The sequence below is a fragment of the Cyprinodon tularosa genome, unplaced genomic scaffold (genome assembly GCF_016077235.1).
Source record: "Cyprinodon tularosa strain WSP-4 unplaced genomic scaffold, ASM1607723v1 ctg88, whole genome shotgun sequence".
NCBI classification, from domain to species: Eukaryota; Metazoa; Chordata; class Actinopteri; order Cyprinodontiformes; family Cyprinodontidae; genus Cyprinodon; species Cyprinodon tularosa.
Window position 1 is genome coordinate 1955754 of NW_024039651.1, and position 288358 is coordinate 2244111.

The following is a 288358-nucleotide window of genomic DNA, read 5'->3' on the forward strand; positions in this document are numbered from 1 at the left end:
CAATACCTTTTCCAGGACATAGTCCTTATAGCAGATCGTTGTCTCAACACCAAGGAGAATGGTACCTCCTCCACTCTTGAAGGTCAGACCCTCTACCTGATGCCCACCAATTCGTCCACGAGGATCAGCAGGTTACTATGTCATGCCGCAGATCATCTGACTGCCTACATGCCCTCTTCTTTCTCCTGCAGCAAATGCTGTTGCATGCTGTGTAAATGAGTGGCAGTGCCTACTAAAAGCAGGAAGAGAGGATGTGGAATAAGAGGAGCACATTTCTCTGTGTGAGACCAAACCACACTTACTGAGTTATGAATTTTCTTACTGTACCACTCTCTTAATGATGGCTAATACCACACACCAGTTTAATAGAACACATTTTGTTCAGAGCAAACTTCGCCATGGTTCACTAAAGAAGTTGATGCAGACAGATATTAAATGCTCAGCACAATGACCAAGGGCCGGATCTATCAAAGGTTTGCGTGTATAAAAACGTGAGCTATTTCACTGCGCATGCTAAAAAATGTACAAACTGATCTATCAACAGCGTGCTAAAAGGATTTGGTCTTTAAAACGTGCTAAATAGCGCCTCTTATCAATTTAGTACTTTTTCTGCAATGAATATGCAGATAAGTGTAATGTTGCAAGGAGTTTTTTTGATATCTTGTATTGCGTGGGTCCTCCTTGTGGCTAGCTCCAAATCCATTCGGAGTTCCCCCAACAGCTCCAAAATGGCAATGCAGGATAAACGATATGTTTTGATGATCGTTTCCTCCTTCATTGCAAAAATATTCACACGGAGTGAAAAAATGCGTTCTCTGCATCTCCTTGCTTCATTTCGATGTCTCCTTCTTGCGACAATAACCGCTGCCATGTGTGCGCAATTACGCATACAGACCATTTGCACCTTCTTTTGAAACAGTCAGATACCGTTAGCAAAATTGCTTTCAGGTTTGATAAATCACTTTGCGAGTGCTAAATTAATATATTTACATGTTCTCCTCCCACAAGACGCACTTTTTCGTGTAAACGCCCCATATTGCATATTCATTGCAGAAAAAGTACTAAATGGATAAGAGGCGCTATTTAGCACGTTTAAAAGACCAAATCCTTTTAGCACGCTGTTGATAGATCAGTTTGTACATTTTTTAGCGTGCGCAGTGAAATAGCTCACGTTTTTATACACGCAAACCTTTGATAGATCCGGCCCTTCGTGTCAATCTTTTGGTTGCACTGCAAAAAAATTAAATCTAAATAAGTCATTTCTTCTCAAAATAAGTGCATTTTTTCTTGAATAGTGAGACACTTTGCCAATGGAACAAGACAATTTCCACTTAAAATAAGAAAAAAACAATTGCATTCTCTTATTTCAAGTGCATTTTATCTAGATACCTTATTTTAAGAGTAAAAATACTCATTCCATTGGCAAATCATCTTATTTACCTGCTCAAATTAAGGGTAAATACACTTAATTTAAGACATTTTTACTTATTTTGAGATAATTTTTGCAGTGAGAGAAGTACAAGTGTCATACATCTTGGGTCTGTCATATGTCTTGTCTAAAGAAAAGCATCACAGTTAGATTGTCATGGGCTGCAAAACTGCTGTCACATGTGGGGAGCTACAGTTGAACCAGGGAACAATGAATGCCAATATGAACATCTCTCCAGACCTGAGTCCCTTTTAGTATCTTTGGGACATTGTGAAATGAAAAGTGCAGCAGCACAAGCCTCCAACATTCATCACCGTAATGTCTTCAGGGAGTACTTGAAAATTCCTGTTGGAACCTGTGAAGCTATGGTGAACTCCTTGTGTGAGTTACAGTAAGCCAATGGACACATTTGACCAAGGTGTGTAATCACTTATGTTGCCAGCAGACGTTAATGTCTGATGTTGAATTATTTTCGGAGGTCAGCAAAAATACAATATTATATGAGCTGTACCCTGAATGCTTTATAATGCAAGAAAGGACGTGAACGAATGGAACTGAATCCCTTTTATTAAAAGATGTTATTCTCTCAGTTTAGCTCCAATCGGTGTAAACTGGGTGTGAGTGGAACAATGGCACCAAGCTCATGGCTAAAGGACCAGATGAAGATTCGCCAAGCAAGCCTATTTGATGCAAAAAGAAATTTTGCAGTGGAGTCTTTTTCTAGGAAGCAGTTACAGGATATACTGCTGATTCCTTCAAGGCTTTGAGAGCTCACTCACTCACTCACTCACTCACTCACTCACTCACTCACTCACTCACTCACTCACTCACTCACTCACTCACTCACTCACTCACTCACTCACTCACTCACTCACTCACTCACTCACTCACTCACTCACTCACTCACTCACTCACTCACTCACTCACTCACTCACTCACTCACCCAGTGTACAAATCAGGTGATTATTCATTCAATGTCTTACTGGCTATGATGTGACATGAACGGATCCCTGTGTGAACAAATAAATCATGTGAGCGACTCATTTCCTGCTAAATACACTGAGTGGCATTGTCATTTATTTAAAAACTTTTGGCCGTTTTACCTGCAAAATCAAAAACGTAGTTGTATGAACTAAATTAGTCAGTGAATTAATCTTTTGAATGAACTGATTTTGGTGATTCAATTCACTAAAAAGAAACTGCTGTTACTACCATTATAGTGTTGTCTTAAAGCATAATATATTTACAATAGATATCAGGGGTCTACTTCTCCCAGCCATTGTGGACATTTTAGAGCTGTTGCAACACTAGTCTTATGGTTTTGGGTAGGTGCCTGACTCTCAGAACTTGGATTGTCTTTGTACTGAATTGTACTTTACCATTAAACTTGCCTTGCCTTCAAAGCTGAAACGTTTATTTAAAAAGAAATAATATATTTTTTTGCAAGGGTTGGTCTCTGATCTGAGGGCGGAAACAGAAAACGAGTTGAAGGGAGCTCTAAAAACAGAATGATGGGAGCTGAGTGCATGGAAACAGCATATGGGGGGTGATTCCTAATGAGTGCTTACTGAGTAGTTGATGGACCTGCCAGGGAGGCGTGAGTAGGATCCACAGTTGATGAGGAGTTGACAACTTGGTCCAGGTAGAGACTCAAGGGAGCCTCACAGCATCAGGAATTATATCTGAGGAAGGAGATGTCACAAGGAGGTTTTTTGGTGGAGCAAGAGGGAGAAGCTAGGACTGCCAAACATGAAAGCAAACACAGAGTAATACCTGAGTTTTTGCAGGAAACAGAGGCAACCAGGAAGCAAACCATAAAAGGATCCAGAACCTAATTGGCAGATTACCTGAGACCAAACTAGAAGGTGAGTCAAGGGTTTTGATAAAGGTAATCATAAACGAGTAAGAATCACACACGGTTTAGAGTTTCCACTAAAGGTAACCAGGCATGCATTGGACTTGCAGCATGCACCTTTTCTTAAACCTCCACTGATGATGCAGAATTTTCTCGAGTGGTGCAGCAGCACATTTGGAACCACAATGCTCCATTAGGCTCCCTGGCGGAGAGCTAAACCCCAAATCTCAACACCAAATCACAATTTAGAAAACGTTCCTCGCTCTTCCTAGGTGAAATGGCTGTTGCTTACAAACAACCAGTGATGTGCTTGTAGACTTTCCTTTTCTCAGTTTTCATTGCTATCCCTCTGGTTAACTTTAACATGGACGAGTCTTTTTCAAATGATCTTTTATGATTTAAAAATTTATTATTTTACACCACCAAACCGTTATAAGCGAAACTGGTTGGGGTTATGGAATGTGTTGAGTTTACACATAAAAATACAGTGTTTTTCCTCATTTGAAAGAGGATAAATACTTTTGTTACAATAATTTTTTTTCCAGACAAAGGAAAACAATACATATCAAAGAATTTTAGAACATCAAGTGAGGTACACAGAGGATCTGACTGTCTGTCAGCCTTCTGCTGATCTGAATGATGCCTCACTTTTCTACACATTTAGATATAACTTTCCCACTACATGTAAGTAAACTGTTCCTGAATAAATATGTATTCACAACATATTCAGTGTTGCAGTTTCTTATGCTGAATACATAAACATTTTTTCTATGGTTAGCAATATCTGGGAGAGCCTATATTTTAATTCCATGTTTATGGATGTATTTCGTGACTTAAGTTGAATTTTTTGTTAGTTCATCCATAATAGTTTTTTTCTGACTATGACACCCCATTGTTTCATTCCACAGCTGAGTTCATTCACCACGGGATGTTTAAAAAGTGATGAAATATCAATCGGTCTGCAAACAAGTTGGAGGTGTCAGCACAGCAATAGACTTTGTTTGAAAAAGAGTCCATGGCTGCTGAACACTGGGACTTAAAACAATCATCTTTCCGACCTAATGACAGGGTAATATGGATAGGCCATTTATCTTTGATTAGTTTTTTGAAGCAGAAATTCATTCCCCTGACTCCCTGTTTCATTATTCTTTCTAATTACCTGAACCGATTTGCCCATCTAGCTTGGGTACATTGGCATGATATAATTGCCTCTGCTATAAATCAGGAAACATTTGGCGTAATCTCGAGAGCTCCAGCTCTAATACAGCAAACTCTTCGACTACCCAGGCTCAGCTTTTGAAAATCTCAATACATTTTTTTGACATTTTGATATTTGATGTTCTTAGTCTCCTGCTGACAGCGTTTGTATTTCTTTTAGAGGGATTTCTGTCAGGCTGCTCACTTGCAAACATGGAGAGACATTCAGATGAGGAATACTTCTTCATTTTTTTTTAAAGGTTAAGAATTACCATTGCCTTCTTTAAGTAGTAAAGCACCTAACATACATTGTTATTTTTGTATTGTATTGTACAAAGAGTAGCAAATCACTTACAGTAGCAAGTTTACAAAGGTTTATTTTTGTACAGAATTTATACTTGAACAGGAAAATTCAACTTGATCACATTAAAAAATATATTTATGTAAAAGTTAATTTAACTGAGTTTCTAAACTTATTGTGTGCAATTGAATTCAGAATCCTTTACTCTGATACACTTTAGACACTCCAATAATTTGTAAAAAACTAGAATTTACTGACTGCCAAAGCTGAACTTTATTTCACTTTAACTGCAAAGCTTTATACAGACTCTGCACTTACAGTAACTGTTTTAGCCTAAAACTCAAACACACACGACTCAATCAAAAACAAAGGGTCACAATGGGCTGCAAGCCAGGCTAAAGGTTGATCTATAATGACCAGTTCTGCCCGGTCTACCTGGCCATGGAGATCACTCCTGAAGATAGCGGACTGATTCGACTGTTGATTGTGTGGTGGGAAAAAACTATTTTCCATATAATTTTCCTCTGATTTTATAACCTGATTGGTAGTTTGTTTTGTTTTCTATGTTGCACTAAATATTTCGTTCTCAGACTGCACACCTGCTAGACCAGAGGAGGCACAGGGCTTTTTACTGAGGCCTGAGAAGCTGTTTTGCATCATGACATGTTTTGAAAAGGGGAGTCACAATCCTTTTCACAGTTATTCAGTATTCTAAGCTTGTCCTAAGCTGTCTGTAACTCATTTTAGTTAAGTTGCATGTAAATTCCTTCCAGCTGTTTGTTTGAGTGTTAAGTAGTTTGTGAATTCTTTTCTCTGATCAGAAAAGGCAGAACATTGGCAAAGACTATGTCTGTTCTCTCATGCAGGGAATAATAAATGCCGTTTGAATGAAAACCACCAATCTCTCATGTGAGATGGATAGTTGTGTAGTGATTTTCAGTACAAGGTGGTTGGACAGTAATGTCTCCAATGCTACTAAGGAGCAGGTGGGCCACACATACTGTAGGCCAACTGTTCTATAGCTCAAGGACTATTCAAAGGCAGAGATATGTTACTTCATAACTATTTGTGGTGCACAGTTATGAAAACAATTGCATCCTCAAACTGGTTAGATAACTTATTTTTAAATAATCAGAGCAGCCTACACAACAATGATAGTTAATACCGAGCTAGGCTCAGAGGAAATTTTCTGTCAAATCAACTGCCGAATGAACACTTATCCTGACGCAGCTGTGATCATGGCTAAAAGGTACTGTATGCGAAATAAAAACCTGTGCTCTGGCCAGGTCCTCCTGAACATTCCAGGGCATATAAGGCTGCAGCAACTCCATACTTTGGAATGATCACATTTTGAGAAACATCTACGGTGCAGAGCAAGATCCCTTTCCTGTACCAATCAGGCTTGGACAACATTGTAACACTATTTGTTGGCTTCAGCTCAGGCTCCAACACGTCCTTTCTGACATACTGACCTTGCAGCTCGTCAACCAAGATTTACCTACACCTCTTTGCTCCTGGATCAGTGGCATTGTTCTTCAATTGAGAAAGGGAAGTGAGACACTTTGCCAATGGAACAACACAATTTCCATTTAAAATGAGAAAAAAAGATTGCATTGTCTTATTCCTAGTGCATATTATAAAACACTCATTCTATTGGCAAATAATCTTATTTACCTGCTCAAATTTAGGCTTAATATTCTTAATTTAAGAAATTTTTACTTATTTCCAGATCTTTTTTGCAGTGCAGGTGTTAATAATAATGGAACATCTGCCCTACTGATCCCCCACACTGGTATGCCAAAGTTACCTTCTCAGATCTGGCCTCTTCACCCCATTCACCCACCACTGCTCTGCTGTCTGAGCATCAAACGTATGTGAATTTTGTGGATAACATCATTGCAGTGAGTTCATATCCAATAATAATGAGACCGGTTACAGAGAAGAGTCCTAAAGTTTGACACATTGGTCCTCCAGGTAACTTTAGCTGAACAATAGCAAAACTAAGGAGGACCTGCGGCAAAACCATTCTTCCTGGAGGTCCAGGAGGTCCTTACCTTCGATATAGACAAACCCCAAAAGACTTACTCTTTTTTTTAAGTATTTAGTCACTATAGCTGGATACAAATGTTTGTTCTCTTCTTTGATAAAAAAGCCTCTTTTTGTCAACTGTTTACTACTTTTTGTCCTCCTACCACATATATTTGTAACTTAATTCTGGGAACATTTTATTTTTTTTTTAGGCACTCTGCCTAAGAAAGAGCAAGAGACTTCTGTCCCTTATGTGTTAATAAGTCCATATTTTTAACAAACATTCAGCTGCCAGTTGGAGTATAGCCCCATCTCTGCTGTGCAAAAAGACCCTGAAAAACTCTGAAATAAGCTTGCCCACAGCTGAACAGCCCACATTCCTTTCCTGGGGGTTATCGTTCTTAGTTAAAGCATTAGGCAAATCAACATCTCCCACAGCAGCGCAGCAGTAGGGATAAGTAGCTAGAGGTGGAATTGGAATGAGCTAAGTTAAGGCAGACAGAACTGGGGCTTTGCTGTTAGCCTCAGGGTCAAAGTGATAATGTATGAACTTAGCTGTGGCAGCCAGGCAGGCAGCACTACATTAGTGACCAACAAGTGTCCTGGTGTGGCTTCTTTACTCTGAGAGGGAGACAGCACATATGTTATTTAGCTGATTTAGATCATGCAAGCATTATTTGCTGGGCTAAATCAGTACCTTTGTTTCTGCTACATCACACTAGTCATGTGGTTGTTTTGTTCATTTCCCAGTCATTGCACTGACCTTGATGCAGTTTGTTGTGAATTAGATGGCTTTCCAGAAACATTATGCTTATCAGGCACCTGGAAAACAAACATGATCTCCCTCCCTTTGAGAAACTCAATTTTTATTCTGAGCAACCTTTTATTTACTCAGACTTGTACTATTTATTCATATTTTTCAATTCTAAGTATTGCTACATAGATTCCATTACTGTTAAGCCATGCGTGAGCAATAATAATGCAAAATACCTTCTTGACCCTTAGATTATTATTTTCCCAATGCATTGAAGGAAAGAACACACCTGACAGTGGATAAAACTTCTCAAGCATCAAGATTTAATTGAGAAAATGCAGATATCTGAAAGCTTTTATGAACATATAAAAGGTTATAGATCTGAAGGCTAAATTCAGATTCATGTGCATCTGGGTGGTTCCCTAATGGACAATTGTGAGAGTGCACTCATTAAGGGTGGGCTAGTTGTTTTAAAGTTAAAAATAGACAGAAAATCAATAAAACTTATCTTAAGAACCACAAGGAACTCCAGCTCAGTTCATTTGTCCAGTTCATAACACCTTATAAATCTTATTATATTTTTTTTGGCATAATTTTGTAATCTTGCCCCTACCCTTTTCCATACAAAACCCAGTAAAACTATTTTATACACCTGTCCTTAAGCTCATCATTTCATTTTTGTCATTGATATGTTTTCAACAGTTATTAAGACATATAAAGTAAACAGCTCCCCTCCGAAAATTACTGGGTATAGAAAACTGATCATTGTAATTTACAATTTTTTTAGTATAATATTTAACCTTTTTAATATTTTCGTTAATTTATTAGTCCTCAATTAGTCCAATCATCTCTTGTAAACAATACACTAATGAAAATATCTTTGTGTGTCTTTCTGTTAATAGACTTTATTTGGTGGAGTCAAGGTGAGTTTGAAGTAATGCATGGTAGACGCTAAACCTCGCATCGCAGACTGTCTCTGATAAAGCTTATAGTTAGAGTGGCTCAGGTTATCCTGAGCTATCTCTATAGTTATGCTGCTATAAGCTTAGACTTCTGGAGGACATAGGGACCCCCATTTCATCATTATGCTTCATTCTCTCTCTATTCTCCTATTCTGCAGAATCTGTTAGTTCAATCTCTAACATTCTGCTCTCTCTGCTTTTCCTCAGAGTAGCTTTGCCTCGTCTGTTCCTGTTTGGCTGTGACGCCATCCTGGAAAGAAACATCAGCTGTGCTGACATAGCTGTCGGAGCTCGTCTGCCTGACTGTGTGTTTCCTGGTCGGGGCCACCTTTTACAGCTGCTTTTTGTGTCTCTGCTTCTGTTTCCTTGAACCCCAGTCGGCCTCAGCAGATGGCCGCTCACACTGAGCCTGGTTCTGCTGGAGGTTTCTTCCTGTTAAAAGGAAGTTTTTCCTCTCCACTGTCGCTACAAGGATGCTTAGTGTGAGGGATTGTATTTGAGTCAATGAGTCAATGCAATCAACTGGTTTTCCTTAGATAGAAAACTTTGTATCAATTTGACTGTATGATCTGGTTGAACTGTAAAGGGCCTTGAGATGACATGTGGTGTGAATTTGGCGCTATATAAATAAACTGAATTTAATTGAATATAAAATTTAACCATCTGCAAAAAAGCCCAATCTCCAAAGGTACGATATAGTGATCAGCACGATTACCAGCAGTCATAGAAGGCCGTAATGATATTAATAGATTAGAGTTTTTCAACATCCAGTATAATTTTTTTTTTAAGTGTCAGTTTGGTTTTTTCTCTTATTTTATCTAATACATTTTTTATCCACCTGCAAATGGAAGGGAAGCAGAAACTGTTGTTTTTAAGTAGAAAAAAAATCAAAAACATGATGAGATGTGTAATAGAATGTAGTAAAAAAAGAATAATAATCTGATAACCTATGCTCTGTCATTTTTCTGTTTCACCTTTTCATAAATGATTTGCAGTGGCGGCTCAAAAGTTAGGGGGTTGCTAGTTCGAGGCCTGGCTCCATTAGTCTCATTCGTGTTTGAGACGGATGGAGGCATTGCCTGTCAGTCTGGCGCAGGGCAACTGTGCAGTACATAATATAGTGTAGTTCACCGCTGTCAGGGTGTAAATGTGCACGAATGTAAGACTAAAGGCAGCTTGAAACGCTTTAGAGTGTTCAGACTTGATAAACGTAAATATAATTACCAGACACTTACCTTTTATATAAACACATTTGTATTCCTGAATTATGCTAATCTTTTTTGACCCAAACTGTAAGCTAAGGTTAGTGGAGTCTAAAAAAATATAAAGGGACCTACTCATGTAATTTACAGCTATCTTCAAAGTGAAAGGTTTTAATAATGTGTTGAATTCACTGACTTTACAATGCAGTTTATATTCCTTGCTGTTTTATCCAACACTGGCCAGCATTATGAATTGAGGTTTAGTTCAGTCTTTTTCAGATGTTATCAGGTAACATTCTTCAATAGAAATGGGTTTTCATCAGATGAAGGTCATTTCCGCCGTTTCAGTAGGTCGCAAAATGAGAAAAATATTACTGTCTTTATAACCCAATATAGAGAGCCATTAAAAGGAAGCAGGGAACATAACAAATATAGAGAGCCAGTGTATTTATGGGATGCATTTTGTACAGTCACAGACCATGTGTGCTTAAAAAGTCTTAGCAAGAAGCATGTATACAGGTAATCATAAAAACTGGAGGTCATAAAAACACAAAGCAAGCAAAGAAAACATTAACTAAAGCTTGCTGAATCAAAAAGAAGAACAGTCTTCTGTGTAAATTAGCATCTATTGGTGAAGGATTTTTCTTAAAAGACAATTCTGACAATTTATTTTTGATTGAATCCACTTTTGTCTCTGTTTAATTATTTTGTCTCTGATTAAAATTTATCAAAATAAAGGGATTCATCCTCACATATTTACCATTTCTAACCTGTTGATACAATCACACAGTATTTTGGTCCCAAAATACTGTGGTAAACCTGGTAAACTGCTCACAGTTGGTGACCTCAGAAATGTATGCAAATACTGATGTATGCCTTCACCCTCTAATAACATGTGACCTGTCAGGAGTAAAGTGGCAACAAATTGGAAAAAATCCAGCCGAGTGAAATAGCAAAAAGCATTTCTTTCTGAAAAAAGAATGATTTTCATTTTATTGTAAAATGTACAAGTTGAGGATATAAAGTAAAAACTCATTACTCTAAGTGACAGTTTAGGGAGGGTTTAAAATGGTAAATTCTATGTTTAGATTGAAAGTGGAAGTAGCGTCTTTGTTTGGCCTAGCTCACTCTTTTTGTCCTGTTGTCATGTGTGTCAGCCAATAAGCTCTGTGCTTATAAATAAGTACATGGATATTTATTTAGAAAACCTACTTCTGTTTGAAACATTGATGAGATCCTCCCTGGTCTCCTATATACTCACTTTCAGCAATTCAGTTCGATCAAAATGTATGCAGCTGATCAAGCCACTGCTATTATTTCTTTTGTGGAGCCACACTCTCTGAGGCTCTTTTCAGGAAGATAATGCAACATGAAAGAGGTGGAAATGTTGATTAACACAGCAGTGAAAGTCTGCCTTTAGAGGACAATTGCGGGTGAAATATCTTGAAGATTGTAAGTTGCAGTATAATGACAGAAACTCCGTAAAAATTCAAAAAATATAATGACATAATGACAGAAACATTGCTGATCAAGCAGTGCCTAGCAAAAGTACAACATTTGATGGGCAAAGAGTACCTGCAGTCTCAGGTTTAAATGTAAACTGATCTTACAATCTCTTTGATGACCGACCACTAAGCTGCTGGGTTGTCCAAAATATTGAGCGATAAATTGCAATAACCTGGGATACTTGTTGGATTGCTTACTATTTTAAAATAGCACTTAAAACATACAGTAAATGTATATTTCCTTTAAAACAGAGAGAGCCATTTAAAGAAAAGGGAGTAACAAGACGGTTAAAAGATTTTTTCTGTAAGAAATACATAAATGTTGTTTGGCTGTGCCACAATTTACATTATACATAAAAAAATGAAAAATAAAAAATAAATTTTGCTGCTATTTCAATGAAAGAGCAGTAATTTGCTTTTGGAGTCTCTGTTTTTTCAATAAGCTATACAAAGCTATTCACATTTTCAGCTTTTGTGAGCACCCAGCTTGCTTCAGAGGGAATGTAGTCAAGCTTTAAGACAACTTTCTCCTTAAAGGAATAGTACACTCAAAACATGATTAGGCTTCATTTTCTACTCACCCCCATGCTGAACAACACTCTGGAGTACTTTTTTGATATCTCAAATGCATCTGGAGATCTGGGAGGCTTCTTGCTGTCTGCTGACATTCAAATAATGGAGGTCTATTGAGCCCGAGACAGAAAGGTCCATAAAAGTCCACAAAAACGTGTCAATATTCCTCCATACTGCTCGTCCAATGTATTCCAAGTGTCCTGAGTGGGTAGCATCCAGAATTTACTCGAAACGAAGTCATTTAGAATGTTTTTAGAGCATAAACAGTAGTGTATAGTATTTCCTGAAAGCGCGTTCACGACGCTACGGAAACCGCGGCAGACCAAACCAGGCGAAAGTGCGCATTCAGCTCGGCAAAGAACTCCTGCTCTTCCTCAACACTGAAGTCCTCAGACATTTTTCTTTCGTTGTTTCTTTCTTTGCAAAGGTAAACAGCACATTTCTTCTTCTACGCTTGCATTATCGGCAGAGCAGACGCTGAATGCGCACTTTAATCTGGTTTGGTCTGCCGGCTTCCGTAGCGTCCTGAACGCGCTGGCGCGCGCTTTCAGGAAATACTATACACTACTGTTTATGCTCTAAAAACATTCTAAATGACTTCGTTTCGAGTAAATTCTGGATGCTACCCACTCAGGACACTTGGAATACATTGGACGAGCAGTATGGAGGAATATTGACACGTTTTTGTGGACTTTTATGGACCTTTCTGTCTCGGGCACCGTAGACCTCCATTATTTGAATGTCAGCAGACAGCATGAAGCCTCCCAGATCTCCAGATGCATTTGAGATATCAAAAAAGTACTCCAGAGTGTTGTTCAGCATGGGGGTGAGTAGAAAATGAAGGCTAATCATGTTTTGGGTGTACTATTCCTTTAAAGTGCTATGGAGTTTCAAGATTTAAATGGTAATCTCTCCAATAATTTTTTTTATTTCTACAATTTTGACATTGTTATTTGACATAAAAAAAAAAATTGCTTCATATGTTTTTGTATCTTTCATATTAAAAATCCTGTACAATTCAGTGAAAAACAAACTAGTCTGTGAGAGATAAAATATTCAACAACCCTCAGTTTGCTTGCCATTAAAGCTGTACTTTATTCAACCAATTTGTGTCATGGTCTTGGCGCTGATGACTGACCCGAATACTTATTTTATTCACCTGCCTAGCTCCACCCAGTTTCTCATTACCGCTCATGTGATCCACCTAATCCAGCCTCTATTTAACCAGTCTTTTACCAGTCATCAGTACCAGATTATTTTACCCCTTGGGGAGAGTATATCTTGTGCTTTCTAATTGCTTGATCCTGACCTGTTTTGCCTTTGGACCTCTGAGCCTTCCTGTTCCTGTTCTGATCTGGATGCCTAACCTGTCTTCCTACACCGTCCTGGATTACCTTTGGATATCCCTTTGGGTCTCTGATCTCTTGGCCCGGACTCCTGAGCAAGTCCTCAACATCGGTTTTGGCTTCGCCCTCTGCATTATCCTACCTTCCTACGTCTGCTCGTTTCTGACCTTCTTCCTTAGAGTTAGGCAAAATCGTGACTCACACGTTCATAATCATCCTCCGCCAGATAGACGTGGTCACTAACCTATGCTCTCTCCCTGCAGAGGTCCCTGCCTTAGACACCCTGGCTGTTCCCTGCAAATCAGTTTACTTAATAAAAATTGAGAAATCCAACTGTCTGCTTTGAAAACTGGGTCCTCTCACTGGAAAAAGTATAAATCTAGGTAATTTTTTTTTTTTAAATAAGTGCATTTTTTCTTGGATTGAGAAGGGAAAAAGGACATTTTGCAAATAGAACAAGACAATTTACATTTAAAATAAGAAAACACAATTGCATTGTCTTATTTTAAGTGCATATTATCTTATTTTAAGAATAAAAATACTAATTCCATTGGCAAACTATCTCATTTACCCACTCAATTTAGGGGAAAATACACTTAATTGAAATAATTTTGACTTATTTATATATTGTTTCTCCAGTGCTTTTTCTGAGCCATGACAAGTTGTGACTTTTTAAAAAGAATCTCAATTGTGTCATGGTCCAAATGTATCAATCAGCTCGGGTGAAGGCTACTTAAGGATCCACATTTTCACTTTTCTGCATTATATTATCATAGAATATAGGAAACAGCGGTGATATTACTGAAAACAAATGTTTCTCCATTGCTGATTAAAATACATGAGAAACTGGAAGATGACCACGAGAGTAACAGTAGAAGAGTAAGAAGTGTGACAAACTTAGTCTCAAAATTCTCCAGAGGTCTGGCATTGATAAAGAAACACAGATAAAGAAAAACTTTTTGGTCTAACGAGGCATTACTTTTCATTTACAAATCAGCACTTCTGATAGCCTCAAACACCAAACTGATAACACAGTGAAGGATGATGGGGAGGACATGAGGTTGTTTGGCTCAATAGAATACCCACTTCTATTGAGCCAACCCGTCCTGTTCTGCAAGAAAGCTGATAATGAAGTGGGATTTCATTTTTCAGAATCTCTTTGAGTCTCAATGATGTGTCAGAAGAAAACATAAAACCAAATGTAACCATTAGTAGTCGAAGTTTTGAAAGAGCCTTACCAGTGTGCAAGTCAAAATCTGGGAGAAAATTTGTGGAGAACTGTTTACAAAAGATTGTGTTAATGTGAGACATGTAAAGCACATCTGCAAGAAAGGTACATAAAATAAAACTAAAGAAAAATGCTAAAAGTTGATCCGAGGTTCTCCAATGAAGCCCGACATTTTTATGCTTTTTCTTCGCTTTTCACGGTCTAATACATTTTAGATGTTACATTATATATTCCTTTTGAATATATTAATTTTGATCTATTTTTTTATATTACAAATACCTGCTTTTTTGTAAAAGGATGTACAGTATAAACCTTTGACTATTCATTCTTGTATTCAATAAAGTAAGGACAAAAAGAGCAGTGTTTTGAGTTCATGAGTGATTCATCAAGACCGGATTGGTTTCTGTATTTACTGAGAACACAAACAGATGAATATGTGGATCATTTTTGGCAGGTACAACAGGAGCCACGTCCACATATTTCTATCTGGTCTGGGTCCTCCCCCTGAATATATTCAAGAGGCAACACTACAGAGTGGGATGGCTAAAGTGCAGCAGGCACTGACCCAGGTTAATATGATTAAAACACTTCTCAGTGCCAGTGTCTGCAGTCAGAGAGGCGTGCAGGGTGCTGAATGGGAAAAAAAAAAAGCAGAAATCCTCTGAGAGTTTTACAAAGCTGAGTGTGTGTGTTGGAGGGGGTTGGGGGGTCAGGTTGGGGGTGAGGTACTGTAGCTGCTGTATAAGCAGCTGTGCTGAGGCCTGTTCTGAGGCTGCAGAGGTAGCTCTAAGTGTGATTTCCCCACAGTCTGTTTCTGCAAACCCCAAGTCAAATCAGCATCTTTTGTAAAGTTACTCATGTTCTGCAGAAACTCTAATTATATACTTTATACACAAAACAGATAGAATTAAATTTTTTGGAAAACACAATGACTGGCTGGGATTTACGAAAAGAAGAATCACTGTGTAATCACACAAAAAAGAAAACGACAATCTGTGATTGGATTGCTTTTCCTAAATGATTAATGGATGACCCAGGACCAACAACAGACCTTAACAACCCGAGTTGGTCAGGGCAGCAGGGAGGTGTTAATAAAATGTCTGCATTTGCTGCTCAAAATTTTGGAATGTTTTAACTTGAAGATCTTCAAGCACTGTGCAAGCTTTATTTCATGTCAATACAGTTTAAGATTCTGCTCACTGTTTGATCAAGGAGCACTAAACAAGCCGGGGTGGATGCATCGTCAGTCCTTTGGTAGTCTGAAGTGATCACAGTACACAGCAAGTATCTTTGTGCAGGATTTATTAGAGTCATAATTAACAGTCTATTACAGCAGGCAGGTTTTGGAAGGAAGTCCTTTAAGCCCTTTGTGTGCCTCTCTAAACTGATATCTTAGGTAGCTGTGTTTTGTCTGATTTGGGCTTTGCTTTCAACAGGAATCTGTCAGCGCTGTGAAGTGAATACAAAACTGTGACAAAGCATTCGTATCCCTTGAAATACTCTAAATTTAATAATGTCACAGCCACATTTTTCAATGTATCTTATTAGGATTTTATGAGACAGAAAAGTGCATAATTAGAAAGTGGATGGAAAATGATTGCCTTTAATTTTATTGCCAATAACAATCCAAAAAAATGCACATGTATGCAGACCCTTGTACACCCATATCCCTCTATAGATTCAGAAGCAACCTACTGCTGTCCATCACTTGATTCATGAAAATAGTCCACATACAGTATATGTAATATAACATCAGTATAAATACTTGTGTTCTGTGAAAGCTTCAGAGATTAATATCAAATGCATCTATTGACAGTAGTATAGATACCTTCCGAAAATCAGATATTTTTGGAAAAGTTGCAAGAAGAAAGCAGATGCTGAAAAAAAAGCAGTAAGATTTGTCTGCTATGTATGGGGGAGTGTAACTGTTTAGAGATTTTCAAGCTCTACAACCTTGCTGGGCAGGTTCTTTTCTTTCCTTTTTTTATTTAAAGATATTTTTTTCTTTAATAGTGCCACTGTTTTTGTTGCATGACATTTGAAAGAGGGAGAGGGGAAATGTGGTATAGGTCATATTTATCTCTCCAAAACGGGGGTCACCAATGCTGTGCCAGTGGGCACCAAGGGGCCCTAAAGAACCACATGGCTTGCCCTCAGCATCTTCTCAAATCAGCCCAACACAAATCAGCCCAACACACTATATAATTTTTTTTATTTATATCACAGCTGTATTTTCATCGATTTCAACATGACAATATCTAAAAGAATATTAGAAATGAAAAGAAACATCAAAAATATGTTTATTATGCAGGAAGTGAATGTGAATACTGAATTCCCCAGTTCATAGGTCAGTATTAGCACTATAAGATGGCTGCAGTAGCTCTAAACCTTAACGAGGTTGATGACCTTTGCTCTAAATGATCCCTAAATGTATCCATACCCTGTATTTGTTTTTTTTTTCTCCAAGGTCACTGGGTGATTGGAAGTGGAGGGGTGAATATCAGGAAATTCCACATTGTTATAATGCAGTGTCAAAGGACAATGACTCTTTTAGAGTTATTACAACAACTGGAGTAAGATATGCACTATGTAGAGAATTTGTTTAACACTAATTCAGACTGGGACATAATGCACTCTGATTGATGTGAAATTTAGCTCTGAAAGTGTTACTAAAGCTGTCATAGCCCAAACTCTGACCTTCAAATGCAATTATAGAGGATTTTTTGTTCTATTGACTGAATGGGATGTAAATATACCCATTTTTTTTTCTTTCAAAAATTGATCAGTTCCTTCTACTTCACCAACTGCTCAGATATAATTGTTTTCCATCTATCACCTAAAGTTGCACTGCACGTAGCCTAAGTTTAGGATTGTCACGGTTTTGGTTCTAAGTTTTATCTTTGAGTTTTCATTGGTTTTATTTCTGTTTTGTGTCATTCTGGTTATTTTTTAATTGTATTTGAGTTCTTAGATATTTTTTGTTTGCCCTCTGTAACCCTCTTGTTTCAAGTCTCCTTATTCTTACTCCCTTATAGACTCCTCCGTTCACACCTGCTCCCAATCTACTGATAAGCCTCTGTTTCTCTCTCCATATATGCACCTCCTGCTCAGTCACTGTTGCCAGTTTGTCCCACTTGTTGTGAGTATCCCTGGTTCTCAGTTTTTGTGGATTGGTTCGCTTAGCAAAAAGTAGTATACTTGAAGTATAACATTACAAAGTATACCGAACACGGTACTTGTAGTGTACTTGAAGTATTACTAAAGTAATACTTCTTAGAACTAAATTGGAACATTTTTAAGTTTACTAAAGTAAACTTAAAAGTATACTTTAGTAAACAATAAAGTAAACAATAGCATAGTCAAGTACACTTGACTATACTATTTTTGAGTATAAGAAATATAGTTTAGAATAAGTAAACTCTAAGTGCACTGTCTAATTTTAAGTATGAAATTAGTGTACTTTTAGTATACTTTATTAAACCACTTTTTGCTAAGGGTTTCTTGGAGTTATGCTTCTGTTACCCTTTTTTGTTATTGCATTTTCAAGAAACTACTTCAGCTTCAGTATCTGTATTTGGGTCCTCTCAAACCTCCACTTCACTGTGCTTGGGGTTAGAAGTTGAGGATATAGGAAAAAAATAAGTTTTTACTTTCCTGGTGGCTATAGAGAGAGACCTTTAATGAAGTTAGTTTTCTCCACTCCACCAATGTTTGTTTCCGGTCTGAAATTAATTCTTAAATGAGCCACCAAAGCGTGCAATGGAAGTTACATAATTGGCTGATTGAAATGTACTTTGAGTTGCAGTGTATGAGGGGGGAAAAAGTTATAACCTCCACGCATTCCGGATCACTTCGTCTGTTAACATATATTCACGCATATTTTCACAGTTCAGCAACTAACAGGGCTGCTCTGCCGAGTGGAAGTGTTTTTGCCGCTTAAGTACTCGCGGCGTGCATCTCTTCCAGTCAGCCTAACGCGGGCCCTGAATATTCATGACAGTGGCTCTGAACGTCAGGACGCAGCGGCGGCTCTTCCTCCCTGTCAGAGAGCAGAGCGGAGCAGAGCGGCTGAGCAGAGGAGGGACAACAAACCTCACAGCCCGACTGCATTTCTCCCACCAACGAAGTGCGACTTTGTCATTTAAGGGCAAATCTGCCCTCCATCCATCTCCAGGCTGCAGCGGCGACGAAGGGATGCTGCGATTTACGGACGGGGGGAGGTGAGAAACAGAAAAGCAAGGGAGAGATAGGGAAACACCGCCTCTTCTCTCTCTTTTTTTAAAGCCAGCCCATATTTATTGGACGCACCTCGGGTACATATCTGAAGAGCGGGAGGGATCGAGTGACCGCCGCCGTCTTCTTTCCAAATATGCAAAAGAAAAACACAGAGAGGAAATGCTTCAGAACAAGCAGCCATAGCATATTGGTACCTTTATGATGGAGGAAACATATCAGGGTTAACAAAGCTTGCAGCTTCCCATGTTGCGGGGGAGAGATGTTTTGCAACTGTCGCCCGCTGTTTAGAAGAGATATGCATCCCACGGCATCATCCTTCGCCTGTAACGCGTAACTCAGGCAGCTGCGCTCTGGAGGAGCATGTAAAGCTGTTCCTGCTGAAGCCAGTGATAAAGAAACCGTACTCCGGCTGGAGCAGAGCAACCTTTTCCTCCGGTCCTGAACTTCCGTGAGATGACTCTGAGCGGAGCCTCCTGAGCTGTCCGCGGTGCTGAATGAGCCAGTCATCACAAAAAGCTGCTCTACGCATGGACAACTGCTGGGCTTGACTGAGTCAGCCAGACCAGTATTCCCTTCTTTCATGGCTGTGGCACGGAAAATCAAAACTTTGCTGACCGTCAACATACTTGTGTTCGTGGGGATCATCCTGTTCTCGGTGTACTGCAGGATTCAGGACCGATCCGAGGAGCTGATCCAGCTGGGGCGCCTCTCCGACCAGAGGCTGAGAGCCAGGAATGGAAAAGTTTCCAACTCGGTGGACAGGCAGTCTATTCTTCAGCGGCTGGAAAGGCTGGAGGATGTGGTCTACAATCAGTTAAACGGTAGGACTGGACATAAAAGTAGTGACTTCCTTATGGTTACAATTATCAGTTTAAATAGTGCATAAATGAAACAAACTGTTTTAATGAAATATTACACACATTTAAACAGATATGGATATTTCAAGTAGAATATTCTAACATATTAATAGTTGTACTGATTTTTAACTATAAGATATTGCAGCAGGTCTATACATTTCTACCTGGATATGTTTTATTGTAGATGCTGGAAAAAGTCCACAGGCAAGCAAAAGAGTAACACACACTTATATAAGTGCAAGGCAGGCACGTGCAGAGGGGGGGGCTAAGGGGGCTTGAGCACCTGCCCCTTTTGCTCCATGATCCCAATGTGCCCTTTTGGTCCCTTTTTTTTTTTTTTTTTTTTTTTATTATAATTTATTATTTATTTGACACATGTACTGAAATTATTATTATTATCTTTTCTTTTTTGGCAAGATAAACAATACAATAAGCCCTCCGATCACATTGTTACCTTTGACCTTTTGCCGGTGACGACGCACTTGCCTCTCGCACAGTCAGATAAGGCGGCTAACTGCGGAGCTAAAGGTAGCGGATATTCCACATTACACTGTGGCCGCTGCTCATTTGGCCCTAAGCAAGATCAACCATGATCGGACGGATGGCTATGTCTTCAGTCTGCACCGCCTCTCCAATGTCAACCTGAATAGAGATGTAAGTGAAACCAAATGAGCCCCATGAATGATGCAGTATTGTTTGATCTAAAACACTGTTTACTCTGTGCTTTTAGTCTTTTACATTGAAAATTATGTTTTTTAATTCACAAAAAACTGGTCTGTAATGATTACAGAACAGTTTTTTTGTGAATTAAAAAACATAATTTTTGGTGAAAATACTGGAGTAGGCTTCCTACTTGTCAGACAACGGAAAACTTTGAACGTTGTATAATTTCTCTACTTTAGCAAAGAGTAGCGGTTTAAACGGAGGAAAGTAGTTCTTTCTCTGAAGAACTACTGAGCGGGAGGAGACAGCCAGGTGAGGAAAAGCTGTTCTTATCTATCGATTCAGTATTTGTATCATACAGACATTAGGCTGTTGTTCATGTGCTATGAGCTAACTGCTAGCTAATGACTTTGCTAGCAAAGCAAGATAACTAAAAAGCTTCCCTGTGTCGTTAATGACAGTAGGACATTCTTCAGTATTACTTATGCAATAGGGGCACATCGCCCGTCAAAAACCTATCATCTCCATAATGGATATATGTCCGATTTTCTAATTTCCTTTGCTGCATGATGTACATTTCATTTATTCTAGCGTTAGGTAAATGTATCTTAAAGGAGAACTCTTCCAAAACTACCATGATAGATATATGATAGATATAATGTATGAAGCTGGTGAAAACAAAACTGCGCAGCTTATGCAAGGAGGATCGGTTGTCAGACCTTTTTGTTGGCAATCGAGAAGGATGTGCCAATCATTCACTGTGAGGTCATTAACATTTTTAAAGACATGGCTAACAGAAAACTGCTGCTGTGAACAAAAGAGAACAAAAATAGCAAAAATGCTTAAAAGATGGGAATTTGTTTTTAAACAGTTAAATCACCATGACGGAAAATAAGTTTTTGCATCATAATCTTGGATTTAGTTTGGGGGAAAAAGAAAGGCAAGAGACTGAAATAAATAAGACATTGACCTTCACTCAACACAGAAAAGATGAGACAATGAGGAAAAAAAGAAAAGAGAAACTGACAAGAAAAAACGAAGAGGAAAGATTGAAGAAAATGTATATAGGTACTTACAAAATACACTAAGACACAAACAGAGTAGGCTTTTCTCATGGTGACATGCATTAATAAAATGTTTGTTTTGTTCTTTTTTTTCTGCAGTTCCACGTTAAAGTTTGATGCAGCAGCTCTGCTTTTCTGAATGGACCGTCTCCATCTCCACTGTCAGTACAGCAAACCAGGCAGACATTCTTTTTTATAGATTACAGTACACTAAAAGAATGCATTGTGCCCTTGTATGCATTTTTAACAGTTTAATTCTGTAAAGACAAAATATGTCTGGTGGTCCAGCTCTGATTTACATCTTTGGCTAAATTGCAGGTTTGAATATTGTAATACTTTCCTATAACAAAATAGACCTGCAGAAAGAAATTACTAATAAAATATTTTACGTATGCATAGTTCTATGTTCTATGTAGAGATTTCCCTTAGCTTTGATTGTATGTCTCACAATTTTGTAATTTATCATTGTTCATTAAACTCTGAAAGCTATGTGACTTTGTTAATATTCTGTCCTAAAATGCGATAAGATGTGCCCTTTTTTTTTTGAGCACCTGCCCCTTTAGTGGTCTCTGCACGGCCCTGGTGCAAGGTGTGCTTTCAGTCAGAGAGATGCTCTGATTAAGGTCTTTCTGATATGGAGTCTCATAACAGCGACATATTGCACAGATGCAAGTCTATTGAAATCTTCTCGCTGTCTTTGGATTGTCTTATAAAAGAAAAAAAAGATCCTGCTGCACTTAAATAAGTTTCATTTCTAGTTAAAAGAGAATAGCAACTTTCCCTTTAAACAGAAGATACACAAATTAGATTGTTTTTTAATCGAAGAAATAAGAGCAGCCCATACTTAAATAGATTAGCAATAGCTTCTATGAAATGCTTTTTGCAGATTTACTAGTCTCTGATATCAGACTGATAGTTTACCTAACTAAAGGTTTCTAATAGACTGTCCGACATTTTCCTCAAGAACTTTAAGATATCGAAATTCACAATTGGATCCATCCATCCATCCATCCATCCATCCATCCATCCATCCATCCATCCATCCATCCATCCATCCATCCATCCATCCATCCATCCATCCATCCATCCATCCATCCATCCATCCATCCATCCATCCATCCATCCAACCAACCAATATTGACAATAGTATAATGCATGGTACATTTTTATAATTTTGTAAAAACAACAACAACAACAACAAATAAAACCCAAATAGAATAAAAAAGGCAGGTTGTAATAATACAAAGGCATTAATTGCTCTAACTGAGTCTCTTACTACTCTGGCAGCGAAGTGTTCATTGTGTTTAGCAGAGAGAAAGCCTTGGGAAAGAAACCATTTCTCTGTCAGTTTGCTAATGCCACCAACGCTGTGTAGTGCTTCCCAAAGGTAAAGGTTCGAACAGCCTATGATCAAGATATGTGGGGCTCAGTGGAAATGTTCCTTTTTAAAAGTTTGTTTTCGTGCAATACTGTGTTAAACCTGTCCTTTTTCTTGTATGAGAATAGCAAAACATTTCAACAATTTTAAGACATTTTTCCAGCACTCTTGTTTTTTTTTTCTCTAAAAAGCCTCAGCCTTTTATTTTGTCTTTCTTTCTTTTTTTACTGTGCAATTTATTTCTCACCCATTCTCACTTTTTCGTGGGCATATGGCAATGCTTTCAACAAATATTAAAAAAATTGTCTTTTTCTCTTCTCCTCTCAACAATCCAGTTTTCTTCTCTTTTTTTTCTTTCTTTTTTTCCAAATTGGAAGGTTCTGTCCACAACTCCCCTTAATAAGCAAAACACCAGATTGACCCAGTAGGAGGTTTTGGTCTAGTAAAATACCACTGACCACCGGCCAGTTCGGCTTGAGAGTCACACCTCATGTATTCATCTGCGAGTCTTTCTGATAGGTCTTTCTTTTGTCTTTTTGTCTTTCTTAACACTTTTTTCACAGTTCTGACTTGTCCTCAGACATTTCTCTAGTATATGTGCAAGAAAGGGGGTAAAACTGTTTAAAAACATAATATCTTCAGCTGATACACTCATTAAAATTTGCTGTTACACTTAAATATGCCATTGAGAACCCTGAATTGCTCCCTACAAGCTTCCTTTGGGATTGAAACTCTCAAATCATCAGCAACAGGACCTGAAATAGGTATTCTAGGATTTGTGGGGGGTTCTTTTGGCATCTTGCAGTCGGCCTTTAGGGTGACCTTGGTTTAAAAGCAAACCTGGACCTGTTGGCATTTATTATGATGTTCTATTTTTAAATAAATTTTAAGTAAAGTCAAATGGCTTAGTTCAAATTCTGTTGAGCCTTCTGCTCGACTTCCCTGACCAGAAACAAAAGCTGCTGCAGCCATGTTTCTCAAGGCTTTAGGGACCTCTTTTAGTCTTACCATTGTGTTAATGTTCTCCCTCCCACCAGGAGCATGTCTGACTTTTAGACATTAAAAATATATCTGGAGTAAAACTTCTCTCTTTTGAGAAGGTATAAAATGTTTCCTAATCCCTTCATCACCAACTTCCATATTTAAAAACTTTCTATTAAAAATATCATTGCTTTCCTTGTTCATTTATATTGCTTGAATTTATTTGTATTTTCAAAATGTTAAACATCTATAGGTCCAAATACATTAGAAAAACACAGACTGTCATCACGTCTCCTATCTTTATAAGACTATAACCTTTCAAGGACTCTAGAATATTTGGCCAACACATGCTGCAGTCCTGTGATTGCGTCCTTGCATGCACCATGATTTTTGGATATTTTTCTCCAATCTTGCAGCCCTGTTTTTGTTTTTGTGAAACACCTAAAATAGAATGTTTCAGTTGATGATAATAGCTGATGCTTTATTTAGAGGCTAATGAGGCAGGGTTATCCATTAGAGCACAATGCCATCTGTATAGTATATGCCGTCCATTCATACTTTACTGTGCCATATTCTTTAACAACCTTCCCCAGTAACTGACTTGTTACAAACTTCACAGTCACTCTAAGTGTTTATGTCTGTAATGTTGTACACATTACACGCTAAGATAACAAATGTTTGCATGGCAGCAGCTGCACTATCAAACATTATTTGTCAGGTGGCCTGTTATCTAAAGGACAATATGTTGGAAAGGCCTTACAATAGAATCACAAATTTGATTTCCAATTTAGTGGCATTAGTTTGTGTTTTGGTCACATCAGCAGAGCTACATTGCATAAAATCCGTTTATATCTGACCTTCTTACTTACATCCACAGCTAAGAATGAATAATTTTCTATTTGGATAAATGCTTTAGGTCTGAGCTGTGGTGCCTTACAAAGGTATTCATACCGCTTGAACTTTTTCCTATTATTACATGAGACAGCAACATTTTTTAAATTTTCCATAGAGAAAATAACACAAAATGGGTATGAAGTTAAGCTAAAATGACATATGGTTTTCAAAATCATTTACTGTTAACAATCTTACAGTAAATGTGTTGTAAGAACATGTATGTTTTTGCTGCAATTAGTTCATTTGTAAATTTATTTGGAGTATTGCTCTACTGTGGAACTAAAATATTTGCCCGTTTTTCCCAGAACGAAATATTAAGCAAAGTCTTATTGTAAGGATTATGACAAAACATTATTTTTTTATAACCGTACCACAGATTTCCAATTAGATTTAGCTGTGGTCTTTCACACTAGATCCTAACACGTGAACGTGGCCTCTTCTAAATTAGATCTTTGCAATACTTTTTAATTGTGATATGTTTTTTGAAAATGACAATATCCAGTATGATTACCTATAGTTTTATAGCTTTTTATATATATATATATATATATATATATATATATGTATATTAAACATCACCTCCATAGTCTTTTAGGTATGGCATCCCAACCATAAAAAGTAACCAGGCTGGAGTATGAAGGAAATTTAGAGTCCATTTAACTGGTCAAGCCCAATATATAGAGGATGTATCTGTAGCACTTGATTTGTATTATTCTACTAAATATTGTATCAAAGCAGTTTTCATGATTACATTATTGCATACATTTTTATTGCATTAACGATTACATTCAAATTTATCAGCTCTAATCTAAACTATTTCATCCAACAACCCTACTGTATGCAACTTCTTCAGAAGACTGTAAAATAACAACACCATGGACAATAGTGCTGACAGTTCGTTTTAATTTCAGGATCGATAAAGTATTTTAAAACTGAATTTAATTATGGTTCTTGCATAAAGATTTGGGGTGATAGACTGACTGGAAGGTTCTGTAGCTTCTATAATGTGTTCTCCCTGGACTTTCTTATTTAGAGCTTAACCAGCCTTCCCATAAACTCTGAACATCTCTCCTTCCCTTTTAAAGGAAAAGCATTCCCACAGCACAATACTGCCACTATCATCTACAGAGCTAGTTTTTTTTTCTTTTTTCACCAAATCTACTGTTTAGCATGCAGGCCAGACAGTTTTCTGCAAAGTATTGACACCGTGGGTTTTCCTGTTTAGATATAAGATAGTAAAGGTGAACACATTGTGTGGATACGTTCTTTTCATATTAATTAATATTCCAGCAGTCATTTTTAGTAAACCAACACATGATTAATTAAAATCTAATTTATTACAGTATGTGGCATTTAAGATGAACAACTTTCTTTTTAAAAACATATATTTTTTGTAACTCTTTTGTAAAAATGAATAGTGAATAATTCCACATTTTCTTGTGCCTCACACTGTTACAATTAAAGATGCTATTTTTCATACAAGAAAGTCTTTTTTCCTAGTATGTTGAATTCATCCACTGAAAAAGTAAAATGTTCTCAATCTTGCAACTCACACAGGACTGCTTCATCAGTTGCATCACGGACAGATCCTACAGCATTAGTGACGGTAGGCTGATTTGCTGATTAAAAGAATTAGATAAACAGAAAATGTCAGACTTGCCAAAATAATATGCTGACTAAAATACATAATCCTAAACAAAACAATGGGAACACTACCATTTCTTGTAGGTAGTTAAAAACATTAGTTCTTGTGAGAAATTTACATTAGGTCGTTTCATTTATTACTATAATATGTCATAGCATCTATATTTAATACACAATGTTTATTCATTTTGAAGTGCAGGGGCTCCAAGAATGGGGGGTTGCAAGATTTTTTCAATCGTAAATGTGTCATGAAATACATAACTGTGAATTGCCCATCAAACAAATGAATGTAGCATGAAGATAGATATTACATTTTAGAGTGTAGATTAAAACATTTTATATATTCTTTATATTTATAATTTATCTTGATTCGAATATTGGACATACATTGAAGCTGGGAATAGCGATGATCATTGCAAGATTAGAATTAGAAATTTCTTCCTCTGGGATCTGGACACTGGTGGTAGAGAGGAGTGCAGAGGAGAAGGAAGTGAGGAGGAGATTGAGAGCAGGATTGAGGAGGAAAAAAAGACTGAATGTTTCAGAGTGTGTGTTCAAGAACACAATAAAGACTTTAAGAAATTAACAACTGTAAATATAATAATAAACTGTAAATAATCTCAGAACCATGCATAAATTATTAAGAATTATTAAACTGGAATGAAACTGAATTGTATAGATAATCTGTTCTCCAAAGGGTTCTAAAACATTTCAATTTGTTTATGATCAAGCAGATATGAAAAAAAAGCTAAAAGTTTGAGAAACATCAATTATATTTTTAAAACCAAACTTTAAAACAAGCTATAAAACTAGGGTTTCTTTTTTGTGTTGTTTTTTGTGTGTGTCACTGTATGTTATTTATTAGTCCAATTAAAAATGCAGAATCTTGAAACCCGGTAAGCCTTTTACCTTATAGAGGAAAAAAATTGGCATTTTGACTGTTAAAGATATATTATTTCATACTCAGTTTTCATTGTTTTATAGTAGTCTTTTTGTTCATAGTCTGATTTCTTTATGTCCACAAGACAAATGCAGACTTTTTTTGTGCCTGATCTCATTATTACAGAGCAGCTTCATCACCTTTTTGAGGCTTGCTATCAATTTCAGTTTCTTTTTGTTCTGGCATTCAGTCAGCACCATTAGGCTCTTAAACTAGACACTGAATTCTCTTATTCCCTTAGATGTTTTGAAGACCAAGCAAGTTAAGATTGGGCTAAAACAACCAATAGGCTTAAAAAAAAAGAAGAAATAAACTTATCGCTTTATCTTAAATCTGCTCAATTGCTAGTGATGGTATTGGGAGGAAGACATTGATTTTCTCTATGGTTAGACGGTCCACGGGGTCAGCTTTAATTATTATCAGATCTACGTTCCAAGTGTGACACAATGAAGTCTGAAGTTGTTTCCCCCAAGAAATGCAGGATGCAGAGAAGAGAAACAAAGATCAAACAGACAAAGCCTTCCATTTCTGCATGTCCTGTTGTTATCACTTAAATATTTATATTTTAACTAAGGAGAATAAAACCAATGAGATTCTCAAAGAGACTCCAGAAGAAGAGACGAGATGTATATTTGATAAATTTCATTAATTCTAGAAAATGTAACTTTTTCTAACAGATTTAAACACGAAAAACTACTGAACTTTGTTCTTAAATTAAAATTAAGACATTTAGTGTGACTGCAACACATTCTGATTTAGTTTGAAAACAGTCACTCTGCAAAAAAGAAACTGCAATTCAGTCACAATTTATCTTGAACAGAGCCAAGGGTCCATGGCAACATTTGTTTGCTGTCACCATTTCTGTATGATTTGTTTTGAACTCTTTAATGGCATACTTAATCACATCCTCATAATGCAGGTCACCAGCATTTTTTTTCCTCCAACGTGAACAGACCGCAAATTGTATTCTCCTGCTGTAGGGAATAACTACACTAAGAGGGGGACTCAGTGTGCAAATAACTATTACCATGTCCAGCAGCAATATGAGGTAATTGCCCATTCCTTTCGTTGTTTATAGCCTACCAATAGCATGCCATAGGAGCAGCAGCGGGGACCAATTAGATTTGGAGGACATAAACAAGTCAGAGAATTCCTCTTTTATGGTTGTCTGATGCACGGTCACAAGACTCCCAACAAGTAAACAGTGAAGCTGTTCCAGCGGCACATTCTGCAGAGAAATTAGCACCAAGAGGGATATCGGCGCTGCTGCTCTGCTGTTAATGCCACCAAGCTTGGAATAATTAAAGTGAGGTTTAGGCTTGTTAAGATTATAAAGAAGCAAATTGACCCGAGGGTTGTATTAGTAAATGAAATACCTCACAGAAGTAAGTACAGCCCTATGGTAAATGTTATTTTATATATGTTTATTGGAAAGCAACTGAAATGTGAGGCTTTGGTTAAATGAAGAGTGAACAGACTACAACTTTGTATGATCATGTAAAATTGCGGTTTTCTCAAAATAAAGGATGGTTTATGCTCAGAAACCAGGTGGTCTGCATGTGTGTCGCAAGCACTCTGTTGCACCTCTCCAAAATTCTAGTTCCGCAGACAGGAGGCCTCTGATTGCTCAAATCTACATCCACTCTACACTATCCATATTTCCTGTGTAACTTGGTACCTTAATGGTACCTTACCGGCTTGTTTTGTTTGTATGACCTCCATTGTGGAAAACGACTAGTGAAGATGGACCAGCTAGAAGAGCGAGGTGCACAAGAAAGCTGGGACCCTTTTTCCACCTGAATCCCCACTCTTTTTCCCCCTCATGTCCCTCCGTTGTCGCAAAAACCTCTCCCCACTTCCTCATCGCCTCGGCCATATCTAGACACACAGCTAGTTTGTGATTGTCTCTCTTGCGTTGTGGCATGGAATATAATATAGCACAGACCATGATTCAACATTGGGCAAAAATTAAAAATATCTGCATCATACCTGCGACAAGCTCACTGCGACACACTGCTGCGGGAGTATAACCAGCCCTTAACTCAACATATAGCCATTAATGTGTGAAGGCTTACCAAAAAAAGTGAGGGTACCCCATGTGAAAATATCCAATCTATGCTATATAAGCCATTTTTGCTTCAAGATGTTATGAGACTAATAGAAGTTCTGATATATAAGTAGATAACAGTGTTAAATCTGGTGTCATTACTCTCAGCTATCATTCTAGTAACTCAACCTTGGTACTCTCCACTCCCCACAGCTCAGTTTTGGAGCAATATTTTCATCACTTTGACCTGTTGAATTTGGTTCAGTTCAGTTTATATATAGCGAAGATTTAAACATATGTCGCCTCAGGGCACTTTACAGAGACAAAACTGTCAGATTGGTTAAAAGTTTCTGTCAAGGAAAAGCAGTTGATAGCATCCAGTCACTGACTTTCTAGACATGCTCCTCCTAGATGAGATTGTGGCAATAATTTTCCCTGGCGTTTTGTCGTTGACTCTGCAGAACTACCTCACACTGAGCATCCATTTAGCGACAGTGGAGAGTAGCAAGTGGTATCAAAGAGTCCTTGAGGACCCTTGTGATCTTTTAATGTGTCTAAATTCAAGCCTATCTTAATGCAAAGACTCAACATTAAACAAACAACATAATTATATGATTTAGGTGGGTCAACACAAACAAATAAAAGTGATTGAGATAAGCCTCATATGAGTGGAGTTTCAAACTCCTTGCCTGGGTTAAAAATGTCTGCCAACAACATGAAACTGCACTTGTAAGGAAGCCTCCTCCACATATGATGCATTAGAAATCATCCAGACTAAGGACATGGATAACTAGAACCATATCCTGTGAACTAATGAACCAAGATGAAGTTATTTGGTTCAGATTATGTCAAGCAAGGGCGGTGGCAACTGGGTGAGGGGTAAAAAGTCAACTTTGTATTGCCTACAGTCATGAATGGTGGTGGGGATCTGATAGTTGTGAGCTACATGACTGCATGGCTTCAGGAAGTTACAGTTTAATGAGGGAAATATGAATGTCAATATGTACTGTGACATATATACCCTCACTCTGACTATTGGGGTGGAGAGAAGCACATGAAAACAACTCAAATCATACCTCCAAGGAGATCACTGCATTGCTAAAGAAAATAAAAGAAAACTGTTGAAAAAGCCAGAAAGGTTTCCAGACCGAAACCCGATGATGGTTCCGATATCTTTAGAATGACTGGCTGGGAGAGGCAAAGCAAGGCAGGTTTATTTATATAACACAATTCATAACAAGGTCAATTCAAAGTGCTTTACATGAATGAACTTTGACTTTAAAGAACTCAGGTTTTCAGCACTTTTCCCGTCTTCTTGGAGTTTGTTCTAGATAAGTGGAGCACAGGAACCAAATGCTGCTTTTCCATGTTTGGGTCTAGTTCTGGCTTGAACTAAAAGACCTGAGTGGTCTGGAATTTTGATACACCGACAACAAATCTGTTACGTATTGAGATGCTGATCCGTTTAGTGATTTATAGACTAACAGAAGGATTTTTAAAGTGTATATTCTGAGCTACTGGGAGCCAGTGTAAGGACTTCAGAACCAGGGTGATATGCTCTACTTTCGTAGTCATAGTGAGAACTTGGGCAGCAGCATTTTGGATCAGCTGCCGCTGTAATCAATTCTACTAAAGATACATGCATGATTGAGTTTTTCTAGATCCTACTAGAGGATTCTAAGGGCAATCTGTAAGGCTATAGTGAACTCCATGTGCAGTAGAGTTAAGGCAGCACTGGAAAACAATGGCAGCCACACAAACGATTAGCCCTTTTGCTACAAATCTCACTCTTTAACTTATGGTTGCACTTACTTTTGATACAACTGATTTACATGAGTGGTAGCATACTGAATAATTTTCAGGAGGCATCCACTGCTCTCAAAGCTTCAGGCTGACTACTTTATGTAACAGCAAAGACTCATATCTTAGTGTGTTCCAAATGAAAAGATATACAAAAAAATACCAAGGTGTTTTCACTTTTGTGAAATTAAGTATTTTTACACCAATCCCTTCTGAGGCCTTTTGAATTAAAGAGTCCTAACTCTAAACACACAATAAAATTCAAGCAATTATTCTCCAGGTTTTTATGTGCATTTCAGTGTGCTCCTTTCTAACTCCTGTGGATGACAACAGATGACAGAAATAAATAAAAAAAAGTGGTAGGGTGATAGTTAATTAGTGAAGAGAAAGGAGAAACTGTTTTACAGAGATCTTTTCCCCATTTGATAGGATAGAAATTCAATTGGTCAAAAGTCAAATATATGCAATACTCTTGCTGTTGTTCTTTACCTTGTTTGGAACATTTTAAAATAACGTTTTCTAAATAAAAAGTCAAACAAACAGTACACCACAGCAATAACAAATAATATTTCCTTTACTGTATGCTCGCAGCAATACATGATTGTCCAAGTTTCCTTACTATTGTGAGATGCTGGTGGCTCATTATTTTGTTTGCAGCATATTTGGGTTGAGGGTCATACATAGAAGGTCCTTGTTGCAGTAAAGCTATTGTTTTTGTCTGATATATGTTCTGCTTACAGCTGAGATGCTGGGATGCCACAGAAAGTGGCAATGGATACTAATACTCAGTGATATCCTGTGACTCCACTACCAATTGATTCTCTTGGTTGTATGGAAGAAAATTAATCTCCAAATGATGCATTTGCAGGTTGATTGAAGGAGGAGTAGAGCTTTTTTCCCTTTCTTTCTCTTTGGCTGTCTATCAAGAGGAATTCCATAGATGGTGCAAAACAATATTGGTGCAGATGGAAGTAATATAATGGAACGGTGTTAGATATTGAAATGATTGATTGCTTTAGAGCAGTTTTAATCTACTTCCAAGAAGATCTATTGTTAAAGTCTTTTTGTTTATTTCGAGCACGGATCACTCCCAACATGCAGATGGTCAGGATAGATCATTTCATCTTGATAGAAATTAGTTATGGCTGTTTGTTTGTATGCCTCACACAAAACCCCCTGACCTTCCCTTCCTCTGACCGCCATTCCTCTGACATTTTGTCACTCCAAGCAGTAATGCTCTGAAGTAAAGCTTCTTTACACAAATAGATGTGCTGCTCTTGGGTTACCTCCCTGACCGGCGGCGGGTGTGTCATTATTTGATATAGGCTGTTGTCCCACAGCTCACGGTCACACTGAGGCGTCTGTCATCAGCCATGCATGTCACTGCCATCCATCTCCTGGTGCGTAGGTGCTGATGGGATGGAGGCCATAGAGGCTCAGCTGCAGCAACAGATATGCTTCTTATCTATGATGCACAATTATGACAAAGAAACTAAGGCTGTCTATATGCCAAACCCGCTGGAGCAAAGGTTTGATGAGAGAGGCGAAATGTCACATTCACTGTCCTCCATGCTGACAAACGCATTAGGTTTAGACTGGATCTGGGTGATACATATCTGAGTGTGCTCATATAATATGTGGCGTATGATGGTGACAGCCGCTGTGACACCACACCCCAGTGGTGTGATTCCCGATGAAATGAAATATATTTCAGTAAAGATATGCAGATGAGGAGCTAGATGATAACATTGCATCAAAAACAGATTAAAATCAGTTTTGCTCAGACTTGAAAAATAATGCTAATGAATTCATCGCCTCACCTGACAATCAGCAGGCGGCCGCAAAAAATGTGGCTTATTTTTGTTTTAATAGTGGTTCATGCAATGATTGCAGACAGTCAACGGTGAAATTAAGATATACAGAGGCCTGTAATATTTTGAGAGGAGAATAAATATTGATGAAAATAGACTTAAATATATAATCAATATACTGTAAAATAAATTACTTATGTTTTATCTGATTATTTTAACCTGAAAAGATTTTTTAACAATCAACACAGTTTATTTTTGTACTCATTATTATTCTAATATTTTGCTATGCAACTTCGTATCATGCAATCGACACGATGTCAAATGCAAGATCTCTCCACCTACGAAGAACTGCAAACCAGTGAAATCAAAGCTTCGACAAAGTCAGGATAGTTTTAACAGCCACACAGTGAAGCACAATGTTTCTGCAGTGTTGGGCACGTTACTTTGAAAAAGTAATTAGTTATAGTTACTAGTTACTTCTCCCAAAAAGTAACTGAGTTACTAACTGAGTTACTCCACAATAAAAGTAACTAGTTACTAGTAAAAGTAACTATTGCGTTACTTTTGCGTTTCTTGCCCCCGTAACCCTCCCCACCCGGCCCCCACCTTCTCGCCGTGTGTTTCCAAAGCCAGCTGAATAGAGCGGACGACAAAGACAAGAACCTGCAGAGAGTTTTGCATTTATTGCAACTCAATGTAATGACATCAGGGGGGAACGCCATGTGAAGTTTTTTAACAGGGCATTCAGATCTGGTGAGTGTATGAACTTAATAACTGGGGATGTCTAATTCTGAGATCCTGTGTGTTTGGGTTGGTATAGATACTGTAACATCTATCTATCCATCTATCTATCTAGATGTATACTCTGTGTGTGACACAAAATATGGATCTCCATCCCTGCCACAAAGGCCATAAAAAAATGTTTAAAATAAAAAATACAGTAGGTTGAAAAGGCATGGTATCCATCCATCCATCCATCCATCCATCCATCCATCCATCCATCCATCCATCCATCCATCCATCCATCCATCCATCCATCCATCCATCCACCCATCCATCCATCCATCCATCCATCCATCCATCCATCCATCCATCCATCCAGATTTCTCCCTTTCTCCATGTAGGCTATCATTTGATCGTTCACGCTCTCCATAGTTCTCCTGTGGCGAGAGCACAGGGCGACTGTTGCACGCCTTTAGCGGGCATGCGTGTTTCCTGTCGCTTGCGCAGTGAATCGTGCCGCCTGCGCTGTGCGGAGATGCAGGAGAAACCGTATGTGATGGGGAAACGCAGCTCGACGTAACACCGGTATTTCCATCTGGAAAACGCTGTTTTGCCGCTGGAGTCCTCCTCACTCTCCATCTCTCTCTGTGTGTGCTGTACGTTAACACCCACCAGCAGAAACACCCACCTACCCAACTGACAGACGGAAACTCACTATACATCAGCCATTCTCATCCTCCCCTCTCTCATGACAAGGCGCGCACGAGTCCTATCATGAAAAAAAGGTTCATTGTGCGACCTGAGTAACGCGCAGTAACGGGGTGTCTGCAATGGTAACTGCGTTATAGTTACAGTCAAAGTAATTAGTTAGATTACTCGTTACTAAAACAAGGTAACAGCGTTAGTAACGCCGGTACTATCAACGCCGTTAGTCCCATCACTGTGTTTCTGGAGGCATTACCATGGAAAAACAATCTAGAAATAAGTAAAAATTCCTTAAATTAAGTGTATTTACCCTTAATTTGAGTAGGTTAAAGAGATAGTTTGCCAATGGAATGAGTATTTTACTCTTAAAATAAGATAATTAGATGACATGCACTTGAAATAAGACAATGCAATTGTACTTTCTTATTTTAAGTGTAAATTGTCTTGTTCCATTGGCAAAATGTCTCTTTTACCTCCTTAATCCAAGAACAAATGCACTTATTTTAAAAAAAAATACCTATCTAGATTTTGATTTGGGCATTTTGCCTGATTAGCAAAGATTAAGGCAAAGATAACAGAAGTTTTTTTTTATTTGTTTGTTTCCAAGTCAGTAAAGTTCCTTTAGGGCAGCAATAGACAAATTAACATTAAAGCCCACGCCTTCCATAGACACAGGAGGAATGATAACGGACACAGTCATTTATGCGTATACAGTTATAAATCAGATGAGTGAATATAGTAGATAAAAAAGAGGGGGCTGGCATGTTTTTATCAAGTAAAAATCAGGCTGCAAGAATCTTTGAAGCCCATGTAGCCTGTTGCCTTTGGTATGGTTTATTGCCATTATGCAATGCAAGCTAAAACTAAAAATAAGCGAACAATGTAATTATGACAAAAAAATTTGATTCCTATAGACGAACAGCCTGTAGCTTCCATTAATAAGTGTTTTGTTGAGCTGCTTATGCCGTCGGCAACAGACTGTTGTTCCTCTTTTAGATTTCCAAGATGCCTTTTTAGTTACAGGAACAGAATTAACTGTTTTCCACTCTATATTCTTCGGGTAATGTCTCTGAATTGCACGTCCTCCCTAACAAAATGTAGCCTTTTATTACAAGTTTTTTAAAAACAAATTCCTATATCAGTTATGTATTTCTATAAAGAATCGTAGTAAAGTTGTGCGCTCCTGCAGGGGAGGGCTGTTTCACTTCAGGGCAAATCTGATTGGTTAGTCAATGATGAGCATCTAGGATTAATTGACAGGTGGCGTCATGTCATTGGCAACAATTTTGTTTGTTAAGCAGCAAACAAAATATACACCTTCTTGCCCTGAACACTTAGATTAAAAACAAAATTAAAGTAAAAAATGTCCTTTTCAAACTTATTTCTCCTTTAGTTCTTTTTTTCCTCATCTTAAATATTAATTGTCTGATATCTTACAGTACCATACACCATTGCAAAACCGCATTGTCTCTTTTGCAGGCAACAATTATGGACATTGGGTTTAAGTCAAAAAAGATTTTATTTTTAGAAGCAGTTCTGCTTTGGATTTCAGAGTCTTTAGGGTTCAGTTCAGGAGTTCTTGGGAAGAAGAAATGATAGTTTAGTTGGGTACCTCTTTAATGAGAGGGAAATGGGATGATCATTTATGATAGCAGTGTGTCTTATCACAATATGACGGGAGAAATTACTTTTCCAAATGGAGGGAATTAACAAAGGTGAAGTGAAGGGAGAACTGGTTGGCAAGTTGTTTTCTCAGGAGAAGCTGCAGCGGAGCAATGACTGTGGAGGGTAGACAGGCAGGTAGTTCCTGGTTGCTGCTGCTCAGAAGAAAATCCAGCAGGGAAACGAAAGGTGGCTCAGCGAGAATACTAGAGGAAGGCGTCTATTTGTTCAGAATGTCCGTAGGAAGCGTGGAGCAGGAGTCCTGGAAACAAAAGATTAGGTCTGGGAACAATATTCATGGAATCATCAGGAGGAGAGCCCTGATTACCACCACTGTAAGGAAGACAGTCTGGCATACTTCTCACAGATGAGTCTCCCTCTTATGCTGCTCCTTGATTGGCGCTATTGATTTGCAGCTGCTGAGTATCACCTGTCAGTCACACCCTGTAGAGTGGAAAAGGAAAAAAAAACACCGAAACAAAGCCAGCCCGGCACTCTTCCTCCATGGACATGACATAAAAAAGTACTACCCCTTAAAACCTTTTTTATATACCTTGTAGATTTTCAACTTCTGTTACAACTACATACTTCAGTGGGATTCATCACTATTATATGTAATAGGTAACACAGATTAGTAAAGTACAACACTTTTATGTGAAGTAAAAACAATGCAATGTTTAGATAGTAATTTACATGTGACAAGCATTTGTTTCACCTCTTTTTGCTGTTTTACCAATAACATAAAATCTAGTGGAACTTATTGTCTTTAGAAATCTCCTAATTAGTGACTTTATCTTTTCTTTAGACTTAATCTTAACCTTGAACTTAATTAACATTTGTCGTGTAAAGAGGATCAATAAAGAAACAATTCACATGTGGAAGAAAGTGTTCTCTTCAGATGACACCAAAACTAAACTTCTGTACCTGCTTGCATCACAGTATGGTAAGTATGGAGGAAAATCTACACTGTTACTAAAACTGAATATAATATCCCCACTCTTAAACATGGTGGTGGCAGTAACATCCTGTGGGATTGTTTTTTTTTTTTTCCAGCACAAACCCAGTCACAGTCTATAGGAAGGTGGATTTGACTAAAATTCAAGGCAATCCAAAGTAAAGGTTAGACTTTATACTTGTTTTACCTTTTAGAAGAAAGTTGACTCTAAGTATAATGTCAGTTTATAGTGAAGAGTTGTGTTGTATTCTCACCAAATATATTTAGAACATCAAAAATGTGTTCAATGCCTTAACCTACTGTCTTTAGAAATGTCCTAATTAGTAACTTTATCTTTTTTTTAGACTTAATCTTAACATTGATCTTAATATTTGTTAAAGATGATACATAAACAAACAATTCACATGTAGGAGAAGGTGTGAATCCCAGAGTGATTTCTGACAGATAAGTGGGGAGGATAACCACAGGAGTTTAAAAGCAGTTCTAGTGAAGAATTATGGTACATTTCCACTAAATATATTTTGAACATCAAAAAGGTGTTCAATGCCTTAACCTGGATACTTGTAAACTTTGAAGTCAGATGTGGCTCAAGAGCTTTGTTATAACGCCCTCCTTGGATGCTTTAATCTCGATGTGCGGGAAAGAATGCTGAGTTTTTCTGTTCTCTGCCTCAGATAGTGGCAGATCCAATCGAGAGAGTGACTTGGCTTTGTTTATTTTGATGAGCGTGAAAGCACACCATCATCTACACAGTGAGTTAGTCTGGATTATGATCTGACTTGGCGACAGCACCAGCATGCCAGGCTGTCAGGGATTTTCTGCTGAGGTTTGTTGCATCTGAAAAGGGAATATAAAGCTTTTTTTATTTATTTTTTTTTGTTTTATGTTAAAAAAAAGGAAGTACCAGAAAATAACGTCAAATATTCTTTGCTGGCAGATTGTGATATTTTTAGTTAATATGTTTACTTCAAATCAATAAGAAAAATATTTTATTGGAATAATAATGATGAAATTACTCCCACTTTTAATTTATATAAAGATACAACTTTATTTATAGGGATTTATAATTAAAACCATTGGAGTTTAATCCCTTTAAGTTTATAAAATTTTCATTGTTATTACTTGACAGCTCTGCAGGAGGAGAAATCAAGACTTTGAAGTAGTGTCTGTTTCCTGTGATTAGCTTCCTTGTTAGGTTGCTGCTCCATATTGAGTGGCAAAAGTTCAGATTTCCCATTTTGCTGTGTCTGATGCTTTGGATGCTTAACACTTGAATGTTTAAAACACGCCAAAGCCGAAAACACTGCAATACTTGCAACTCCTGAAGCTAATATCATGTTGCAGAATTAATCAAAGGCCTTGATGGCGTCCACCATAGACATTGCATGTTAACCTGATGCCCTGAGCTTAATATGCTCTCAGTTTGAACTTGTCATATTGAAGCATTCTGCTGTCAAAGTCCAAACCTAAATCTGTGGCAAGTCCTAAAAATTCATCTATAGCTGCACTCTGTAGAATTAAGCTATTTGGCAAAACATTTACTATCTAGATCTACAAATGTGGTTTAAAATATGCACCAACATTTTAGTTAAAGCTATGTTCAGAACTCAGCAGTTCGGCTCATGGTGTTTAGATATTTCACCTATTACTGAGCTGTCATTGGCTTTGCAGCCCATGATGTTGCTTTAAATTTCTATTTTTCATTGCATTACATTTCTAAACTTAAAGGTCCACCACCTGCAGTTTTCAAATCACTTTTACGGTCCCCTTGCCCCATGCCTGGAGGTGTTGAAAATGGCAACAGTAGACTTCCTGAAGCCCTACTGTGGGCTATCAATATTTCATAGGTTTGTTTTGGTTTTTGAATCCTTTAAATCAACAAGATTTCTTTTTTCTTTTTTTTTCCTCCTCTTCAAAAGATTACTGGATACCCCTCGTCTCCTCAGCATCAATATTTAGAACTCAGCTGCAATACTTTGGACACACATAAAAACACTCTTCCTCTTAAATATTTCACAAAAAATGGGTCATCTTTGAATTTGAGACTGTTTTTTTTCATGCTGGCAAATCAAATGCTTCCTGAAAGTCACCCCTTAAAGTTAAAACTGGAAGGGTTTTATGCTACCATGTGATGGACTGTGAGTGAGACAAGCACAGAAACAGATGCATATATGGGTATGAGATTCAAACTACTGAAGGTTCTGCATGCAGCTGATGCATTATAAGAGAAGAAGCAGATGTTGGACTGTAATTTGCCTCACTGTGAAACGATGAAAGAGCCAGAACTAAGCAGTGAGCTAATCATGCTAGAAACTTTTCATGCAAAAAATGGCATCATGGAAATATATATAAAATCTTTGCATTTTGTTTGCACTTTTATGAGTCTGCATAGTGCCACATGTCATTACACATGTCAATATTTAACGTATACAAAAAATATAAAACATGGTGAAGTGAAATTGAGCGAAAATGTCCCACTTTCATCTAGAAAATTATACAGTAACATCAAATAAAGAATAAAAAGACTTAAGGTTATTATACCCCTGTTGTCAGACACACATCCCATCTTAACCTAACTAGATGTACCCACACACACAGACCCATCAGACACAAAACAAGATCAGTACAAAAAAAAACAACCCTACTGACAATCAAATAGACCGACAGCCCATTTCATCTGTTTAAGCATAAACTATATGTAAACATGAAATGCTACTTTTCTATCTTCAGAGCTTCTTTTAAGTATGTTTATATCTTTCAAAATGTTTCTACAGTTCCTACAAAATATAAAGGTTTTGTAATAATTATTATTTAGTACTTTTCTTTTTTTTTTTTTCCCTCCTGAAGCGAGTTGGGGTATTTTATCCTGTTAAGGGTGTCCTCTAAAAATGCTAATTTATCTATTACTCTTTGTTTTTCATTTCTCTCTGAATTTCTGTTCATTTCCTGAGCTAGATGTGTGAAAATATATACATTATGGTCTTTATAAGACCATCATTATATATGAAGAAAAGCAGGAAAATGCCAAAGATTCAGAAACAGTCTTGCTCACCATCAGTACCAAATAATATCTGCTGGTTTGGTCCTAATGGAGGGAAAAAGCTGGAAAAACTTTGTGATTTACAAGTTACTGCCCAACTAATGATAAATGCCTTTGTAAACTTCTTGTCATATAACACTGATGGTATTAGTTAGAGATTTACTTCTAAGTCAGCATAAGCCAGCAACTTGCAGCTACTCCCAGCATGATTTCTGACAAATAAGTGGGGAGGATAATCACAGGAGTTTAAAAGCAAACTATCACTTGGAAAGGAGGACTTGCAAAACATTTATTTCTATAAAAACAATAAGCAAGAAAATAAACTGCGATCAAAGTTGTCAATAGTATGCAATTTCTTTACTAAATAAAACTAAATAAAAAAAGCACATGCACATCCCTGTACCTGCTTCCAAGTGGGAACACCTATTAAACACGTGTGAGAGCGTGCACGAACCACTTTCTCCTTGTCCTTGATCTGTTTAAAAGTTTCTGTGTGCATCGTTCATACAAGCTTACTTTCCAAAAGAAGTTTTGCAATTTTTCTACTATGTCAGACTCACCACCGGTAAGTGAAAGTGGGGACAAACACATAGGACAGCCTAACGTAAACATATCACCAGAATGATTGACAATTAAGAGAACCACTTATTTAGATGATCCACTCGGAAAAAGAGCATCGTCCACAATACCTTTAAGTTTAAGTAAATCAGTACAGGCTTTTCATTATTCTTAAATACTAAAGTAAAAAAAAAAAACAACAACAAACAAACAATTTTTCTTTGGCTCATTGAATTGTTTGAGAAATAATAAACTTGGTGTTATTTTTGTTGTAAATTAACATTTCAGACAGGATAATCCAGATTGAAACAAATTGTCCTGTATATACAAGTACTGAAGTTGTAAACACACAAATATTTAAATTACAACTTTAAATCAACATGTAAATTTAACATTCGAGTGAAGGGGGAATGGATAATAAATGTCTTCCCTCTAAGAATAAGATCCATCTTTAGTGTTTTCAGCCTTCTGTCTTTATCCATGTCACTGACAGAGTTTCTCTAGGAACCAACTGGGCTCCAACTGGACACAATCTCTCGGCACTCTTCATTTTGTATCGAAGTAATGAAATTGAGTAGTTGAAAGTACAGGTATGTTCAAATGTAGTAAGTAAAAGTAAAACATTCTCAAAAATATACTCAAGGAAAGGACAGATACCAAAAAAGCAACTTAGTTACAGTAACCAAGTACTTATAAATAGTTAATTGACACCTCTGACTACATGGTTCCTATAAAATAAATACTCAATGTGTGAGACCCCAGAATTATTTATGAGGTTAATAATGTTATTCATTCTGTTAATATTGTGCAGAAAGTGGTATTTTGCTTGAAACATGCATGTCTCAATAATCCTTGTGAATTCTGCCCCCTGAGTAGCAGCCCCCCCGCTGTCCTAAAAAATGAGCTTCCATCACCGTTTTAAGTAGAGCAGTAATTTTCTGACCCCCTCCAGGAAGCACCTACCTCTTTCCCAGTGTGTCTCTTCTTTAGCAATCATTGAATAAGAGAGGATGAATGGAAAATCGATTCTGAGAATCTGAAGACAAAACGAGAATGGATTTTCTTTTCATTTTTTTTATCAGGAAAATCATAATCATTAAATGATCCATTCAATCAAATGAACAAAGAATGAATATTTTAAATTGGAAGTTCTTGAGGTAACCAGAAAAGTTATCTCTTTAAAGAAGCAGTAAGTTTAATCTCACTGCTAGGTGGGCTGTTGATCACTGTCTGCAGACCAAAATCTACAACAAGTGATGTCTACCTCCTTTCAAGATGCATCCCCGCCCTAACCCAGGAGATCAACACAGAGATAATGTTTGTCATCATATTCCGTCTAAAGAAAAACCCCATCTGTTCTTCGCATTACTATTTATTTCCTACCTCAAAAAGTAATTGCTTCTTTAAAAATACTTATTTTCATTAACATCTATACAAGCTGACTACACACTGCATGACTTTTCCACTGCAGCGCTTCAAATAGAGAGCTCAGCCATGACCCAAAGCATCGCTTGAAATATCAGGTTGGAAGATTAAAGCACTGAGCTGATGCTGCAAGTAGAAAACATAAGTCACATTTCAAGAGCATCTGGAGAGGTATCTTTGTTACACTTTATTGTCGATAAGGAAAAACAGTTCAGTTATTTTATCTATATGAGACAGACGAGAAAGATAAACCCATATGCTATATATGTTCTAGAGACAAGTACTTGAAACCTGGAAAAATTTATCTTAAACACTGACATAAATCTTTGACACAAATTCAAACCTGTTATAGCACCTCCATAGTAAATGAAAGACGACCTATACAGATATTATTTTCCTAAATATTAAAAACTTAAAGATGATTAACAGAACACTTAAGATAGAAGCAGCGAAATGACCAACACAGAGTTCTCTTTTGCTCGCCTTTAGAGAATAAATTACGGTAAGTGCTTATTACTCTCTTAAAGTTGCAGAAACGAATACTTGTTATTCTACTTTATTACACACAATTTATGGATTAAGTTGTTTTTTATTTAATAGTGGGTGTGAATTACAGTGATTTTTCCTAATATCTGTTGTGAATTTTATGTCAATAGGCTCATTATAAATACATCCGATGAAAAAAATGACGGCATGTTAAATGCAGTTCTTGTTTTCTGCTTTGTAAAGCTTTTCCTACAGTATTGCTGTCTGTCATTTCCCTTTTTCTCTGTAACATAAAAGCTGACCTGCTTGATATTTATATACAAAGTGCCTCACAGGATTATGGGCACATGCATTTGTAACTAATGTAGTCATAGAAAGAGTGGAGCTCTTAATCCTAAATGTTACTGTTGTTGGTGCAGTGCTTTACCCGCAGGCAAACTCTGTCCAGATTCTGCCTTTCAAGATGTGCACTAAGAACTCCGATTCATGCGTACAAGCTTTTCAAGTTTGGTAAGAAGGGTTGGACTGTAAGTGAGGTATTTGAGTTTCTGCATAGATGAATTTATGCATAGAACGTTTTTTGTTTTTTTTCTTTTACTGAACAATTTTCACTCAGCATTAAAGGGAGAAACATAAAAGAAAAGAAATCAAAGCCAGACAGTGCAATTTCACTCCCTCAACGACCTACCAAACAACACAAAGCAGCATTTTATCAGCAGCCACATCAATATGGAGCCATGCAAGTATAACAGGGTGGATGTGGGGAAGTGGGGGGGACGACTCCCGCTACATCTTGCAGCTCTGATTACATGTCAGGTATACTCTGACATTATAAGAATGCTTGTGAATTTTAAAAGAACCCAGTCAGTGTTGAAGTGGATCAGACAGGCAGCTCTCATCCTATTATGGAGTTTCCTTCCATCAGACAGCCAGAAGTGGAGGAGAGACTTGAAGCAGACAACACAGCTGGTGGGGACTGTCCAGCATCCAAGACTCACACAGAGCCACTATAAGGCCCCACACGCTCACATTTCAGACTATCTGAATTATTGTGGGACAGATGGCTGGTCCACATCGTGAACCCCATCTTCACTTGTCAAAATGCCACCCATTGGCTGATGCAGGGCACGCTTAATCCCTCTCTTGGGAGAAGCCAGTTTGCAACCATTCAGCTCCAATTACAAATCTTCAGCAGCACCCGAGGATTTGGGGCCGTCCAAATGTGGTGATTACTGCATGGTTCCTGGAGGGCCTGAGCTGAGAGATGAGCTCTTCATTTCTATGCACTGTTTACTTTTTGTCTGTGTGTCCATCTGTTGATATGGAGAACAGACGCAGCTCGACCTCTCCACGGAGGAAACACTGAGACTTGGCTCGCATAACAATGATGTGACATTTTTCTGCCATTTCGCTGCATTTTAAATAGTTAAACAATGGTGGAGGTTGGCATAGTCACAACATGCCATGCTCTTTGGGAACATACTGTTCAGAGTTTCATCTCAAACAGAAAGGAAGGAAGTATAGGTGCTACAGAGAGTAGCCTATTGTAAAAAGCGTCTTTAAATGTAATACATGTTAACTGGATTTTTTCATTATTGTTTCTATCCAACCTATCGTACTCACAAACACTGGTACCCACCTGAAGAGCATACATTTCCCATGAACTTGGTTGATTAAAATATAGATATGTACAAATCATCCATCCATCCATCCATCCATCCATCCATCCATCCATCCATCCATCCATCCATCCATCCATCCATCCATCCATCCATCCATCCATCCAGCCAGCCAGCCAGCCAGCCACGATGCCTTTATCTAGCAGTTTACTGACGAAAGGCAGGGTGCATGTTGGACAGGTTGCTAGTCTGTCCCAGGATTATAAAAAATGATAATCCCTTTTTTATTTTAGTGAGGTTTAAGGTAATAAACAACCAGAATAAAATGCATCATTCTGAAATGGAATGAAAGCGATAAATGATCTAAATATTTTCCCAGAAAAACCTGAGAAAAGTTCCATGAAATTGTATTCTCCCAATGCTATATATGAAACCCATGTTATTTATGCACAAAGACGGTTACATACATGGACAATCTATTAGGATAGTTCTATAACAAATGTGTTTCTAGGTGTAATGAAAAAACAGCACATAAAAAAAGAAAAAACACGTGAGCACATGCTTAACCAAGAAAGAGTTCTCTTTAAGCTTAAGGCAAAAAGACAATCTGCTCAAAAACCATTACATAGTAAACTCTGCAAACTTTGTTCTATAAAGATCCCCCAACTCTTTGAAGTAAAAAATTTTGTACAGAAGGATTCCAAGGTTTCAATCTGACAGTAAGACGAAATAATATCTCTATTCCTTCAGAGGCTAGTAGCTGTAACTCTGCTTCTTACAACAAAGCTAATGTTATCTAGTTAGATTTTAAAATGTAGAAAAGGTTTCAAAAACATTCCACGATGTACAGTTGCATCCAAAATATCAATCCCACATAACTAGCTAGATAATTCACTGTTTTTGATCTATTTTCAACTGTTACACGGCAAGTGATTTGGATTCAGTAAAGGCATAGAAAACCAGCAGACTAAACTAGCTTAACGTGCATGTTGCTCATTTAGGAAAACTGAATCATTTACTCAAAGGGTCACGTTAGAAAATGTAGTAGCACAAAGATCAATTAGTGAGATAACTGATTATGTGGAAAACAATAGATGTTAAACAAGCAACCCTTATTTAAGGATAAAGGCAACTGATGCTGAATATGCTGGCTGTGTGTATTATCTTGAAAAACAGAGTAAAATGGGTCGTTTAAGACACTGTTTAAAAGAAGAGCATCCTTTGATTGAAAAATCAATGAGGAAAACCTATAAACAAGTGCAGAAAATGATAGGCTGTTCAACTAAAAGGCTTTAAATGCTTTAAAGGGAGACTGTGTAGCAATGACACTGTCTGAAATGGGGGGTGTTTGTCTCAAATGAACACCACAGTATTCCCCGTGTTTTAAACTCTTATTCTGTTCAATTCAAATTTAATTAAAAAAATATTTAAAAATTCCCAAAGGGAAAATAAATCAAGGTAATGGTAGCTACAATGTGTCAAAAAGCCTCAACAAAGTAGATGTAACTATGTCATCTGAAGTGAAATCTCTTCAACCTGGCATTTACTGTGACAAAAATCCAGCGTTTCAATACAGCTTTAAAGTCGGAGGGAAGTCATATTTAAATTTAAATCATTCTGGCTTGAACATATATATAACTGTATTCTTTATCAGAAAATATTGTCCCAAAAGTTAGAAATTTTCTATTTAAAAAAAATCCTGGCTTAAAATTGTTGGGTTTTTTTTTGTTACCTTATGCAGGCCAGTTAGTTATACGTCAGCTTGTACACCTAAATTTGACCAATCATAAATAAAATGTAATCTGTCAATGAAATGTTTTCGCTGATAGGATCTTATTTCACATGTCGCAGCTAATATATGCAACGGTTGAAATATAAATTAAGAATAATTTACTTTCCCATTGAGTTACGTCCCAGTGTTCACGGGGATGGACGTCTTTGTCTTCGGCAGGCGTAGAGCTAACAGAACTGGCAGCATTGCGAGGCAAGGACTCAAACATGTAGGGCTGTAAGCCTTCTACAGCAAACCATGATCCTCAAGACCTCCAACACAAAACTCTCCTCCTCTTGCATGTTTCTTCTGTCCATAGCGTTCCTAGACAGTGTTGTTTCTAAATCACCAATTTAGTGCTACTTGGTCCCAATGGAATTTCCCATTGGAACCTACTAGCACTAAGTTGCTAATTGGTTAGCAAGATGCTTCAGAGACACCGGCCACAACCAAACTTGTTTGCAAACCTTCCGTAACAACAATCCCGCCCCCTTGACATATGACCAATCACATTCACTTTATTCACTCGTGTAAAGTCGGGCACCACTCGGGAGAATTCGGAACTGCAACCGTTGGAACAGCCGCTTTCCTACAACTTTAAAACCGTAAACCTACAATTATGTGCCAAGGAGAATGGTATATGTTTGAGGGATCTACTCTTATGCTTTCTATGGTAAGAAGCAACACTGTCTAGTTAAATCGTATGAAAAAATAAGGCTGTCAAGATCAAGGGTAAAACCAATTAATAATTATTAGTTGAATGATTATAACTGCAGTTTGCTTATTTACCAGGGCTCTTAGTCTTTTACATAAAGGTTGGACTCATGCATTGGTTGTTAAGATCCAGGTAGCTTCACAAATGCAGTTTAATTGTAATATAGACTATGGCTTTCAGCAGACCTAATAATCACCAACCACATAGATGTGTCTCTATTAATTCAAATTACTCAAAGAAGGTTGGATCTCACCTGAGTGATAAATTGTTCACTGCATAATAAAACCAAAAAAGACCATGGGTTAAAACACAATGGTACCTTAATTGGCTAACAGTCACACAGTATTATTGTATCCAATAACCTAACAAACACTAAACACCACTGAAAATAAGCACAAATAAATCGAAGCAAACAATTCAAAGTGTCCTGTAAATAGCAGCAGATGAATGTGAATAACTCTGATTCAGCGACATAAAATGCAATCAAAAGTAAAGTTTCAAACGTATTTAGAGTGAAAAATGACTCAGGGATATATTAAGATTAAAGAGAGTGACATCGGACAGAATGGGTAAATCCAGCTGGACAGAAGGTTGGGTTCCAGGGCTGGCCAAGAAGAACAAAAGAGCTAGAGTACACAACATGGCTGCTACCAAAGAGGCGATGAGGTAGCTTAGAGCTAACAATGCTAGTTAGTCCAACTGTAGTAGCCTAACTCTTCATAAGTAGAAAAAGAAGAAGACAGTAACACACAGCATACAGTAGATCGTTCAGTCAGACTCAGTAAGCATAAACATTTAGTTGAGAAATCTTACTTAAAAACCATCAGCAGCTGAATCAAGAAGCTTCTTTCAGATATAGCACAAACAACATATGTAAAATATCTATTCTATCTACCTCTTGCCCAAGCAGAGATTCTGTTCACCATTATACCGTATGAAAGAGGAGAATGGATGATCGGAGGGGACCGGAGTTTGGTTCTGTTCTGGAGTCCAACTCTGTTCTGTTGGTTTTGTTCCGTGAATATAGTCTTACTCGATTAGGTCTGGGAACACAGTCTGCTCATCCAACAGTTAGCTCTCAAAGAGACTCGAATTGTTCTGATGAAAACACCAGAATGAAACTTGCTTAATTTTCAAAACTCACAGTGTCATGAAGACGAGGACAGATGGACCCAGTATTCAAGGAGAGACAGTCAGTGGGCAAAATGTTTATTAAATGAACAAAAACTAAAAGGGGAGCTGCTAGGATCTGTAGCATGCGGTGACTGCAGGTGGGGGGTCAGGGCACCGCCCAAACTCAGACACTTCACCAGTGGGAGAAAAACAGGCAAGTGACCACGGTCATTTGACAGAAGATGACCATCTGAGTTGGTCACCTACCTGGTCTAACAGTCCAGTCCAAGAGCGTCCCCAGTGCTGCAGTCCCAGAGGTCTAGCAGGAAGCCGATCCTGGTCAGGGATCCAGAACAGACAGGAACAGACAAAACAGGCAGGATCCAGGCCTCCAGGCCTCGTAGAGCTCCCAGGCAGGTTCAGAGTCCAACAGAGTCTGGAAGCGTGACAAGGCAGTCACGCACAGGAGCGGACAGAATCAGGTGCAGACGGTGAAAGCTCAGTGGAAGAGGGTAGTCGAGACAGGACGTGAAACCAGAACTGAATGCAGGACCTTTAAACTGGTCTCCAGCTTGGAGCCAGGCTTACTTGGATAAAAACTGAACCTCCCCGCGTACAGAGCCAAAAACCCAGAGGGCTCAGCAGGGGAGATACAGTGGACAAGCAGGAGACGAGACAAACACAAAACTGAACATGAACCGTGGCATCAAATGAACAGAACTGGACAGACTAACAGAAAAACAAATAATGATCTGGCCCTGAATGCTCAGGCTGAACAGAAATAAAAACCAAAGGAAACAGGTGAGAGGAATAAATGATAATTGAGGCAGGGAGGGAAAACAACAGGTGAAAGAAAAAAACAATTAAGGAAGAGCAAACCGCCAGATCATGACACACAGTAGCCTTGGAATAGAGGGTCCCCTTAAGGCAGTGGATAGCAGCGGCTCAGATGGCAGCAACACAGCCTCACACATGCTGCACATGCATGGTTCTTCATTGCGCTGTTGTACTGCAGAATTTCTCTTGCTGGATCAGGGTCTCCAAATGATCTTTACTGTCACCTCTCAATCACACTGAACTGCTAGCAGGGGGAAATGCATTGTTATTTCACACGTTATTCAGATTTTACTCCTGTACTTTCAAGATGACAGACTGTCATTGCACTCCACAAATGGGTGACCAGCCTTATGCATAAACTAATATAAAATAATTTATTAATAAAAATGTATCTGATTATTGGTGGAGGTGATAATACACTAATAATAACATATGGAAATGTCATTGATTTAGTGCAGTAAAATAGAGAAATTGTAACACAAAGTGTTAAAATGCAGCAATACCATAACAGAGAGAAAGAAAAATAAAATGTCAGATGTTCTGCAAACACTGAATTCAAGCCATACTACAGTACATAGTGAGGACGGTGAAGCATGGTGGCGCAACCGTCCTGAGATTTGGATGTTTCTGGTTCTGCTATATGCTGAAGCTGAATGTCCTTGAAATAGGTTTTTTTGTGAGATAATGACCCCAACCACACCAGCAAGCAAGCAAAGTCTTGGTAACAGACAAATAGATTTCAAATAATGAAATGGCCAGCACAATCTCCGGATATATATCCCATAGAAAATGTTTAGGCTGAAAAAACAAAATGCTGTGTATGAGGCAAAAAGTGAAAATAAATTGTTTAACTAAATATTACTTTAGGATTCTCAGTAAAGTTGAATCTTCAAGCATTTATTAGTTTTTACAATACATTTTTTGAGTTGGAAAGAAAGATTCCAAGACTGCTAATTTTTTAAAATTTGATTTCTTTACTTTTTGTAAACTACCTCTATTAAATTAATTTACCTCTTCCAATGTTCTTGTTTTAAAGTTAAAGAAGCATTTTTCCCAATTCATTTGTGTTGGTTAATCTACAATTTATTTGAAGAGTTTTGAGATTTACTTACATTTTGAAATATGTTGCTAATACCATGAACGTAAAAAACGTAAGGCAATCTTACGCATTTTTATATGGTAACTTGAATTAGCTGATTATCATTTTGCAGAAAGGTTAAACATTTCAGGAGTTTGATTGAAGGCTGTGGAAAACTAAAATGGTTTTAGCAGCCTTGGCGGGTGTCTTAATGCGAATGTTTTTCATAGATCCGCATTCAATAAATTAATTGCAGATCTATGAGTAAAGGTTTCACGGAATTTATACATTTAATGTTCACCAAGCATTTGTTTTTTTCCTTTTTTTTCCCTTTTTTTTTTTTAAGCTGCTTGTTTCCAATAAGTGAGGGAAAAACTCTATTTGCCTGTATGGGAGCTTTAGATATCACTGTGTTTCCTTTTTAAATTAATAGATTAAAAATGTATTTGTTTTTGTTTTTCATTTACTACTTTTTTAAATGGAAAAGATATATTTGACCTTTGAACAAATGAACCTCAACCGAATAAAGATTTTAAATAAAAATGAAAAATCAGACAAAATGTTGGAACTACAGAGGTTTATTGACAAACAGATCAATAATTTTACCTTCTTAAGCCATTCAAAACCACTTAAAGTTTTGTCTATATTTGTATAGCAAAGTTATGTATAATAATAAAATAACATTAGTAGAATAAAACATGCATACTGCTCAAATAATTTGTTTGCACTGTGGCTGAGTGAAGATTCCTTCCATGAAGAGTGATTTGTGCTTCTGATTTAACTACTTGCCTAGTGTACTACCGGTAATAGGGCTGTTCATGATGTGACAGGCTGTATTGTGGTATTAACATATTACCCTCTGAACAAATAATGCCTTCATTCATTAAAAACATGAATTGTGGTGGCACTGTATCAGTTCCTGGACTAAGTTGGGATTGACATTTTAAATATACAGTACAGTGATTTGTGTAATAGATTGTTTCGAATATTGCTAGGAAATTCATCTTTTCATTTGTGATATTTCTTTTTCTTTATTAATCTGAGTTGAATGATTTCAGGTTTCAGCCTAAAATTTATCTGATATTTGAGACACATTCTTGGGTCTCATGCTTTCTGATTGGTACTGTAGTGGTGCAAACCACCAGCTTTATCATAATACAATATGATTAAATGTTCAGATGATGTCTGCCGTTATCATAAAGACTGTTTTGATGTGATTTCCATACAGTTTAGGTGATAGGTCTGGGAATAATGTATTGCAATATAATCTGTCCTTCTAAATAAATCATTTACATTTGTATTCACTCACAAAATAAAACTCAAATATGATTTAACAATTTTATTTCTAAGCTCTTGTAAGCATCAGGCATTCAAATCAAAACATATAATTTAATAAAACATTACAATCATAAAGATTCTAATAATAAATCACCTATTTACATCAATTTTATACCTATATATAAGGGCATACCTTAAATATGTCAGTGTGGATTGATGTTTTAAAATTGAATAATTGTATTTGGAGTAATGACCATTTAATCAGTGTGCATCAATATATTGCTACACCCTGACTGATAGGTAAAGCAATAGACTCCATATTTCAAATACATACCAAAGTAATGTGATAAATTACAGTAAAGAAGAACAACCCCAAAAGTGAAACAGATTCAAATTGATGTAGAAAAAACTTTACCAATTTGCAAGAGATTTGGAAACAATATTAAAGCCTGGATAAACAAATATATTTATTTAAAAACAGGGGATTATGATACCCTTAGAATTAACTGTACTAGTATTGCAGACTTAACTTTTTTTTTTTTTTTTCTGACACGACCCTCTGTTGAGCTTTTTATAGCCAGTATATATTTTTATAGCTTCCAGGGGGTTGTTTTACCTTTACAGATAGTGTATTAATACTTAATGGATGAACTCTGATGGTCTCAGAGCTGCCAAACACTAGTTTTCTCTCAGTGTTTGAAAATGTCTGTCTGTTGGCCTCTCACTTTGTCTGTCTCTATTTTTACTCATTTCTGTATGTTTTTCCTGAGAATTGTCCTTTCACATCTTCTTCACATTTGCCTTTCTGGTTCCTCAAAGGTCTGGCGAAGCCAATGGGGCTGGTGGAGGGACCCGGCGGTCTTGGCCAGGGGGGAGCAGCTGCCACTCTCGGAGAGGATAGCCACGATGCAGAGGGGAAGTACGAGGAATATGGCTATAACGCTCAACTGAGTGACCGCATCTCCCTTGACAGAAGCATTCCTGACTATAGACCTAAAAAGTAGGTCAAACGTTTGTTTCCTTCTCTCTATTTTTCTTTTTTTTTTATTTTGACATTTTTTTTTTTTTTTTGTTCTATCCTGAAGTAGACCACAAAGAGTTTGGGGACTATTGGATTGAACAAAAACCCTCTGCACCTAAAAAAAATCAAAAACCGACTTATGCCCGTGTCATAATAAAGAGAAAAAATGGAAATGTGTTAAAATACCGGGGAAAAAAATTAAAAATACAGGTAGATATGAATTTACTGGTCTGTTCTGGCTGATCAGGTATCTGATACTGACTCCATACTGCATGTACTCTATTTTGGTTAACATACAGAATTCAGTCAGTACTTTCTATGATAAAACATTGACAGCAACAGTTATTTATAACTGCCCCATGGAGCAAAGTGATAAAAAACACAAAAAAAAAACAAAAACAAAAAAACATTTTAGTGCGATATTGTATCATCATAGATTAAAGTGTAATTTTTTTCTAAGACATCAGCCTATCTATGAACATACTCACCTGAGATGTCTGGAAACAAATAAGCTGCAAACTTTTTTCTCTGGAGATGCAGACAAAAAAAGTGGTGTTAGTAAAGCAGGAATACTTTTGTTATGTCTCTGAAATCATGAGAAATCACCAAACGGTCACAACATACCGTAATTTTATTTTATTTAAACAAGTATATCATACAGTATTGAAATGATAATCGATAATCCATTAAGGTTTAGTTATAGTAAAGTGTTCTTCAGCAGGCTATATATTTTTTCCAGCTAAAGACAAGCGTAACATATGAACAGATGTTCCAAAATATCCTGTTCAAACAGATTTTTCATCTTCTTTGTTTTTTCGCTGCTTGAGCAACATAAGAATTTACTAAGAGAATGCCTCAACTCAGCACTTTCTTTTGTCTCTGGTTTTAGCTTGTGCTGTTTTAATCTGCTTATTCTTTTAGTGATGCAGTGACAAGTGGTTTTTAGAGACTTATTTTGTGGACATTGTATAAGTTCTTTAAATTAAGACATTTAGGTCTTTATCCAATTAAAGATAGACAATTTTAATAGCAGAACTAGAAAGGTGTGTAACTCAGCAGGGTTTGTGTAGAAACTTACTGAATACAATATGTTACTCAATCTGGTTGTAAGAGATTGAACACAGATTGGTGTTTAACACCTTCTCTGTTTATTAACTGATTCTAAAAGCAGAATACTTAGCTAAAGTCCATTAATCTGTTGCTTTTAGTTACATTCAGCCCTGATCCGTTCAGAGTGGTAATATATTCATTAAATGCACACTGCATACTGTAGATGTATTTAGTAGAGCTATGTTTGATTAACTTGCTTGGTAAGTCAGAGAATCCGCTCCTCCTCTGTCCTTTCACAAAACACAAACACACTCCCTAAAGCTTTCTAAGACCCCAGTCGAAGGGAGTTAGTGTTTATACCAATAAATTACACTTACTGGTGTCACTCTATAAAACACACTGTGATAACAACAATATGCCATTCGACAACAGGAAAAAAAGCAAAAGAAAAGATTAACTAACAGGAATTATAACACCAACAGTAGAGCATTGTTTTAAGATTATTCAGTGGTTAACAACATATAGAATAAGGGTGACTGTATTTAGTTTTTTTTTAAACATCTGATCTGGTTTTAAAATAATTAAATGATATTTGGTTATCAGAATCAGAATTACTTTATTAATCCCTTGCGGTAAATTCTTTTTCTTGCAAGTGGAACGGTTTAAATAGAGAGAAAAAAAATAAGATTGTATATACAAATAAGATAAGTAAAGAAAAATAAAAGTTTAAAAAGACATGAATGTAATAAAAGTAAAATACGGAGAAATAAATGGAAACATCTGCAAAAGTCTGCACACGACTTGACGCATATGCACTGTACCCCAGCAGCATGGTTCTACATATTTATTACCTATTTAGCCTTTGCAGTTGGAAAGATTCAATAAAGGACAAACTTTAAAATATCCTGCATAAAACATTGATTAAAATAATAGTTTTTCTGTTGTATAAAATTTAATTGTAACAAAATGACAGCTTTCTTTTCAAGTAATACTAGGCTGCTGAATATACCAAAACCTGAATCATATTGTATTCTTTATTTTCAGTATGATAAGAGAAATAAAAAGCTGCAAATAATTATTTCAGCCATAAAAGTTAATATTCAGTGTTGTTCGTTTTCTTCTTTAGCCTCCTTGTTTTCCCATCCATATTTTGCCATAAAACGGATCTTTCTCAGCAGGTTTTGGTTGCTCTACTAAATATCTTGGACGTCTTTACAAGAGTCATTTCCCTCCAATGACTCAATAGAAAGCTAAATCTTTTCTTTGGCAACCTCCATCACAGAAAAAAATCTAAATCTAGATAAGTCCTTCTTTTCTTAAAATAAGTGCATTTGTTCTTGGATTGAGGAGATAAAAGAGACATTTTGCCAATGGAACAAGACAATTTACATTTAAAATAAGAACACAATTTCATTGTCTTATTTCAAATGTTTTTTATCTAGTTATCTTATTTAGGAGTAAAAATACTCATTCCATTAGCATCTATCTCATTTACCTACTCAAATTAAGGGTAAATACACTTTATTTAAGAAATGTTTACTTATTTCTAGATGATTTTTTTGAGTGTTGACAACCTCCTGTTTTATGTTTGACTTATTGTCTGAGTAGCAGGTTCTTCCTTGTCATATTTGCTGCTGAAGGGCTGAGTTTAGGCTGCAGTAAATGCAACAAAGTAAGGCTCCTCCTTCTTAAGGCTTGCCACGAGCCAACATGAATGGTTTCAGAAAAGACCAATCTGATGGTTGATATTGTTATGCATGTCATTAAACGAATGTGAAATTATAATTTTTCCCCTTAACAGACCTTTAATGTTTTTTTTCAAAGAATTTTAGCATTTAAAAAATGAAATGTAGCTTTTATACAGTCAGAACTCTAGGGGTTTGGTGATAATAAGCGCTGCCAGTGGCATTCATATTACACTGTGTCAAAGAACAATGGCGACAGGCAGAGTGGCAAAGAAAAAAATCTGATGGCCGAGAGAGTTTTCTGTGGGTTTAGCTTCGATAACAATTTATTTCATCTCTGCCCCTTTGTTCGCAGCACTTTTTCAAGGCCAGAAAATCAGACGTGGGTGGAATAAAGGGCTGAATAAAAGAGGAGCTCGCTAATTAATAAAGTCATCTACAGCAAAAGTGATTCTAATTATTTTTTTCCGTTTAAAGAGGCAGACATAAAAAAAGAGCACTAGTTACTGATTGGAAATGCTTTCCTTATTATGGAAACTGTATGGATTCTGTGCTGTTGTTACTTCAGTTGGCTTTTCCTCCCATATTATACACAATAATCAAATGTGTATTCTTTTATCCAAATTGTATTCATAAATTTTTGACTCTTGGTGTGAATAAGAATATTTCTAGCATAGCTGTGTCACTGCAGGGTATTTAAGAAGAGAGGAAGTTTCAAACCTACAGTCTAGAATGTAACCCCTTATTCTCACAGATTTCATCATCTTTTCCATTCAGAAGCCATTCACGTTTGTGTGCTAATTCCCACCAAATTGATGGACAGCCTTCTGTAGTGGTCTGTCAGATATACAGAATAATTCTATTTTTTTAGAATGACAGAGCAAAATGTGTATATTGTTTTTTTGTTAAAAAGTGACCTAGATGGGAAGTTAGATTTGGGAGAGGAAAGCAGATATGGTACATTTCAAAATACAAAAGAAGAATGTCTGTATAAATGGATCCTACACTGACAGCATTAAGGCTGCATTTTAATGCATAAAGGGAGTGTGTCCTAAACTGGGTACTTGCCACCTTCTCATTTTGATCCCCACAGCCTGCAGTCTGGGTTCCTGAGCAAGACCCTTAAACCACAATTGCTCCCCAGGCACCGCACAGTGGTAGCCCAATGCTCCCTAAGCGTATAGGTTAAGATGTAGAAGTTAATTTTTCAATTTTTCCATTTTCCCTTATTATTAGTATAAAGCACAATTTATCCCAAACTTTTTCCAAAACTATTAATATGTAGTAAATGAACATATTGTTTCTTCAGTGCATGGCTTAAAATAGTTTTCTAATTATGCTTCACTTAATTCCCTCATCAATAATGAGTTTTAATCCGCAGTTTCCTAAAGATTTAATCTTATGATAGTTTTTGTCCCAACTGGTGTTTCTACATATCAGACATAAAATGTTGCTCCTACTGTCTCACAGATACAAAAAGCTACTTTAATGTTCTGAAATAGTAATATTTTTTAGAAATGCAGATAGCTTTAGTGTCATTTCTAGAAAAATATCCAGCTATAGGCCTACAACTTTTGTCAATCTGAGGATTTTTTATTTTTTTTTAACTCAAACAGGTTGCTACAGTGCCAGACCGTTGTTTGCTCTGTTTCAATGTTACTTGTTGTAATTTGGCTAAGATAAAACTTACAGAAGTTTTTTTCCCTTTCCTAATAATTTAATAACCAATACTTCGCCTGTGCTGCTTTGTTGAGACAGCCGAGGGAATCTGAGAACAGCAGGTCAGAGAAAACAGACAGAAGAGCATCTAAAGTCTCAAGTTCTCTTAATGTGAATGTTTATGTAAATAAAATATCTGACCTTTAGATCAGCCTTTTGAAAGAAATAAGGTATCTTAATGTTCTTGTAATGAGTTTGGGATAAAACAGAGCAGGGCACATATAGAGAGGCAGACTAGGACAGCATCTGCAGTGTCACAGATACTGCACCAGTCTGTCTTGGTAATAGGAGAGCAAAGTCAAAGCTGTCAGTCATTCACATAGCAACCATTTGTGGCCTAGGGTCCTTTTAGAAAAGCCAAGAGAGGCAGCTAAGGACAAAGAGGATTACCTTTGCAACCTGGTCCCATACATCAGTTAGTGGTGTAAATCATCAGCTATATCTCGATACAAAATTATATTGACCTGGATGGATGACGATGCCATGGTTACCAATATCACAAAGTCAGATACGATTCCCAATCAATATGATGCTCAAGTTTGCAATCGATCCCTGGTATAATTTGCCCCATCAAACTCAATTAATTACATCTATATCTACTCTCAACAAAACAGACAAATATTATTTGACCATTCTATTTCTAAGCTCTTACAAGCCAAACAATTTTTTATTATTATTTTTTTTATAATTTTTTAATAGATCGCCATTCACTATTGTCCACTATATACATTGTATCTTAAAGATCCTTTTTTTGTTTTTGTATTTATGCTATTATATGGTGAATAATCTAATCTATCTGTTTCAAGCAAAGTTTCACTACAGCTCTGTTCTCTTTGTGTACTATAGTTTAAATAACAATCTATTCTGAATGATGCTTAAAAATGAACAAAAAAATTATTAAGTTTGGTTAGACATTATTTCGACCTTGAAAGAGTAACACAGAGAAAAGAAGCAGTTGGAAATATTTTATTTGACATGAATGAAAGTCTTTTGACACTTGGCTCCAGAAAGAGGACATGAGGCTGTGAGTCGACATGAGCTTGGATTAATAAAGGGTAGTCTTCCCCCCGGTTCCCGGACACTAATAATGGAGTAAATATGAGAATGAGTGGGTCAAAGAAAAGCCCTTAAGGCTGATTTATATTCAGAAACCAGGTAGTCTGCGTGTGTGTCGCAGTGAACGCAACTTTGTTCCCGCCTCTTCTGCAGACACTCTGCTGCACCTCTCCAAAATTGTAGGTGACCGCAGACAGTGCTGCAGACAGGAGGCATTTGATTGGTTAAATTTACATCTGCTCTTCACTGTGTATTTCCTGTATGGTACCTTACCTGCTTGTTTTGTTTGTATGACCGCCATTGTGGAAAACATCTCAGCTAGAAGAGCGAGGTGTGCAAGAATGCTGGGATCCTTTTTCCACCTGGATACCCTATCTATGCACATAAAGCAACAGGAATCAGAAAGAGCAAATACTATTATTAAGGATGAAAATGGAGAAATTACTGGAGATCAGTTGGAAATTAATAATGCGTTTATAAAATTCTACAAAAGCCATATTGCTCTGAAAATAAGGTCATGGCTGATACAGATTTCCCGTTTTTTTTATCATCTTCACATTCTGAAATTGCTTGAGAAACCAAGACATAAATTAATGAGCTTTCTGCAATGGAAATTATGAATGCTCTAACAACACTAAAAGGTGATAAAACAGCAGGTCCTTATGGCCTGCCCATTCACTTATATGTTATATATTCAAAGTGTAAAAATATGCAGCCTATAAGCCTAATAAAAACTGATACGAGAAACATTAGAGGCTGTGATGTGATATGGGCATCGTGAGTGATGATTATTATGGGTTCATCAAAAAAAAAAAAAAAAAACAAGAGGGATTTTATAACACAAGAAAAGGTTTTAAATATCATGCATAGTCAGAAAGAGAAAAGGGATGAAGCACTTCTTTCATTGACATGGAGAAGGCTTTTGATAGAATCAGATGGGCTTATCTCTTTGATGTGATTGCAAGAATCTGATTTTAAAGTTCCTTTTTATAAAGGGTAAAATTATTATATTGAAACGTAGAGGCTGAAGTTTCAACCAATGCTGGGATTTCTGAAACATCTAAAGGTATAGAGGATGATCTTTTATTTCGGGGTGCATCATTTACATAAGTGGTCCTCCTAATTGTCAATCATTCTGGTGATATGTTTACATAAGGCCATCCTACGTGCTTGTCTCATTTTGTATCTTTTTCTGCACATGTACACTTTAGTGCTGTGGTGTGCTACAGTTTCAGACAGTCACTGAATCTTACCTCTCTCACCGCTGAAATGGCCGAGGGTCGTAAGAGAAAAAGTGTCTACGAAGTGAGAAGAAAAGAAAGGTCTCAGTAGAGGCAGATATATCCCAGAATGCTTTGCACGGAGAGCTCACCTCACAAAGCATTATGAGATTTGCTGTCACAGCGGCCCATTGGCGCCATAGGCTGTTGCTACCCGGCAATGGTGACTAATAACAAATATGGTGCAGGCACTGGGTAGTGGAGGATGAGTTACTGTACTTGACCAATGGAGAAAAAAGCAGTGATCATCTGTCTGAACGGTAATTTAACTGAGTTCGCTATAAAGTCCACTATATATATATATATATATATATATATATATATATATATATATATATATATATATATATATATATATATATATATATATATATATATATATATATATATATATAAAATCCCTGATTGAGGGATTTAGGGGTTAGGGCGGACGTTAGGGCACAGTAAGCTTGTATGAGGTATGGGAGCAGTAACTTTTAAACAGAGCGTGCATGAGGAGAAATCGGCTCATGCATGCTCTCGCATGCACATTTTTTTTTAAGCGGAGAGGGTGGGTCTTTTAAAGATGTCATGAAAATCCTCCACAATACCTTTAATATTATGAGAGGCTGTCCTCAAGAGTCACCACTGTACCTGCTTTTATTTATTTTGGCTATAGAACCTCTAGCAATGGCTGTAAGGTCGAGCAATCCCATACAAGGGATAATAATGGGTAGCAAGGAACACAAAATAGCTTTATATGCTGAAGATGTAGTGATATTTTTACAACAGTTAAATGCCACTTTGCTAAAACTACTGACTAACCAGCTGGGAAGCATTTCTGGAAATAAAATGAACACATCAAAGTCTTTTTTAAAGCTGCTCAATAAAAATGAATCACATTTATTTTCCTTGAAAATAATATTAACTTCTAGATATTTGGGTATCAAAATAGTTCCACAATAGAACATATTATTTCTATTATATACAATTATATACAAAATAAATAATTAAACCTGCCAGTGCTCGTTCTTTGTAGGAATTATTAACTAAGACATGCATGCATAATTTTTTTTTTATTATTAGCTTGCATTAGGGTCTACAGAATCAACAATCCATAAACTTGAACATCCTGCTGTCAAAGATGGTGGATGTGGTCATGGACCCAAACGCAGAGATGAGTTTTTGCCGATTTAATGCAAATGGGAACAGAAACACAAATCAACGAACAAAATAGAGAAAAAGCAAGAAACAGGGGACGGCATGAAAAATACACACACAAGGAGTAAAGTAATGACGAGAAACCAGCACTGATGAACTGCAGAGGAAGATTATATATGCAAGACAACACCAAGATAGGAGTAATCAGTTAATTGGGAGCAGGTGTGGACAGAAGGAGCGAGAAAGGAGTCAAGGGGCAAGGAGACTCGCACAAGGGGGCAGCTGAGTGTAACAAAAAAACACAAAACTGCCAGAGAACAACTACAAGGACACATAATTGCAGTGAACTAAAAACTTCAAAAGAAACCCAAACAATGGGTAGAACCCTGACACCTGCATGTTTTTTAACTTTCAGGTAACGTTAGCTTTAAACTAATCAATATAGCTGGTTGATAAAAACTTACATTAGTCCTGTCAAACTAAACAGATTTAACAAAACGATTCCCAGAAATATGTTTTAAATGCAGAAAAGTAAGGGATTATGCATTGTGTTTGAGAGTGCAGCATTATTAGTGTCTTTTGGGTTGAAATGATCAATTTCTCCAAAATAATTTATCTTTGAATCACCCTCTGGATGCAAAAATTATCTTGTTACACTTATACCCAAGACACCTTAAACTAAACCACCAGCAACGTAAAGTTAGAGATTTTGCTATTTTGCAAGCTAAAAGCAAAATAGTATTGCTCTCGGCTGGAGAAAGTGTAAACCACCAATGATTGGAGCTTATTTAACTTCATGGCACAGTGACTGGATTAAAAAGAAAGCGATTTTATTGAAACAAAATGGATGTAGTGTTTGTGAAGAAATATGGAAGCCGTTTACAATAATATTGGTCATTTACATTCTAACAGAAGGTGTGTCTTTAAATTTTTTAACTGTGTATTGTAAATTGTAACTTCTGTGTAAAGTACAGTAATGTATACTTGGTTTATGGGAACCTTGTAATATATAATTTTTGCATTAAATTTAATCCTTATATCTTATCGTTGCGTATTCTTAAATGTACAGTAAGAAGAGAGATGCGTGTTCTCGCAGGGAGGGGAATAATTTTTAAAAGTATGTTGTTCCAGAGTAAAATGTCTGGTATTATCAAAATTAATAAACATGTTAAAAAAAAAGAAAGAATTTTAGGTAGATAAGAAGTCTGGATTTTACTTTGGCTGGAACAGCATCCTTTAGTGTCTACTTTGGATCTTTGCTTTGCAATTATGTCCTATTGATAAAAGGGGACTGCAGCAATGCAGCCATAAGGTTAAATGCAGGGGTTAGGTTCTAATAGGTCTTTAATTAAAGAGGAATCATTGAGCAGAGAGGTGTGTGATGACTACAGGGATGCAAACTCTATAACCAGGACAGAGAAATCTACACATTTTTCAACCACCTGTCTTTTTCAATATGCCTGTCTGCAGCAAAACCAATTTATGATAATTACAGCCCCAATAGTGTTTTCCACAAAAGCCTGTAATCCCCATTTACCACCTGCTAGCCTGCATTTCTCTCCCCTGCCCTTCAAATCTACCCGTGACATTCTTAACTCGGATACAAACGGGTCTTAAGTAGGCTGTATATGATGGTAACTCTGGGCCTGCCATTCGCCGTCTTTTGCAGGATTATAAGTTCGATATTGGCTCATGGGAATGAGGCGGGGAGAAACAATAAATACCAACAGGCGGGTGAGATTATGGAGCTCCACAAAACAAACAAGAAGGAATGTAGGTTTTCTCGCACAAATAGAAAACTCAGCCCTAAGGATCAAACTTGCTTTTCACCCTTCATTTGTCCTCCATCAAGAGGATTCCTATTCAATTACACCTAATGTCACCTTTGTATCCGCCGCCGCTTTGTTAAAGATTTTATTTCTGTTTGGGAAAATAGCAGTTAAATCTAAAACTTTATTGAAACATAGCAGATGCTGTGTTCCCCTGAGGACCCCCTTGTCTGTGTTTCTCCGCCTGTGGGGTGATGATAACTAGAAGGAAAGCCTGAAGAAACAAGCTTACCTCATCTTCTAAGTGCCTGATACTGCGGAATGGGATCATAAGGTCTTCGCGGTGCAGGAGCTCCTACTGCAAATTGTTACTCTTTTCACTGCTAGAGTTTATCTGTTGAAATGGGGAAGGGGGGGTGCTGGAAAGAGGTGGTGACAAGGCAAGCGGTTATCTTTCAGGGAAAAGTGCTTGCAGATTGGAAAGTTGCTTTGGTGTTGGCTTCATTCTGCAGGTTATGGGAGGTTAATGTGAAATTTCACAGCAAATAAAAGTGGCCAGCGGGGGGACAGAAGTCAGGGGTGGTCAGAGCTGTAGGTTGCTAGATGAGGGGAAAAAGAGGGGGATGGTGTGATAGGAATACATCTTAATCTGGCGCACTGTTTCTGTCAAAGCTTGTTCCGGATCAAATTATGAGAGCTGGCCCGAGAGCTCAGTCCCATTACTAACAGATGAGCCGATCGCTCATCCTGTTACAGCTTTACAAGGCTTCGCCACTACTGTGGACAGGTACAAATTTAAGGCTGAGTGATGCACTAAATTGGATCCCATAACTAGGCCAATGGAACTACAATATCACTTTATGATCTCTGCTCTAAAATCTTCCCCTCCAACACATTTCACTTCTAAGCAATATGGCTGCCTTTCCTACAGAGACATATGACTTTAGGAATATTAATCAGAAACAGCATCATTATCACCCCTGGAAATGTACAGTGGTGAAAAATGCATCCAATCATTTTGCACACTCAAGTCATGACTGCTTCTTTGTAAAGCAGAGCTGTGATGCAAAAAAAGATCCCTACTCACATGCACTGCCAGACGTTTTATTGTATTTATAGGCCTGGCAAGTCAGATTGAGTAAGGCTGTAGAGAGAAAACTGTGATAAAGAGCACAAAGTCATTCAGGGAATGCACAAAAGTACAGTGAAGAATTTAAATTATATAGCACAGGGGTTTACAATATAAAAAGTCACAGTTCTTTCTTCCACTCAAAGAGCAGGAGAACAGATAATAGAAAGACCTATGCTGTATCCTCCAACAAAAAAATGCCCCGTTTGGTTTCAGATTTTCCCTTATTAGCTCTCCTGTCAAATGCAAAAGAACTGTGGTAATAGAAGTGATTGATAACAGAGCATGAAATTAAGCTTTTCCTCTCCAGAGCTGCAAATACTACCTGTCCAATCAGGTTTGCTTGCAGATTGTTATTGCCACGCATGAAGAGACAACAGTATGAGCTAAAGTGTCTGGTAAGAAATTCATAAATGAGGCTGAGAGCTGCTAACGCCCAAAGGATTTCTACACCAAATAAAAGTTCAATTCATGCACAATTAAGCCGGTCTTTTTATTTCCGATCATAAGGCTAATGTCATGGGGCACCTTAGATCTCCCTGATCATGTTTCAAGATGATCTACACTTGCTGTGATAAATAATGCAATGTTCAGTGACACTCTTTCCTATTATAGCTATTATATATATTAAGCATTCTATTAATAAGATATCCATAACATTACAAAATAATTTTGTTTTTTGATTCTTAAGAATATTCTTAGTTGTGTATCTAAAATGAAATCTTAACTGTCACATACCTTTCCCCATAGCAACAATATCTATCTTTCTCTTACATTTGCACATCAATATATATATCTATATGTAATGCGCCGGATACTGACCCAAGATTCACCACAACAGGTCAGTGACATTTTAAAAAGTTTATTGAAAAGACAGGTGATAGAAACACTGATTCTCAGGCCTACTGCTCTCATGTGCAGGCTGGTATGTCCTGGAGACAGAGGGACAGGTTAGAGCCAAAACGGTCTGATGGACTAACCTGACTACGGATGGAGTCCGGACTCTGAGCGAGCCAGGGACAGGCAGTGTGTCCAGAGATAGGTTTAGAAATCCAGCAGATGAACAGAGGGGATATCCAACAGGTTTGTTCAGTTTCAGATCTAGGTCCGATCTCCGAGTATCACAGAACATTGGGGGAGGCAGACAGGCTCAGTAACTTACAGGCAGAATGGGTCATAAACACAGGTAATCAATCCAGTATCCAGAGACTGACAGAGCTGGTCTCAGGCAGGCAGACAAATCCAACAAGGGGTCAGGCAAGCTCAAAAATCAGGGGACAAGACAGGATCTATTACAGGCAGGCAGGCAGGCAGGCAGACAGACAGACAGACAGACAGACAGACAGACAGACAGACAGACAGACAGACAGACAGACAGACAGACAGGTTTTCAGGGAACAGGCCAAAAGGTTCTCACGGGGTTGGCTCAAAACGATCTGGAACTGGAAACTTATCAGGACGGAACTAATATGCAGGTGGCGACAGGTGAAATCAGTAGAGAGGATTGCAAATCGTGGAGACTGAACAGGAGTGATAATAGGAGACATGGAGTCAGCTCCAGTGCCAGGATCATCACACTATATACATTTTTCTGTCTTTTATTTATTTTCAAATTTTCATACCTATATTACAGTATAATAACAATTAGATTTCATAGCATTTTTTATTATAAAAAGAACCATAAATGTAAGTATATTTAATTTTTCAATTAAAAGATAAACACGAAGACTGGAAAACACAACATGGATAAAATAAGTCATAATAGATTTAAGTTAGTCATTAATGTTCAAAAGAATACATTTACAGTAAAAACTACTGTAAGCAGTATTCTGTACATTTCATTGCAAGTTGCTGATTATTCTGCTCATTAGGCTTGTTATTGATTCAGTAGAGTGATATCTTGTTCCAGAAGTCAGGAAATTAAACACCAACAGGGATGGGTGAGGGGAATCTCTGGCAATAGAGCGGACTTTCTTCTGGCATCTCCTCATAAAAATTTTCTCTAAGGAAGGGAATGAGACCCATCGACTCTCTTAGCCATTTTAGTCACTCATTTCAGAGTCTTGTTGTCAGTTATGCTGGAGATAGCATTCCACGGTGTAGTTCAGTAAGGTGGTTTAGATAGTATACAGTATATTTAGACATAGATAAGAGAGATGTTTATATAGATTCCTGATAAAGACCATTACATTTTATGTGCTAAACTTTTTTCTGTATCCGATAAGTAGGAGTGTTTAGGTGATCTACCACGATCGGTCATGCAAATGTTACATGAAAACTGCTTTGGTTTGAGAATGGCAGTTTGAGAATGGCAGTTTGAGAATGGCAACACGAGGTTTTAAGCTGTAAAGATGATAAGGATAATGATCTGTGTAATTTAAACACTATAACAGTGATAATACTATACTTTTATTAGAGTAGCCTACTTTGCTAAGCAGCTTATCTGAACGTGCCATGGATTAAAGTGAAAAATATAAATTAAAAGGTGAATAATTACAAAAAGAATAATATTATATATCTGTTGAAGTTTTCTTTGTTTGCTCATGGACCCAGTACCCCCCCTCCCCCACTCCCCCACCCCAATCACCCCAACCCGATCAGATTACTTTGTAAACAGCTGGATTTACCTTCACCACCTCCTCTCAAAAGCCTTTTGACACAATGTATATTGCAAAATCAGACAGGCCCATACAGGTGTAAGACAACAGAACAGTTTTGTGTGGAGCCCATGTGTGGACATGGCAGTCCCCCTGCCATGTCCCTTCATAGAGTCTCTGTTGGTTGTTCTCTGGTGGCTGTTCATTTCTATTTTGCTACTTTTATCTAAACATGACACTGAAGTTCAGTCAGGTGTTAATAGTTTAGGTAAAATTGGCCCCCCGTTGCTATCATTTGTGACTAAAGTTCTTATTCTACAAATATTTCTGATTGCCCAGCTATGTTTACATGCATACAGAGTCTTTCTCCATCCTCTGTATTTGTATCAGTTGCAGCTTTGTATCCACAAGGATCACAGAAATGTCTGCATGTGAGTTTGTACTTGACTTTTGATTGCACTAAAAAAGGAGCCAAACCTGCTCTCCTGATGAGTTACAGATTTAAAAACATTTTTTCATGCACTAAGTATTTAAATATGTAAAAAGTCTACAAGTGCAGTCTGCTAAATTGCAAAAATTACTTTGCACCTTTTTATAGGTCTGCTCTGCAGGTGAAAACGTACTTGCAAGTGTTTGAAGCCATTTTAAGATCAGGTCCATGGGCTTCAACACACTTTTCAATCACTTCCACTTTTGCATTCAAATGCCAGCCTTCACTAAACTTCTTTTTTGACACAGTTGGTCTCAGCTATTTGTCATTTGGGTGAAGGTTTTACTTTAGGAACAGATTCCCTCCAATATTTCTTCCATTCAAAGATTATGATTATATTAAAGCAGTTTTTTTTTTTTTTGTGAGGTGGGGGGTTGTGAGGACAGGACACAAATAACCATGTTTTTAACATGTTCTTATGACAGCAACAAAATCCCTATCAAATCCTATATTATAAAAATAATGTAAAGACCCAATCTTGAGGCCTTCAGACCAGACAACTTCAAGTCTGATCCAACAAAATCTCTTCACATTTTTTTTCTCTCCTAAGGTTGAAATATTCTTACGTTTCTGGTTTGGCTTTTCCTGTACTCTGATCTTCTTTCATATTCTGAGAAGAACCTTTTTTTTGTGTCGAAGAAACATGCTGCAGGAGGTACATATGAGATTTGTGCCTCTTGGAGTTGTGTGTTTCATAAAACAAACAAACAAACAAAAAAAATCTTAAATGGTTCCTTTGAACCAAACTAACAGAAAGTTTTTTGTGGGGAGGATGTTTTATGCGCAGGAAGCTTTGAGTTAGAACAAAGGATTTATTTGCTTGCTATCCTGTTCACTTTTAGATTGAGAAAATTCAAACAAAATGTTTTATTTGATATAAATTTGCTGAATATATACATTTCTAGAAGTTAAAAGCCATGAAGTTGTCTTTTTCTTTAACTTCACACAGATTGGTAATACTTGGAGAGCTGTATATTTTCTGATCTTTTCCAGGTATAGAATATCCCAGTATCAGGATCCCTCAAACAATTTCAAAAATCTTTTTGCCTAATCTTCAGAAACCAGGTTCCAAAGAAAGCCTCCTCAACAGCATACATTTATATTTCATATCCCTTAATCCCCCTGGGTTACATGAAATATGCCTCAGGTGTGTTTTAAAGACCTCTTGAACAGGTTTGAAGCTCCCTAGAGACAACTCGATCTTGCATAACTGTGCGCTCCATACAGTAAAAGATAAAACCCTGGATTTCAACACAGGCCAAATGTGTCTTCCTCACAGTATTTGCCAATCATTAGACTTCAATTCCTCCTCCAGGATTAATATTCCGGAGCACTGCTCATCAAAATGCGTGGAGGTAAATGGAAATGTATCTTACTGCTCAGCTTCATACCTCCTTTTCTACTTAAAAAAATACTCTTCATGTCCAGTGCAGTAGTGTATGACTGAATATCAGTATGTCCAAGCTCCAGGGTTAAAGTCTCCCTGCAGGTGGATCTGTAAAAATGTGGTATCCTGGTTCATCCTCAAGACCAGTTGGAGAATGATTGAGCCCTAGGAAATGAACCTGCCATTTCCTGCCCATTTGTTTGGTACATTTATACCCTCTAAAGACATTCGTAAAAAACAAACAAAAAACAAACAAACAAAAAAACGGGAGGCTGGTCAGAGTTGGTGGGATGATAGAGGGAGCTAAATTCAGGAGGATCTTAAAAGACAACCTGTTAGAGGCTGCTGAACACTTGAGACAGGGAGCAGAGACTGCATTAGGATTTGGATCCTGTGGGAGCCAACTCTGAGCAGGTGGTTGTTAGATTGCTGCTGGCGGAAGAAGGTAGCTTAAAATAGACATGAGGTCCCAAGATTATTTAAAGAATGGAGAGTAGAAAATAGAATAGAAATTAAAACCAGAGAATTGAGAAAAGCTAACTGTATTAACATTGATGTTTATGATATTCATATTTAATGATAAAGAATCTGAACAAAATTATATAAATGATAAATCTCTTTATGAACTGAAATATGCCCAATTTTACCCAAAGATGCAAACTTATTCTGAATAGGCAATGTACCAATACCAGCCGAAACATTACGAAACCAGACTGGTTTACAGATCAGAGTTGCTCACTTTGCCCCAATGTCAGTCAATGAGGAAATAACAATGTAGTCAAAAAACCAAGTGAGTGAAATTCCCTCTTTCCCATCACAGCTTGTAATGTTAATTTTAACCTCTTTTCCTGGCCCATGTCACCAGCAGGTGGTTGGTTATTTTTTGAACTAACAACTCGGAACGCAGTAAAATAACACCGGTTAAACTTTTACCAATATAGACATGTTAGACATCGTTATAAAGCTTAGATTCTCTTCAGTCCAACCACAAAGTTCATTTTATAGACAAAGTGAGCACCAAAGCACAATTAATAAAGATAGAGCAGCATGATAAATCAAAATTTATAAAATACACCTCCTGAAGCCTATTATAAGTCCAACCTTGTATTTATCTGGTGTTTATCCAGTGCACCATCAGGGACAATATTCAGTGTCTGGATGCATATCTGCACCAGAGTCTTTTACAATACACACTTTATGCACAGTTCAATCTGAAAAACTCACATGAATAGAAAAGACAATTAGGAGAAATGTATTGATACAATTACTTTGTCTTTGGCGCTCAGACCTTGGAAGGAAACATAGCCCTTTATTTTGATAGATATGCATAAACAGGAGCAAAGAATAGGACTAACCCCCCCCCCAGGCCTGAAACTGGTGGTGGAGTGGAGATTGATGAAGTTTGTCAGTCTGTAGACTGCTGGTTAGTGAGACGGTATGCTGAGCTTTATCTAGTGAATGCGTGAGCTGATACTAGAGCTTCAGTCAGGGACCTGGAAGATGGAAGTCCAGTTGGATAAAACAGGTTGAGAGAACCTGTCCATGATGAGCAAGCATGAAGCGAAGGTGGAGAGGAAAGACTCCCCGTTGGGAAGAAACCTCTCGCAGAAATGGGCTCAACATGGCGGTCTTCTGCCGGACCGGTTGACATGAGACAGGGAACGCAGCAAAAGTTCGGGAGGAATGACACTCTAATGAAGTTTTAGCTACGACGGTGGAGTAGTGGCTGAAGGTGGGTTGAAATGGTGTCATCTGAATGAAGTCACATAGCTCATCTGCCACCTGCACACAGGAGCAGACAAGAGTGGATCGGAGGCCTTTTAAGAGGAACTATGGATGCTGATTGGCTTTCGTGGAGATGCGGTTCAAAGCTGATTGGCTGTGTCATAGGTGGATGGATGTAGGTGACAATGAGTTTCTTAAGTTGAACTTCTAGGCTCCATTTATCACAACGGTGACACCAGTGTTTTTATTATGTTATGACCTATTATTTTGCATTATGAATTCTGATTTTCTCTAACATCTCTCAGGAGATTTGTGTTTTTTTTTAATTTTGTTTCAAAGTTTTTTATTATAAAGATATATTTTTATTACAGATAGGTTTGCTATCTTTTCTCTTTGTACTTAGTTCACATGAAACATCTTGACTGACGGAGAATAAAGTTTTGTTGAAGATATTTTTATTTACGGTCTGCTTCATTAACAATATCAAGTGAGCATACGTATGTGTGTGTGTGTGTGTGTGTGTGTGTGTGTGTGTGTGTGTGTGTGTGTGTGTGTGTGTGTGTGTGTGTGTGTGTGTGTGTGTGTGTGTGTGTGTGTGTGTGTGTGGGTAGAACATTTAGCAAATATTGCTGGAATTAAAAAATTAAGCAGGGGCGGGGTATTTATTATGAAAATACAGCCAGTGATCAGTGGCACTGCCAGAACTTTTTTAAAAGTGTAAGAACCGGTACCACCAAACATGGAAAAAAAGAGGTTGGGATATTTACAAAGCAACACTTGGAAATGTAATGACCCCATTGCCTAAAAAAGTTTGACAATCTACTTTTAGAGTTCTTGTTCAGAAGGTACATATGAGTGGGCAAATAATTATGGTTTAGTGCTCGCAAACCTTCAAAATGTATCGTTAAATCTATTGAGCTGGGTTTCTGACAGCTCAATTATGCTCATTTGCAAATAATTACAAGTTTCAAGAAACTCCAAATAATGAAACACAAAACTGTTTTTTTTTTATCTTTTATTAAAAACACAGATTAGGAAGCAAATAAAAAATGTGCAAATGAAGCTGGCTGCCAAAGTATTATGATTTCAGTGGCTGTTGTCAATTTATCTGCAAATGAAAAGCTGCAAAGTAATGATATTAAAAGTTTTGATCATCAAATGAGAGGAAAACAGTTTTTATTCTTTTATCAATGAAGGAAACAAGTGGCTTTATCAGCCAGTACTTCCTTTTCTATGCATGTTTGGATAATAAAAAAAATCTTCCTTTAAAAAAATGTATCTGCGCAGTCCTGGATTTTCCCCTTCTTAGTTTCTTTGTAGTTTCAGTTTAGGTTTTGACATTGAAAGGCCAAAGAAGCTAGCAATTAATATGAAAAATGGATGCCGAGAAAAAAAGGGAACACAAGTGTTTTCATATTTTATTATCTTATCCAAAGCATTTGCGATATAAGTGCACAAATCAGTGTGTACCATCTGTTGTGTCATCTCACATCTAGTACTATTGCCAATGCTTCTGCTGAAGGTGAGAATCTACTTACACAAACCTGCCATAGACAAACCGGTTGCTGCAGAGCTCCAGGAAGGTTTTCTGGGTGAGGGAAGGAGGATATAACTTTAACACCATGCTGAGATCCATCTGCTGTGAAGCCATCCCCCAGAGGCCTGACACCACGGATGCTGCTGTGTCCCAGTTATCGCCGGTATCTCATAGCCAAGCACCAGTGGAGTTCAGATGGCTCACAGCAAGAGTGAAAGAGGATTTACTGCACCATGCAAAAGTATTCACACTCTTAACTTTATTTGCATGGTGTTATTTTACTGTGCAACCACTAGTGTTAATGTGTTCAATTTACATTTTTTTATAGAAAAGTCACCACAGGTGCTATGTTACACCAATTACACCTAGCGTAAAAAATAATTTCATCATTTATATTTAGAAGCAAAAAAACTTTTGTAATCAAAATCTAAAAAGTATGGCAGAAACTCGTATCAAGTTCTTCTGTGAAAAATACTTAATACAAGAATGGGTGTGAGGAGCCCCAGACTCACCCTACACACACAGAGGACACCAGAGCCCAAGATTTCCAAAGGGAATCTTAACCACTTAAAGCTTAATCTGATCCAATAGGGAGTATCTGTAACAAACAGCTTTTAGTCTTGCTACACATTTGCCTGTGTCATGATCGGTTTAATGAGCTAAACCCATATGCAGAACACCAGACTGGAGACAGAGGAAAAGTTAATGTTTATTAAAGGAAGATGCACAGAGAAACATGGACTGGTTCTGGTACAGGTCCGGGTCTGGGATCACTGATATCTGGAGAGATGGGAATGGATTGATGAGTGGCTAATTTTCGAATGTACCTTGAAGAGGTTCTGACAGATCCTTGAGATGGGGAACCGAGTGGGTCCAGAGATTGAGGAAGTAACAGAGGTCAGCAGGAGCAGCGTCTAGCTTCTGGCTAGTGAGCCTCAGACGTGGGTTTGGTTCCTAGCTCTTCCCTGAGAGCTGAGGGAGGAATCCAGACTGAGATCTTCAGGTTCAACTTCCTAGCTCTCCCCTGAGAGCTGAAGGAGGAATCCAGGCTAAGACCTTCAGGTTTGGCTTCCTTGGGCAGGCAGGCAGGCAGGTTTCCAGGTAAAGCTCATCCAGAGCTTCTGACTTCAGTCAGGCTTTCTGTGAGTAGAGAAGATAGAGACAGGTTAGAATCCAGTTGCTCTCTAGAGTCTACTGTGCAGAGGCTTAGGTTTGCTAACCAAACTTGGTCAACACTCCGGCGTCGAAGGAAGGTCTGACTGCTGCTTATGAAGGAAGGTCTCCTGATGGGCTGATGTGCTTCAGGTGTGCTGGAGGCTCCAGCCCAGGAGACCCACAGCGCTCTCTGCTGGAGACAGATGGTAACTCTCCAGATCCCAACAGTAACCCCAGTCCTAACAGAAAACAACATAAAACAGTAGAGGATCCTCGGCGCCCTCTGGTGGGCAAGCCTAAGGATCCCAACAGCCTGGCCCTTTCCCTTGTAGCTTTAGCTGAATATTAAGGTTATTGTCCTGCTTGCTGGTTAACCTGTTTCAGGCTCTAGAAGGTTCTCCTCCAGCGTTGCCTTGGATTTACCTGCATTTTCTAACCATTCCACTCAATTCCACAGCATGATGATAACTCTACCATGTTTTATAAAGTGCGTAATGTGTGCAGAATTATTTGCAGAGTTTTATACCTCACAGGATTTCCATGTAGGCTATAAAGTTTATCTTAGGTCAAACTTGGGCACCTTTTCCAAACACTTGTGTTAAGCTTAAACTAAAAATCCTTGTAGCTTTCTGCTACACATTTATTGATACACATTCTAAAGGCTGGTCATTGCCCCTTAACTCCATAGGCAGGGGAGAGAAGCAGGACAAAAGTGAGACCTGAAAAAGCACCATGGTCAGAGAGTTCAGAATTTTGGGTGAGCAAGAAAAGGATTCAATAAAAAGTCGCAGGCAGCCACTCTCCTGTATCCCAAGTATTTTGATGTCTAGTTGTGGGTTTCAGGTTGGGTGGAGGTTTGAGAGGAGGAGACCAAATGCAGAGACTGTAGCTGAAGGTAGTTTTTTGCATATTTAATTTTAAAGGTGAGAACTGAAGCAAAAGACATAAATCCACAAAATACTGAGAAGCAGGAATACTCACAGCAAAGGCAAAGAAATGATGATGACCAGCAAACAGTAACTGAACAGGAGGTGTATATATGGGAGACAGAAACAAAGACCAGGCTAATCTGCAGATTGGGAGCAGGTGTGGACAGAGGAATCTAGAAGGGAGCGGGGGAAAAGGAGGCTTATAAAGAATGCAACAGAGGATAAACAACAAATACCTAAGAACTCAAATACAGTCAAAATAACTAGAACAACTCAAAATGGAAATAAATCCAATGAAAACTCAAAGATAAAACTTTGAGTTTTATAAAACAGAACCAATACCATGACAGTGGGACACCCCCTGTTCAAACTACACCATTATAAAGCCCTGTGTGGATTCTCATTCCCATTAAAATATCCACTATCCAAGCTTCTCAGTGAATTTTGCCAGTGCAGTGTTTGCTGCATTGTACTTAATGTGGCTTTCTGTATGTAATTTTCTGGCCTTCCCAAGGGGAAGGGGAGAGCACAGAACATAAGCCTAGATCTTTTACCCCCTGAACTGCTATACATTTGTAGAATATCCACTTCTGATCAGCCATAATAATTACTTTGCTTAAGTCATTAACGTTAATTATTTATTAATAGTTATTTCTAAGTTAAGTTGATTTTAAAGATTTGGTAATAAGTTCATAATCCTTTGAAGAACTCATTCTGAAACAAAAATATGCTTAAATTTTAAGTGACAAAATAATCTCTAATAATCTTAATGAAGTAAATCAAATGCCCACATTGGGGTTATTATGAATATTATCATTATTATTATGACATGAAGACATTAATCATTGTTAAAGAGGAAGTCTCTTTAACAGCTGCTGCCTCTAAAGTTAACTCAAAAACCTGCCGATCAGTAGACTTTTACTAATGTTTGATTTGTTTATATTCTAACTCTTATACTCTGAGAAATTTTCGTACAGATAAACACAAATGAGTCATTGTCTTGTAAATAATTCTCCTCTGTTAGTATAAGTCACCTCATTAGTCCTACATAATGAATCAGCTTGCTCAGTAGGGTAGACAAAAACATGGGGAAAGGGAATACTGATGATAGTGGGGTTTTTTTTTTTTTTCTTTTGCTTTAGCATTTTAAGCCTAATTGGATTTGAGCAATGTCATGTATTTGCATGTGTTGGCTGCTTTCTACAGAATCTGTTTGTGTGCTGTGGTTTGGTTAATACTTACATATTTAAGATGGTGTGAATATGAGAAAATAAAAAAACATGTATAATTTATTTTTCCTTAAGACAGAGAAAAAGACATTACTGTAAATAATCCAGTAATAATAAATACATAAAGGAAAGTCAAAAAGTTTTAAAATGCACAACACATTTACAAATACTGCATCATTCATCATGACCTGCTCCTGAAAGTCTAATGGACATGATATCAGTCCGAGTTTTATTAGCGTTAATTAACATTTGTTAAGAGGCATCATTTTCAAAATAAAGATTGACCTCCAGATCTAGAAAGAATGAGATGTCAATATGTGTCCTTCTCATTGATTTTTTGAGGTCTTACAATATTTGTAATGTAGAAAAGGTACATAGGACCATGGAATGTGACCTATTTAAAACCCAGTGTAGTTTAAATACAACTTGGACATTTGTGATTCTGATGTGATCAATCTCAGTTCAATCTTTCAAATCATCAACATAAGTTTAAAATCAGATAAAGTGAATCTGCATTAATTGAAAAAATTAATCACAAGCAGTGTTTAAATATATATTTATAAATTATTAACTATTTTGAGGGGGTTAAAACAATCTAAATACCAGCAATCTCCATATTTTCATGATCCTTTCAGAAAACGACCTGCTGGAGTACTTTGGATTATTTTCCTGCTGCATCACCCAAGTCTAGCATAGCTTTAGTTCATGAAACTAATGGCTGGAAAGTCTCAATAAAGGTACTTTAGGAAAAGTGAATTTCTTGTTCCAAAAATGCAACAAGTTGGACAGATCCTGAAGAAACAAAGCTGTATGACAAACCATAGACAGATCATAGAGTGACACACTTCTTCCTGCTATGTTTCTTTGTTCTTTTGTCAATACACCAGTCCAGTATTTATTTTTATTCTTTGCACATTCAGGTCAACTTACACTGTATTTTGTGCTTATATATAGTTGTGTATTAAACATAAAGTTTGTTTCTAGAGACATATATATATATATAAATATATATATATATATATATATATATATATATATATATATATATATATATATATATATATATATATATACCCCTGTATAGGGGTTAGCATATATGATATTAGCATTCTGATAAAACTTATTCTTGACTGTTGTTCTCTGTTTGATCAAGTTTGACACCTCTAAATATAAATTATGTTCAATATTTTCCTCGTAAGCTACTAGAATACTTGCTAAAACCGATTTTGTTTTTGTTTTTTCTTGACTTCTCTGATCTTATTTAGAAAATAGATCTGGAAGTTTAAACATTAAATCTGGTAACTTTTGAATAAGACATCAGTAACAGTAGATGCATTAAGTACAGTTAGTGCTTAGCTTTTTTTTTTTTTTTTTTTAAAGCATATTGTTTGTGAAAAGTACTCTGCAACTTAATTCCTGGTGCAGAGCAGCTTTGCTCAAACCTGACAAAAGTGATCCTTCAAATTAAAACTTTTTTTTTCTTTTTTACTAGCCTACCTGCTGTGCTGAGTAAGGCATTTTTTCAAATGCACACATTTGCTTTGGGGGGTACAATCAAGGTTGTTTGCACCATAGAAATAAATATGTCAATAAATATTGCAATCTAAAGCAAAAATCTTGCAAACTCATTTTGTTTTCATGGTTTTAGCTCAGCCAAAAAGGCTTTAGGCAATATCCTTACATTTATTATAAGAACACGAAATAATCTTATGAATGTTTCCATCAATTTTGCTACCACAAGATCCGACATACTTAAACACTCAAGCATAGGAAGCAGAAAAATGGCTTCTAGCTGTGTATCCTTTATTATGTTGTTTTCAGTTTACCACCATAGCTTATTGGGAAGTTACTTAACCATCATCAGTGCTGTTAATTCTACATGCAAATCTCCTGCTGCAACAATGAATAAACAAGCTTCAAGTTTATTTCAAAACACCTTTGACAGCGGCTAATTATCTTTTTTTCTTTTATTCATCAGGTGTAAGCAGCTGACGTACCCAGAGGACCTTCCACAGATCTCGGTTGTCTTTATCTTTGTGAACGAGGCGCTGTCAGTGATCCTCCGCTCCGTCCACAGCGTGGTCAACCACACACCAGCACACCTGCTTAAGGAGATTATTCTGGTAGATGACAACAGTGACAGTGGTAAGCATTTTATGGCTTTATTCAATTAAATTGCCTTCTGAAAGTTTAGAATAACAACTGATTGAATAAGGTACACCTTCCTGGAAAAACACAATACATGTACAAACATTTTCATGTTACATGACAGAGCATACATCTGAACATCCAAGAGTTGTGGTTACAAAATCAAATAAACCAAGGTTTTACTTTAAAGCGAGGTGATATTATGGATGTTTTGGCTCTATATGTCTAAATAACAGCAGGAAGAGTGCAGACCTCCTGAGGGTGAACACTTCAGTGCAAGAGTATTAAAATAGCTTAAAAACAAAAAGGAATAAGGGTGGTGGTGGTGGGGGGGAGGGTTATCTATCTCTCTTTAGGCTGCTGTATACTGCTGTCTCCATAGCAATATGGGCAAATCCTTTAGTTACATCTACGCTGTGACGCCCACACCAGCTGACAATGTTTGCTTCCTTAGAAGCTTCTGTGTTTTGAAGGAGCAAGACAGTCAAGTAGGTTACACTAATAGCAAAGTGAAAGAACACTGATGAAGAGTCACCACCGGTTGGTCTCTGCTCCCCACCGAGGCTCTGACTGCGTTCCTTTTAAAAAAGGAACAGTTAAAAGCCAAAAAAGAGACAGAAATGGTAACTGACTACTTTTCTCTTTAGATCTGTCACTTCACACATTTAAGCTTCATGTTTTCTTTTTAAAAGCACATAAAAAAAGAATATTTTCAAAGGGATGTCTGCAACACGACAAAGATATTTATAACGTGTTGTGAAAGTGCTGCGTGTAGAGAAGAAGCATCCTGAAAATAAATGAAATAAACCTTTGACTATATAACAACATTAAGTGGAACATTAGATAAAAGGAAAGTCTTCCCACCAAATCAACATGTTAAAGGCTACCCACGTAAAATGAGAAGAGATTAAGGTTTAGGATGACAGTTAAACTGTAGACATGTATCACAATTCAGTCTATTGATCATTTAGTCCATTTACTGATCTATGCATGATAAATGATTGATGTAGCTGAAGAAAAATGCAGAAAGATCTATTTTTTCTTTGGGTCAAATAACTTTGTGAACTTGCACCTTTGTTATTGGCGGAAGTGTAAGCAATAGTAAATGTAACTCAGCATATATGCTCTACTCGTTCTGAGCTGAAGGTTTTTTTCTTTTGTAGCAAAAAGCTACAAAACTAGTGGAGCTGAACAATTATTTTATATATCTTATATAACTTGCTATGTTGTGTCAAAGTTACATTGCATGCTGGGAGATGTGGTAAATTTTTAGTTCTATATGGCTATATCCAACAAATGTTTAGATGAGAAAACATTTGGGTAATGTTAAACCTTTGTGCTGTATAGTGTACATGTAAGAACACACTGTTCTGACATGCCATTTGTACTACCCTTGCTAGAAACATAGAAAAAGTGTAATTCAAAGATTGCATAAATACTTGGTCTCTACTGAAAGATGTAACCATTGTTCTTTACTTTTTTATCTTCACTATCAATGTTCTGGTTCCTCTTTATCAATCATTTATAGCTCCAAAAGGGACTTGTTTTGTCAATGCTGATTGAGAATCTTGTAAAACCAAGAATGTTGCATACGTTTCATAACCAGCCACATTATCTGATAACAATACTGTAGACTGAATGCATATGCAGGCCTTTCACGGCAAATGCATGAAGTCATTTGAGGGAATGATTATAATTATATTTGAAAAAGGACTTGGACATTAAATTTCTAATTTCTCAAAGAATTAGGAGTCATTAAATCAGAAATAGTGTCCACCCAGGTGGTTTCAGGTTAGCAAATGGAATTGAAATAGTTTTTAAAATAGTAGCAGCTGTGTTTATTATTATGACTGCACAGGGATATTTGAATTACCCATATATAATTTAGTATCAGTAAGGGGCATCCTGACTTTGTAAAATAAAAAGAGGAATATTAAACTCACTATGCCTGAGTGTTATTTCACAAAACAAATGTAAAAGATCTCAGGACATCAATGAGGGAATCAATGCATTTAGTGACCCTATTACAGAGTTTGCTATCTATATATCTGACCAAATGGAACCTTCCGTAAATCTTTGATTTGCTTTGGCTAAAACATTTTTAATGATATATATATATATATTTTTTTGGAAACATAATGTTGAACCATAAAGAAATCCCACATGTAATTATTTAGTGATAAGGGAAAAAGGCACTTATTTTAACCACTGGTCACTACACTGGTCAAAAGCCGTTCCTTATACTGTATTTTCACCATGTGCAGTGTACAGTCCAGGAGGCAAAGAGTTTCTATAGTGAAAAAGAAATTTTTTTAAAGTACTCTGTACCCACATTTGTCCCTCAAAGGCAAATAAAACTGTTGTTTAAATAATTTTCCATTTGGAATATATTCCATCTATTTTCCGTCACGCTTATCCCAAGTGGGGTCATGAGGGGTGCTGGTGCCATTTGTCCAGCTGTGAGTGGAAGAGAAGAGGGTTACACCCTGGACAGGTTGCCAGTCCATCTCAGGGCAACACAGAGAAAAAAAACAACCATGCACTCACACCTGGAGGAAGCCAGAGTATCCAGAGAGAACCCATACATGCTCAGGGAAAACATGCAAACTCCATGCAGAAAGACCCGGAGCCGGTAATTGAACCCAGAATCTTTTTGCTGCAAGGCAGCAGCGCTACCCAATGCATCACTGACTGTTTCTGAACAGGATATTGATAATTATGATTAAGAATATTAAATTCATTTATGGAACACAGCAACTTAAAACAACCTGGCCAAATGTCAAATATTTGTGACTTACACACAAACTCTGAAAACATGAAATAGGCTTCAATGTGTCAAAAGGTAACATATATTACCCTGATGATCAGCAACAAGTTCAGAAATAAATAAAAAAAGTTCCATTTGTTTAATCTGGAAACAGTTACAAAGCATTTTAAGACTTCTGGCCTTCAGAGAAACACAAAGGGAGAACAGATGGAAAATCGCTAAAACTACCCAAATCTGGATAAAATAAATCTCCAGCACAGATTCAGTAATGAGCTCATCCAAAAGGTTAAGAGGGAAGCCACAAAAACATTTTAATTCTCGACGGATCAAACTTTGAGGTCAGAGTTTAAATAATAATAAATAATTCAACAGTAAGAAGGAGACCAAGCAAAGATCGGTTTCATGGGAAAGCTCTTAGTTGAAAACTATTTACCAACTTGTGGCTGTTACTTGATCTAGGAATCCATTCCTCCCAAAAAAATTTAAAAAACTTAAAAAAAACTTTAGTTCAAGGTCCACCATCTGATCCACCACTGATTAGCACACGAACACAATATGAAAGTGGCCTTTTAAAAGTCAAACATGAAAACAATCACTGTGCATTGGAAAGACCATTGTATTTAAGCTTTTTACAAATACAGATAGGTTGGTCCTTTTTTTCCCTTTTTTTTTCTTTTTACATTTCTCAAACCGAAAAGTTATTTTTGAAAACTGCACTTTTTAGTGAGGTTATTGTTGTCTGATATTTATTTCTCTATATTTATATAAAATATGGACAAAAAATGAAGAAAATACATGAATATGTATGGAAGTTAATACAGTACCTGAACAAGGTATCAACCAAGTGGTGAATAAATGTTTTGTTTAATTTAATTGTAATTTTTAATCTCATCAGTATGACTGTCTGCTTGTTCTTATTGTGATATTAGATGAATAAATTATATACCTCCTTTTAAAATTGCATAGCTTGCCTAAATGTTAAGATAAAATCATTAATAATACTGAAGCAGAGCAGTCTTAACCCACAAAAAATTGACAACTCAAAGTGGATATCAGGCCAACTTTGCGTCACGGTTCTGTGCGATCCCTTACTAAGTGCGAGTTGTTTTCAGTGTCCTTATTTGGGACTGTTGGCCTAGTAGTAAGAGAAGTGCGCTTGTGCTCTGAGAAGGTTGCAAGTATCCAGTTTAAAACCCAAAGCCTGCACTCTGGGTTCCTGAGCAAGACCCTTAACCCCACACTGCTCTCCGGGCACTGCACAGCGGCAGCCCACTGCTTCCCAAGGGGATTGGTTAAATGCAGACGTGAATTTCTCCAGTGTGAGATTTATTAAGTTGAATTAGTAAACTCACTTTAAGGTCTTTTTATCATCAGCTAAGATCATTCTTCTTATTAGAATTATCTTTTGCCATATATGAATCTGACGGTTAGTGTGAAAGTGTAAGATCATACCTGTTTCCGGCTTCACACCTAAAAATGAACACTGACATGACCTTTTTAGGAGGTTTTGGCCCCAGTCTAAACTAAAATGTTACTGAAACACATTTGGTTTCTGGGACAGTCAGTGACCTTTAACCAGTGACGGATAGCTCCTTTCACAACAACAGCTCCAGCAATCTTACTTAACATTAGCATTTGCATTGATTGTGTTTTTGCATCATGTGTCAACCAGAATGACTCCAGGTTATTGTTGTTCATCATGTTAAATGCTGTGAAAGGCCTAATAAAGCTTTACAGGATTCCATTTCAGCACCAATTTATGAGTTAATGATTCATATAATGAAAACAGGAGATAAACTTAGCAGCAGTTGAGTACAGCTCATAAAATTAAATTTAGGTGATGATAAATGACTTATTTATTGTTTACATTAAATCCTGTTATTGCCTCTCAATGTAGATTAGGCTTGTTAATATACAGCAGAAAAATGATCAGAATTAAGAAAATACCAAATTTTATTTACAGTTATATATATTTATGGCACTTCACTGTCTCGTTAGTCTGACACAATTCAAAGAAGGCTTATATAAATGGACATATCCAAGATATGTTATTTTGCCATCTAATGATATACATCTATCTTACATACTTAAATAAAAATATTATTAAAGATAAATACTGAATTTTGGTATAATAAATATATATCTATTAGATGGTCCTAATTTGGGTTAACTCTTACAGTAAAAAAACAACTTTATTTCCTCCAACCTACAAATTCAAACTCCAAATGTATCCATTCCAACATCTAAATGTGTTATTAACAGATCTCCTCTTGCTACCTTTTTTCAAATTTCCTATATGTAAAATTATTATGCCTGGGTGATTTATTTCATGCACAGTGGTTTAAAAAAATAAATAAATTGTAAAATGGCACAATATATTTTCCACCTCACTCTTTTCCTTTGTTTTAGTGTCATTCCTTTAAACCAGAATCTGTTCACAGTCTGTGGCTGAGCTCAATCCCCAAGGCTGCAAACACTTCTCAGCTCAAGCCTTTACCTTTAGAGATTAAGACATGTTCTTAAAATTTTTAGAATAAGCTTTAAATTTGCAGAAAAGAGGCATTGGGTCTTCATAAAAACAAAGCCAGACAGTGTTTTACAGGCTGCCGGCAGTCCACTCATAGAAGACAATTAGTCTAATGTTTTCCTACTAGTCATTGTTGGGTGTTTTAGGTATAAGTTTGGTTCAGTATCCTGTTGCATGACCCAGGACCTGCAACTGAAAGTAAGCACTTGATATCCTTGAGATTTCATTGTGCCCTACTGAGATCCTAAAGCAACTCTTTCCTTATCTTCCTCTGGTCCATGTTGAGTGTGGTTGACACCATGCATAGATGGGCGCACTGACCAGATTTGTGGTTTTATTCTTTTAATCAGTCTTTGGAAGCATGATTGAAAACCAGTGTAGTTTTTAATTTGTCAGATTAACCCCATTTCTGTGACCATTGTGGGGTTCTTTTTGTTATATTAATCGAGTGATACCAAAAATTGTATCCACCTGAGTAACAAGATTGATTTGTATAGATATATGTGTGTATATATATATATATATATATATATATATATATATATATATATCTTAGCTGTTCCTAGGACTGCGCTCTTCTGGATAGAGACCTCTGATGTTTTACCTGGAATCTGCTGTAGCCACTCTCCCAGTTTGGAGGTCACAGCCCCCAGTGCTCCAATTACCACTGGCACCACTGCTGCTCTTACTTTCCACATCTTTTCTAGCTCCTCTTTCAGCCCTTGGTATTTCTCAAGCTTCTCGTGTTCTTTCTTCTTGATGTTGCTGTCGCTTGGGATTGCTACATCTATCACTACTGCCTTCTTCTGCTGTTTGTCGATTAACACGATGTCTGGTTGGTTAGCCATCACCTGTTTGTCAGTCTGGATCTTGAAGTCCCATAGGATCTTAGCTCGGTCATTCTCAACTACCTTAGGAGGTGTCTTCCATTTTGACCTTGGGACTTCCAGCCCATACTCATGGCAGATGTTCCTGTACACTATGACAGCTACCTGGTTGTGGCGTTCCATCTATGCACTTCCTGCCTGCATTTTACACCCTGCTGTTATGTGCTGTATTGTTTCAGAGGCATCTTTGCACAGTCTGCATCGGGGGTCCTGCCTGGTGTGGTAGACCCTGGCCTCTATTGATCTTGTACTGATATATATATATATATATATATATAGGTATATATATATATATATATATAGGTATATATATATATATATATATATATATATCTATATATATATATATATAGATATATATATATGTATATATATATATATATATATATATATATATAGATAGATAGATAGATAGATAGATTGATTTTTGTCATTTTTAATAATTTTCAACATATTTAGTTTATTGAGTAAATTTCCCCATCATGCAACAATAAAGGGATTTCCTATGTTATTCTATTCTGTTCTATTTAGTTGTGTGCAGAGATAAAATAATGTTTAATCCTTATGAAGGAGGGACCAAGGTCTGACCCATAGATTTGCCTCCCCATTACAGATAAGTCTCATGCATGGATTCCATCTTATTTCTCTATTTCGTTTCTTCATGTTACTTTTACACATTATCAAAGAATGTCTAGCTGGTAACAAAAGGGGTCTTTATATAAACCTGAATCTTCATCAAATTGTCAATGGAAACAAAGATGTTTGTTTCAAATAAGGAAACACAGTTCTTAAACTCTATACTTGAACAAAGGCACATATCTTAAAGTACAAAATGTCCATCTATCTGAAGGAATCCTACTTTTAAAGATAATTCTCAAGGAACTATAAATACAGTCTCTTTTCATATGCTCTACAGAAGATATATAACCTGTTATCATAAGGAACTAGATCTCCACTCTTTGAAAAACATGATTCTGTCAAGGCTCAGTAGTTACTGTTTTATGGTCAATTAATATATCTTGATCTTTGTTCAGCAAAAGAATACCTGTCTCCTAGGTTGGGCTGAACTTTTGATAAACTATTTTAGTGATAAAAAAATGCCAGTTTATCATTATGTAAAATGAAAATAACATATTTACCCCAAAAAACATATATACCCCAAAAAACCCAACATAAAAAAATAAATAAATAAAAATAAAACATGATAAAAGCAGGCAGTAAAGCAAGTAGAAAACAGTTTGACCACAAATATAATTAATATTACTTCATTTAGCAGTTGGACTTTAATGGTCAAAGGTCATTCTAAATTGATGGGTTTTAACTTTGACTTTTTAAAAAAAACTCAGGCTTTCAGCATTGTTACAGTCTTCTGGGATTTTTCCAGAACAGTGGAGCAAAGGAACTAAATTCTGCTTCTCCATGATTTGACTTGAACTAGAAGACCTCAGTGATCTGGGAGGTTGAAACACTGACATGAATCTGTTATGTATTCAGTTTCTGATCCATTCAGTGATTTATAGACTAACAGAAGGATTTTAAAATCTATATTGAGAGCTTGGGGAACCAATGTAAGGACTTCCAAACCAGGCTGATGTGCTCTACTTTCTTAGTTCTAATGAGAACATGGGCTGCAGCGTTTTGGATCAGCTGCAGCTGTTCGATGGACTTTTAGACGAACCTATGAAGACATTGTTGAAATAATCAGTTCTACTAAAGATAAATGCATGAATGAGTTTTTCTAGATCCCTCTTGGACATTAGTCCTTTAATCCTGGAAATGTTATTCAGCTGATAAAGGGCTCACTCGATAACTGCCTTTACTGTATGTGTCTCAGAAGGTTCAGGTCTGAGTTAATCAGGACTCCAAGATTTTGACGATATTCCTTGTTTTCCAGCTGCAGTAGCTGAAGCTGTTAGCAAACTCTGGAACTCCCCTCCTTTGGTTCATACATTATTACCTCAGGTTTGTTTTTATTCTGATCTAGTTGAGCATGTACTGAAAAGTTATTTGTCTGGTCTCTGATTTGAAATTTACTATTTACACATAAAAGTCCCTGACATTAAAGTAACATTTAAACCATTCAAGAGCTGTACCAGAAAGGCCATTTCAGTTTTCAGGTGCTCTAATAAATTCATGTGATCAACAGTCTCAAGCGCAGCACTGAGGTCCCAAAATATCTCTGTGGTTCTCCCAGAATCTGTATTTAAGGACACATGAGCCACAGCAAAAGTGAGTCAGTGTTTACCATGCTAAATTCTGTCTAAATAGTCCTGGCATTGACAAAGGAGCCATGACCAGGAAGCAGGATGCATCCTTGCACTAATTTATTTAGTATATGGTTTTAACTGACATTTGTAACTGCCACTAGGACCTAAATGTTGCCCACAAGACTTGCATAATAGACGTATAGGCACAGCCAACTTAATCAAGTTTAAAAAACCCATAATTTATTTGTGTATACTCCGCCTGAGACATGCAAATGTGCACATCTTAATATGCTTTCAGTTCAGCTGCTTCCAACATATACCTTTTTTTTTGTAGTTCTTCTCTGGAAGGCAGTAGTTAAAATTTATTCTGCATTTATATGTCTGTTCGTCGCATAATGACATTCATAAAGCTGAGGCACTGTCTGGATTCACCATACAGTACCAGTCCGGAGCTCCTTTCCTAACCTGGATTACTGTTGACCCCAACACAGGTATAATAATATGAGTTACAATTAGAGGTATTTGGATCAATCCAAAGCTCACAGTTCAGTCAGGCAAACAGAGGGCTGTTCAGGACAGGCCCCCCCAAGTTTAAGTGGGCAACCCAAATAAAGTCCTGAGGATGCCTAGAGCTCTGGAGCCCAGTGAAGGCATTGCAGGAACCTATGAAGAAGCTTTTCTAAGGTTAGATTAAAGACTTGAGACCACAGGAGAGCTCTGAAGAGGACATAAGACCACAAAAGACTCTGGAGAAGGCTAGAGCCCACAAACGAGCTCTAAAGACTTTGAGAGGTTCTGATGAGGGTTCTGACCTGAAGAGGATGTCTGGAGCAGGAGTACAGAGGACCCTAGAAAACAACCCAAAAAGGAATCCATCCACTTGGACAGCCTTATTGGAGAATTCACGCAATATCAGGTGGAGAGAAGCAGGTTTAGCCACTGTCAAGTTCTGATGCCGTCATTAGGCATTTGTCAGAGAGATGCAAACTCAGACATTGCGAGCAATGTTGCAAGGTGTCTACGACATGGAGCAAGCTGTTAACTTCTTGTCAGTGGAGGTACTCAAAGACAGTACTCCTCTACTCCTGTTGCCTCGTCCTTTTTCCGTGTTGGTCTTACCTTTGTGTTGTGAGGCGGAGAAGGACTTAAATGGCAGAAGGATATTGGCAGGGATATGTAGTGAATGATAATCCATGAACTAATTGACACAAAGAAAATCAGGTTAACAGCAGCATAAGGTTAAGAGACAATTTGAAAACATGAAAAAGTCAATGAAGACTTCAATACAACTCAGGAAAGGGAAACTATATGGAATTCATTGTTGTAAATTGGGGGAAAAAAATGGGTAAGAATCATGACATGCTGGTATTAAAGCTGCAGCTTTTAAACATTTCCAGTCTTGCCTCACTGACAAAACCTTTTTTTTTTTTTTTACCATAAAAGATTTTCCTTTATCGAGAGTGTCTGTAGATAAGTATCTAAACTGGGATCTATACTCTGCATCATATTTCCTTGGGTTCCATTCTGAGTAATTTTTTTTTCTTTTTTTTTACTTTGTTATCCTCATAAGGGGGTCCTCCACTGATACATGCTTTTATAAAGCTGATGATAGTGATCCTGAGTTTTGACTCTTCCCAGCATAGAATCTGACATTTGTTCTATTTCACTCCTAGCAAAGAAGCATGATCAAAAATAACCTAAGCCAGGTTGATCAGAGCTTTTATGTAATTATCACAATTAATTTGCTGAATATCTGCAGCATCTCTAGGGGAACCAGGCATCTGTCTCCGAGTTAACAGCTCATGACATCATAAATTAGTTTTGCTATCATGAGAACCCCTTTTTCCTGGTAAGGGCAGATTCTCTAGACTAATGCAATCTATTGGGTTTCTTTTTAAATGGAATCATTTGAATGATACTCATAGCTTGACTGCAATGTTTTATATCTACAGTCAGTTCAGAATTTATACAGTTAACTTTAAAACCCTTATAATAGGTAAAAAAAAAAATTGTAGTGTTTAGGATACCTTGAGAGACATTTGTTTTTATTTATTTAGTTGCCCCTAGGCTTGGATGCTTGTGTGGCTCTCTTTGTTATGGCTGCCTGAACACAACCTCAGCCATGGAGAGCATTTGCTTTGCTTGGGCTTTGTTTTATGCCAATCTCAGCATTCTTCTCTGCTACCTTATGTCTTAGTAGGCGGTGTGCCAGAGCTCTCTATTCTTTTTCTTTGTCCACCACAAGTTTATACTGTGGATGATGAATTTAGTTCACCATATTGACAAGCTGACTGATCAGAGAGCCACAAAGTACCTGAGTTTTTTCAATAACACCAGTGACTTGGTGGTGGTCAGGAAACCCACATCCCCAAAACAAAAGGTTTCAGAATTTTCGAGTTATTAATACTCTAGCAAAACACTGCACTAAAGGTAGATAGATAAAAAAATGCGCAGGTTCAATATATCCCTCCATTCTGGGTTCATCCACCACTTAGAAAAAAAAAATCAATAAATAAACCTTTGGTTCTCTCCCCTGCTTCACTTGTTTCCTCTCTAATAGTTCTAATTCTTTCACTTATTGTCAGAGACATGTTTATTGTGTTACTCTAAGAACAGACCTGATAGGTAAAGTCATTCAACTGCATCTGATTTGTTGCTTTAGGGAAAACAGCCATAATTAAAATGAAAACTCAAATTAAATAAAAAAAACAAACATTTATTGATCCCGAAGGACAATGTGTCAATAGTTGCTGGCAGGATTCATCTCTTGAAGTGATCTCTTGCAACAAATCTGTCTTCGACTGAAGACACTCTGTTGTTGTTCAGCAGTTTTCCGAAGAGGATGCTCAGAGTTGCACATAATGTTCTCTGTTCTCCAGAGGTTCTAGGAGTTCCTTGAACAGCCAGCCTTCTTTTTCAGCTTCTTTAAGTCATTGCTCTGAAGATGTTTCCCCTGCAGACGATGGTAGAAGAGATCAGCCTCTCCACTTATTATAGAAGATTTGCAGCATCTTGCTGCAAACACAGAGGAATGTTTCTGTGTGTTTCTGTGAAAACTCAACTGCTAAAGGAAGGTTCAACCTGTGACATTTGGATCTCAAATCTAAGCATGTCACATGAGAATAATCCGAAAATATGAACAAAATTGACCTAAGCAGTTATTGAAAGTCAAATATCTCACAATTCACCAAATAAAAAAGTCTTGACATTTATATTTTTACATGTTAAGGCATCAAATATGTTATCTTAAATAAGCACATTCACAGAAAATATTATCTTTCTTTAATTATTAATCATATAATATATTTTTACGGTCACACGCTGTAATATAATTTTCCAACTCTATTATATTTATAGTGTACTTATATTTAGGGATCATAATAACAATTTCTAAGAAAAAAGGTAAATAGAGCTTCATGAAGTGATAACTTTAAAATTGTGTTTATTTTTATATCAGAAGATATTGATAGCAACTCTATCATTCATTGAACTTACTTTTGCCCAAATGATTCCCTTTTGCCAAATCTAGGCTTAATAAAAGATGTTCCTGCATTTTTTGATGTAGGAATGGTTGTGGATGTAGAAAGTAGCATTGAGAAGGAAAGAATGAGAAAGAAAAACTTCCACTGGCTTATTCGCCGCTCTAATACACTGTCAAAAGCTAACACTTGTTTTCTTTAAGGGTCATTGCTTCTGAGTTCAACCTCTTTCCTTACAGCAGGTGCCCAAATAAATTAAGACCTTCAGCTAGAAAAAGGCTCCTGACAATCCTGCCGCTTACTGTGTGTCCTTCCTCAATCACACAGGTGGGGATTAGACTGCAATTTTTTATTTTTATTTTTTGGGGGCTTCCAGTGACTGATTTATATTGCAAGCCAAAGTCAGCAGCTAGGTTTGAATACTGCTCATAGGCAGTGTCCCACAAGCGTCCTTATTAATCTCTCTCTCAGAAAGTGGAACGCTCAGCGGTAACCCAGAGGAGAAGCTTAAACAACCATCAATCCTCTAATAAAACAGACAGCAATTTGCAAACCTCACTATAGCAGGCGCACTATGCATCGGTTGAAGACAGCTAGCAGCATGTGCGAGCACTGAAAACATAAGATGTAATAATGCACCATATATAAATACATTAGTGGAGAAATGCATCATAGGGAACAATTCACAGCGTTTGTTTCACAGCAACAGGAGCCTCTACTGTCTTCACATTCAAAAGCATGAATTGCTGCGGGAAGATTTATAGATTAATTTATATTTTGATGTGGTATGAATACTTTTGGGATGTAGCCACTGCGTATTGCTGGAAAAATATGAAATTATTTAAAGGTTTTAGTGCTTTGTTACATTTGAATGTGGAATGAGACAAGATTTGGATACATATTATGTTAATATTAAAGGGAATCCCCTTTAGCTGTTTGTTCTTTTTAAAATTTTCATTGTAGCTGTTAATGCATCAGCCAGTGGAGGTGGCATAATTAAGCTGAATCTTTTAAAAAAGCAGAAAAAGACATGTTTTCTATCCTCTTGCTGTGGGTTCAGACTTAATTGAATCACATTTGACTTGATTGTGACTGTGATCAACGAAAACCTTTTAGTACAAAGACTTGTGTCCTTTCCTTAAGCACTTAAAACATAGGACAGAGATACTCTTAGTAAATACAAAATATATTCATTTATAAAATAAAATAGGCTTTGAAAACCAAACTGTCCATATCACCTCTAAAAAAATCCAAAGCATACTGTGATTACAGATGTTTTCAGGAGTCAGTAGTCACAACAAAGCTATATTACTGCATGACCTGGAGATTTAGATAAGAAAATGATTGCAGAACACAAAGAACATAATAGAAACATGAAAAAAACATAAAAGATTTAAAAAATAGACAACACCTTATGACCCAAAGCTAAAAGGAGAAAAAATGTATTATGCACAAAAGAAAAAAAAGACAAATGGTCACTGGCTCCACAGCGTCAGTGTTTCGATGGTGCTGGTGTCTATCTTTAGCAGTGTATGGGCAAATATCGTGTCGTAGGGCAAATATACAATATTTTGCAGTATTATTTGAATTGTAAAATTACAGTTACTTAATTGCTAATGGCATTACTTTTACAGTTATGATTAATATCGACAGCAACACGTTATGATTCCTCAGTAATTCCACTGGCACTGTCACTGTGAAGTTACATCTAGCTGTAATTTTATTGGAAATGACTGGAAAATACAAGTTACTCTGATATATTTACAGTGAAATATTGTGATATAATTCCCTGTAGATTACTCTGAAAGTTAGTAGCCAGTAATTTACCATAAATTCACAATAAAAAAAGCAGTTTGGTTGATATCAAGAAGGTATCAGAAATCATAACACCTATAAAATGAGAAATACTGGACAAATATAGCTCAATTCCACTTTTCATTAAGCCTCTTTTTGTCAGGAGCTCAGAGGTTTGGACCCAGAATTCAGGCGAGACAGACAGTGAAGCTTTAAACGAGTTTATTGAAACAAGCTGCGTGCGGCTGCTCATCAGCTGGCGCGGGTTCACTGGATACGCTGCGGGGATATGGACTCGGATAAATATCTCAGAAGCTCAATCGGGAATTATATGAGCTGATAGTCACCAACCTGGCAAAGTTCAGTCTGAGCTCAGGAGGAGGAGTGAAGTCCGGAGGAGCTGAGCTCCACAGCGTGAGACTGAGCCCGAACCAGAGATCCAGAAGGGTGGAGAAGCAGCGACCAGCAGCAGCCAGAGCACACAGAGAAAACGAGGGATCCAGGAGGGATAATCCAAGCCGTGGTCAGAAGACGGGTCCAAGGTCGGCAACAGGTAGAATCCAGAGAAACAGAACAGGCAAAACAGAGCAGAGCAGGGGCGGCCAAAACTCAGAAGTCCGGGGGCAGAAACAGGTCAAAATCAGGCAGAATACATACAGAGAAACGCTAGAACTAGACAGGCTGGAAGCTTGAATAATCTGGCACCATGGGCTGGGAACTAGTGGAATAAATAGGAGAGGAAACAGGTGGATCTGATAAGAGATAATAGGGCCGGGGAGGAGCAAAACAGATAAGAGGAAAAACAGAGTAAAACCCAGCCTACAGTGCCAAGATCATGACAGAACCCCCCCCTCAAGGGCGGAAACCAGACGCCCCACCGGGCTGATCAGGGTGATCTCTATGGAAGGCCCTAATGAGTTCCTTATCCAGGATAAACCGGGCAGGGACCCAGGACCTCTCTTCCGGTCCATAACCTTCCCAGTCCACCAAGTACTGGGTTCCTCTGCCCCTTTTCCTAGACCTCAGAAGGCGGTGTACTGTGTAAGCCGGACCACCATCAATGAACCGGGCGGGCGGAGGGGGTCTGGAGGTGGGCAAAAACCTAGATGAGACCATAGGTTTGACCCGGGACACATGAAAGGTAGGGTGTACTCCAAGTGAACGAGGGAGCTGGAGGCGGACTGCCACCGGGTTCACCAGCTTAGAAATGGGAAAAGGGCCGATAAAGCGAGGGGCCAGCTTTCTGCTATCAACTTTTAGGGGAAGATCCTTGGTGGAGAGCCAAACCTTCTGGCCCACCTGGTAAGTAGGAGCCGGAACCCTCCGACGGTTGGCAGCTTTAACTTGACCAACCAAGGATCTAGCAATGGCCTTCCTGGCCCTTCTCCAGGCCCGCTGGCACCTGAGAGCAGACAGGCGGGCAGAAGGAACCTTACTGTCCCTCTCCTGAATGGTGAACACCGGTGGCTGAAAACCAAAAACAACGAAGAACGGAGAGAGTCCAGTGGTGCTGGAGGGGGCAGAGTTAATGGCATGCTCAACCCAGGAGAGTTGACTGGCCCACTTAGTGGGATCACCCTCACAGAGGATACGAATTTTTGTCTCAATGACCTGGTTGGCCCTCTCTGTTTGTCCATCAGTTTGGGGGTGAAAGCCTGAAGACAAACTGACGGAGATCCCTAACAAGGAGCAGAACTCCCTCCAGAATTGAGAGACAAACTGGGGACCCCTGTCGGAGACTATGTCAGTGGGGAGGCCATGGAGACGAAAAACTTCTCGGATGAGGACCTCCCCCATCTCTCTGGCAGACGGGAGTTTGGGCAGCGGAACCAAGTGGACCATCTTGGAGAACCGGTCAATAATAGTGAGGATGACAGTGTTACCATCAGAACTAGGTAACCCAGTGATAAAGTCCATGGCAATATGAGACCACGGCCGAGAAGGGATGGGCAGAGGTCGGAGAAAACCAGATGGAGGCCTATTGGATGTTTTAGACTGGTTGCAAATGGGGCAGGCTGCCACAAACTCCCGCACATCTGCAGACAGAGAAGGCCACCAAAACTGAGAACGAACAAAGCTGATGGTTTTGGAAACACCAGGATGACAGAAAAAACGGGAACCATGGCAGAAACCTAACACTTTCCTTCTAAGACCATCAGGGACAAATAAACGATCACTGGGGCAACTGCTAGGAGAAGGTTGGTTAATGAGAGCTTGCCTGACCTCCTTCTCAATGTCAACCATGGTAATGGAACATCTTACAGACTCTGGCAGCACAAACTCCTCAGCACCACCGGAACTCTCCTCATCCACCTCAAACACCCTGGACAAAGCATCAGGTTTAATGTTCTTGGTCCCGGGCCTGTAAGATAGAGAAAAGTTAAACCGGCCAAAGAAAAGTGCCCACCTCGCCTGTCTAGGATTGAGTCTCTTAGCCGATTTAAGATACTCCAAGTTCTTATGATCAGTCCAAACCAGAAAAGGAATCTTTGAACCCTCCAACCAGTGTCTCCATTCTTCTAAAGCCAGCTTCACTGCAAGCAGCTCTCTGTCCCCGACATCGTAGTTCTGTTCTGCAGCAGAAAGCTTCTTTGAGAAAAAGGCACAGGGATGAATCTTTCCGTCCTTAGCCTCCTGGCTAAGAACCGCCCCAACCCCTGTACTGGAAGCATCCACCTCCACAATAAATTGTCTCTCAGGGTCAGGAGAAACCAGAACAGGTGCAGAGGTGAACAAAGACTTAAGCCTATTAAAAGACCGATCAACCTGATCAGACCAACAGAACCTAATCTTGGAGGAGGTGAGAGCATGAAGGGGCGCAGCTACCTGACTGTAGTTCCTGATAAACCTGCGGTAAAAATTAGCGAACCCCAGGAATCTCTGAAGCTGCTTTCTATCCCCTGGAACCGGCCAGTCGGTAACCGCGCGCACCTTCATGGGGTCCATGGAGATCTGATCAGGGGAAACAGCAAAGCCCAGAAATGACATTGTGTTAACATGAAACTCACATTTTTCTGCTTTGACAAACAGTTGGTTCTGAAGCAGACGTAGCAGGACAGATCTGACATGTTTTCTATGGGACTCTAGATCCCGAGAATAAATAATAATGTCATCAAGGTAGACAAAAACAAAATGTCCAACCATGTCTCTGAGCACCTCGTTAACCAGATTTTGAAACACAGCCGGAGCGTTAGTGAGCCCAAAAGGCATTACCAAATACTCATAATGGCCGTTGGGAGTATTGAAAGCGGTCTTCCATTCGTCACCCTCCCGAATGCGGACCAGGTGGTAAGCGTTACGGAGATCCAGCTTGGAAAAAATCTTAGCCCCCTGAATCTGGTCAAAAGCCGAGTTGATAAGAGGGATGGGGTAGCGATTTTTGACTGTGATGTCATTAAGACCCCTGTAGTCTATACACGGCCTGAGGGAACCATCCTTCTTCCCCACAAAAAAGAAGCCTGCACCAGCAGGAGAAGAAGAAGGACGAATAATGCCAGCTCTAAGTGACTCGGAGACATACTTCTCCATGGCGAGAGTCTCAGGAGCAGATAAAGAAAATAATCTACCCCTAGGGGGTGTGGTCCCTGGTAGCAAATCTATCCCACAATCATAAGGCCTGTGTGGAGGCAGAGCAGTAGCCCTGCTTTTATTGAAAACCTCCCTGAGATCGTGATACTCCACAGGCACCTTAGAGAGGTCAGGGTAATAGTCATTCTCCTCACTCGTAATGGAGGCTTCTGACTTGGCTGAGCATAGACAGGAACCAAGGCAGGAAGTAGCCCAACCTAAAACCTCCAACTTCTGCCAGTCGATATGTGGGTTGTGCTTAGTTAACCAGGTTAAACCTAAAATGACTGGAACCTGAGGAGAATCAATGATTAAAAAGGAAATAGTCTCTGCATGATTTCCACCCACCACTAGCTCAACCGGCTCCGTCACTAGAGATGACCGGTTGAGTTCATGGCCATCTAAGGCTAGTACCTTGTGGGTGTCCTTTGAGGGAAGGAGCTTAATGCCGAGTTGTCTGGCCAGGTCCCCATCCATAAACTCGGTGTCAGCTCCAGAGTCCACAAATGCAGAGAGACAATGACTGAGAGCACCGACAGAAACAGTTACAGGGAGCAGGAGTTCTGGGGAGGCAGATAGTCTAGCATGGCTCAGCAGGACCCTCCCTGCTCCTAACTGAGCCGGTCCTTTTACTGGACAAAATCTCACCCAATGTCCCTCACCACCACAGTAGAAACAGAGGCCCAGCTTGAAGCGGCGATCCCTCTCCTCCTTGGAAAGACGCGTGCGTCCCAGCAGCACCGGCTCTGAACCAGAAGAACAAGGAGGTTCTGAAGTCATCATGTGAGCCACCGGAGCAGAAGAGGAAGTGAAGTGATGATCAGCAGGTCCCCGCTCTCTGCGCCGCTCCTGAAGGCGAAGGTCGATCCGGACCGCCAACTCCTCCAGCTGCTTCAGGGAACGAGGGTAATCCCGGGTGGAGAGCTCGTCCTTGATCCTCTCGCTGAGGCCAGTGATGAACACATCCATGAGAGCATGCTCATTCCAGGGGCTTTCAGCAGCCAGCAGGTGGAAGTCAATTATATAATCCGACACAGTTCGATCCCCCTGTCTCAAAGCCAGGAGTCCTCTGGAAGCTTCTCTGCTGGGGAGAACTGGGCTGAAAACTCGGGTTAATTCTTTAGAGAAATTTTTATAGGAACTGCAAAGGACTGAATTATTCTGCCATTCTGACGTTCCCCATAACTTGGCCTTGCCTGCTAACAGCGAGATAACAAAAGCCACCTTGGCGCGATCGGAAGGAAAAGCAGACGGCTGCAGTTCAAAATGGATTTCACATTGGGTCAGAAAGGCTCGACATTGTTCGGGATCGCCCCTAAATAACTCTGGGGGAAGCAGGTGCGGCTCTTGGAAGGCCGACCGTGCCGAGGCAGGTGTCTGATCGGGGTCTGCAGTGAGAGAGGAATCAGAGGCAGGCAGAGCCTGATCGCGCAGCTGGGTGGAAATGTCCCGCACACCTGACTCTAATTGAATCATGCTGCGCTCAACGTCCTGCCGCCACTGTCTGTCCGCTGATGGGTCCATATTTGGCCAGATTATTCTGTCAGGAGCTCAGAGGTTTGGACCCAGAATTCAGGCGAGACAGACAGTGAAGCTTTAAACGAGTTTATTGAAACAAGCTGCGTGCGACTGCTCATCAGCTGGCGCGGGTTCACTGGATACGCTGCGGGGATATGGACTCGGATAAATATCTCAGAAGCTCAATCGGGAATTATAATGAGCTGATAGTCACCAACCTGGCAAAGTTCAGTCTGAGCTCAGGAGGAGGAGTGAAGTCCGGAGGAGCTGAGCTCCGCAGCGTGAGACTGAGCCCGAACCAGAGATCCAGAAGGGTGGAGAAGCAGCGACCAGCAGCAGCCAGAGCACACAGAGAAAACGAGGGATCCAGGAGGGATAATCCAAGCCGTGGTCAGAAGACGGGTCCAAGGTCGGCAACAGGTAGAATCCAGAGAAACAGAACAGGCAAAACAGAGCAGAGCAGGGGCGGCCAAAACTCAGAAGTCCGGGGGCAGAAACAGGTCAAAATCAGGCAGAATACATACAGAGAAACGCTAGAACTAGACAGGCTGGAAGCTTGAATAATCTGGCACCATGGGCTGGGAACTAGTGGAATAAATAGGAGAGGAAACAGGTGGATCTGATAAGAGATAATAGGGCCGGGGAGGAGCAAAACAGATAAGAGGAAAAACAGAGTAAAACCCAGCCTACAGTGCCAAGATCATGACACTTTTGTTTTTCTTTTAGTTTGGTAAATCACTAGTAAATTCAGTACCAGTCGATACTGAATATAAACATGCGCATTTATTTCAGGCATTATCTAAGGTAGCTGCTTAATGGGTTTTCTTTTTTATGTTGTGGTGTGCCATGTAAAATAGTCACTCTTCTAATTAACATTTTGTCTGTGCTATCCTCACTCTAAGTGTTGAGGTTTCTTTGACAAGACACGAACTTGTGATTAACGTTCGTTAGATGGATGTCTGGGGAAGATTGATTTAAATGAAGCACACTGTATCACATACTGTTGGTGTAAGAGAATATAAATTAAACTTTGGAGAAATTATTAAATGCTATTTTTTCCATTTTTAAATCTGGCTTTGGAATAACATTTTCAAACCCTTGTTATAGAAATGTAGTGATAAAAAGAGTAAGAAGTGCTTTTAATAAAGTAAGAGAAGATTATTTGAACGAGAGCGGACACATTTTACCACAGTGTTAGTGAACGTGCAATAAGCCAAAAGTTATTGCATCCTTGTGTACATATTAAAGCATATGGCAGAACGTCGATGAGAAACAGATGTGGGAAACGTAGAGAGGGAAACAACCTTGAAAGACCTCTACTCACAGGAACCAGACAGGATAAAATTCTATATATCTGAAATGAAAGGAGATAACGGTACCAGAGAAATCACATTCCTTCATTTAAAATGCAAGGCCATTGATACAGATTAGAGGACGAAGCACACCGGTTCTTCTGTTAACAGAGCTTTTTGTGAAGTGTGCCGAAGTTATTCTCAATTTGATGAGGGGAGTGCAAAGTAAAGCAGCATTTTAAAATTGAGTCATGAAAGAAATGTACTGTGCATGTTCATCCAGCGTTGTTCAACATAAGCATCCTTGTGTTCCAACCATCAGTGTTATATAAAGTACTGAAATCTCAGAGTGAAGTAAAAGTATAGGTAACTCTCCCAAATATGACTTTGGTAAAAGTCCAAGTCACTGGCTGAAATGTTACTTAAGTTAAAGTCTTAATGTAGGTCAAATGTCTTAAGTATGAAAATTACTGTAAAAGTAGATTTACTCAAGTAATGTAATGAAAAATATAAGTAAAAAGTAAAACAAGGCAAATGCTGTTTGAATAACTTTTTTTTATAATTGGTAAACTTTGAAGGTTAAATTCACTTAAGATAAAATATATACAACAAAGTGAAGGAGAAACTTAGACCAAGTTTAGACAGAAAATACAATCTTTATGTACAGTAAGCCTTCAGTTTTCCTTCTTCAAGTAAGGTCAGTGCTATACACTATAAAATTGTACACAACCAAGTGCAGACAAAATTTAGATCAGGGGGTGTGTACTAAGAACATGGTTAAGTGATAAACCAGGCTTAGTTAACCTACAGGAAGTGGTAAACCTGCTACATTAAGCTTAACATTTCACATTAATGCCTAGTAAACAAGCGATAGTTACTGATACAGGTGGATTATAACCATTTCATAAGAAGTTACCTCGATGTTTCTCCAAGTTAAGACGGGGAGTTTATGTAAGATAGAATTTCCACGTCTTTGGGCAGGCATAACAGACACTTCATGCTGTACAACAAATCTTTAACACCCCTGAAAGAGTGCATTGTGTTTAAATAAGGCCACATCACCAACTGGTAGTTCCCCTGTAGCAGTCGCTGTCATTGTCTCCGTCTCCTCTTCCATGTGGCTGCTGCTGATTGAGAGACTGGCTTTGTGTTTAATGGAAGAATTGAAACAGGTGTATCCTATTGTTAGTGATGAAGAAGCCCAGGCAAGTCCGGACTTTGTTGCAGTCAATCAGTAGGAGGGGTCAAAACACCTGGGTTTTTCTCTCTCAATTTTTTTTTTTGGTAACGCGTAACAACACCAAACATTGAAAATGAATGGGAGTGAAAGTATGCAATTAATTTCGGAAATATAGTGAAGTAAAAATGAAATGTATAAAAAAAAATATAAACTCACTTACTTTGTAACTATACAACATTGCCCACAATTGTTTTTTATTTGTTTTTTTTAGATCTGGTAAATTAATATTAGTATTGAAATGCTAATAATATGTTCAGAGTAGAATTATACAGTTCTGGTTTGATCTGTCTTATAATTGTATGTTTTAAAATAGAATTATAAGTGTCCATATAATCTGTAATACTGTTATAATAAAGCGTTTTATATGCATAAATGAAGCGGAACACTGTAGTGATAGCAGTACTGCTCCACTTGTGAAAGTAAAATCTGTTGGGCTCTTTTTGGCATCAAGACAATTATTCTTATTGCCACATTGCCAGACAGGACAATTGAAAATAATATAAATAAATAAAAAATAAAATATAAACTAGAATTTGAAGATTCAGAATTAGAAGAACAACAGGACTACAATAAGCTCCTGCCAATTTGAGCCGTATTGCTCAATGTAGGTTAGCTTCTAATAACATGAAACTCACTATTTCCTTTTTTCACAAGTACTTCAAATTATAAGCAAATCAGATTTTTATTTTTATTGCACTCAAGTTAGGTTTTCATACATTATTGATACCAAACTCCTTTGACCAAAAGTTGAAGCAACACAAGTTCCTGCCTCCCACAGTTTGGTTTGAACCAATCACACCAACAAATGAAACAGCAGACACCATCAGAAAACACAATTATTACGCTTTTACACTTTTGCTGTTTCTCTTTCAAAGGCGAAATTCTGCAGAGTGACAAAAAAAAGATAGAAAATAAAAAACAGAAAAAGAAAAATAGCAGCAGCTACTGGTATGCCCACCTGCACTGCCATGTTTATTTGTTTTTTTGTCACTGCTATATGTAATGGATCATGACTGGATCAATTCTTGTTTGGTTATTAACTCACATTTACTTCAAGAATTTAGGTTGCAGGAAATATTTTTAAAAATGTGGCATGTAAACAGTTTATGTTGTTTTTGTTTTTTATGGCAGGAGATAGGCTCAGCCTAATTATAAGTTTGTAATCATTAAGGCAGCAATGTAATTTAAAGAGTATTTGCAACGTTGATAGAAGAGCCATAATCGTGGATACAATAATGTGTCAGCATTAGTGGAGATTTATTTCATTCATTGTGCTTAACTTGATGGCAACACCCAGCAGCAATGGTGTTTGCTACAAATTTGGAATTAATGTTTTACCTTGGCTGGCAGTTTTCTTTTGTTTAATTGCAAAAATTATTTAATGACCAATAGCATACATCGGATGTATGCCGAGACTTTGCAAAGCTTTTCATTTTCCAAAATGTCAAACATGGAGTGCAGCATACTTGTTAACGACTCAGCATGTCATGGTGGCAGTGATGAACCTTGGATGTCAAACCTCTCTCTGCTACTGAAGGAAACCACACTTTAAAGCTGCTTTCTTATTTAATTCAAAAAGCAAAGATGTTGCTCAACACAGTTAAGGAGGAACAATGCAGGATATTTCAAGAACTGAAGGTTTAAAAATATGGATCATGGCCAATGTTTATTGCACAATGATATACGGCCAAATGAATGAAAATCAAACACACTAGAGCAGCTTATAGATCTATAGCTTATAGATCAGAGCAGCGGAAAATAAAACGTGTTAAAATGTGGTACAGTGGGCGCTGGTTGGAAATGGACACTTCACTCACGTTCCGCGTGTTTCACATATTGTGTGAAAAACATGTGACTACTATAGCCACTAGGTGGCAGTCTGAGTCCATTTCGGCGTCCCATGAGTCAGAAGTAGATAGGTCAATTAGCAAACTGGGATGTCCTTTACATGTTCCGGGCTGTTGGTGTAGAGGGTAGAGGGAGTGGTGTGCAGCTTTGAAGGTTGAGGGTTCGATCCCAGCTATGGACAAATATTTTTCAAATTTTTTTTAAATCACTTTTTTATTACATTAGACCATAGGGATTATCATTCTACATTTTTATCTTACTGTATATATAGGTATATTATATTGCATGCCTTATAGGCACAGTGTTTAGATATTTTTATAATTGTATTTACCCTATTCCATATTATATGTGTCATGGTCTGGCGGTGTTTGTGAATGAGAGATGGTGCGGCTCAGCTCATGTTCACGTGAAGCAGCAGATATGCAGCCCAGATGAGGAATTACTTTCAGTGAGTTTAAGACTTTATTATCTGCCGCGGGAGTTTGGTCACGTGATCGTGCTGTGTGTTTCCAAAGCGTAGTAAACAAGTTTCAGACTAGAGTCTGAGACGGGAGTAGATTTTCACTCCTGTCCCATCCCGCTCCGGAAGCAGTGATGGTTTTTGGGTTGTGTAGTTTTTTTGACTCGCATTATGGTGTAGGCTTCAAGGAAAAAAACTACAAAATGGCGGCGCCGCGCCAGTACTGGATTTTTTTTCTTTCTATTTAATTTTATTTTTTAGCATCAATCCTAGTTTTTTTTTGTTATTATTGGTTTGCTCCCGCTCCCGTCTGCTCCCGTTAGTGTTTAATACTGTACTGTCCCAATCACGTGATCGTTACTAATACTGACTCCCATCCCACAATACTTCGATGTCTTTTTTTAATTTTTTGACAATATGATCATTAGACGGGTAAAACTTATGAATTATTTTTAAATGATATTGCTTTAATTTTGGTGGTCAGCAAACATCGGTTGGGTAAGAGCCAGACCTTCTTCCAGTCAATGTTTTGCACAAATGTATTCCAGTATGCAGGGCCGGATTTAGGTGGATGGGGGCCCCTGGGCTGGAGTCAGGATGGGGGCCCCTGGGCTAGAGTTAAAAAAAAAATATATATATATATATAATATATATATATTATATATATATTATATATATATATATAATATATATATATTATATATATATATATATATATATATATATATATATATATATATATATATATTTATATATATTGTATGTGTGTTTGTTTTGTTTTAGAGGATAAATAACGTGCAAATACCAGAAGAAATTGCTCCAAAGACTTAGGCATAATCTATAGGAGACATAGGAATTTTGTATTCTTCTAGAAACTCTTTATAAGAGTAAAGAAGACCCTCTTTGTTAAATAATTGGTCAACCAAAATAATGTTATTATTAAACCAATAATCAATAAATAAGGATTTATCTTTAAACAATATGTCTTTATTGTTAGATTTGTTAGAACAGACTTCTTCACTCTGCCCCACTCTCCCCATGCTCACACAATACGTCACGCAACCAGGAACAATAAAAGGCTGGACCTTTTGTTATGCAAATGTTAAGGATGCATACACCTCTGCCCCCCTCCCCCCGCTGGGTCGTTCAGATCACAACCTTGTCTACCTGCCCCCCATTACATTCCACTGGTGAGAAGGACAATTGCACAGTCAGTGAAAGTTTGGTCGGATGACACCACTGAGGAGCTGAGGGATTGTTTCAGCAACACAGACTGGAGCATGTTCAACAGCCTGACTGAATGCATCACTGACTACATGACCTTCTGTGTGGAGAGCATTGTGCCTACACCAAGTTTGCAGATGAGTTAAACAGCTTCTTCACCCGGTTTGACTCCCCTCACTGTTAAAAAAGTAAATGGCAATTGTTGTTCTAACACACAATTGTATTGTAATCCGACTCAGAAATATAAATTTGACATCTAACAAATAAATACACGTTTGCCCAACTCAAATTCTCAGAAGTTGGTTTAACAAGGAGTTTTAAATCGCCTATACAAGATTTTTTGAGTTCCCTCAACTGTAAACTCATGGGCATGCGCACTGCTTATGTTCATGGACACGCCCACTACGGTACGGGGTTTCCTATCCCTTTCTTCAAGGGCACAGCCTTTTTCCCTCGTGTTTGAGAAGATTGGCGGACATTGTGATTTTATGCATCTGGAGAACCACGGAGGAACGACCCTGGGACCTTACCAGTTTTCCCGGTGAGTGCTGCAAAGTACAGACAGTTAGCGGTTAGCTCCGTGAGTTAGCATTCCCTTGTGGTGTATTGCCACCGAGTTGAAGCATGAGTTCACATGTTTTTCACGTTCTGATGAAAGGAAAAGCAGCGCACGTGCACGTGTATAATGCGCGTGTGCGCGTGCGTGTTTATGCCGCGCATGTGCGGGTGAGTGTTTATGCATAGAGAAAAGAGTGTGCCTGTTATTTTCATTGTACAAATGAAAAGAGACATTAAGTTGAGTGTAGTAACTTATTAAATTTCTAAATTGTTTTATGTAGTGCAGTGTTGTTGCACTCAGGCACAGAATATTACAAGACTACATTATTTTACTTTCTTAATCCGATGTGGGTATTTACTGTTATTTACATTATTTACATGTGGATTTTTTGCTTTCATGATTTTATTTGCTTTACAAGAAAAACAGTGACATTAACATTTTATATGTTAACCCTGTAATGCAGCAGTTAATTCGTAATGAGTTAGAAAAGTTACATTACACACTGAAATTTATCATACTTAGAGAGATATAAACTGTACACTTAAGAACAAGAAGTGAATGGATTTAACTAAGCCCTGTTGTGCTATGCAGGCTGGGTTTTTTGGATACCCTGGATTCTGGATTCTCTCCTTAAATGGAGATGGCGAGCCAACCGTGTGAACATCTGGATTTGGATTGAAGAGAAGGATTTGGACTGAAGAGGACTTTCTTTTTTTGCATTCATCGTCCTGTCGGAGTGGTAGGACTAAAAAGAAAAACTCAGAGATAAAAAGGGAAAACCTTTTTCTTTTTCCGTTGGGAAACAAGACATTTTATTTCATTTTATTTTTTTTAAAAGGGTGCACCCAATTTAAAGAGACTACAATTGAAAAAAACAAACTGAAGGCCGTCCAAATTTGTAAAACTGTTATTTTTTCATATATGTTAATACACTTACTTCACAAAAAATTACCTGTGTGTTTTCCTCTTACTAAAATGGTGTCTTACTGTTTTTTCCCTCATCATCACTCTTACGAATCTAGAACATTCTGGTCCAGTGTCATGTTACTTTGATCTGTGCAGTTAAGATTATGTTGTTGAACATGGTACTGTATCTATGCAATGTTTGGCTTGAAGCAATAAAAATGTTGTATTAACATAATTTTTTGTGTGTTGAATGATTGGTAGTGAAGACGATTGGTAGGACTAAAAAAACTGAGTTGATAGAACTCAACTTGCAGATAACACTACAAAATCTGAGTTTGTAGAACTCAAAATCTATATGTCAAACTCATAAAACAAAGTTGATAGAACTCAGAACTTAAAGGTGAAACTCAAAAACCTAAGTTGGTAGAACTCAAAATTTCTATGTAACACTCCAAAAACCTAAGTTGGCAGAACTCAAAAATCTTTGTAAACTCAACCACAGTGAATTTAAGTAAGGAAAACTCAAAAAACCAAATGCATCACGTTGCCTAGAAAATGTAAGTTCTGTCAACCTCTATTTTTTTTTCAGTGCTCACACTGGTCCCCTCCCTGCCCTCAACTCTCCACACACTTTCAACCACCAGCCCCCCAGAGACCTTTCCCCCCCACCGCCGCCACTCCCACCAACCCCCGACCCATCCACACCTCTAGTCGTGCCTTCCTCCCCCCTCACAGTAACACCAATGCAGGTGAGAAGGCAGCTGAAACATTGGAAAGCCTCAAGACCAGACGGCCTCCCCCCCAGGCTGCTGAGGACCTGTGCAGATGAGCTCTGTCAGATCCTCAGCAACATGTACAACCTGAGCCTCAGCCTGGGGGTGGTCCCCACCCTGTGGAAGACCTCATGTGTGGTTCCGGTTCCCATATCAGCCGGATTGGAGCAGTGGTTCTAGAGGAAATTTATTTGGAAAATTTCTGAAATGTTTGCATTTCTGGCCTCTAATAGTATCTTTGATTCCAATTATCTCTAAAAGTAATAAAGCCAAACACTTTAAACTTGGTAGATCTATGGAGGGTCCTAAAAATATTCAATCCCTAAAATATCGGCCAGATTGGAGCAGTGGTTCAAACTTATTTGGAAAATTCCTGAAATTTTTGGCCTCCAATACTAGCATCTTTAACTTCAATTATCTCAATAAAGCTAAACACTTCAATTTTCACAATCAATACAAACATTCCCACATATGTCCAATGTGAAAGATTATGAGGATATGAGCAATTGTTGTGAAGAAATCTTTATTTAAAAATCTAAAGCAGCTTTGTTTCCAACACAGTGCTATTTAAACAAATACACAGCGGGATCTAATTTGTCATATTGATAACATGTCAGGTTTAGATTATGAACAAAATTAAAAACAATTATGTTGCATATACTCTATATTATCCTAATTATGTACAGCATTATAAAACAAAATTACAAGCAGGTTTATCAATACAGAAGATCCAACAATAACTGCCTTGCTCTTTCTCCGACATTGTATAGTGAGAAAAGTGGTTTTCACAAGTCTCACCATGCTCACTGCACTAAATATTAATATTAAGAAAATATTTACAAATTCTACAATGTCTAATAAGGCATTATTATGAATGTTAATGATGGTTACAATGGCTGTGTCTCAATTCGCAGGCTGCCTACTTCGGAGTGTATGTATGTATGTATATGTGTGTTTAGGGAAATAACATCTTTCATTTATTATTTTCATGTTAATTTACACTTTGAGTAAGCTTGAAAAAGTAATCTCCAGGTTACCATTCCAAAGTCTTTTTCTGTAGAATTTCATCAATCCATCCAAATCATCAAACATTCCTTTTTTCTAGCTTTAAAGAAACACTACAGAAAATATCATTTAAATTGTTTTCCTCTACTTTAGAAATGCAAAGATCCAGGGACAGGGAAGCCCACTGCTGTCACCTGGCCCTGGTTTGTCCTCATGGATGAGGTATTAGGACAGAGGCCGTCTTTTGCCCCACCTGTCCTAATTACCTCCATCCCTGAGGACACACCAGAGCTAGATGCTGCAGAGGCTGAGCAGCACACAGATGAGCTTGGAGTCTTCTGACTGCAAGTGGGACATCATCTGGGGGTCGGGGTGCCTCTCTCCATTGTTCACCACAACGTCCATCAGGGTTTGCAGGGCTGACCCAATCGACGGCTGCCATGTTACTAAAAAAGTTTAAAAAGACGGAGAAAATAATGACTTTACTAAAACTCTTTTCATAACCCTGAAATAAGAACAGCTGAAATGTGATTCTACTTGCCATCTAAATGTAAAAGTGGTCGGGTAGACCCTCCTCCAGAGCAGACACCTCGGCAGACAGCTGGTCCCTCCATGGAGCACCACTGACTGCTTTCAACATGTTCTCCCCCTCCTCATCCTCTGGCGCCATGATGTTACCGGCTCCCAGGAAGATGTTGTGCAGGACAGCTAATGCCGTTATGACCTGTAGAAAAAAATAGACAAAAACATTTACTTTTATTCAGTCATCTATCTTTTTTTTTATTATCTTTATTACATGATTTATTAGAATATAAATTGTACTTGATCTAGATCCACTATTTAACTTATTTTTTCCTTTTTATATTTAGATTTTTTACCTGTATTATGTTTTTTTATATATATAATTGCAAATAAAATCAGGCAGTAAGGGGATAACAATTTAGACAAAAAATGATTTATTTCTCAACAGTTTGGCTTCTCAACACAACATTAGTGATAGTGAAAGTAGTGATTTAAGTCAGTTATTTACAGGGTTTGTACATATTTAACTATTCAATTCAAATGACTAAAGTTACAAACAAATAAGTTACAAACCTACAAATAAATATAAAATTTGATATTTAAACATATTCATCAATCTGCTGACAAGCGTTTTTCATTTAACTATCATTTAATGCAGGAATAAATTGCAGACATTTTTATGTCTGCATGCATTTTGGTTGCATTAATATTGATGCAAATTCAAATCAAATGTCCTTGTAATATTAATGTGCAGATAAACAGAGCAGCATTTTATGTCACCAAATAAAGACATTGGGAGTTTGCATCCCTGCAGTGGTTCCCCTAGCAATGTTGTGTATGAAAATCTAGGTTAAAGTTGTTCTGAATTATGTGTGGCATATTATTTTTTATTTTGTCTTATCCTGATAAATACTTTCAGTTGGTTTTAGCATTTAGCATACATGTGTAGCTGCCGAGGTGTTTTGTGTTAGCTGTAGTTCACTTGCAGCTTCTAGATTCCCTAAAATGTCTGTCTGCTTTAATCAAACTTGCAATTTAACTGAAACTATAGTTGCCCGGCCAGTATAACATATCTAAGTTAGCATAAATTTAACTTCACATTCAGTTCTATCAACAATTGGCTACGGTCGCTACGTGCTAACAAGCTAACGTAACGTAGCCAGCCTGGATACTAAATACTATGAAAGTTAGCCAACATTAGTTAGTTTATCATTGGGACATTATAGCCGTTGATTTAATGTTACATTATAAACAACCACCACCAATTTTTCTGTTAACTTACCAAAATGTCTTTCTGGTGAACTGCGACGTGTCTCTTCAGGTTGTGTTTTTTCCAGCTATCATGTGGCCATATTCCTTCCCTTCCACTAAAATCAAGCATTTGGTTTTGTTCTCCACTTCGATGAAGTGAAAATATATCCATAGATCACGTCTCCTCTTTCTCCCGAAGCATGTTTCACTTTTAACCTGTCGCCGCCTCGCCTCTGTGTCCGCCCGTGTGTGGCGGAGGAGAAAGGATTTGATAAAAACAATAACGTCACTACTGGAAAGTTACTTGATAAATAAAGCAGCGACGCTACGGTCAAGCTACTGGAAAATGTAGTTAAACTAATAGCTTCGCTACATGTAGCAGCGCTACTGCCCATCATTGGAAACTATTTAATGATAATGGTAATAATAAATAATAACAACACACAAAAACAGTATAACAATACGCCTGTTATTATCATATTAAGATGTTGAGGCTGTAGAATGATAATCCCTATGGTCTAATTAATAAAAAAGTGATAAAAAATAAAAAAAAACATTTAAGGCAACAATAATAAACCCGGCCACAACTGGGACCGAACCCACAACCCTTTGACTCGTAGCTACTCAGCTTACCCTCTACGCTATCAGCTCGCAACGCATGACACTCCTCGCAGTCTGCTTTTTGACCAGACTGGGAGGGGTGTCACATATTTTACGGCAAGAAAGTAACACACAAACACAGTATAACAATACGCCTGTTATTATCAGAGTAAGATTTTGAGGCAGTAGAATGATAATCCCTATGATCTAAAGTGATAAAAAAACGGTGTGGTAGCGACAGGTGGGTGCTTTTTTTTATTACAGACCAAGCACAGAAACTCTCGATGGATTTTAATGAAGTTAAAGATTAGCTTGACTTTTGATCCTCAAAGCTGTCAACGGCACTTATATTTTACAAAACTAAAGAAAATATATTTCCTTACATACCCTTTTGAATAACTTTGGCTTATCTTAATGAGGAATCAACTTTGGATATGATTTTAATTTCAACATCACCAGCCGCAGCACTGTCTCTGTTGACTTTCTCTGGTTGCGCCTCAGTCCGTATCCCCGGCTCCAACTTAATTAATTTTCTTTTTCATTAAATAATAGAGATGCAAATAAATAGAAATAAAAAGTTCTCAGATAAGATCGGAGGTGTATCTATAACTACGCAACCAATTTCATAAAATAAGATTATGCTGTCTATGTTAAATTAATTCATTAACTTTATTTTAATCAAAAACAAAATAAAATAGCACAATATCACACCAAGATCCCCAATAAACCTGCTTTTCAGTTGACTGCAGGCCCACAAACGTCACTTTTAGGACGGCAGAGGTCCCAAGCGCCACCTGGTGGTTATCCGGGTACATTGCAGTTCTTTTTGAAATAAAAAAACTGGCCTCAGGAAATTCATCATGATTCACGTGGGAATCACACAGGAATCATGCAGGAAACCGTCCATTTCCAACCAGCGCCCACTGTAGTGCTTTCATAAGAAGTCTGTTCAATATCTTGTTGAAACTAAATTTAGTAAAACCAAAGAAAAATACAGCATCATGTGAATAGAGTATTGGTCAACTACACACTTCTGTTTGGGTTTAGATCCAATAACAAAAATTAGAATTAAGATTTTTAAGAACCCCAATTGTAACCTTGAACTAAATAAACCATCAATATTCGTATCTCTTGACCTGAGGCATCCTTGAGCACACAACGTTTTACTAAGATGTATAATGCTTAACTTCTAAACTATTAGTTGATGGTTTCAAATCCTATCTCAGAGGCAGACAGTGTGCCTCGAAAAACTAGCTACATTTCAAATACAGGTTTCCACAAGGCTTATTTCAAGGTTAGGTCATTTTTACTTTACACATACACAGCAAAAAGAACCTTAAATGAGTAAAAAAAAAATCTTTAAATACATGTATTTACCCTTAATTTGAGTAGGTAAATAAGATTATCTGCCATTGGAATGAGTAGGTTTTACCTTAATATAAGATCATAAGTTATTATACACTTGAAATTAGAGACTGCAGTTGTTTCTCCTATTTTAAATGTAAAATTATTTTGTTCCATTTGGAAAGTGTCTTACTTACAAGCTCATTTCAAGAAAAAATTCACTTAATTTCAGAAAAAAAAAATTAGATTTCAAATTTTTTGCACAATCATGATGAAGATAACTAATGCAAGACAACTGATAATCTATTTAATTCTTCCTTAGATAAAAAGTGATCAATAGAGGAACCTTTCTCCAGTCTTTTAATCCTTTCAAATTGGAATCTATCCTCAGTTTTTAGGCTTATCTTAAGTACAGTTTAAATTCTGTTCAGTTTAATTATATGGCAACTATTTACAATACATGTGATATTAAGTTACATTACAGAAAAATGTTATATATATACAGTGATATATAGTCAATTTATGTGTACTGTACACACATCCAAATGCATCCAAATGCAAACATGCATTATGATTCCATCATAGTTATTGAGCAGTGCAGTCAAGTTGATTATTTCACTGGTGGAGTGGTGAACTGTAGCTCTAGCGGCGGCTTATCATCCTGTTTATCGTTGAGAAGAATAGTAGCATCAATTGTTGTTTTTCATTACGTCCAGCGTTGCCCACCGTGTTTGCATTGTCATCATTATCTATGTGAAGTTCTCCAGACAGACAGACCCCGTCACCTGGTTCTGCCCCATGTTTAGCCTGCTTTATCTGACACAGCGTTCCTTTTCCTGATTATCGAGTAAATATTAGTATAGTAAAGTACAGTACAAAGTAAAGTAATAAGATGTTATTGTTTTATAAGAGAGAATAAGAGCAAAGAGCAGTATTCAGAGCATGAAAGTTGATTTTGAACAATAACTTTGACCCAAACAGAAAAAGCGAAATGCACAGACATTGATGCAAAAAGTTGTGCTATAATACACATCCCCATACACTTTTAATATACAATGGACCTCAATATTGTAGTCATTTACATTATATTATCATAATATATTTTATAGGTTGTCAATTTCATTATCATTCATATTTAATATATATTTAATTTACTTTTATCTTTTTTTTTTTTTTTTTTTTTTTTTTTGTCCTGTCTGCCAATGTGGCAATAAGAATAATTGTCTTGATGCCAAAAAGAGCCAACAGATTTTACTTTCACAAGTGTAGCAGTATGGCAATTGCCATATTGCTCCACTTGTTTCATGCATATAAATTGCTTTATTATAATTATGCACAGAGTTTTACAGTTTATATGGACACTTAATTTACTATTATTAAGATTAACCATAGCCAGCATTCATTTACATCATAAAGACAGATTCAGATTTGTTTGAAAAAACACTTTTTTGATTACCTAATGTTTTTTTTGAGCTAGAAAAAAAAAAAAACAAGAACTAAGAAGTTTTATAGAAAGAGCAACTCATTTTTTGCTTTACAGGAATTATTTTGCTGTCACATCACATAATGCAGTATATATAACATGTTTCCCAAAATCAAAAGGCTCTTCTGTTAGAAATGTCTTATTTGTAATATTGCAACTGTTAAGTGGCAATATTTATTTACATCAATGATTCTATAGTGAAAAGAGTATAAAGACTTGACAATTAAGTTGAACTATTAGTCTATCTAATTGATGAAAATCATAGAAATCTGATTTTTTTATACAACAGAATGTGACATTTTTCAAACCAATTTGCTGCTGCATACTTTTATTAGACTTCATTTAGCATGGAAAGGAGCTGAGATGCTGTACTTTTAACTCCACGGTTGCATTGACCTTGATGCTTTTTTGTTCCACCTGACTAACAATGTTTTAACTAAGTTATTTTCAAAAGGTCTTGAGTTTGTAAAGGATGAAAGTGAGCATTCAGGGAAAGAAAAAGAAATATTAATTGTTTTTGAAAAATCCGTACGACAACATTTCTACCATAAAGCTCAACATAATTTATTAAGACTTTATGTGACTGATAAACAGGAGCTTCATATTGTTGAGGAAATATAAAAAATGTTGATAATGCCCCTTTTTATTTCGTACCCCTAAGTAGAATGTAATACAACCAGGGTTGTAAAGAGACTACATGTTATATTAAGAAGAAACAACATTTTAAAAACAACATGAAAAACCAAGGAAAACCACAGACAGTGTAAAGTTTAAAGAAGGTTGAAGTTATAAAAGAAAATAAGAATTTTATTAAGATCTTACTGTTTAATCACAGCAGAAAAGAAATGTAGTTACATTGAAAAGAAAATCCAATTAAGTCATTTTTGTCTTAAAATAAATGCACCTTTAGTTGAATTTAACAGATAAAGTAGTAGTCATTTAAAATTTCCCCACTTTCTTTGATGGGCCCTTTGCTGGTCCCCTATAATTCCTTTTTTAAACATCAATCAGCTCAAATTAAGGATAAATACACTTATTTTAAGAAATTTTGAAGTCTTTTTGCATAGCTTGTTTGCAGAGTAATTTATTTTTTTCTCGAAATAAGTGTATTTCCCTTGATTAAAGTGATTAAAGACAATTTACGAAAAGAATAACACTATTGAAATTTAATTAGAATAAAGATATTTATCATTGTTTTTAGTAAGTAAATGTATAATAATCTTATTTTAAGGTCAAAAATATTAATTTCATTGGCAGATATCTGCTCAAAGTAAGGGAAGATACACTTATTTCAAGAAATGTTTACCTATTTTAAATCAGTGAGAGGCAGTAATGCATTATATGAAAAATCTAAATAAAATGGTATGACTTTAACCCTACAAACAAAAATTACTAACATGGACTAAAATTACTAACCTCTGATTTACTCAGAGAGCCAGGCAAGAAACTAATGTTTTTTCTGGAGGAGATGCAAATAGGACACCGACAGAAGATCCACTCAAAGTGAGAAACGGAAAGTCCTCCAATTTTCTTTGGTGCAGTCGGCCATTTTTACATATTGGCCTACATGTATAATATAAGGTTTGGGAGAAAAACTAACATGGCATATCAACATGAACTCCCTGAAGTAAAACCTGATGGTGGCAGCAGGTACGGTGATATTGCTTATCTTGATTAGGGATAGCTTAATACAATATAGCTGGAACTATTAGAAGCAAACCTGTAAAGATTTGAGATTACAATGGAGGTTCACGTACCAGGCTGGATAAACCCATCCCAATTGTACAGCCAGAGCTACAGAGATGTGGGAAATACTATTTACAAAGGATATTTATGTGCAAAATGATCCAGTTTAAGTCCAGACACGATTCAAGATTATAATCTGTCGCAGGAAAATTGATGCTTACAGATGTCCTTCATTTAGTGTGACAAAGCTTAGGGCAGTTTTGCAAAGATGAGCAGCCAAGAAATGCAGTGTCTAGATATGCAAAGCAGGTAAAGTCAAATCCAAAGAGATGCCGACTCAGTGAGGAATGAATATGAATACTAGTGACACTTTTCAGCTTTAGGGTTAAAACTGTGCTGCCTTTTTAATATATCCCTTATTTTTATACATTACACAGTAGTAGTTTGGAGTTTGTGTTTGTGATGTTAAAATGTCAGGGAATACAAATAGTGTGCATGGTACTGTAACTGTTCATGTGATCTTGTTAAGACTTATATACTTCTAGGTGTATATTATCAATAAAATTCAGAAAGAGATTAATATTAATCACACTAAGTATTTGTATTAAATAGATCCTGTAAGTGCATCACTACCTGTAAATGTTTTAGCTCAACCTTTTAAATATCAAGAATGTCAAAATGACCTTGTTAAACATATTATTGATGTGGAATATAAGAAGCTATCCTTTTTGGAAATCTTTAAAACAATGTTTTCCCCTAAACTACATTCTTCAATTATTATATTTAAAAACATTCTCCTTTTTCTGTTGTCTTTTAGTGGAGCTGAAATTTAACCTGGACCAGTACGTGAACAAACGCTACCCAGGCCTGGTGAAGATTGTGAGGAATAACAAGCGGGAGGGTTTGATCCGAGCCAGAATCCATGGCTGGAATGCTGCCACATCACCTGTTGTCGGTTTCTTCGATGCTCATGTCGAGTTCAACACTGGATGGTAAGAAAAGGTCACATTTAGCAGGTGAAAGTCCAAGCCGTTTCCTTTTTCTCGCTCACCTTGCCTTTGTGTTTGGCTTTTTACAACAGAGGTATGTCAGCAGTTCTATATCTTTTCCACAGTAAGTTGGGAAGATAAGAAGGACTTTTGATTAGATTAGATTAGATTCAACTTTATTGTCATTACACAGGTACAGGTACAAAGCAACGAAATGCAGTGTAGGTCTAACCAGAAGAGCAATAGCAGCAAGTGCAGGACAAATAATGCTTCCATAAATACAGGACATGGGTTTCTACTGAATAAATATAGAGGTGAATACCATTATAAACAGAATTTTAGTAATAGATTTATCCTATGAATATAATATATAGACAACTAGTGTTATGAACTAAATTAGCTGGATATGTACCGAATATAATATAAAGGTAGATATTACTATAAAAAGGGTTTTCACAGTTATGTACAATAGCATAATATACAGATGGCTTTTACTATAAAATGAATAAATAAAGTTTGGACAGAAGCTATTTTAATTAAAGCGCAGTGGAAGGTAATTGCATAATGATTTTTCAACTAAATATATTTAAAAACTTTTATTCAGTTTTATTCATATAGAAATATTAACACCCCACATTTCTACTATCAGTAAGGAAACATAAGTGAATGTTTAATGTTTAAACTGGAATACAGTTTAGGCCTAACTTTTTAGATAAGCAGAACACAGAACAACGAATCACTTTATTCCTGACTCCCACCAATGCACTGCATGGTAATCCATATCTTTGTATTCACCTTGAAAATTACAGTCAAGATTCTTGGAGATTCACAGAAGCAGGCCAAGTACCACAAGTGGCACTTGTAGCTTGAGAACCATATGAAAGTAAAACACATACATTTAGTATGAGCAAAATAGTCAGCACTGCAAAGTAATTTTATTTGTAGGTGCTGCAGTGATTTTGTGGAATTAAATTATTCCTGGGGATCTCACTCTGTCTGCCTGGTTCAAAGGTTTACCAGCAAACACGTTGCTGAAATCGATGCAATTGGCACCTAATTTGAGCCTGTCATGCTGTCGGTATTTGAAGATGAAGTGCAGCTTTAGTTTCCTTGGAAGCTGCCTGGAAGGCATGTGTTCGACACGGGGGGATGGGATGGATGAGGGAGAGGTAGAGGAGGAGAGGAGGACAGCAGCATGTGACAGTTGGGTTTCAAATTAGTAACAGAGTCTGGATGCAGTCCAGTGCCTCTGGTAGCATATATATAGGTATAATTTTAAACAGCAGAAATGCTTTAGTCCTTTCTTAATTACCCAGATTTGCTTTAAACATCAAATACTTGCTCACTGTTTAACAGAAATCTGTAAAATGATACTGCATGAATTCCTCTTAGAGCTTTACCACTCCATGTTTATTGTGATGGAGAGATTTATTAAGGTAAATAAATGTTTAGGAACATTTGTACAAATTCTTCACCTCCACAAATTCTTATGTTTAATAGGGATGAGCCTATATATATATATATATATATATATATATATATATATATATATATATATATATATATATATATATATATATATATATATATATATATATATATATATATATATATATATATATATGTATGTATATATATATATGTATGTATATATATATAGATCAGCTTGCATCTAAAACGCTGAAAAAAGCGTTTTAGATGCTTCTATCTTCTGTTTAGATTTTATGTAAGCTATCGGTTAATGATACATGGATCACTTGTTCTCATTCCTTTCCTTATTGTGTGCTCACTGTTTTACTAATATAATCCAATCACACCTTGTCTTACATCCCTAAATGTTGTCCTGACAATTTCTTATAAACTGCTAACAATTCTTTTTTTCTAATAAATTGTTACAATACCTTCATTATATATTTCCACAATGTTACTGGTCCACTTGGCCTTTTGGGTGGGACCAAAAGGTGACACTTGATTTGAGACAGGACAGTTTCAGTACATTTCAAAAGTGGTAGACAGTTTTACCATAATTCTCCTAATCATGTAAATCAATTCATATTCCCAAGGAAACTCAAACTACCGGTAAGTCGTATTGGTTAAATACAGTGACTGGTGTGCAATTTATAACTATATTCATTTTATCTGTACAAAAACTCAAAAATGATTCAATTCAGTTTATTTATATAGCGCCAATTCACAACACAAGTCATCTCAACTTGAGATGCCTTGAGTCAAGGCACTTTACAATTAATCAAGAACATACCGTCAAATTGATTCAAAGTTTTCTATCTAGGGAAAACCAGTTGATTGCATCGACTCAAATGCAATCCCTCACACTAAGCATGCTTGTAGCGACAGTGAGTTAGAAATTAAACTAACAGATTCTGCAGATTGGGAGAATAGAGACAGAATGAAGCAGAATGATGAAATGGGGGTCCCTATGTCCTCCAGAAGTCTAAACCTATAGCAGTATAACTATAGAGATAGCGCAGGATAACCTGAGCCACTCTAACTATAAGCTTCTATCATTCCAAATTAATGATGATGAAATGAATGAAATGGATTATCCAAGTAACATTTCAATGTTAGTAGCATTTTCCATTTTTAAACGGTTTCAAAGCCCTGTTATGAAACAAACAGGGGTAAGTATACAGTATAAGAATTTAGGTACGGTCTTAGAAAAATACATTTATTTGTGTACTATTATGTTGCATCTGAAGTAAGAAATGGCAACCACAACAAAAGCTTATGATGGAACCCTGGAAATGCTTACCTACAGACACTTCTGCCTTCTGTCCAGGTGTCTGCCATGATAAAGAAGTTAAAGTCCCTTAGCTTCCGAGAAGATCTTGTTCTTTCTCAAACTTTTGTAGTGGTAGGTTCTTAATTTTGACCTACGGCTTAAAAAGTAATTCAACACTTGAATTCCATAATTGTGAGGGGTACCTCAAGCCGTCCAGGGCTCTAAGATTTGTAGCCCTGGACGGCTACAAATCTTAGATTTATTTGGTTTGGTAAAAGCACTCAGAGGCAACAGTAAGCTAAACCCAGCCATAAGAATCAAAAACAAATGTGCAATCACAGATCATTCTGCTAACAGAGGCTCACCGAGGGCTGTTTTAATGAGCCTTAAGAGCACTGTTCATGGTTTGAAAGAGAAAGGCAAGCTCAGGGTCACCCATGGCAAGCAACCAACCAGGAAGGAGCACTCATGAGAATCTGCTTTATTGCCTAATGATACAGATGATAAGTAATACCTGTGTGGTTCCCACAACAGTTTCCCATCTGTTCTTTCCAGAAATAGACTTGCATTTCATACCTCCACATAGCTGCTCTCACCTCCACACAGCTTTTTCGGCCTTCAGCTGTCTCTGTTTTCTTGTTGGCATTCCACCAAACTTCCTTCTTCTACCAAACAAGCTGCGGCTTCAGCTCACCTGCTACCAACATGGGTATTCTTCTTCCTCTACCTGCCACCCTCACAAACTTGGACAAGGTTTTGATCTTGTTTTGAGATACTAATACTAAGCAAGAGATTTTTTTATCTTCTTTTGAGAAGATCCTACTCAAAAATAGGTGTGATAATCTGCCAGTGCAGTAAGACTTTTTGCTTTGACAACATATAATATAGCAGATTATTGCACAGTTGTGCGTAGCATCTTCTGAAAAGTAGATTAATGATCTAATAGAATCTTCCTTTTACTTCAATCTCTAGACACAATCAAAAAGACTGACTAGATTAGATTGTAAGACTTGGTCAGGCGGGGAATTGTTGCAGTTGAGCAAAGAACTTATAAGATGAGATCCTGATTACCACTGATGTGAGCAAAACAATCTGGCGCCTGTCTCAGGAAACAAGAACATTTCTAGGCTCCACCTGATGAGCCTTAATGAGCTCTAGCTGCAGAGCCTGCACCTGCCAGTCACACCCTGGTAAGGAAGGTGGAGGAAAAAAAAAATCAAAATATGCTGCAGAGACCTCAGTGGATATGACAGCCTTTAGATCTGCTTTTGTCTGACGTTTTATTTACAGAAGTCAAAGGAAACTACAGCAGAGTCGCTTTGATTTTGGTACAATAGCAGTTCCTGGATGAAAGGATATAGCTATGGAGAAGATGACAGGCCCGTTCAAAAAGCATATTTGTGGTTCTTTATATCAGGGCATGTGTGTATGTTACCTGTGTGTGGATTTATCTTCTGCTGTGTACTTAGAAACATTCTTCACTGCTTTATGCAGATAGATTTACTCGTGTTATCTACAGTTTCTTTTTGTTAGAACGGAAAGAATCCCTATTTATCATAATATGATTATTCGCCATGGCACATGCATTGATAAGTGAGACGGATGGTTGCTGATATGTTGTGGTGAATCTCCTTCAATGACCTTGCTCTCGCTGCTTGTGCATACTGAGCCAGAGACAGCACTGTCAGCTCTGAGCAGCAGCTCTGTGATTCATTGGCAAAGGCTTTCCCTCCAGGGAGGCTGAACATTTGCAGCTGAAATGTATTGCTGGTTCACATTATTATTAAGGCAAACATAATTGCATCATGCTGTTTGGTGCATTTGAAAACTGTTTTCCGTTCCCACACACTGTGCTGCTTTATGAGGATTTAAGAGGCCGGTGGCTTTCACCTCAGCAACTGCAGAGTCTGAATATCACACCTCAGCTTGGCTTTAATATGGGGACACAAAACTGTAGCTTATGGTTACTGAGCTGTTGCATCAACCATGAGTCCATCCCTTCCCACACCTGATAATGTGTCATCATTTTGACAGCAGTTGTTTGTTGTGCTCTAAACAGGCGCATGCTGTAAATAAGCAGATTAGGGGAAAGTATGGGTGGCTGCAATTAGGCCTAACTGTGTCCATAGCTTCAAACACTGTGGATGAATGAAAGGATAGGGAAACTGATATTTATTTGCCGTCTGCAGTCAAATCTTTGGTTGTAATACATAATCATAATCAGAGAGTAAAATCTGCTCCATGCTGACTGTTTGCTGATTATAATATGGTCATTATAGGGATGTTCTCATAAATGTCATGCTTCAACTTGGAGCTCTTAGATGGATATTTGATTATGCCATTGCCTTCGTGACCCAGTAGGAATATCTGAGAGATACCAAACATTGAATTAATACAATCTGATCACATTAACCTCCTGTATAGATGAGGGATGTGACATCACTGTAACACCACTTTGACAATATTTGGAATAACAGAGATAAATATTTATTTGGATTTCTTTGAGGAGAGGACACAGGTCTATTTTGGTAAATCTCGATATTATTTGCAGATCTAAATACTGAAAGGTTTGAAAATTCTCCTTTGTAAAATACCTTAACCTAGCAGCTACAATAACGACATTTGGTAGATGGGCTAGTTTAACAAGTTGGCGTGCTTTGATCTAAAGCATTGCACTGTACATGCTTTATCCTGAATGTTTTTCTCTGACTGGATGGTGTTACAGCCTTCAAGAGGTTTTCCCCCCTGTATTTAGCTCTGTCTGTTATTTTATCAGCTCTGTCCAGCTTCCCTCTTCTTGCTGAGGAAAGGCATTCCAGTGGGGATATTGTGTTGGGAGTGGTGCACATTTTAAAATTTCCTGTAGTGTGCATGCAGGTCAAAAAGTTCTATTTTGGTCTAAACATCCAGAGCACCTTCTTCAAAATGTTCACTGTGTGCGCTACAGGGATTGCAGCCAACTGCAATTCTTCTGGCCTTGTTTAATAGTTTTCATCTTCTCACGCTTCAATTACGGCCTAATTTGCTAAATGCACCAGTAGTTGTCCTTTCGATAGATTCTTCATACTGCACTGAAAAAAAATGAAATATAAGTCATTTTTTTCTTGAATTGAGCAGATAAGTGAGACACCTTGCCAGTGAAATAAGACAATTTAAAAAAGACAAAACAATTGCAGTTTCTTATTTCAAGTGCATAATATCCAGTTATCTTATTTAAATGGTCAAGATACTCAGATTATCTTTTTTGCCAACTCAAATTAAGGTTTAATACACTTTATTTAAGAATCGTCATCAGCTGCAGCCCTAGCACTGTTCCAATTCACAAGACTGAGAACGAACAAAGTCCCCGGCTGTTTTTCTCGCCCCTCCCTCTTTACCGAGCATGCATCAGAGTAGACCTGTCCGTCCTTGAGATTGACAGCTAACCAAGCATGCACAAACAGTTTCCAGTAGAGCGCTTGCAGAGCTCAGAGTATTTAGTTAAAAGATCTCTTTTCTGTTGTTGTTGTTCTATAAAAGTAATTTTTTTTTTTGAGGTCAGAATATTATACTTTTAATGGCTACTATATGGCCCGTTTACTGATTTAGTGCGTAAATTAAAAAATGTTCAGATGCTGAGAGGACCTCCGAGGCTATCCACAGCCAGGGCGAATTTTGGCCCATCTGCAGCAGCCCTCTCTCGGCATAACCGTGTGTGAACTACAGCTGGCTCTGATAGCAATTTTTTTTGTGTTATTTGGCAAAATGGTAATTTGATTTTTGTTTATCTGACTGTGTTCATTATAATTCCCCCAATAAATGATAAAAGTAAGAATTTATTATTATTAGAGACTATTAATAACAGACGATGAAATGCAGTTCCATAGGAGGCGAGCGTGTGGTGTAATCATAAGTATGATTCTGTTCCAATTGAGTGCCACATTATGTGGCGTGCTCCCCATGCTCCTGTGTTCTTCTCAAGAACATAATTGGCGAGGACAGGTGTCCGTACTCGCATTCGTGTGAATTGAGAAACGGCCTTGGTCTTCATGATGCTGGTTACTCTATAAGACTCCCAGGAAAACCTCTAAGGCCTCCACAGAAAAGCTTGTACTCTACCCACAAGGTGTTTTTAATGATTAGGTGACTTCTAAAGCCATTTAGATGCTTTTGATTTTATTTAAACATATTGGACCAATGGACTCTCATTACACATAGCTACTATGCTGCATTTTAGAATTTTTAAAGACAGATATACATTTAAAATACTCTATTTTCTTTAAATTAGAATAAGGTGGTCTATAAATAGGGTTGTTTGATACAGTATATTGTTGTGTTTTTTTTTTTTTGTTAAAATGGAACAGTACTCAGTCGGTAGCAGTCACTGATGCAGAGATACTGTAAATTCATGACACACAGCTGTTTTTCTTAGCAAAAGTAAATTATGCTCCCATCACACTTTGTGCGGTAGTAGCAGAATTAAAGTGAATGGGGAGCCTCTTACAATACTGATAGCTTTAGAGCCCAGGCTAGTCTGACCTGTAAAACCACAAAAAACATAGAGATTTATCCTGCTTCCACTATTGCTCAGTATCTAACCACATTCTAAGCAAATACATTTGGAATGAGCGCAGAGTCTCCCATTGCAGTCTAAGACCCTTTTTCCAATTTTATGTCTCTGCCAGCAGCTGTGTACTCCAGGTGAAGCCAAACGCCATAATAAATTGATATTCTGTGCGGACCCCTTTACCTTCTTGAAATTCAGCTTCTTTCATAGGAGGCAGAAGACTGGCCAGTTTTATTATGTGCTCTGAATATGCGTGTCGAAGCTGCTCTGTGAGACTGGCAGCAAAAATGACTGTGGTTGGTTGCACAGTCAAAGACTTCAAATGGTTTAAAGCAGTTCCTATATTAATTCATTTGCCACACACATTCAGGGGTTGTAAATTAGATCTTGCAGGACAGACATATTCTTAATATTTCATAGTTGTCTAAAGGTGGAAAGACCGGTTTTTTAAGATGAAAACAACATAATACAGCTCTTACGATACGTTTCAAGGTAATGCTTTTGGTAGTACTCGTTTATTGGCTTGGAAAATTCATGGATTGATTGCTCTAAAATTTAAACCACAGGTGTGTCTTAGCCTAACTTTGAACCTTTCAAATTGAAAGGATGCCTTAATATTTTTAGATAGGAAAATGGGTTGCTTGGTGAAGGTCTGCAGTTCTGCCAAATGATTTAGTTGCAGATTTTAAAAGGTATCTGAAATGTTTTACCATGCATTTATGTTTGATTTCCTTGCAAACTCTACCTTGACCAAAAAATAAGAAAAAATACCTATTATCTTTGTAATTACTTCACTCAAATTGTGCATGTGTCTCTTTGAAATACATTTTCAATTATAACAAAACTCTCATGAATGTTTTATATATTTCAGTCTGCTGAACTCATTAGAGGTAGTTGGCTTTTAATTGCTGCTGATGTTTTCTTCTTAAATTCTCAAATAACTGAGTAAAATAAACTTGTGTGCTTGAAAACAGCTGCATTGTTTTACTGCCTTATATTTGCTGATATATGACCTCAAACTGCAAACAAACAAACAAAAAAAACAGTTGAAAAATGTTTTTGTGAAAAACCTTTACTTTAAACCCTGCTTGGGGTTCCTCAAAGTTACGTTCTGGTGCCCCTGCTATTCAACATCTACATGCTCCCCTTAGCTCAGATTAAGGCAAACGGCAACATTAGTTACCATAATTGTGCTCATGACACCCAGATCACAATAACGACATCACTTTGTCTCCAGGTAACTATGAACCCATCAGAGCTTTGGCTAGATGCTTACAACAGATCAATATGTGGCTATGCCATAATTTTCTCGAACTTTCTCAAAACAAAAATGAGGTAATCATTTTTGTACCAAAGTAGAAGAGATCCAAAGTTAGCCCACAGCTTCAGCTACTACAGCTAGAAACCACTTATTATGGTCAAAATTTTGCTCTTATGATGGACTCAGACCTAAACCTTCAGAGGCACATAAAGGCAGTTACCAAGTCAGCCTTTTATCACCTGAAGAACATCTCCAGAATTAAAGGACTAATGTCCAAGCAGGATCTAGGAAAAACTCATTCGTGCATTTATCTGAAGTAGATTTGATGACTGCAACAGTGTCTCCCCAGGTTTGAATAAAAAGTCCATCAGACAGCTGCAGCTGATTCAAAACGCTGTTGCTCATGTTCTCACTAGAAGTAAGAAAGTAAAGCCCGTCCCGGTTCTGAAGTCCTTGCATTGGCTCCCTGTAGCTCAGAGAATAGACTTTAAAATCCTTCTGTTAGTCTATATATATATATATATATATATATATATATATATATATATATATATATATATATATATATATATATATATATATATATATATATATATATATATATATATATCATTAAATGGATCAGCACTGAAATATATAAGAGATTTGTTTTAGGTGTATCAACCTCCCAGACCAGTCAGGTCTTCTAGCTCCAGCCTACTCTGTACACCCAGAAGTAGATCCAAACATGGAGAAACAGCATTTAGTTCCTATGCTCCACTGATCTGGATCAAACTCCCAGAAGACTGTATAAGTGCTGAAAGCCGTTCTTTTAAGTCAAAGTTAAAATCCAGTTCGTTAAGAACTGCCTTTGACTGTTGATGTTAAATTGTTAAATGGGGTATTATTGGTTTAAGTTTTTGATCCAACTGTTTTATTTGTTATACCACCTGCTTTTACCTGGTTAATTACCTTTAATTGCTTTTATTCTGTTTCATTTTTCTTCTATTTTATAATTAAAATTCATTAAAAAATAATGCAGTAAGCACAAGCATTTTGTAAAATACTGTAAACTTGCTTTGCCTTGTCTTTTAACAGTGGCCTTAAAGTTTGGCATGAGCAAGTCAAGGCTTTGCACTCCAAAACTTGAATAATTTGAGCCAAAAAACATCTAAAGTTGCACAATTGACTAGCTCAACTCTTAACTCTTAACTATCACACCCTTGTTAAAACATGGAATTTGAAAGCTTAACTTTATCCTTGTTTATTTTTAAAACTGTTTTTCATCAGCATTTTACCTTTTTAAGCTTGTTAACCAACATTAGTAATTCTTATGAATATAACTGATATTTACAAGTGCTTTTGGCATCAGGACAGTCATTCTATTTGCTACATCGCCAGAAAGGACACTGTAAAAAATAAAAAAATAAAAAAATAAATAAAATACTTGGACATCGTGCATTACAAGACTGTTACAAAATGAAATCAGAGATAGAGAGTAAAAAAATTAGAATGAAAATACAAGATTGAGACTAATATGCAATCAAAACAAAACTCAACACAAACTACTGTAAATGAGATTACAGTAGCTCAAATGACAGAAGATAGAGAGCAGCAAAAAAGAAACATACTGCAAACAAAAGCCGGACAAGACAAAAATGTTACTAAAACCAAAAGAAGAATGCTGAAAATAGGATAAGCTGCAGTCACAGAAAATAGAGAGCAGAAAGTGGAAGCATTCTGAAAACAGAGCAGCAAAAATAACTGCAAGTTAAGACCACCAGGGGGAGATGTTCATAAACTCAATTATCAACAGACTTAATAACATTCAAGGTATTTTGGAGGAAGTTCGCAGATTTTTTAAAAGACCAGCCCTCTCCACATTAAAGAAAAATGTGCATGTGAGAGCATGCACAAGCCCATCTCTCCTCATGCATGCTCTGTTTAAAAGTTGCTGTCCTCATAGCACATACAAGCTTACGGTGCCCGAACATCTGCTCTAACCCCTAAATCCCTCAGTCACTATATATAGCGGGGACTATATAGTATACTTTATAGCAAACTCAGTTAACTGACCGTTTGGACAAATGATCACTGCTTTTTGCTCCGTTGGTCATGTAATTCTTCCTCCACTATGTGGTGTCTGCGCCATCTTAGTCATCATAGTCTCTTGCTGTGTCGCTACCCGACAGTGGGGCGCTGTGACAGCAAATTCCATAATGTTTTGCGAAGAGAGAGCTCTCTGCACAAAGCATTCCGGGATATATCTGCCTCATTTGAGGCCTTTCATTTCTTCTCATAAACTTCAGAGACACTTTTTCTCTTATGACCCTTGGCCATTTTCAATTCAATTCAGTTTACTAATATAGTGCCAATTCACAAAGCATGTCATTTCAAGGCACTTTACGGTTCACCAGATCATACAGTCAAATTGATTCAAAATTTTCTATTTAAGGAAAATCTGTTGATTGCATCGACTCATTGACTCGAATGCAATCCCTCTCAGTAGAGAGGAAAAACTAAATTTTGCCAGGAAGAAACCTCCAGCAGAACCAGGCTCAGTGCGAGCTGCCATCTGCTGAGGCTGACTGGGGTTCAATGAGACAGAAGCAGAGATACAAAAAGCAACTGTAAAAAGCGGCCCCATCCAGGTAACACACAGCCAGGCAGACGAGCTCTGAGCCAGCTCTCATGTCAGAGGATGAAGAGAGCACATTCAGCCAGTCACAGCAAGAGAAACAGGACTATACTGGAAAACAGGCCGATCTCGATCACCTATAAACAAAGGTGTTGATGGCAGCAGGATAGCTGATATTTCTCTCCAGGATGGTGTTATCGCCAAACAGGAACAGACGAGGTGAAGCTACTATGAGAAAAAGCAGAGAGAGCATAACATTAGAGATTGAACCGACAGATTCTGCAGAGTGAAGAAGGGTCCCTATGTCCTCCAGAAGTCTAAGCCTATAGCACTATAACTATGCAGATATCTCAGGAAAACCTGACCCACTCTAACTATAAGCTTTATCAAAAATAAAAGTTTTAAGCCTAGCCTTAAAAGTAGACAGGGTGTCTGCCTCACGGACTAAAACTGATAGTTGGTTCCACAGGAGAGGAGCTTGATAACTAAAAGATCTGCCTCCAATTCTGCTTTTAGAAATTCCAGAAACCACAAGTAAACCCGCAGATTGAGAGTTAAGTTCTCTGTTAGTGACATAAGGTACAATTTGCCTTTTAAGGCTTTATATGTGAGGAGGAGGATTTTAAAATCCATTCTTGATCCAACAGGAAGCCAATAAAGATAATCTAGGATAGGAGAAATATGATCACTCTTTTTCCTTTTTATCAGAACTCTGGCTGCAGCATTTTGGATCAGCTGAAGGCTTTTAACTACAGTTTGTGAACTTCCTGATAGCAAAGAATTACAATAGTCCAGCCTTGAAGTAACAAATGCATGGACTAGTTTCTCAGCATCACCCCTGGACAGGATATTTCTAATTTTTGCCATATTCTGCAGATGAAAGAAGGAAATTCTAGAAACCTCTTTGATATTAGATTTAAATGACAGGTCCTGATCAAAATAACACCAAGGTTTTTTTGTTTATTATCTATGATCAGTTGAATCCCATCCACATGAAGTGACTGACTAATCAGCTTCTTTTTCAAAGACAACTTGTGTTTTGTCTGCATTCAGGAGCAGAAAGTTAGGAGTCATCCAGGTTTTTATGTCTTCATGACATGCCTGTAATCTATGGAATGGGTTAGCTTCATCTGGATCCCTGAACCCTGGAGCATGAGGAAGATTTGTCTTTAACATGAACAAACTGAAATCAATCAGATAGATAAGATTTAAACCAGTCTAGTGCTGTTCCTTTAATTCCAACAAAATATCCAAGTCATTCTAAAAGGATATTATGATCAACTGTATCAAACTCAGCACTGAGATCCAACAGGACGAGCACAGATACGAGTCAATTATCTGAGGCCATGAGAATATCATTACAGACTTTCACCAGAGCTGTTTCATTGCTATGATGAGCTCTAAAGCCAGACTAAAACTCTTCAAAATGTTCATTATGGCTTGGGAAAAGCGTGTAAAGAAAATGGATGGATGGATGGATGGATGGATGAAGTTCATTATGGTGTAAGTGATTGACACTTGTTTGGCAAATGGAGCCTAGGTGAAGGTTCAAAGGAAGAAACCTTTCCTACATTCACCTGCGACACAGCCAATCAGCTTTGAACCACACCTTCATGAAAGTCAATCGGCATCCAAAGCTCATCTTAAAATTCCTCCGATATGCATTTGTCTGCTCTGCTAACCAGCAGTCTACAGACTGACCAACTTCATCTTTCTCCACTCCACCACCAGTTTCAGGCCTGGGGGAAACAGCCCTATTCTTTGCTCCTGTTCATGCATATCTATCAAAATTACCGGTAAGCACTATGTTTCCTGCTGAGGTCTGAGCACCAAAGACAAAGTAATTGTATGAATAAATTTCTCCTAATTGTCTTTTCTCTTCGTGTGAGTTTTTCAGATTTAACTGCTTCCTTAATAATTTTAAATAGGAAAAGAAGATTGGCTATAGGTCTGTAATTGACCAAGTCATCTGGGTCAAGAGACAGTTTCTTAAGTAAAGGTTTAATTACAGCAATCTTAAAAGCCTTTGGTACACATCCCTGTAACAGAGGGAGATAATCACATTTAAAATGGAGGATGAGATCAAAGGGAATACTTCCTTAAATAACCTGGTTGGAACTGGATCTAACATACAAGTTTAAGGCTTAGATGTAAACAATAGTTTTGCTAACTCTGAAAGTTCAACTGGATCAAAGCAGACTAAACCTATGTCCTATGTCTACCTCAGATGTTGCCTAACCATTCAGAGATAAACCAATTAGAGGAGTGTTAATGATCTTATTAAAAAAAGATCAATCTTATTTATAAAGATCCCATAAAATCATTACTGCTAAGAACAGGTGGGATGGACGGTTCAACAGAGCTATGGCTAAGGGTGAGTTTGGCAACTGTATTAAAAACATATCTAGGATTATACTTATTCTCTATTAAGGTGGAGAAACATGCTGGTCTTGCTTTACAAAGGGCCCTCTTATACAGCAGTAAACTATTTTTCCAGTAAACTATTTTTAAAGAGCTACAGTGAAAAAGTTGAGCTTCAATGTCTGTCTGAAACCGTAGCTCACCACACATACACGCCTGAAAGTGCGGATGCACAGAAAATGGTAGCTAACAGGACGAGCACATAGGACAGCCTTACATAAAAATATCACTAAAATGATTGACAATTAGGAGGGACAGTTATTTAGATCATCCACATGAAAATAATAGATCATCTTCTATACCTTTAAGTCATCAATGCTCGTGTACAAACAAGAAGTCTCACTTCAATATAAACTTTCCAGTAGGTGTGCATCTCACTGGTAAATTTATGGTTAAAACAAGTCCATTCTTTACTAAATAGTGGTTGGAAACTTTGCTCAAGTAAGAGTAATATTTCCTTATAATATTTCTGAAGTATAGGTGAAAAGATCAGTGCAGTGAAACTATACTAAAGCAAATTTTGTTAAAAAAGTTACTCAAGAAAATGTAACTAAGTAAATATATCTAGTTCCTTCCTACCCATATATGCTCATATTAATCAGAAAGTATTTCAAGCAGTAGACACTAATGTTGGGTTTATGCTACTCTATTTAAGCTTTAGTTGTGCCATGCAGCTGATATTATGAAGAATTCTAGATAAAATTTGTGGCAGCCTAACATGTCTACTATCTGGCTCTGAAACAAAAGGCTGGAGTTACAGGAGTGGTCTTAAGCAGCTGATTCTTGGTTACAAATCTTTTATGCTTTGCTTTCCCTTTGCATTGCCTGGAGACAAATCTGCCCCAATTCTTCTAAATACTTAATTGAATTTTAGCAATGATGTATTATATATTTTTTGGAAACACAAAATTTAAGATATATGCTTTCACTATTTTAGAGCACAGTTTTTATTCATGATCAAGATTATGGTATACCACAATAGTCACTTATATAAGAATTGAGTACAAGTGTAATCCTTGACACACTGATCAGCTAAAGGTAAAAGGAAGAAAGCACAAAAATGCAACAAACTGACAGTTTTATAAAATTTAACCTTCTTTAGCTGTTAGGTCAACAGCACTTTACGAAAAAAGTTGAAAACGATTTTTCAAACCAAACATCTTTTTCGATTTTGAAGAAAAACAACCTGTTTTTCAGAAGACGAGGTGGAAAAGTTGTGCCAAGGTTGTGAGGTGTGTTAAACTTTGTGAAAGTGTTGCACTTAAAGCCAAAGTAATCCTCATGCAACAGTAAGAGACCCTACCATAAATATTTGCCAAGAATTACCTAACAAAATGTTTATAGTTAGAATTCCTTAACCAAAAGGCTCATCTTGGGAGGGAGAGAGCTTGTTCTTCTCTGAATGTACATATATTTGTGTATTTTAATGAATTCTTTGGATAAGCAGTAGTTTCAAATAGCTAAAGGAGGCTACTGCACAGCTTGTGGTGTTGATGATAAACCAAGAGATACAGACATCCAAAGAAGATAATTAATTCTCAGTAGAGCCTCATTTCTGACAGCACTGCAGCGAGGCATCTGAAGGGTCAGTTAACAAATCTACTGCGACTGCTACTGATAATGTACTGAATTAATAAAAAATAAAAAGAAGATGGGCTTACAGAAAAAAAAAAAAAAAACAATAATAGCAAAAAAAACATTCCTTTTCTTATGTGTCCTGTTTTGCAAATATAGCTCTGGGAAGTGATGTTCAAGAACTAAATACCAGTCCAACATATATGCTTTTACAAGTAGACCATTCTGCTTTTTTGCCATAAGGTTTGGCTTGATAAATATTTATGAAGCTTTATTAGAAATGTTTAGGTATAAATATTAGGCAGAAAGAGGAAAAAGGGGGGGGGGGACTAGCCTGACATAGTCCGACTCAATTCTAGTCAGAATATGAGTCTGATACTGCTCCATAGAGCTGTGATTATGGGGCGTGTTTCGAATGAAACCAGGAAAAAAAATGCCTCTGCACTCAATTGGATAGACCTACAACCAATAAGAGCAACGGAGTGCGTGACGTATGACCAAGGGAGCCAGCTGATAAATTAAACTTTTGCCGAATCCCGTAGGAAGGACGCCAAAAACATCTTTCTTTTCAACAAATGCCTTGATCGCGTTTCTCTGTTCCTCTTTTAAAATTAATTAGCTGTCGATGTCTTCTAGAACAGACCTAATAGCAGAATCTACACACCTCAACTTTCCAGCGGCAGCCATTGTTGTTGTCACCCAAGCGCGCTTTGGTCATGTGGTTGATTACATTACTGTTGATCATCTGTCCAATTTGATTGGCCCGCCAGATATTGTGCGAGCATACTCCCGCTACTACTGAGCAATGCCAGACGGAACTTCCCGACCTCAAACCTTGTGGGCGGGACTAAGTTAGGAATGGCACGCAGGCTAGAAAAAAACATACCTTTTTAAGCAAATCAAGTTTTCTGGGGACCTTTTGATACTCTTTGATGTACAAGTTTTGGTGTCCCAACTTAAAGAAATTGTTTGTTTAATCTTAAAGGTTAGCTGACTGCTTGTAGAACAGTTCATCTGAGCATGTATCTGGAAAAAGCATCAAATTAAGGAACTTAGCAGATGGTTGCAGGGTCCATCCATATGTTACTATATTTTAAGGGCTGACCTCAGTCACCTGAATGGAGTTGGATTTATTGGATTTATTTAAAATTTTGTTTATTTCTTTCTGCTTACAAATATTATATTAACTTTTAAAATGAATGTTGGAGCATCTATAACAGTTATTGTAATTTGCACTGATTAAACTTATTTTTTCCAAAGAAAAGCATCCTGAAAGTTGTTCTCCATTAATAAGAATATATTTTATTAAATAGTATTTTCTCATGTGAATTAAATACCAGTTTTAGGGAAATATTTTGGTCTTTGAACTCAGAAGAATATCATAGTGCAAAATGAGACACTCAAGATCCAAACAGTTAAATCATTCAGTACTTTTTTTCCTTGGACCTACGTATGTAATTAATATTTGTTCAGATTTTTCTTTTTTTATTATTATTATTTAAGAAATTGCCACACTTCATAAGGTATTCGTTTCCATCTATAAACTAAGTTATCAAAACTAATTTGTGCCTGAATATTATAATTCCTTTGTCAAGGTTGCTAAGTGCCTTACAGCAGCGCCTCCAGCTGAGGCTTAAATTCTTCTTTGTAAATTTTATTTGATTGACTCTGGATGATTCTGGTTCAAACCTGAAAAACAGCAGAGTGAAGTTGAATGCTTGTATTGCTTTGAAGCTGTGAAGCAACACTGCGGGGAAGTTTTCACCAAACAGCAAGAGCTCTGTCTTTGCAATTTGGTATTGTTTATGTAGTTTACAAATGGAACTTGGATGAGATACATTGCATGTGTTTAGACAGTGAAAACCTTAAAGATGCACAAACACTGATTAGTTTAGTTCAGTGTACATTAATGATAACAGAGTAAACTAAGTGGAAAACAATACATACAGATTTTTGCTATAATGCTTTCTAGTAAAAACCAAAAAATGAGGCTTTTTCCTCAATATCTACTTTTTGAGGGAAACTATTTTTTTTTTAAACTCCAGATCATGGATGGAAACTCAATTATGTTTCTTGCTTTCTTACTTTGACCTCTATTGTCTCATTGATAGTTGGCACTGATTAAGGCCATTAGGAATAAAAACTGAATTGGTTTCATTTAAAATTTTTGGTGAAATATATTGTCATTGTTGTAAAGGTGTGCAATAAAAAGGTCTTAAAAACATGATGTTTTAACACTAGCATCTTACTTTAAAAACTTAGAAGAATTCATCTTTTTTATTTGTTTATTGAGGAAAACATTCAACAAAATCAATTGCATTGCAGTTTTTAACACCTCTTTAATTGCTAAAAAGTAAACAATGACATCTTACAAATTATTTAACATAATTAACAAAAAAGGATCTTTTAGTTAGTAATTTTTAAATGCTTTATTCCCTAAAGCAACGATACAGTATGAGTTAAAAATTTGATTTTTTTTTTCTCAGCTGATAACCCAAGTTTATCTTCCCACTCAGTACTTTGAGGAGAATACTAATGGAGGACAGAAAGCCTAAAAGCTAACTTTTAAAAGTAGCAGCAAAGGGTGGCATTTAGGGGTCATCAGGTTGTCATATTGCATTTTTCTAAGTGTTTGTACACAACTTAACCAGACTTCCATATAATTGTGGTGAGAGCTGTCGCTGCTTCTTGATTAAATACATTGATATTCAGTCATCAAAACTGGAATACCAAATGTCTTCCTTGACATTACCCATCACGTCAGTCTTGGCCTTGTGCATTGTCTGCAGCAGTACCAACAATATAGAACTATAGAACAGAAATAAATGAAGCATCAAAATGTAATTTACCAAGCTTCAAGCTACTAATCTGTCTCAAATCATTTCCCGCATAGAACTGTGCTGCTAAACTTTTGAATGAGTTATTTTAATAGATCAGCTTTAACATTGTGTCGTCTTCTTCTTTCCAAAGGGCTGAACCCATTCTGACCCGGATGAAGCAGGATCATACTCGCATTATTCTACCTGCCATAGACAACATCAAGTACAACACCTTTGAGGTGCAGCAGTATGCCAACGCCGCCCACGGCTACAACTGGGGTTTGTGGTGCATGTACATCATCCCCCCACAAGAGTGGCTGGACAAGGGCGATGAGACAGCCCCTATCAGGTAAGGGCATGAGCTGGAGAACAGCTTACATTATAGATGAGGATGTATGATGAAATATGGATAGCTTTGGGGTATGACTTATTCATGTTTAAAGCCATCAAACTATGGAGATATGTAGCTTAGTGTGGCTCACGCAAATAAGCCTTCCTTAAGCCAGCTGTCTAATTAATATGATGAACAGGTTCATTTAGATGCAGGATCAGGAGGCCATTTTGATGAGGTGTCATTAGTGTAATTGTGAGATCCACCCACCATACACACACACACCCTTCAACCCCCAGCTGGAGGACAGTGAAAGTATATGGTATTTCTAAATTATCTGGATTTGGTTAAACAGAAATAAAAAAATAGAAATCAAAAGATTCATGTTTTTCAAGCCCCCATTAGTTCATGGTATCAAAGTTTCAAAAAGTTAGGGTTTTAAAACTGCACCAATTATACATCAAACAGTTCTTAAGGGTAATGATGATTTTCCGAGACACCCTAAAGATTACCGAGAGACACCAGACTTTGAAACGAGAACGGTTTAATCAAGCTTGGGTTGCATTTAGCTGCTATGCTTTGAATACAAGTAATTGGATAATGTTATGCATTTTTATTTAAAAACCTTTAGGGAAATACTGTGAACCTGTTATTTTCACTTAATGTTATGGGAACATGAGGACAGGATTCCCATGCCGAGTCTCATCTGGTTGTCATAGTAAAAAAAAAAAATCATCCTTCTGCTGTGTTGCATTATTTAACATGAGATGAGGCTATAAATAAATGAGAAAATGGATACTGTTTCATAACTGTGATACAATATGAAGAACGCTGGTAATCAGTCCCCATATGTAGATATGTTATATGACATTTACATAATACAACATTAATAACATATTTTATTTAGTAAAAAAAAACATAAACATGTACTGGAAAAAGTGCCATCCTCCTTAGAGACTTATTGATCATCAACTTTTAATATCTTGCAAAAATAAACTGAGCTTTCTGGCAGTATGAAGTAGATCTATAGATCTGAAAAAATGAACAGACTTACCTCAAGTGGCAAGAAAGTCACAGACAAAGGAGGAGCAGGTCACTAACATCCATAAGATTGGAAAAGGCAACAGCTTCTTAAAATATGTTGTTTACTTTTATATTTGCAAATAGTCAGATTTGTTTGATTTGCCTTTTCTCTTCAATAATAAAATCATATTTTTAATATTTATTCAAGTAAAACACAATTTGCACTCAATCTTTTAATGGATTTTTTACATTTATTTATTACTTGCCTGGGATTTATTACTAAATCCCAGGCAAATTTAATTAACTTCATATAACCTCACCATTTAAAAGGTTAAAGCTCGGTGAGTGGAGCTAATTGGTGTGTTTTTTAAAACACATTTATTGGCATGTGGTGCACATACAGTACAAGATGAGTTTCAGACGCTACATTCAAGTCTGTTTACATGTTGACAAAGTGCTGCCTTCAGATGGATCGTCTCAGGGGCCAGCAGAAGTGTGTCGACTGGGTAGATTTCTATTGGAAATCACTATGCCGCTTGTTTTCTCAGGGTTTGTGTCTATCAATGACAGAGTCCCTGTCATTCTTAGAGGTCAGTCTAAAAGGCATTTCTTAGTTTGTTTGATGAATTGAAAGACAACAATTGGAAAAGGATGCCAGAATGTCACTTTCTCAGAACGGGAGATTGGAACCATTTTGACAAAGACGGACAAAGTCTTTCATCTGCGGCGGCTGTGATTACTCACAGCATGCTAAAGGGAAAAGACAGAATGAAAATATTGTTGAAATGGCAAAAAGTTTTTTTGTTTTTATTTGAGAAAAATGGAAAACACTTAACTGAAGAGGTATGATAACCATTTCCCAAGTAAAAAGAAAAGTGTAGCAAAAGCAGAAGGCCCACACTAAAATTTATGTTTACCATTTTTGCATGTCCCAGATGAGTTCAAACACATTTTGAAAACATGCAAATCATTTCGCTGTAACTCTTGGCTGAGTAATTCACAGATGAAAAGATGGGAGATATTAGATTATGTTTGTATACAATAAGTCGAAATTATACTGAATTATGCATTGCGGCTCGAAATTGATGCCGCTTATCTTTTCTTTTTTTCGTATTCACTTAAAGATGGCTTTCATTCTGAACCTACCACTAACACCCAACCTAAGATTAAACATTTTATTTAGAGTTGGCTTGTCTTTGATTGAAATGTATACTTTATGTGACTTAAACCAATCCTGATTGGCGAACCTATCGGAAACCATACATACAATATTTTGTTTAACCAGTAAACAAACCATTTAGTACCTTGGTGTTATCAGGATGCACTTATTACTGCAGTTAAACAGCTCATTTTTTTCTGTTTCAGTCAGCTGTTTATAAACAAAGTCCAAGGTATTATGGGAGCTGAAACTTAATGAACTGACACACTTTTTATTACATGCTGTTTTTTATTTTCATGCTGGTTTTGGAACTGTTGGTTGTTTTTTTTAAGGAGACATCGCAATTTTCATGTTAAAATGTGTTGTTTTTTTAGGCTTAGTTTAAACCTGCCAGAAAATCTGAAGTGTAAAATTGGCTTTTATTTTATTGGGGTTTTTTTGTGGGTTTGCTGTAGGGCCAGCCCAAGCTTTTTTAAGCAAAATGTGAATTTGGGGCCCTCTATTTGTCACCAAATATATCTGTTCCTGCAATCAACGGTCAAATAATCAGATCATTCACACATCCACTAATAAGTCATTGCAGATCTGGCAGTGCTACCGACAGTGTCCTATTTGCATGCATCAGCTAGTATGCAGCATATTCAAAGTATGAGAGTCATATGGTTTATATTATTTGATTCGAACTGCACCAGCAATGTGAAAAAAAAAAAAAAAGCTACAGGGCAAGAATAAACAAATAAAAAAGCTTTGGTAAATATAATTGTAAATGAAACTGTACAAAACAGACACATTTTAAGCAAATAAACTATGGAATATCAAGCATGTTCTTAAAAAGGGGAAACAAGAACCAGGTTGTAGAGTGTTTTTTTCTTACAACTGTAATATGTCACAGCGAGAGTGTAGACCGTCATTGGAGCGATCCAGAGATCTGGGTAAAACTCAGATCTCATTTTAAAAAAGGTGAGTAAATGAGGTCATCCGTGCTTTTGCATGTCTGCGTTTTATCACTAAAGCCAATGCAGTCTGATCACCATGAGACTCTACTCTAGAGACCATTATGCATTTCTTTATTTTTTTTTCTCTGAAAATTATTAACTATTAATGTAGAAGTATTGTATTTCACAAAGATTTAGAATCTAAATCATTGTAATGCAAAGCATTTTAATTGGTAAAAAAATGTTGAAGGCATTTCAAAATATCACATTTGTAATCATTTTGTATATGAAATAATAATAAACATCAATTTTAATTTTAAAATTGACTGTGTCACAATTTGGTTGTGGTTTAGAGGACTCAAAAGCAGAGGCAGAGAGGCTGAGGTGATTTCTGCTTGTAGTTTTAATGCAAATAATAATAACAGATGCAAAATCCAAAAATCCAACTAAAAATGTAACACAGACCAGAACCATGGAGACATCAGGGGAAAACGCGCACAAGGAGCCAGGGAGAGACGAGGTGAGTGGACAACAGCGACGACAGGAACAGCGACAACAAGGAACCAACAAGGAGTGACTGCATAAATGGAGAGTGACTAACATAAATCTCGAAACTACAACAAAATAGGAATTAAACGAATAAAAACAGGAAACATGGAGCAAAGTAAAGGACAACAGAACCAAAACCATGACAGACTTTGTTCTTTCACATAGGCTGTGATATTGGGCCTGGTCCTAAGATAGTGATTAATTATCTTAATTCGACCTGAAAAAATCACAGAAGAGGGAAGGCAATTAGAAGAGTTTTATTCAAACAATATTTCAAGACTGTGGCGCTCAGGCTTGGCAGGGTTACATTAACAATGTATTTTACTTTTATGACATGCACGAGATGCTGAAACTGCCTGAAACTGGTGGTGGAACGGAGATGGTATGAAGATGGATGCCAGCTGAAACCTGGCAGGTTCGAACCTCCTCGCTGAGTAGGCATAAAGCGACAGAGGAGAGAAAAAAAAAAAACTACCCTTGGGAAAAAATCTCTGGCAGAACTGGGCTCAACATGGGGGTCTATGCTGGAGCGGCTGAGTATGCCTGGTAAAAGCAGTATATGTCCAGAGAATTACTACGATAGGGGTAAGCAGCGGAATGGAGAAGAAGCCAAAAGAATTTGGAAGGATGGTGAAGCAGGGGGTGGAGGAGGGTTGAATCAGAGTCATCAGAATCAAAGTCTGACAGGCGATCCAACTCGGATGCTTGTTGGTGGCAGGTTAAGCTGCTGAATAAAGTCTTTTTAGCAGGACTCTGATGCTTATTGGATTAAGAGCAGGTATGGTTAAATGAACAGCTGCTTCATTGAAGTTTTCATAGCATTTTGGTCAGTGATATTTGTTTTTGCCATATTGGCCAGCTTCATTATTGAAGCTATTGCAACAAATTCAGGTATTAGAGTAGGTTAGATATCCAAAAACATTATATTATAGGCATTTCAAATAGTTTGAAAACCAGTTACAAATTTATGATTGGTGCAGCTGAATCTTAGATACTTTTTATTGATCTGTCTCATACATCTATCACTCACTCATTCTGCAAACAGTGGCTAGGCAAGGGATGAGTGGCCCCTGCAGACTCACCTTCTGTACACTTAAAATAACCAAACCATGTAGGAATAAATCTGTGAGACCTTTACATTACAGTACCTTAGTACTTGCAACACAGAGTCAATTATTTTTCTATTAGACCTAAATATATATCAATTTAATTTAAGTCAATGCACTTTTTGTCAACTTCTAGTTTTTTTTGTCCTGCTAATTTATTTCTGCAGGATGGATTGCCACTGCAACATCTCGCCTCAGAATAAGCAAATTATGAGGTGATCATTGAAGGCACTTCCGATGTATGGTGTTTAGTCTCTTTTCAGTTTTTAGGAGGAACAGATGGCTCCAATTATTCACATAATTGGCTTCAGTTAATTGGTTCTCGTCGAGGGAATTGGTTAAATATTGTGCATTTGATCACCTTGCAGATCCAACAAATGAGAACAGCATGAAACTTTGACAGGAACTATTCTAATACTACTTAAATCCTGTATTTATACATTAAGCTTTCACTGCTGACAATACTAGTAGGTATATGCAGCAATTTTTCACCCCACAAACCTCAACATACTCCTTCTGCTCCCATCAACCAAACCATCTTCAGATTCCCATATCCAGATTGAGCACAATGGGATACAGAGCTTTCTATGCTGTGTCTCCATCTGCTTTAGGAAAAGGACTAAAAATATGATTTATAATTTAAATTTTTTTATAGTTGCCAACTAATTTAACATTAATTTAATTCTTATCATGTTTTTTTTTTAATCCTGTAACCACGTTAACATTTTCATAATGTAAAGCACAGTAACAATAAGACATAATATCTCATGCAGTTTTGGCAAGATTGTATTTGTTTAGTTAAGATGTTGGATCTATCAGTACAAATGGAAATGGTGCTAATGGTTTGATGTCTTCAAGAAAAAGATTCATAGCAGGGGTTACTAAACTTTTCAGTTTTCACCCACAAAGACCGCCAGGAGTCGACTCATGACCCAAACTATTGGTTGAATACAAAAACGCCTCTACAAATCAATAAAATATGTATTTAATATCTTTAAAAATGCATCCACAACCAAAGTAGTTTATTTTGTCAATTTCTATGTGAGGCTTTTGTAACTTGAGGCATATAAATGTTTGTTTATTTATTTATTAGAATTTCTGTAGTGGACCTTAAACACCCTAGGGGTTGATCAATCATCTTTTTTTTCTTTTTTCTTTTTTTTAATGGAGCCTAGGCAGAAGTTCAACTGAAAAAACGCTTACTTACGCTTATGCGCCTCCGTCACAAGCCAATCAGTTTTCAAACATATCTCCACGAAAGTCAATCAGCATTCATAGTTCATCTTAAAAGGTCTCCAAATCCACATCTCACTCTGCTACCCAAAGCGCAGGCAGTGCTTGCACTATGTCGGACTTCGATTCAGATGACCCCAATTCAACCCACCTCCATCCTTTTCTCCACCATTGTAGCTAAAGCTAAGGCAGAGGACCGCCATGTTGAGCCTGGTTCTGCTTGCTCATCATGGTCAGGTTCATGCAATAATTTTTATCCGAGCTGGACATCTGTCTTCCAGATCTACGAGTGAAGCACTAATATCAGCTTTCAGAGTCCCCTGGATCTCTCCATACAGCTCAAGCACACTGTCTCGCCAGCCAACGGTCATGGACTGACCAACCTCATCTATCTCCATTTCACCCCCAGTTTCAGGCCTGGGGGGGAAACATCCCTTTCTTTACTCCTTTTTATGCATATCAAAGCAAAATTTAGCACTAATGTTTCTTGCTGAGGTCTGAGCGCCAGTAAATGTATCAATAAAATTCTTCTAATTGTATTTTCAGTTTCAGTTTTTGAGATTTAACTGTAATTAATTGTGATTCTAAATTTATTATTTAAAAATGAATCCATATTTATTTATTTTTTCACTGAATGTTGTGACACCTATATAACGGATCTTAGCAAATGTTTGTTTTTGCAGTTTTTTTACTAATTATTTGCATGTTATTTTTTTCTTCCTATGTCAAAATTTAAACCACATTCTTTTCATTAAATATTTTTCAATATAAAAGGAAAAAAATGCTGCCAAGAAGCTTCGCCCAAACAATGTTATAACAGGTTTGTGTTGTATGGAAAACCAAGGTAGCTGGTTTGTCAAAAAGATGAGACAGGTGAGACAAATAACGCTTGGTTTCTTCTGGATGCTCACAAATGTACATTATAGCATTTAAAAGCCACATTGTCTCCCACTTGAAATGCCTGACAAGACTGAATTTTGTTATGTGAGGAGGCATAAACAATGATTTGCACTGTCACGTTTAGACGAAAACAGTTTCATCTATATTCATTGAATTATAAACACATGGAAGTGGTTAAGAACTATGCCACAGTGTTTTTTGATGTTACTTTTGAACTTCATTTTCTTTGAAGTGTTCTAATTTAAGCGTATTGAATCAATTTGACACAAGTCATTTAACATTATATGACTGCAAAAATTTAAAGCCATACTCACCACATGAGTAAAGGTTTTGTAAAAAGGCTTTTTTTTTTTTTATAAAATCCATCGTTCTGAGAGGTTTTCACTGCTGTCTCTTTTATTCGTTTATCCAGGATGTCCAAAATAACACTTAAAAGTGATGGCTCACACTGTGTTTTATCTGAGGTCTGAGCTTAAAAGCTTCTTTCACTTTGGCTTACACACCATATGGCCCAATGCACTCTCTTAGTACAGACTAAATAAATCACAGCACAGCCCAGATGCTCTTAAAACTACTACATACTGCTATGTCTTCAGTACCAAGGCTGAGTTTTTCACTTGTGAGTGTCTTTATGTTTGTAATAACATGCATGGTTAAGTCTCTCTGGTTATTATGTTAGCTAGATGAATTGAGATAATTCCCAGTTACTCTACAATAATGATGTTCCCAGCATAAAGGCTGCCACTGAAACACTTAAGACTTGGCAAGAGGACAGTACTAAACTGTGAGGTTAGAGTGAAATAAAGCCGTCTCTTGCTCTGCCTTCCTGCTCTGTGGGTCTGGGATGTAGAAAGTGTCTCAAGTAGTGAAAATGTCTTGTTAGATCTTTGCAATGAAAAGGGAAACATTAAAAATAATTTTTTTTTTCTTTTTTTCTTTTTTATCTAATCTAGGCTGTAAAAACATTGACATTGTAAAAGACAAAAAAATAGCAGTGTGTTTTTTTCCTCCATGGTTTCTTTCATGACTTGTCCTGCCCCTTTGCTTTTTTTCATCTTGACAGCTGTAAAAATGCTGCTCAAAACCGATTTGTCAGACAAGGGCTTGACTAGTGTTAAATGCCGCTGTTGTTCAGTGCACACAGTGACAAATGTCATCATAAATAAACCTCCCAGATGCCCCCTTAGGTGGACTTTTGACCAACAGAGAATTTGTAAGACTTTTCATCTCCCATTTACTAAAAAAGAATGAAATTCTACATGGCATCATTTTTATCAAACTTATATAGATAATTGATCATTTTGACTTCTTATTAACTCATCATTTTGGTCTACAATTTTAAAGCTGTATGGTTAGAAATGAAAAATATATCATAAAAATTCCTTCCTCCAATGACTCTCTTCAGCTTATTATTATTTATTGAGTAGTTTTACATATGAGGAAGGAAAGTTAAAAGATGAAGATTGATTTAATTTCTATACTTTCATTAAAGTATATATATATATATATATATATATATATATATATATATATATATATATATATATATATATATATATATATATATATATATATATATATATATATTTCATTAAAGTATATATATTTTTCATTACTTTGTTTTCAATAAATCATTAATCATTAATCAATAAAACTAAAACATAAATTAGGATTAGTTTGGTACTTTTTTTTTTTTTACCTACTAGCTATAATTTCCCTTTAAAAAAAAGGGACATAAAAATGCATGCAACCATTTTTGTAGATAATTATTTATTTATCAGATTTATTTAGGAATTAATCAAGATATCAATATTGTCTCATCCCTTTTCTAATGGATTGAGACAGCATTTGCTGATAGAGTCCATCTACAATACTTCATTTAGAACATAACAAAATATCTGCTCCACCACTCTTTAAAGAATGTGTGTCTATACATCGAATTTTAAACATGAAAACCAAATTTTTTACATCAAAAACATGAGTCTAAGATCACTTATTATCTGTCTAAAACAGATTCCTCTCAGGTATCTGGTATTTCTCTACCACATCATGTCACAGTTTATTAATACTTGTATTTGACTCTTATTTACTGCATTTATTTTAGTGCTGGCAGCCACACATGAAAAAACAGGCGGTCGCAGTGACATAAGAGTCCTTGCATCACATGTTAGAGCCATCCTATCTGCTTAAAGTGATCCAGAGATTTGGTTTTAACCTCATTGTGGAGAGTGGGGTTCACTGTGTGTCGATGAGAGGGAATGTTATCTTACTGTAAGTGTGCTCCACAGAATTAAAGCACTGCTTGCTGTCATAAATTATTTTCAGCACTAGATAATATTGTTTTAGCTTTGCTTTTTCTGAGTCGGGGGGAAATTTGTTCAATGCTTTTCTCCTCTGCTTGCATGCAGGTAAGATCAGCTGGGGGTTTTTTTCTGCCTCCTCCACATAACATCGTGAACTTTGGTTTTCAATCTTAGTTTCTTGTTGTTGTTTTTTTTAACATCTGTTACTGTTAATGACAGAGTTCTTAATTTATGAGTTTTCAGCTTGTATTTGTTGATCTGCCTTTGCAAGTTCATCATAGTTATCATTTTAAAGGGGGTATACCTGCAGTCTGAAAACCTGATATATTGTGTTTTAATGAGTACCTGTAGTGTAAGAGATCTTACCCCCATCCTACTAATGCTGCTTTCTCTGACCATCAGCTGCAGCGCATATGAGATGATGTTAATATAAAGTGATCCAAAAAAACTTTTTTAACATGACTTCTCTTTGATAACGATAGTTAGACTAAACTTCTATCAACATAAACCATGAAAAAATTCTCCATTGTACTGCATACATGCTAAGGTTGTCATATCACTCAGCCCCTGGATGACCCTAACTTAATAAGCAGGTGATCAGCCTAGTTTGAAGTGTTGTTTTCATAATTTTAAGAAGCCTTAGTTAAGTGAACTGACTACAGTTTTTTTCAAGATAAACATTTACAGAGAATAATTACTTTAGAGCACTAATTTAAAAAGAAACAAATAAAAGTCAACCCTATAAAAAATACATTGACCTTAATCAAGTTTGAGAATACAGAAATATACCTGCTTTATTGTAACAGGAAACCAAACCTTTTTCCGTACTGTAGTTGTCATTTTATCAGATTATTTTACCTTCCCCTTTAAAAAAAAAATTAAACTTTACATGCCCACATTATTTCTTAATCTCTTAAGCCTCTGTCTGTGCTGATGTGCAAGTAGAACAGAATGCTCATATGGGCTGCACTGCTAAGTGCAATCTGCAATAAAATGAAAAGATCTTTATGTTCCCCTCTTGCCTTTTTTCTTTTAGAAGATCATTTTCAGTCTGAAATGTGCTTTGTTTATGCGGATATAAACTTTGAGTTTTGACATTAGCACATAGATCCAAGAGCAGATTCCTTTAGTTTAACAGAGGCATATCATCATCTGACTACCGTGGAAAAACAAATGGATGGATATTAAGAATCGTTAAAAATCATTGTTATGTCCCACTTCATCCAGGACCGGGTTGTGGGGGCAGCAGTCTTAGTAGAGAATCCCAGACTTCCCACTGCAAAGACACCTCCAGCTATGCTGGGGAAAGCCAAAGATTCTCTCTCAGCTAGTCCAGACACATAGTCCCTCCAGCATGTCCTGGGTTGTCCCCTGGGCCTCCTCCCAGGGGGCATCTAAAAAAAAAAAGTCAGAGCCACCTCTGCTGACTAATGTGGAGGAGAAGTGGCTCTACCTGAAAACCCTCCCAAATGACTGAGTTCCTCACCCTTTCTCTAAGGAAGAGCCCAGTCACCCTCCAGAGAGGTAATTTCAGCCACTTGTATTAAAGAACTCATTCTTTGAGTCATGTTCAACATGTTCAACGAAAACCATGACCTCAAACTAGAAGGTGCGGATTTTCTTCCCAGCCGCTTCACACTCGGCTGTGAACCGCCCCAGTACATGCTGTAGGTCCTGGCATGAGGGAGGCAGCAGAACCAGGTCATTCACAAAAAGCAGGGACGAGATCCGCTAGTTCCCAAACCATTCCCTGTGCCGCATTTGCTTCGCCTAGAAATCTTATCCATAAAGGTTATGAACAGAACGTTTGACAGAAGACAACCCTGTCGCAGTCCATCATGCCCCTGGAACAGGTCTGACTTAATGTGGACCAAGCTTCTGCACTGCTTGTACAGAGATCGGATGGCCCCTAGAAAACGCCTCCAACTTTGTACTCCTCAGAGCCCCCCACAAATACCTTTTCCAGGTCCACAAAGCACATGTCGAGGTGTTGGGCAAACCCCCATGAACCATTGAGCACCCTGCAAAGGCTGTAAAGCTGGTCTACTGTTCCACAGCCAGGTCGAAAACCACACTGCTCCTCCTAAAACCGAAGTTTGACCATCAGCCGGACTCTCCTTTCCACCACCCTGGTATTGGCCTTACCAGGGAGGCTGAGGAGTGTAATTCCCATGTATTGGGAACAAACCCTCCTATCATCTTTCTCATTTAGAGGAACCACCAATCATCATCAGTCTGCCAATACAGGGGGACTGTCCCGGACCTCTATGCAATGTTGAAGAGGTGTGTCATACAAGACAGCCCAACAACAGCCAGAGCTCTAAAGTATTCAGGACAGACTTAGTCCACCCCTGAAGCCTTGCCATGTAGAGTTTTTTGAGTTTGGTGACTTCATCCTGAGTGGTAAACGAAACCGGCTCCGAGCACTTAGAATCATAAAAAAATGTTCATATGTGTTTCATGTATCTTTATTTCTTTGCTGTGCAGGACTCCAGCTATGATTGGGTGCTCCTTTGTGGTTGATCGGGAATACTTTGGTGAGATTGGGCTGCTTGATCCAGGTATGGAAGTATATGGAGGCGAGAACATCGAGCTGGGAATGCGGGTAAGGAGCTACTTAAGACTACACTTTCTTACAAAATTATTTATTCCTCTTGTCCATTCTTATATTTTATGCCAAACTTCCACTAACACAAACGTTTTTTGGGAGGTTTTCGTGTTATAGCCCAACACAGAAGATCATGATTGATAAGTGAGGGAAAATGGTTAAAATTAGAGTATGAAACTTGTTTTATGTATTTGTAGGTAGTATTTCCTCCTTATTTTTAAACCACCAAACAAAATTCCTCTAACCAGTTTCTTGCAGAGGTCTCATAATATGCAAACACATGCCTGTCCAGATATTAAGCAATAATCCAGACTTTCCACACAGCCCTGTTCAGTCTGTACATTGAAATCGGAAGCTGTACGACACCCCTGCAAATCTACCATGACATAGCAGTCCAGCTCAGCATGACAGGTCAGGCTAGGAGAGTACACTATATTATAATGTTGTTAAAAAAAAAAAAGAAAGCTCTATCAGGAATATAAAAACTTTTGCAAAAAATTGTTTAATGATAAAGTTGCATTGAAGTGCAAATGCTAATAGATTCCTATTGATATAGAAGAGAACTTTAAATTGATTTTTAACTTCATGAAAAGGCTCTAAGGTAGGAGAAATAACTTCTAACTTTTCTCAAATCTTTAACACAAATATTGTAGGTTAGATTTTTTTCAAAGCTGGATGTTTCTTGGTATATACTGTACTTTAAAATCCAGTTTTCACAAAAAGCCTAAATTAAAAATCCAATAATTCGTGTAGCAGGAGGGTTAACCGGTTCTTGAGACTGATTATGAATTTCCAATTCTGACTTTTAAAGCACTTTTAGTAGAGATTTCCTCTGTGTCTCTGCTTTAGGGATTTAGCTGAAGATAAAAAAAAAACCCAAGGGTGTCAAAGGAAGCTATGATGACACATTTCAGTTCCTGAGTTGGAAGTAGAAAGGGAAAAAAATCCCCATACTGCAAATCTTCAGCCAACCCAAAGGCTGTAAAGTCGGTATAGAAAAAATGTAAATCTCTGTTGCTTCCACTTTGAGCCGAATTTAACGCTTCATGTGAGCGGGTGGCATGCTGAAGAATTGGTGAGCTTTTAAATTCAGAAAATGTTTCTCTCAAGCCGAGTGGAACTGCTCTGCAACTGGACGCCCTCCATAGGATTATTGGAGAGAGGAATGCTTGAAAGATCCAACTCTTCATTTAACGTCAGCCTTACAGCCATTTCAGAATCTTGAGATGCCTTTAATGACACATCTGAGGTGCTCACTGCTTTAGTGAAAAAGTACTTGAAGTGAGGCTGGAGAATGGATCTTGGGTTACAAATTGCTGCAGTGCTTTATCGAAGCCAGAGACATTTATGGTTGTTGATGACCTTTTCAAAGCCTCCCATTATACCCCACTGAGTAGCTTTTCCTCTACATAAATAGCATGTTTTTGCTGCCAGGAGCAGCAATGATACAGTCATCTAGCCTCTCGTGTTTCAAGCTGATGGTTGTTCTGTTGTTATCATAGAGTGATAACTCAGCAGTTTCTGTTAGGTGTCGGCCAGCAGTGGCCTCCCCTGAGGTTTTTACACAGTTTTTTTTTTCTTCATTCAGTGAAGCCGCTCTTATAAGAAAACCAAAGGTAACATTATGGGTAGAATTCATTCAACCACAACTGCTAAAGAAATCTTGTGTTAGTGTTACTCTGCAACAACTAGTCACTCAGAACCTAACTTTGCATCAAAATAAGCAAAACACATTTTATTTTATTTTCTGCAGATGATCACTTCTTATTATCTTAATTGAATAGTGTTTGAATCTGAATAATTTGCAATAAACTGTCTTTTGGATGCATTGCAATACATGTCACATAGTACCAGGGATTAAAGTAAGCTGGAGCGGTCCAGTAGTCTGGACCAATAAAAGATTTAGGGGCAGTATGAAGTTCTGGTAATACCTACGGCCTGCTATTGTGTGCGATCACTTTTAGGGTACTGTTACCAGTCTGAGCAGGAAGTTATCATGTCTGTAGAGTTTAAATCTCACATATGTTCTTTAAACTTCTGCTTGGTGCACATTTAACTCTGACAAAATCTAATCCAGCTCTAAACCCTAAGCCAGCAGTGCTTGCGCACAAATCCGTCTTTGTGCGCACTTAGTTCTATGTCTGCCCTGGTGGTGCACTCAGCAGCTCATTGCTCTTCCAACATCATCAATTTTCTGGGCTGTCCCCGCCATGCGTCAAGTTTAAAATCTGCATTTGTCTATCTTTTAGAATAATATTTTTCAGCTTCCATAGGAAATGCTAAAGTTTCTTTTGTTTTTTGTTTTTAAAGGAAACCCAACATTACGCTTAAAATCGAGCCCCAATCATGGACTGCCACTAGGGGTCCCTGAGCAAGACCCTTAACCCCACACTGCTCCTGGGCGCCACACAATGGCAGCCACTGCTCCCCAAAGGGGTGGGTTAAATGAAGAGAGTTAATTTTGTTGGTCTAGCAAGGTAATGACAATAAAAAATGCTGGGAAAAAATACATAATATTTATAATAAATATTTTATTGTTTTAATGTAACTATTTGGACAAAGACCCAAATTAAAAGGTACATGGGTAATCTTGTATTATTTCATCTCATTGTTCCTCTCTTTATTCATCCAGTTGGGATGTCAGAATGTTTCCTTGTACAACATCCTTTTCCATATTTTGCAATATTTTTATATTCTAATTTACCCATTTTAAATTAAGTTCTAAATTGTCATGCAATTATAGTGTAGCCTTTGTACTTTGTGTCATCAAGCAAGTATAATGTTATTTTTAAAAAATCCAATGGATATCATGAATGAAACTGTTTTAATCATTAAAGTTTAGTTTCTGTGTGTCATGATTGGGTTCAGGGTTCTAACCCAAATGCAGAACACAATGGAGGCAGGTTAAAAGTTTGACTGTTTATTAAAAGATAAACACAACACTGCAAAAACAATCCAGAAATAAGTAAAAAATGGCTTAAATTAAGTATATTTTGCCTTAATTTGAGCAGGTAAATAAGATGATTTGCCAATGGAATGAGTATTTTCACTCTTAAAATAAGATAGTTAGATAATATTTACTTGAAATAAGACGATAAAATAGTTTTTTCTTATTTTAAAAGGAAATTGTCTTGTTCCATTGGCAAAGTGTCTTACTTATCTCCTCAAATCAAGGAAAAACACACTTATTTTAAGAAAAAATTACTTATTGAGATTTATATTTTTTGCAGTGAAGTTATTTGAGTAAATCAGAGAAACAGATCCGGGACTGGTCACACAGGGTTCTCTGTAGAGAAGGACAGTTAGGTTAGCCAGGATGCTGAAGATCCTAGTCGGAGGAATTGTGCAGGTTTGTACCTGTGATTCAGATTAGCAGCTGAAGGAGGGAACCGAGTTGGGTCCAGAGGCTTGGAGTGGGCAGAGGGCTAAGCAGCAGCAGGGCTTGACTTCAGACTTAACAGTGTTCAGATCCAGAGTCTTTCTTCCGATCCTCTTCTTGAGGGCGGGCAGGCAGGTTCAGACAGTTAGTTTCTGCTGGAGAGCTTCCGAGAGCCAGCAGGCGGATTACAGCAGATGAAACTCTTCCAGAGTTCCAGGGCTCAGTCAGGTTTCTTCCTTGGAGGCAGAGAAGACAAAAACTGATCAGATTCAAGGTTCAAAGTTCTGGGAGTCAGAGAATCAGACAGGCTGGTTGGCTCAGGCTTTGCTAACCATAACTGGCTTAACACTCTGGCGCTGGAGAGAAGTCCTGCTGCTGCTTATAAGCTGGTCTCCTTATGACTGATGGATCTCAGGTGTGGTCGTCAGCTCAGCTCCAGGAGACCTAGAGGCGCCCTCTGCTGGAGGAAGGTGGATAGACCTCCAGTAGGGTTGTCATGATACTAAACTTTTCAACTCGATACCGATACTAACGAAAATATTCGATACTCGATACCATTTTCGATACCACAAGGATAAAAACAAAGACTCCAAAATTCTACAGAAATATTTTCATTAATAAATAAAATACAATAAATAAATACAATAAAGGTTTTATGCTGTGCAAAATATTAAGCAAGCTTGATAAAAAACATATAAAATTAAAATAAGTGTTCCTTCCTTGGCTATGCTTTGCACACAACAATGACACTAGCCAAACTGGTTAAGAAACAAAAATAATTCTCAGCAGCTGCACTTGTTACAAAAAAAAGTCTGAAACTGAAAAGTGCACAGAATTATTCAATCACACAGTGTTCTGAAAGCGCATTGTCCTCTATTCTGCACTTTAGATGATTGACTGCTTAGGTGCCACTGGTGGTGGCACTGTATCGAGTATTGTATCCGGATACAACGTTTCAGTATCGATACTTTTTTTTAGTATCGATACTTTTGACAACCCTAACCTCCAGATCCCAACACTGTGCATAAAGATTTAAAGTAACAGCAGATAATTTCCACATCTTTCTTTCAACAAAAAGTTCTGTAGATGTTTTATCAGCCTGCATGTAACTCAAATAATGACTAGCCTTGGTTAGTTTAATTCCTATAATACCAATAAAGGCTTTTACATCCTCTAAACTGTGTATATAAATGGTTACAGGGCAGTTATCCTTAAAATATTACAAAAAAGGGTTGGGAAACTGCATGAATGCTGAGCATCACTCTGAGACTTTTAAAAACATATATATTTTTTTTATTCATGTCCAATATGGCTTCAGAGTGATTCAAAGTGGGAAATCTTTGACCCGGAGCAGATAACACAGCTGCTAATTCCCTTCCACAGAACAACTTTCAGGCTTGTTCAAACAGCTGCTGTGCAGAGATCCCCCCGATAGTGGAGCTAAGAAATGGGACAATAAAAAAACAGGTCAAGATGCTGATTCTGGTTCACTGAAAGGTGCCGTAACACAACCCAGACAAACTGTTTAACTTTCTCAAAGGGCTTTTTTTTTTCTTTTGCTGAGATTGATGCACCAAAAAGTATGTCATTCGTTTTCTCACTTCCTTACTTTTCTATTTACCCTTGAGATTTAAACTACGCATACAAACTAGGGATGGAACAGTTTATGAAAACCGTCTGAACCGACTGTCTCAGTTCGATTCATGTGTGTTGCGTTCAGTTGATGCGCTGCTCCTTTTTCTCATAGGCGTTTACAGAGCGGAAGGTGGCGGTACTGCGACCAAAGCCAACCACCAGTAGTAAACAAGAAGAAGAAGTGAAGCAGCATAGCAGGGTGTAGCAGAAAAAAATCAGCTGTTGTGGAGAATTGTGTGGGTATGGCGAGTGGGAAAGAACAGGAGTTGAAAGACGCGCCAGAAGCACTTTATAGGTCTGCTGTATGGGACCACTTTGCATTTAGAGTGACCTATGATGACGCCGGAAAGAAAGTTGTGGATAAAAGTGCAACAGTGTGCAAGAATTGTGCAACACGTGTTGTACTATACAAGACATAATAGATTTTCCTAACAATCAACATACCGAAACGAACCGAAAACCGTGACCACGAAACGATGAACCGAACCGAACCGAACCGTGGATTTTGTGAACCATTCCACTCCTAATACAAACTATAGTCAAATATGAGAACACAATTGATCATTTTTAAATAGGTATATTTTAATCCAATTCTATTTTTATTCTTCTTACCTCCTGAAATTAGTGCTTAATTCAAAAAATAGTTTAGTTCTCCTTAGTAAGTAGTTCCAAGATAATGATTTAGTTTTGCTAAAGCTACAATAGTGTGGTAATAGTCTTGGATGTCTTCATTGTAAGTAAATTATAAAAATTTTTATCATCGTATTGGTAGTGTAAGGTTTTAATATATGAATAAAATGAAGCAGTCTTATCAGCAGCTATGCTGGTTCTACATCCAACACATACAATCCCCTTTAGTGACTAGAATTGCTCTACACTTATATTAACTTAAGTGTTTTGGTTCGTGAAATGAGGAAAATGTCCTGCTCTGTCTGCAAACACAATGCCACTGCAAATGCAATTACCTTCTCTCCTCTTTGGCCTGTCTGTGAAAAAAAATGATATGCATACCACAAAAAAAAAACAAAAAAAAACTTTCAGATCATGCAGAAGGTTGAATAGGTCTGCATTGACCAACCTGTTTCAACTATTTATTCTATAGTTGAATCGGGTGGGTTGCAATACAATTGCTCCTCTCAGGCTACTCTGGGTGTTAATAATAATGAGCTGCCATTTGGGAAAGGTTTGATTGACAAGAACATGTATAGAAATTAGCCAGAGCATCCCACAATATCAGAGTGTCAATGACTGGATTGAGCTGACAAAAAAAGGGTTCCTCCTGGAAGGCTATATAGTATATTTACGTGCAAACCTCAAACTCTCTTGCTTGCAGTGGATAAAAGGGCTTGAGAGACGCAAAGACCCGGTCCCCTATTGTAAGCAGTTAGGAAGCAAGGATGTGCATAATTTGATTATGCAGCATGGTAACTAGTATGCTGCTCTTTCCAAGTGGAATATGATAAAATAAAGTTAATGGAAGAAAAAATTAATTAAACATCTCATTCAACTTTTCAGTTTACTGAGGTGTGAAATAACTTACGGGGCAGGACTTGTAAATGATCAGAAACTGGAATAAATCTGCAGACAGAGAAACGAGGTGAGCTAAAGGGAAAGTTATTTTAATCAATGTGGAGAACCTGTTCCTGCTGTGTTGATTTTTACAATCAGTAAATCATGCAGCTGTATTCGTGCACTTTTAGTTTTTTCTGCCTTGATCATGGTACAACACCAACCTTCATTACATGTTTTTATGTAAATGGCTGTTGCCTTAAAAAAAACCCTGCTATAAAAACATAAGAATAGCTTATTAAAAACATAATTTAATGTACAGGTTTACTTCTTGTACATAAATCTTGCCCTTCTGAGGCTATGTGAATCTGTGTTTTGCATGGTCCCAATAGTGTCACAATCCTAAAAAAAAATAATGTACCAGTTTAATAATGGTAGCAATTAGTCAGCTTTATATTTTTTTATATAAAAAAAGCTATTTATTTTCTGATGTTTTTATTTAACATTAAGATTATTTAACTATGCAAATTAATAAACACCTAGAAAAAGTACACTGTATTATATTATTTTCCATGTGAATCCCAGATTGTTTATTCTTGTTTGCCTTTTGTAAAAAGTGCTTTAAATCAGTCCTACCAGTCTCTTCCCATACTGGGTCAGATCCTGACATTTGAAAAAGGAGGCAGGAAGTCAAGGCTGCAGAATAAACATTAGCCTCGCTATATGCAGTTAGCCAAGCCTTGTAGCTAAAACAGGTCCTAGAAAAAGACAGTGTACCATCTCCATTTGTCTTTTGGCTTGCTGATTCATTTTGATGTTTGGATGATCAGGTCCCAACGATTTCACCTCCAGCTTCTCTTGGTTAGTTTGCTTTAAGGGACTTAACTTCCGTGACTCGACTTATCAGTCAACCACACTAAGACTGTGATGACAGTTCCTGTCAGCTCGGGAGGAGCTCGGGAGCACATCTCCTGCCCCCAGAGGTCTCCTATCCTTTTGCAGAGGAGCTACTGCGCATGTGCAACTTTTAGCGAGAGTCAATGGGCGAAGATTTTTTGCACCCTAGGTCGGAAATACGTCACCAATCCGATGACGAATGAAACAGCATTACTTGACATTAATCTTTGTCTTGTCTGGTTTGATCTTTGGTCTGTTGCTGTTTATTTTCTGACATTATCTTACAGACCGTTCGGGGCTGGATAGATACTAAAACTTGAAGAAGAACTCATGTTACTAATAATTAGGCAGCTTCTGAAAGGCAGTTCACTGAAATACTTATGAAGGGGTAGCAGAATATAACAAGCTTATTTATATGCATGAGATGCTTTTCAGGTTTTTAATTGGAAAACCTTTTCTCCTTATGCTCTCTCTTACATCAATGTGTTAACTTGTCTTTGTCTGTAACATGAAAGTCTAATAAAATACATAAAACAACAAAACACATAAAATATGACAAGATTTGAAAAAGTTAAATTTGGAGAATATGTTTTCATGGTACTAAAAAGCCTTTTACTTACTCTTTAAACCACATATTGTTATATATACTTAATATATAACAGACATGCTGCTAATCACCAGGGCCTAGTAGTAAAAAACAAAAAAAAGACCTTGAGGAAAAGTAATGAGTTCTGATAGAAGCTTCTATCTGAGCTTATTTTGTGTTGAATCTCACACCTTTTTTCTCTTCCTGGGATTATCTTTTGAAGCGTCTCAGGAGAAGAGGATCTCGTCTTTTATATCAGTTTTTAATTCAGTCATAACTCACTCCGCAGTCTTCCATTAAACTAAAAAATCAACTCAAGATAATCAGCTGACTTGGCGAATTACTCCATAAATTTGTGTCATTATTGCATATTTTACAATAAAAAAAACTCTTTATTTAACCAGATGTTCTGTAGAACTCTATATAGAACCCTGTAGAATAGAAAAGCTTCCAATACAATGTTCAACTACTGTATCATGACATTAGTTGGTGTTTTGTTAATAGTGTACTTTCGAGGAAACAGTTACCAAAGGACAACAAAATAAAAACATAAGAATAGCTTATTAAAATCACATTTTGCCACTTAATTTTGTCTAGCTTCATTTAGTCAGATATCTTTTTACTGTATTTACCAATATTACAGTTTATGAAAGTTGTCCAGCCAGGGACACAAGCGATCACATGTTCATGCTTTAGGCCGTGGGTGACTCTTGAGAGGGGAATACTGTTTTGACAGTAAGACACGATCAGCAGGATGGTTAGCCATCTGCTTCGACCATCTGGGAGGTGAGATACAAAGGAAAAGAAACAGACAAAATGCACCAAATCAGGCGTGTCTGCAACAAGAGGAAAAGGAAAATGGAGGAAAAAAGCTTTGTTAACTACCATGGTTTTAGGGTATATAGAGTGTAGATTAGAGAAATTACTGGTAGATGAGGTGATCAAACATACTCTAAACTCTTGGTACCATCTAAAGCTGCCATCGCGCTGCTTATAATTTGGAAGTTTCTGTCAAATGGTGCCAAAAACATTAATGCTGATCTTGAATTCCAGAAAAGTGGAGCATTTTGTTGAACAAGAGGTCCTTTCACACAACTATTTCATATGATTTAAGTAGATAAGGATGAAGGGTGTGTACTGCATTGTTAGAGTAACTGCACTGATACTTTAAATTGCATATTTATTACTATATTATTATTTAACAAAGCCATTTTAAAATGATAAAGAAACATACAGTCTATAAGCACTAAAAAAACTATTGAAACTAATAAGAAAAATAGCTGTCAATTGGACCCACTCCAAGCAATTCACTAGCCAACATTGGTACTTCCTTGTATGAGATTTCTAAATGGGTTACAAGTAGAATTTACAAGAAGGCAGTTTCTTGTATATTTTAAAACCTATTATAACACCCCTACCACAGATACATGTCAAAAAAATCTAAAGCATCCTGGTTTAGCCAAAGCAAAAACTGTTCATGCTTTATTATATTGTTACAAGACCACCGTAGTAATCATATCATGAAAAGTATCTGAGTCAGGACAAACCTGCTGTTTGATGCAAGTATTGGATGGTTTTTAATCACGAGTAAACCCGAATTTATTGCCACATGGGCATTTAAAATTGCATTTTCTTCTACTTTTTTTTTTCTTAAAGTTATTAGGCTTGTCTGAAATAAAACATTAATATAAGTATAAGGTAAGACTTGAAGAGCTGCGTGCCATTCAACCTCAAAGGTAATATTTTAACCATTTGATGGGTTTTTTTCTAAGTCTACTTTTGATAGTATATATTTATAACCATAATAATATTGGTAAAGTTATTAGCATTTGTTGATTGACATTATTATAAGTGTTATTTCCAAACCAATAATAAATTTGGTAGAGCTAAAATATCAAAAACAAGACAGTCTAATACAATTTGGACACTCTAAGAAGGAACTGGATTTTCTTTTTCTATGCAGCTCAGGTTTCTGCCGAGTTTCTTTTCTTCACCAAAAAATCCACAGCACCAGTTGCCCTCTTTAAACCTCACTGCATTGATAGCCGAGCAAATTTGAGTTCATAAAGAAATCTGCGTGCAGCCCAAATATAAAAGGCTGCCACTTCAGTGCCAAAAGCTTAATAATTGGAGCCTATATAAGTTTACCCAAACAATCTGCTCAGAAGCTCACATAGCCAGCAGGAAGCCATCCAAAGTGCTTCATGATGTCTGTCTCATTTCACAGCATTCAAATCAATCAGCCCAGGAAACTGAGTATGATCTCACCGGGTGGCCTGCTTCTCTTCATGACATTTGATAAACTCATATCGGACTCCTTTCGTTTTTAATGAACCACAAAATTATTTATGTAAATTTCTTTTCTGTCTTTAAAACTCTGTCTTTATTTCCACCTGGATGAGACCCTCAGGCATCTGGTCATAACTTCCCATAGTGTAGAAAGTAGAGCTAATTAAAGTCTTGCGGGAGCAGCAGCTATACAGGATCGGAACATAATTACACTTCACTTAACTTGGAGCCCAATACATCTGAAGCAGTGATTAAAAAATGAAGACAGCTGACACTTCATTATTTTTATGATATTTGGTTTTGGCTTGACTTTTCATACGTTCTTTGTCAAACAAATTAAATGGAAAATGTGCCACGGTAAATTAAGTTTTTACATCCAGCTAATTTCAGGACTAAAAACTCCTGCCTTATTGCCAGTTGATCAATGAGTCAATGAGTCAATGCAATCAACTGGTTTTCCTTAGATAGAAAACTTTGTATCAATTTGATCTGGTTGAACTGTAAAGTGCCTTGAGATGACATGTGTTGTGAATTTGGCGCTATATAAATAAACTGAATTGAATTGAATTGAATTACAACAGTTTGAATGAATAATCTTAGGAAGGAGGGTTGGGCTGTATCCAGTGTTTTCTTCTCTCTAATTTTTATTCGGCTTTTCTAAAGAAAACTACACAAATTTAACTTGTGATTATCCGTCAAATCAAGCTTGTTATGCTCCATGATTATTCCATTTGCTTTGGATTATCTTTTTGCCCTTTTTAGTAGATTTCCAAGCTGACCTGCATTTTATTCTCAATTGCAAACTCTTCTTTTTTTTAAACGTTCTTCCAGGTGATGCAACCTCTGCAAGCAGACGTGTGTCGGTGAGCTCCAGGCAATCCTCAGTGGTGATGACTATACTAGCAACTACATTGCTCTAAATATAGAACTTACTCCTGAATCAGTGAACAAGTATCTACTACTTGAACCTGATTAATTGGTGCTGAAATTTAACTGTTTTTGGACGTTTTCCGTCGGCTTATGCAGTCCTCTCACGTGGGGAAGATGGCGGCTGAACAAGATAAACTAACATTGAAATCCCTGATGAAGGCTATCCGTGAATCGAAAGAGGAGCTCACTGGGCATATAAATCAAAAAACTGATTACATCCAACAATGGCTTACAAAAATTTAACAGTCAATGTCAACGCTGGCTGAACAGGTAGGCCTACAGGAAATGGAAACCAGAATTGGAGCTAACGAAGACAACCTCTCTAACGCTCAAGCTCGCATACTCAAAATGGAGAAGGAAAAAAAAAACGTTCTTCCAAACAAAAAGTAATCTAAACACTAAAAATTATAGGTTTGTTTGATCCAAAGTTGACTTTCCAGCATCCTAAATGTGGGGTTATATTTCCAAAATCTTTATGAATAACATCCATCAGATCTTCTGTTTTTGCTATTTAGTTTTCTAAATGTTTCAGATCTTTAAAAAAATCCTAACATCAAAAACATAAAGTGAGTAAAATAGGAAAATTAGTGGTTTTATTTTTAAAAACCAGTAGTAAAACTACCCTGATGGTATTTACTGGAGGGTAAAAGAGAGAGAAGAACAAGGACTGAAGGCTTTAGTTACAGCTGGTTTACATCTAGACGACTTTCTATAGTTGATAGATGCATAAGTTATTCTCTCGATTGTGAATTCTTAAAGAACTTATTCAGTTGTTAGTTTTTGAGTGAAATGGGAATTATACAGCATGGCAATGATCCAAATCACACCAGAAAGTCACATGAGCAACAGAAAAAAAATCCTCCCCAGCAATGAAAAGGTAAGGCCAGTGATTTCCATCAGATGATCAAAGTAGTTGTTGCCAGGGGTGGTGCAAGTTATTAGATAAAGGGGAAAAACTTTTTTGAATAGCTTGCTCTAGTAATTAAAATAATATGTACAAGCTCTTTTTGTGTTTACTTGGTTTATGTTTTATCTAACTTATAACAAAGTTTAAGGATCTGAAACACTTCAAATGCAAAAGAAAAGTCTGGAAGGAGACAGATACTTTTTTCATAGTGCTCATTACTGCCAAACCCTAATGAGAATTTGATTTGCCGTCTAAACGACCTTCTGCATTAAGATCTGCCAGAGCTAAAGCTTTGAGTAGTTAATTAAGTTTTCCTGTTGTAGACCCAGGCAGTATTGTCTGGATTCTACCATCTATAGATAGCAGTCTTTGAGTTTAACGTTTATGATTGATTGAAGTTTGAAAATAACCTACAAACTCAGACGAAAGAAAAATCCAATGCTGAGATTTGAGCTTGTCTGGATAAATGTGTGTATGTAGCTGTAGAAAGAAAGTCATACATCAGTCAGAAGTGTCTGAAGCTGAAAGATGGAGAGGAAAAAATATTACTAGAATGAGCTGCTGCGGCAGGTAAAGCAAAATCTAGGTGTCAGACAGCATCGTGGACAATACATGAGAAAATCAATCAACATCTGCTGTGACAGCCCTGCAGCAAACAAATAAATCCCTGTAGCAAATGTAGACGCTGTGAGGGGAAAAACAACAAATGAACAATAGGTTTAGAGCAATCACAAATGTGGAAGCACATGTGGAACAAGAATGAGAAATAAAATGAAACAGAATGCACAGGGGATGCAGCCTTTACATAAACGAGAAAAAATGCTTGTCAGGGAATAGAAATTATTTTTCTTTCATCATGCTGTAGAAACTTTTTCTTTTTTTTTTAGGAGTAAAGCATTTCACCAACAATAGTCTATTGCTACTGGGGTTTTTTATTTTATTTTTTTTATGTTCTTTTTCCAAATCATACTGTCCTTTTGTACATTTTTTTAGCATTACTAAAAAAATTGCAATAATGAATTTGATATTTTTAGTCATTTTATTTCTCTGGGTTGATAACATAATAAATTATCCAGACATTCATAAAGATGCTTCAGTCATGTATTGTTAATTTTGGAAAGCATTTTCAGTTTGGCTCTCAATACTAATTCAGCCTGACCCCCTGCTGATGGATAATCATTTGTAGAGTCACAAAACAGCAATTTTTCTTCTAGTAGACTCAGTAGATGATATAAAACTCACATTAAGTTTGTTGTTGCTTGGCCAGAATCACCTCTTTCCACTGTTTCATCTGAACCATGGTTGACGTGACATGTTCCTTTTTGTTTTCATGACATCCTGGGTTTAAACAAATAAAGCTTCAAAATGTGAAAATAATAGAGGTTTTTACTGAAGCCTAGAACTCAAACTGTTCTATCAGATAAACTGTTCTATTAGATAAAAGGAATTGTTATTGAACATTTAAGAGAACTTGTCTTCCTTTATCCAACGTCCTTCCTCAGTTCAAAGGTAGTTTTATAGAAGTTGCAAGCTGTGAAGCTTTATAAAAAGTGCTGTTATGCAGATCGAACTTTACAGTCAGAAGGAGAGTCCAATTGATGGGTACTGGCATGGTCTTGGTTCTGTTATGTTTTACTTTGTTCAATGTTTTTAAGTTTTATTCCTATTTTGTTGTACTTTCTGGATATATTTGAGTTCAAAGGTTTTTATTTTGTTGCCCTCTTGTGTTGGTCTCCTTTTCCCTACCTCCTTCCTTGACTGTTCTCTTCACACCTGCTCCCAATCTGCTCGTTAGTCTTCTCTTTGTTCAGTCTACCATAAATACTCTCCTTGTGCAATTCCTCAGTGCTGGTTCCTCGTCTTACTTCGCCTCTCCTTGCCTTTCCCTGACTCCATGTGCTATTTACCCTGATGTCTCCATGGTTCTGGTTTGTTTTACATTTTAAGTTGGTTTTTTGTATTGCTGTGTCTTTTACCTGTGTTAATTCTTTAAAAACACTGCAAGAGCTCACCCTTGCCTTTTAGCCTCTGCATTTGGGTTCAAAACTACAGCCTAGCCCTAACGGGTACATTTAGCTTTAAAGCTTGGAAGATCTTTGCATTGAGAAAGCCTTTTGGATAAGGAATGGAATGAATGATTAACTAAACCACACACACAAAAATGTCCAATTGTTTCTTTTTACCTTTTTGTTTTGAACTTCAAATACTTGAGTACCTTTGTTCACTAAGTGAAACACAAAAATATTTTTACACCAAACGTCTTTCCCCTTTAATACTGACAATGTTCTGCTTTCAGCTGCTGCAGCGGTGCCAATCACATTCGTATATGCACTGCTAACAGTCCTCCCTCGCTAATTACAAACAGTTGTTCAAGCCCGGGACCACCAGTGTACTGTGGCTGTGCACAGAGATTGACATTAACCCGTGCGATATGGCCTAATTTTTGTGCCCCGAGTTGTGCGCTCAATGACCATTCTGACCATGCAACAAAAGTGATGTGCAGCGTTTAAAGTCACACACCTTTGCTCAAAAACCTGGCTGCGCTGTGCTCAACTCTTCGACAACGGTTCTGTGTGAATTAAACACCTTTTTACTGGATCAAAGTAGTCCTTGCAAATACTCAAAATACTTTATATAGGCAGGAATAAAAAAAGCAAATGAGATGATTAAAGAATAAAACAACAACATTATACATTAACACAGTTGACAATTAAATGGTTAATATAAATGTATTACTAGAGTAAGTAGCCTAAATGACACCTGAAAAAAAGTTTTTGTTTTATTTGTCTGATTTGTGACTCACTACATTGTTGCTTTACATCGTGCCCCCCTTCAGATTCTAATTTTACAATAACTTTGTAGAATCTGCTGTCACTAGCCTCACCCTGTTATCAAACATTCTGCAGTCTTTGTTGTGGCTGCATTTTCTTCTCTTTAAAGATTTTTCTATAATATTTTGTATAAAAATTCCTTACCTGTTCTGTTTTAAGAACATTGGACACTGGTTGGTCCTTATATTTGGGCACTGGTGCAACTTTAGTAACAATGACTGGACTGGAGCTCTGTTTCCTTCACTTTTTAGAAAAACCTGTGAAATCTTTTTTGGCTGTTTTCCCAATTTGACCTACGGTAATCACATTTCTGGACATAGCTTTGAGTTTTAGGAAAGCAGGACAGAAGTTAAAAAGTTCTGGCTTTTCCCATACAAATCGGGACATCTGGTCAACCAGCCTTCAGAAAACAGATAAAGGACCAAAAAAGTTGACCAAGATTAAAGGTCTAATGTCTTGGCAGAACCCTAATCCATAGGTTCATCTTAAGTAGAATTTATTATTGCCATGGTGTCTTCAAGTGTAGACAGCTGCACCCTTTAACAAGTTCTACTTCATATTTACTATATATTCTACTCTTTTGGATTCCGACTCTAATAACTATACAGATTGGCAGTAAATACTTGACATTAGGTTATATTTCCAACTTTGCACTTCTCCTGAAAAGAAAAATCTCTCTTTTTTTAAATACCTTTACTTACAAAACTAAATATATAAAGAAATAACAGCACTGTTCTGAAGATGTGTTGTGTTGTTTCAGGTGGAAAAGTGACAGCTGCTGTTTTGAAATAGTTGATAGATGTAGTCATACGACCCCTTGGATTATTCTGAACAGCTGCTGCACTGATATAGTTCTAAACAGGAACATTTAAGCACAGCTGATTAACCTTACAAGTCATCTGGATTTGTGGATGCAACCAGGGATAAACCTCCCTAGATGTGTTAATTTGGGCTACACATCTGGGTTTTTAACATTTTAATCACTGTGTGCATTAATTTATGTCAAGCATGACCGGTCCAATATTTTGTTGTTCCACTTTTATGACAAAGTTGTTCTTTTTAAAGTTCTTGACATTAATAGAATGCAATGTTTTCCGATTGTAAACACTATAATTATGCTGAAGCGGCTTTGAGGTTCAATGAAAGAGCAGTGTATTTAAAGTCTGCTCTGGCTCTGATATATTGGTTATGACTGTGTCTGTGCATAAATATTGGATGGAGTTTAAAGCGTTTTTTTTTTTTTTTTCAAATACAGATTTCTACTATAAAAGGAAAATAGTTTATGCCAAACAGTTTGCTTGGCTTCACACCTCTAAAATCAAATCCTATTTATGTGCACAGGCCTAAAATTATCATGTTCCCCTGGAGGTCGGGGGTGTTGTTGTTGTTTTCTCTGAGCTGTCGGAAAGAATCTTACATGGTATAGAAGCACGTCAAAGCAGGTTGTGTTCTCATAACCTCTATTCTTTCAGAAGAACTAGCTCTATCTCAAGTCACAACATGTAATAAATTCTTACAATGCATTTTTTTAGGCAGTTTTGTAGAGACTTTTCACCACAGATAGGAAAATTCAAACACCACAGACTATAGCTGTGACAATCTGCCAGACAAAAGCCGAGTAAATCTTAGTCATATTTGAATCAGACATCTCCAGCAGGCTGCAGCCATCCGCAGTGAAAGCAGTCACCTTGAAAAGGACAGGAACGCCGTTATGAGTGGCAGCCATCTGTGTAAAGGAGCCATTCTGGCACTTTCTAAATCAACACTGTGCCTGTGTCCATCAAACTGCAAATGACAGTGGGTGCTCACCATATGCGAGCCCTTTCCTACAAACTGAGTCAGTTCCCAGATGAGAAGCAGTCCAAACCCTCAGAAGGACCCTCATCTCATAATTTAGCAAATGGATAATGATAAATGTGGATAGTTACTTAAAGAATGCCATTCTATGGAATGTTGGATAAGCTAAGGTGCTCTCTACAAATTCATTTGATTTCTAGGTTATTTGACTTAAACATGTAATACACTGAAAAAAATAATACAACCGATTTTGGCATTTAGGATATCATATTTAGTTATTTTAACACAATTGTTTCACGTTAGCAGGGTAGAAAATAAAACAATTGTGATAGAGTAACTAAATATGATTATGTAAATGCCAAAAGCGGTTGCATTATTTTTTTCAGTGTACATTTATTGTTTATACATATGACAGGTGTGTTGTATGATGAACCAAACATGTACTAGTGCCAGCAATCATGACAGTTACCATTTTTAACAAGACAATGTCAAGGGGAAAGCCTTTATTTACATGAAGGGATATATAGTTCATACACTCAACAGTTTAACCGGGTCGTATTGGATATCTGCCGTTATGCTCAGCACAGGTATTGGTATCACAAGCACTTATCTTTGCTTCTGTTTCCTTGAACCCAAGTCAGCCTCGGCAGATGGTTCTGGTTCTGCTGGAGGTTTCTTCCTGTTAAAAGGGAGTTTTTCCTCTCCACTTTTGCTACAAGCATGCTTAGTGTAAGGGATTGCCTTCGAGTCAATGACTCGATACAATCAACTGGTTTTCCTTAGATAGAAAATTTTGAATAAATCTGACTGTATGACCTGGTGAACTGTAAAGTTCAGAAGAGATGAAATGTGTTGTGAATTGGAGCTATATTAATAAACTGAAATGATCTGAAACTTTTAATATTACAAAGGTCATCAAAGTGCTGTACATACAATTGAAAGCAACATTAAAATTGAAATAGAAAAGGAACTACTGTAAAGACAAGCTAGAGATTAAGAGTAAAAAAAACAACATAAAAATAGTTAAAATTGCAGTAATTAAAATGATTATACATGTTTAAATTTTACCCATGGTAAAAAAAAAATATTCCTGTAGAATTTCTGTCACACAAAAGGAAAGAGACAAGCATAACAATATTCAGGTTTAAGCAGGGAATAATTCTATGTCAGACATCAATGGTGGGTTTAATGACTAGATACACGAAGGACCCATGATTTTAGATTTTAGTTTCCAACCAACATGTCTACCTACACCTGTATATTTAAAAGCTGGAGAAACACACTCTTTTTCTTCCAATGTTTTCAGCAAAGGATAGATTTCTTTCTTTTTTTTATTTTGCCACAACCCAAACCTACAATACAGCATGTTAGTATTCTTCTTCTCCTCGTCAATAAAGTGTACATACTGTTAACAATGGCACTGATTATTGGTTGACTGTTTGCCTATTTCAATGCCTGCATTATTTAGCAGCCGAATCAATATTGCTGGTCTCTAATGGACTCAGCTTTACTTACACAGGTGCTCATTTACTTTATGTTCAGGCATGAATCTATGTCCCGGAGTAGGGACAAATGAAAATGGATGGATGTAAAGGAATGGGTTCAGGTTTTGTTGGAGGTTTTGTTGGGTTCAGGTTTTGTTACTGTGGCTGCTGAAGGACTTACTGCCAGCATATGGAGAAGTGGAGCAGTTTTGCATATGCTCTGTCATGCGGTGGAATTTGTTTTGGGGTTTTATTCAATCCGCTAACATTGTAAAACATGCATTAATGAGTGCTGTGCATGCATAATGCACAAATTATATTGTCTTGCTGTCTATTCAATGCTTGCTGAGCCAAGCAATGTGCATGATTTACACCACATCAAATTATGTGTTTGGGAAGCATTTTCTATGTATTCTTTACTATAGTGACATACGGCCTCTGTCCAGAAAAAGCAGGAGATTTAAGCACACACTTCAGAGGAGGGTGTCACCTTGGTTTGCAGCCAAATGAATATGCATTTAAAGGGGTTACATTTTTTATGTGATTTACTAACTCTAATACAAACCAGTGTCATGTGTGACGGTAGACACTTCCTCCTTCATTTAAAGACTTAACCTTAAGCCAATAAAAATTATTTGCAAGAATCATGTGTTATCACTCTGTTGCAGCCAACCACTTCAGAAGGCAGCATCATAACAAGTTCACATCACTGACTCTCTGGGATGTCGAAAACTTTGGCTGCAAACTTAAAGTGATTTGACAGGATCCAAGTATTTGAAGAGTTTTAGCTTGCAGTGTTTTAGCTGCCCTAGCAGACTGGCAGGCATATCAAAGACGTGGGGCAGCAACTAGGTGGAATTAGCTTCTGACAGACACACTTAAAAAGCCCCCTGCATCCATCACTCTCTTCTCCCGCTCCCTCTATAGACGTATATTCAGAAAAATAGGAAAAAAGCTATGATATGGAGTGATGGATCACATAGATTTCCTCTGTTCCTGCCGCACAAAAGAGCGCAGGGAATGGGGCAGAGGTTCTGAGCCAGACCTCATCTTCGCTCATCACTCATCCTCCCATTAGATTTTAGAGGACAGAAAGGGTTGGACGAGCAAGCTGGTATTTCTGTTCAGTTATCTAAAGCACTTTTTGTTTTTAGTAGCAAGCCAACAGCTATTTATCAGAAAGCACATTGTCAGGATCAGATGAGAAGACTGAAGCCACTCTCCAGTGTGTGTAGTACATCTATAACATAGGCAACAGAACACTCTCACCCAGAGGTAACACCTCTTTACAGTCTCCATAATTGGACAAACACAACACTCCTAAAAACCTAACAACTGATTGAAGACAGTTCTAACCCTGCTGCGCTCTTGGTACTTAATATAGTTTCTCATTATAGCTGTTTGATGAGACATTTATGCTGCAACCATGCAATACCCTTAGCACATTGCTGTAAAGCAATGTGCTAAGGGTATTGCATTACATCATTTGAAGCCCTCTCTGCCTAGAGACGACATGGTTAGGCTGGCATAGGTTGCAAGACATCACTTCTTTCAGATTGTCCAACAGATTGGTGTGTGCTCAACAGAGGTCATGGATAAGCTACTGCCGTTGCTACCAGTCTCCTTTATGCAGTCCATAAGGTTAAGATATGTTGCTACCATGATAATGAGCATCCACAATCCGACTGCTAATTATTTCTTTGGTCATATAACAGTGGAAGAAAGATCATGTTCCATAATACTGTATGTCATTGGGAGCACACTATGTTCGTATGCACTCCAGCAGGAATCTTTTAGATTTAACAGATTACCTACATTCAAGGGGTTTTTAAAGCCATGTTGCATTCTAAGTCTGGTGTGAAGAGAGTCTTATTAAGAGTAGACATATAGATATAGCTCAAAGAGTGGAGAACACTTTAATCTGTTGCAGCTATACAGTTGGAGGAGGGTAGATCGTTAGAGTGCTCCTGTAGCCATGTCCACACTGGGACGTTATGAACAACCTTGAGTGTTATATATTTCAGAATCTTTCACCCTGCTTCATTGTATGAATGTCTGAGGTCCTCTCACATTCAAGGACAACAGCATTTAAATTAATGTTTGAGAAAGACCAATGTGTAAGTCTATGGAAAAAAAAGCATTGGTGTTTAATGATTGGCACAGCTTTTGAGCCTTGAAATTAGTTCTCAAACATTGCTTAGTAGGAACAGCAAAACTAATTTAAAAAATGACGGGTATGTTTTACATATATTAATATTTGCTCTTTCATTTCTGTTTTTTTAGCAAATATATCACTAATAGGAGTTGAAGTGTATGAAAGATAGTATCCACTGAGGAGCCTTCAAAACTACCCTGTCTTTATGAAAAGATGTGATTATACAGTCTAAGTAATCTGGGCCTCATCAGCATTTTGTGGTATTACTTTGAACCAATGGAGAAAAAACAGCTTTCCTTCACATTGCAGCGAAGAGAACTTTTAAATTAAAATGCGGCCAATTCCCGCAGATTTAACTTGACTCAAGAGAACCCAGCGAATACGTTAGTCATTCGTTAGTCTTCCTTCAAAGATAATTGTAAAAAAAATCTCTATATTTTAGCCTTTGAGAACCTGTGCCTACAGGTCTGATTTGGAACTGAATAATCCAATATTTAAAGTTATAGATAATCTGCTATCATGGTGTTATGCTGCAAGTGCAAACTATTTACCAAACAGCAGACTCTCCGCTTCAGCAGTATAAGTACAGTATTGTTCCATTTTTCACTATCAAATCTGTTCATAATTTTTTAGAGTAACAAGCAAACAACATGTAGATTTTCTTTATCTAAAAAAGCAAACACCTTATATTTCTTTGGCGGGCAGCTTTCCTATTTAGAAAGATAATTTAAAGGATTATGGTGACCAAAAGTTTTAGATCGGAGACTGCAAAACTAACCGGGCAAGAAACTAATGTACCCCAATTGTGTGTGTGGATTTGTTTTTAAGACAGTGTGGGGACTATAATTCTGTTTATACACTCATGTCATGGGGACCTTTGTCCTTATGGGGACCAAAATCCTGGTCGCCATATGGCAAAGTTCTTTTCTTTGAGAGTGGGTTAGGTTTAGGATTTAATGTGTTTTTGAGTCATGAGCCCGGTACACCAAATACGGAAATCAGTATAGCAGCCAAAATACCGTAGCTGTAGGTATACCCTCATGATGGAAAGACAGAAAATGTGCAGCGTTATGTTGTTTTTAAGGCTCTGATGTTTTCCTAAGTGTCTGATGCTTTTTAGGGACAGTTCAACCAATGACTCTGCAGGGTCCAGTAACTGATTTGGTTATTTGGCCTTGTTGCTGTCAAAGGGTTAGCACATCCAGTCACTGTTCTAGAGCCACTTTCTTTGGCAAACATTTATTAAAGTGGACTCAGAGTCTAAAGTATATTTTGCATGTTTTGAGTCTCTCAATAAGTAAACACTTTTACCATATATAGGCCATGTCAAGACATTGTGAAATAGATGGATGGCAGAACTGGTTCCATTCAAGGAGTCATTGCATTACAGCAACAAATAGCTATAGCAGCAGGTTTTATTAGCTTTTACTGAATAGAGTTTGTTTTTCTTTTACCTTTGCAAATAATAAACTTAAGTCCGAAATCTGATTTTTTTTTCATGTTAAAACCTGTGTTGGTGTCAGGTCTTACTTAAGAAACTCAGGGTAAATACGGAGTGGGAGTGTTTTTTTTTTTTGTAGTTGTTTTTTTTTTTTATGTGAACACATTTTTTTAAACCACAAAATACCACAAGCATGCACTCTTTACAAAGTGCAATATTGGTAATGTATTGACATCAATCCTAAAAGGAAAAGTAAGCTAATGTTAGCTTACCGTGCTATCACCACTATGGTCTCTATTTCACCAAACGGGGTGATTGCTGCAATCAGGGACTAACCTACAGGTAGTCTGTAAGTGTTGCTGGATAATTAACAGTGGCACACTTCTAATATTGGTTACACCATTTCCACATACATACACACAGAAACACATACCCACTGTCATGATGGGCTAAGGACTTGACCCATACGCAGAACACTACTGGAGACTGAGTAAAAGTTTGAACAAAGTTTATTGAGAAACACACACAGAGAATGTAATGACTGGTTCAGGTGCTGGTCCGGGACTGGTTTCAACTCCTTTCTGGAGAGATGAGAGTTGGATTAGCTTTGCAGTTTGATTGTATGGTGAGAGAGTTGAATCTTTTTAATGTACCTGAAGAGGTTCTGACAGATCCTATGAGAGGGGGAACCAGTTGGGTCCAGAGACAGTTGAAGAGGCAGAGAGTTAAGCAGCAGCAGCGTCTAGCTTCGAGCTGGAGAGTTTTCAGACTTGAGTATGTTTCCAAGCTCTTCCTCTGAGAGCTGATGAAAGAATCCAGATTGAGATCTTCAGTAGTGATGGGTCGGGCAACACCGATGCGTCGGCGCATGTGTCGGTCTCATAGAGCGAAACCTGTGTCGACGTGTGTATCGCTACGGAAAAGTCACGTGACCGAAACAGTTCCTGTATCGGTCACGTGACCGATGTTTCGAACTGATTGACAAGCCTTTATAAGGAAGCGCATCTGCCAAAACAATCTTGCGTGTTTTGCGAATATAAAATTAATAAAAAATTATGGAACTTCCTCAAGCAAAAAGAAAGGTTTCTGCCGTGTGGGACCACTTTGATGTCATTTCGGAAAATAAGGTATTTGTTTTAATTATCTTGTTTCATCCTGTTCCTCTCAGAGTTTCCACTTGATTTTCTGAGTAGAAATTCATTTCAAAGTGACCTTTACTTTACTGTTCGTGTTATATTCTACAGGTTAAATGTCGCAATTGCTCAACAGAGCTTTCATATTTAAATAACAGCACCTCCTCAATGCTGAGGCATTATAGGGCCAAGCATGAGAGTGAAATCCATGATACACCCATGATGAACTCAGGTATACAGGTATTTTACAACTTACTGACTTTATTTTATTGATAATTCTGAATAATTTACACTTTCTCATTTTTCACCATCAAGCTTCCAGGAAGCAGATGCTTGATGAGGCTGTGCTTAATTTCATTGTAAAGGACTGCCAGCCCCTCGCTGTTGTGGAGAATGAAGGCTTCAGGGAGCTGGTTCAGCTCCTTGAGCCCTCATTTGTTTTGCCAACCAGAAAGGTTTGTGTGAAAATTATCTAAAGTGGTAGTTTATTCATCAAATTTATTTTAAATATATTGATTTTCTTCTGGTTTGACTTGGTGTGGTTTTCAGACCATCAAACAACTGTTGGCCAAAAAGTACGAGGAGGAACGGGAACGGGTGAAAATGGAAGTACAGCAGACTGCGGACAGAATGTGCCTCAATAGTTGGAAGCTCAAATGAGCCCCAGCCGGGAACATCTTCACAACAGCTGTCTGCCCCCACTTCAGGCATGATATTGAGCATCATTTCTTTGTTTGTAAATCATGTACTAAAATACTTTTTTTTTTTTTTTTTTTTTTTTTTTTTTTAAGATGACCTTTGGGAACATTTTGATCTCGAAGTGGGGAGGCAGACCAAACGTGCCACAGCTGATGCCATCCTTGAGGTGCAGAGATACATGGCAGAGGGCAATATTGCGAGGTCCCAGGATCCTCTTGTATATTGGAAAAACCAAAGGACGGTTTATCCAAACCTCTTCCGCCTGGCCTTAAAATTTTTGTGCACTCCAGCTTCATCTGTGCCGTGTGAGCGGGTGTTTTCCACAGCTGGAGAACTAATATCAAAAAAGCGCAACAGACTGAATTTCAAAACGTTGCAACAACTTATTTTTTGAATAAAAAATTGTAAAAAAAAAATACCAGTGAACAAGCATCTTCATTTACTACATGTTTACTTAGAGATTATTACATTATGATGCAGGTTCTCATTATTCATTGACTGTGTCTAAAATATCAAATATGATTTAATAATAATACAATGCATCATACAATGAATTGCATCATATTATTGTATATAATAGGTCATCAAATCAGTGTCAGTTAACTCTGTCAACTAGGTTGCCTGTAGGGATTTTTAATGTCCACCAGGTGTCAGTATTCAGTGACACAGTATCGACACAGTATCAATACAGTTTGGTAATGTGTCGAAACGTTTCATGACGCCTCATCAACCCATCACTAATCTTCAGGTTTGGCTTACTTGGCAGGCAGGCAGGTTCTCAGATTAAGCTCATCCAGAGCTTCAGACGTCGGTGGGATTTCCTGTGATCAAAGAAGACAGAGGCAGATTAGAAAAGCTTGTTTCTCTCTAGAGTCTACAAGATTTCCTAAATTCTTAGAGGCTCAGGTTCGCTAACCAAACTTGGTCAACACTGCGGCGTCGAAGGAAGGTCTGACTGCTGCTTATGAAGGGTGGTCTTCTGATGAGCTGATGATCCTCAGGTGTGGTGAGGACTCCAGCTCAGGAAGCCCACAGCGCTCTCTGCTGGAGACAGGTGGCAGATCTCCAGATCCCAACACCCACAAGTCCAAGTCAAAATTGTGTGTGTAACCTCACAATAAAAAATGGTATGAGAAGGAATGGGAATGAGCTTTTATTTTTATTTTTTTTTCTAAAAGAATATTAAACATGAATTTAAGACTTAAAGAGGAAGTAATTCAAATATTTTTAGAAGGGTCCTTTAAGTAAATTACCAGTCACTGTGAGCTGGGTTGGTTGGGAATGTTTCTGTTCAGTTTGAATCTTTTTTTCCCTTATATGTCATTCTCCTCTTTGTGAGCTCCTGCTGGATGCCCTCCCACTCAGCGTTTCCATCACTATAAGTGGGCAGCCTTTTTAACCCAGCTAACCCACACATGTGGGGCCCAAGTGGGAATAGCATCACTGATATTGGTTGTCATGATTGTGCACTTTGTGAACTTCTGTTTGTTTCTTTGTAAGTTCTAAGTTACACTTTGATTTATGTTATTCCGTGTTGTCTTGATCATTGGTTTCTTTTCCATTTTGTCTTATATTTAAGCAGTGTTTCATTTTTTTAAGTTACTCTCTGTTACCCCCTTGTGCCAGTTTCCTGTCTCTTGGGTCCTTCTAGTTGCTTCTGTCTACTCCTGCTCCCAATCAGCTAATTAAATGTCCGATTGTTTCTGTCTCCAATACAACTCCTGTTTATTTACTCTTTGATGGATATGTGTCATTCTTTTGGTCATTTCCTCCCTAGTGTCAGTTTTTTGGTTCTGACTTTTTCTATCTATCAGTTCTGGACTAAGGATTTTGTATTTTTGCTTTTTTAATTAAACTTTTTTCATGCAAGCAATTAGCTCTGTCTCTCCGACTTTACATCTGGGTCCTCTAAAATCCTCCACACAACCTGACATTGGTGGCCCATTTGGGAAACCCAACAGGGGCCCAGCTATTTTAGTCCTCCGTTTCCGTATGCTCAGATGGGTTTATGATGATCTTCTAATGGGCCCCCAATCAGACCAAGCCAACAAAAATGTGTGGGTCTCAAACTGGTAAAGTCGGGGTTAATTCTTTTGGCCTGTTTGGGCAACCCACCTGGGGTAGAGCTATATTTCACCTCAGTTTCAAATGGTGGCCCAAAATGGGTTTGACCAGTTGCTCTTAGAGGGGCCCCAACTCTAATAGTAACTACTATTCCTGCTATTCACTTGACACTCTGTGTTTATTTTGCATCCCTTTGGTCGCCGTGTATCTGCCCATAATTCTGCCTTCATTTTCTTAAAGCCTTTCAGGTTTTAGGTATTTAACATAATCTTTAACAATATTACCAATAAATAAGAAATACACTTTTTAAACAGTATAATTTGTCTTATAAACTGGCTCTATAAACCTCTATAAATTTGAGTAGGCAAAAATGTTGAATGCTTATACAGAAGAAAAAAAAATGATATGCAAGTACTGTATCAAAGCCTGTTTGGTGCTCTGCATACACTCAGGTTTAGGGTAACAGCTGGGATTAAAATAGTGGGTTTTGGATGTCTGATTGGAAAGAAAACTCATCATGAATATGTACTTAAATTGAGCTGCTGGATTAATGCAAATACACGGCTCATTTTGAATACATTAGTCACACTTCTACAAGACTATTTGGCCAAGCTTTGAAATGTTACTTTCTGGCAAAATGAACCCACCCCTAGAATATCCACATGATGAAAAGTAGTAGTTACTAAGGGGGTCAGTAGCCGCTGATACCTCATTAATACAGTGACAGAGAAACAAACTTAATGGATCAGCACCAAGTGTTTGAATTAAACATCTAAATGGGAAAAATGGTAGAGCTACTATATTTATATTGAATAAACTTCAGTGTCTGAAGTAAGCAGCACAGAAAAATGTCAAATAATTTAGCACTCTTTTTTTCACTGTTCAATATAGATTTGGATGACAGATCAGGTGTATGTTTTAAATAGCATCCTGCTGGTATTTTATCACATCTACATTTTAATGGTTGTAGCCAAGTTGTATTAGCCCTCTAGCTATGTTTATTGGGATGAACTGAAGCTGACCCTCAACTGTCGACTCACGTATTTAAGAAATACTGAAGGGTCTATTTGTCACTTGAAGATATCCTTCGAACCTGTACATCACATATGTCAGCTGTCTTGTTAGATGAAGCTTGATATGAAGTGTGCATTGACTCATCACAACCTTTCATCATCTGAGCGTAGCTACTAAGCTGCCCAGTGGCTGCTCTTGCTCTGTTTTCATTTGACCACTAATGGTGAAAGCTCTAAGATAGGTAATTTAAGTACTGTAATCATGGCAGTTTTCAGCAAAAGTTTACAAAGATGAGCTATTTTTCTTTTTTAAATTAGTGCTATTGTTTTTTTTCCACTTTCCTTTGAAGAATTGTTTTTTATATATATATATATAGACATAGTGCAGGTAAACCACGTTGTTAAATTCAATAGGTATTTATCATGCTCTCCCACAAAATACTTGTTTCCCCTTCCTGCTTTACACAATGTGAAGCCACTGGAGAAAGCATGTTTACTACTGTTTAAAATGTCCATGCTAATTTTGTTTTTTAGCCTCACGGAGGTTATTTGGAAAATGGTTCAGCTGCAATTAATAACTAAATTTACGTAGGCAATTAAATTAGATTAGCAATTGTATCCTCACCACATCAAAGACTTCTGTGTTAAGTGTTTTCACTTAATGATGCGGGCTGCAATTAAATGATGGGTCACCTCCAAATGGACTTTATAAAACTGCAAACCTGAGGACCCATGTGTGGCGTGTCATGAGAGGCTGCAGATTACAGCTATTTTATCTGGTGTTTATATTTGCTCTGTTTTAAACCTGCAGGAAAATTAAAAGCCACAGACTGTTAACTGGCCTTAAGCAGCTGTGAAGGCTTTACAAGTTAGGTATTAGCTTTTTCATAAACAATCTATTTAAATTAATATAAAGGAACATTCATGAAACTATAAAAATGTATTCTAGTCATTTTAATTTTATTTGTTAACAGAACAGCTAAGTGATGGGTTTTAATGAGAAAAGTGGTTTTGAAAAGCCTTTAATGTGGCACTTAGAAATAAACTTAACAGCGATTACATGTATGATTATCCTCATTTAATTTGACCTGTTCATTTTTTGTGGACCTTGTTTCTTTGCGCTTGTAACTGGTGGTGATATTTTTAAAGCAGGCTAACAATAATAAGAAAATGTCTCAATTTATTTGCATTTAGAGTAAAGGCTTATGGTGGAATTTAAACATGCGACAGAACAAGGAAAATTCCCTCCATAATAAAAAGAGTGAGGGCTACATTTGTGTAACGCTGTGACATAAGTATGCCAACCTCCCTTTTTTAAAAGTGGATTTCACAACCTTTCCACACCGCAGCACCTAGTAACAGGTGAAAAAAATCAGCATCCAAAATAGACTGTCACCAAGCCTCTGGTAAAACAGATCCATTAAGGTTTTTTTTTATTTTTTGCAAAGAAGTAGCATCTTATCAGTTTTGTTTGCCAAGGTGTGAACATTGCATAAGTGAAAACTGGAGAAGGTCTGCTAAAATAGGAGTTAGGAGTTACTTTCTATTGAAAGCAACTTTAGGATTGCAGGAAAAACATAAAGATAACCATAAAGCGCGAGTGAGCATTGGCAGAGGATCCCTCCACTAGAACATATTGGTTGGGCAGCAAAATACTTGTTTTTTTCTTTAATATGGAGAGGGACATTGAATATCAGCTTGTTGTGTTGAACATTGATTCCACCTTAGAAGAATAATACTCTCTCCTAAGGTTTTAGATTAAGCTGTGTTCATAGCAATGATAAACTTCAATACTGGCATTAGTAAATCAGGCATATGAAACACTAAGATCACAGTTTGGTGAGCATCTATTTTGAGTTTGTCATGTGTAGCAGAAGTTTAATCAGCATTCTCCACAGCTGAATGTATTTCTTTTAGATATGCTTGCAGAAGGTTATCAAGTGCTAAAACATAAAGGAAATGCACCTTTGCCTTCCTGAACCCCTTTGCCTGTTCTATTGTTGGCATCCTTGATTAACGTCCTTCATACATCACAATTTGAGAATAAGGGTTACAAAGGTTACAGAGTAGATGGATGGTACCTGTAAGTTAAACACCTCATTCCAGTCTATCAAAGATTTTAAGTGGGCAGGATTTTCTGAGGACTGAAGTGTCTAAGGATCAGGATGTCAAACAAAAGACATAAAAACCTTTTCTGGTAGCCCTGCGCTACTGTAATGATTAAACAGTTTTAATTTTTTTCACGTATATGTTTTGTGTGAGAGGCTGCATATTGTTGCACCACCAAATATTGTTGTGACTTTATTGTGACTTTATTTAATCAAAGAACTTTCAGACAGTCATTAGTTGTGTGCATATACCCAACTTGGTGCGTGCTAGGACATCAAAAGGAAGTGTATTTGAAGCTAAAACCATCGTCAAATATAACTCTGAATGCAGCTTCCATTCAAAATTCACAATATTCAAAAATAGTGCCACATATTAGCCTAAACACTTATTAAAATAAAGTTTGTCTTAGCTTTATAAACAACAGCTCTGATCCTATTGACATTTGGATAACTACCATGCATTATTAGCTTCTGTTGGCTTGGCTTACTCAACAGTAGAAAACAGGATATTACTAGAAATCTTCAAAACCAAAAGGATTAGCTGGAAACACTTTCCCTAACTTTTTTCCAGACCTGCAACCTCCAGTGACCTCTTTTTTGGAAAGTTGAGGGGTCTCCAGTGTTCAGCAAAGCTTAGCCCACGATGTGTTCTCTGCAGGTCTGTCTTTAGATGGCCTAACTAGGGGGCTAATGTCCTTTGTTTGACGCCTGGTTCACCAATTCTCGGACCTCTAAGTTATCCCTTTAGCTTAGAGAGAAAGTTCCAGACAATCTTGTTTGCAGAAATCTGATTCTGGATATAGCCTGTCTGAAGAGTATGATTCCTTGCCTGCACATATCATGGCTAATTGCATAACAAAATTTAAAATAATACTATTATGGAACTACACTATTACATCCCCATGTGCTGCCAATCATTGAAAGAAAAATCAAACCTAAAAAAAGAACTATATCACCCCGACTTACCATCTAGTACAGACTCCTCCATGGTCACTTTAATTTCAACCAACACCATTTGGTCGCATGTTTGGCAAATCCTGAGATAATTTTCAATGTTAAAAGAAGGAGCAGGCTAAAAAAAGCAAGCTGCATCACATTTCCCAAACCAACTTTACCTCTTATTAGCTCAGAAGGCTTTCCTTGGGTAGGTGATGCACATGCACATTGCTAAGAAAATAAAAGATGTCTATAGCTATATATGGCTATATAGCTATAGACTACTGAGAGTGTTTGACACTCTCAGTAGTCTATAGCTATATAGCCCTATATGAAACAACTTAATTTGTATTGTGACAATTCTGACAACCAAAAGAAAGCATTGACTTATTTTGCTGCTTGAGCTAGAGTGATTTGTGTTCCTGTTTGGATCAGGCAAACTATGCTTGCCATTTGTATTCATAGACCTTGGCTGCCTTTGACCCTGCAGTCGGTTCACCACCATCCCTCACCTATACCCCCTCACACTGGAAGCAACTATTTTAGTTTTAGGGTAGTCCTTTAGCCATCATAGTTAAGTTCATGTTAAACTCACTCATCCGCTCCTTTTTATAATCAACACCTTATACAGGCACCATTATTAAATGGTAAAGAAATTAGGAAATAGGAGTGGGCTTAATTAAAAAGGAGAAAGAGATGAGTGTGGGACAGAAGAAGAAAAAGACTTATTTTAAGCCTGACCTATAGCTACACTGCTGAAAAATGCTGGTGGGAAACCTGTACTTAAAAACAAAACTTTGGACACATAATTATGAGGTAGATTTCTTAGCTGTTGGAAAAAAAACTTTGAAACGCTAAAAAGAAGTACTGGCTATTTGTAATTGTAGATTGCACTTCACTAAGATGATTACTGCTTTCATACAACTTTACTTTTTGTTCAGGCCTAATTAGAGGCATAAAAAAAAACATTTACAGTTTCACAGGCATCGTTAGCTGATAGGTTTTGACCTTTGAGAAATGCTGGAGAGGGTATTGATCTGCAATTTTCTTTAAGTGCTAACTTCTAACTGTGATTACACATATCCACATTTACAATTATCCAAGAGTGGTAAATGCATATACCTATTCCCAGTTACCACCATACAGTGCCACACTGACTACACAACCGCTATTGATTTTACACAGCAAATGGATATAAAGGACCATAGAGAGAGCATTATACAGGCCCCGCTAGGTTTCTAAGAAAAGAAGGATAGGACCTGCAGGGAGTTAAAAACCAATGAAGTATCATTCTACCTATGCCCACAAAAAGCCCCAATCATGAAGCCTTATGTGAGAAGGGAACTGCACCTTGGGCAGAAGAATAACAGATAAACCCAACTCCAAAGCACTAATGGATTTTCTTTAGGCTAGGGTCATTGCGGTTGATCAGCTGAGAGATGAGGGGTTTGCCAGTCAATTGAGGTGCTTGAGCTCAGGTCAGTTCTTTCCTACTACTTCACTACTGATTCTGAGGGTTTCATGGTTACAACAACAAGATAGTGATACCTCTGAATGAATATACCTTAGCGAAACAAATAGATACACGTCTCCCCGCCCTCTTGAACCTTCGGAAATACATGAAAACTTATCTAGATTGATTTAATACCTCCTTATGTAATCTTTTTTGCAGCAACCCTTATAAGGTTCATTAATTCAAGTATACAATCTCATTAGAGAATGAACTGATTTGATCTTTTTCTTTCCCTAAAGATGTTTGCTTTAGATCGTTCAATTGGGTCTAAATTATGTTCAATGAGGCTAAACTTTTCCTACACATTATAGATTTCACTGATATCATAAAGAAGAACTCAGTGGTTTAATGAACCGTGAGTATTACACTGAAATAGAATATGAGCTTTTTCAGTATCAGCGCTCCTTACTCAAATTAAGGCTTAACCTTTAATTTACTTCAACTGCCTCAGGTGCATGCTCTTATTTAGAGATATGATATTTGCTCTGTGTAAATCAGTATTATATCATGTTTTTCTCTATTTCAATATAAAAAATGCACAAAAAAATATTTAAAAATGGCAATGGTTAACTATCAGCTAACTAAATACCAAATATTGAACTGGTGTAGCAGTTAAAGTTTCTGACAGCAATGCGACCAACATAGGTTTGAATTCCAATTCCCAAGACTTGCTGTAGTGACCACTAAATGGAGAAGAAGCTGAAACGACACAAACATAATGATTTAATCATTAGATTGACCCAGGGTGGGTAAAAGCAAATGCTTGCTAGAAAGTTTTAAAAATTATACACTTCTTGCTTTAGTTCTTATTATGCACTAGTGTGCATTTTCTATGTGAGGGATTTCCACAAACCAGCCAGAAAACCATTGAATAATTTCAAAAAAGGTGTTAATGTATTTCCTAAAAGTGTATGTATATGTATATATATATATATATATATATATATATATATGTATATATATATATATATATATATATCACAAAGAACTCAATACCCACCCTATTAACACAAAGAACTCAAGCACAAACTCACTTTTCAAACAAGACATGAGGTAAACTTAAATAGTGGTTGATCGCACCACTGTTGACACACAAGGGGGATAACTGATTAACAAACAAATATACTTAAATAGTCAAATAATGGCCAGACACTAAGTACTTTTTAAAGAGAACAAATATTAACAAAACTGTTAAAAAAAGAAGATCTAAACAAATGATAAACAAATTTCCCTTCCCAATTCAACAAGTGGTGTGACCTGCTGATTGGGCTGCAACAACCAAATAAGAAGGAGAAAGCTGCAGCTCCGAAGTAAACTGGCAACTCGAAGAAAAAGGAATTAATCAATTGCATTTTAACCAAAATATAACAAACTGACAGATAAAGTTAACTAAATATGTGCATTGCAAATAGCTAACTAGAAGTCTGGCTAATGAAAATGAATTGTCACAAGATTTGTGCATTAAACAGTTCCCGAAACATCTTGCCAGAAGCCAACAGATGCATTAGCTTCGATACAGAAATGTTTCGGACCAATGAAATGCAGTGATGTGTATGACGTCAACGTGTCAACCAGAGGCGGGAAGCTGAAGTAAAACAAACATGGCTGCGCAGGTTTCAGCTGGAAAATTTCTTGTTAAAAATGAGCTAAAAGACGTGATTTTTGCCTTTGTTGATGGGTAAGATGTTTGTTGGTTTCTCCTGACCGGATTAATGTGAAAGTGTTATTTATCAGTTAACTCCGCTAGTTGTGAAAGGAATCAAAAACGTGAGACGTCACAATTGTTACTACTGCTGCCACTGGCTCAAAGCTCGACAGAGACATTTGCCGCTTGATTTATCCAGTCAGCTCCAAGAGTTGTGATTAAGGTCCCTCCATTTTGTGAAAACTTTCCAGATGGATACATGAATTTCAATTTAAAATCTACACAGTATCTTTCTGCCTCGGGCTTGGTTATCAATACAATGAAGTAAGAAAACTTCAAGTCAAAGATTTTTCAATTCTCACTGATATAAGTGACATCAGGTGGTTCATGTAAGAAGAGAAGTTAAGAAGTTACAAGTATACCTTACAACGATACAACTTTGCAAAACTGCAAGTAAAGATCACACATTTAGAACAAAACTTCTATGAGTACAAATTTAAAACCCATATTAAAGCTGTTCCACTCTTTGCCAGTTGATGTAATACACCTGAAGGCTGTTCTGCAACTGCCATTAAACAGGAAGTGGAAGCCAAAAACAAAACCATTGATTGAAATATTGTTTTCGTACATTCATATTGTAATGTTTCTTCTTGTTTCTTGTTTCCTCATGAAAAGGCAATATAGAAACATCTTTCAGGTGCACTAGCACCACCATCTTATAGGGAGTGCAACAGTTTCTTCAAGGGTTGTGGATTCGTACCCATGAATTTGTAATTTGTACTTGTAAATTTGGGATTAATATTTGTTACACTGCCAAGATGTAACTTCTATTCTCAGCTTCTCAGCATGCATTCTTGCAAATTAAACATTTCATGTAACATGTATGAGCTGACAACAAGGAAATCTGAATCTTAAATTTTGGCATATGTTTTTTATTGATCTTATTTTTTCTCTCACCTAATTGTAGAATATCTTATTTTGACAAACATACAATCCATTTTAACAAAAAGATGGCAACAGATGGTTGACTAAAACCCCTAGTTGTAAGGGAGATTTTCCATTGCTATGTACATATTATGTGCTAATAAATCATACTGCTTCCAAAGTTACGTGTACAGCTTACAACAAGAAAATTGTCTCCCCGAAAACATACTTTTCATATACAAAGGTTAATATTTCTCATTCAGGTGGGTTATAAATGTCCATTCTTATAATTATTTGGACCACATTAGTGAGTCAGTGCATGGAAATTTGCACGGGTGATGAGTCAGGTCTCCATTTACATTATAGAATATAAAAATGTTATCCCATATTATGGAAAAGCACCAGTTTGTACTTTGATCTTTGATCCTGTATGATAGTTAGAATTTTTTGGCTTATCTAGTGTAGAAACTTTTTGATGAGAGACATGGGATGATGTGCAAAATTTAACCTTCAGTGTAAGCATTTTACAGCAAAGTAGAATTGTTGTTATCATGACCTAAACTAGAAGCTACATATATCCTAGTGATCCTTAATTAAATCCTGAGAGTTCCACACCGGCTTCTCTCCCTTTTTTCAGGTAGCTGGATAAAGGGTTTTCCAGCACTATTCACATTAAACACTGTGCAGTAGGCTTCCTTTTGGGTTCACAGAGATGTTAATGAATGGCAGCATCTGTTACACATTGTGGTGATAATCATTAGGACGCAGTGGGTGATGGAGGCGACAGTAGTTTGCGTGGCTGTAAGAACATTACCATGCTTTCTGGCCTTATGGCGACACTGTGTCAGGATGTTGCTGCTGCCTCTATTTACCTCAGCATGACATAGATTCCCAGACAGGGATGCTTTATGTCAGAAAGATAGACCTTGTTACGGCAGTTTTTAGGCTTTGAAAAATAACTTTTCTGCTTCTCCACCTGAGCATGTAGTCAATGATCACAGCATCCCTTTGACTAGAATAAATGATTTCTCTCTGCACTGACGGATGCTTTCAAAAATTAGATTTATGCATTGTAGGGTTTCTCGTATAACTCTCTCTACCATAAACTTGTAGTATGAGGGATTTCTCGTTGTCAGTGGTAACTCTCTGGGGAGTCAGTTATTGAGCTGTTGGTGAGCTTTATAAAACATTTATCCTGATTATAATTCACAGTTCCCTCATTTTTCAGTCCTGGTTTCATCAGAAAAAAATATATAAGCTCTGCCAAGTGTAAGAATTGTAAAGACATGCTGTGACAACTCCAAAACATGGGACCAGCCGAAGGGAATTTTTCTCTAGCCTGATTATTCACTCACCTAATTTAATCCTAGAAAAATTATAGCAGTAATGATAAAACAATATAGACCCTGATAATGACAATAATTAAAAAATAATAGTTTATTACAATGGCAGCAATTATTATCAATTATTAGTAGTTATAATCAGCATGGGCTGTAACTCCAAATGCATATGCATCTTCATGTCACAGTGTTTGCTATAGTACTAAGATCTGACTTTTTTACCAAAGAAGCCCATGAGATTTTTTAAATGGAAAAAAAGAGGGCTATACCTGAATATGATCAGTTCTCTGCTTGCATGTGTAAACATATTTTTATGCCCATCAATTCAGACCTTTTGAAGTGTTTTCTGGGTAAGAAAATAGACATGGCAGTTGCCTAAATATTGATAGAGCTTTTAGACAAACAAAGCAAAGTTTTGTTCATTTTTTTTATGGGTAAAAAATTTAAAGTACTCTGGAATATCATGGAAACCTTATGGTTTGTTACCTATAGTCTTAATACATTCATTTGTATATTGATTTCATGCTACGAAATGCCATCTCAAAACTACGGGTGAAAAAGTTCTGGAAACATTTCTGAATGCCCTGTTAACTAGTATCTTTTGATGGTGTGTTTCAAACATTTTGTTCCTGTGTATAAATATGTACATTAATAAAATGTTTTGTTTAGTTTATTTATATAGCGCCAATTCACAAATCATGTCATCTCAAGGCACTTAGCAGAGACAATTTAACCAGATCATACATTAGAAAAATGAATCATTTTCTTAAACAAAAGTCAGATAATGATGAGACAAACATTTTACTTTTAAGAAAATATTTGTCCCCCCTTAAAACCATAACAGCCTTTTTGGCTATAAGAACGTTATACCTACTGTGCAATTAAGCATGATAGTGGTAGTTTCATACCCTCGGGGGGCTTTTGCTTTAGGATTTGTACATCATTGGTTATAATTTGGGTAAACAAGGTGTTTATTTAAAATTTTATAAATAGTAAGTTCCATCAATTTAGTTTTCTTTCTTTAGACATTATGAATAAACTTCGTTTAGTTTGAAGCCAAAATCTTTCATTTTTATATTTTGAATTATTTGGTGACTTTTAGACCCTCCCATTGGTTTAGGTGATAAATGTTCTTGAGGTCATGTTGGAAATGGCATTTGCTTGTCCAATAGTCAGTGTGACGATGGGAGGTTTTGTAAAAAGCTTTTTTGAAGACTTTTTTACCAGGTTTGAACTTGTAACATCAGCTTATGATAAAACCATGAATCCCACTCTCTACCAAACCATTTTGGTTTAGACAGAGCATAGTTCTTTGACCATAAGCTCAACTAAATGAGTTTATGGAGTAAAGAAATCGTCCAAAGCAAACTAACATCATCTCCGCTTCTGAATAATTAAAAATCATAAATTGCTAAATTCAATTCAGTTCAATTCAAAACAGGCCTTTCATGCATAGAAACCCCTCAGTCTATCAGATTGTTTCCGAAAATTCTGTAATAACGGGTTAGCCAAAGGTCCTCTACAATAAATTTTAAAGTATTGGAGTTATTGTATTAAATTGGGTTATTTTGCATCTTTCTACATGGAGTTTGCATATTCTCCCTGAGCATGCGTGGGTTCTCTCCGGTTATTCAAGCTTCCTCCCACAGTCCAAAAACATGACTGTTAGGTTAATTGGCTTCTCTAAATTATTCTTAGGTGTGAGTGTGTGCGTGAAGGGTTGTTTGTCCTGTTTGTCTCTGTGTTGCCCTGCAATTGACTGGTGACCAGGATGTTCCCCGCCTCTCGCCCGTAGACAGCTGGAGATGACCCCAGCACCCCTCTTGGGACCAGCGTAACAGAAAATAGATGGATAACATTTAGTTTGATCTGGGGAAAAAAAGCAAAGATAGGAGAAATGTGGGGGGTAAATAAAATGTATTTCTTTATGACTCTTTACTTAATTCCAACCATTAATTTTTATGTTGTCTAGGTTTGGCAGTGTGGAGGGAGCATGGAGGTCCTGCCTTGTGCCAGAGTTGCCCATATTGAGCGCACCAAGAAACCCTACAACAACGATATAGACTACTACGCGAAACGCAATGCCCTGAGAGCGGCTGAAGTGTGGATGGATGAATACAAATCCCACGTCTACATGGCCTGGAACATTCCCATGAATGTAAGCCTTTTCTTTTTTGGATCACTCTCTGGGGTGCCCCTTTCCTTACATCTCAGTTCTTCATTCAAATCCACCGGTCAAGTTTGACACTAATCGGTAGACATTCAAAACTCAGATTAGACCCAGCCTGATCTTCACACAGGTAATAGACTGAGTATGAAGAAGGGATCAACAAGTTAAAGAAACAAACCTTGAATCAGTTTTAATTGCTAAAGTCTTTTGAGATGAGCTGCTAAATACTGAGCTCCTGCTTTTTTAATGGAGAGTTTAATATTAAAATCTAATTTTCCCCTCTGGTGCTAAGGAGGATATGATTACAAATGAAGCACATCTAAGACCTTAAAAATATTACAAAAAATAGCATGTTCCAGAGAATTACAATAAACAGCTTTTGTTAATAACTACTTTTAACAACATGGCCGCGAGAAGTGGGGGTGCTGCAGCACCTTCTAGTGGCGAGAGGGCGATTTAATGTATAATGTATAAAAAATACTTTGCACAATTTATACATTTATTATGAAAATTTTGGGAAATGACATTGACTTTTTTTAATTTTACTCTTACTTGTATTTGGATTTTAATATAATTATTTTGATGCCTAATAAACACAAGTTCAAGGAAGTTACATTGTCATGGCAACGTTAGGCAAGCTAGTGCATGGTATGCCGCTATAGCTGGTAAATGTACATAGTCTATTGACAGGAACGAGGAGGAAATATGGCACAGAAATGGATTTCAGATTCGTCCACTCATGAGCCAGCCCCCTGCCTGTAGCACAAAGTAAGAGCATGGTGCCACTGCAAACTTTTATATATATTAGTGCAGTTTAAGGCAACAATAGTATATTATAGTGTTGTTTTGATCTTGTGTTCTTTGTGTAATGGATGTGGAGAATAAGGTTCAATAAGGTTTTAATCATTTACTAATCTAACTACTTCCTTTTGGTTTGCGTAAAAGGATTTTGGAACTAATAGTCATGTGTGACATAAATAGAGTGACTCTGTTCATGCCAGCTGAACAAATCTATATTGTTATTGTGTTATTGTGAAATTTAATTAGTAGAGCATATATTCACCTGAAAACTGATGATCTCTGTCTTACAGACCCTGGTTGCGTGCCTTGAAGTCTATATGACAATACCGTAGTGAATCTCAATCTATTTTCTTATTTATTTTTATTGCACTTTAAATAGGCCAATAGGTTCATAGGTCTTTTGTCCAAAAGTAACAAAAAATGTGCACAGCACCCCCTGTTCAAAAGTACTTCCATCAGCCCTGATTAACACTCTGCTGAAAAGAAACTGTATAAAAGACAAACATAAATCAGCAGGAAGCATTGAGGTTCTGTGGGAAAAGAATGCAGCAGGTGACAAACTTGCACTCCCCATACACAGTGGCATGGCATGTTATTACCCCAGCTTTCCTGTGGTGTGGAGTTATTCTGTCTACAGTAAAGACCTAATGCTTCGATTATTTCATCAAACCCCTCCAAAGTTCCCCACACACTCACAGACTCTTGTTATTGTCTAAGATGCCTGCTGAGAGCACAATTACTTCGAAGGGAGAGGGCTTTATGATTCACCACAGTGAGCAGCCCTGAGTCCAAATACCAAACAGCAACTCGCTGAAGCTGAATGTGAGTATTGGTGTTCTGGTAGCCAAGAAACAAGGAAATATTTCTAACTGGAATTCATTATTGACACATGTTGGCTTCATAGTTGGCAATAGAACAGGCATTGCTTGGAAACAGCATCTGGAAACAGCTTTGTGTGTTTCTGTAGAAGTCATCTCTATAGGATTGCTGCGATACATAATGTATTCATTTCTATATGAGTCCATATTAATGCAGGGCAGTGTGTGCATTTATTGATATGCACAGTGTGTGTGTGTGTGAGTGTGAGTGTCAGAATTAGGCTTGAGGCGTTTCAGCTATTAGGCCTTCACCCAATCAATCCAGACACCATCCTCCATAGTGCTATCTGGCCGTGAGCACTCATAATCAAGCAGTTGATTAGAGTTTGCTAAGTGCAGATCATGTCTAATGGAGGAACAATGAAAGTCTCAAATCACGAGTGCATCTATTCATCTCTTACCTAAATGCAAATTGTGTCTTCTTAGCACTCTATAACTATTACATCTTTCTCTCCTGGAGAAGAATTATCTATGCTGTGTGTTTGTTTGTCAGATTTGTATGTATTTTGTTTTCTCTGCTTTTGTTTTGAAAATTTCAACAGAACCCAGGAGTTGATTTTGGAGATGTCTCAGAGCGTGTGGCCTTGAGGAAAAGGATGCAATGTCGGAGCTTTCGCTGGTACCTAGAGCACGTCTACCCAGAGATGCGGATCTACAACAACACCATCACATACGGCGAGGTGAGACAAGGGCTTGCAAAAGGGATTGCTGGAAATAGACTGAATGTTAATTCAACCATAATATCAGCTTTGATCCAATTATAGAGAAGGCGCAGTTTTTAAAGAGGAAGCTAAAGCAAAGGTGGATAATTTGATTTAACAAATCTAATAAACTTATAAAGATTAACTCTTGAGAATCTTTTGATAAAAAGCCTTTTGTTATGATCTTTTTGAATTAAGATTTAATAGCAAAAAATAGATTTCCAAACTAAGTGAAGAACAAAATAAGACAGGGATGACTTCTAATACTGAAAAGAAGGAGAAGGGACATTCTGATATCACATTTATTTCTAAAAACAAACTATGGAACATTCTTTCTGAGGACTTTGGTTAGAATACAATTGCCACTGGAACTGCCTTACTTCTTTCTGGCATAGATTCATCAAGGTGTCAGGATCATTACTTCCAGATTTTGGCCCATATTGATATGATAGTTAACAGCTGATGAAGATTTCTTGACTGATGATTATGTATTTTCCTACTGGAAATAGGGCTGAACTATTGTTACTGGACCAAAACCTCAATCGGTCCTCTGGTGCTACAACCTACGGTATCTGAATCATGGTTCAACTCTGCTTCAAGGTGATATCCATGTAGTTTGGTGCTATTACAGGGTTCCTGTGGATCCTTAAAAGACTTTGAAAGGCATTCAATTCTTCAGTATAAAAGTAAGGCCTTAGTTGATATTAAAATTTCTTATATCAATTTTTCATAGGTCCTAAAATTGTTATCATGTAATAAATAGGATTCTAGTTTTGTAATCTATATTAAACATTAAAATAATTGGCGATTTTTTATTTTTCATTTTTACATTTACCAAATGGCTTGCTGTAACCATTATTGGTTCCATCCTGATAGCGGAAACAATAAAAACGATGTTGCGGTCAGGCCTTTGGGTGATGCCCCCACTAATTTTTTATCTAGACAACTTGGGTAATGTTGATAAAAAGCCTTTTGTTATAATTTTTTTTTTTAATTAAGATTTAATAGCAAAAAAAAGTGGTTTGATTATAGATTTCTAAACTCTAAGTGAAGGACAAAATAAGACTGGGATGCTTTTTTTGCTTTTTTCCTCTTTGGATAGTTTTTCTTTTTTTTTTTTTACTGGGCCAGAAAGTAATGGGTTATTTCAAAAAAAAAAAAAAAAAACATTATGGTAAATTTGTCACAATTAGACTTTTCTTGTGCTTATTTTGAAGTTGGTGTTAACCTTTTATTTCAAGTGGCATTCAAGAGTCTTAAAAAGTCTTGAATTTAACTTGCCTTATGCTGTAGGAACCCTTTAACGATAGGTCTTTAGAGCCATTTGTTCACATCTGCTTACATCCACCTAGTTGTTAATTCTTGCTGACTAAACTCAGAATACCTCACAACTCTTTGATAAATGTTGGGTTGGGCAGGGGGCTAATGGTGAAAGCTGTACTGCAGATGAATGTATTTTTAGGCTAACAAGTCTGCTTTGCAAGCATTATCCCATTAAAAAATCTCATTTAGATATTGGTTTTTAGGCTAAATCTGGTCGGTCCATAGTAATCTTGATTTAGTCCAAAATCATTGTTGGAAATTGGCTAGTGTTTAGTCGGTCCGATTTTTGTCCCACTTAAGTCCAATGATAGATATTGAAATTTTTCAGATTGTTGAAAAGAAGTTGCAAATCCAGTTTTCAACTTCTTTTCAACAATCTGAAAATTACAGCTTTGCACCTTACTCTTTTCAACCAAATATAGACGTTTGGACGTAAATCATGTCGTATTTACAATGTCTTTTCAGCCAATTTTTGAACGGTGCGTATGAATTCATATACTTGTCTGACAAAAAAATTTGAGAATCTAAAAAAAAGTTGAGTAAGTTGGTACACTGCAAAATATAAAAATCGAAATAAGTCAATTTGTCTTAAAATAAGTATATTTTTTCTTGAATTGAACAGATAAGGTTGACACTTTGCCAATGGAATAAGACAATTTATATTTTAAATAAGAAAAAACAACGGCAGTCTCTTATTTAAAGCGCATAATATCCAATCATCTTATTTTAACGCTAAAAATACTAATTCCTTTGGCAGATCATCTTATTTAACCACTAATATTAAGGTTAAATACACTTATTTTGAGAAATTATTGCTCATCTTTAGATAATTATTTGCAGTGTTAATGGGTTTTCTCAGCCCTATGTATCTGACCTAAGCTTAACTTTTTTTGCATAAAAGCCTTGGTAGTAGCTTTAACCAAGCATGTTAGCGTGTACAATCTCACTTTGCCATGATTGGGTTTGGACTGCAAGAAAATGTCTTTACTTGATGTATTCCTATGGGAAGGTTGCCAAATCAGGAAGTTTTATTTTTTCCCCCCTGCCATTAGTTATAGATAAAGAGCTGAAGCACCTTTGTGTGAAAGTAAATTAAATATAACCTTTTTTTAGATGGCCATTAAATAGATTGTTACTAAAGAAGATGACTAGCCTGACAGGCCAAATGCCTTAACCTTCAAATCTCACAAGATAAACAGAGACCATGACTTGACTTTTCAAGGTCCAGGGTAAGTTTCTGTTGCAGCTTTTACAGACTAAAATCTCTTCACAAAATTAGATACGATTTCCCTATAATGAGTTTTAATTAAAAACTTATTAGTTTTCCATTCCGGCTTGATTGTCTTGTGTCTGCTTGAGCACTCAGCCCAGTAGGGGAAGAGAAGCTTTTTATGGGAGGTTGAATGATTGAGCACCCTCCTGAGTTAGTCATTGTTTTCAGGCTTACCGAAATGTGCCTTTTTTTTTTTTTACTCATATCCATTTGGGATATGGGAAATTTTGAATATCAATAAGCCCCTGCATGTCTAGGAAATCAGAATTACCTTTTATATTCATCAATCGTTTGGGGATTCTTACACCTTCTTTGTTTCCTTCGATGCCTGTTTTTTGCTCCAGTATCCAGCAACTGGATTTCTCAGAGTGGCATCCACTCAAGTGGCACTATTTCAGATCTGTCGACAAGCTGGGAAGCCGTTACCTTGCACCGCCACACAGCAGCTGCAGCAGACGTGTGTCCCATCTGTCACTAAGCATCAGGACTCATTGCACTCAGTCTCGCTGTTCAGAACAGCCGAGTGCAACCCTTCCCAACAACAGCACATGAGAGAAATGTCGCAACCTGGAAATTAAGCCATACAAATTCAAATCACAGCTAAGGCCCCTACTAAATGCACGCCATCATTTAGCCTGGAGGAGACAAAGAGAGAGAAATTTGTGACTGGTCGCTGCATGACAACATCCTATCATGGACCGGCCTTCAGGATGACTTGAAGCTTCCTGACAGCTTTGTGAATAAGCCATTGTAGACCTACATGAGGCAGTGCAGTATGCACACTGGAAGAAATTCTGATTATAGGTACAAGACAACAATAGCCTAAAGAATGACCCTCATTGGCATATTAATGTATGTGCTTGTATTTCTTTGCAAACTGAAGTATAGTGTGAATTGTTACCATAGTTGCGGAATAATTTCAATCTATAGGTACATTTATAGTCCCCATAGAGTCAACAAAATATTGTGTAAATGAATCAGGTCTTTTTATTTTCTTTTTTTTCTCTAAACAATAGTTAAATACCAGGGCTGCATAAAGATAACCATGGGAGCAGCAGCTGTTTCTGAAAAAGATTTTGGTAATGTTCTATTCGCCAAAAAACACGGTTTATTTTCTATAACTATCTAGAATATTTGTTATAACAAATTGGGAGGCAAAAAAGTCACTTTTTTGTCATTAGATCTTTGGGCCTGACACAAATCTCAAAAACCTCAAAAATGTGTTATTACAGATTAAAAGTAAACACTTTGAGACAGAATTCCTTTAATTATTTGCTGCTCTGATAAAAAGCATAAATCATTCTTAAAGGAATTGTGACAAGCTTTAAATACAACTAATTTTTGAGCAACAACACATTTTTGCCACATACGGCGAAAGAGAGCAAAAAGCATGCTGATAGACTCTTAAGGTTCACAAGATATATGATTTTAAATTGTTACTCAATACCTAAGAGACCCGACAAATAATGATAGGATATAGTAGATAAAACAGGTTTGGTTCTACAGCATGTGGTGTTCAGACACACAGCAACCAGAACACATCACATATTAAGAGATTTAATAAAAAAAAAATTCAGATTTTAGATGGAAACCCATCAAACCCTTTTAAGATTGTATGTCACGCCGGAGTAAACAAACTCTGGATAAAAAGGAAGTATTTTTTTATTTTTAGTATTAATACTTCATAGCTTTCTTAACTAATTCATTTTGGAATTATTTTAAAGGAGAAATTCATTAAAGTAAGAAAATGCATTAGTTAAATAATTGGAGACAGAGCGATCAGGGCTTCTACCTGCTAGACTGGTGAGTTGTTGTGTTTGTTCCTCAGCAAATACTGTACATGTCAAATTCAAGAGCTTGTATCATTCAGTAGGATTTGAGCCCAAGACAATCTATAATTTGGAATCTCTCCGATTATTTAATTAGATTACAATAATTATGTTGGTGCCACCAAAACACACCCAAACGAGACTTTATTGAGAAAGCTTAAACCTAAATTAAATCAAATGTGCGTTAACTACAGATTAGGGTAATTTTGTGCATACCTTCAGTATGCAACTAGGTTATTGTGCTTTTTGGCTCACTCTTAACAGGTAGGTTTTTCTGCAAGTAGTTAATTAGAAACCACATTTTTTAAATATATATGGTCTTTAATGGCTTTTTTTTTTACTATAAAAAATCCTACCTGCTCATCAGGAATATGTACAGTTAAAAGCACCAAATCATATACATGAAATTATTACATTCTAATATTAGTTATCTATCAAAAGCCTGATTTGTTCTATGTATCCACTTATTTTCATTTTAAGGATCTGTAATTTGAAAAGAAGTAAACTGATGGGAATAGTTCAGGATTTGTACAGGGAGTTTCTAATAAAATGTGCCAGAGGATGGCCAAGTGTAAGTTCAAAACAAAAAGTGTAATGCAAAAACAAATCAGAGTGGTTTTACTCAGATGCTATGCTATACATCTTTATGCCATCAGTGTCAGACTTTAACTGTCCAAGGGGCAGGGTCTTTCAACCTTTGCATGTATCTCTCTCAACACACCTGGACCCAATAATAAGGTCATTAGCACCCGGGTGCTTCAGGGGGGATTTTGGTTCTTTTGATTTAGCTGTGCTGGACATGATACAGATCAAAAAGCTCCTGGCCTTCTAAGATTGGAGTTGACAGTCCATGTTTAAAAATTCAAAAAATTAGCATTGGAATTTATATTCATAAACCAGTAACTATTTTCACTAACAGCCATTTGGTCTCAAACCTGCAATGAAGACAAAAAAAGCACATGCCATCACATCAACCAAATAAAAGAGAGATTAGGCAGAGTAAAAATCATTCAAATGGTTTTCTTGAAGCACCTTTGGATGTTTCTCTTGGGAAGATTATTGGTGGTGCACCGCTTCCTCTATGCATTTGCAACATAATTACATTTGCATCTCAATAAACACTGTACGAATTCCACATGTTTTATATAGCTTTCTCATTAACTGCTATGACTTTTTATTTATTTAAGTTAGTGTAAAATGGTTAAGTCCGCTTAAATATTTAAATAAGACATTATTTTCAGTCTTCTGGAACCAACTAATCTGGATTAATACTAAGAAATGCTATTGCATGTAGTATAACTATCTTTAAACTTATAAGAGTTTAAACAATCGCTACCTTTACTCTAAAGAGTTTGATTCAGTTAATTTACTGCATAGCACCATTTGAAAACACCTGTTATCTCAAGGCACTTTACAGAGACAATTCAATCAGATCATAGGGTCAGACTGGCTCTCTGCCCAGGGAAACCCAGCTAATTGTATTGAGTTATTGACTTTGCAGTACCGGTATTTGCTTCTTCTGCCAAAGCAAAGACTATAAATATTTGCTTGCATTATGTCGTTGACACTACACCAGTCTCTCACACCAAGCATGCATGTGGCAACAGTAGAGAGGAAAAAAGAAGAAACCTGCAGTAGATCCAAGCTCAGTGTGAGCAGCCTTCTGCTGAGGCCGACTGGGGTTCAAGGAGACACAAGCAGACTTACCAAGTAACATAAAAGCTCTGATCAATATGGCAAGGCATTTTTTTTTATAGAAGAGAAAAAATTTTTTAAAGAAAGCAAATGAAGCGGTGAAACAAATAAAACAATTGGAAAATCACCTTAAACTAATGATACATCAGTAAAGGCAGGTTTTAAAAAAATTGCTTTTAACTTTGACACAAAAAAAAACTCCTGGAGTTTGTTCCAGACAAGTAGAGAATAGGAAATTAATGCTGCTTCTCCAGAGAACATAAAGTTAGAGGCTAAACTAACACTAAACAATGGGAGAACAGAGATAGGATGAAGCAGAATGATGAAAAGTGTTGTTTTGGCTCCCTTAGCCTATAACATCACAGCTATAGAGACAGCTTAGGATAACCTGATCCACTCTAACTATAAGATCCACCACAAAGCAATGTTTTAAGCCCAGTCTTGAAAGTAGACAATGAAAACTAACCTTCACTCAACCAAACTTATTTTCACAAAGAACTATTTTATTTTTAAACTATAATTTTTAGTAGTTCTACTTGTTTTCCATTTTAATTCCCTTTTAATTCCCATGAAGTGTATATCTAAAATCTACAGTAAATTTTTTCAAGTTAGTCAAACTGTTTTTGTAGTAAGGTTCGTTAAAACCCGGTCTGTCAAAAAAGAGTTCAGCTGAAAGGTGCAAAATGAAAGTAATGAGGTCCTTCAATATTGCTTTATACATATATCATTTCGACAGAGTCTTTTGATTCTCTAGGTGCTTCAATTTCCTATTGATGGAAACAAATCTTAATTGTGAAACCGTGATTTCTTTCAGGTGAGAAACAGTAAAGCCAGTGGTTACTGCCTTGACCAAGGCTCAGAGGACGATGACAAAGCCATCCTCTACCCGTGCCATGGCATGTCCTCCCAGGTAAGGCCAGATTTCTTATATTCAAAGTTTGATTTTCTAAGCTTCAATAATTTTTCTGTTATACTCTTATTTAAAAGCCTACAGCGCCAATAATTAACAGGTTTTTCTTTAGTGTTAGATTTAGAACTATCCCCCTTAGCAATATTGTATGTAGTCATATTCTCTTTGTATTTTGTGGAGTAAAATCAAATCAATGATTATTAGCAGCGGTAAGAAAAGATGTGCGTCTTAGCGATTCTCTTTTTACACAAGCCACGACTCCCACACATGTTTCTGTTGAAGCTTTTCAACCATGGATAGCAGGTTTTCTTCTTTAACAAGTAATCCAGTAGTTAAGCATTATGCACAACACGCATACAGTGTGCAGAATTAATTAGTTTTACATTTCTGCACATCTTTTCCTTTTCAGGCTTAACACTTTATAGACATGACCTTATTCTGTGTATCTAGGTTTGCCGTTTGGAAGAGAATAATGTGAAGTAAGAATATTGGTGCCAAGTCATTTTTTCTTTTCCTTTTTTTTTTTTTTTTTATCCTGCAGAGGTTGTCAGCATACTTTTACCCCCACTGTGAGGTAAAAACCTCCCCCCCAGCTCTGATCTGACAAATGCTGAAGGTGTCTTTTAATCCCTCTCATGCATTACACCTTCGGATACTGCAAAACCTGAAAAAGCATTAGTGCTGTAGGAGTTTTATAAAGGCTAAAATATAATTGCTTTTTTGCTGTGAAACACTGAAATGGCAAAATATTCTTTGGTGTTTCATTAAAAGGTTCACTTTTACAGAAGTTCTGCCGGTTATAAACCTAGTTTTGGAAAACTGCTAATGAAAATTATGAGTCAGGGATTAATACAAATGCTGAATTAAATGTTCAGTTGTTTGATGTGTCATATGGCTTAAAAGAAATAGAACATGCACCACGGACCACCATTTTTGCTAAAACCTCTCATTCAGTGTTCCCTCCTCTGATTCTTGTAGCCGATGTCCAATATCAAAAGACAAAAATACAGTAGGGTCCAGTAAACCTGTGTTTCAATTTTGCATTTATTTTTCAATTTAAAACCAACAATGAAAAAGCAAGAAACAATTACTTTTTTCAACTTTCAGTTTGTAAATATAGAAAATGGAGAGCAGTTTTTTATAGCCAGAAATTCAATATACTGAAAAATTAATGAATAAAGAATACATTCATTTTATTTTGTTTTGGGCTCTTACAGCCTCTCGTCTTGATAAGCATTTTCACCAAACACCTGTACAGTAGGCTGCTGGATATGTGCAAACCGGCTGAATTTAATAAACAAAATCTGCTGTTCAGCTGCTCATGATAGACTCTTCAATCGGAAATCCTTCCAGTTTAAAAAAATCTATTTCAAGTCAGTAATAATGTCAATAATACATTTAAAAGTTGTATTTGAATATGTTAGAACAAACATCAGTGTCCTTAATGAAAAATAAAATTTGCATGGCACTGACAGGAAAGAGTTTTCCTGACTCAGAGATGATAATCTTAATACTTGTTTTCTGTTTTTATTTGATTGTTGTTTTAAAATACATAAAGTAAAAAAAAAAATACAAAATGTTTAAAGAGAATTAAACATATTTTTTCTGTGTTCAAATGAGATGGAAAAAAAACCCTGGCTGCTGTAATCTAAACATTTATTTGAGTTTCCTTAATATTTTGATTAGCAAAAAAAAAACAAAAAAAAAAACATTTCTTTCAAACAGAAATAAAAAGATTTCTGTCGTCATTTTCTGAGTCCGGATATTGTCACTTTTTAGTGGAACTCAATGTGACAGGGTGCCATTGTTGCTGTAGACCAAGATAAAATGTATTTTGGTCTACAGCAATCACACTATTTGGTCACAGAAATCTGTACTTTCGTGGGCAGTTTTAGGCAGGGGCCAGTGCCCAGTGCCCTTTTATGGCCTCTGTACTAACTGAATAACACAAAATTATTTTCTTATGATAGTATACAGTAGTAGAAAAAAAAAACAGAACTGACAAGTGTTTTCAGATAGCTTTAAGAATTACAAAAAAAAAAAGGAAGAAATATTAATATGCAACCAGCAGCATCAGCGCTGCAACTGGCTCTGTGGCTAACTGGCTCACTTAATCAATGGTATACTATTGTCCTGTTGATTTTGCTGGTTCGTTTGGTTGGTTGTTTTTGTGGGGGGAGCGATTTCTCTGGCTCTTTACCACCATAAAACCACACAGGCCCCATTCTGGCCCTCCTGGGTAATGTAGTCTAGAACCACAATTATCATGGCTGAGTACTCCAAAGCATCTCACACAGCAGCCCTAGAGCAGACTAAGGCTGGGCATAAACTGTTCGAATGTTTGCCCATTTCGGGCCGATTCTCCGGTTGTGTGAGAATATTTTTGATCGAGCCGAGTTTCAGCCTCATCGTGCATCCTGCGTCGTGTAGTATACAGGGGGTATCGAGGGGTAGTCAGCCTCTCACGACCACCTCCTGATCAGGATTTGTTAGGTCAATAGAAAATCAAACGTGTTTGAAATCCAGTCGGCCATCATAAGGTGTTCGTGAGGGAATCCTGCTGCTAAAGCAGTGTCGCTACCCGATATGTACTGGAAGCAAGATCCGTACTATTGGATCATTTGGCTGATTTCGCAAGCAGATATTCATCAGGGGTGCCAAAAATATTGTTATTTTGGTACTAAAAATACTTATTTTAATCCTGAAATAACTTAAGAATGTTAATACAAAACTTCAAAACATTTTTTATTACCTTTTCTGAGACAATTTGATGTTTTTTACATTTTATCCGTTACACTGCTTGTCTGACGTCATCATTGGTCATGCTCAGAGCAGTCTGGCAAAATATGATTACATTTTCAATTCAATTCAGTTTATTTATATATCGCCAAATTCACAACACATGTCATCTCAAGGCACTTTACAGTTCAACCAGATCATACAATCAAATTGATACAAAGTTTTCTATCTAAGGAAAACCAGTTGATTGCATTGACTCATTGACTCAAATACAATCCCTCACACTAAGCATGCTTGTAGCGACAGTGGAGAGGAAAAACTCCCTTTTAACAGGAACCATATTTATCTTTTTTTTTGTTACTTCTTTCTTTAGATCACGCACTATATATCATAATGTTAACACAGAAGGAAGAAATAAAACTCAAAAAGACTAGCTTTATCTTCTAAAGCTGAAAAAGTTAGCTCTCGGAGGAAGCATAAGATCCCATTTCCGGCACAGACGAGTGATAAAACAGGAAGGATTTTAAGGCATTTATTTTCTCAGGAAACACATTATTAACCTTAAACATATTATAGTTTAGTACACTTACTACTTTGGGGGAGGGAAAAACATAATTTAGGTCTTTTTTACCAAATAGAATAGAGGACGACCCGGATGTATATCATGTTGCACGTGCGCAAATGAGCTGATGATACGGATTGTGCTTCTGGGAATGACGAGTTATGAGCGTTTACAAGCTGATTTACCAGAACCTCACGCAGTGCGAATGTGCAAACAAGGGAGTTCTTCTTATTCTTTATTCCAGATCAGCAGGTCCAACTAGCGCCATCTCTCGGCGCTGAGTCCGATGTGTGATTTCTGGACGTATAGTGTGAGTAGGTAGATCGCATCAGAGCGTCAGGCTGTACAGTGTAAGAACATACACCATCAGCTGAGAACGTTTAAACTCTAGGATCCCTTTATGACATAGAAAAATGCTTCATATTTAAATGTAAAATTGTTGTATTTTAAAGCAAAAATTAAATAGCCACTTGTTTCTTGGTTTTCTACAGCAATACCCTTTCTAGAAGGTAAATCAAATGTTCCAAAGATGCACCGACCGTTTAAATTGACTTGTATGAGTCCCTATAAAAGAGTGTGTTACCAATATCTCAAAGAAATTATTACATAATTATAAGCTATCTGTCAACATTTACAGATCCATTATGGTCAAATCCATGACAGGAAAATGGTAAAAATCTAAAATTAGTAGCTTTGCAAAGTCTTTCTTGGAGCCTGAGCGTTCCCTAGAGATTTAGAGGCTTTCACTTGAGTCAGTGTTGTTCCTAAACATATAAATGAGTCGCTGTAGTTTGATGTTTCTTCTATTTCTATGAGCCATTTACCTTTTATTGGTTGATTTCTGACTCATTATTCCTCATTATTTAAAGCTTCAAATCAATAAACTGAGTAGCTCAAGATCTTTTACTTAAAGGCTTCCTTTGAATTTATTTTAAAACATCTCACTGATAGTAAAAATTGGTACCTTTGAGTTAGTTTTTTATTGAATGAATGACGTTTTAAATGGAAATTGTAACAATCCAATCACCAGATGATTTCTCTGCATATCTCATTGTTTGTCTTTTCTTTTTTAGAGGCTATGCTTTTCTGTAAGTAGTCAAACATTTTTGCAGAGGTACTGTAGACCAATAAAAATGCAATTCTAAAGTTATCAAAAAAAGGACAACAGCTTTAAACTGTGAAGCTATCCTATCATCTGTGCTGTTCTTTATTTACTTTTGCTGCCCTACCCAAAAAAAACAATCAAGATATTTCTTCCGCCCATTTCATGCGTTGACAGCACAGCGTGGACTCTGCAGAAAGCTCAGGATACAGCTAACAGATCAGGACATGCAGCAGGGCCTGGAGCAAACTGAAAAAGGGAATCCAGCAGGCAAAGTACAGATGGAAGCAATGCATCGATGGGGTACTTGAACAATAACAACAACCCATGCAGTATGAAGCATCTTGTTCATCCATTGTAAATACAGTGACCAGCAGCTTTGCCATGACCTGGCCCTCCCTGACACCTTAAACAGCTTCTTTGTACATGTACACTTTGACTGTCCAAGCAGTAGCATAACAGAATATCCACCTCCATCATGAGAAAGATCAACACCTACGAGGCTGCAAGACACGGTTTCAGGTCAGATGCTAAAATCACATGCTCACCAACTTAGAAAGCTCTGTCTGGACATCTTTAAATTCTCCCTTCAGCTTTTCATTCCCCTTAGACTTGAAGTCCCTCTTAATTGTGCCTTTTCCAAAAAAAAAATTAAGCATCACCTGCCTCAGTAATTACCATGCAGTTTTCCCGACAACTACTGTACCATCATGGAGCTTTTTTAGAGTATCTTCTGCAAGTACATCAAGCAAGCCCCCTGTGTAGTTTCCTTACAGGGAGAATCACATCGCTTCACATCCCCCCTGACTCATCTGCAGCATCCTAACTTCTGTGTTAGGAGTTTTTTGTGGTTTTCAGCTCAGCCTTCAATACCGTCCTTCCTGACCTTCCTTCACCTCAACTGACACATAAAAGTATGGACAGCTCTATATCTGAACTAAAATTCCCAACCAACAGTACCTCACTGTTTCTGAAATCCTGAAACGTCTTTTTGGTCCCTTCAAGTCCTCCCACACATACAGCACCTGTGAGATTCAGGCTCCTTTGGGGCCATCCTATTTGTTTTAGGACTCTTTGTTGTTTTTGTCACTGAGAAAATGTATTTTTTTACTCTGCTCTTTGTTTACAGACATTTCCACACTGATTCAATGACTTTGAGATACACATGAAATCTCCCAAATTGGACTTTATCATAATAAACATTTCACATTTTAATGCCTAAACTTTTCATAAGTTAAGGATGCTGATTGGATATTCCTCATATCATACTTAATTCTGTTTTATGTAGATGTAGTGCTCTGCAAGGGGCAAGCAGGGGTTTGGCATCCCAGTAGATTGTCTTTTAGTAAGTGATGGCGAAACTGCCTTTCATTGTTTTACGTACATCACATATTTCTGGGCTGGAAAAAAAACAGAAGGTAATGTGTTATTTTACAACTGGAAAGAATTAAAATAATTGGATAATTTTTCAATATAGTCGTAGGAAAAAAAATATTAGGTTTAGAATTGTGAGCATCAGTAATTTTTGCTCTTTGATTTGTACAGAGAAACTTTGGAAGTATGTTTAGGAGGCAAAAGAAACAGGAAAAACTAGGGCACTTCTGGGTAAGCAAGTGTGCGAGTATAGCAAAACACTGAGCTGAGAAATGGATACACTCAGCACAAACTTTGCTTAGACACCAAATTGGAGGGTGTTTTTTTTCAGGTTTTCTTTTTATTAAAACAGAATCCTGCTCTAGCTTGTAATGCAAATGTGCTTTGCGCATGCTTTTTTTCTTATATTCCCAAATTACCTTAACACAAACCACTATAGATAAACGTGTTATTTAATACAAGAGAATCTGCAGCTTTGTAGGTGCTCACCTAAATAGAGACTAACTATGTTGATATTAACTATAACAATCCTTTAAGGGAGACTTTAGATGACTGAAAAAACATTTTACCAAACCTCTGTATTATTTTTTTTTTATCTGAGTGCCTTAAATGAATTTTCAGTTAACTAAATTGGATATATAATGAAGTTAATAATTATAATAATACATGTAAGTCTTCACAGCCATGTTTGTTTTATAGCATGTCAGATTATAGGTAAAGAAAGAAAGAAATTCTCTCCAAAGTAACAAAGACATACAATAAACCTCCTTATTCTGTAGTTACAGTTATCTGAAAACGATCTGGGTTGATCATGACAGTACTGTAAGTTTCCAGCATACATCACTCTTAACGGCCTTGATAGAGGAAGTTAAAAAGCTGACATGCAGATACACAGAAAGGGATCTGTAATGTAACTCAGAAACTATAAAGATTTCCAATATCTGGCTCAGACATCGGCTGAATTATGTCTGTATCACATCTTTGAATAGCTTATGGCTACTCCCACTTCTGTCTATTCCTGCCTTGGCTGCTGTAATTAACTGGATTGAGGTGTGAGAACTCCTTTCATGAGTCAGATTAGTTTATAATAAAACTCAATCTAATCTAATAAAAAGCTCATCACCCCTTTCTTCAGGTTTTAAAACAGTGCTCTCAAACTCAAATCCTTAACATCAGGTCGCCTTTAACTTTTAGATGTTCCCTTTTGCCTACAAACCAAACCTAAAGGCTCACTAGCATGCATTTAATGTGTGCAGAGCACTGCTAATGAGCTCATATTGGTGTCAGGTGTGTTTAAGCAGAGAAACATTTAAATGGTTCAGAACACCAATCCCTCGAGGTTTGGGATCAGTCTCAAAATCTAATGGGCTCTATGCACAGCTCCACTACTTCCTGAATTTAAAGCAGCTCCTTTGTTTCCTGTCTTTCATTACTGGACGAACTGATTAATCCAGGTGTGTCTGGCCAGTTACTTAGGTCATACACACCTGGATTAATCAGTGCATCCAATCATGAAAGACAGGAAACAAAGGAGCTGCTTTAAATTCAGGAAGTAGTGGAGCTGTGCATAGAGCCCATTGGTCTGCCTTTAGGCCTTGAGAGGGACCTTATTAAAGACTATTTGATAATTTTTATACTTATATGTTTAAATGACAGACTTCCAACCAGATTCCTGTCATACTAAGCTCTTTTTTGACTTCCGGTTCATGTCCTTGTCCTGACCAGTGTAAAACATAAATCTTATTTCCAGTGATGGGACTAACGGCGTTGAAAGTAACGGCGTTACTAACGCCGTTACCTTGTTTTAGTAACGAGTAATCTAACTAATTACTTTGACTGTAACTATAACGCAGTTACCATTGCAGACACCCCGTTACTGCGCGTTACTCAGGTCGCACAATGAACCTTTTTTCATGATAGGACTCGTGCGCAGCTGCGTGAAGCTGACACCCCACCCACGTCAAAAAACTCTGCAAATAGACTGAATGGTTAGTGCAACGTTAGTGCAGATTTGTGCAGAAAAAAAATATTGTTTGTGCTACTTTTGTTTAAGAGATATTAAAGATTATTTTTTAAGTCATCCAGAGGTGCGCGCCTTGTCATGAGAGAGGGGAGGATGAGAATGGCTGATGTATAGTGAGATTCCGTCTGTCAGTTGGGTAGGTGGGTGTTTCTGCTGGTGGGTGTTAACGTACAGCACACACAGAGAGATGGAGAGTGAGGAGGATCCAGCAGCAAAACAGCGTTTTCCTATTGGAAATACAGGTGTTACGTCGAGCTGCGTTTCCCCATCACATACGGTTTCCTCTGCATCTCCGCACAGCGCAGGCGGCACGATTCACTGCGCAAGCGACAGGAAACATGCGCATGCTCGCTAAAGGCGCGCAACAGTCGCCCTGTGCTCGCGCCACAGGAGAACTATGGAGAGCGTGAACGATCAAATGAAAGGGAGAGATCTGGATGGATGGATGGATGGATGGATGGATGGATGGATGGATGGATGGATGGATGGATGGATGGATGGATGGATGGATGGATGGATGGATGGATGGATGGATGGATACTCTGCCTTTTCAACCTACTGTATTTTTATTTTAAACATTATTTGATGGCCTTTGTGGCAGGGATGGAGATCCATATTTTATGTCACACACAGAGTATACATCTAGATAGATAGATAGATAGATAGATAGATAGATAGAGATAGATAGATAGATAGATAGATAGATAGATAGATAGATAGATAGATAGATAGATAGATAGATAGATAGATAGATAGATAGATGTTGCAGTATCTATAACAACCCAAACACACAGGATTTCAGAATTAGACATCCCCAGTTATTAATTTCACCAGATCTGAATGCCCTGTTAAAAAACTTCACATGGCGTTCCCCCCTGATGTCATTTACGTTGAGTTGCAATAAATGCTAAACTCTCTGCAGGTTCTTGTCTTTGTCATCCGCTCTATTCAGCTGGCTTTTGAAACACACTGCGAGAAGGTGGGGGCTGGGTGGTGAGGGTTACGGGGGCGAGAAACGCAAAAGTAACGCAATAGTTACTTTTACTAGTAACTAGTTACTTTTATTGTGGAGTAACTCAGTTAGTAACTCAGTTACTTTTTGGGAGAAGTAACTAGTAACTATAACTAATTACTTTTTCAAAGTAACGTGCCCAACACTGCTTATTTCAGGCTAAATTTGGAAGTTTTTGTGCCTACTAATAGCAATGAAACAAGTTGTTTTTAGCCTGGCCTTTACGAAGTTTCAACAAAACCTTGCCAAGATATTAAAGCTAATGAAGTGATGAATCTTAATTGCCTCTGAAACAGTATTTGTTTTTTGCCCTTAAAGGTATAGAGGACAATCTTTTATTTCTGGGTGGATCATCTGAATCAGTGCTCCTCCTTACCGTCAATCATTCTGGTGATATGTTTACATAAGGCCGTCCTACTAGCCCGTCCCATTAGCTGTCTATTTCTGTGCATGCGCAACTTTCAGGCGTATATGTGTGGTGAGCTACGGTTTCAGACAGTCATTGAAGCTCACCTTTCTCAGGGTGGTCCTTTGAAAATGCCCGAGGGTCATAAGAGAAAAAATGTCTTCGAAGTGAATGAGAAGAAAAGAAAGGCCTTACAAGAGGCAGATATATCCCAGAATGCTTTGAATAGAGAGCTCTCCTTGCAAAAAACACATTTTTTTGCCCCGAGTTGTGAGCCAGTGTTATGGAAGGGTAAGACAATACTGTGTGCTTTGAAAGATTAAAGTAGCTTTTAAATCACTTAAATCTATATGATATTAACTTGCCTTTTTACATGGTAAGTAATGTGTCCGCATTGCAGAAAAGGGGAAAATAATTACTTACATCAACTTGTAACTGCAATAAATAAAACTATTACAAACTATTTTGTTTTCTTACGCAGTTAATGCTAACATCGCTAATCGCAACTTATCTTTAGGAAGATAATTTCACACAAAAAGTGTGGTACTGTATTCTACTATGAATAATGGTTTGCCATAGAACATCCACCTGCAGGAAGACATTGGAACGATTGTCATGGATAAAGTCAAAGGAATTAAGATGGAAGTACAGGCCCACTCAGTGGCTCAGGGCTGGAGACATTTTACTCTACTAAAATCATTGTGAAATATGTGGATGGTGCTCGATCAATGTGTTCATTAAAGGAGCTAATTAACACCGTATTAAAGTCAAATATTAGAAAGTACTATTAGCAGGTCCATCACCAAAGCCTATTTGCAACCTGGAAGCACTGACACTCAACCATCTGTTAGCGCTTTAAAAAGTCAGTGCATCTCGTTTCATTTTGTTTTTTAGTATTCATTTGTTTTTCATATATTAATCAACTGATCTCACATCTTTTGCTATATTAATCCCTACTGCGCTGTCATAGCTTGTGCTGGTGCTAAGAAACCAAGCAAAATTAAGGCAGCCCCCACCCTGATTCTCTCCACGGTGAGACATGTGAGTGTGCACCTGTACACTTAACCTCTGTGATGCGCACACCCTCCTCCATTTGAGGTTCCACCTCTACAAGTGAGGTTCATAACCAGGCACACCATGCACCACATTTCCATTTATGTCCCCTACAAGGTCGTTCATTTTAATATGATACATCATTCTTTAAAATATTGTTTTGTTTCAACTACATACATTGTAGTCTTGTAGTCTTTTGAATTAGTTTTAGCACATAATAATTGTTCTATAATAGTTTAAAAGATAATTGGAATTCCTGAAGATTAATTTGATCATCAGAGATAAAAAATCCAAATTCTACTGTGATTTATATGTTGTTAATTATAAGAGTTTTAACCAATTTTTGTTTTTATTTATTTGTACATAGTTCATTAATCTTCTTTAATCATATGAATTGTCCTTAGTGGTGCTAGTTAATGGAGTTAGTCCAGGGATGGACAATAATCCCTGGAATATAATTTTTTTCAATAATGGGGATATATTTCTGATATTTAAATATATATTACACATTTATCACTGACAGATTTTAAGTAGTTTAATGTATTGTTTTTATTTATGTATATGTATTTTAAATTTTATATTGGAGGTGTTTTACATACAATAATAATTGTCAAAGGTTTATTCTGGATTATGTTGTGGTCATTATTGGCAGTCTCTCTTAGGCTTTTATCTTGTCTATATCAATTGGGAAATAATATTGTATTGACTGAAATTAAGTAATATATCGTAATGTTATCTGCGGCTCTAAGATTGCCACAAATTTAACTTCTCCTGGCCAATAAATGGTGCCTCATCCTAGCCCACTCTCATTTCAACCTTTAGCTGTACTGTTTGCCAGCTGGTTGCCAGGTGCATCAATGCAAATGTTTAACTTACTGGCACAGTAGGAAAGCAGCAACCTCTGTTTGACTTCTGGCCCCCTTTGCTTCCATAAGTCGGCATCAATGCTCCAAAATTTTACTGATATTCACCCTTTTTCTGCTTCTTTTTTTGGCCCAGAAAGTTCATAAAATAGAAAAAAAGCTATTTTTTTAACAATTACAGAGATATTGCAATCTTTCATTGAATTTCTGACCTGAACTTCTTATGTTGAATAGTGCTGAATCACTCCATGACAACATGGACCTCGTAACAACAAGTAAATATTTATATATTCTGGACAGTTAGAATTTATAAAACAATTATTCATAACTATTCTGTTATGATTTTACAAAGTTCAGACCCAAATGCAGAAAACCAAAACAGAGAGACCAGGGAAAAGGTTTAACGGGTTTAATTAAACAGAGGGAGAAGTATTGCTCTGAACACTGCTCAACCCGAACTGAAAAATGAGGGGAAGACACAGTGGTTTGTTCAGGGTCAGTGGGGAATTTGACTCGTGAACTTGGAGAAGAGGATTTGGTTGCCAACTCACGTTTCCAGAGAAGTTGTTGAATCCTTGACTCCTGTGTATGTGCTGTAGTTCCAATGTTTGTCTGATTCGGTGGAGGGCGGAACAGGGTTTACCCAGAATGCAGTTGTTAGTTGGGGAACGGAGAAACTGACTGCTTAGATATTCTGCGGTACTTGAACAGGTCCTAGTGGAGAATAATCCCTTTCTCAGTGCGAAGCTCAAACGATCTTTTGGGGAAAGTGGATCCAAACCTCATGTTTGAACCCCAGCTCAGTTTGAAGCTCAGTTGATCCTTCCAGGGAGAGAGGGTCCGTGAAAACCAGTTTGCAGGAGGACTTCCTGCCGAGAGGCAAAGACAAAAACAAAGTTAAACTCAGGTTGACAAAAACTCAGTTTGACTCAGCAAAACTCAGCTTGGCTAGAGTACCCTAAACTGGCAATCACTCTTGCGTCGAGGTAGTGGCAGTCAGCAGCTTAAGACAACTCCGTTTAACGAGGAAACCATCAGCAGGTGTGTGAGGAGGCGGACCAGAACCAGGCGCCTCCTGGTGGGTGAAGAGGGACAAACACAGAAACACAAACACAAAGACATTTTTCTGATCCCTGGATGGGCAGAAAACTTAGAAGAGTGAATCCAACTTATTACACGAGCTTGAATGGAGGAAGGTACAAAGATTCTGTTAGGTGGCCGGTTCCAGGATCAGGTTCAGTCTGTTGGGCCTGTTTGACGAGATCCTTAATCTCCCAGGTTACTGCAGCAACCGAGCAGCTGGGAGGCAGGATAGGAGCAGCCGACTCCTCAGATTCATCCAGGGAAAACTGCCTAGAAAGGGCATCCGGTTTGATGTTCCGAGAGCCAGGGCGAAAAGAGATTGAAAGGTTGAAACGAGAGAAAAACAATGACCATCGGGATTGGCGGGGTTTGAGTCTCTTGGCGGATTGGATATAGGAGAGATTTTTGTGATCTGTCCAAACCTGAACCGGATGTGCAGCTCACTCTAGCATGTGTCTCCATTCCTCCAGAGCCAACTTTATGGCTAAAAGTTCACGAGCTCCAACGTCGTAATTTCTGTCAGTTGGAGTGAGTCTGGAGAGAGAAAAAGGCACAGGGATGCAATTTGTTGTCGGCACCGGAAACTTGGGAGAGAACAGCTCCAACTCCAGAATCCGAGGCGTCTACCTCCACCACAAACTGTCTGGAGAGGTCAGGCTGAGTGAGAACAGGACCATTGGCGAAAAGTCTTTTGAGGTGAGAAAAGGCTGCTTCCGCCTTAGAGAACCAAACAAAGGGTACCTTGGAAGAGGTCAGGGATGTAAGAGGAAGAGCAGTTTGGCTGTAATTGTGGATAAACCTGCGGTAGAAATTGGCAAAACCTAGGAAACGTTGGAGCTGTTTGCGAGTCTCAGGAGTAGGCCAGTCCAAAGCAGCCTTACTTTTTTCCTCAGTGGGTCTTACCTGTCCGCCCTCAAGGATAAATCCAAGGAAGGAAACAGATGGTCTGTGGAATTCACATTTCTCAGCTTTAACGAATAGTTTGTTCTTGAGTAGACGTTGAAGGACCTGGTGGACATGGATCTGGTGCTCAGATAGGTTCTTGGAAAAAATAAGGCTGTCAAAACCAGTTTGCAGGATGACTTCCTGCCGAGAGGCAAAGACAAAAACAAAGTTAAACTCAGGTTGACAAAAACTCAGTTTGACTCAGCAAAACTCAGCTTGGCTAGAGTACCCAAAACTGGCAAACACTCTGGCGTCGAGGTAGTGGCAATCAGCAGCTTAAGAACACTCCATTTAACGAGGAAACAATCAGCAGGTGTGTGAGGAGGCAGACCAGAACCAGGCACCACAGGTAGCACCACTTGCAGCAAGAATATCTGGCTTCGATTCCAAGCCCGGCTCCTTCTGCATGGAGTTTGATGTTCTCCTTGAGCATGCGTGGGTTCTCTCTGGGTACTCCAGCCTCTCCCACAGTCCAAAAACATGACTGTTAGGTTAATTAGCTTCCCTAAATTCTCCTTAGGTGTGAGTGTGCGTGAATGGTTGTTTGTCCTGTTTGTCTCTGTGTTGCCCTATGATGGACTGGCGACCTGTCCAGGGTGCACCCCGTCTCTCGCTCATTGACAGCTGGAGATAGGCACCAGCACCCTTCACGACCCCGCTTGGGATAAGCGTGACAGAGAATGGATGGATGGATGAACTTGAACAATTAAGTTGGAGCAACTCGATTCAATTAAAGCAATACATTTAAATTAACAGGCACCCACTCATTTTGTGTTTCCATTTTTTATGGGGACTTTTAATGGGTCATATTCATTTGTATGGTGTAATCCGACCCTTGTCAATCACTAATATATACCCTAACATAAACTTAATTCACACCTTAAATCTAAAACTGGCCTCAAAAATTAACCTTTCCTCATGGAGACCAGTTTACTGGTTCACACACAGTCACACTCTCACACACATCTGCTGAGGAAAACAATCAAACAGAACATCAGCTCATTTTAGTGGACATTGGACTGGATTTTTTCAAGTAATAGAATGTAAGTTCTTTTCTACATATTTCCCATCTTAGTGTGTTGCATATTTTCAAAAAGTGATCTTATGTATATGTGTGTCTTCTAAGCCATGAGTCTCTGCAAAATTTCATTATGGTTTCATGATGAGATTCTTGATTCTTCTACCCCATGTGGTTAAATGTTTGACTCTGCGATACATTACACAACAGCATTAATGTAATCCGAGGTGCAGCACTTGAAAATTACTGGTAAGCATCTAATGCTGCCATTCGTATGTTGGCAAGATTATGTTTGCATACTATAATATCTGAATAATTGCGGGTGCCTCTTAGACTTATTTCAAGCAAGCAGATTTTTATGTAAACATTACAGGGTTTTAAGAAGGGGCTTTTGTTAAACTTAACACCCTCTAATCGTTTTCATCTCATTTTTCAGCAAGGATTACTCCAATAAATATTTAATATCGTCTATTCTCTAAATTATGTAACAGGTGCATCAGCACAATCCCCTGTTTTCAGTATTAAACAATGTGGGATTAAGTTTTGGTTTGTGGAAATGTTGCATTAACCCTTCAGATCAGTAAACTACCACAGAACATGGATACGAGTTCTCATTTTATTTAGGTTCTCAAAATGTTTCTCCAAGCAAAATAGAGCAGATTCAGACTAAATGATTAGTCAAAAATAAAATTGAGATGTACAAAAAAATAGTAAAATGGGAGGATATATGTTGACATCTTAAAATATGTATGATTTTATGTTAAAAAAAAGTTCTTTTTAGTTTTTTTTAAAGCCTTTCTTGCAATAAAATGTTAAGGTGCATTAGGCAAAGGGAGGCTAACAACATTATTTCAGTGACAGAATAGGTTTGTTTGGAGGTCACAGCGAAGAGTGATGTCCATAGAGAAAAATGGCTGACAGAATTAAATAATAGATATTCATAAATGATTTGTAGGTGGCTTTTGAAAACACTGTTTTAATTCATCCCTAGAAGGAGCAGGGAAAGGTGACTACCTTTGCCCAGCTCTGGTTCATCTCTCCCAGGCTTCTTGATATGATCTCCTGCTACTTCTGTCTGAGCTCTAGGAGGCTGTCTCACCTTACAGTACTGTACATCTGTTGACCAAGCCATTCCCTCTTGAAGTGGGATAGTTCCAGGTGCTGGTCAGACGGAAGCACCGCAGAAAGGGACTGTGATCCAGCTGCAGCTTGGTTCTTGGTCCCCCAGAGCTGGGGACATATTGGGAGGATCTTGCTGACCCCAATTGTTTAGATTACCATATTAAATTGAGTGCTGTAACTCACTTGGTAAAACCCAAATTTGCTAGGCTTAGATGAAACCAACTGATTTTACCTTCTTTTATTTGATGATGCAGTGAAGCAACAGGGGTGTAGCTTATTTGGTGCTATACAAAGCCTGTCCCTTGCCATCCGAATTGCTAATTATATTGTCACTACCTGATCATACCGGGAGCACGATCCATACCCACTTCTGCATGTGCAAGTGGACATTCATCTTGGTTGCCATAAATAATGTAATCATGGTACCAAATGTACTTATTTCTATGCTTAACTCACTGTAGAATACTAATACAAATCTTTAAAACATTTTTTTTACTTTTCTAAAACAATTTGATGCTTTTTACATTTTTTCCTGTTAAACTGTTTGTCTGACATCCTCATCAGACATGTTCAGAGTAGTCCAGCAAAATATGATTAAACCATGTTTAACTGTTTTCTTGGTTATTTCTTTCTTAAGATCACGCAGTATATATCATATCGTTAACCCGAAAAGAAAAAAAATGAACTCAAAAAGACTAGATTAACATAATTAAGGTATTTTTAACTCATTAAAATTGATGGAGACGCAGATGTTTATATGGTTACGCATGCGCAAATGAGCTGATGGTATGGATTGTGCTACAGGGACAGATTGGGTACTGCCAGATATGTCAGGCGAGCAACAGTACCCTAATGTGATAACTTTGTGGAATCACATTTGGTGTAAATGCACTTTTAGGAATACATTTTTTAAATTCATTTTACCAGTTTAAAGAATAACAGTATTTTGATTTAGTAGATAACAGATTGGTACTCTGTGTGTTTCCAGCTTGCCCGCTATTCTACTGAGGGTCTTCTCCAGCTTGGACCCTTGGGGTCAACCACATTCCTTCCCGATACAAAATGTCTCATAGATGATGGAAGAGGACGTACTCCAAGTCTGAAAAAATGTGATGCTGTTTCAAGGATTTCCCAAAGGCTTTGGGACTTTACACAGGTAAAAAAAAAAAAAAAGTCTTACAGGTAGAGGTTTCAGGAAACATTGCTGTTTAAAATATTGTGTTATTTTTTATATCATTTTGTTGCAGAATGGCCCAATTATCAACAGAGACACTGGTCGGTGCTTGGAAGTTGAGATGTCTAAAGATGCCAACTTTGGGCTACGTCTGGTGGTGCAGAGATGTTCTGGTCAGAAGTGGATGATTCGAAACTGGATCCGGCATCCCAGGCACTAAGGAAACACAGTCATTTCTGAGACATTTTGGCCAGAATTTCCAGTTGCAGCGAACTGTTAAGAGAGGAGGAGGAACTGAAGCACCCCTGTAAGGTGTAGGATTTCCCCCTATAAACTACAAAGCACGTTGACCTTCACCTGGGCAACGATGAGTCTTAAAAAGGAACATGATCAATTTATCCCCCCCACTGAGCTCTGTCCTCTCACCACACCTTCAGGCAAGCTGCACAGTTTGAAATGGCCATGGTTTCTAGCATTCAGCCATATGTATAGAGCACATTCCTTTTGTGCAATCCGGCTCAATATTCTACAGAAGTGACTCTACTGTAAAACTCTTCCTTCTTAATGGAAAAGAAGACATGTGGGGATTTCTGGGTCTATTGACTTTCACAAGGTGTACTGGGGTAAATTAGGAGAGATAATTGTCATCAATGACCAGATGAAACCGGATCTTTTGGGAGTAATTTGAGCAAGTAGCTGTGGACATAATGTGCTGCCCTGGCAGGACATGTAATAGGCTTCACACCGGCTGGCAATCGTCCAATTAAAATGAACTTCACTTATTCTCACACAAACCACAACACGTCTTTGTTTCTGTGGACTGTATGGCTCACTGTGGACGAAAGCAATCATGTGCCTTTTGTTTATTAATTTTCAGCTTCATGTGACCAGAGAATGTCAGCCCCCAAAAGCATGTATAAAGCTATTTGAAAAATAATGGTCAAATAATGTATAAAGCTGTTTAACGATAGTAATTTATTGTAAAAATGAAATAAAAGTGCAAAAATTGATGGAAATCATCTTAAAGCAATTAGAATATTAAAATACCATTTTCTAGCTGTCTTTCTTTCTTTTTCAAACCCTACATCAATACATAAACATTTATTGCTAGGTTTTTACCACACTTTGTGCTGTTATTGCGTTCAGTAAATGCCTGCATTACCTTTTGTACTCTTGCAATACCAGCTGCCAACATTGATGGAACAATTGCTCGTCTCTCCTTGAGGGCTGCAGTTACAAATAGCTCAAGTCTCCATCATGTTTGTGTCCCTCTGCTCTAATTGGATCAAATCATAAACTGGAAAGTTGTTCTTCAAAAAGGCATTCTCAGAGATTCAGTGACTGTTCTCATAGAGAAGTGTCTATTTCCCCCAGGTACAGCCAAAATAGGGCAGATTGGGGGAGGATGACTAAACGATCCCCCCATCCCCTGAGATGGGAGACCACCAGCAGATACTAGGAGTACCATGAATGGATGTGAAGCAGAAACCTTGGATGAAATTTGACTGAAGTAAAAATATTAAAGACATATAACAAATAAAGGATAGAAGCACATAAACACACAGAAAGCATTTCAGTTTAAGTGTTTTAAGAAAATAATCTTAAAAAGAGGGAAATTATGATTGATGTTGTAGAAGTGTTTTATGTCATATATTATGAGGAATATTTTCATTAGAAAATCAGATGATCATAGCTTTACATTATCTTACCCAAAGTACCGTATATGCTTTTCTGCCTCTACGACATCTAATCTTTGACCTGGTGATATTTTACTCTACTCTTTGCAGCTAGAACAGTTTCGGTTGATCAAAGAAGGTTTTCCTTAAAGTGTGTTTATGACGATTTGTAACCACATATTCCGGGAGAGAATTTGTGAGGTCCAACAATGATTTTTGTCTACTGTGATTCATTCCAAAGGAATCCTATACGGTTTAATAAAGGAAACTTTGCAGTCAACCATATTTCTTCCACAATAAACTTTCTCTTAGGTGTCTTTGTGAATTAAATGGCCAGTTGTCAAGGTTGGTGGATGTTTTTGTGGAACGAAACCCAGACTAGAGGGTGTAAGGTGGCAGGCTGAGTTTTTGCAGATTTAATAAAAAAGCAAAAGACAACAGCAGCAAAATCCAAGAAAAATTTAAGGAAACCGAATACCTGAAGACGCCAGGGGAAAACACACAAGTACCACTACTGAGGAACTGCACAAGATGAGTACAAATGGAAGACTGAACAAAGACTTGGCTAATCGGCTGACAAGCAGCAGGTGTTGATGGAAGCAACCAGAAGCCAGGGGAAAGGAGACTGGCACAAGGGAGCAACAGAGGGCAACACAAACAAAATGACACTGATAGAAAACAACTACAATGACACAAAATCACAGTGAAACTAAAAACAAACAAAAAATAAACAGAAGTTCACAAAGGGCAGAACCATGACACCAGTGCTTACAGCATATTGCACCTTTTTAAGTCAGGGGACTCTAAAGCGCTTTACATTGTAGTCAACCACATCTTAAACACTGATGGTGACTGTCATGTTTGGTTTAACGTTTCTAACCCACATGCAGAACACTCAGAGGCAGGAGAAAAGTTCAAAGGTTTATTAAAGATGAATGTACAAGTTTTATGATTAGGTCCAGTGGGGAACTCGTCTGGTCACGAGTGGGTTCTGAAAAGGTACACAGATTTATCAGATCCAGGAAGGGACTGGACTGGTCACGAGTGGGTTCACTGCAGAGGAGGAAAGAGGAGTTAGTGGAGGTCCAGGTATTTTGCAGGATTGAGAGTGTGCAGGGCTGTACCTGTTCTGGAGTAGAGCAGAGCAGCTGAGGGGGGGAACCTTGAGGGTCCAGAGGCTGTTGGCAGGCTGAGGGCAAAGGCGGAGGCAGAGCTTATTAAGTGCAGGCAGATCACTGATTTGAGTTTCCTTCCAGTATCTTCTGAGAGTGGGCAGGCAGATCTTTGACAGGAACTGTTCTCCAGAGTTCTTCTGAGAACGGACAGGCAGATCACCGGCAGAGAAACTCTTCAGGGTTTCAGGTTTCAGGCAGGTTCAGTCTAGGAAGCAGAGAAGAGAGAACAGATCAGGTTCTCAAGGAGTCAGAGTTTCAGACAGGCTGGTTGGCTCAGGCTTGCTAACCGTTACTGGCAAACACTCTGGCACTGGAGAGAAGCCCTCCGCCTCCTTAAATATGGATCTCCTGATGAGCAGATGAGAGACAGGTGGTGCAATCAGCTCCGGCTCCAGGAGATCTCGTACGCTCTCTGGTGGAGAAAGTGGACAGACCTCCAGATCCCAACAGTGAAAAGCTATATTGTATAAAGATGGGCTCTTTGACCATCAGCATTCCATGACTAATGAAAAAGACAGAGCTGCGGTTCAAACCGGTGGATGAACTTCTGCATTCCAGACCACCCTGACTTTATTTGTGCACAGATGTGGAGCCATAATGGAACAGGAATAAGCCACCTAAAGCGTTTGCCACAAAAGTGGATGAATGATTTTTTTTAAAAAGCTTTTGTTTGTTTAAGGTTTAATCAGTTCCTTTCATTTGATCTAAGGGGCAGAGCCTTATTCCTTAAACAATCTAAGTACTTTTTCTTGAGATTATCTGATGGATTCATGAAGTTGGGGGTTAGTAACTTCTCACTCTGCACAAAGTTGTGAACCTTTCAAAAGCAATCTGCGTCACACATCTGACTGTGGTTTATATTGATGTTGCATTTCCCGGCTGCATGGCTTTAACTTCCATTCTTGCTCTTTCTGTAATGTTTGTGTTTGTTGAGATGAAATACAGGTGGACAGCAAACCTTCACAAAGCCTTTTCCAGCCTCTAACAGGACTTCTTGTATGATTGTTTTGCTTTTGACTTCAACCAATGTCTACATCTTTCCCTGTCCCTGAGAAAGAAACCATTTGTACGTACTGTATACCTCAACACCAATGCTTCATGTGGGTAACGATTAGCCCTGGTGATGCTGTTTGTCCATTAATGTCATCTAACAGACCTCTGCAGCCTTTACAGAACAGTTGCATTTACAATGAAACTAATACATGTACAATTTTCAGACTTTTAATGGTTAAAACTTTCAAAAGATCTCGCCATTTTAATTCCACCTGACAACTATAGAACTTGACAGTTTTTATTAAAAAAAAACTCAAGATGTAAAGATTTTTTTTCATTATATTATGATTCTTATTTTTTAAATAATTTTATATATTGTAGAGGAAACAGCCGGTATTTAATAGAAGTCAGATTTTGCATTTCCATCCTGCTAAAATAAAATTAGCAATACCAGCTGTTGTTTTTGTACTGACAATATTAAGAGACAAAAACAAATCATTTTGTTCTTTAACATATTATTGCATTTTCCCTTACAGCATGAATTCTCCTTAGTACTGAACCCGTTTGTTAGGTTCACAAGAGGCTATCAAGTGTGTCCAAATGTGTTCTCCACTGCGTCTATTCTGAATACAGAGTGCATTTTAGGCTGATGTGAAAAGTGAAAAGACCCCTTTCCCTGGGTTTGCCATGCTTTCTAACCTCTATGTTCCATAGGCCCATTTTAATTCGCTTTCCACCTGGTTGACCCTGAGAGATTGCCTCTACTTGCCACTATGTTCCGCTTCTTTGGCCCTAATCATTTCACATAAGCAATGCATCATCTATGTGTGTCCTCTAAACAAAGACTACTTCAGTCCTCCCAAGGTAATCTCTTATTTAGTTTGCCGACAGGATTTACAAACAAACTGTCAAGGTAATGTCTCAGAGCTCCTGATGTCAGGAAAAAAGCCTGAACCAAGAAATGATTCCATTCCTCAGATTTAACACCTGAAGAATAATGTTCCCACTCTTGAAAGAATGTTTGATTCGGTACCACTCTGCACCACGCTGGCTTGCCTGTGGAGTCCATTTAATTCTTGCTGCTATGAACAGTGATGATGACAGCAGAGGAAGATAGGCACAACATCGCTACTACTACTACTACTCAGCACTGGCAGGTCAAAGGAGCAAAATTTTTTGATAGTATATTTCTGTTCCAAAGGATATTAAAATACAGGTCATGCTTCGAATAAATTTGTATTCATAAAAATTCATAAAAATGTTTCAGGTCTTATGGCTCAAGTCGACTCCACACACCCAGAACCAAACCATCAAATAAAGAAGCTCCTTTTAGTTTAGTGCTCTACTAATCTGTACTGTAGGTAAAACTGTGAAGGTACCGAAAACCTGAGTTGCTTTTAATCAAAGTTAAAAATATTTTTTTTTTTTAGAGTCACCACTAACTGTGCTTTCTAAATCATTTTAGTTACATATTTGTTTCCCTCTAATTACTTTATAAAATGTTTTATAATAAATTGTATTAGTAATATAATTTAATTATTCAATTCTTAGGGGATCATTGCTGTGGCAGGAAAGGCATAATAAAGGCATTGCCCTGGGTGCTCAGAATTTAGGTTCCAGACTTCTAGTGTTGCAGTCTGCATCTAACTCACACATGTTTAGTGGAATGCGGTGGCTGGGCCCTGCACAAACTGATTTAAAAAATTATTATTAAAATAAGTATGTTTGCACTTCATTTGAGCAGGTTAATCCACTGATCTGTCAATGGAATATGTATTTTTGCCTTTAAAATAATAAAACCTAAAATAAGACAATGAATGTAGTTTGCTTGTTTTAAACATAAATTATCTTATTCCATTTAAAAATTGTAATATTTAACTGCCCAAAAAAAAATCACTTGAAGAAATTACTTAATTATATTTAGGGTTTTTGCAGTGGGTCCGGTGTAGCGACCATTTGTGTGTTACCAAAGGATATATTTCTGCTTTTTTGGTCTTAGTCTGCTTCATCATCTCCATTTTTGCCTAAAGGCAACCCTAGGCGATTTGTTAACCTGGTTGGTTTGCAGGTTTGTGGGGTGGACGCTATTTGCTCTGGTAAACAGAAGGAAAGGGTTTTGGGGGGATGCATTTCCTCAATGTGGTTTAGCTTCTCTTTGAATGAAGAGTGGGATCTATGAACTGGATTTATTCTGTCCGGTCTTTCAGGATGTTGAGAGTTGTGCATACTCTGCTGATCGGCAAAGTGTGAGGGAAGCAGAGGGGAAATAAAGCCAGGCTCACTCCCAAACCTCACTCCCAACAGAAAACTTTACCTAACCTGGCAACTACGAAACTAACACCAACCCATCCCTTACCGTGAACCTTCACATACATGAGAATACATGTTATTATACACTCCTAAAGCTATAAACAGCAACTTTGTAAGGTCAAAATTTCTCTGCAGGTCACATGTGTGTGAAGAGACAAAATGTCATGCACCCTGTGCAACAATATACGATGAGGAGGTATCCTCATCGCACCAGTAGGGGGCTGGAACAAACATCAATATTCTTTGAGTTGAGAGTAAGGGTTTTTCAGTTAATTTGATATTTGCAGTCCAATTTAGGCTTTAGGCGATGGATTTCTCCAGCAGCGTCTCGTAAATGTGCAACAGAAGGCAGAATCTTTCTTGTTGCACTGATACAAATTCCCTAGATCTCCATCAAATATGTTGTTTTCCAATATATTTCTAACAGTGAAGCTCCAAGGAAAGTAATTGGTTTGCACCTGCAGAGAAATTGACAGCGATTAATGATAGAGGATGCCTGAAAACACAGTTTGGAAAAGGTGATATGGCTTTAATGAATAAACTTTGAGGGATAGAACTATGCCTGTATCATCTTCTTTTACAACATGTGTGTCATTGTAATGCAGATTCTCTATATCTTTGCTCGTATATCAGTACAATTTATGACTTTGCAAAATTAGAAAAAAAAATACACTTTTGGCTTTTTCAACTTGGATCTGTCTCCAGAGTTTATTAAAATCTGGAGAAAAAAAACTCCAATCTTTCCATGCAGTCTGGATAAGAGCCAGGCTTTAAAGAAACCGTCACTGGGTCGTTTTAGCAAAGATTAATGTCATTCAGTATATGAGTCTTTCTTAATTTTACCATACGGTATTTCAACTCTTTATTAGCCCTCTTCTCAGGCAGCCAATTTTTCCTCAGATCTAGGTTCACATAAATGGGAACCATTTGTCACTTTTCACTATGTTGACTCTTTAGTATAATGTCTTTTATAATTACTTCAAAACTTCATAGTAAACTAAAGAAAATCTAAATATTAAGATGAAAATATACAATTTTTAAAAGAGAAATATCTTGGGATGGATGCAAAAGCATGCACAGATCCATAAATTGGAGATTCTAATTTGGAGTCTGCCTAAAACAATTAAAACGTTGTTTATCTGGGAAAGACTAAAAGTTTTTCAAGACTAGATAATGTAAAAAAAGCTTTAAACCACCTGAAGTACTGTGTGGAGCAAGTTAAACATTTAAGTAGAATGTATTGGAATAAATCATTTCAATCATTACGATTAAATGAGATAAACAATAGCAACTTTAAATTCTTCTTTTGTCACGACTTTTGGACATAAACATAAAACACACATAGAAAAAACTATTTTCTTGGTCATTTCATAAAATCATATGATACATATTGCCTTGCATCTGAAAAATGCAGTGTTCAAAACTTATCATTTGAACTATTAACTTGATAATCTTCAGATTTTCTTCTTAATATATTTTACTAGTGTTATTTTTAACAGTCCAAATTGGTTGTGCAGAAATATCTCTCCTTCCTATGGCTCGTTTTTAGAAAAAAATGACTGCAAATATGTTTGTGTCAAGTTGCACCTAACTTTCAGAAGTACTAAAAAAGATGCAAAAACTGCAGCCAACAATTTGGAAAATAGGTTTGCATCTGGTAAATGTTTACCTTTGCATATCCTCTCACCATGACTTGGTGCTAATTTTAAGCATTAGAGTATTATCTGCATTAGAAGAGAAATGTGAATGAGAAAAAATTATTTGCAAATTAAATTCATTTTGCACCTTCTTTGAAGATCTGCTCTGTGTATGAACATGTTTGCACCTGTTTTAAGACATGCAAACCTTTTGAACACCAAGTCATATTGTGTTAACATTGTATTTTGAGGTCCAAAAATCATGGCAGAGCAAAATAATTGATAATTTATGCTAATTATGCAACAAATCTGCAAGAAATTAACTTCTCCTTATAGCTTAAAACCATATTGGTAGTTCATCAACAGTTACCATGACAAGTGCTGCCCAAATAGTGCCAGCAGAAAGGGAGGAGAAAGTAAGAGGAAGCAGGATGATTCCTATTGATAATTCATTTAGCATAAAGATCTCCCAAAGTTCCAATCTGATTTATACGATTTCCTACAATCCTTTGCCTGACAGGAGCTATAGGCCTTCTTATGAATATAAACTAAAAGATATTATTACTTAACGTTCATTCTATGCAACTTATGTAAATGTATAGACCTTCATAAATTTTGGGTTTTAGATTTATTGACTATATTTGTGTAACTCCTCTTTTTCTTATTTCTTTTTTCAGAATCCTGTACTCCCGGTTTTCCATCCATAATGAAATCTGTATGGCTAAAGGCTGTCTAGTCTTACTTTCCTCAAATTTTAAACAGTGTTTTTGTCAAATATGATGCTAATATATTTCAATTAACATTCAACAAAGTAAATCTATTTTTTCATTAAATTTATGACATTTTCCTGCAGTCAAACTTTTAAGAGATACAGTCGACAAAACAAGTGTTCAGCACATCAGAGTTTGTTAAAAAAAAAGTTTAAATATCTCTGTTTATTTTAACATTAAATTAGGAGTTGGTAACTGCCTGATATTCAGTTCATACATTAAGTCCAGTCTAAGTAAAGAAAATATTTCTGCCCTCTGAATCAAAGGCGATACCGGGTGCTGAAGGAGCTAAACAGCAACATGCTGAAGCTGCATGTAGCAACAGTGGCAGCAAGCTTTTTGCTGCTTGACTAGATAACCTAAATTATTAAGTTTTGCCTAATATATTTGGCAGAGTGTGAATAGATCACGTGTGAAGCAGAAAAGCAGGTTTAGTTGACTTCGACTAGCTTGCAGGCAGCGCTATACTTATGTGTAATGAGGAGGAAAGGCACAGGCATTATAAAGCTTTGAACACATGAAGGAATGTGCAGAAGGAAAGGGAAGCCTTTTTTTTTTTAGTTCCAGTCACAATCTGTCAGTATTTCTATTGCTATGTGCAATCTGAGTTAATATAATTTGATGTCATCTAAAATGGCTTATTGCAAAACTAAGGACCTTTAAAATAATAAATATAAAAAACTAAGGGAGATTGTTGTAGCTGTGTTTTCAAACCTTTCGTTGTTTCAGGGAAATCTAGAGGAGCTGTAAATGCACCTGCCTTGATTAATGTCACACATGAAAGAAATGACATGTGAAGCTTCAAAAGCAACTCAAAAAAAGTTATGACATAGTGGCAATTGCTCAAGTGAAATTACTGTAGACTCTGATGATAATTTAAAAGGAAAAGAAATATTTTACAGAACTGTACTTTTAAAGCCAACAGTTTGAGCAACTCGAGAAAACTGGGAGACTGAAGAGTTTAAAAGAGTCTAACATCAAAAGTCACAGTCCTTCGCTTTATTGGTGTTGGTCGGAGGACCCTGTGGTGCCTGTGTACAGCAGCATTGCTTTTGTCATTGTGCCCCAGGGAAGCTGTGGCTACAATGTAGCTTGCAACCATCAGTGTATGCGTACATAAATGTAGCAGAAAGAGCTCCCCTGACATTGAAAAGCACTATATAAGTACAGACCATTAAAAAAAAAAAAATACCTGGTCACTGTGATCTTTAATCACCCCTGCTTGTTGGCCCCTCTATCCTAGCTGTTAAACTTATTTTTTCTATTTCCGTATATTTAGTTTTATATCCATTTATAAACTCTAAGAATAGATTGGTTGTTTTTACAACCAATCTATTTGATTAAAACTATTTTGGTTAAATTCATCAATATATTTGTCAGAAACTGCCAAGAAATTGGTTTTGGATCAAGCAATTTAATTTGTTAACCAAACAACCAATAAAAATGCTAACAAATGGTTAACAAATTAGACTGTTTGAGCAGTGTGTTATAGACCTAGATAACAATTACAGTGATGTGTACATATACAGCATGGAAATCTTGTCATTAACATTAGTTATATTAGTATTAACTAGTATTACATCTTTGACAGTGGTGTTGGATGTAGGAATTTGCCCTTTAATTGAACGATTGTTGGCTACACATATACACATACATAAATATATATATATTGACAGAGTTATTTAGATAAGTTAAATTAATTATATGTTTTTTTCTTTTTTTTTTCAAGACTTCGGTTTATGTATTCCATCTGAAAACTAATTTTCAATTCATTTTCTTTGAGAAAACTGCCATTAGACACTTTCTCTCCTGATTATTTTCTTGAAACTGCCAGGCATCTGAGGCTGTCTCTTTTTGACTTCAATTTAAATGCAAACTTCAACTCACCCTGCCTCATCTTCAGGTTCAGACTCGAGAGAACAGTTTTTCATTTTACTTTACTTGAGGCAGAAAATTTCACAAAACCTTTCATAGATTCTTTAGCACATATGAATATTACATATAACTGCTTGCTGAATCATAACACGTAATGATGTGTTTTTAGTAAACCTGCAAGAGTAAAAAGTATGAGAACCTCATTTGATTTCAAGATGACATGTTATGGGCACCTTAAAAATAATAACAGCCGACCAGCAGACAACAAAATTCTTGAACTTTGGAAAATGTTACTCTAATAGTCTTAAGATTAATTGACAACTAACAGCCATATCATACATGTTGCAGATCAGCTTAGCAAGTTAAGCAAGTCTTGCTTCAGATGGAAGGTTTCTTTTCCTAATCAATGATAATTGCTTTATTCTGTCAATAGTACAAAGGGGCAATGGAGATTTTAGAAAGTTATGCTGTACAAGCTGTTGGAATGAGAGAGCAAGTAGAGTGGGTACATGCTTGAACAGCTTGTGGATCTTATAATGAGATCTCTAGAGATGAGAAGCATAGTAGCTCCAAGACACAATTAGACCCAGCATTGCTCTACCTCCAAGTTTTAACTTTAAAGCCAGCACTGAGGTGGTGTGTGTGTGGGGTTGGGAATGAGTATATGTTTCAGACTCACATAGTGAGTGTTTGATATTTGATCAGCTCATTTAATAATAGATGTTCTTTGAGGAAACAATAGAAAACCACACACAATCAGCTGCTTAGTTCGATATGAGAAAAACTGATGAACATTTCCTTTAGTTTTTGATCCTTTTTTTTGCATTACAATAGACAATAGATCTGATCCACTTAGAAGTACAATTTTTGCTTTAATTTAGTATGAGGCCTCCCTGATTAAAACTGCAGTGTTATCTGTTAAAGCCTGGTTTCAGTAATATAGGACATAAAATACTTGAATTTGAGACATAGACCAAAGATCTCAGATCCCAGAACTAGTAAAAGATTTATGAATGTGGAAATTCGTTTTACAACTCTGACATGAAACACTCTTTGGTGTGTTTGTAATCAAGTTAGTTAAGACCCGAAAGTCTAACTTTATTAACCCAAGCTGAACTTGACATACAAATAGTTTTGAGAAAGTACATGAGATAATGTTGATGAAAAATCTGGACATGCCTTTATTTTTCTACAAACGTACTTCCATCTTAAACCGAGGCCAACAGGGATAATAAAAATATCTTTACTAGACCTGCTAATGGAACCTGTACACATGCAGAACCCTATGTGTGGAACCTTATGTTTAAAAACATAAAGGCTGTACATGGGGCAGCCCTAAAACGGACAGGACAGGTGATTAATCCAAACAATCATTGAAAGACTAATTTTGCTGAATGAAAACAATGAAAAGTTATTTTGGAAAAAGCAAATGATAGAAACAAATGAAAATGTTTCTGGTTTTTAGATAACATCAGGCAGGCATAAAGCATCGGTATGTCATTATCTCGGTGCTGATAATGGTCTAACTACTCATTCCATTCACCTGCCTATTGCTTCGTTACCTCTTCGGACCTCTGATCTCCTGGCTCTATCTAACGAGCATGTCATCTGCTTTGCTCTCTGGATTATCCTTACCTCCTTCGTCTGCACAGTTTTGATCACCTGCGTGTTCCCCGAACTCCGGGTCTTCAGCATCTGGGACCCTATTAACGGCGCCCGCCACACCGTGTTAGTAGCCAACTTGCTGGAACTGACCTCATCCTCTGGGCAAGTACTGAAATTTAAGACCAGGTTTGGGACTCACTCGTTCATTATCATCCTCTGCCAGATAGAGGTGGTCACTAACCTGTATCCTCTCCCTGCAGAGGTTCCTTCATTAAATCCCCACGCTCTTCACTGCTGATCTGTTGTTAATAAACATTTTGAGAAATCTAACTGTCTGTCTGCCTCGAATACTGGGTCCTTCTGTTCTGATTGTGACACCTGAGTTGCTTGACAGAGCTCACTTCAGAGATGAAGGGGAGGTATCATGGATCTGTAGAGGTTTGGTTCAGACTTTTCAGACTGTACCCCAGAGGTCCAAGAGAATGTGAGAGTGTTTGTACTTGCAAAGGTCGTTGTGGTATAGAGCTGGCAGGCAGCCATGATCTTCATGGAAAAGGTCTGTCTTTTCCATGAAGATCAGAGATTAACTTAGGCTCACTGGTTGTCTGGAACAATAACATAGTCCATATTAAAAGAGATTCACAAGAAGACACATTTCAATGAGAAAGAAATTCCTGGTTAGGTCTTCGACAGGAATACCGTCGGGGGTAATCCTCCAGTGAACATTTTATTCATCTTAATTCAGAAATGTTCTTAGGTGTGCAGCCACAGGGTGGACCCATCAACCAGTGTCCTCTCTGTGACAGGAACCTCACTCACACAAGAAAAACAGCAAAACCTCAGAGACCCTTATAAGTTGGACTCATAAATCCTGGTTACAATTGAACCACTGGGCTGCTCTGGTGCTGTGTTGCAGTCCTTCTATAACATAGTTATTTCATCATTTACATGTCCTCTTCACTGATTTTTAAACAGAGCATTAATGCAGAATATTATATATGGATGTGATTACTGACTGATTCTCAAACTGATCTTTGTAGGTTGGTTTATTAACCTCAAATCGGTTACAAAAGTGGCGTTTCCTGTCTGTGGGTGGAAAAAGCTTTGGTCTTTATACTCTATATATCAAGACCAAAGGCATAATTGCTACTTTTCCATCAGTGCTTAAAACTGCACTAATAATGCAACATCAGATGACTGTTTGTAGGACGCACCATCACTAGTCAAAGCATTTGAGCTTATTGTGTTAAGTGCACCTATTTACAGCACTACAACTGTTGCTAAATCCCTCCAATCACTAACATTTTATAATTACTGATTTGAGAATTTGCTGTCTAGATAGAACACTGATTTGGTTAAAAAACACTTGAAAATCTTGTTAGTATGAACTATGAACGCATCTAACATCATCCATGTTTCTGCAACCAGACTGGTTGTAAAAGTGCTTTTACAATTTAATCTATTCAGAAACCCTTAATTTTTCTGATTGTCTGGTTGTGTTGGATCCGCCATCTCGTAGGTTTTCATCCAAATGAAACATTGTATGCATCTATTCAAACATTAATGTGGTTTTAAACCCGGATCAGAATCAGATTTATTACCAAGTAGGTTTGCACTTACAAGGAATTTGACTTAGTATTGATGGTGCCGACAAATTAGATATATATACTGAATATACAATATATAGCTAAATACTGTATAATATAAAACATATAATATACTATATACAATATATAGTATATAGCCATATACTATACACACAGTAGACTTAATGTTAATGTAATGCAGGAGCACTGGAGATCCTACATTAGGGTAGCTTGTAGGTCCTGAACAGGGGAGGGCGAGAGGCAGTGTCAGTGTCACAGGGGTCTCTGGGCCTTGTTGATAAGGCTGGTAGCAGATGGGAAAAAACGGTTCTTGTGGAGGGAGGTTTTGGTCCTGATGGCCCGCAGCCTCCTGCTAGAAACTGGTGACTGAAATAACTTGTGGCTGGGGTGCGAGGGATCAGCCACAATCTTCCCTGCATGCCTCAGAGTCTTGGAGGCATACAGATCATTGAGAGATGGAAGATTGCAGCCAATCACCTTCTGTGCAGATCGGATGACACGCTGCAGTCTGCCCTTGTCCTTGGCTGTGGCGCCAGCGTACCCGATGGTGATGGAGGAGGTGAGGATGGACTCTTTTAGGGAGGAGTGTACCATCACTGTCCTTGGCAGGTTCAATTTTTTCAGCTGCGACAGGAAGTACATCCTCTACTGGGCTTTCTGGGTAAGGGGGGGGATGTTCAGCTCCCTCTTTAGGTCCTGTGAGATGATAGTTCCCAGGAATAAGAAATACTCTACAATGTCAATTGTGGAGTCACAGAGGGTGATGGGGATGGCAGGGAGTTAGTTCTTCCTGAAGTCGACAACCATTTCCACTGTTTTTAAAGTGTTGAGCTCCAGTTTGTTCTCTCTGCACCAGGTCACCAGATGGTCAACCTCCCACCTGTAGGCGGTGCGTTAAATTTACAGGCATGACAAAAAATATTTTTTTTTTATTAAAATATGAACTTATTTACTACCTTGTAAATCACACCAGAAACCAAATTAGTCATCTGAATGTATCAGAAAAAAAAACATACACCCTGGTAACGCTCCTGCTAAATGTTAATAAAAGCTTCAGTATGCTTTGAATCTTTCTGGGTTTCAGTGGTCTGATCTTTTACAGTGAAATTTTAAACAGCTTTGCTACAGGTCAGGCATCAAGAAGGTCTGTTATATCATTTTTTGCTGTAGATTAAACATATTTGAAATTACTTTTTTATCTCAGAAATGTAAGTAAAGTCAGCAGGGAAATAAATCCAGATAAAAACATCTTTTTTTATTATTTGGGTACATCTGTTACATGATTACATAAAAGGCTAGCAGAGCTGACTCTATTTAAACACACACAGATACCATCCACACTACCACCTATATGGGGCCCACAGGGCTGGTTTCTGCTAATAAGCTCTATCAAGGTCAGACAGTCTTTTTCTTTTTCCTCTGGTCCGATACAGCATTCTCACATTCTTCCAACATTCCAGTCAATAATGGCTTTAATGACACTATTTCCTAAAACAGCACAATGACAGAAGGGGACATGCAACACCCACAGTGGTTTGAGAGGTCGCTTTCACAGCATGGTCCTCTCAGTCCCTGAACTCTCTCTGCAGTTTTGATGCAATAAGAACTCCCATAATGCTCTTTCTAGCTCAGAGCACATTAATCAAAGAGCAACACACACATATTTTTCAAAAATGCCCCAAGACTTTTTAAAAATTCTGTCATTAAAGAGGAGCTCACAGAGATAAGATGTATATATAGGCTGTCAGAAAGAAAGTTGAAGCTTGCCAACATAATTTCTTTTTTGAGCTGCAAAATTGTGCGGGTTGAAATAATAAGGATTTGGTCAGGAAAGTTGAATAGTAGTATACATTGAATAGTTGTTGACATAGTAGTTGACATGTAATAAACAAAAAAACACAAATCCAACTTTAGAGTGGATGCTTTTTCCAGGAAACCTTTTTCAAAGAGAATTTGAAACAAAGGCCTGGTTTTGTAGTTTTAGCAAGACAACAGGATCAAAGGATTAACAACACTTTCAGTGGATGTTAAACAGATTGACATTTCCTATAGCAAAGAAAACTGAATGTCAACATGTTCTAACCGCAGCAGAAGCACACTTTGCTACATGGGAGTCTTTGTGGTCCAAAATAGAAGCGTGTGCAGGCAGCCCTGAAGTCTGCAGATATAAGAAACCTGCTGGTACATGGATTCCTGCTGTCACTTGTGCTTTATGTTGCTCTTTGCTAAATATCACTAAAAGCAGCTACTAATTCAGGTCAGTGCAACTCCTCTTCCCTCGGGTGTAAAAGAACACAAACTGTTTTTTGTTTTTTTTCAGTTGTGCATTATTAAGGTTCTGAGTTTTTGTATCACTGAGAATTATGCAACGTAATTAACTGAAAAGTTCTATGAGATCATGAAACAGAACTGTTGAAACTAAAACACAGATCACTTAGATGTCCTTACGATGGGAAACAAAAATTTAAAGATTCGTTGGAGAGCTTAGCCCTAGAAGGATATTTAAGCAAGGGTAAGCAAGGGTATTTTGCTACCCTTAACAAGGTTATATTGTTCGTATGCAAGATAAAAACATTTCTCCATACCAGTGTATGTTGATCTCATTGCTAAATGTGAATTAAAACATTGAAAGAGCTTTGACAATAAAAATCAAGAATGACCATATAAAAATTCATATCTCATGTTAAACTCAATATCCAGTGATGTCAAGAACTATTTCCACTCTTCAAAATTTTCTGTTTTTGATTATCTGACACACTTTAAAGAAGAGATAACCCTAAATCAACCTTTTTTTTGTTTGTTTTTTACTGCACCACAGTATATACTGTACATAGATGTCATAGCCTGACCGGCCAGACTGACTGACCAAGGGTTTCTCTGGTGATTACAGTCTGGGAGGCATGAGTTTATTACTCCAGCGGCTGAATCCTCTGAAGGCCTGAGTTGTCACAGGATTACATCTTAGGGCGTCATTTAAGCAGATATTTCAATATCTGTTCAGTGTGGGGACTATAAATCTGATATTCATGATGATGGTGCAGCTACTGAAACTTCTCAATTGTAATTAGCACATATAAAAGTAGTGAGAAGTTTGGCCTCAATTCCTTGCCTGCTTCGGGTGTTAACTAAAATGGTTGTAACGCGAAAGAGTTTACCCTGAGTTAGGGTGAAGTGACACTCGAAGAAGGCTGGACAGACTCTTCTCGCCTCCTTATTTTCATGACCCTTGAAGGTTACTGTCCAAGTAGACCGGGTGCTTGGATGGCGCAGCCACTGAAATGGAACAAACCCATACTTGTGCCAGTTTTACCCACAATGCAATAGCATTTTTCTGTAACAATCAACTTTGCAGAACTATCAAAGCTTTTTAATGATTCCCTTTATATCATGTCCAGATAGAGCTGCATATATCTTTAAAATCCCAGGCCTAAAAAAGAAGGTCATAGAGTAGTAGCCATTCAAAATTTCCCCACTTTCCTTGCTGATGAAGGTTCTCAGTCATCCAGGTCATAGTCATTCCGTAAAAATTCAAAAAATATCCACTGGACTTGGTTTTCAAGATTTGAAGACGTTTCGCCACCTCTCCAGGAAGCTTTCTCAATTCAAATGTCTGGATCCGCAGTGAGTTTGAGTGTTATATAGACAACGCCTTGTATCGCTTGGAAATATGCAATGGAAACCGATGAATGGGTCGTTAGTTCCATCGTTAGCCTGTAATATCTTAACCTGTCTATGGTTCTAGGGGTCGGTCGTTAAAGGGGGGATTGTCAATAAGGGGGGAATTGTCTCCTGTAATACCTGAAACCTGTCTATGATTGTTAAGGGTTGGTCGTTAAGGAGGTATTGTTCACCGGCTGGAGCGGGTAAGTCCCTCGTTCCTCTGTGATGGGGTGGGGGGTTTGGTGATATCTGGAAGGGATCATGTCTATGATTGAAATGTATGTTTTTGGAAGCTGGAATCTGAGTCCACCACCTCTGTTTAAAGTTGGTTTTTCTCTCTTAACATAGATGGCTTCCTTCACGCCCCTCTCAAACCACCTATTTTCTTTATCCAGAATATGGACATTCTGGTCCTCAAAAGAATGTCCTTTGTCCACAAGATGTAGGTGTACTGCGGAGTCTTGTCCAGAGGTGGCCGCTCTTCTGTGTTGGGCCATGCGTCTGTGGAGAGGTTGTTTGGTTTCTCCAATATAAAGATCAGAGCATTCCTCACTGCACTGAACAGCATATACCACTCCGCTCATATTCGGTCTGGGGGTTTTATCTTTCGGATGCACTAGCCTCTGTTTAAGGGTTTGGTTTGGCTTGAAATGTACTGGGATCTTGTGTTTGGAGAAAATCCTCTTGAGCTTTTCAGACACTCCAGCAACATAAGGGATTGTGATGTTTTTGCGTTTAATTTTCCCATCGCTGTCTTCTGTTGCGTGTCTTTTGGATTTCCTTGCTGATTTGATAAAAGCCCAGTTTGGATATCCACAGTTTCGGAGAGCATCTTTGATGTGTTTCTGTTCTTTTTGCTTCCCATCTGTTTTAGAAGGGACATGTTCTGCCCGGTGTTGTAAGGTTCTGATGACTGAGAGTTTGTGTTCCAGTGGGTGGTGTGAGTCAAAAAGAAGATACTGGTCTGTGTGAGTAGGTTTCCTATAAACTTCAATGTTTAGGCTTCCATCTCCTTCCATGCTCACCAGGCAGTCCAGAAATGGTAGTTTGTTGTCCTTGGCATCCTCTCTGGTGAATTTGATGTTACGGTCAACAGAGTTGATGTGTTTGGTGAAAGCTTCCACTTCCTCTAACTGGATTTTGACGAAAGTGTCATCCACGTATCTAATCCAGTGGCTTGGTGGTATTCCATTGAAAGTGTCTAAAGCTCTCTTTTCCATTTCTTCCATGTAAAGATTTGCTACAATTGGTGATACTGGAGATCCCATTGCGCAGCCATGCTTCTGTCTGTAAAAATTACCTCTGAATTTGAAATAGGTTGTGGAAAGACAAAGGCCCAGTAGTGTGCAGATCTGGTCCGGAGTGAAATTAGTCCTGTTGTTTAAATCACTATCTTGTTCAAGACGTGTCCTGACTGTTTCCACTGCCTCTGTTATAGGTATGCATGTGAAAAGTGAAGTAACATCAAACGATACCAGGGTTTCTCCTGGAGCCATCCTTAAATGTTTGGCTTTGTTGGCAAAGTCTTTGGAGTTTTCTATGTGATGTGGTGTGTTCCCCACCAAGGGAGCTAAGATATTAGTAAGCTGTTTAGCAATGTTGTATGTTACTGAGTTAATGCTGCTGACGATGGGCCTGAGTGGTGCCCCTTCTTTGTGAATTTTTGGAAGTCCATATAAGCATGGAATTTCCTCCCCTGGATATAATCTGAAATAGGCTGTGCTGTTAATTACCTTGTCTTTTGCAAGTTGTTTGAGATAGTCTATTATTTTCTTTTTGTAGCCGCTGGTTGGATCTCTTTTCAAGGATTCATACGTATTAGTGTCCTTCAGTAGAGTGATAATTTTGTCTTGGTAGTCTGAGGTGTTGAGGGCTACGGTGCATCTTCTTTTGTCTGCTGGTAATATGGTGATGCTTTGGTCCTGGCTCAGGGATGTTATGGCTTTCATTTCCTGGGGTGTGAGGTTGGAAGGAGGTGGTTTGGCGCTGTACAGAGTGGCTGTTACCTTCATTCTGAGTTGCTCTGCCTCCGTTTCAGCCAGGTTGTTGTTCCTGATGGCAGATTCAGTGGCCGTGATCAGTTCCACAATGGGTACTTCTTGTGGAGCAATGGCAAAATTCAGGCCTTTACTCAGTACATCCATCTCTTCCTTGATGGGCCCTTGGCTGGTCCCATACAATTGCTTTTTAAACATCAATATTTGTAAAAAAAAAAAAAAATGTTCTTCCTGTCATGATTTGTGGACATTATGACCCTAACCAGGTGATGAGAGAAGCATTATCTCCTGGTCAGACCCTGTAATTCAGTAAGGGTGAAGTCAGAGTAAAGAAAGTTGGAGGGGATTTAGCTGGGAGTTGGAGGGAAGTGGGCCATTCGGCTGGCTTTTGACTGGGAAGGGCCATTTTGAATGGCTGCTACTGTAGACCTCTGCAGTTTGTGATTATACCAGTTATTTTGTTAAACATAACTGGAATACATTTTGTAAATGCTTAAAGAAATTTTTTTCTTTGTGTACTGAGAAACATCCCCTCCCTGGATTTGAGCCGGGTAATCAAAATGATGATCGAACACGCCTCTGGCTCTGCCAGCTGCTCTTTAGGCTGATGCATCATTTATTTCTGTTATACCCTTGCTTTCTTTAGCTCTATCATGGGTAAAGTTGTTCAGATATTTATTTTTTTAGTATTTTGTTTTTCAATTTCATGCTCATATAGTGTATTCTTTATTTATTGATTATTTTTATGAACAGAATTGGATTTTATATAAAATCCAGAAAATGCGATCCAGAGTCTGCACATGTACTGGTTTTACTTTGCTCTTTACTACCTGACTTCCTGGCTGAATACTCAACTCTGTTTCATATTTTTGTGCAGTTGATTCTTCAAGTGGCATTTTAGAGAAACGAAGAACGGTGGAGCATCTGAAAACAACTATTGGTAACTGGAGTTTCTCTGATCAGTTGCAGTCAACCATAAAGCTGCGGCTCTGCAGCAGCCCGTTGCTTCTACTCAACTTTCACATTTTTGGAAGAGAGGGCTCATAGTGTTATCTATAAGTACCAGATCATATTTCGACAATTTACTTTTGTAGTTTTGTGTCTGATGTTGTTCTCCTCATGCTTCTTCAGTATAAAGCATTTGTATTTTGAATCCCTACTGAAATCAACTCAAAAGATATTCAGATGTCCCTCAGGTAAACTGATGTCAGCAACTTTGCCTCTGTGGAGTAAAAAAGTGACAATTTCATTTACGCCTGAGTTTACTCAAATCTATAAACCAAAGGTTTCCAAACTTTTTTGATATATCGTACGATCGAAATTACTGATACAGAGTTAACCCCACAAAAACTGTTCCCATTTAATGTTTCTGATTCCTTCAGTAGCCTGGAGCGCACTATCGCCGCTCAAACCATTGTGGCTCAGGCCTGCTGACCTCCTGGACAGAAACTTCTTCTCTTTACCACCATTTCTCTAGTCACCAGAGGCTGGTGACTAGGGTGAGTTTTAAATTCTCCACTTTATATGACCAACTCTGTTGCAAAACTATGATCACTGTGATCATACTTCCTGTTGTTGTGGCTGTCACTGCCAGTGTCTTTGCTGATGTCAATTCATCTGTCAATCACAGCCCAGACCCCGCCCAGCCCTTAACATTTCCTGGTCCTCTGAAAACACGTGTCCCATGTCACTGTCCCTGCACTCCTCAGATCCCTTTGAAAAGCCAATAAATGAGACAACATGTTTAGAAATTGCAATTGCCTCTACATGCCGTAGTAGATGGCAAAGTTACCAACAACTCAGAATAGCCTAAAGGGTATGGAGTGAATTTTGTTGCATTACTTTTTTAAGCAAAGAACGATTTTTTTGTGAATGGGAACAGAAAAAATTAAAAAAGCAATCAGAATTGAAATGTTAAAAAACTTTCTTATAAAGAAATCTTTTCACTTTGCTGTTTTCTCAGATTTTATACTTTCAAATTTCTCTTTTTCAGATTGAGTTTTATGGATTGCATTCTATCCGCAATGTGTTTCACAGATCACATTCTCTTCACTTCAAGTCCAACACAAATGCTCACTTGATGCAATCGTAATGCTTCTTCACCTCTCACTCCAACTAAAATTCCATCCAACAAGTGAAGATAATGTACTGTAATCTGTAAAATGCAATTTGAAAACAATGCAATTTGTAAATGTCAATCTAAAAAGACGAAAATTAAAATGATATACAAAATTGAAAGTGTGAAATCTTTAATAATTAATAAATAAGTAATAAAGTAACAATAAGTATTAAAAAAATCCCATTTAAAAAATGAAAATAAAAAGGATTAAACTTAGATTTAAAATCTAAGGAAACAGCAGAGTTAATCTCAAAACCCTTTTTTGATAAGATTTTTTTCAAAGTTCCAATTTTGAGTTGCGCTTTGCTCTTTGTTTGCAACAATAATGGAACAAAATTCATTTTGTAGAAGTAGATCCAACTGTAATGTGAGAATTGGAGGAGAAAAGCATTCATTGCACAAAAAAATCCCCCAAAAAACATTTAAAATGCAAAATCCTAATTTTCAATGAATATGGGAAACCATATCATTCTTGGATGAACAGTGCATTACAAAAAGATAATCAAGACTTTCCTTTGTAGTTAACATAAATGAAGCTTGCAGCCAGCCTTAAAAATTAAACCCAGACATAAAATGACTGCTGCTGCAAGATAAAACATTACATCCAGTTATAGTACATTATCCGCTGACTGAAAGAATAAAAGACTGAGCCTGAGACTGAACCATGACAGAATTTCTAAAGCTTTAATGCCAAAACCAATCACGGAGCTGAAAATAACAGGAGGAGCACCCTCCCACTCGTCCCCTTAACCCCTACCCTCTGAGCTAGTCAGCGAGTTTGTTCCATTCACATCATAATCAAAGGATGCCATCACTTTTACATAGGTAGATTGTCAGCGAAACTTACTGATGCAGGTTGTGTGGAAGTGGTGGAAAGCATTAGGTGGCTAATAGAATTGTTAGCAGTGCTCTGGTGTGCCATACTGTACTGCATATTCAGAGGCTGTCCTCTAGGCCTCTAATAATACGGATGAATGGAATCAATCTCACCGTTGAGTGAGGTTGTAATGGGACATTAAGACACTCATACACTGTACAGTGGGATGAAAGAGGTAAAAACAACCAAGTAAGGTGGATATCAGAATTTTAGTGATACATTACCTTATAAACAAAAAAGGTTTTTCATTTTGTGAATTCTTTCATCAGAATGTAAATGGTTGAGCTCCTATATTTTGCAGTAAAAAGTGCTTCTCCCTTACACAATTATTCTGCTTTAGCTCATGTTTCACGCAATATTTTTTATCTCTTGGATGAAGGTAGCCATAGTAAATGCAACATACATTTTTAGAATGGTGATTTCACTCATTAATCTTACTAAACATTTGCCTTCGGAAAATATTATGCCTTCCATTGTTGAACTACATGTGAACTATGGATATCTATACTTTGGTTTAATTAGCTTGGTATGTTTTGGTTTAATTAATTTAACCACTATCAAGGAATCACTAATATGAAAACTTTATGACTACATACGGTAGCTTTTAAGAGCTAAAAATTAATACCTAATTTCAGATCTAGAGAAACAAAAGCTGCTGAAAAGATTTAGAGATTATCATCTCTAATGCTTTAAGTCACTAATCCTATCAATTGATTAATGGATGAGCATCCCCAGGACTACAGTAGCTGGCCAGCCAAAATTACTCCAAGACTCCATCACACACTTTTGTGAAAAAAGCCCCCACAACCTCTCAGGCTCTGCAGGCCTTAAATTGCAAAGGAAAGGTTGGTTTAGATAATGGGTCTGCAACCTTTCCCACCCAAAGGAGTTTATTTGTTTATAGATATTCACCTTTGTTTATAGATGTTCGAGATATGCCTGTTTTTCAGTGTAGTCCTGTTTCTCTAACTGTGACTGGCTGGATGTGCTCTCTTCATCCTCTGACATGGGAGCTGGCTCGGAGCTCGTCTACCTGGCTGAGTGTTTCCTGGATAAGGCCGCCTTTTACAGTTGCCTTTTGTATTTCTGCTTCTGTCTCTTTCAACATCAGTCGGCCTCAGCAGATGGCCGCTCACACTGAGCCTGGTGCGGCAGGAGGTTCCTTCCTGTTAAAAGAGAGTTTTTCCTCTCCACTGCCGCTAAAAGCATGCTTAGTGTGAGGGATTGCCTTTGAGCAAATTAGTCAATGCATGAACTGGTTTTCCTTAGATAGAAAACTTTGAACCAATTTCACTGCATGCTCTGGTGAACTGTAAAGTGCCTTGAGATGACATGTGTTGTGAATTGGTGCTATATAAACAAAACAAATTGTATTAAATTGAAAGGTCAATTCTCGTCCTCTTTCCATCTCAATAAACTCATTAAAAGTCTCAAATGTTACATGATGTTTTTAAAAAAGGCAGAATAATTTCTAATAAATATCAGCTTGCTGTCGACTTTAAGGGCCAGCATTTTTACGCTTAGAGAAAAAAAGTAATATTTTGGCAAACAATGGATGGCTGCATTTTCTTTTTTGGGATCTTGATATTTGTATAGCGAAATGACATGTTTTCAAACCTAAGGATAAAAAAAATAGATCTAAATTATATTTTGATACATTTGGTGTGATTATGCTATGTAAATCCAGAGTAGCCATTCAACAAAAAGAAAATGAGAGAAACAATGAATAACACCTGAAGTACTGGAGCCACAACTTGCAGACCCCTGGTCAAGATGAGTTAGCATACAGTAACCAAAACTGCATAAAGTCCATCTTTGAGTTTCTTTTAGTAGTTTTTATTAAACTTCTAATTATATGCAGGAAAGTCACTATTTAGATTATGAAAAAAAAAAGAGTTTAATCAAATTCCTCTACAGCGATGTGATGGACTCATTCCCATTTATTGCCACCAAAGTTGCCAGAAATAGACATCAAGTCTTGGAGCATTTAAAGACTGGTTTAAAAAGGCTTTTTCCTTAATAGATAAAGTTCTAGTCTGAAAGAAAATCAGATAATTAGACTTCCCATCCAAAAATTAGTCTAACAAAAAAGCAAAAACCTGAAGAAATATGTAAGCGTGCAAATATTTTTCTGGCACTGACATAAAGACGATGTAAAGTTGCAGTCTGCTGTATTTGTCCACAGGGTTTTCATTTATCTAGAGAGTTGTTGAAGCATGGTGATGATCATGTTTTTTGACTTCCCTGGTGTTTTTCAAAGATTCAAAGCTCTGATCTCTCTGGGATGCTCAAGGCATTGCTACCTATTTAATTCACCTCGAGGTTATACCACCCTGAGAAACTCTCTGATGACTTTCCCCTTTGTAATGCACCGCTGAGCCCAGAGAAGAGTAAAGGAGTTAGATATAAAACTTTTAAGGAGTCCTAATATTTGAGGTCTAAAACATTCACCTAACTTCCAAACGTTTTATCTGAAAATAAAGGAGAAAAAACCAACTTATTAAATCCTTAAGTTACCATAAAAACTAAAAAAAAAGGATTAAATAGACTGCTGGGTAATTTCAAGGTCAAAATATAGCTTTTTATAAGCTTAACTTAAATGATAACGGGCGAGGTATTAAAATCAAAAACACAAATATTCATGTATTTACTGTTATTATCTGTAAATAGTGGTTTGAAAAAGTTTTCACAACCCTTTTCTATTTATCTAGTAACTACATGGAAATAAATGAACACTGAATTTGATATATTCTTAAAGACCCCCTCCACTTTTGTAGATATGATCTAGGAAAGAAAGGAAGGACTTGCTAGGAATAACGAACAGGTACTGTATAGCAAAATTACAGATCTGCAAATCCATCCATAAGCTGGACAATAAGAACTGTATTCAGAGAATCAGCTAAGAGGCTCATAATAAATCTGAAGGAGTTGTAGAGATATAAACAATGCATACAGCATCCATTGAAAGTGCTTTTCATGTAAAAAAAAATAGGAAAACATCCAAAATGGTGAGAATGTTGAGTTAATTTGGGAGCTGTTTATTTATCCAAATTTGCTGTGTAGCAACAGATAAAGAACACCAATGCAAATGTCAGTCCTCTTCAGGAAACTGGAAGCTTTGTTTAAATGCCAATCAGGGATTGGCTGAGGGGGAAATGGAAATGAAAGCTTAGTGATTAATTCTCAACAGATGTGAGTCATCTCAGAGTGACTTTTGAATGCGGTCCCAAATATTCACTCTGACAGGTTTTTCTTTATTTTTGGTTTTTCTTTTCATCTTAAAGAGGATCAATGGATAAATGAGTGGCTGCATGTGGCTGCAGATTTCCTGGTCCTTTAGCTTTTTCTGTTGTAGTCACTCACCTGGCCTGCAATGCAGTGGATGTATTTAAAGATATAAACAGCTATGGTGTGCTACTTTGTAGTATTATCAGCGACTATTGATTTGACCTATGGGTTGCCTTCATTTTCAAGTATCTCTCCTGTCCGGTCATTATGTACTCAGTACTCCCTCTAACTTCATCCCTCTTACCTCCTGAATACCAATAAGCCTTCGTCTTTTATCTGTCTAGATAATCAGCTATGTCTGCTCATATGTAGAGGTCTCCTGATGCCCTTGGTGTTTTCTTAGAGGAGACACTGGTACAGCAACCTAAAATTATTACACTAGCTCATTTTTTCCTCTCACAAGGACATCATGTTAGTATTTACAAAGAATAAACTCTAATTTAGGTTTTCAGGAAATTTTATTTAAAGGAATAGTACACCCAAAACAGGATTAGCCTTCATTTTCTACTCACCCCCATGCTGAACAACACTCTGGAGTAATTTTTTGATATCTCAAATGCATCTGGAGATCTGGGAGGCTTCTTGCTGTCTGCTGACATTCAAATAATGGAGGTCTGTGGCGCCCGAGGCAGAAAGGCAGAAATTCAATATTTCTCCATACTGCTCGTCCAATGTATTCCAAGTGTCCTGAGTGGGTAGCATCCAGAATTTACTCGAAACAAAGTCATTTAGAATGTTTTTAGAGCATAAACAGTAGTGTATAGGATTTCCTGAAAAAGCGTTCACGACGCTACGGAAACCGCGGCAGACCAAACCAGATGAAAGTGCGCATTCAGCTCGGCAAAGAACTCATGCTCTTCCTCAACACTGAAGTCCTCAGACATTTTTCTTTCGTTGTTTCTTTCTTTGCACAGGTAAACGGCACATTTCTTCTTCTACGCTTGCATTATCGGCAGAGCAGACGCTGATTGCGCACTTTCATCTGGTTTGGTCTGCCGGCTTCCGTAGACTCATGAACTCGCAGGCGCGCGCTTTCAGGAAATCCTATACACTACTGTTTATGCTCTAAAAACATTCTAAATGACTTCATTTCGAGTAAATTCTGGATGCTACCCACTCAGGACACTTGGAATACATTGGACGAGCAGTATGGAGGAATATTGACACGTTTTTTGTGGACTTTTATGGACCTTTCTGTCTCGGGCACCACAGACCTCCATTATTTGAATGTCAGCAGACAGCAAGAAGCCTCCCAGATCTCCAGATGCATTTGAGATATCAAAAAAGTACTCCAGAGTGTTGTTCAGCATGGGGGTGAGTAGAAAATGAAGGCTAATCATGTTTTGGGTGTACTATTCCTTTAAGGCGTGTCAGTAAAAAGCTAGATGAACAATATAATTCTATTGAAGACAGGTTAACGTGGCCAAAGCCAGATTCATACGTGTTGTTCAATTTGTATTCTACACAGTATCCCTCTGGAAAGCCTTCTGTAGAAGGTGTTTGTAAAAAGGGAGGGGCATTCAATACTTTTAAGCGATCTATTCTTCAAGCTTATTGGGTACCTGCCTCCAATGCCAAGCTTTTAGCCAATCACAGCAGCTGTGACGTATCATGTTCTTGATTTGTTTAATCGCTGGCGGAGTTAACTGATAAATCAAACTCTAAGCAAATCCAGTCAGGAGGAACTCGGCAACTTCTTTTCCATCCACAAATGCAAAATTTGTGTCGGTTTGATCAGTTTTCCAAAAGAAATAGAAGGTATTTCAGCAGGTATTTCACCAGTGCAGTCTGCAGACTGGTGCAGTCATCTTTATTTCTTCTTCAGCTTTCTGATTCTGGTTGATGTGTTGACCCCTTACAGTACATATCACTAAATTTCATGGGTATGAAACATTTCTATATTGTGGCAAAAGCATCTGTTCATTTCTGGCAAGATGTATTTTCATAAGTTTGTAAATTCACATATTACCAACAATTTATCTTGCTTGCAAGGTAAACTTTTTGCATCTAACTTGGTGATGTTTGGTATAGGTTGGGAAATTATTCTTAGCAGGAAAAGTGGGAAATCAAATTTAGCTGTTTCTTCCCAAGAGACAAGAAGTCAATAACTAGAAAAACACTTGGAAAGTGCAGACCTCCTCCAAGTACCTCATTTTTTATTTCCACCTTAAGTTACATAAAACTTGTATTCACAGAATATTTCAGAACATTCCTGAATCCAGATGATGATCTGGATCATCACCAAAATTTAATCATTTGTTGCCAGTCACAATACTTATCCTTAATTTTTGAAAACAGAGAAAGAAAATCAACGCCGCTGAATAAATTATCTTTGGTTTTGTTGAAAAACTCTAACTTGTAAAGACGGCTGCTCATCCGGTTCATCAGTGGCACTTTATAAGAATACTATATCAAGGTCAAGGGCATAGAGAACCAGGGAAATCAAATGGTTTCACTTTTAGCAATCTGCCAAGTTTCTAAAACACTGCTGACTTTTGAATCAATAATTTGTCTAAGATAAAAAACAAACAGTGCAGGTTACGACTTAATTTTAAGCAGCGTTAAATTTAATTTGTTGTGAATATTTGCATTTTCTACATAAGCTGGGACAACTCTGAAATCTTGTTTTTATGTTGCAGCTTATTTTTTTTATTCATGATTAGGAGTAGGCAAAATTAACAACCAACTAAGACGTTATCCTCCACAAAGTGAAAAAAAATCTAATCAACAAGAATCTAGTGCAACACTTTGTATGAGATTTATTTGGTTAAACATCCGTAAAGACTGATTGGCCACTTTAATAAATTAGTTGAATTTCAACAAAATGTGTTACTATTTAAGAAATGAGAACCATTTTCAACTTTTTTGTTGGATTTTTAAATGTCAAATAACAATTATTTAAAAGAATTTTATAAAGAAAATATATAGTGTAAGGACCATGAGTCAGCATTTTCACAGAGGGATTGGCTACTACACTATCTAATCATTACATATCAAATTACTTTGGCCTTGTTGAACCATTTTTCATTTCCCATTACTGACAAATTATTTGATCACTATTGATGATGATCAAGAAATAAGTAATACTAGTTTCATTCTTTTTTTTTTTATCTTCAGAGAAACATTTTATGCTAATCACATCAAAGTACCTTGAATAAAAGGGATGGGACAGTATTTTTGAAATCATGTGTCTGTCATCTTTGATGGCACAAAGGCTTTACAGTTACCAGAAATCTTTCACAGTATTGAGGGGAGACTTAGGATGACGTCAAGCAGCTGATATTTAGCTCTGCCTTGATGTCTGCCTACATCTTGGCTCTATGCCTACATACGCCTTCTCTCCCCATTCACCAAAGACCTCTCAATGTTATTCACCATCCTCTATCGACAGCATTTAGATTGCTTTCCATGCTTGATTGATGATGGGGTGAAACAAGCGTGCTCCATCCACTCTCCTTGCAAGCTCTATCTCTTGTGGAAGGCACTCCATAATTTATTCAGGTTTCTATACAGAATTCCTTCCAATGCAAAGCCAAAGCATTGTTTTTGTTTAATTTGTGAGGGCATTCAGTAGCCTTTTGTTATTATTTTTTTAAAGCAGGATTGCATGCCCTATTTTCCTTGTTCCACTTTGAGGAAGAAGTTATGGGAGCCAGCAGTTCTCTCAGCGCAGAAATATGCTCTATTGAAGGGCTGGCGACCCACCAACAAAATTATTAGTTTGGTTTCTGATAAAAGGCACCTTTAAGTTGATTTTATTAATGGAGCATTACATACATCTACAGCAATGTCGATACTCATGAAAGCAGTCAAATGTACAGTGAATTAATCATTTTTTATCAAGATGAGATACAGTAAAGTGAGGCAATTTGAATTTATGGTCCTGCTCATTCATCTTTTTAACATACTCCTGGAGGCAGATTTCTTTTCTCTTTATAGACTTTTATATTGATTTTATTTTAGGACTTATATCCTCATGATGTTCTATTCTACTGTATACCAATCATACAGTAATGCATTGATCTACAGGATGCAACTCTGAGTATACCGTATATCTGCCTATGTGTAAGGAGTAAGTAGGACACTTAAACCTGCTGAGAAAAGGGGAAGACACAAGAAACTGCTGAGTAGGACAAGAACTCAGAGAACCCCTCCGAACACTCACCCACACACGCAAACTTGTCTCTCTTTTTTTGCAGGGCCTTTCTATTGATTCCATTGATTGGATCCTTCCATTAATTTCAACAGCCTAACCGTGACCCTTATCCAAAACCATTCCATTACAGGTTCATACTTAACCCTAACCTAAACTCAATTCACACCTTTGTCCTATACGTGACCCCTGACCCAAATACAGCAATTCCAGGCACCAGCCCCCACATCATGCAGCCAATGCCCTCTGTGCAACTAGTTTAATTTTCCAAGCACAGAGCTGAGTCTAAGGCAGCAATAAGCCATCTTTATCCCAAAAAGCCATTTCTGCCTTTTCTCTTTATAGATTCAACTTGTCTCTGACAATAAAACCTACATGACCATTTTTATATGTTTCATGTTTATGTTTGCTATAAAAGTGTTTACATATTTTATAATTAGGTTAAATAATCAGTTGTGGGGTTTAAAGCAGAGAAAAACAATTCTAAGTTTCATAGGGAGGAATGCGAAAAAAAAAAAATCCTTCATGATAGATTCAAGAAATAGTTTTCTGATAAAACTTGATAAGTAGTCGGTAATTATATTTTAATATTGGAATATGTAATGCTAAAAAGATTCAAACCTTGGCCAGAAATGAAAGAACTGGCAGAGCTGCAAGTGCTTTATGAGTCCCGATGAAGAGCCTCCAGAGCTTCATGCAGTTCTGGAGCTGCTGAGTTTTTAGTGATAAAAACTTAGGTCTTAAAATATCTCGGCAAAAGAGCCAATTGTTTCCTTTAGATTGGAGAAAGGCTGACCTAGAGCCTATCACCATCAGTGAGTAATATGAAAAAAGGTACATCGATGCAGACCATCACAGGAACCCAAACACCATGGTGATTGTGGAGAAGGCCCAGCAACATCTCCTCCCAGAAAGCTTAACTTGTAGCTGACTATAGCCAGAGCTCCACAAGAGAGTGCTGATCTACTGCATATAGCATAGAGGGGAGGGGATGGCCTAGTGGTTAGAGCTGTGCGCTTGTGCTCTGAGAAGGTTGCAAATATCCATCTCGATCCCTGCAGCCTGCACTCTGGGTCCCTGAGCAAGACCGTTAACCCCACACTGCTCCCCGGGCGCAGGACAATGGCAGCCAATTGCTCCTCAAGGGGATGGGTTAAATGCAGAGGTAAATTTCTCCAGTGTGAGATCAATAAAGTTAAATTATTATATCTATATCTCTATAGCTTAGAACATGCACCTTGGATTGAAATCTAATAAAAGATTTTTTCCTATTTTATTGCAGGAAGTCTGATTCAGCTTTTGAATATGAATGAGATGATGAATGGTCGGTCTGTAGTTTTATAGATTTAGAGATTTTATGCTAAAGTAGATCCTTCAATTCCCAGAGATCACCATCTGAAAAAATATTATCTAATTTCCTATGGGATTAATAGAGCATTTACGATTTAATGTATTCAAACAGGATCATTAAAATGTTTAACAATTCAAATTTAGACAGGGTTATCCTGGAAAAGTTGACTTGTCAATCACTGTATTTTTTTTCCTTTGAATAGTGATTTTTTTCTTGAAGTCATACCCTTCTAAAGAAATGCAGTGTGACACTGTCACTCAAAAACAAGAGGACTAGAGCAGGCAGTTAGTAATATGTCTGCATGGATCAATCAAAAAATAGTTTGAAACCAGTCATTCGGTTCTGTGTCAGAGCAAAGGCTGTTTTGATGTTGGAGAAGAGGCAGTAATTAAAACTATCTCATCATTTCAGTATGTAACATACTTTTTGAAGCTGAAACCTTATAAAATAGATTCAGAAACTTGCAGAACTACTCAAATCCCTCTAACTTTCAAAGATAACGTTTATTGTAGTTTATTAAGGGTTTAAAATTTTGAGAATTGTAGCATGCATTTTATCTTCAGACACTTTAGCTGGGGCCAGTCTCTTTTTACTCTTTTTATGAAACAAGCCACAAAAACATGTATGACACAAACACAGAAAATAAATCCAATAGAAAATCACTGCAAACAAAAAATACTGCAAAAACTAAACATAGAAGCAAAAACATGTAATCAACAAACAAACAATAACAAAAGTTGCAACCACAAACAAAATGCTACAAGTAAATACAAAATGCTTCGATAATCACAGAGAGAAAAGGATGCAAATAGTAAAAACAGCTCCAAACTCACTCTTAAAAACAACGGAAGTGTTTTCGACCACTGGAGGGAGCGGAACGTAAAAAAAACCATATCGGACCAGATGTTACTCATATTATTGTACATAATTTAGTTGCTATTCTGAATACTGTAAGACTATGTGTTTGACAATAAAATGAAAGAAAGCAAATCTCTCCTTTCTTCTTCCGCCTTTCTTTTTTTAATCCTTCGTTAAAGTTTAGAGGTGACCACCGTTTTTTTTACATTTGACCCTTGACTTTACGTTATTACATCATGTTCTACTCACCCATGTGAGTTTTGTGTCATTTGGAGCTGTTCCGAAGATATTTGGTTAGGTTATATCCAAGTAACATCTTCCTATGGGCAACGACTTGAAGGCACAAACTAAATTATTCATAATTTATCATTTATGGCACGCCAGCATTCATAAAATGTAGGCGAATCACTGTCCCCAAGTGTGTATGACGTTATCCGTGCGCGCCGGCTACTGTTCATTCATCCTGTCCGCTGAACTGCTGCTAGTTTTACTCACATGCCTGGAAGATGTCTAGTGCTACTACCACAGATGATCTCACTCTCCAAATGGAATTGAACGATTCAGATTAGCTAGCCGAATGAATAGAAGTGGTAGAGCGTAGCTGCCTGTTGCCCGGGCTGCCTGTCATAACTCTAGTCCGACTTTGTTTTTAAAAACTATAAATACAAAAAATATAACCGCAGATGTCTGGGGGACAGTGATTCACATGTTATGAATGCTGGCATACCATAAAGAACAAATTATGAACAGTTTAGTTTGTGAGTTCAAGTCGTTTGCCCATAGGAAGACGTTACTTGAATATAACCTAACCGAATATCTTCAGAACAGCTTCAAATGACACAAAACTCATATGGGCAAGTAGAATATGATGTAAAAACGTAAAATCAAGGGCCCAATGTAAAAAAAAAAGCGGCGTTTCCCTTTAAATTCCTGTTTGTACAAAGGGTTTGGTTTGATGTTGTCAGTTCTTTGTTCAGCTCCCTCTAGTGGTTTGGAGCGCTTCCATTATTTTTTAGAGCGAGTTTGTGCGTGGGTTTTTTACTTTTGCCTAAAAATGTGCATGCAGTATTTTGCTGATGCTTGCAGAATGATGTTGTTGTATTTAATGTGGTTATTGTTGTGTTTATTGTATTTATTTATGTATTTATTGTTTATTTGTTGTATGTATTTGTTGATTTCAGGATTTTCTTTCTGTTTAGTAATTGCAGCATTTTTTTCTTTACAGTGTTTTTCTATTGCATTTGTCTGCATTTGCAAGTAATGCAACACATGATTATATACCTCCAGTATGGTTATGCACTCCTGCACAGATGTTCTGGTCTCTTGTATGTGAGAATCTGTCAAAGTGTCTAAGATGCAATATTTCCCCTTCAGCAGGTCTCAACAGACCTGTGCAGATTTTTCTTCACTTCCGTCTCTGTGTCTCACACACAGATTAAAACAATTTCTCATATGTGACATGGACAGATTATGAAAGGTTATTAAAATTTATAAATAAAAAACAACTGACACAGCTATAAAGCAATGCCCCACTTCACAAGTCTGTGCAGCATTTTAAACAAGAACAGATAGAGAACCTTTATTGGTCTTTATTGAAAACGTAATTAGGACTACATCTAAAGAAAAGGAAAAAAAATGCAGCAATGATGGTGGTGGGATGGTTTATATGCTGACTGAGGCAGTGAGAAGTGACGCTCAGAGAGAGATCCAGAAGTTTATCCAAGTGTTTTTTTTCTTTCTTTTTCTCATAAAGAGGGGAGAGATGAGCTTCCCTTACCTGCACTGTCTGCCCGTCGTTATATTATCTTCATTGTTATTTTTCTGTCCTCCTGAAGTTTTTTTGAGGCGTTGAGGCTAAAAGAGGATCAGTACTTTATCCATTTTCTGTCCTCTCCTATCATACGTAAAGTATTATTTTTTAAATGTTTTATTGATTGTTTTCGCACGACTCTGCCCCGCTTGTTGTGTATGCCCTGTGTGACTCCAAAACTGACTCTTTCCTGATGCGATCAACTTATTTTATGTTGTGTTTTTGACCCATGAACTTGCTGCTGAATTGTTGCCTAGCCTGACTGAAATACACCTGGGGTCTATCTGAATCAGAGCTTTGCAAGTCCCCTTGCAGAACATCAGGTTGTTTATGTTCATCCCCACTGACTCTCAATGAGCACTAAACTCCACGTCCTCGTCTGAAACAATTTTCTGTCAGACTGGACGTAAAATTGGATCCGGTGTGTTCAGAATCTGCCCCTCTATGTCAGAGGTCAAGGATAAGCAGACCTCGGTCGGGATCCAGACCCACCTGCTGGTTAATCCGGACCCAACATGATTCAAAACAGTTATAACTTACAGCTTGTTGTCCGAAGACAGTGACTGACTTCACTTGCGTCGCATCTCCTGTTAATATGGTAAAGCCTTTTGAAGCGTCCAGCACCAGGCTACACGTGATGCACATTAGCCAATGAGATGCTGCGAGCTACTTTTAGACACAGCAGGCAAACCTGTGGCAAGCCGGGCGATGGGAAAGAAGGAGAAGACGAAGGAGAAGACTGCTGGAAGAACTGTGGAGAATTGGTGAAAGAAAAGTAAAATGGCGTGCTCAAAGGTGACCCTGGACCTTTTCAGTATGTTTGCCTCAACCTGCTGCTGTGAAGCAGGATTCTCTACCATGAATATGATCAAAAATCAATATCGATTCAGGCTCACGAATGAGCACCTTGATATATGCTTGAGAATGGCTTTGTCGCCATTCAAACCCAGGTTCTAAGCCTTGCAGGGCAGCATAAAGCCCACAGCTCTCATTAAGCCAGAAAAATAATAATAATGATAAACGGTCAGTTCAGGTGTTTTTATAAAATATGTGAATCAGGGAATTGTCTATATACCAAACTGAATGACTGTTGTTTTCTACTTCAAAAAAACATGTAAGATTTTAAATGGAAAAATTTCTATTTTTTTTTTTTTTTTTTTATTCAATGTATAACATGGATACATTAAAACCTAATTTTATTTCAATTAAATTCTGTTTAAAGTAACAGATTATAATTCAAAATGTCTCCGGACCTTTGCTGATTGATGATTTTCTTTATTTGGACCCCACTGATTTTTTATTGGTTACCCCTGCTTATGTATCACAAAGAAATCTATCCTCATGAATTGGAAAAATAAAACAGTCGAAAGTTTAACTAGTACAGAGACATTCTGTTAGATAATATTAACCTAGAGATCTGCCTGATTGCTAAATCAATCTCTGTGGACACCTATGATCGGCTACCTTTCCTATTAGGGGTGTGTGGCCTGTGGCTTAGTCTGGTGAGATACTGGGGCAGAAGAAGGAAGAGGTAAAAATGAGCTCATTCCGACTCTGAGCCAGTGTCCTCCAGGCTACATGAAACAGTGATGGACTTGATAGATTGGCTCGAGCACCAGGGGACTTTGGGCTAGGCTGAGCTCTAACTGAGGGAAAAATAAATCAGGCTGACACCAGCTGAGTGAGATCCCCTCCACACTGAGTCTGGATCCAGCATCTACGTACTCAGGGATGACTAATCAAAAGTTCAATTGTTTTTGCCAATTAACAGTAAATGTGGGGTGGTTTTGCAGATGGTGATTGGAAGCTGAATGAAATATGTTCTTTTGATTTATACCTTGTCAAAGCTGCTGATTGGCTTAACAAATCTAGGTTATCCTGAAGAGAAACTTGATGCATTGGCATAATAGTCTTTACTCACTAAGACAAATTAAATAATTGGATACTAAGACATTGAGCCCATTTCTGACTGAAGGTATAATAGTTAGTGTTTGACTAGATACTGTATACTCTAGAAAAAGATTACATGCCTCTATTCTATAGTTTGGCCATTTTCATCAGCTAATGTAAATGTCTCTGCATCCACAAAAGGGGTGCTTTGAGAAAGATGAAAGGGATGAAGGAAGTGTGGATCCAGCTTGTGACAGTAATCTGTCTACTCATTTGCCAAGCTGGGTGGTGACAGAGAGAGTACTAAAAATCCTTAAGGAATCTCTGTATGCCAAAGAAAGTATTACACAATCCCAATTAACTATCCTTTCACCATGAAATGAATAGGAGAATATTGCCAATTGGCAATGGAGATTGATTTATAGAGGAAATGAATGGAAATCAATAAGAGGAGTTCCATGAGCAGCAAACAAAGGCTCAGCTTCCTAAACAGCCAAATCCAGGCCAAGGTTGTTTCTACAAGGCTGCTCAGACAGTTATGATAAAGGTCTCCTCAGAGCAATACAACAAAGCTTCAAAAGCAGACCTTACACAGCAGGAAAGAGGGAGAAGAATACAGTTTGTTTTATTTAGATCAATGCCCTTCATTGAATAATAGTTTTACTAAAGATTCGCTCAAATCCAAGGGAATCAGAGCATTTTTATCATAGATATACAACAAATGTTTAAAGAGAAAAATAAATCTATATTTGAGTCCAGTTTTTGTATTTAGTAGCATAGATCAAAGTTTGAGCTTATTTTAGCTTTTGGATAAGATTGGGGGAGTGTTGGCCTTGTGGGTTAGGGAAGAGCGCTTGTGCTCTCAGAAGGTTGCAAGTAACCGGTTGGAATCCCACTGCCTCCACTGTGGGTCTTTGTGCAGGACCCTTAACCCAGCATTGCTCACTGGGTGCTGCAAATGGCAGCCCAATGATCCTCAAGGGGATGGATTAAATGCAGAGAGTGAATATAGTCGCTCTGTTCTTATGACAGTGTAATGAAAATAAAACTCTGTGGGGGAAAAAAACATGGTTTTGCAGATAAGCTCTCCTAAAATATATTAATTATTCAAGAACTAGAATGTAGATATGCTACAAGACCAGGTAAAAACTATTGTCAGTTAAAGGCAGGTTAAATCTTGGATATATTTATATAGCAGTATTTTAATTAGAAGCCAGCTCTGCATTAAAATCAGCAAATTAACAGTTGTCTTGATTTTGGCATTTCATAAAAAAAAAAGGAAAAAAAATATTAATGGTCACCCTTTCAGTTTCAAAAAAGTTTGGAATAGGAATAAACTGAAACCAAGGTCTGGCAACAGCTTACTAATTTCCATAGAAAGTGATGCAGACAGTAAGAAGAAAGTGTTAAAGAAAACTCCAATACAATACATAAATGAACCATCCAAGCAATGGTTAAAAGAGCTGATTTAAACATCCTGTTTCTGATTTTTGGTGAAAGCCAGAGTCCCCTGAAAGACCTCATGGATGCATAACAACTACAAACAGGAAAACAACAACCTTCTTTCTTCAAGGCAACGGTGCTACCAACTGCTTCATAATGCACCCCGTACTTAACAGGCTAAGGTTGTATTCTTTTTCCTCATTACTTGAATTCAGTTTATTTATATAGCATCAATTCACAACACATGCCATCTCAAGGAGCTTTATAGAGACAATTCAACCAGATTGTTGGAGTGCTGATTGCCACTACCTCGACGCCAGAGTGTTTGCCAGTTTTTGGTACTCTAGCCAAGCTGAGTTTTCTCTGAGTAAGACTGAGTTCTTGTCTCCCTGAGTTTTAACTTTGTTTTTGTCTTTGCCTCTCAGCATTAAGTCATCCTGCAAACGGGACCTTTTCGGACCTCCTCTCCCCGGAGGGATCAACTGAGTCTTAACTGAGCCAGGGATTCAAACAGGAGGTTTGGATCCAGTCTCCTTTGAGGACGTTGAAATTACTCTCTGAGCAAGGGAATCATCTTCACCACGACCCGTTCAAGTACAGCAGGAAATCTGAGTGGCAATCAACGTCTCCGTTCACCTACACCGTCCGAGTTCTGGGTAAACCCTGTTCCACCCGCCGCTGAATCAGACATACACTGGAAAACCAGCACACAGATTGGAGTCAAGAATCCTTCACTTCTCTGGAAACGTGAGTCAACAATCAGATCCTCTCCTTCAAGACCAACGAATCAAAATTCCCACTGAGCCTGAACTAACAGTCTGTCTTCCCCCTCGCCTTCCATTTCCGGCTGAGCAGAGTTCAGGGAAACTCTGCACCGAGCTTAACATCTTCAATAAAATCCGTCAAACTTTTCATCCGTGTCTCTCTGTTTGGTTTAATTGCATGTGGGTCCGAGCCTTAGATAAAATCATGACAGTATTATTTATTCATATTAAATTTTTATAGCTATTTTCTATCTTTTAAAATTATACTGTTTTTAGATACAACTTCTGATCGAATGTAAATATCACAGTTGAAGTATTTGGGTTTTATTTTTCTTTTGTTTATTTTTACCATTTCTTTGCTGTTTATTTTGTTCCTTAGGTTTTACATTCTTGTGAATACAGTATTAATTTGCTTTCTGTATGGCTAGTTTGGTGCTTCAATATTGTGTCATTCCTTGTTTTTTGCTTCCTTGTTTATTCATTGATCTTTCTGTTTGTTTGTTTTTTTTTTTCATCTTGAATTATTTCTGTTGGGAACTTCCTTGGGATTCTTTGTGTTTCTGCTCTGTTCTACTCTTTCCTTCTGCCTCAGGTGTCTCTCATTTCCTCTCATTAGCCCTTTTGGTTTGTTTCCCCCTGCCTCAATATACTGTATCTAGTGATCAGTTCACTTTTTTCCTTCTTTAGACCCACTGCTATGAGTGTTTTTCCTCTTTACCTATCCTAGTTTTCTATTCAATCTGTAGATTATTGTACATTTATTATATGTCAAATATTTTCTTCTAGTAGCTTCAGATTTTCTTGTCATGTACTCGGTTAGTTTTACTTCAGTTGTTGCATCAGTGTTGTCCAAAGTACCGTCACTCACAATTCATAAATACATATCTTATTGATAGCAAGCCATTTTTGACATAATCAATTCAATTTCTATCATTTTTGACAGAAATGTTTATATATAAAACCAAAAACAATTACAATTTGTATCATTATCAAACATTTACAGCTTAAAACCCTGGATATCTTTCTTATCTGTTATTACATTTCGCATGCCACTGTCCCATTTCTCAGGTAACTCACTTCATAATATTTGCAGCAATTCTCATTATTATATCCTGCAACACACCTTTATTTTGGGCATGCTACAATGAGAGATTGTTAATTTTCTACATTTTTTGGGGTGTTGCTAGAGAGACAGATCTCGATAAGTAATGTAATTTTCTCTGTAAGATCTTTTATTCCTGTTTTGCTCTTTACCATAACTTTAGATACAGTTCGGAGTAAAGAGTATAGTGAGGAAAGCAGGTTTGTGAGTTTATATCTGAGAATAAGCATCCTTCTCTCCACATTTTTGCAGATGGGTCCAAGGATGCTATCTCAGTAAGGGTGTAGGGGTTACATCAGTAACTAGTAGTAGATATGCAAGTAACCAATAATGATTTGTTTGTGTATTTTACAGTTATCCTGCAGTTATTGGTCGCTAGAATGGGTCTAGGAGAACAAATATGTGTTACCTATATTCTGATTCTGCAGCTGTGCTGCAGGCTTTGATAGTTGGGCTTTGAAAAGGAGCCCCTCCTGACCTGCTACTGTACTTTCATCACCTTTAACCAGCTGGCTGTAGAATCATCTTTTGTTGAATTTCTTGTCCCCCTGATATTGTGGGAGCTATAAATTACAAATAAGTTAGCTGAGGTATTTTTTTTTTTTAAGACTGAAATTGATGGTAAAATTTCTTAAGGCAAACTTGATTGTTTTAGTATTTATAAAGAGCCTTTTGCAAAACAAAAAAATTTATTAGGTACAGTCTATGGGTATTATTTAAGTTTAGCCTTTGATTAAAAACAACAGGCTTCTTTAACATCTAGTAGAAAGGATCTGGTTAAATTATCCAGATACTGAATGGGGCATTTTGGACTGGATGCATATACAGCAATAATAAGTGAGCATCCAGATATAATCTGCTAACTTGAACGGTTGGAAAACATTGCTCATAAGTTTGATGTTTTTGTCAGATTGATCTGATTTAGCATTTTTTGTATTTTCCATTAAATCAATCATTAAATACATTTTTTGCGGTCTTTCTAAACTGAAGTCATACAGGGGTTCCCAAACCTTTCTAAATTGGGCCACCCTTTGGTTCACAGGAAGGTTTTTCTATACTCCCCAATTCCACTTACTCAACCATCATCACCAGTCCCAAACTTTTAACAAGGTCAACATATAAGAAGCCCATAGCACTAGATTATATATATTGCAATAAAATAAAATTCACTGAAATTTCCTTTATAACATCTAACTACCAGAATCATATTCGTCTTAACTGTTTATTTGAATATGTAACAGAATACAACATTTTGATCATTCTTTCTGCTTAAATTCTTTTAAAAATGGTGGATTTTATGTATTTACTATCTGAGCAACTGCTTTGCTAACTGTTTATTTGAATATGTAACAGAATACAACATTTTGATTGCTAGCAGAGCATTTTTTTTTTACTACCTCCATTAATAACTGGTTTCTAGATACATGCTGATACTTCTTTATTTCACAGGTAAATGAAAGGCTTTGAATTTTTTTTATGTTATTTTGAATATTTTTTATTTAACCTAAGTATTATCTTTTCTCAATGCTTTTTGGGTTTTCTTTTATATTTTTTTGTCCTTTTTTAATTTAATGCTTTCCTTTCCAATGCCTATATGGTTTGCGACTCAGACATTGAAATTTTCAGACTGCAGGACAATAGAAGGTGTTTTATTTTATCTTATTCTATTCTACTCAATAATGTTTTAAAGCAAATATAGTGTAAAATGCATTACATAAGACATCTAACCCCCTTAACGATTAAATCATTTTTATTTTAAGGGGTAAAAATATTTCTGCAGGGTTTTTTTTTAACATTTTTCTTTTTTTTTAATATAGCTTTAACAAAATCTTTGAACTTAGACTACCACATTGAAACAGTTTTAATCATGAAGTTGTTTGTTTGTAAAAAAAAATCCCTTTTCTACAGTTCAAATAAGATGTTTCTTTTAGTCATAAGCAAATATTATTTTACTGAAACAGACTATTAGAAACAATATGACCTTAAAGGGGTTTATTCATAAAGGAATGTGGTTGAGAACAAAATGTTCAGACAGGAGTTACCTAAGCTGCTTCCTCTTTCCACAGTCAGACGACATGCAGACGTTTTGGCAGCAGCCCCCTGGGGGCTGCAGTGTTGCAAGAGTTGAGGTGAAAGAGGGAGCACCAAAAAAAAAATCTTATTTAAACCATTAAGCATCATTTGAATGTGAATTTGTAGGTATTCCTTTGTTGGTTGAAGTCATCTTACCCAGAAGAGCTGAATAGTATCCGTTGTGACAGCCACCTCTGACAGCATCTACCCAGCGGGCTTCTCTTTATCCACACACTGAACGCGTTCCTTTTTTTTTATTCATTCATTTCCATGTGGCCAAGCACTGTCACTTTGATGAATTGGACCTGGAACTCAGCAATTGTTTTCAATGGACGAGACAAGTCCCTCATGCCTTGGACTTTAAGTCCAAAGCATGTGGGACCCCATGAGCAGGCCTCTATCATTCCCATGCTTTATGGTAACAAGAATGAGGGCTGTCATTCTCAATGACATTTGGTCTGCTACCTGATTTCACTGGAGCTTTTATAGTTGGAAGACTTTGAACAATTTAAGCTGTTCAATTTTTTCCAAATCTTTCACTGTATTCCCCAACAGTGCTATAAACTCAATACAATTGCAGAGCTGTACTCAAAGCTGCCATATTGTTCAGGCACCACAAATGTTTTAAGTTCACTCAACTGGTTACCCAGTTATTGATTATTTTGACAAGATTAACTCTTAGTATATGAGTAGAACTGACCCCCAAACTCATTCCTTTCAAGAGTGGATTGAATTTACGTCTGACGTAATAATGACGTGCCAGTTCATTGGATAGGTTCATATCAACATGGCAATTAACCTAACAAACCAATATAAAAAAATACAAAAAATCGGAAATCCCAAATGAATGGTGGATGAACTATATGGAACCCCGAATGATTCATAATTAAATAAATAAATAAATAACAATTATGAAATAAATACAATTTTGATAAATAATATGGTCATGAAATAAAAACAAGGTAATGTTATTATGAAATATATATTTTTATTCTTTAATATATTTGTGTGTTATTTATCAAAATGGTATTTATTTTATAAACTTTATAATTAATTTAATTATGAATCATTCGGGGTTCCATAGAACTAGTCTATGATCGATTGTGGTGAATGTAATCTGTTACAATTTGATATCATACGACTAGTTGTTTGCAAGGACTGCTGTGCACTCGGATGTAGGCAGGCAACAACATTGAGGAGACATCAACAACATCAGCCTGCAAACTGTAGCCTGTGACTCTGCACAAAAGGTAAGAACGCGCTTGTAGGCTATTTTGTTTATTTATTTGTTTGTCGTCTTCCAGCGGGCAGACCTCAGCTGTTTTTGCGAGTTAACTAAAGTTCGTTGTCTCAGCTGTGAGCCAGCTAGCCTTTTGCGCTACTTTAGAGGAAAACAGGACAGACAAACCGTATGGTTTTAGCACTACCAAATATCTTTTATCATCCGTTTCTGGTGTTAAGCCTACTACTTTGGCCGCGAAAGTTATAGCCAGCCAGACGCCGAAGCAATGTTTCATAACTTGAGCCTATGATAGGAAGCCAAGTTGTATCCAAACTTGCCGACAATAGCCTAGCTTAGCATGATCACTGTCAATGTGTCTGATTCTGATAGGCAGTGTTGGGCTAGCTACTTGTCCAGTGTAGTGAGCTAAGCTATCAGTTACTCAACAATAAATTAAGCTTCACTACACCAAAGCTACCACCTAAAGAATTATAGCAAGCTAAGTTACACTAATGTGTTAACAGTAGCTTAACTACATCAGAAGCTACTTAACATTGTACCAAGCTAATGTCAATTCAAAATGAGTCTGACACACTGGTTAAAACATTTATTAAAGATCAGCCAATGACATAACACAGTGTAAAAATTGTTTTATGATCAGCATAATAAAAAAAAACTAAAGTATTTACTAGTAGACAAAAAAATAAACAATCTGCTGTTATTAGAACCAAATTAAAGGTACTGTGTAGTGTTCTACACATCGAGACATGGCTGTGAGTTTACATTCAATGGACATCTCTAGGGAAAACAAAACCCTACAAAAGGCATCTGATTTTTTTAGGGTTTCCCTTAGAGAAAACTTCTTCAGACCTCAATTAAACAGTCGATTCAAGTAACAAATAAAACTGTTTACAAAAAGGTGAAAAAATAAAGAAGCTAATTAATATATATACATTTATGTCTCACTGTATAATTTAACTTCTACCCACATATTTATTCATTGTATTTTGGGGGGTAATTAATTGAATGCTTATTTATTTATTGAGCATGTATTTATTTATGTATTTATTTTATATACGGTAGAGCTGTTCCTCCATACCTAAAAAATCTTATCTGTGCAAATAAGCCTTAAAACAGATTTATGTAAACATCCTGTCTGGTAAACTAGGCCATGAAAATACAATATCTAAGTTTGGCTACTGCTCTCTAATGAGAATATCTTAGTGGCACTCATCAGATGTAAGAAACTACTAATTTGATTATTTGCTTCGATGTCCCAATACATCATACTTTCATAAAATCATGCAACATACTCTACCCTATCTGTGGACATTGTTATTTGCAAAGTAGGTGCTGGATAAACAAATAAAAGTGCTTTATTGTTGCTTTAAAGAAACAGACTTATCCTCACTTAAGATACCTGTAGCAGTTTCCGTTATCAAAATCGGACATGCTCTACAGCCAATAATATTTAGCAGTGTAGCCACCCCTCAGGAAGTGGTCTTACACACACACCCAGTTGTGAGGAAGTGCAACGATTTTAGCATAATTTGACCTATGGGTAGTGATGCCATGCTGCAGCAATATATAACTTAATGTCATTGTGACCAATTTTCTTTTTGCATTTTCAGATTTGTGCAGAATTCCATCGAATAACAAATATAAATTTAAAGAGTACATTTTATTCTGCATTTGATAAGTACATGCCATGGCTAATGACGATGTACCGTGAGAAAGCGGCCCGCACTGGCAAAACTTCTGAATTGCTAAGAAACATCTTCAGGACCTATGATCTCCTTGTATGTAACATTTCCTACCTCATGACAATTTGTACTATAGTATTATTTAATATATGCACATGATTAATATTCTGCTTATTCTGCAATTATGTCTTCCCATTACCCACAATCCCTCTGTCTTCTAGGAAGACGTTGATGTTAACAGCAGACGCACAATTGCCCCGCAGGCACTTCCCATCTTCCTGCGTGAAGATGCTGCTGGATTTTTTAAGACCTGGAATGTAAGTTTATGATTCAGCTAGGGCTGCAACAACGAATCGATAAAATCCATAAAAATCGACTTTTAAAAGCGTTGGCAACGAATTTCATCATCAATTAGTTGTGTCGCGCGATTAATGCGTCATCCGCCGCCGCCGTCATCACTGCCACTTGACTGAAACGGGGGAAGAAAAAAAATTACGGCAGAGTGAGTCAGCACCGCAGGTGCGCAGTGTTGCCAACTCAGCGACTTTGTCGCTATATTTAGCGACTTTTCAGACCCCTCCAGCGACTATAAAAAAAAAAAAAAAGCGAATAGTGACATATCTGGCAACTTTTTACGGCGTCACTGGCGGCCTTTGGAGACTCTTACGTGAACGCATGTATCGTTCCTACTCTGCCATGAGGCGCCTCCCCCATCTCAACCCCGTTCTCCCACAGGAGTCCCTCTCAGCGCTGCAGTCAGAGCCGCAGGATGTTTACCCTCAGCGTCCAGACTGCAAATGAAGCGCGCATGCGCCGGGATTGACGGCGCAAATTGATCACAATAATTAAAACAGCCTTTATAAATAAATTAACTTGCAAATTATGAGGGCAAGGCTTTTAAAGTTTAAATCTTCTGGCAAAGATAAAGTAAAGAAGATCCTGCAATTTATGGAAGTAAAGCAGAACAAAATCCAGCAAGATCAGTAATATGTCAATTAATTATATGCCACATTCCCATGTAAATATCTGTCTTTGGAGGATGTGTTTTTTAGCACCCCTAGTTCTCTCATTTTTATTCCAAATACAATTTATAATTTGAATCACAGGCTATTTTTTATCTCTATGGTTCAGTATTTTCTCAAGTAGCAACTTTAACTGCTATACTTTCCTGTCTTAAAAGGCAGAACTCTTCTAATCTAAAAACACTCATTTGTTGAACTGGGGGGACCTATTGTTTGAACCCCTTAGGGGCTTTTAAAAACAAAAATGCATGTCTTTTTTTGCGCTTTATAAAAAACGAAGTAGCCTATATTTTGTGGATGTACAGCTACATTTCTCATGTAAGTTTGCGTAGTTTTAACACAAACATTTATTTTTCATATTGCACCAGTACAGTTAATGAGCAACCTGTACTTGTGTGCTTGTTTGTTCTGTCTAAAATGTTTATTTTGGAATAAAGAGGTTAGTATAAAAAAATTTTTTTTGTCCGATTCATCGATTAATCGAAAAAATAATGGGCCAATTCATCGATTTTTAAAATAATCGTTAGTTGCAGCCCTAGATTCAACTGTGTGTACTCTTTTACTCTTTCTTTTTCTTAGTTTGTGTATCTCTATAAATATACTTTTTTCTATTTAACCCTCTGTTACTGCCAAAAGACAACAACCACAACCCTCTTCCTAGCCACCAAAAAAGCTATTAAATCATATTGTACTACAGTAATTCTCCAAGAATGTCATATTTGGGAATGTTACCTGAACTTTTCATTCACTGGTATTTCATATTAAATACACATGTAGTGTTTTTCATTGACTGCTCTACTCATTAACTATTTACTGTCATGTTCTTTAGGCAGAAGACATTGACCTGCCAGACCTCTCGGATACAACTGTAGCTGTTCTCACTGTCTCGAATGATACAGTCTCCCTTGTGAAGTTTGGTCCTGCACTACATTCTATAGTTCTTGAGGGAGAGATTGTGGTATGTAATATACTATAGCACAGTTAACAGAGACATTCATTTTGCTTTTTGGCTTGATTTATGCACTACATCTACAGTATCCCAAGAAATTGACATATACATTCAATTTTATTCAGAAAGTTGTAATGGGTTTGGATGACCTGAAGCGGTTACCTCCGAGACTGCTTAGCCTTAAAAGTGATCTGATGATGGATGAGTAAGCAGTCTGCTTAAAAGATGTCGTTGTTACTACCAGCATGGTGATACCCAAGCAACCATTTTGTTTTTGTTTTCGCTTTTTTCATTTATGTTGGCCTATTATTGTTGGCCTATTATTTTTGGATCGGCCTATTATTTTTCGTTTTTTGTGGATACAGAGAAGCCGATGTTTCAGAAGGCAGCTTTGAACAGACCTGCAGATTTGTAATTGTTTTTGACTTGATAATTTCAGTGTTTGGCTTGAGGTCCCAGAGTTTCGTACGGAAATGCTTTGGTCTGCCTTGAAGTCACTGGGAACTAAAAGATCTCTTACGGTTTTATTTGCTGAATAAATAAAACCGTATTTATTCAGCATTTTGATTGAAAATGTGGTTGTTATTTATTTTATTTTATTTATTAACCCCATTGCTGGGGACATTGTTCTGAATTCTAATGGAATTCATAAATAAATGGAATCTGCAGTAAAATTGTCTTTTGAATATTTTTTTTATTTGAATCATACAAATAAAATATATTTGATTTTGATAAAAATTGCTAACATATACAGGCAATAAAATGTGTTTAAATACAGTTAAGTCAACTTAAAAATATAAAAGGCTGAATTGACAATGTTTAGGTCTGAGAAACTGAATGAGTCATGGTGATAACATGAATATATTATTAGGGGTGATAACTTAAAAAAATCAACTCCGTGTCCAGTGTCAATTTTGTTAGTTTTAACATTAGTTTCAAAATGATCAGGTTCATTAAACTTATCAAAAATTTAAGTATTGATTACTTAAAATGTTAGTTTGTGAAATTATTATGTTTCAGTTCATCAGCTTCCTCAAAATAAATGAGTGTGAATAACTTTTCTAGTTTGGAGTAGTAATTACTTAAAATGTTTGTTTGTTGAAATTATTTGTTTTAATGTTGTTCGTTTGACCAAAGATTTTAAGTGTAAAGAGCTTGTCTAACTAATGTAGTAATTACTTAAAACATCTTTTTCTCACATTATTCTTTTTAATTTTATCCTTGTCCTCAAAGATTTTGAGCACTAACAAAAGTCTCATTTTAAGTAGAAATTACTTTAAATATTCTTTAACATAGCTAAATATTTTGAGGTAATCAGTTTCATCAAATATTTTGAGTTCATTGAACCTGTTGGGGTTAACAGTGTTCAGAAAGCTCCATGGCAGAATATTAAGGAGGCAAGATCTGCTTTTCATGTGGTGTAGAAATGAAATGAGGCTGGAACCCTGACTGCATTGGACTTTTGATAGACAGTCCAAACTAGATCTATTAAGTCAGAAAAACACATTTGCACATAAAATTTGCCTTTATAACAACTTTTTTTTTTTTATCTTGTAGTTGATACTAATTTTTGTTTTTAAGTATTAATTCAATATACGGTAGATCTGATTTAGTATACACCACCTTAATATGTATTCATATGTCTACTTGTCTAATATTATTGCAAGAATGTTTATCATGCAGTTGATGGAATTTTATGTGACACATCAACACAATGTATTCTTTACTTGCAAAGTGAAAAGAAAAGCTAAATAAAAAAACAAATTTAACAGATATTAATCAGAGAAGAGGGACATAAATTTATTTCAATCTGAAAAACTCGCACAGAGAGAAAAGATAATTAGAAGAATTTTATTGATAAGAAATATAGTCTTTGGCGCTCAGGCCTCGGCAGGAACATTCATGCTGAATTATGCTTTAACATGCATTAGTAGATGAATAAGAATAGGGATGTTCCCCCCGGCCTGAAACTGGTGGTGGTTTAGTTCGAGCTGGTTAACGAGGTGATCTGCTTGAGCTGTATGTGGGACCAGAGACTACAGGAGCTGACACCGGGGCTTCACTCGGAGACTCAGGATATAGAGGTCTTGCTTGGTGATGCAGGTACCATGAACTGTCCATGATGAGCAAGCATAAAGCGACAGTGGAGAGGAAAAACTCCCCTTTGGGAAGAAACCTCTGGCAGAACTGGGCTCAACATGGTGGTCTTCTGCCGGACCAGTTGCAATGAGACGAGGGATGGTGACGACTGGGATTAATACACTCCGATGAGGTTGGGGTAGAAGTCATGTCATGGAAGACGACTCAACTACAATGGCGGAGGTGGGGATGGAGGTGGGTGAATTGTCGTCTGAATAAAATCTGACATTGTGTTTGATGGATAGCGGGCTGAGATGGGATTTGAAGGTGCTTATGAAGTGAAAGCAGGATGCTGATTGGGCTTCGTGGTGGAGTAGTTTGAAGCTGATTGGCTCGCGTCAGAGACGGATCAGCTTCTGATGGATGAGGTAAGCCAGAGTTTCTTCAATTGAACTTCCGCTAGAGCTTCATATGATCGTTCCCTTTACTCTGTTAGCACTAAATAAAACCCAGAATCACTAATGGTCTTCAGAAGTTTCTAATTAGCAAGTAGTGTCCAATGGTGAGCTATTTCATTTCAGTGTTTATGGGGTTGTATTGTGATAGTTTAATAAAGCACGAGTAATAAAGAGATATAAAACTAAGGAACACGCACTAAAGATCAGTAATAAGGTTGTGGAGAAGAAAGGGCAGATTTTAAGAAACCATCTTTGAAACTGATCAGGACCGTTATTGTCAAAAGTGGGGTCAGATATTTTAGTTTTTAGATGTAACTGCAGCAGAAACAGTCTGCAATGTATTTATAGAAGCAGATGAAGGAAAATTTATTTCCCCTTCACCTCAAAATAATCAATTTTTGTGTGTTTGTCTCTGAGATCAACTCAAAATAACATGTTTTAAAATTTGTGCTTATGATTTAATGTAAAGAAGAGTTTGAAATAATTTCACTTCCATACAGAAAGACCACATCCGTATCTTCAGGTAACACAGAGTACATGTCAGAGTTAATAATATTACTCTAGCGATAGTTTCAAGGTGTTGCTTTATTGTATATCTCGTACCATGTCTTTCGGTTGTGCTGTTCTTTTTTCATCTCGTTACAGGTGATGAAGCAGACTGAAAATGTTTTGTAATTGTCTCCTTTCTCTTCTTTCTTTCATCTTTTCTCTTTCTTTTTTCGTTTTTTTCTTCTGTTTTCTGCTCTATTTACATTGCATTGTCCATATATACTGTAAAACTCCCAGCATAATTATAATAAAGCTATTTGTATGCATGAAACAAGTGGAGCTATATGCTACACTTGTGAAAGTAAAATCTGTTGGGCTCTTTTTGGCATCAAGACAATTATTCTTATTGCCACATTGCCAGACAGGACACTGTTTAAAAAAAAAGAAGAAAAAATAAATAATTTCACTGTAGAGAAGAAGAAATACTTTTCTTAAATCACTTTTCTTTTCGACATTAAAGTTTTGAAACCAATACTCCCAGTTTCTTTTTGTGTAAATGTCATTTCAGTGAAAATACCTCAAGTGTTTACTTATTACTGTATATTAGCTGGACCTCAAAATTTCCCTTTAGTTAAAGTAAGTCAGTGTACAAAAAACATAAACATTAACTTTGTTTCTTTATCTGGAGGAATTTTGTTTAAAAAGCTTCTTTGTTGTTTAGTGAAGTTACTCAAATTAATTATAATAGTAATTGTATAATATTAATAGGTGTAACTTTTTTTTTTTTTTTTTTGTTAAGAAGTTCCAAAGTAAATGACAGTAGTTCCTGACCACCTCTGAGTGTTAAACTATGAAAAAGTCAGTGCTCATTATACCCATTCTTTTCACTTTATGAGATTGTTTTTATCACAAAAATGTTGCATAAATTCCAAAAACATCTAATCAAAAGACCTTCTGTAATTCTTATGGCTCAGATCAGTGCTAATTTCTACCACAGAAATCTAAATTATATCTATCACCTGCACACAGTGCCAAAGCTACCAGTACCTGGTTGAAGGACCATGGTATCCCTGTTCTTAATTGGCCAGCAAACTCTCCTGACCTTAACCCCATAGAAAATCTATGGGGTATTGTGAAGAAGAAGATGCAATACACCAGACCCAACAATTCAGAAGAGCTAAAAGCCACTATTAGAGCAACCTGGGCTATCATAACACCTGAGCAGTGCCACAGACTGATCGACTCCATGCCACGCCGCATTGCTGCAGTAATACAGGCCAAAGGAGGCCCAACTAAATACTGAGTGCTGTACATGCTCATACTTTTCATGTTCATACTTTTCAGTTGGCCAACATTTCTATAAATCCTTTGTTTTTATTGGTCTTCAGTAATATTCTAATTTTCTGATATGATGAATTTGAGATTTTCATTTGTTGTCATTTGTAATCATCAAAATTAAACAAAATAAACATCTGAAATATATGAGTTTGTATGTAATGTATGAATATAATATACAAGTTTCACTTTTTAAATGGAATTACTGAAATCAATCTACTTTTTCATGATATTCTAATTTTATGACCAGCACCTGTATGTCATAATTTTACTCCAGACCCAGATAAAAAAGTACCAGCAAGAATTCAATATCTTGAAAAGCTGAGCTTCAACAGAAAAACTATCAAATGAACATCAGCTTGTGTATCTTTGGGGTCTTTTATATTTATATGACATTTAGATGCTTATTCAAACTGGAAGACTCATCCCAGCATCACCTGGATTCACCATGTGCCTGTGCTCCAGCCAATCACAGTCAAATTCCCATTCCTCTTTAACAAACCATTCTGGGAGGATCTGCTTAAGGCTCTCCATTAAGTCAATTGTTTCAGTCACACCACATAACTATCCATATTTCCACTTGTTTTCTACACCATTATAATTGTTATTTCTACATCCAGTGATCAGAGGGGGGAGTTTTGCTACACTATGGATGAGTATCTGTAAAAGAGAGGAAGTTTCTTCCTTGATTTATTTCTGTCCTATATGGACTGGGTCTAAAAAAGACTGACCAGTCAGTGAACCTGCTAAATTAGCTTGCATGAGTGGCAATCAGGTTAATTGTCCTTCAATTTTAGACAACAAATTTGGCAGCTGCTGAAGAGAACAAACAGCTGGCCACAGCTGACAGGTGATAATGCACAGTTAGTCACAATGTGGTGGTGTCTTTCTAGTCTCTCTCTTAAGGGTGCTGAAATGTTTTCATTTTGACTAATGGTTTCCGCTAATTCAACATGACATTTTTATTCCCCAAATTGTTTAATCTGATTTAACGTTTTTCTAATTCTACACTGTTGTGAGTTGACTTCTTCCTCCTGTCACCCTTCTTGATTTTTAACAATGAAATGCTTTGTTTCAGGCGATAATTGGCTCCTACTTCCCACTGTCACCCTCACAGGTGCTGAGTATCTGCCACTAAACACACTGACTGCCTACAACTGCCATCATTATCAGCAGGCTGACAAAGCCTACTTGACGGCACAAAAATAGAGCAGCGAGGAGGAAAACAACACATGCCTGCGAAATATTTCAGAAACCATAAAACCCACAGAATATTTTATCGTGAATTTCCACCCCACAGGATCTGCACAACAGTTATTAAGTTATTTTCTCTTCTAGAAATCTAAGATCAGCCCAATATATATGCATTGGCTGGCATTCCATTGGGAATGCATTGTCTCCTCTCACCTGTCTCAGGTGATGGAGGGGAGAGAAGAAAACAAATTATCACCTTTTTTTCAACATCTCTCAGTGTATTGTCTGCATGTCAGTAACCATGGTGAAGTCTGGGGGGTGTTCTGGAACTACAGTTGCAATCACTTTCCCTTGAAAGTGGTGTTGAAACGGATACTTGCAAGAATTACATTGGCAGAGGGAACAAAGAGAGCAGAGGGCCCAAGGAAACTTCACTGTCCTGTCAAATTCTTTTCTTGAGCATTCAGACAAATACGTGTGTTCTGCTAGACACCTTTCTCCTTCTTCTTTCTAACCAGCTAAAATGAAACAGAAAGTACAAAGCTTAAGTGGATGACCACAAGACATGAATACTAAAAGAGGAATATTTTAAATCAGCATGACAACAGTAAGAAAAACTGTTAGGAGGGTAGAGCCTTGCTTTGTACCCATATTTAAATTAGCCATTAACAAGACATTGTACCTAGAAATTGTATCTAGTTTTCAAAATAAAATCCAGTGCTGACAAAAATAAAATACACTCTGCATTTAATTAAGGATCCTTACTTCACTGTTTCCAAATTAACCGGGTGGCACAAGCCAGAAAACGACAATCTGATGCATTCAGTTAGCATTTGTTATGAAACAGCAGAAAGTTTACCTAAATCACATCTTTTGTCTGAGGTTTGTTATGACTTTTTCTGTTTTTGAAGCATTTCAAAGAGGACTATAGTTCAAACTGGATGATTGCAGAGTGTAGTTCTGTTCCAGCAACCTCGGATCTCATCTGTCATGGGACACAGCTGGAAGCTGATGCGATCAATAAGGTCAAGTGAAACATATGGCATTCAAATATATGAATACCCCTCTGCCAGTGGCTTGGCTGTCACTTTTTATCTATTGCATGTTCTTTTTCCAAGGACCTATCACCAAACATTCAAGGAAATTTAGATGTTGCATGTTCATGTTCAGATTCCCAAAAAGCTGTTAATGGGAGAATAAAAAAAGTGATAATATTTGCATTTGAGTAAAACTTCACACTGCATTATGTTTTTAGTTCAATGCAGTTTGGTCATTTTAGGGTACTTTATGGAGTCCATTCAATCAATTTATTGAGCCTAGGTGGAAGTTCAAATGAAGAAACTAATTGCTCTCCTACATCACCTGTGACTGAATCAGTGAACTTTGAACCGCACCTCCACCAAAGCCTATCAGCATCCAAGTCCATCTTTAAAGGCCTCCGATCTGCTGGTCTGCTTCTAACTGCGCAGGTGGCGGATTCGCTACCTGACTTCATTCGCATGACCTGTTTCAACCCACCTCCAGCCCCTTCTCCACTTTGCAGCCAATGATTCATCGGGTTTCATCATTCCCGGACTCCTACTGCATTCCGTGTCTCATCTTAACCGGTCCGGCAGAAGACCGCCATGTTGAGCTTGGTTCTGCCAGAGGTTTCTTCCCAACGGGGAGTTTTTCCTCTCCACTGTCGCTCATGCTTGCTCATCATGGACAGGTTCTTTGAACCAAGCTGGACTTTCATCTTCCAGGTCCCTGAGTGAAGCTCTAGCATTAGTCCACACAGTCCACTGGATCTCCCCTTAAGCTCAGCATACAGTCTCGCTAGCCAGCAGTCTACAGACTAACCAACTTCATCCATCTCTACTCCACCACCAGTTTCAGGCCTGGGGTAACCAGCCCTATTCTTACTCCTGTAAGAATATCGATAAAAAATTAAGCTCTATGTTTCCTGCCGAGGCCTGAGCGCCAAAGAGTAATTGTCTCAGTAAATTTCTTCTAATTGTCTTATCTCTCCGAGTGAGTTTTTCAGATTGAAATATGAATATTTAGAAAATTCTTTCCATGGAAAAACAAGAAGCTGCCTTTACTCCCATATGAGCATGCAGAGACAGAGAAGGGCCTCTTTCATTGAGTCATTGAGTTCGCAGCAATCCTTTATGTCAAACATCTGGCCTCATCATTAAAACACTTAAAAATAGTTCCTTGCCAAATGTCTTTCCTTCCTCTAGGGTTTAATGTACCTGTTTTTATCTACTGTTTGACATTTTAACTTGTGGAAGTAGAAGTGGTACAAATGTAGTCACTAAACTGCCACCAAAGTGTTGCATTAGTACATCCTAAGCCCATGTTACAAGGTATTAAACTGCACAAACATCATTTTCTTAACATTCCAGTATGCATCCTCAAAATCTCAAATATCTGCTTTTGGTTTTTCTCGAGATTTAGCAACACCAAATGTTTGGAGCAAAGTTTGTTGTTGTTTTTTTCTTTGCTGATACCTGCTGCAAAAAGCATTTGCTTAGGCAAGGTGCTAGAGGCATTGCAGGAACACGGAGCCCGGCTGTTCTTTGCAGATACACAAACTTCTGCTTTCATGCCCAGCACCATCAAAATGGCCCCGTCAGGCTGCTATCTCCTGGGACTCGCTGCTGCAGCACAGAAGGTTTAAAAGCTTTTTATGAAGCACCTTCACAGCCAAAGGTGCTTGCAGCTGCAGCTTGTGAGTCATTTTGCAGAAATAACTGTGGACTTGACTGCATTTTGTTGGTATTGGATGGAATATCTAATATCTACATCCAATGTTATTTAATTGACAGCCTAGGGGTGGACATTTTTCTACGTGGTGGAATAAATACAGTAAAAAGGGTTTACCTTTTTCACTATTCCATTCAAAACATGGTACATAATGCTGACAGAGGAGTAGCAGTTAACTGTTTTGACTGTTCTGCGATTGCCTCTCCACCAGGCTGCACTGTAAGAAAGTTAAACATGGTGGTCCGTTCACAATCTGTGACAATTAACAGTCTCCTTGGTCCCTGTGTGATGAATTGCATTAGAAAAACGGGCCATTTGTTAGAGGCTTATCTTTCAGGTTGATCTTAGGAAAGGCTGAATTATTCATTATCAGAGAGTGCTGGAAAGGAGTGGAAGCTAAGCAAAGATTACGGCTTCAGATACGCTATCTCACACTGGAGTGTATGCATGGAGCCCACCCCAGGACATTCTAGAGTGTCTAATCACAATGTTCCTAAGGGATCTACAGATGTTCCTGAGAGATATATTCAGTTCAAAATGATAATGTCATGTTTTACAAAGACACATTAAACAGGAACTCAAACAAACATGGAGACACACTGTGGAAGCAAAGCAAACATTTAAAGGGAAAAACAAATGTAAAAGTTTCACATGCTTTGCCAGATATTATCAAATATCTATCATCTATCTATCTATCTATCTATCTATCTATCTGTCTGTTTGTATGTCTGTCTGTCTGTCTTTCTTTTTTTCTTTATTTTACTCTTGCAAACTGCACACTATTGTTATTCTAGTTCAGTGTATCCATCCTTAATAACACTGTGCCCCTTCTTATTCCCCCAAATCCTATCTAGTCATCTGAGTTGGCTGACACATAAAATGCCCGGCATAGACTGAACTTGCTGGAGAAACTAAAGTGATACAACCTTCTGCAGGAACTTCAGCTCACTGTCTAAACCACCATCATTTTCTCTGTTTTTGCACATTTATCTCTGTGTGGTTTCTCTCATTAACAAAACAGAAAAAGGTTGATGCCTGCAGAAGTCTAGGGCCAAAAAAGCAAGTAAACCTCTGCCAATAATCTTTAACATTTTGGCTGGCATAATAAGCAACACAAAGAGCCTGTCTCTGTTGAACACACACACACACACAGAGCAGTATACTAGAACAATTACATTGCCTCTTTTATTTTACAAATAAAAGATGGGCTGCACATGCATACTTGTATACCATATATGGTTCAACATTTTACCTTGCCCTTTTTATCTCTTGTTAGAGTTTTCTCTACATAATGTTTATATTGTTTAAACTGTTAATTGTGGTGTAAAAGATGAAAAACTAAGGTCAAAAGCCATGTTTGTGAACACAACCTTTGCAGTGAAAGTTGATTCTAAAAAAAAAATGGCACAAATGACTTAAAATTAAGATAGAGATTTTTCTTTCAGCAGGACAAAATCATATACCAGAACTATAGCTGTGTTAGAATGGTTTACAGATAAATAGCATTCATTATTCATTATTCATGATTTCAATTTAAAGGTTTAAACCTAAATACTGTTAAGACTCTGTGGCATATAGTTACTCTCCTAAAGTGGCACAGCTTTAGAGAAATTTGTATAGATTTCAAAACTTAATAGACCCACCAACCCAAAAAATATGCAAAAGCTGGTTCTTTGAAAATATTGCTTTAGAAAGACTTCTGAAAGCGTTTAAAATTTGTTTTCCCCCTTTACTTTTCCATTACATAAGGTCCAATGAAATATTAGGCTTTTTGTAAGATATCATTCATGCTCTATGTAAATGTTATATTTCTATGGTTGAATTTCCTGTAAGAACCAAATGAACCACAGATTATGCATTTGATGAAGATGGTACTAAAACTATGAAAACTTGCTTTATATTAAATAGCCAATTTACAAGATGTCATATTGATTATTTGTATATATTTCTCCTTATTTTTCTGTTGTTGTTTTAATTAAATCCTCAATTTTCATCTATTGACATTTAAGCTTTCTGTGACGTTATTGAAGACGCTGTCCAAGGTGCTAATTTCAGGTCGTTTTGTGGGAAAACACTGCCATCCAGTGGATATTTAGGGAAGGTGCATTCAGGAGCAAAAGGTTTTGTTTCTAGCCGAACCACAAAAACAGTTGCACCTTCAGTACAGTTAGCTAGCATTTGACATTTCTGTTTTGGTAAGTTCAGCTCGCTCAATTAATCTCTTTAGCTTATAGAAATGTTATATATAAACACAAATTATAAAAAAAAATAGCTTAATAGTAAACATTTCATGGTGTTAAATGACATTTGGTCAGGCTTAGCGCTTTATTACCGAGAGATGCTAACCTATGAATGTCCTTCGTTGCCTAAAGTTAATTTAATCCCTTTTCTAACTTGAATTTTAAGAGCCTTTATAATTAAACAAGCACTCTTAAATCTATTATACATAGCCCAGAACTCTCGTAATCTGAGTTAAAAGAAACTTCTCGCCATGGTGATGCGCATTTTCTTTAATTATACAAATGTTTTGTTTTTATTCCTGCTGCTGTGATGCCTTTCGCCTCTGATTCTCCCAGCCGATGGACTGATATCAGCCAGTAAAGATGCTACTGAAAGATCTGCCCAGAGAAGCCTTGATGAGGCCCCTGTCCAGGAATGAAGTGATTGGGATGTTGGTGAGGCTGAGCATCTTTGGTGCTGCTACATACTACAGCATCAAATGGGTTGTGGACGCCATGGACCCCACCTCTAAACAGAAGAGCCAGGCCAAAAAAAGGGTATGTCATCATATGGTGTCCTGCAACCCAAGCTTAAAGATACGGTCATGTTTTTGAAGCAGCATAACATTGTTTACTTTCATTTTATTTAAGTAAATTAAAGCAGTGGCAGGAAATAAACCTAATCATTATTTGCTTGTTTATTTCTGCCTTTGCTTTTACTAGTTTATTCAACCATCTTTTTGCTGCAGGGAGAACCTAAAAACATTTGCAAGGCTGTTGGTAACAAAGTGAAAGGTCTTGGAAAATGTCTTCATCCACTCTTGTCACTTAAATTTGTCTGGTTTCTGTTTGGATTTAGGTCTAAAAATTAAGGTTATGGAGAAGGAACTGATTCCATGTCTGATTAATTGTGTCTGCATCAGTTCTTGCGTATGTTTTTTTGCATCAGATAAGATTATAAGTCCATATTACTACAGATAGACCTTTTTATTTATTGTTTTGCCAAATCATTAGTGCATTCAGCAGCCTTGCCTTCAGATCATGTAAGGCACTCGCATTGCAGCTTTCTCCATTTGCTATCCATTGTTGATGTTTTTTTTTTTTTTTTTTTTTATTATAAATGTTTCTTTTTGTTTAAATTGAGACTTATGTAACATTTGATATTCTTGTGTTGTTTTTATAATTTAAATGGAGGAAGAGGAAGCAATATTGGCCTAAAGAATCATCCCTAAAGAAACAAAAGCCCATATTTTGAATTGGCTTGACTATTGTTAAAATAATTGGCATCGGCCTTAAAAAGCTGTATTGGTCAACCTCTAAGTTAAACCCCAGAAAGACTTGTTGCTTGTTAGCAGTCCTTAGAAACTTTGACCTAAAACCTTATAAAATTCTGCTTGATTAAAAGCAGAACTCACAATATACTCAAGGGGGGTCTGTCATAGGAAAACAGGTAAAATGTGTTACGTCATTAATTTAATAGGAAAATAAATATCCAACCACCAATAAGAAAGTTATTTATTTTTTTTATAACAATGATTTATTACAAAAAAATTACAATACTACAAAGTATCAATAGTTTTTTGGAATAAACAAATTTAATAACCAAAAATCCTTAAAAAACAATTTATAAGTTAGACTCAAAACATTTCTATTTGCAAAAACCTAATTAACTGAAAGTCCAAAATTGCCCGTTATTTTTATTTTAAATAATAAAGGAGTTCTGTGTCCTCCAAACTCAAAACAAGGTCCTGGAAGTGTTTCTCCATTTAAGTCTAAAATCCCATTCCGAAATAAAAAAATCCAAACGTCAAACCGCCTCTAAAAACAGATAAGCCAAAAGAGTGGTACCACCAAAAATCCCCAAAAAGAAAAATAAAGTCCAGATCACGATGGGAGCGTATTTCTTTCCCCTTGGCGGAGTCTTCTTCCACCGGATGCAGTGCGTTTTGCGCTGGGACAAACTTTTATTGCTGTTTTATCGCCTTTCTTTTAGTTTTATCTAGTTTTAAACATTCAACCAAACAAAAATCTCCCGCTGCACAGATATGACGGTGTGCATCTTCCTAACCGGTCAAACTAATTTTCTCAACACCAAAAAAACAAAAACAAAAAAAAAACAGTATTCTAATACCCAACATCAGTTTTAACCAGAGAGATTTGAAATGATATTATCAATGCAATAACAACTGTTCTACCAAACAGGAAAAGAAACATAGTGGTAACCACAACATAGTGGTTATGTTACAACCTGAAAATGCATCGATTTAAAAAAAAAAATAAATAAAATTCACCTTCACCTATATTTATTTAAAATTTACATTCTAATGCATACGTAACTTCAGCACAATGATCTTTACCTGACTTTCGTATCTTAACTTTAGGCAGAGGAGCTGATGAGGAGGATCGGCGTCGAAGGGGTCAAACTGACAGAGTACGAGATGAACATTGCATCTCTCTTAGTCGATCCCCAAACTATCAAGGTAACATCGTCCTTCTGTTTGAATAACATAGAGATTATTAAAAGCTATGTAATTCTCCATCTTTTTGGATGACATTTCTCTCCCTGACTCTGCTTTCTTCTAGGTGTCCTGGAGAGATATAGCAGGTCTGGATGACATTATTAACGAGCTGCAGGACACCGTTATACTACCCTTTCAAAAAAGACACCTTTTACCTGAATCTAAACTCTTCCAGCCTCCTAAAGGTACGCAGCTGTGGATTTCACGCAATATTAGAAGGTCTTTTATGAAACCCTATACTGAAGATAGATATATTATTTATTTTATACTCGGTTTGCCTCCAAGAAGTACAAATCCTATTCTAAATGTCCTAAATACAGTAACAAACAATTGATTTCTGTGTAGAAATTAAGGTTTATATTTATTTATCTATATATGCTTTATGCCTTTTCACTCCAGTCTAATAAGTTTTTGCCTTAGAGTCTTGCACAGTAGTTGTTCTCATCTGGTCTCATTTGGAGGATCCCCTTCAGAGATGTTAGAGCACACCTCCCACATGATAGTTTAATAAATCTTTCACAAAATGGTTGCACTTCCTTCCTAATTCCAAAATCAGTAAATTTTTGTCTAAGGAAAAAAGTCTGCAATTCCAACAGATTAGTGGCGTTTTGCTTTGGGACAAATTCTGATCAAATTGGTCACATGCTAACAATTGTTGACAAGCTGCAACTAAAATCGAGTACATTTTAAAATTTATTAAATGAGAGTCCAAATATGTTGACGGAATATTACAGTAAGTTTGGATGTAAACCGCTGACAGAAGGTGGTGCTACATGATAAAGATAAAAAGATTTAAAAAAAAGATAATTAACCGTCTAGATTGATGTACTGCTATGGAGGACCAGCTCTGACATATTTAAAAATAAATACAGAAATAAATAAATGCTCAATAAATAAATAAGCATACAATTAATTGCCACCAAAAATACAATAAACAGATAAATGTAGGTAGAAATTAAATTATACAGTGAGACGGAAATGTATATAAACTGCCTGGCCAAAAAAAAAAAGTCGCCACCTGAATTAAACTAAGCAAATAGGTACGAGCCTCCTATTGGATAATTACTGAATGGGTGATTATCTTTCAGCTGGCAACAAGTTATTTAACCCCAACTGGTGCAATGACTTGCTTCTCATTTCCTAAACATCCATGTCGAGTGACACATCCCGTGGTCGTGGAAAAGATGTTAGTCTGTTTGAGAAGGGTCAAATCATTGACATGCATCAAGCAGAGAAAACATCTAAAGAGATTGCAGAAACTAGTAAAATTGGGTTAAGAACTGTCCAGCGCATTACTAAAAACTGGAAGGATAGTGGGGACCCATCATCTTCAAGGAAGAAATGTGGCAGGAAAAAAATCCTGAATGATCGTGATCGGCGATCACTTAAACGTGTGGTGAGATCAAATGGAAGAAAAACAACAGTAGAACTCAGGGCTATGTTAAATACTGAAAGTAAGAGCATTTCCACACGCACAAAGGGAACGAAGGGAACTCAAGGGATTGGGACTGAACAGCTGTGTAGCCGTAAGAAAACCACTAATCAGTGAGGCTAACCAGAAAAAAAAGGCTTCAATTTGCTAGGGAGCATAAAGATTGGACTGTGGAGCAATGGAAGAAGGTCATGTGGTCTGATGCGTCCAGATTTACCCTGTTCCAGAGTGATGGGCGAATCAGGGTAAGAAGAGAGGCAGATGAAGTGATGCACCCACCATGCCTAGTGCATTTTTAGAAGTAAATTATAACAGTCTTAAAAGCCTATATTAAATTCACAAAAACTGGCAGAAACTTTGCTCCAGCTTTACAAAAAGTAACCTTCTATTAATCATCTGTGACCTTTTCACAGGTTCAGTTATTGCTTCTATGCTGTGGTACGTTAACTTCCAGACCAGTAACCAGCTGCATGTAATCTTCCTCAACATTTTACACCAATCAACTTTAAACAACTAAAAATAAAAACAGTAACAAACCTGCTGAGTTCTTTTTAAACAATGAAATAAGATGATGATGATGATTGTGAAAGCCATGAAACTTTTTTTCTTAATACTGGGTTTCCGCTGGTCATTAAAAATCCTTAATTGGCATTAAAATGCATTAAGTGTGATTATAGTGGCATTTAAAATACTTTATTTAAAAAAAATGTATGGAACAATTTTGTCAGATATATTGCGATATATTTGCTTCCATTTGATCGTAAAGCCATATGTTAGGAGAAAAAGAACTTGGGACATGTCTGCAGCCTGTCCACAGTAAAGATGATGAAGGACTTTGCCTTATTATATACATACAGATAGATAGATAGATAGATAGATAGATAGATAGATAGATAGATAGATAGATAGATAGATAGATAGATAGATAGATAGATAGATGAGAGTCATGGGTACTTGTTGATGACATTACAATTATATCTAAGAGCATTAAAAGGACATTAAAAAGCATTAAATTTGAGTTACTCATTCCTGTATAAACCCTGTAATAAATATAACAACATAGTTAAAGACGTTTATTCCAAAAATGTTTTTGGGTTCTTTATAACATCTTCCAGAAATTAAGAGTTAAAATAAAGCAACAATTAAAGAATTAATAGGATTTATCTTGACCTTCCTCAAGCTGTGGGTTAGACAAGGTTAAAGCATATAATGAGATTTATCCATTTGACTTTGAGAGAAATGCTTCAGCTTTATAAAAAGCCTCAGGTCGACTCGAGCTCTAAATTTAGCTGCAGTGGGTATCTAGTTCAATCTTTAGACTTCAGGCTTTCTTTCTTTCTTTTGTTGTTTACAGGTGTGTTATTGTTTGGTCCTCCGGGATGTGGGAAGACCATGATTGCCAAGGCAACAGCAAAAGCCTCTGGGTGCAAGTTTATCAACCTTCAGGCGTCCGCGCTGACGGATATGTGGTACGGGGAGTCCCAGAAACTGACCGCCGCCGTTTTCTCCTTAGCTGTTAAAATTCAACCCTGTATTATCTTTATTGATGAGATCGGTGAGTTGCACATCATGGATGTCCTGAAATACTTTATTTAAACAGAACTTAAGAGGATAATCAGATAATCCCTTTTCTTTATTTCTAGAAATAATCTCAAGCTTTTTTGATGTTATTTTAAGAGTGACAGTTTTTGTTGCGCCTTAATCTATGTAAGTTTTATTAGATAGTGTTTGGCTCTCTTATTTTAGAGTCTTTTCTAAGAAATCGCTCCAGTCTGGATCATGAGGCCACAGCCATGATGAAGGCCCAGTTCATGAGCCTGTGGGATGGGCTTGACACCTCCCTAACCACCAAGGTAAAGATAAGACAGGCTTCTCTTAAAACTGTTAAACACCTCCCAGGTAAAGATGTCTGGGCTTTTGTGAAATTGCAGGTAATGGTGATGGGAGCCACAAACAGGCCACAGGATGTAGATCCGGCGATTCTGCGAAGGATGCCTGCCACCTTTCACGTTGGCCTACCGGTAAGATGTGTGCATGCACGCTCCTACTCATGATCACAGTTATTAATCATAAAATGTGGAATAAAAATATATGTTTATTCATTTAAATAAAACTTAGCCCTGATCTACTCTAATAAGTAGTTCAAAGTTGCTTGAGCAAACAAAAAACTGCGCATTTACCTGCATGACCAAGATAGGGGCCCTGTTGGTAACAGGTGCAAAAGTGGTGCAGGAAGCTTTATTTAAATAAGGATTTTGCATGTGCTGCTTGATGTCAACATGGAGAGTTTTGGATTTATTTTGTAAATCTCAAAAGCAGGAACAATTTGCAAACAGAGCTGCTTACAAACGGCAGGTATTATCACTATATGGAGAAGATAAAGAAGAGAAAGAAACCTGTAATATCTGTTGTTGTAATGTAATAAACTGGAGGTAATGGAATATTTTCTTTTCTTTTAAGATGATATTACATTATTTTAGTCAAAAGAAAAAGGAAAGTTTGGTTTACCAGCAAATGTCTTTAAAAAAAAGGAGAAAAAAAAGGGTTCAACAGCTGTGTAATAATACAGGAGATGAAACAACAATTTTTTTCTTACCAGTGATCATTATTCCTAAAGCATAACTCGAATAACAAGAATGGGTTAAAAATAGCTGCTGCAAACTGTGTTTTTATTAGCACTAAAGATGAATGTTCAGCGACCATAACAAGCGTACATAAAGAGATAAGCCAATGAGGCAAGTTACAGCACAAAAACACAGAGAAAAGCAACTCCTCTTTGGAAATTTCCATTTTCCAGACAGACTTGTTGCTAGCTACTGGTCAGCATGATCTGATGATTGTGATTAAAAGTACAAACTGACGACACCAAGGCGACACAAAAACTCATGTCCTTCCAACTCACTATGACTCCGAACAGCACACAAGGAACACTTCTCAATGAGACGCCATTAACTGAGCTTGAAGGATTCATCCAGATGTACGAAAATGCTGTGTTTTAAGAAGGTATTTTTCTTTAAGTATCATTTCTTGCTATACAAAATGTCTACTAATTTAATTTCTAATGGTCTAAATATGTTGAGACTCACATGGACAATTCCTTCTTAGGAGAGAACTGCGACTAAGCACTGAAAAATCGACCCATATCATCAATAATTAAATTGTTAATGGTAATAGCCCAGGTGATGACTCACTCCAGGATGGTTTTACAGCTGAACACCAGAGTAAATGTTTTGAACATCTGAGGCAAACATATTACATTCCTTCAATGGGTCATACAATGATTATATAGGGTATGTGGTGCTGGTCCTTGAGGTAGCTGAATCAGGTGTGTAACATTGGTTGGGCTGAAAATGGCCTATTTGCTTTTCTATGAGCGCTAATGCCAGCCTGGTTAAAAGCCCCAGAATGAAATTACAGGTTTTCTTCCTTTTATGGTATGCTCATGAATATTTAGAGGAGCTGTGCACTGATTGGTTGGTTTACAACGCGTGAAGGTACTGAGCAAAGACGCATCATAGCAACAAGCACTCACTCACTGAAACATCAAATTGTTGATAGTAGGGTGACCAGACGTCCTCTTTTTCCCAAACATGTCGTACTTTTCATACCTAAAAAAATGTCTGGGGGTAATTTCAAAATCGTCCAGGATTATGGTTGACTACAGAGCAGCAGAAACGAGCCGTGAGCTACAGGCCTGGTCCAGGAACCCCGGCGGAGGGGGGCAGGAGCCAGCGGGGGACAGAGTGAACAAACCCGACCCAGTGATGGTAGCCTGGACACAGGCGGTACTGTGCTTCCCCCTGAGCTCTGTGCTGAGTTCCAGTCCAGTCAGCGACCCAGCAGTCGACACTTCATACCCGCCCCCCCAGGGGATGACAAAAGTACAGGCCAGAACCAAATAAGGTAACATCCCAGAGTTTAGGCCAACTCGATGCTTCGTTTGAATTCGCCCGTTTTATGGTGGAAGTTCAGAATTGTGAGGTTTTCAGAGAAAGGAGGTGTAGATGGGGTTTGAACTCCTCTTTACATCCATTCTCCCACTGAAGTATCATTATTCATCTATGAGAATGTAAACATCGGCTTTGCATTCTATGACCCCTTTCAGACAACTAAGTTCTGCCTTGTGTTGATTTATCACATTTAAAAATGTTTGGGTTTATAAGTTTACAATTTCTTTTAAAACAATAAGGGGTGAAATGACTTTTGCACACCACTGTTTGCTTTGATGACACCCTCTGTCAAGTATGTTAGAGTTTTACTTGTTTAATTCAATTGATACAAATTTCTCCTTATAACCCATAACTGATACTGTGCTTCTGTCACGCCAGAATACAAGGCAAAGAGAAGACATCCTCCGGCTGGTTCTAGCTGGAGAAAATGTAAGCTGTCATTTCTCCCCTGCTTGTCGCCTGCAGGAAACCTAATTCAGCATGCCAGTCACTTTGTCACTACTCTATTTTCTTTTCCAGTCCCCATAAAATAAATCGCAGCAAGCCTTAGCCTTCTGAGTTTGATTGACAATCAAAAACTACAGCCTAATGGCGACTAAGTGAAAAATTGTGTGTCATTTTATACAAAGCGGTTGTCCTTGTTGTTTTGCACAGCTGAGTAATGCCATAAATCTGAAAGAGATTGCTGAGAAGACCGAAGGATACTCTGGCAGTGACCTCCGGGAGCTTTGCCGCGATGCCGCCATGTACCGGGTCAGGGATTACGTCCGCAAGGAGCAAATGAGGCAGATCGCACAGCAGCTGCAGGACTATGAGGAGGAGGAAAGGTACAGCAGGTCTTACACCCTGTACAACATATGTCACAGTTACACATTCCAGCAAACCAATTATTCCTCTCCGTGTCTGTTTAATTATCTGGGTTTCCTGAAGGTTTGATTTTGAGGGATTGTTTGCTTAAAAAGAAAAGGTTTCTTCGAAGAATGTTAAAAGACACAACACAACTTAATATCGACCCATATCTTTGATTAGTTTTGAGCTTTGTAAAGCTCTTGCCAAACGTTTAGAAAAATTAACTCCTTGTTTTATCCACTGAGATTAAAATGGCTTCATAAAGGGATAACATGCAGCTACAAATATGTGCAGATTAATAAACTAATAGGCTACTCCTACAGTGAAAGTATCAAAACCCTACATATCACTAGACACAGAAAGAACAACTTTGATAGAGTTAATTAGACGTATTTTTTTGCATCTTTACGTACATTTGGCTTTGGTGATGGTTCATTAAATTTGCTAAAAATATTATTCAGCTCAACAATCGCATGAATTAATTATAAGAACAAATAATTAAACTTCTACATAATCTGCAGAGGGGCACTAGGCAAAGATGTCCGCTCTATCCCTTATTGTTTGCTATCTTTCTTGAACCAGTCCTTGCAGCAATCTGGCAAAGCAATGATATTAAAGCTATTAAATGCAGGAACATAGAACCCTAAAATCAGTCTTTATGCAGACGATGTATTAGTCTTTCATCGGCACTCAAAAGCCTCGGTCTCTTGAGAAATTCAATTGTTAGAATTGTTCTAAAGAATCTGATTACTCTATATACTGTTCAAAATCCACCTTCCAACCTATTAATTGTAGTGTCCAAAAGGCCCCCAATATGCAACTGCAGACAGGGAATATAAAATATTTAGGTATCAACATTTCTCACACCTTGATTGTCACAACTTCAGGCTTTGCACGGTATGGCAGTGTGAGCTTCATATGGACAATGGTCCATTGTTGGGAACAATAGGCATGGGGTGGCTAATTTGGGTTATAATCCCTGCTGTTCTTGGAATTGTTAAATGTCAGAGTTGAAATTAAATTCTTTCAAACACAAAAAAGAAATAGTATCTAGTACACATTGAAAGAACATTAAGAAAGAAAATATGAGTTCTAAAATAATACCTCACTTTAAATGAATAGCGCTGGAGATTCCTAGAAATTCCAGGTTGAAACCAGTTATTACAATTCAATGTTAATCTTTTACACAAAATTTGATGACAGTCACATTTCTTTCCTGATTGCCTTTTATGAAGCTGTTGATTGCCCTCTTTGACATTCTCCCTTTTTTTTCCTCTCTTCATTTTCCTTAAATTTGTAAACTCCTTATCAATTATGTTGAAAAAAATGTAATAAATAAATCCTAGTCCACAAACATTCACATGTTTACCGGTACTTAAACTTTTCCGTTGTATGTTCACATTTATGGATTGCATCCAAAAATCGTGCTACCCACTGAGTGCTACCCAAATTCTTTATTGATTGAACATGCCAATGCCATGGGAGTTTGGTATCAGGTGTTCAAGGATACACTATATTACTAAATACTAAGCTTAAACTACAGATATATACCACCCTGATTAATATTGTGTAATCACGGTAGGTTTTGCCTTCCACATACATGGATATCTAAGGGATACCTGCTGCTCTAGAAGCTTTTTTTTATGTTTACTTTGGTTTTCTGATGTCTTCTTTTTGCTGCTGTTAGGCTCTCTGTTTTCTGTTCCTCTCGTCTCATACGGGTGTGAAAACATACTTAAATACTTACATGAAGATACATGAATATCTTCTATTTTTGCTGTTTTGTGTGCGTCCATATGTTTTTTCCTGTCTCCATCTCTTTCTCTCTCCCCTTACTTCTTATCCGCTCGTTTTTTCCTCTCCTTTCCGTCTCCGTTTCATAAATGATTTTTAATAAAGTTTCATACACAGGTACCAAGCTGAAACTTAAAGCAACAGTTATAAAGGTCTGCTTGTGAAAGCAAATCTGTTGTGCTTCTAGCTTTTGGGCATCCAAGGCTATATTGGCAACACAGGATACAACAAATAATAATTATAAAAAAAGACATAACACCTTGTAAGTTTGAGTTAGTTTGAGAAAGTACACAGATGTGCAGCTAGTATCTTTGGTTAAAAAATAATTTTGCATAATAACAGGAAAGGGTTAGATATGTTCATTTCAGCCATCATAAATATAATATGTAATTTAGCAGTGCAGCAGGAGCAGCTAATTACTCTCTTTATGCTGGTACCACCACTTTCATTTCCACTGCTGACTGGTTGGACCTGCTCTGCAATTAGAGGGAAACTAAATTTGTGATGAAATTATACCTTCCAGGTTTTAATTCAGATTTTAATTTGTTACATTTCTGTAAAAAATCTTCAAAAGAAATCGTCTGTCAGCGCATTACAGGTGTTTCAGTGTAGGGAGCCCCACCTGTGTACCAGAGGAGACTCAAATGTTTACGCATAGGTACCGCTCTGTAGGCTATACATGTTAGAAACACTGCAAGGTGGTAGAAAGGAAAATAATCAGAACACAACATTTGTTTAGAAATTACCATTTGTGAGAACAAAATATGAAAACATAAAGTATTAAAGCGTTAAATCTTAAGTGTTAAGCTACAGCATTTAGAATGTATATGTTTTTTCATTTGAATTTGAAGGCATAAATTATATAGAATGTGTTTGTTAAACACTGAAGGAAAAACAAATAGACTGAAGAGTTTTTTTTTTTTTTTTTTTTTTTTAAAGACCTGTTTAGGGAAGCTTACTCCAGTAGAGGGCAGCTGAAGCACTCTGCAGGAGTTTTCAGTGAGGCAGCCACTCACTCCAAGTGCTTATTTTAAAAGTAGCTCTAAATTTTCAGAACAGTGCTGTTGTTGTAGCTTTGAAAAGCCATCTTCTCCACCTGTGCACAAAAAACTCACCTCAAGCCTGTGTAAATAAACTGTTGAAGTGATCAACAGTAGAGATGGGCTACTGACGCACAATTTCTATTTTAAAAATAAAAAATAAAAAAATTTATAAAAATTATAAAAATGTATTAATTTATTTATTTTTTTATTAAATTAATGAAACCATTCAAAAAAATCCACAGTGGAGGCTGTAGGCTTTGCTTTGTGCAGGCGGTCTGGAGCGCAGCGGGGCAGAGCGCTGATGGAATATGTGGGATTTCGGGGTTAGCATGACATGTTGGTCATGTTGCTGTTAGCATAAACAAAACGTGTTGCACAATGCTTGCACACTGTTGCACTTTTATCCACAACTTTCTTTCCGCCGTCATCGTAGGTCACTCTAAATGCAAAGCGGTCCCATACAGCATACCTATAAAGTGCTGCTGGCGCGTCTTCCAACTCCTGTTCTTTTCCAATCGCCATACCCACACAATTCTGCACAACAACTGATTTTTTTCTGCTACACCCGGCTACGCTGCCACAGTCCATTCCATCCCTAATAAATATATATATATATATATATATTAGGGATGGGACGATTTATGAAAACCGTCAGAATCGTTCGGTTCGACTGTCACGGTTCGGTTCGCGTGTGTTTCGTTCGGTTCAAGCGCTGCTCCTTTTTCTCATAGAGGAAGCGATTACACTCCAGAGCAGAAGGTGGCGGTACTGCGACCAAAGCCAACCGCCAGTAGTAAACAAGAAGAAGAAGAAGCGAAGCAGCTTAGCCGGGTGTAGCAGGGAAAAAAATCAATTGTTGTCGGACTGGCGAGTGGGAAAGAACAGGAGTTGGAAGACGCGCCAGCAGCACTTTATAGGTCTGCTGTAAGGGAGCGCTTTGCATTTAGAGTGACCTACGATGACAGCGCAAAGAAAGTTGTGGATAAAAGTGCAACAGTGTGCAAGCATTGTGCAACACGTTTTGTTTATGCTAACAGCAACATGTCATGCTAACTCCGAAATCCCTCATACTCCGTCAGCAACCCCCCCTGCGCTCCAGACCGGCTGCTCAAAGCAAAGCGTACAGCCTCCACTGTGGCTTTGTCTTCTTCCCTCTGAGTTCCTTGGAGATGGTAGAGAGCAAGTAACCTGACAACAGCCAGATGCAGAGCGAGACATGCATCTGGCTGTTGTCAGGTTAGAGAGCATGCGCCAGATGATTAAATTCAAAGCAGCAAAACATAGGGAAATGATCCAGGGTTTCCGCGGATCATTTAAAATAATTACAATCCATTATTTTTGGGGGGAGTTTTTCATTAATTTCATAATTTTTTATGGGATTTCGGTGTAACAATCAACATGTATCGAATCGAACCGAAAACCGTGACCAGAAACCGTGAATCGAACCGAACCGTGGATTTTGTGAACCGTTCCACCCCTAATATATATATATATATGTATATATATATATATATATATATACATATATATATATATATATATATATATATATATATATATATATATATATATACATACAGTATATGAGAGTCATGGGTACTTGTTTAATTTCTAAGAGCATTAAAAAGCATTAAATTAGAGTTACTCATTCCTGAATAAACCCTGCGTCTGCTGTGCTCTCCTATATCTCCTGCAGTTAGCCAAGATGCTAGCCACGGGGAGCCATAGCCTCTACTCTACTCTCTGACTCCCTTGCGAGCTTCTCCAAATTACCGCTGTCCTCCTGCTGGCTGCACGTAGCCTCTCCCTTTCCTTCATACTCTGTTCACTTGTGAGACTTATTAGATCTTCCGCCGTTATCCTTTAATTCTCCACAGTTAGCTTCTGTCAGCTGTAGCCTCTCCAAGCACTGGCACTATTAGAGCTAACTTTAAAGCTTGTCTTTTAAAAGACGGTTTTCTTGGTATTCAAAAATCATTATGTCTCAACCAACATGTAAAATCTACTCAGAGTACTGTATACCTCTGTGGTTGCTAGACAAATGTTTACCCCTCCGATTAGCTGATGATTCTTTTACACTTGAACTGGAGTAATAGACGGGTTGCTGGCCGTTTTACTTCTTCACTAGTTTGTCACTTACAGACTTACATCTCTCAACCCAAAATAACAGCCAAAAGCTTTGTCCTCTAGAAGGTATTTTTCATTTTCTAGCGGGTGGGCATCATTCTTCATTCGGTTTTGTCTCGGAGGAAATTGAGCTCTGATGGAGAAAGGACTAAAGTAAAGGAATACGACTTGTGTTTGTAGAAAGTAAATGTTGAGTTCAAATCCAGCTTAGATAGTTTTCTTGGCTTGATGATTTTAGCAGATCTCCAGCTCCTCAGCATAAACAGACTGTTTGAAATCTGTTTGTCTGAATGAATGTTTGCTTTACCTCTGAGCGGATCTTTGTAAAAGAGGAAAGAAAAAGAACCACTAGTTTGGAAAGATGTCATACCTCTCTATCAAAAGCCATTTTCTCTATTATTCTGCACAGAGCAAAGTTTTGTTTATTGTTGACTTTTACACTAATTCTACCATTAGAAGTTTTGGTTGACTCCCTAAAAACATCATCAACACCACAGAGCTCTGGAAGTCATTAAGCCAGATGGATCTAATTGACTTTACAATCAGCTTTTATAAGATTATCTGATTTGTGTTACACATTTCGGCACTGTTGCCAAGCAACCACTAAAATATCCAGGTTCATTATTGCTTAAAAAATAATTTTTCTTTTCAGAGCTCCATACATAGAAGGTTCCATTATGACGGCGTGAAACATGTGGCGTCAAATGAGCATTCACAGAAAAGAGCAAACTCTCTCCTCACACATACAGCTATAATCTACTTCTACACTATAATGTAATTCTTATTAGGTCCTAATGATACTGCAAACTTTCTCATTTAGAAGTTAGTTTGCTTCATTAACAGAAATATAAAACAAGAACATTTACGACCCTTAGAATTAATATTGAAAGTAAAAACGTGGAAAGTAGAAAGAAGTGGTTTAAAGATTCCTACAGAAGCCCTGATTGCTGTTTGCTAAAAAAAAAAAAAAACATGCTGTGGTAAAGGCAAACGTGGTGCTCTGTATTGGAGAAAACTACCACCACATGTCGCCATCAACATGCAGTCCTCATGGTTGAACATGGTGGACAGTATCATGCTACAGGGATTCTTCAGCAGAGACAAAGGAGCTGCATAGAGGAGATGGAAAATTGATGGAGCTAAAAATGCAGGACTTTCCTGAAGGGAATTCAGAGTATCACCTTCCAGTCCGAGAAAAGTCCCAATCATAAAGATAGAACTTTGTTAAAGTCCAGGCATAAACCTATATGAAAACATGATGCAAGACTCTGAAAGTGTTTTTTCTCTGATGCACTTTTACCTTTAGTTAACTTTACAAAGAAAAAAGCGAGAATAATTCAGCCTCTAGATTTGCAGAGCTGGGAAATGCATACAGTATGCATCCTAAAACGATTGCAGCTTTAATTGCAAGTTTCTCTTAGCACTGAGAAGTCTTGTAGGGAAAAAAAGAATGCGTGACATGTCTGTCAGATTTTTTTTTTTAATATATATATATATATTTATTTAGAATTGATTTCTCACAACTTCTCAGTTTCTTCCAAAACCTTTTGGTCTATTGCCTAAACCAGGGGTGTCCAACCCTGGTCCTCATGATCTACTAACCTGCAGATTTTAGATGTGTCCTTCCTCCAACGTGGCTAATTCAAATGATAGAAATATATCTTCATCATGCCATCAAGTTTGGCAAAGGACTGGTAGTGAGGCCATAATTTGATGCAGCTGTTTTGTTGCAGGGATGCATCTAAAACCTAAAACAAAGTAGGAAAAAGCTGAAGAACACTGCAAAAAGATCTAGAAATAAGTCTATCCTTAAGTTTATTAGGTATATAGGATTATTTGCAAATGGAATGAGTGTTTTTACTCTTAAAATAAGATAATTAGATAATATACACTTGAAATAAGACAATGCAATTTGTTTTTAAAGTGGAAATTTTCTTGCGCCATTGGCGAAGTGTCCAACTTTCCTTCTCAATAAAAAAGCACTTATTTTAAGAAAATTTTACTTATTTAGATTTCTTCTTTTTTTTCCTTTTTTTTTTGCAGTGAAGTATGACCAATTTAACAAAATTAGATCTGATTAAATTGTCTCTGCTTAAGGGTGACGTGTTGTGAATTTGCATTGGCTTGTGATAAAGAAATGGTAAACAAAGCAGACTGAGCCATGTCACTGCTGAATGCAGATATAAGTTATAATTCTCACCTCCTTCGTTTCAGGCCTGTTGATGAGGATCGGCTAAGGCCTGTGACCCAGCTGGACCTCCTCTTCGGCCTTGACAAGATGAAGGAATCCAAGCAGGCCACATCCGTCATCCTACGGCGGGTAGCAGAGGTCCCTCTGGACTGAACGCTGCTGTTTGGGGAAAATGCCATTCATTTTTACTTTCGGTTTTCACTTTACGTTCCAACTCTGAGAGCAGACCAGCTGTAGAACGTGCCTTTTCAAAGGGTAAAATGCAAAAATACAGTTTTTCTGACTTCCTCATTGCGTGGCAAAATGCAGCATCCATGCAATGAGGTGGAATATAAGAGACTCTGCAAAACTGACTGGTAACTTGCACGAGACCGAGCTGTCAATCATTGTTTGTTGAGGAGCACAAAGGGATGATCATCAACATTTTAGATAAGGTCAAATGACATTAACTTCCCTGATAGGTGGTCAGAAGCAGAGCAGCTAATAAACACATAACCTGCAGGGCATGGTGGCCCTCGGAGCAGAGTACTCCCCCACATGGTTTAATTTATTCCCAGGACAGGATTATCTCCTTAAATTGTCAGACAGAGTGCAGATCCATCAAGAAACAATGAATTGGGTAAAAAAAAAATTATAAACAGTGTTTTGAAGACAATTGCTTTTCAGCCTTAGTGTTGTTCTCTCATGTGTGTTCACGTTTTTTTTTTTTTTTTTTTTTCAGGGGTTGCAACTTTATTTTCATCAAGTACATCCATGCAGTTATAGTCTAGTTGTAAACCAGCATGTGGGATCTAAAGCTTTGCTCTCAAGGAGGTCTGATCTAAACGTTTCTTATCAAATAATTATGCTAGGTAACATTTTTGGCCTGAATTTGCCTAAAAAAAGTGTCTAATGGTTTGGTATTAATAATGCTTTTGTGCATATGTCTTGAGATGAAAACTGAGCCAAATGTAGTTCACAAGAAGTTTTTAATGAAAATCAGCCATGATGATATAAACCAAGGCAGCATATAAATATCAAACTCCTCAACAGTTTATTAGGCTGTAATAAAATGCTTAGTCATATCGTTTTTTTTATTTGTTGTTGTTTTTTTTTTACAGAACAGATAAACTATTACCGTAGTCGAGAGGTTTCATTCAAACTAGGCATGGGCCAGTTAGTTCTTATAAAAATAACTTTTAATTTTCCTACAGTTTAAAATGCTTTTTATTGAGATTCGAAAGAAGCTGAGAGGAGGTTTCTCAGCTGAGCACTGCTTCAGCTGGCTGAAAGAAGAAAGATCTTGCTGTGTAAAGACATTGTGGGAAAACATGTACTGTAATCATCATGCTCATTTGCAAACCACTTATAGCAGGAATTGTTGTTATCATTGTTGTTGTTATTCTGTTTTAAATTATTTTCCCAGGATTTTGAATTGAACATGGGTTTCCTCACTCAATAAAGTGTAGTTTTTATTAAGCCTTTTAAATTTTTTTTTGCCATATATTTTTTGTTTTTCTAGTGAGTTGGAGCCTCATCTGTGGCCATCTGGTCACAGTATGTGTAAAATGGATCCACTGTGGTTGTTATGCAGCTGTTTCTCTTGCTTATGCACTGAGTGAATCGGGTCATCCTTATTATTCACCCATGTGGTGGCGCTGTAGATTCACTATCCTGTTACAGAGGCAGCTGTTACATTGCTTTTATTTAGAGCCATGTTATTGCACTATTGGAAATAAATGAAGTGCTGTGTTGTTTCTCCCTTATTGGTTTATCCAGTGATGTTGAGACATCTGTTGCTCTTCATTAGAGAACCTCAGGTGACAGTTAAAGGTCAGAATGATGCCATGTGAGCCACTGCTGCTCGTGAGCTTAAGTGAAATCTCTAAACGTTTTCTCTCGGTGCAATATCATTGATGAGATCCCATCAGTTATCAGCGTAGACACTCCCCATTAATATAAAATGATATGAATATAAGAATGTCTGTATGTATTCAATGTGAAGTTAAATTGTTCTGTAAATCATATTTATTAAATTATGTTTATTCTCACATTTTAGCTTGTTTCCTATATTATTATTTAATCGCATTAGAACCATTTTTTTTTATAGATATGGTTCTGTAGGATGTGGAACTTTGTCCTACAAAGTTAGGGTCGCTGCTTGATCCCCATCTCCATCCATCTTAGACGTCATGTCCTTGGAGAAGAGACTTCACCTGCGGTGCTTACTGACTTACAGTACAGACCAAAAGTTTAGACACACCTTTTCATTCAAAGAGTTTTCTTTATTTTTTTCATGACTATGAAAATTGTATATTCACACTGAAGGCATCAAAACTATGAATTAAAACATTAACACAAAAAATTATGAAACAACTGAAAATATGTCTTATATTCTAGGTTCTTAAAGGTAGCCACCTTTTGCTTTGATGACTGCTTCGCACACTCTTGGCATATTCTCTTGATGAGCTTCAAGAGGTAGTCACCTGAAATGGTTTTCACTTAACAGGCGTCCTCTGTCAGGTTTAATAAATGGGATTTCTTGCCTTATAAAAGGGGTTGGAAACATCAGTTGTATTGTGCAGAAGAGTCAGGTGGATACACAGCTGACTGTTAGAATTTGTATTATGGCAAGAAAAAAAGCAGCTAAGCACCCCAAACACACCTCCAGGCTGTGTAAGGGCTATTTGACCAAGAAGGAGAGTGATAGGGTGCTGTGCCAGATGACCAGGCCTAGACAATCACCAGACCTGAACCCAGTCGAGATGGTTTGGGTGAGCTGGACCGCAGAGTGAAGGCAAAAGGGCCAACAAGTGCTATGCCTCTCTGGGAACTCCTTCAAGACTGTTGAAAGAGCATTTCAGGTGAATACCTCTTGAAGCTCATCATCAGAATGCCAAGAGTGTGTAAAGCAGTAATCAAAGCAAAAGGTGGCTACTTTGAAGTACTTAGAATATAAGACATATTTTCAGTTGTTTCACAGTGTTTTGTTAAGTATATAATTCCACATGTGTTAATTCATAGTTTTGATGCCTTCAGTGTGAATCTTCAATTTTCATAGTTGTGAAAATAAAGAAAACTCTTTCAATAAAAAGGTGTGTCTAAACTTTTGGTCTGTACTGTATATACAAATACAATTATTTTCAAAATTTGCCTTTAAAAAATCAAACTATGTGACTACCTGAATTTGCATTTTTTCATCAAGGAAAATTTGTTGGTACCCCTCATTTAATGAAAGAAAGAAACAAACAAAGGTCACAGTAAAAACTTAAATTTACCAAAAGTAATAAAAAACTAAAAAAATATATATTATATTTTTAAAGAAATGAAAGTCAGACGTGTCCTCTGAACCATGCTTCAATGATTTAAAGAATGAATGAATTTTGTTGCAAACGTGTTTAAACCTTAAGACATTTTTGTAGGCACATCTTTAAAAAGGTAAAACATAAATGTTTTGTTGCCTATATAAAGAAGTGGAATTATGAAATGGATGAAATAAAGTTTCAGAGAGCAATAGTATAGTGTAGAGCAATAATAGCATAGATCTTTCATGAATTATATTTCTAATCGTCCCATGCATTTCTTTGTATTGAATACTTGCTCAGAGCTTCTGAATGGCAGAATACTTTGGAGGAAAACAGCCTTTGGTTCCACTGAGGTGTAATTTTAGCCCATGATGCTTTGAAGGCGACACCTTCATTGTTTGGTCTGGTGTCCCTGATCTTTCTTATAATACAGCATAAAATCTGTACATGGATTTTTCTAGTCAGTTAAGCTCAGTAACACTGTGGTCACAGGTAGAGAGGAAAGGTACTTAGACTTGTCAGAAAATATCCCGCATAAAGCATGAAAAGCTCTTGGAAGTTTGCTTCAATATTCTTTTAGAAAGTCATAAAGATGTTATAGGTCGGAGATCTTCAACAGGGGGTCTGCAACCCTTAGGGGGTCCACTGAGGTACTGTATGGGGGTCGCGAAAGTTTTGATTGATTAGACTTTTTTTTTTTTATATTCCCCCCTCGCAATTTTTCCACTAATTGAAATGTCTTTAAATCCACATTAACATGAATTCAACACACTGTAGTAAACAGATAAATGGAGGCAGAAGATGTCTTTCAGTCATCAATGCACACATTCAGCGACACACAGGAGCTCTTTCAAGCTGGGCACCGTTTCATTCACAACACCTGTCCAATCAACCAGGAATCAGAATCAGAAATACTTTAATAATCCCAGGGAGAAATTACTTTCATTACATTACTCCATATGTAATAGAGTGACTATAGGACCAGTTTGATATAACATAATTTCATACAATATATATAAAATTAGGGGATCCCCACTCCATCTCGCCATTAGTTTGGGCGTCCTTGGCCTGGAAAACTCTGCAATAGGTATTAAAGGAACAGGTATAGGCAGGTTGAAATCTTATTTGTACAACAGATTTTAGTTTGTTATTGATAAAACAACTTAAAGCTTTAGGATTATTTGTGGAATTTCCCAGAATTCTGTGCTAGGGCCAATTCTCATCTGCTTATGCTTCTAATTGGTAGAATTATCAATACAGCAGTGGATTCTTTTCCACTGTTATGTTGCTGATATAAGCTGCAGTTGTCCATAAATGTTTTTTTAATTTAGACAGAAGTTATGGTCTGTGGACTAGAGTCTTTGAAAAATGAACCTAAATAGTCACTACATCTGGATGGGATTATATTTGCCCCCAATAGTAACCCTCTGTATTATTTTTGATCAGGAATTTTCATTTAAATCTTAGTAGCCTTTTCGTATTATATCCCTGGAACATCGCAAAATTAGAAATATCAAGGGGTGATGCTGAAAAACTAGTCCATTTATCTGTGACTTCAAGGCTGGACTATTTTAGTTCTTTACTATCAGGAAGTCCACAAAATGCAGTTAAAAGCTGATTCAAAATGAAAAGTAAACTATGTAATCATGTGTTTCTTGAGCATAACAACATAGAAGCTGAAAAGTGTGATGCATATAAAATGAAGCACAAAACAAGTACATTTGAGAGATAGAAAAAATATACTGGGCTAAAAGCCAATGAGAAAAAGGTTTGTTTTCAGATGGAGCCTATCTGACCACCAGTGGCAGTTTATTCCACATCTTAGGAGCCAGAACTGCAAAAACTGCCTCATCTATGTTTATAACAAGACTTTGGGACAGATAAAATTATCTGGTGTGCAGATCTAAGAAACCACACAGTTGTGTAGGAGTGGAGCAGTACAAATTAATGAGAAGGGGCCAGCCCATTTTGGCACTTAAGAGTAATAGAGTTTTCTTTAAATGGATTTGAGATTTAACAGCTAATGGAGGGATGCTAAAACTTGAGCTAAGGTTTATTTTTACCAGTTAAAAATCAAGCTGGGGGTGTGCTTCGGTGGCACAGTGGTTAGCGCACAATAGACATAAATAGAGGCTTTAGTCCTCGATGTGGCCGACCCGGGTCAAATCCAACTTATGGTCCTTTGCTGCATGTCTCTCCCCCTCTCTCATATCCCCTTTCCTGTCAGCCTACTGTCCAAAAATTAAAAAATCGAGCTACTAGTGCAATAAAAATAAAATAAAGTTGAGCTGCATCATTCTGTACCAGTTAATGCCATGAAACAGTATGAATAAACTGAACTGAAGAGGCTTAAGACAAGAAATGTGACATTTGGAAACAGTGTGAGGATTTATCTATAATAGTGACTCTTTGTGCAATGAATCTAGCCTCAATCCACCTTTAAAGGACTCAAAAAATTTTCATTCAAACTTTTTTTGCAATCAACTTAATACTTATACATGTGCATGTTGCTCTTATTCCTTTTCCAACCACACTTTTTCCTCCCACTAACTTTCTATGAATATGCTGAAGTATAGCACTATCAATAACCAGCTTCATAACTTTTGAGGCTTACCTCTTAAGGTAGGTATCAGTCACTGTCTCTAGCAGCCAGAGACATTTGGAGGCCCAGGAAACCTTTCCAGATTTTTTGTATTTCATTCTCTGATTAGGCGGGACAAATAAAAGTCTTCAGTATTTAACTTTTAAATGATATACACATTTTTAAGGGCTCAATTTTGGAAAGAAATAAATATTGTTGTCTAATGAATCTGTTGTTTATGAGTTTTACTGTCTTTCTTTTGTTCTTGGACACCCTTTTCTGCTACAGAGCATGGACTGCTCCACATCATTGTGCCCATCATGATTTTTACCATGTATCAGAGGATGTTTGGAAGAATGTTAAAAATAATTAAAGCTGAGGCAGGACTGGGCCCTTAAACATGACGAGGATTCAGAATATTCTACCGAGGAGTGTCTGAAATTCAGAAAATGTTAAGTTCTGGGTTAAGCAAATTTCTAGGTCTTGATCTCTTTAAGATGTGGTAAATTAAACAGTGCAAAAAAAAAAAACTTTTGACAACTGAGGAAGGGAGTAAACTCAGAAATGGGATTTCAATGGATCTTTGTGGGACTTTCACCTTAATTAAGTGATAACAGCAATGTTTTAAAATGACGAATAATGTTGCTTGTGTTTTGAGCAGATTTGAGAAGATATGAATATGTCATCTCCTTTGATAGCTTACCTACTAGTAGTGCATCTATTAACTTAGAGTAAAAATGCTCACAAAGTCCATTTTAATTTAACCTAAATATAAGAGCCTGACATCTCCATATTAAAGCAGTTTTCACTTCTCTATGAGATGTAACCTTTGGTAATACCAGTGCAGTGTGGCACCTGTAATCCCTGTGGGAATTTTATGAGTTTCCTCATTAGAAAGGAATGCATTTTCAGTTTGTTTTTTTTTATTTCTTTTTTAGCAAGCAGAGGAACGTTGCTTTTTTGGGTCAGACCTCTTCTAAACTGTTTATAAATTCTTGAGCTGCTGCAGTCAGTTTCTACCTCCTTGAGGGATGCATTAGTAAGCTATAGTTGGCTCTGATCAGCTCCTTTTCCACCATTCAGCAGCTGTTTGTTGCAGCTCACTGAATGCTTCACAAAAGCTGTGCATGTTCAATGAGTCTGCTTCTCATTTACTGACAGCCAGGCTTCAGTCTGAGGTTTAGGTGTCTGGCTGTGCTCATCAGTGTGATGTAGCCCACTTTACTATGAGTTAAAAGTAAGAAATCTTTTGGGGTTTATAATGTTTATCATACAATGACTAGGATGAAAATATTCTACCTTGGGTTGAAGTTACTTCCGAACGCTTTCCAGCATCAGCTAGTCTGCTTATCTCCAGACCAGTTTAACACATCACTTTATCTGAGTTTTAGAAAGGCTAAACTAAAGACTGAAGGATTATTAATCCATAAATCTCTGGATCTCAAAGCAGAAAAATATGCAGGAGTTGGTCAGGATAAACCCTGGATATTAATCCAATATTTAACAGGCATTAGTGTTTTTGTATTTGCACCATTAATCTCAATCATATCAGAAGTAGGGTTCTGTTGACGGGAATCACCATCTCCAGTCCCCCTGCCCTCTTCTGCCATCTAATGTCTGCCCGTCGTTCACTGCTAGGCTCCAAAACAGCGATCAGAAGCCCTAATTACAGTTATTGGGGATGGATCATTACCTGGAGAACTAGATCCAAGTAAGAAACAGAGGAAATCTAATTGGGTTGTAAATTTGGGGGACTGAGAGTAAAACAAATTTGAAGGTTATTGTTGCATCTGATTAGCTGATTGCTGTCTTTTATAGGATCTTCATGTACATGCCAATTGCAGGAAACCCTTTGACCAGACCCAAAACTGTCCTACAGTAGATAGATGCACCTGAGCTTAACCAATACTTGAATGAGCATATTAGAATAAAAAGATACTCCCAGAGAAGTCCTTAAATAATTCAACTGCAGTAAAACAAAATATAATTTAAATCCTTTCCAATTATTACATTAAAAATTATTATTGCAAAGCAGCTTCTAAATCAAGATCTGTTTTAATTTTGCAAACTAAACTGATATATACTATTTAGAGACAATTAGGGGTTAGTAGATATACTCAAATGATCTGTTTCTTAAAGGAATAGTACACCCAAAACATGATTAGCCTTCATTTTCTACTCACCCCCATGCTGAACAACACTCTGGAGTACTTTTTTGATATCTCAAATGCATCTGGAGATCTGGGAGGCTTCTTGCTGTCTGCTGACATTCAAATAATGGAGGTCTATGGTGCCCGAGACAGAAAGGTCCATAAAAGTCCACAAAAAACGTGTCAATATTCCTCCATACTGCTCGTCCAATGTATTCCAAGTGTCCTGAGTGGGTAGCATCCAGAATTTACTCGAAACGAAGTCATTTAGAATGTTTTTAGAGCATAAACAGTAGTGTATAGGATTTCCTGAAAGCGCGCGCCTGCGCGTTCAGGACGCTACGGAAGCCGGCAGACCAAATCAGATGAAAGTGCGCATTCAGTGTCTGCTCTGCCGATAATGCAAGCGTAGAAGAAGAAATGTGCTGTTTACCTGTGCAAAGAAAGAAACAACGAAAGAAAAATGTCTGAGAACTTCAGTGTTGAGTAAGAGCAGGAGTTCTTTGCCGAGCTGAATGCGCACTTTCGTCTGGTTTGGTCTGCCGCGGTTTCCGTAGCGTCGTGAACGCGCTTTTAGGAAATCCTATACACTACTGTTTATGCTCTAAAAACATTCTAAACGACTTCGTTTCGAGTAAATTCTGGATGCTAGCCACTCAGGACACTTGGAATACATTGGACGAGCAGTATGGAGGAATATTGACACGTTTTTTGTGGACTTTTATGGACCTTTCTGTCTCGGGCACCATAGACCTCCATTATTTGAATGTCAGCAGACAGCAAGAAGCCTCCCAGATCTCCAGATGCATTTGAGATATCAAAAAAGTACTCCAGGGTGTTGTTCAGCATGGGGGTGAGTAGAAAATGAAGGCTAATCATGTTTTGGGTGTACTATTCCTTTAACAACACTACAACAAATATAAATCTAGATAAGTCATTTTTGCTTGAAATAAGTGCATTGTTTTCTTGAATTGAGGAGGGAAGTGAGACATTTTGCCAATGCAACAAGACGAATTATATTCAAAATAAGAAAAAAAACTTTTATATTTTCTTATTTGAAGTGCATAATATTTAATCATCTTATTTTAAAAGAAAAAATACTCATTCCATTGGCAGATCACCTAATTTACCTACTGAAATTAAGGTTAAATACACTTAATTTATATATATATTTTTTTTTTATTATTTCTAGATTGTTTTTCCAGATAGAAAAACTTTAGAATTATTAGATAATTTATCTTGTTTTAAAACAGATAATTTCACCTGGTTTGAGTTGCTTTTCCATGGGATTTATTTTATTTTATTTTTTTACTGAATCAAACAGTTCTTGGTATATTTGGCATAAGTGGTAAACCTTTAAATAAGTAACAATAGTCTATAAAGTCCAATAACCAACAGCAAAGCCAATCCTCATCGGAAGATGAAGCCTGTGTGCCTTGAGACTCCGCAGGTTTTTTAGTTTTGAACATAAAAACAGATATGATCACTGTTAGTGAAGACTTTTATGTAAATAAGTAATTGACAGTTAATTATTGATATCTAAAAATGTTTAATTATGTGAAAGGTATATTCACAGATCTTATTCACAGAACATACATTTTTAGCTCTTCTTCATCATTTATATTCCTTATCTCAGCAGACCATAACACATGCCAACATCTTTATCAAAAAGAATTTCTGGCACACCAATGCACCCTTTCCTCGGATTCTGTGCCAACATTAAAAATATATTATCAGTGCTATTGCTCAAACTAGATCTTCTGACTCACTTTCCTGGTTTTCTAACACTAGACTGGACTGCTGGTATTAATCACTATACTGTATTAATTTTTATTGTACAGTGGAATACTTCTTCATTACTGCAACATTTAGTGAACTGTTTGCAAAGTAAAGGCATCACAAAAAGAATCATATTTTCAGATTTACAGGTTGTTGGTTTTTTTGCTTTATATTACAAATTATCCTAGTTGACTTTATCAAAATTGTAATAGGCTGTAAATTATCCATATGAATTGTATACATGATATTGAATTAATTTTCAAATTGTTTAGATTGCTTTAGATGTTGCTCTATTTCGATCAACACTATGATGATTGTTTACAAATATTTTGTTTTGATTTAATATCAATAGTTTCCAATGACTTCTTTTACTTTATTTTGTATCTTACATGATGCCATAGCCAATAAGGACCAGCCTCATTAAATATGTACAGCAGTAGCTATTCCAAATATCCCTACTTTCCTTGATGGGCCCTTGGCTGGTCCCCTACAATTCCTTTTTAAACATATATCTTTGTACTAAAATATTCTTTTTGTCATGATTTGTGGACATTAAGATCTATAGAGAAGCACCTTCTCCTGGTCAGACCCTGTAATTCAGTGAAAGGGTGAAGTCAGATTAAAACAATATACATGCCCAGTGGCTGGAAGTTGGAGGGGATTTTACTGGGAGTTGCAGGGAAGTGGGCTGCCATTCGGCTGGCATTTGACTGGGAAGGGCCATCCTGAATGGCTGCTACTGTAAGTAATCAGTTTTATAATTGAATGGGAAGAAACCAAGTTAACTGGATTTGAATGTTGTCTGATATGTAGAAGATAAATCTACTGTATGCTCTGCGTTTTCCTGGTGAAAACAGCGAGGTATGTTTTGTTTGTTTCTTGTATTATCAGTGGGGCTCTACAACAGTTTTTTTTCTAAATAAAACTTGCTTTAATGATTAAATGAAATATTAGGCAAACATATAATATATATGCAAATTTTTTTGTTTGTTTGTTTGTTTTAAATACCCTGTAAAGTAATATGAAATTAGGTGCAGATGTCCCCAAAACAGACTGGGCTGTCTGTTAAAAGGATATTAGAGAGGCACTTAATAAACATGGTCTTTAAGGAGGACTGTCACAACAAAAGTGACAGCGCGATGCGGTAAGCTGAGCGCCATTCTCCTGCTTGACA

General features: G+C 37.3%; 3 protein-coding genes across 4 annotated transcripts; 2 read left to right on the plus strand and 1 right to left on the minus strand.

The window, feature by feature from the left end:
• The first annotated feature begins 18404 nt into the window (after nucleotides 1–18404).
• Nucleotides 18405–206075, plus strand: galnt9 (polypeptide N-acetylgalactosaminyltransferase 9). The gene is made up of 11 exons (XM_038273609.1): nucleotides 18405–19437; nucleotides 51480–51660; nucleotides 75537–75703; nucleotides 111463–111637; nucleotides 129765–129962; nucleotides 141640–141757; nucleotides 178948–179133; nucleotides 181367–181504; nucleotides 188460–188555; nucleotides 204846–205013; nucleotides 205105–206075. Exons 1-11 carry the CDS (start codon nucleotides 19197–19199, stop codon nucleotides 205249–205251), a joined length of 1815 nt encoding a protein of 604 aa, XP_038129537.1. The 5' UTR covers nucleotides 18405–19196; the 3' UTR covers nucleotides 205252–206075.
• Nucleotides 206076–222644: 16569 nt separating this feature from the next.
• LOC119775572 lies at nucleotides 222645–224483 on the minus strand (the record flags this gene model as incomplete). The annotated part of the gene is made up of 1 exon (XM_038273590.1): nucleotides 222645–224483. A coding segment is annotated over exon 1 (1839 nt), but the record flags the coding sequence as incomplete, so codon positions are not given.
• Nucleotides 224484–261369: 36886 nt separating this feature from the next.
• On the plus strand, nucleotides 261370–277998 carry atad1a (ATPase family AAA domain containing 1a). 2 transcript variants are annotated; one of them, XM_038273587.1, is made up of 10 exons: nucleotides 261370–261461; nucleotides 261843–262043; nucleotides 263867–263965; nucleotides 264069–264189; nucleotides 266791–266991; nucleotides 267183–267289; nucleotides 267368–267457; nucleotides 269765–269815; nucleotides 270041–270213; nucleotides 277414–277998. In XM_038273587.1, the coding sequence occupies exons 2-10, from the start codon at nucleotides 261870–261872 to the stop codon at nucleotides 277541–277543; spliced, it is 1146 nt and encodes a 381-aa protein (XP_038129515.1). In that variant the 5' UTR covers nucleotides 261370–261461; nucleotides 261843–261869; the 3' UTR covers nucleotides 277544–277998. The 2 variants fall into 2 exon arrangements, with proteins under 2 accessions (XP_038129515.1, XP_038129516.1); XM_038273588.1 differs by having other exon boundaries at nucleotides 266815–266991.
• Nucleotides 277999–288358: the final 10360 nt, after the last annotated feature.

Coding starts and splice junctions, on each gene's coding strand:
- galnt9 (XM_038273609.1), top strand. CDS start 19,197: ATGGCTGTGGCACGGAAAATCAAAACTTTGCTGACCGTCAACATACTT. Junction 129,963..141,639: donor GATGAGACAGCCCCTATCAG/GTAAGGGCATGA, acceptor TTTGCTGTGCAG/GACTCCAGCTATGATTGGGT. Junction 141,758..178,947: donor ACATCGAGCTGGGAATGCGG/GTAAGGAGCTAC, acceptor TATGTTGTCTAG/GTTTGGCAGTGTGGAGGGAG.
- atad1a (XM_038273587.1), top strand. CDS start 261,870: ATGCTACTGAAAGATCTGCCCAGAGAAGCCTTGATGAGGCCCCTGTCC. Junction 263,966..264,068: donor TCGATCCCCAAACTATCAAG/GTAACATCGTCC, acceptor GCTTTCTTCTAG/GTGTCCTGGAGAGATATAGC. Junction 264,190..266,790: donor ACTCTTCCAGCCTCCTAAAG/GTACGCAGCTGT, acceptor TGTTGTTTACAG/GTGTGTTATTGTTTGGTCCT.